Genomic DNA, 288,358 nt, shown 5'->3' with positions numbered 1-288,358 from the left:
ACACATACACACATGCACAGCAATGCAAATGTCGTATACCTACGCCCCCATATGTGTCTCTTCATACCTTAGACTATAAACTTGTAAACATACATACACATAATGTTTGATTTATAGAAACAAGTACAAATGAATAAAGTCTCATCATTGCTGATCAGACAAAGTTCTTGGGGTGGGCCAGAGGAGCTGCCCATCACCCCTCGTCCCCTCTGAGTTTCCTTTAACAGCCTCAGCTCAGGAGAATTTCTTTCTTTTCTTTGTTTCACCATTGCTTCTCTGCCATCCCTTTTATCTCCTCACACTCAGTCACGAGTTAGCCACCCAGGATCTGTTCTCCAGTCCTCCTGCCTTGACCCCACTATCTTCTTCCCTTGGTTGGTTGGTTGGCTCTGTTTTCTTTTTTGCTTTAAATTTTTTTCTTCTATCTGGTCTTCCAAATCATTAACTTGAATCTCTCAAATCAGTGTTTAGCTGGAAAGTCTTTTTCGGGCTATCCCTGAATTCCCTTAAGTGGTCTTATTTTTCTTAAAGTTGACAATATCTCCCAGGCTGTCCTACTTCATTTGGATTGTTCTATTCGATCCCCACCGATTTGGAGGAAGGGCATCCTTATTGTGGGGTTGTTGCTGTTCACCTGCTCTGTGGGGCCTCACCCAGTAGCTGGAATTTCCATGGGGCCTAAGTCCTTAACCACTTCAAGCCACCTGCAGCCTGAGCGGCCTCCTGGCTCAGAACAGATGCAAGGGTTAGAGTTGGGAACGGAGAGGAAGTGGGATCAAGTCAGGCTGCCCCACATCCTCTAGAAAGCTCTGGGAGCTGAGCAGTTGAACCACACTCCAGTATATTTTCAAGAATCCAAACTTCAGGTCAATGATCTAGATTCAAGTACAGTGTTGTATTCACCATCTGGGTGACCTTGAACATGTCCTTTAAAATGTGAGTTCCTCTTCCTCATGTGGAAATTGAGGATTAGCCATACTGCCCTACATGCCTTTCAGGATTTGTCATGAGGATCAAGTAAAACAATAACTCGATTGTAAACACCGATGTGTCTTTGTGATTGCTATTATTCCCAGTCCTAGCTCCTTTTCTTTCTTGGACAAAAATAATAGGAATGGAAAATGACTTGAAAAATTAGAAATTGCATACAGCTGCTAGAGCCTTGCAGAGAAATACCTACAAACAGAATAATCATATTTTTCAGGAAACTATGAATTTACCTGTTTAGCGCAAACTGTAGACAGGGAGATGGAAGAAGGAAGAACTGCAAAACCACATGAGCACCTGCTCCCTCGCGACCCATGAGGCAGGGGCAGGACGAGGAGGCGGGGAGAGGAAAGGAACGGGAACACGGAGAGCAGTTTGGGGATCAGAGAGACACAGGCTGGAAAAAAACACTCGCTAGTCACCAATAATAAAAAAAGAAAACTGTAGACAAAATAAATTTAACAGTTTATTTGAGCAATCAGGCAGCCCTCAGAACCAGAAGCTATTTCATCTCTCTGAACCTGTTCTATCATCTGTAAAACTGGGAAATAATATAATAGCTTGCCATGGGGTTTTTGTGAAGATTAAATGGGATAATAACATACATAAAATTCCTGCCACATGAGTTCTCAATAAATGGGAGTAAACTGTATATGCATTTCTCTTTTCTGACTACTCAACCGCAATTGCTTGATTTTACAGATACACCTTTTGATCAATTTCCTAATTTAAACCCCCAATTCAATACTTGTAATTTAAGGGGGAAAAAATCCTTTTCTTGAGTCATAAAATGACAGCCCTTCTGTGATAGTCCTGAATGATGAGTTTTTCCTCTGCCAGGAATAGAAATAAAGTAAAATGAACATTCTCATCAGCTGACGTCACTATGTCATGGTGGGGATACATTGACAAGCAGGGACACAGAGTTCCTGGTGTAACACTGTATGTCTAATTGTAGAACCTTCAATTCACTGGCCTATTTCAGCAGGGATGGTCCCTAGCACAGATTCATGAGGACAGATAAAGCTTCTGTATCTTAGCATTTGGCTTCGCAGCCTACAAGCACTTACTGAGCTCAGTGCTAAGCACCAACCCTTGGGAGAATCAAAAGAAATTAAAAAGAAGGCCCCTGCCCTTGAAGACCTTATGGTCTGCACAGTCAAGTTGCTTCTACATTCTCACCTTAACACAGCTAGAAACATCCACACAATCTGGATTTGCAGGCCCTTGTGTTAAAAACCTTCAATTTTATGTTACTCAACCCTTTTTGTTTCACGAGTTAGGTAACTGTGAGGCTTGCAGAGTCTGTGTGACTTGTTCATGCAAAAGTTATATTATTTAAAGGAAAAGAATAAGTAAATGGTGTTTCTAAGTACAGACCTAATGAAGTTCTTAGAAATCATATTAACTTCCTTCAAGTGCATCAGGCAAGTTGAAGGGAGTGTGTGACCCAGTTTCTTCCATCTCTTTCTTCCTTTTCTTTTTTTTTTTTTTTTTTGTCTTGCTCGTGACCGGCACTCAGCCAGTGAGTGCACCGGCCAGTCCTATATAGGATCTGAACCCACGGCGGGAGCATCGCTGCACTCCCAGCTCCGCACTCTCCTGAGTGTGCCACAGGCTCGGCCCTCTTTCTTCCTTTTCACCAACACACAGATACAGAAGAAAACTGGCTGAAATAAAAAAAGGGACGCCTCCAACAGAAAAGGACAGAGGGGACAGCGTGTAGGTTGGCAGCCAGCCTCAGCAGCCAGAGTAACACACAGATCCCTGGGGTCTTATCCAGTGCCAGCCCAGCGACCACTCCCTGCCCTTCACATGACACAGGAGCATCCCAGAGTTCTCCACATCAGACTCTGTGAAGGGTCATCCCTGAACATGCAGGTGGAGCTCCCAAATTAGAGTCTCAACAGGTGAGCTCCCGAATTTGAGTCTCTCCTAGGGACTTTTCTTGGCTGAAGAATTAGAAAAAGATTATAATTTTCTTGAAGAAACTCATCCAAAGCCTTCAAAATGTTTTATTTAACTTAATCCAAATGCCCATACCAACACTAACTTCCAGTCCTCAGAACTCTCCACACCAGCTCTCATCCCAGCTATAATTAAGTACACAATGCAGTTAACAATCCCTGCAGCTGGGTAGACATGGATTCCCGGCCCCGTTCCCACACTAACTGGTTCTGTCAATTAGACATGTTACTGACCCACTCCAAGCTGGCATTTCCTGGTCTGTAAAGTCGGGGTCAGGAGTCCTCCTCAGACATGTGTGAGTTCATCGACATGTGGGAGACACACAGGGAATGACAGCTCATCTTAACTGTTTCTCCTTGGAGACTGGTTTTCCCCCAGGTGATCCCCTGTATGTGACCTCCTTTCAGCAAAGGACCAGTCCTGGGCTCCTTGGTAGAAATGTGCAGAGAAGCTCCAAAGATGAAGGGTTACAGGAGCTACTTGAGAAAATCCTTCCACTCTGAGTCTCTGGGTGGGACTTAGTGGTCACCTGGATTTTTCCAGATGTGGAACCTTGGGCAAGTTGTTAACCTGTCAATGCATTAGTGTTCAAATGGGGATAATACTAGTATGCCTACATGAGTAGGTTATCAGGAGGGTTTAAAAGAGTTAACTTTCGCAGTGTCTAGGGCAGTGCCGTGGTGCACCATAGGCACACGATGCAGGCGTGTGCACGTGGCACAGATTTACTTTCTCCAGGCTCCCAGAGGGACCTCTGGCAGAGGTGCTGCTGAACACAGCTCTCCAGATTCCTCACCCGGTGCTCTTTTCCAGACCCCTGTCTTTACTTTCCTAAACTACATATTCCCAGCTTTTCCCCTTAACTTTGAGAGGAATTAGAACTATTTTTACTGTTTTATGTAGCAAAGTAAAACTTGAGGTAAAAGTTTCCCATTGTCTCCAAATCTATGCTGAAATTGTCTATGTTTTTTTCTTTACTTATTTATTTATTAATTTATTCTTAATTGAAACAATCAATTGTATATATCTGGGGTATAGCATTTTGAATATCAATACCTGTGTTCTATATGGGATCCTCAAATCAGGATAATTACTATATTTATCATTACACAATGTAATCATCTTTTGTGGCCCTTTTCCAATTTCTTGACTTGGTGTTGTCAGCACCTCGCTCACCCAGTGAGCAAACCGGCCATCCCTATATGGGATCCGACCCCGTGGCCTTGGTGTTATCAGCACCGCACTCTCCGGAGTGAGCCACAGGCCGGCCCCTTTTCCAATTTCTTGCTAACCCACCCTTTCCCACCTCTGGTAACCTCAGTTCTGTATTCTCCTTTGGAAAGCTCAATGAATTATTGTGATTGCTGTATCTTTCTTTCTTTCTTTTTTTATGTGTTTATTTTCAGCTCCCACCTATGAGTGAGGGCATGTGGTATTTCTCTTTCCATGCCAGGCTTATTTCATTCAGTACAATTTTCTCTATGTTCATCCATGTTGCTGTGAAGAGCAGAATTTCATTCCTTTTTATGGCAGAGTAGTAAAGTGTGTGCGTATATATACCACATTTTCCTTATCTGAATTAAAGTGTATTCCAGTTATATAATGGTTTTCAAGACCTAGTCTTTGAAACATAGACAGTATCACGAATTAAAGCAGTATGCTGAAGAAGAAAGTGCTGGAATAAACCTGGGTTGTCTTTCAGGGTTTTTAAGTTTAACATCAGTATCTAATTCTCACTTCTCTTCTGCCCATCTCAGTGGAAGAGATGTTTTATTTCCCTTCAAGGACAGTCCCTCAATCCCTGCCTAAAACCCTTCAGCTGCTCCCTATTCCCTTCTGGCTAAGATCTGAACTGCTCAGCAGGGTGCACACAGGTCCAGGAAGGCAGGGTGTGGCTGCAACCTCTCTCCCCAGCGTCTCCCTTCCCGCATGCCATAACCACCCAGGGCTCCTGCCACCCTGCACTGCATGTAGTTCCCCAGACATGCCACACCTTGTCCAGCCACTGTAGCTTTGCACATGCTGTTTCCTTTGCCAGGCATGGTCTTTGCCCTGCTCCTTCTCTTAATTCATGCACTCATGCACCAGAACTCCAACCAGCACCTCCTCTCCCAGGAAGCCTTCCTGTACCACCCCTGCCTGTCTCCTGTGTGCTCTCGGCACATCCCAAGCCCCATCTCCATCTCAGCCCTCACAGTAATGCTTCATCATAGTGTGTACTTGTCCGACTCCTCTTCCCCACCAAGAGCCAACTCAACACCTAGCAGAACGTGCCCGCACGGAGTAAAAACTCTAACTTGACAGGTAAGCCTGGTTCCACAACTTACTACGTGGCCTTGAGAAATGCATTTGACCCCCTCCAGGTCTCAGTTTCCACATTTAAGACAAGGGGAGTCAGAGTAGATCATCCCTAAGAATCTTCTTAGGGCTCATGTTTTATGACAAGCTACAGTGGTTCTCTCATTTGTAAAAAGTAATAACAGCTTTTCCCACCTCAGTAATTGATAAAATGAGACCATGAATTGGAAAGGACTTGAAAATGAAATTTTTCAAGTGCCATATAATTCACATTATTTTAATATAATTGCAAAAATAAAAAATAGAAATTGTTTTTGGTAGTACCTAACATATTAGTAGATAATATGCATTTATTGTTTCTTGAGAGCTAGATACATTTTGTCATTTTGTCATGTAGTTATAACTACTGCAAGAAGAAAAGATTGTTAGATTAATTTTTTAGCAAAGGTGGTTAAGCAAGTCATCCAGGTAACTCAGCAAGTGACTGGTTGAGATATATTCCAGCATCCACGTTCTTTCCACTGCTGTCATTTTAAGTAAGCTTTAACAATCAACCTATATCATATTTTTTCCAATAACAAACATAAAACCTCCTCTATTCCACCACATCAAATTGATCACAAATTATGAAATAATGTACTTTTATTTAAAAGAAAGCTTTGACATAACTCAGATTTTATGCAGGAAGCTAGAAGGGAATAATAACATCTAAAAAATATGATCAAGTTAATACCTGAAACTTTAAAACAGATCGGTTGATTACCATGTGCACCAAACTCCCCAAGGCTCTCTTTAAAGAAGAGATTATTGGGTTTGGCCCAACTTCTCATCCCCCAAATGATGGGCATAACTGCTTTTGCTTTGGCCTTAGTCTGCAAGGAATTTGCCCCACTGCCTGGCCCCAGAGCCCCCATTTCACTGTATGAGGACACCAGTACTCTCTGCCACTTGTCTTGGCAGAAGAGAAATAGCAGTTCTTCAATTCCTTTGTTTTCAGCTGCCCTCCTGGTGCAGTGGGAAGCACGTCAGTCCTCATCACTACTTTGTTTCCTATACGTAAAATTCCAAATAACAACCTGCCCTCAGCCACATGTATTTAAGATTTTTCTTCCCCACTCTCTCCACCAATGTCAGAACTCTACAAACAACTTTTTAACATAATAATGAGTTGCTGTCAGAGACCTTGTTATGGACTGAATTGTGTCCCCACAAAATTCATGTACTGTATTTGGAGATAGGTCTTTAAGGAGGTAATTAAGGTTAAGTGATAGCAAATGGTGGGGCCCTAATCCAGCAGGACTGTTGTCCTTATAAGAAGAGGAAGAGACACCATGAACTCCTGCACACAGAGGAAAGGCCATGTGAGGACACAAGGAGAAGGCAGCCTCTGCAAGCCAAAGAGAGAGGCCTCACCAGAAACCAATTCTGGCTGAACCCTGGTCTCGGACATTTAGGCTCCAGAATTGTAATAAAACGAATTTCTGTTGTTTTATTCTGAGCCACCCAGTTTGTAGTACTTTGTTACGGTGGCCATAGCAGACACACAAGACCCCTCCAGTGAACTGAACTCCCTGCCCTCTCGATACTGAGAGTGCAAACACCAACATGCACATCCACGCAGCACAGAGGGGGTCGTGAACAATCAGTATTTCCAGCGAAATGGAAGGTGTTTAAAATTATTTACATTAGCATGGAGGAAGAAAAGGTACCACAAGGTCTTGCAATTTTTGTGTAAGAGAGAAAGACATACAACTGGTTTTATCTGTCATCTTTTCTTAAAATTATTTAATTGACAAATGAGGAAGTCCATCTCGTCATTTAGTGGAGAAAAATCAATTTTTTCTTTTTTTGCACTCTATTTCCTGGTGTATTTTTAGTTAGGATGTAAAGTCTTGGGAACAATGTTTTGGTTTTTCCAAGTATTACTTTTATTCAAAGCAAATTAGTCAGAGAACCAGAACTGGTATAAATCCATCATCAGCATGGCCCTTGATCTCAGAACATCATTTTGCTGAATCCTGAGATAAATATTTATGCCAGAAACCCTATTATTCAGAAGTACAATAAAAATAACAATTGGAGATGACATCAGAACAGTGAGAACATTGCTCTCTCCTTTGCGTATCAGAAGAAACTAACTTCCGTTCATCACTGGCTGAAATGACAGTCCTGGAACCTGCAAAATATCTGGTTGGCTCCAACATAAATAATCTTCTGTCCTCTGGGAAAATTCTTTTTTCACTCTGTGGCTTGAGAAAGACCGTTGGCATGGGCACACAAACACCTTCTGGAGATGGCACGGAAATATCACTCAGTGAGTTGAGAACAGATAAGGATGTGTTTTTACACTTGTGGATAAGTAGATACTGCTTGGAGTATAGCGATCACTTTTGTCAACACGTCCTGTCTCAACTCTTAGCCTGTGGCTTATTTAAAGACACTAAAGGGAATATTGGTGGGGATGGAGGGTTGCAATTAGGTAGAAGAAACTGGCAAGAGTGCAGTACAGACAAAATTGAAGAGATGAGGCAAGGCAGGAGGAAACATCTGGAGCACCTGGCAGGGGTCATTTTAGGCTCCTCGCCTGATGTGGCTCCTGATTGACTCTTCTTCATTGTTGGCCTATGATCTGGCTTTTCCCGCTACTGTGGATTTCTCTGAAAACAAGTAGGATAAGAGCAAACATTGCCAATTGCTTTGAAGTGTCACAAGATGTCCTCTCAAATCTCACATGCAGAACCTACGTCAATACCCATGACTAGTTCAAGTTTTTACTTAGGCTGCTGCTCAAAACACCACTTAACTTGAAGGACACATAGGAAAGGAACTGGTCAGTGTCCTCCTGAGTCACTCATGCCTGATCACAAACCTAAGAGAAAGCCTGTGACTGTGTTCCTCGGGTCTGATGAGGCTGGTTGTCCTTTAATTTCCAGAATGTTCAGAGTACGGAGTAGTGTAAATTTTTAAAAAATTTATTGTATTGTGGTAAGAACACTTAACATGATATCTACCATCTTAACAAATTTTAAATGTATAATACAGTGCGGTTAACTTTAAGTACAATGTTCTACAGCAGATCTCTAGAATTTCATCTTGCTTAACTAAAATTTTAAACCCATTGATTAGTAACGCCCTATTTCCTCCTCCCCAACCCCCCAACCCCTGGCAACCACCATTCCTCTCTTTGATTCTATGAATTTGACGATTTTAGATACCTCATTTAAGTGGGATTCCACAGTATTTATCCACCTGTCACTGGTTTACTTCACTTAACATAATGTCCTCAAGGTTCACCTATGGGACTTGGAATATGGATGTTTAAAGCGGTAGAATCAAGTAAGAGCCATTCAGTACTAAAGCCCTCTGAACAGAGGCAGCTTCTCCACACTCACCTAACAGATGCTTCTGGGTCTTGCAGAGTGGCAAGGCTCTGATGCTAACCCTCGGTTACTGGTGAAGCAATTCTGCAGAAGTCCAAGTGTGGTTGACACACCATAGACATTGCTTTGGAGAATAGACTTCATATGTCTTTTGACTTGTCACTTTTCTACTTTCTTGAAAATGAAAAATCTAGATACTTTTGTGACCTTTATATCATCCCTTTAAATTAGCTACAGATTTCTGTAGCTGTGAACCTTTTAATCCTAATATGTCCAGAACATAGTTCTTTGGTGACTAAATTATGTGGACATTTTTTAAATAGTAAGAATAAGAAAAATAAGTTCATGGGGATTTGTATTTTAAACAATATTGCATTACACTTAGTTACACATAGAGCCAAGATGAGATTTATGCCTATACATCCTTTCCCATTATATTTTCAGATCATTTTCCTATAAAATATACCCTACTTCACAAACAATTGCTATTCGTAAATTATCAAATCACATAAGGTCTCAGCAAATTCCCAACTCTCATTCCACTACAATGTTAATTATAAAAGAAGTCCTGAAATAAGTGGGCCATCAGCTTATGCTTGAAAATTTGTTTTGGATATCAGAGATATTAACCTCACTAGTATTTTCTGTGATAGCTCTTAGCTTCATTTTCCTTTGGACAAATACTGTTTTGATAGAATAGATCATTTTGTAAAAATAGATTTTATTTCTTTTAAATGAAATTTAACTATGTCAAAAATATGTAAATGTTCCTCTTTAATGGATTAAAATGCTCAGAAATTATAAAAGAAATAACTATTACTTATCTTCTTTCTCTGTCAGACACGTAGATTTCAGAAACTGGCATTTCTACTCATATACTTTACTCAGAATGGGGAGAAATTGTGAAGACAGAAGAACAGGTTGGGTAGGACCCCCATCAGGACTGTGATATAACACCCTGGGTACAGATAATCCCTGCTACCCCACCTAATTATGCTAGTGGACTACACAGCCTACATTAACAACAGCTACCAGTTAAGGAGTGCTTACCTGCAACTATTTGGTAGTACATGGTATTTAAATGCATTAGTTCCTTGAATACTGACATCAAACCTACGAGATAGATGTTACTACACACATTTTACAATGAGCAAACTGAATCCTAGAGAGTTTTAGCAACTTGACTGATCACCAAGTGACAGGGTATCAGTGGTTCTCATGATAGCAGGGGGTGTCTCTGAGGCCAGAACTATTTTTATAATTCCAAGACTTATTTGCCTTTTAATATTTCCATTCTCTCATGAGTATATAGTTGAGTTTTCCAGAAGCTACATGATGTGTGTTCACAGCAGCACTGTGACAGCTGACAGAATGTGCACTTGTGCATGCCTGTAATTTTTTAAATTCATTAGTTTTTATTTCCAACATGGTAAATACTCAGATAAACATCCCACATACAAAAGTTCTTGCAGTCCTCAACAATTTTTAACAGAGTGTCAAGCAGACCTGAGACCGGAGAGCTTGAGACCACAGCATTAGATTATATTGCCTTTCACAGACAGAAGTTACTTCAACTTCAGATTTCAAGTAGTCCAGTAAAAAATGGTTATCAAACGAAGGAAACCTTGGTCATAAGGTTTTTTTGTTGTTGTTTTTTGTTTTTTTAAAGCAAGGGTTTCTGCTGTATTTCTTGGAGTGGGAATTCTGCATTTTAAGGTTGAAGAGAAATGGTGGCTTGGTTCCCAGACATGGTTTTAAGGACGATTTTCAGTGAATACTGGAGATGGATGTCTATGAGGGAACCCACACGAGCTATCCTCATCAGCACTGCTACCTGGGACTTCCCCTTGAGGTGAAATAGAAATGTCCCTCCTTTATGGGACACAGTATAAAGCTTGAAACCCTGGTTAAGAACCCTGAATCAGACTGCCTAGTTCAAATCCTGGCTTATTAGCTATTAAACCATAGGCAAGTTACACTTACCCTCTCTGAACATGTTCCTTTGTCTTTAACGTGGGGCTAATAATAATTATGCTATAGGATTATGGGGGAGATTAAATGAAATAATGCTTCTCAAAAGTGATTGAAATAAAAATCATTAAAATGCTTAGCACAGAACCCTTAGCAGATAGTAAACACTCAATACATTTTAGCTGTTATCACTATTATCTTGTGGTTAGTCGGTAGCACAACAGACCCTTCAATCTTTTTTGTCTCATTTTTCCCCCCTAAACTCCACTCCGTTTTCAGTGAACAGTTGGTTCTTTCTTTGGCAAGGAATTAATTCTTCCTCTTCTATCACATTTTTAGCAACAAAATGTGACAAAATAATCAGGAAAATTTTCAAGAGGCGGCTCAGCTAGTTGCTTCTCCTTTTTAAGGAACCATCTGTCAAAGACGGTCATTCTGGAGAAGATACAAACGATGGGCCTCGCACACAGACCTGTCTCTGCTGAGAACTATGGGTTTGATGTAGAGCAGATCATGTTCTCCTCTGAGCCTCATTTTCTTCTTATGAAAAGGGAAGCAGTATTGCTACAAGGTCTGTAAAGATCCTTGTAACCATGTCATTCTATGACTATATATTTTCAGATGCAAGAGTTATTCCTTCCTGAAAAAGCAACAGAATATCCAATGTGTCCACAGCATAATTCTATGATATTATTATATTCAATAAAATTGAGTAAATTTTGTGAATAAGAATTACAAGTATTTCAAAATATTAACAGAGAGGTATTGTTTTTTATATTTTCCAGGTAAAACACAGAATTTAATATGTGTTTGGTGTTTTATCCATTTTCTTGAGCATTTCTGATTTATCATAGGAACATAATCTAATCCCACACTGATTTCCCTAAGGGATTAGTCAATATTTATTTTAATGCCTTTTAAATCTTTAGGTTCATAAAATCTTACATCTCCATCTCTCAATTTAAATCAAATCTTGATTTCCTGGAAATCCTGGTTAATGTCAACAATCCCTTGAATCCTTAAAGAGTAGCTGATAACTCATAGGAATATTTGAAGCAGATTAAATCTTAATGATCACAGCTTTCCAACATGGAGAGCAATATATTTTTAGTTTTGCTTATTCACATGTTTTAATGAGGAAAACAAAAACAAACTTTTTAGTTAGTCGGTCATCAAATATTATTGAGCTCTTGCTGTTTTATGATGCTACAATATTAATGGGCTAATTTATTCATCTCAGTTAATCCCTTGAATCTAGATGATGTTAATTATTCCTTCATTTTTTCCTCCACACTATTGTTATTTAGAGATTGCATTTATATTCATTCATTCCTAAATTCTCTTTAGTGCATTCCTAGTCTAGTTTTCTATCAAGTTGTCCGAAAATATAAGGGCAAATAAGCTATTAAAATATATATATTAAAAAATATATATTCAGTATATATATTATATATACTATATATAGTATACATAGAGACATATATACATACATAGTATATACCTGCTTACCAGTTGTATTACAAGCTTAAAATCAGCAAAGACTATATTGTCTTACATTTATTGTATTACATGTATTGTACTTCCTCCTTCCCATCTTTAATAAAATAATGTCCTGCACGTTGGGAGAGGAATAACCATTGCTGACTTATTGCTGCCATTTTAGATAGTAGAGTACCAGTGTTAAACAAGTAAACCTAATCTATATCATTTAAAGGGAAGCCCTTGGGCATTAACCAGGCACTATGGGGTAATAAACATTTGCCATCACTACTGTTGTCATCATCAACATTATCATCAATCATGTATAATAATTTGGGACCTCCCTGAGTGGACTATTCCAAGGCAACCTTTGAGTCTATCTTAGTCATTTGTGTTCCTCTAGTCAGGAAGGAGAGAGATAGAGAAAATCATGGAGAAGACTCATAGGCAGCCTCTTCTCCATGGTTTTTAAAAATACCCTCTAAAGTACCTCCTTTGAGAGATTGCTAGAAGCCTGGAAGAGGAGGAAAAAGAGAGAGAACATATACCCGTAAAGACACAGAAAAGAAAGGATTTGAAAATCAGAATGCATTTTATTTGAACAAGAGAACCCTAAAAGAGGGCAAAGAGGGAGGTGTGGGGAGAAAAGAAGAAAGATCTAGAAGGGAACCTGAGACAGGTTCTGCCTGGATACCGATCAGCGGTGTCTCAGGAGTGAAAGAATGAATGGCGTATGTCACAATGGTAAGCTTGCAGGCTTTCTTACAGTCTCTAAATACCAGTGCTGACTGACTTATTCGAAATGAGAATTCTGTGAAGTGATTATAACACTGCACCCTTAACATTTTATTTTAGACCCATAACATTCTCCCATATAGGCTTTTAAATAATTTTAAATAGAAGCTGAAACTAAAATTGCATAACAAAATGTTCGGAGATTTTGATTTGCTTCTCATAAAAGTGAAGCCACAGATATAAAAAGCCCATTTATTTAGGAATTGTCTACATGGCCAAGCAGGTTAATCAGGCAGTGTACCTCTCAGCCTAAGACAGGACAACTCCACAGAGCAGGACAGACAAACTGTCAGGATGTAGACTCTCCCAGGGGTAACATGAGTCTAAGTTCTTATTCTCACAGCAAATGCGCAAGATCCCTTTGACCTTGAGAAATGGCTACGCTTCCACCCACCACCACCACCACCACTATCACAACCTTGCAAACCAAGTTAACTGTGGTTTTTCAATGGACAGCAGAGCTGGTGTTAAGGACCAGTCTCAGAAGAGAGTTCTTGGCTGATAAACTATGCTTGGCCCTACCTTTTAATCAGAAATAGAAGTATCAGAGAAATCTCATTTTATTCCCTAAAGCACTAGAACACAAAATGTAGTGTGCATCAGAATTTCCCAGGCTGTTTGCTGAAACTTAAGATAGCTTGGCACTCCCACCCTCCCACCTCACCATCCCCCCAGCTACCAATTCCTCAGGTTTGGAGTGGGCCCAGGAATCTGCACTTTAATCAGTCCTTTCAGGTGATTTTGATGCAGCTGATCTAGGTACTAGGAGAAATACTAGTGACATAATGTTATACTATCTCTTAATATTTGGTACATTTTAGACTTTCCACATTTACAAAACTTAACCCTAGGAAAAAAGAATCTTTATCATAGACACTAAAAGCCTCATATCAATTTCAAGGAAAGTGCATGTGTGAGTGTGTGTGTGAGTGTGTGCTCAGAGACTGAAACAGAAATTATTCAGAGTCCCTTCAACTAGGGCCCCATGTGACTGCGTTTTTTGACTGACCTCTGTCTGTCCTGGTGTTGTGGGATGAGAAATTCACGTCCAAAGGTGATAGATCTGTATGAGGGAAATTAAAATATTAATGGAAATTAAAGTATTAAAGAATTAAAGGGCATGGAACTATGTTAATAATTCAAAGTGATATCAAAGGAGGAATATCATGACTATTTCTATTTCCTGGAGGTAAACAAGCCAATTTGCAGTTAAAAGGATGAGTTTTTCTGAGGATGGCCTGGAAAAACCATGAATCTATAATAAAATCAACTTATTAGTATTCCTTAAATTCATTCAGACTCACTCTTATAGGCTTCGAGAAATAGCGCAGGAAGTAGGCTGCAGACACATCAGGCTGCATTTCAGGCTGCATTGCTTTGGGCCTTATTTTCTCACGGTTGTATGTGGTCAAGGCTGAGTGCTCATCTGTGAGACGTGGCGGTGTTACTGCCCAGATGAACAGGGACAGGGGAGCATGTCCACTGCTATTATCTCTCACAGGTTAGGAAGCTGCCTGGAGCAAGTAGGTTCTCAGTCAATGTTTGTTGAATGAATTAACTCTCTGCTACATTGGCTAATACATTGTTAAAGTTCTTTTAACATGAAGCATTCAGGTTTTTTGCACACAAAAAAGGAAGTTTGATGTTATTTATACTATTTTAAATTTTCTCCTTAACTTGGTGAGTATAGACAAGGATGTTTTCATATTGTTGCAATCAAATGTGTTAATTACAATTCAAAAGAGTTACCTAAGTCTGAATGTTTTCTCCAAAAATGTTCTGCGCGGGCTCAGGAAGACCTTTCGTTTCTCTCACCCATCCGTGGCTGCCTCTCCCCCCCACCACCCCCACCCCCACCCAGTGCTGCTCTCCTGCAAGCCTCCAAAAGGCCCATGTCCACCTGCCCACAGGCTGAAGCCTTCAGAAGGCTTCTCAATTAAAACCATAGCTCCAGAAAATGAAGAAGAAATTGCTTATTTCAGTTGCTTTGGGGCTGCCTGATAGAATTTTTTCTTGGGTAAATTTAGCTAAAATGATTCTGTAGCTTTTTTCACCCCCTTTGAAACTACTCAGGTTTTAAGAAAGACTGATTATCCGCTCTCCTCAACTCATCTCCTGTCCCCAAACACACACACTCACACACCCATAGTTGTCTAAGACGAAGTCCAATGAATTACCTTTGGGAGTCTCCCCCAAATCTTTATTTTTCCCTCAGAAACATTCTTATCTGACTTTAGCAGAGAAACATATCCATCTTAGATTGTATTTTTTAATTTTTCATTAATAGTTATTTCCGTCCCATGTGGCTCTACCAGGTCCCATTTTGCATCTTGCCCTACAGCTGTCATAGCTTCCCAGAAGGCCCAGGAGTGTCCCTGGAGTGAAAACAATCTAATGAGACTCCAAATTTGCCTACTTAAGGACAGAAGTCACCATCTAATTATCAGCCACGGCAAGAAAGTATCTGGGTAAACATAACTCATCTAGGTAAATCAGAAAACTAGAACTTTTGAAATTGCAATTAGCTAGTTGGCCAACAGTGCAAAAATTCCATAATGATCAGAAGGTCAAGCACGCTGCCTCCTACTGTACTTTGCTCTCTGGGCTTTTACTGCCTGATCCTCTCCTCTCCGACCTGTCAATGGGAACCTTGGGAGACACACATAATAGTGGCGGGCATTATTGTGAAAATCCACACAAGATAGTAGAGGAAGTAGTTGACAGCACACTGCACAAATGCCAGAGATAACAAGAGTCACAGCTTTGTTCTGGAAAGTGCATTAATCAAGCACGCTTTTGTCTTTTCATTTTTTCTTTCTTTCTCTTTTTTTCCTTACATGATAATTTCAAAGATGCCTTCTCTTCACTTCCAAGAGACAAAGTCCTGAAAAACTCCCTCTCTTCATTTAGCTGTCAAGAAGTTCATAATAAACTAACACTTAAAAGCATTATAGAAGCTTTGTATTTCAGAGTAACTTAAAGGTGAAAGGGACTTCAGAGCTCATCTAGTGCTTTGGTTCTCAAACTTGGTTTTGTTGGACTCACAACTAGAGATCCTGACTGTACAGGCTGGGAAGGAATCTGGGCATATGTTCATTTAAAAAGTCGCAGAGTTGTCTGGCTATCCAGCCAATGTGGGCAAATCTAATCCAAATTGCTTATTTTTTACATGAGAAACTAGAGACCATAGAGACTAAATGAATTATTAAAGCGTCGTTTAAATCTCTTCTGAAATAAAAATAGGTATTATTTTTTATTATTCAACAAAGATTTATCACATGCCCATTGTGTGCTCTGCTCTCTATTAGACAATGACAGTACAAAGACAAATAAGACCTATATTTTCTTCTCAATCACTCTATCTAGTCAAGGAAAATAATCAGCTAGTTATTAAATGAGTTAACACGTACCTAAAAAGCATGTGCAAATTATAAAATGTTATGCACATATTTTGTGTAATTATTGCTGCTCTACATTTAAACCCTGGAATTCTATGTGAAGTAAATACCCCTGCACTGGTTTTTCTTTTCAGGAAATAGTGGTAACAGTTTGTACACATGATGGTGCAACCTAAAGATTCCACATCACTGATTTGGGAAGATTGATAAATAACTTATGTGTATCAGCTGAACTCACCAGCCAGAAACCACCATGGTCCTATCGCAGTTGGCCTAGTATATAAACTTGCTCACCAATGTGAGAGGAGGGCAAATTAAGAGACTGTGGACTTCAGCTCTTCCAGACTGTTCTGCTGCCCCACTGCAAAAGACAGAAAATGACGACGCCTTTGCATGTGTTGAGATTCGGAACATGCATTTCATTTCCCACAATGAGTCACTGTATGTGCTCAGTGCTGTTCCCTCAACTGCCCCACCTCTACTAACCCATCTGTTGCTGGTGACCCAGGAGCTCCTCTGCAAACCCACAGTGGAACCATATGCAGCTTTGGGTATTGAGCTAGACAGGACTTAATTCCTTTTCCATTCCCACAGCAACTGCTGGTGCATTTACTCTCTGATAGAATGCTCTAGAAGATTAACAAGGGCATTCATTTTCCGCCAACTGCACACAAACACCGTGAGCCAACTCAGGGGCTCACTGATATCTCAGACAATTCTGTTTTCCGAGTTTGCTTTCCACTCTTCTATGTCTTTTCTGGTGCTATGTGGCACAGTGTCTCAGCTCTGTAGGAAACCAACTTTTAGATTTTTTCATTTATATTCTGGTTCTCTTGTTTCTCTTTTTGGGAAGAATTTTACTAATAAATGCTTAAACAGCAACTCCAAAGTCATGAGTGGCTTTTCATTGCCAGAACAAACATCACTAACTAGTTATATAAGTAGGTCCTTGACTGGCTTAGGAAAAATTCATTTTATTGTTAAGAACAAATAATAGGAGGGAACTTCCTTGCAGACGAGCCATAGTGCTCAATAAGGGAGGGTTAAGGGTATATAGTTTTGAATGCATCACTAACACTTTGAGAACAGCGTCCTAAAGAATGATGATCACCCTTTCCCACAAATTGTCCTTTAGTCCTATTTTCTGGGAAAAAATCCTGAAATGAACGGACCATAGGTCTCACTTAGGATAACCTCCCATGTGCTTGTTTTTATGAAAGAACACAGATACGGATATAGCCTTGATGTCCCCAAAGCAAAATTACCTATGAGTTTATAAAGTTCAGTTATCCTTGCTCAGATGGCCTTACACATTTCTTTATTCTCATCTATATCTGGGATGAACTAAATGTAAATGAAATTACCCCAGACTAAGCTGTGGTGGAAACTTCAGCCTCATGACAAGGAGTCCCTTTATTGCATTTTAATCATGCATTTCCTCTTGGAGCCTGCTTCTGGAGGGAGACGATCCTGGCGGTGACAATGCCTCTGATCCATCCCTCTCTCAGAGCCAAAGTCTTATCTCAGGTTTGCTCTCAAACACTGTGTTCCAAGCTTCCATGGCCATCTTTCAAGCTCTTTTCCTGTTTATTGCCTTAAAACTGGGAAATGGCTCACGGAACAAAGGCAGTCCCCCAAGGCCAAGCAGTGTGCAACACGCTAATAAATATTCAAGCCAATGTCTTTCAAATGCTATTGTGAATCATCTTTCCCTCCTTCCTTCCCATGGTTCAGTCATCTTGCTGGCTCCGAGTTTTCACCTTTTGTCTCAGGCCTCAGCTGCCTTCAGTTTACTGCATGTGACTGCAGTTGTCTTTGTCTCCTTTATCCGCTTCACTGTGTCTCATTTTCCTAAAGTATCTGGCACCCACTTTTCCATAACATTGTTCCTTTGTTCCAGGAAAAAAATAATTTTTGGAGGCAGCAGAAACACAGTTCCAAAGGCCACAGGGTGACATCCTCTCTCACCTGATCTTTATTCATATCTGGTTTTTAATTGCATTTTTTTCCCATTTCTCAAGCACCATACACCTCCCTTCCTCCCTGACAGGAAGGAGCATTTTATTTCTCATTCAAAACGCTTTCCTACTGATCTCTATTCTTCAGAAGCTCCAGAGGCCCCTTGTTACCTGTTGGTTTTTCTCATGTTGGTTGATCTGTTGGCCTTGCTGTAGTTTATTACCTTTCAACCTTTTTTTTCCTCCTCTTTCCGAACTTAGGCCAGAACTTACAACCTGCTGTCTTTTCTCATCTTCACTATCATTATCTTCAGACCGAGTCTTCCCAAAATGGATTTTTTTTACCAACCCTGTGCTCTTTAAAGAAGCAAAGAGAAGAATTATGTGATGGCTTCCACTGTCGGAGCGTCTGTGGCTTTGTCTGAGCGAGAGCTTCAAACCCAAAGCTAAACCTTGACTTAACACACAAACTCAATTGACAAGAGGAGTATCCATGTTCAAGCCCACCAATTGGCCGAGGACACAATCAGAGGAGTGTTGGCAGGTATCTTCTTATCTCCCTGGTGCACTGAAAAAACTCAATTCATTAAAATAATAAAAAAAGATCTTGGTCCCTCATGTGAGCGGCATGTGATTTTCCATGAACGTTCAGCTCAGAAGGCATCGTGCCTATTATACATTCCATTTATAAATCAAACGCCCCTCGTCCTGTGGCTGCACGCTGTCATGTCAGCGAGGTTTGGGTCAGCCGCACACACTTCCACGTGAACAGCAGATGAAGGCAAAGAGACAGGGAAGCGCTCTCCCCCCCTTTTCCACCAGTAATAGGCAGCTCGAACGTTAAAATTGGGCTGAGACTCCAAAACCAAAGTCCCATGAACCACAGAAGCAAAGAGACTTGAGATAAAAGACAGGATCTGTCTGTTCCCTTGGATCCGTCACCTTCTTTCTCTCCCCTTCATCATGATCATTGCAAAGTTAAAGGATGTGCATGTGTGTGTGTGAATTAAAGAGTATGTCTAGGAAAAGATGGGATAAAATCTAGTCCAAGAAAGCCTTTGGTTTCTAAAACCTATGAAGGTGGTTAGGGCCTGGGAGTCTAGGGCTTTGTCCATGCCCAGAAGTGAGAACAGAAAGAGGACTTTCAGGTGGCCAATCAGAAGGCTGTGGAGGGCCCCGCCAAGCAGCTCCACCATGAGGGCAACATGAGTCACGTCAGCCCCGCCATGTCTGGAAGTCCCGTTGCAGCTCCTTGCTGCACATGGGGCTAGTTTTACCTTGTGGCCTCCTATGCATGCCCAAACCATGCAATTCACCAAGATCCACTGGGGAGAAGATTTCCTTAGAAAATTAATTTCCTACAGAACAAGGTATGTCAAATTTTTCCAGTCTTTGCTCCCTTGCCCCTACCTCCATCACTCATAACCCTATTAACTTTTGTCATAGTAATAGAAAACAAATTAGAGGAAGGGCAGAGGAGAAGAATGCTACTTGTAGCTTGTATTTCCTTTGGACTTTTTTACCTACTGTGCTAGATAAGAACCGGGGAGGAAATGAGTTGAGGGGATCAGGAAAGAGAAAAACCTACCAAAAATGTGAGATTCTAAGATTACATATTATCATTGGAAAGTGGTCACATATCATGGGTATTGAGCCTATGTATATATAAGGGAAAGCCAAAAGGGGAAAGGAGATATTAAAAAGCAATGGTAACATAATTTTTTACCTATTTTTTAATATGTCATGTCATAAGATTTAGAGATATCCCCATTCCCCAGACTCTGAGAAATACAGAATCAATAATTCAGTAAAATCTGCCAGAAAGAAAAAACAGTGAAGATAATTAAAGTAGAATACAACTAGTTATTTTCCTTGAAACAATGAAATATTGTCTGAACAAACAGGTCATAGCATGGTAAGCTAGTAAGACTTATCACTAACATTTCCCTCCCAAAGGTCAGATGTGAAGTAAAGGTCTAGAGTGCAGGTGGACTTTAGAATAAATTGGTTGTGTCAGAAATGTTTCCTTGAAGAGTTTAGTTGTTATATAGAACAGTCTTTTTCAACCTTTGGTTGATATTTGAATTAGCACTTAGCGTAGTTTTTTTAAAATATAGATTGTATAGAGAGTGACGTGATAACACCAAAGTCAAGGGTTCAGATCCCCATACTGGCCTAGGCACATAAATTTGGAAAAAAATTAAATCCTCAGATAGTTCTAATGTATATTAGAAGTTGAAAACCATTGAGATTGTGACTTGACCAGTATACCATTTAAGGGCTTTAAATAATAAATAATGTGTGATTGAACAAACAGTTGGCATTCCATATTACTTTTTCTAACAGGAATCAATCTGTGTTGTTCACCTGGCTCCTCTTCATGCCATGGCATTTGCCAGAGGTGATAGAACTGAGAAAGGAAAAGCTAATTGTCCTCTAACTGTAGGTCAACTCTCTCCTAGTAGCACAAAGACCATACTGCCTGGTCTAACCAATAACAAATGAGCACAGTATAGCCTGCCTGGGTGTGGCATAACTCTTATTATTAGCAGCAATGTTTATTACCATTTTCGTTAAATAAAGTTACTAAATTGAGGATATTTTTCTTGGACAGTGCACAATTTTTACGTTAGAGTCTGACATTGTTTTTCAGAATCGTTTCTAATTCTTTAATTAATTAGTATAAATGATTTGTGTCTTTAAAGTATACATCTGGCTTTGCAAAGTCAGCTTCTGCCTTGGCTGACAACATTCCAAGTGCCTAAAACAAGCAGTAATAGTTGCAGCAGGTTAAAATCTAATGGATTAATATTTAAAGTAGTTAATTTGCTTAGAAGCAATATTTGGAAAATATATGCCCCATTTACTCACAAATGTGCTGCAACCAGTGAAGAAGCATTTATCCCTAGAATATCATGCTATGCATAAGTAACCAGCATAGAATACAATGCTAATAACGCTTTTTCTTTATAACGCCTTTTCTTTAAAATACTGTGTGCTCTTTACCCAGTGACTTAAGTCTATCTAAGTCTATCTATCTAAGTCTATCTAACGCTTTTTCTTTATAACGCCTTTTCTTTAAAATACTGTGTGCTCTTTACCCAGTGACTTAAGTCTATCTAACTTTTAACTTCTTTAAAGTTTTTTGTCAACCTATTGCACACACTGATATCCAGACCTTTATCAAAAAGCCACGATTAGCTCATACTGTGATTTAATCTAGTAATAAAGCATTTTGGAGCATTTTGCATATGCCCCAAATCATACAATATTGTAACTGTGAGAGATGCCTTACAGAGCTTCTATTACAAACCTTTCTATTAACAAGTGAGAAAACTAAAGCACAGAGAGGTGAGAGGCTCAGATGGTCTGGCTGGCATAAGAATCAAGTCTCCTGACTCTTGGTCCAATGCTTTTCCTATTAAATCATGCTACCCTGATATGTACTAATTAACAGGGTTCAGATTAAGTAAGAAATAGGAGATACTGATTCTTGACTAAGAAATCTGATCCACCAGCTTTCAACCAACCTAAGATGGGAGCAGAGAAAGGAGAACCCACAAGAGGTCATACATTGCAATAGAGGAGGTTTATCTGTAGGCTACACGAAGGAGGAATCTTTGGGGCTGGTTAAAAGCATAGCTAGTCTTGACTACTAACATGCAAAGAGGTGAAAATAATTCTAGCTATAAATGTCTTCGTTAATAAGATATTTAGAAAGAGAAAGTTTTTCATTTCTACATATTTGGGGTAAGATTAGATCTGAAACAAGACACAAAAATTCACATTCAGAAACAACACAGGAGATATTTTTCTGAGTTCAGTATATCTCCATAAGAGTAATAGATCTATAGTGTACTTCATATCACATCTTGTATATTATGTTTGCCATTTGAAAATTACTCCTGAGATATTTTTTTTAAATGTGAGATGACTAGTAAACTTCAAAATAGTGTACTAAGAACAGAAAATTATGCTAGCAATCCTTGTGTTGCCACTGCTTTATTTTAAATTGAATTTTATATTTATCAAAGTTAATTTCAAATAGTTCAAAGGCTTATTTTAAAAAAAAAAAAGTTCCTGAGTCCAAAACTACTGTCCAAAGGCAACCGCTCTCAAATTATTTTACCTATTTATTTTATGTTAATATTATCTTCCAATAACATGTTTTCTTATACAGAATGAGTTTTAAAGATGAAGCATCAACAATTGCCTTCTCACCTTAGAAATTAAGGATTTAGCTTTTCTTCTCCACCACTGCACTCATCATTACATACATATGACTTTCACACACACACACACACACACATACACAAGGGTACTGCACAAATTTTGTGGAAAATAGGATTAAAAGATAATACAAATCTTTCCATGAACTTTTTGAAGTACTCATGCATATATATAATATATACTCTCTGAACTTATCATACATATATATATATAGTATAGTTACATCTTAACTTTTGGTTAGTTCATATTCAGTGTTTATAGTATTATTACTATGTTTATTCTAATCATAGATAAGCAACTTCAAGCTGATTCGAAGATTCTTGTTTCCCCCATATTTTAACATCTCTGAAAATTGGATGTATCTTTCAACTGCTGTTAGCCAGACAGCCATTGTGATACAGTTGTCACTGCATATGCCCAAGTTTGGTCAGTGCTATTATCAACAGCACTGGTCTATGTGTGGTTGGCACTGCACATGCTAAGTTTAACTGCCATATAAAATATCTTCAAATAGATTACACTGTAAATTTTCATTAAGACAAAAACAAACAAACAAAAACCAAGAGCAGTGCAAGCATAAATGTGTTATTAGTAAAGCAAATATTTGTCATTGAGGAATAACGGCAATTCATGACATTCTTGTAAAGCATAACCATGTGTTTTATGAGAGCTGAGAAAAAAGATACCTACCCATGAGTAGATGAAACTATGTTATGTTGGTTAATGAGAATATGGAAAGGATTCCCTATCACAGTAAATGCAACTGAAGACAGGAAAATACACCAAATCTCTCAGTATAGGTGGAAGAAATTTCAAAACAAAAAGAAGCTGATGTGACTGATTAATCCATCACACAGGAGTAACATTAAGTTGTCATGTCATCTGGTTGTGGAGACTTTCCTTTCTTAGTGGCACATACAGTACTGGTGCACCTTACAATCGATGGTATCTTAGAGTCAATACAATATGCAATGTAATATGCTATGATTATATTCACTGTTTTAAACAACATTTTGTTTTCCTAGAGTTATTTTTTTTTATTTGTGTTGTTTTCTGAATACTTACCACAAACTAACCCACAAATCATCCTCTAAAAATGTAAATCTTCTCTGGAAGAAGGCAAGATCAGGAATACTCCTAGTTTCCTCTGATTTGTTCCAGTCTGCACTGGGTGCTCTGTAGCTGTATGGCACAGCTGGCGTCCTAGGATCTTTCTTTACCAGCATCCTAGGATATTTTTTTTCTCCCTATTCTATGTGTCCTACATACCATGTCATTCTCCTTGGTTTACTTCCTTGTCTTGTTATAGCATATCCCCTAGTTAGTTCTTGGAAAAGGAGTCATACAAGTCACATTTTCTGAGACCTTGAATGTCAGAAAATATCTTTACTCTGAATAGTTTTGTAGGGTATAAAATTCCAGATTGGAAATCATTTACCCTCAGAATTTTTAAGACATTATTTCATTATCTTCTAACTTGCAGCGTTGCTATTGCTAACTCAAATGCCATTCTGATATTCTGTGCATGTGACTTAGTCTCCACCCCTTACTCCTTCTGGAAGCTTTATAATTTTCTCTTTATCTCTGGTGTGCTAGCATTCTATGGTGATACCTTTTAATGTATATCTATTTTCATCCATTATGCTATGTTTTTGTTGGGCTCATTCAATTAGTAATGGGAAATTTCATGAATTGTTTCTCTGATGATTTCCACCCCTTCTGTTGGTCTAGTTTCTCTTTCTGGAATACCTGTTATTTAAATATGGGAACTCCTAAATTGATCCTCGAAGTTTTTTTAATCTTTTATATTTTCCATCTTTGTCAAATTATTCTACTTTACCAGGAATTTCCACTATTTTATCTTTATCCTTTACTTTTTTATTTCTGCAATCATATTTTTAATTTCAAGGGTTGTTTTATAGCCTCTGAATATTCTTTTTTTATAGCATCATGTGACTGTTTCACAGATATACTGATTTTTATATTTGAGACTAGTTTTTTCCTCACAATTTTCTTCTCTACACATGATCTCTATTTCCTCCAAAGTCCTTTTTCTGCTGTTTGGTCTCTGTCTTTCCTGCTAGAAGCTTCTCTCAAATGTATGGTAATTTGCTCATATTTTTAAATGGAGAACTGAAGAGCTGATTGGAAGTTGTGAGGGGTAAGGTTTCATGAGTAATCAATTTCACACTAAGATGATTTCTCTTGGCCTTTTCATTACTGGATTATTGGCAGTCAGTACTTTTAGGTCTATGCTCTTGGATTACTCAGAGAAGGGATTTCCAGTCTCCTGCCTGACTTCTGGTATGTTGGGAGTAGGGTGAGGGAAAGAAGTTGGGATTCGCCTCTGCTGTCAATTAAATGTCCCCCAAAACTTTCTGAAGCTTGATGCCTGTTGTAACAGTGCTAAGAGAGTGGGAAACCTGTTTATGGTATTTGAAACATAGGGCCTTTAAGAGGTGATTGGATAATGAGGACTGTGCTATCATTAATGGATTGTTCCATTCATGGAGTAGTGGGCATGGTTCTGATGGCTTTATAGGGAGGGCAAGTGAGAACGTTAATTCTTTCCATGTGACACCCTGCATCACTGTAGAGTCACCACCAAGAAGGCCCTCACCAGATGTGTTCCCTGGACTTTGGACTTCCCAGCCTCCACACTGTAAGAAATAAATTATTTTTTTATAAATTATCCAGTTTCAGGTATTCTGTTATAAGGAACAGAAACAGACTAATACATTTCCTTTTATTATGTAGACTTACACCTGATCATACTGTTTTTTAGGAGGTTACCCCTACCCTCACCTGTGCCAGTGTGCCCCAGTCCAGAATCCTCTGGCTCATCTCTCCAGAAAATAAATCTCCTCTCTTTATAATATGGTGTGGGGGAAAGGAGATGGGGAGAAATTGCCCACCGACACAGCATGAGAATATTCATCTGGGGCTCAACTGATTCTCTAACAACCTCACCAATAATTCTGTTTCCAGTCCCTTTTACACCTTCACTGTCAAAGATACCTCATACTGCCAGTTCCTGAGCCTTCTGTGGTTCGGAGGCTCAAATCAGACTGCTTCTGTGCTTTTTCCACTGACAGTTTCCAGTTTCCACAACCTGGCATTTGCCCATTGCCTTTCCAGCTTCCAGCATTTGGTTGCTATTGTCTCCTCCCATGTTCTCCCTGTCCTTGAGGATTTATGCCTTTAAAAACACCTTTATGTTCATTTTAGTATGGTTTTAGGAGGAAGCAGTGGTAATCACATATGTTTAATTCATCAACTTTAGTGGAAAAATCCCCATTAAATGGTGACATAAATATGTCTTTCTTGGAATCACCCATATAATGGAACTTGAAATAAGCTTCTATCATAACAAATTGTTCAAACAACATCAGTGACAGAGAAGCATTCATGTAAAAGTGATGTTTCTGTATATGTTGTTCTATATCTGCTCTGGTAACAGGAAAAAATTCTCTATAGATGTAACAAGGTATACATGGCTGGTAGCTTAGGAAAAAAGTAAAAAATTTTTCTCTTGTCCATGCATCTTGGGTTTTAGTTCAAATTTTTTATATATACATGTACTATAGTTGGTTTTCTGTCACTACCAAATGGGGAAAGTTCCTGAGAGAGAGAAAAGGTTAGAAAGCTGAGTGTCAACAATAAATCCACGTGTTAGTTGAGTTTGGGTCATCTGGGCCCCGTGGAGCACCCATGATGATCATTTCCCCAACAACATGCCACTCCACCCCACGGTGTTTCAAAGGGTAGTGATCCCACTGATGGCTCCAAAGATGTGAGCAAGTCAATGGAAACCCTGTGACTGTGTTGCAGGGATCAGGAGACCAAGGCCTTAAGGCTATAAACACAGGGCATTCTACTGGCCACAAGCATTGGCACTAAGCTCAGATTACTTGCCTAATAACTGGAGAAGGGCATTCTTTTCCTTGGGCATTTTCAAGAAAGCAAACAGCCAAGCTACTTTTGATGGCGTCTCTAGGCCTACAACGAAAGCCAGCTTTGGGCTGAAGACAACAATTTGGACAGCAGAGCAGAAAGGCAGGAAAAAACAATCAACTAAATTCTTGATCAGCAAACCTAGAAACCTGGTTGTCCTCTGTATTTTCTGAGTCAATAAAACTCCCTTATTTTATTTTTTTTCTTTTCTTTTCTTTTCTTTTTTTTTTTTTTTTTCATTTTTTAAAGACAATCTACCCTATTTTAAAAGTTGAGTTAAATTGGGTTTCTCTTTACTGAAAACCTCATCACCTGTCTGTATTATCTAGATTGTCCACCACCATCATACAGTTCGTTGTGGGGGAAAAGATGCTCCTGGGCTTGTCTACGTTTACCCGATTGCTGTAATAAGAGCGTTAAAATGGTTCTGACATGAAAATTCAAACCTATTGATAAAGTGCATTTATCACATGGGCTTATTTGCAGTTGAGTGAACTCCTTATCCTCACCAGTTGTTTTATTAAATAAAACAACAAATGTATTTACATATCTTTGCTTAGAGACAGCATTTCCTCCTCTCTTGGTCTTTGCTTAATAGTAGCTCTGCATGGGTATAACTTTTAAAAGCCATTTACTATATCACCAAAATGAAAACTGTATGTCATAAGCATTAGAAAAAAAAGGGAAGTGATCATATTCCAAAAATACATTTGATTTTAATTCAGAAAATAAAAACAAATGAGTATTATTCCCCCCAGAGAATCACTTAAAGGTATTTTTGAATTTTACTGTCCTGACGATTAATATATTATTGATTAAATAACACCAAGATGAAGCAGCTACAAATGTAGCTGTCTAGTATGTGCATATTGCAGACATTTATAGAAAATCAAGCCAGATAATTTAGGAAAAGTAATATACTTTGCAAATTTAATTATTTGATTGACTGTCTTCAGTAATTTAGATAATCATCAATTTTCCCTTTTATTTTGTGCAGTGTGATAACAAAATGAGAAACGTAAGTATAAGCACATAACACAGAATAATTCCGAGGGCACAGTCCTTAATACTTTTCTCTATTCTACACTCACCATCTTGGTCCTCCTACCCAGGCTCATGGATTTAAATACCATCTGGACACCAATTCTGAGCAGTTTTAAATCTCTAGCCCTGACCTCTCTCGAATCTCAAGACTTCTTTATCCAGCCACCTTGATGCCATCTGCATCTGGGTGTCTAAAACTGACACTATCTCACTGAATGATAACTTCATTTTTCCAGCTCAGGACAAAAACATGGAGTCACCCTTGACCCATGTCTTTCTCTCAAACACCATATCTAATTTATCAGTAAATCCTTCCTGTTGGTTCCACCATCAAAACATATCCAAAATCTGATCACATCTCTCCACTACCCACTTGACGAGTCTGTGCTGAGTCACTGTCATCTCTTGCTTGGATTGTCACAACAGCCTCCTAGCAGGAGACCCTGCTCCCACCTTTGTCCCCCCTACAAGATTGATTCTTTTAAATGTTGTTATATCATGCCACTCCTCTGCTCAGAATCATCCAGTAGCGTTCTTTTATACCCAAGGTGAAAGCCAAAGCCTTCATAATGACCTCTATGAACTCACCTTCTCTTCCCTCTCTGACCTCACACCCTTCTCTTTCCCTCTTGCTCTCTTAGCTCCAGCCATGCTCTGTGCATGCTCTCACCTTAGGGTTTTTCTTCACTGCTCTTTTCCATATTCCCTCCAGGTGCCATGAGGTCATACTTGAATGAAAACTACCCTCAAGATCCTATTTAAAATCACACACCTTCTTCTCTGCAACCACCTGTCCCAGTTTCCCACTATGCTACTGTCCTTTCTACTTTTCCTTGGCAATGATCACTTTTAAACATTCTCTGCACTTAACCAAGCTGTCACGTTTATTTCTCTCCCACCAGAGGGCAAGCGCCATGCATTCAGGGATCTTGGATGTTCACTGTTATGTCACCAACATCTACAGCAGTACCTGGAACACAGCGAACTGAAATCGACGCATATTTGCTGAATAAATAGAAAAGATATATGCCTATATAAGGTATATGTCTTATTTGGTGATGACAAAAATGGAATAACTCCAAGACTAAAATGAGACCTCTTTTTTGTTTTATAAAAGGCTTCATAATTTGCATTATTTATTTTCTATTGAATGGAAAATTGAATTTTTTTGAAAATACATACCGATGCATGTAATACCTAGTACTAATGAAAAAACACTAATAAATGAGCTTTAGCATCACATACACCCACCACACAGAACACATGTCTACAGATTCCAAAGCTTGCCTATGGATTCCAATCCCAGCACACCTCTCTCACTTGTCCACCCTTGGCCTGGTCTCAGCATATACATTGGCTGTATCCATGCCTGGATTTTATTTTGAAATGAAGTTTATTTGTCTTTTTCTCTTTATTCTAAAAACTCAAAAAAATTTTCAGAAAAAAGCTTTAGAATAGTATAGTGAACATCATAAACCCTTTACCTAGTTTCCCGATTATTAACATTTTGCCACATTTGCTTTCTCTTTTTTTCTTCTTCATATATATATATATATATTTCCCCTGAACTGTTAGCTAGTAATTTTGCTGATATCATGACATTTCAGCCCTAAATGCTCCATCACTTAAGAACAAGGATATACTCCTATACAACCACAATAAAAAGGCCCAATTTCCCAGTAATGTTGCTTTTAGTTTTTTTAAATATTTAGGACCTGAGCATGGACAGTGAATTATACTCAGTTGTTGTATTTCTAGAATAGTTTTCCTCCTCCTCCCCACCCCTTCTCTCTCCTCCTTCTCCTTCACTGTCTATCACATCGTTGATATTTTTAAAGTATTCAGCCCATTGTTTCCTTATTACCAGAATAAGGTTAAAGATTTTTAGCAAAACCTCTCCCTTAAAAACTCGACTTTGAAGGTATGCCTTGACATCTATAAACGAGGCAGTACAGTGATGTGACTACAGGCCGAGTCCACGAGGTCAGGCCTATCCGGGTTCACACGCGGCTCCACCACGCGTGGACGGTGGGAAACACTTCGCAGTTCTGTGCCTTGGCTCTCCCAGGTAGGAGATGGAGAGGACCTACTGCCACCTCATGGGACTGTCGTGTAATTAAGTTGGTTAATGCACGTGAAGCACTTAGAATAGCACCTGGCATGTGGCAGACGCTTTGTACCTGTTAGCTCCATTCACGGTTTTAAAACAACCTTGACTCCTTTCTATTTGGTGGCTGAGGTGGGGCGGAGGTATGCGGCACAGGACGTAAGTTTTGTATCTTTCCTGAGTACAGAGTAACTGTCAGTGGCCCGCCCGGGGAATTTTAATTAAGTCTTTTTATTGCTTTTGGCAGTTCAGTGTTTTCACCCTTTTGACAAATGGCATTTGCTGGAGACTCAAAAGGCAGAGAGGCAAGGCGGACTGCCGCGCAGCTCACTGCCAAGGCTCAGAGTGAGCGGTCCTGACCCGACGCGCCTCTAGAGGGCAGCAGAGGCACTAGCGGCTCTCCGGCTCCTTTGCAAGTGAACCCACGTTGAGTCACTCCTGTCCACAAACCACAAATGGGAAAGGAGGTCCAGCTTGACTCAATAGACTAAATAGGTACGTGAGTGTTTACCTGGGGAGATGAAGCAAATAATTATGAGTGATACCAGCATACATTATCTTTTTGGTAATAAAGCTAATCTTAAATTTAACTGCTTCTGGAGACTAAATATATCACACTAATATGCTGGTTTCTTCCAAACCATGGTAACATGAGGCTCACTAGATCTGGTTCCAGCAATTCAATTCTTAGCAAGCAGCTGAGTATTGAGAGTGACTTAGTGATATAATTGTGCCAGTGCCAGCTCCCCATGGGTAGGAAGCACCACTATTTCTGTACAAAACAGAGAGCTCACCTGGCTGGCTGCCACCTCTTATTCGTTAAATACGTTTCCAAACACATATAAGGGTTTTCTAGTTCATGTCAACTTTAAGACCATTTTGTAAATGTTTCTTGCTATCATAACTCGTTTTCTCCTCTGATTTAGCTATTATCAGGGGTTGGATAGAGGTCTCTTTTTTGAAAAATTGCAGAGTATTCAGAAATAAACTACAGATGATTATTAGCAAAGTTATCAGCACGTTCTCTCCATTCCAGGTGGGTAGTGCAGGATAATGTGTAAAAGCATAGACTCTGAAGGCAGACAACCTGGGCCTGAATCCCAGCTCCACAACTAACTAGCTGTTTGATCCTCAATAAGTTAATCTCTCTGTGCCTCACTTTCCTCTCCCGTAAAATGGAGATAATAGTACTCACTTCATAGGGTTGTTAGGAGAATTTAAGGAGTTAAAATATGCAAAACTCTTACAACAGTCCCTCATACATAGTAAGCACCATAGAAGTGTTAGCTTTTGTCGCCTAGAATCTCAAAATCCTTCGCAAACATTCAAGCATCTCCCTCTGTCATTCTCCCCTCCTTGACAATCACACTGCACAGCAGAGATTAGGGTTGAATGCACCCATAGCGTATGATCCTCCCCAAGTATATGCAAAAAAAGGAGGGTTTTCCCCTTTCACCCAAAACACACAGGAGAAACTTGTGCAATATCTCCTAAGCCTTCCTCTCTAAGTTTCTTGCTCGACTTGGTCCTCCTTCTCTTCCTCAGGTCATCTTCTCTGGACAGCAAAGTTCTGTCTGATTTTCTTGTTTCTCACTTGGCCACTCATGCCCTGGCATAGCCAATCTAAAAATCTTGAGGAGGTTACTTAATTGGTGACCCACCAGTATGCAGAAACTTTCCCTCTTTTTGCCTCACAGAGAGAGAGAAAGTGCTCTGCATACTCCCCTTTTTAAAACAGAAAAGTAAAAAGAATTCCTTTAGTAAAAATAATGTGAACGCATTTAAAGTAAGAAGAGAAAAGAATTAAAAAGTGTTTCAGAAAACAGATATAGTGTTACACCCAAACTAAAAAATGGAGGGGGGGGATTAAAAGGGTGATGCATATAGAGAGTGTCAGGTCAGCATTTTAAACTGACATCATCCGAATGTAAAAATGAGGTCTGTATAAATTAAAGTCTTGTTAACAAAGACTGTGGAATCACATTTTATGTAATTCTATAAGAATGAGCAAATTCCATCAGTTAGAGTGGGTAGGGAGCAGTACATACTTCAAGGTAAACTGGTTGTCTAATTTTTAGACTGTTCTCTGAGCTTACCCTCGACTCAGCTATCTGAAACTTAGTTCAACAAAGTATTAATGGATTTTGTTACAGACGTACTTTCAGCATTTTTTGAAACCCAATAAAACTATAAAAATCGTTTGTGCTACTTAGTCCATTGTGGGAACTGTAGACAATGTATTGATAATACCACAGCGTACTATAACGATACGATCTTACCCAGTATAGCATAGTGGTTAAGTAATGGCTTCTGGAAGCAAACTACAGGGTTTTAAATCCCAACTATTCTACTTGTGACCTTTGAGATCATGGGCAAGACTCAGTGGCCTTGACTGTCCCAGGGAGATAATAGTACCTACCTGTAGCAGACACCTTAGGTGTTTCTGTCCCACTGCCCTCGGTGGGCACCTGATGCTGTCATCCACATGCCCCTTCCTGCCACCCCTGTCAACTATGCAGCAGGATGGAAGCCACGTTCCCCAGAGTTGCCCTAGGCTGATGCTGCCCCCTGAAGGACTCTGGCCTGAGATAGACCCTTACTTGACTGCCTCCCCTGCCCTGTCCTGCTTCCCCCACTCCACTACTGGTCTCTCCTGGGTCCACCTCAGGGACATGTCCCTTATATTTGAACCTCATCTCAGCCCTCATAGAGTTTTGAAAGGATGGCTTATGATAATATATCTAAAGTATCTAAAACAGTGCCTGACATATAGTAAATGCCATTTAAGTATCAGCAATTGTTATTATCCAAGGCTGGACCTACCATACAAAGGAGAGCCGAGGTAGCTACCCAGGGACTTCAAACAAACAGCAAATCACAAACATACAATTCTTGAGAAACGTGGAGGAAGCTGAATAATCCACATAATTGCTTCCATCCGCATCACTGGCTGCACCCTTGGCCTTAATTACAAGGGAATAAATGCTTCTGGCTGAGCTGTAATATAAAGAGGCTGCTACTGTGTGCTCCCAGGAGACCCACCACAGGCGTTCAATTTAGTTAATAAGTATGGAGACTGGAAGACTTGAATGTTCTCTCTCCCATGGGCTTTTTTTTTTTTTAATAAGTGAAACTCTTTGGTTTGTCCTTTAACCGGGTTTCATAGAGTAGTTTCAAGGTTGCTTGTTTGAAGGTAAGCAGCAGGGGTCTTAAGAACTTAATTTTAAGAAATTCAAAGAGCAAAGAATGTACTTTGTTCTTTGAGTTCCTTAAACCTATATTTCATATCCTTTCATAATAATTTGTCTTTTATGGATAAAATATACACAAATCACTTAGGAAAAAAGGCATCTGAAATAACCTTGGGCAACCAAGTTCTTCTGTTTTTAACTGGGAGGCACAGAGTATATTATTAAGATTTCTATATGGTAGCATTTCTAGCACACAGAACAGCTCAGAAAGAGAATGTACCATTTCTTTATTTTTTGGTTCAAAATAAGGGCAAAGAAACTTACTCATAGGATTTCTTTTTTCTTTAAGGTTTTCATTTATCAGCTCCTGGAAAAAAAAAAAAAAAAAAAACTGATACAGGCAAAATCCCAACATGATAAAATCAGAACTAAAGTAATAGTGGTGGTGGTGGTTGGCAGGTGGGAGGGGGGGCTCTAAGTGAATTATTATGATCCTAGGTCCTAAAAAAATTATTCTTCTCTAGTTCTGTCATCTGACCCCACTACAGACTGGCTTTTGTCCACTTCGCAGCACTTGAGCCATTAATGATCTCCTCCAGGCCAAGCCAAACGCGCTCTCTTCTGTCCTCGTCGCTTTAATCTGTCTGCAGCCTTTGTCCAACTCAACCACTGTCTTCCTCCTCCTCTATAAGCCTCTCTTCTCCTAATTTTGTCTGATCCTTTAGTATTTCTTTTCCTTTCAATTTTATTTTATATTTTAAGAATAAAAATGAACACGATAATTACAGAAGAGGGAAAAAAGAACCCAACCCTATTATTTTATTGTATTTCCCTGTTTTATTCTTATTGGTTTTTATATAGTCTGAATAGGATTTTGTATCCTTTTTTCTACAAAATATTTTATTTGAATTATTTCACATGTTGCTGTATGTCTTCATAACCTCCCTCCTTAATTCCTCTTAATAATTTCTTCGTTCTCTTTGACTCTCTCCTCCTCAGTGTATTCTTTGTCCCCATGGCATTTACACCTCCGTGCACCCCCCCGCCAACAAATCCTCTGATAAGCCAAAAACTACTTTATATCCCACATTTGCCTTTTACGTTCAAGTATCCCTTTTGTTCTAATAATATAAATATCATTTAAAAAAAAAAAACTCCAGTGTCCCCACCAAAATATTCATACCAAAAATACTGCTTACTCTGGAAGTTAATCTGGCAATTTAGATCACAGATACATTCTTCTGAAATGCCTAAAACATATGTTTCTCTAAATAATTCCCAAGATTTTTTCAGAGTTCCTAGAAAATAACAGGTAGATACAAACACTTAATTAGTAGTTTTCAACAGGATTAAAACTAGATTAGCATTTTCCAAGTTCTCTTCCAGATAAGACTAGTGAAGTATTAGTAGATATTCTATTTCAAAAAGGGATTGTTCTATGATTTAAAAAATAAGGTTAGGAAACCTTAAATTAAGCAAAATTTAAAAGATTTCTTTACTGTAAAAATTCTCAGAGCCATTAAAATATTAATCCCAGCACTTGACACAATTGGTCGGTGTTCAGTAAATATTTGATATTACATGAATGAATGTGTACTGTGAATCTCCAGGAAGTAATAATATATGTAACATTTCCCAAAAGAAAAGCAGTTTATTTATTAGAGATATTTGAGCAACTATTTAAAAGATTGTTTATCGCATTATTTAGACTAGTTAAAAACTCCAAACAATCCTAATGTTCATAAACTGGGATCTGGTTAAACAAATTAGGGCACAATAAGAGACTGTGCAGCCATTATAAATTACGATATAGGTCAATATTTATTGACATTAGAAGATGTCAATGACGTGGGAAAAGTATTATAGAACACTATGAAATTTGTATGCTTTCTCTCTGGATAGGTAGGTGGATCATGTAAAGTGTATATATAATATGTGAAAGATCACACGGATATATAACAAAACATCCATAGCAATTATCTTTGGTTGGAGGGATTATATATAATCTTTGCTTTGTATCTTATATTTTTATTATTCTTTATTATTGTTTTCACAATGACTGTATCTTATTTAGTTAGAAAAAAGCAATAAAGCTATTTCAATTTTTAATAAATAAATACAAGCAGCATTGAGTGGAATTGCACAGCACTTGGTGCAATTCATTGGTGCAAAACTATAGTTAATAAAACAACCTTTTAGAAGAGTTTTCTGAGCTACACATTTTAATCACAAAATTATTTTTAAGTATTCTATCTTGGTAATACTTGCAGCAGCAACAACAAAATGAATGGTGAAACTTGTATCTTAGAGTCTACTTAACGTCTTTGCACTCAGATTCTCAAGAGTTTCATGGAGATCTAAACAAGAACAGCTTGAACTTCCCTGAGCATCTGGGGAGGACAAGAGAGCACCTGAGTCTAGGACTGGTTGGCTCTGCTCCTTGCTAGCTGACTGTGAACAGGATATGTAATGACTTGGCCTCAGTTTCCTCAGTTCTAGAATAAAGATTTTGGACTAGACAATATGTTAGCTAAAGTTTGATGATTTCATCTAAAATGTTTCATATTAGCTGTGAGGAATTTTTTGGAAATTAAAGGAAATGCAGGGAGTGAAATGCAATGAGTTAAATTTTTTCTATCATCTCCCTGAACTGTAAACATTATAATAAATATACAAATAAATAAATACATACGTTTTATATCAGTTCCATACTATGTATGGCATCTTATAAATTTGTATAAACTTTACGCAGCAATTCCACATTTAGGATTTAGACTAACAAATTATTCAGGAATGTAAATAAAGATTTAACCTGACAAAGATGCTCATTTCAACATTATAATAGAAAAAAGTTGGACACCAACAGTATCCAACAACAAGGAATTAGTTAAATAGATACAGCACATTATAGAATATCACAATATGAAGCCATTAAAATGATGTAGAAAAAATATTTAATGTTGTGAAAAGATTAACAACCTATGTTTAAGTTGAAAAAGGAGATTATAAAACAGCTTGCACAATATAATCCTTTTTTTTTTGTAAAATATATGCATAAAGAAAGGTATAGTAGGATCTACAACAAAAACTTTATACTTGTAATCACTGGGTTTATATGTGTTTCCTAAACTTTATAAAGCAAATATACATTGCTTATAGAGCAATAAGATCACTAGCCTTATAAATTTTTTCCATAGTTTGTTTTCTTAGTACTCTGGGTAACATAAATTAATCATTTATGGTCAAAGAAAAACTAGAATTTAATAAAACTGCACCAGTAAATGTTTGCTCAAAGATGTGAAATCTAGGTCAAGGGTTTGGGTCCCCTCACTGGCCAGGCACCAAAAAAAAAAGTGCCTAGTCTCTTTTTCAAAAATAATGAAATTATGGTAAGGACAAAAATAAATTTTTTAATGCCTTTAAAGAAATGATAATTTTCTATTCGGTTGCATGTGGCCACAGTAGTCTGGTATATTAAATGCTGTAGACATGCACCAGTGTCAAGTTTATTTGAAGACTCAACAATCTGTTAAGGAATAATTCTGAGTAGTCTCTGTGATGACACTGTAATGCCATTCGTAATATTCATGCCTTTAAATTTCAGACATCAGTATAATATTTTTAAAAAGTGGTGGATCCACAGAAGGTTAACTTTTATTTTGCCTCGAACATTAAAAAGAGTATCATCTACAGTGTCCATCATTTAAAACGAAAAGATATTCTAACCTTGAGAATGTTCTGATCTCAGATTTTTTTAAAAGCTTTTTAAGATGAGTCACTTTAGCTTTATAAATATTAGCAGTATATTGTTTGTGTTTTTCTCATTTTGCTGCAGACTGGTGAAAACTTTTTTAAAGGCACTGTTATCTGGTAGAGAGGTCCTTGTAAGAAAACATCTCAAGACAAACAGACACTGTGTGTATTTAGTCAAGTATTCAGAAACTTGCTGAGAAAGGATTCAGAGGATTTAAGAAAGAGGTTTAACATTAAAACTAAAATGACTTTAGTGACTTCCTTCCCATGTTTCCCAAACTTCAGTCATTCATGTTTTGTCATATTTGCATAACACCTCTACTATTATTTATTTGGTATTTTTCCTTCAAGCCCCTCTCCTAGGTAATATCTATAAAATCAGGGGTTTGATGGGCTAGCTGTGCACATGTGATCATTCTGCCACCTAAAAGGGTCTTGCATATCTGTCCCCACAAATGCTCATCTAGTCTAACTTCCTCATTTCACTGAGGGAATGTGTTGAGTGTAAGTAATGTTTTTATGATCTGACATGAAGAAGATGTTGGAACAGTTGATGGATTCGAAACACAATGGCAATGTGCAGGAGATTCTGTTTATGGCCTGATTACCAGATTAATTATCTACAAGTTACATTTATCATTTCAAAGATGCTGGAAATTAGCTGTCCCTCCTCTCACTGATTTTGCCTTTTTTTAAAAAAGTAATTCTTATATGGCTCAACACTCTCTGCCTTGTATTATTATCCATCCATCCAACAAATATGTATTGAGCACCTCCCTTGCGTCAGCCACTGCCTGGGGTTACAAAGCAGACAGACACCCTTGACTTCATGAGGTTTATATTCTAGTAGGGATTTTATAACTTTCTAAGTATATGTCAGGTTTCCTCTTCTACATTCTAAACTCCTGGAGAGAAGATCTGGCTCTAACTTAATTCTGGTTCTTCCACATACCCAAGAGAGCACTTTATGCTGTTAAATCAATAAATGATTGATTAATAAAGGTTGGACAAGTTCTTCAGTTGGTTTATCCTTTGATCCTGAAAGCTACTCTTATTAATCATTTTCCTTTTTTTCCTCTTAATCTCATTTTTTCAGTCTTCAATGTTTCTGATTTCAATTTACAAAATGCTGAAGATAAGAAAAGACAGAGATGTAGCTTGTAGTAAAGGAAAAATAGCAATCTATGCAAGAAAAACATGCAAATCGCATCTGCTACATTCAAAGTGCTGTGTCTCAGAAATACAAGCCAGGGAAATAAATGCCTAAATTATTTTAATTTTATAAAAAGTAGTCTTTAGATCCCCTACCAGCTGGCCAGTTTCCAAAAAAAGAAAAAAAGAGTAGTGTTTAGAATATATTCATATAAAGTATTTGTTTGACCTCTGTGTACTTTCCAAAATAGTTCAAATAATTATTTAAAGATAATGTTGTATTAATCTATTTGTTATCAATCAAAGAAGAAATTCTTTTTTTCCAGCTTAAGAAAATGTCATGTTTACCTAAATTTTAATGATTTCTCAAATAACAAACATTTCATGTGACTAATTTTTAACCCTTATTAGGAAAGAATACTAAGCCAAAGATATTTTTTTTTAAGTGTTGCAATAGCTCCCAGTTAAGATGATGATATCTGACCATGTTCAGTTTTGTGTGGATTCTTCCTCAACTCACAGCTATTAACTTTTTCCTGCTGTATTTTTCTTTCCTCATATAAAAGAAATAAACTATAGCGATACATTCAAATTCCATGTAAAGACTAACCTATAAAACAGTTGAATAAGGCTTTAAAGCCTTAAATATCATGTCTCACCTCTTCTTATGCAACTTCTCTGCCCTCACATAAAGTCAGTGGGAATTTCACAGGGGTAAAAAGTACTGAAAATCTGGTGTCACATGAGTTGCTCAAGGTCAGGAGCCTTTGGTAACAAAGTCAAATTTCATACCAGGCCCCCTCCTCCAGCCACTAGATGACACTGCCTGCCCAAGAACAAGAAAGTCATTAACAGTCCCAACCGCAGAGAAATATGCAAGACTTCTGAACTTCGTTGTATTAAGTGATTTTTTTGTGTGGATGAGGAAGAAAAAAGTAATGAGACTTTCCAGAGATAACATTTTAAAAGCTTATACATCAGTAATGGGTCCTTTTCTGGGGTCTTTGTCTTCTTTTTATTCCATTTGTAGTATCTGGCAGAACTATTATGTTGCCTGAGTCATGGTAACAAAGCCAGCTCAGTTTTTTTTTTTTTTTCTTTTTTTCTTTCTTTATTCCCCCCAGTACAAGAGAACATGGCTGGTAGTTTAATAATCAATTGATGTGACCCTCAAATCGTTATTTACGTACTGTTTCACTGGCTTTCTTACTTCTCCCACTGATAAAAATAGTTTTTTCTGGGTACCTCTGCCTCTGGTAAAAACGCTGCAGTGCATCTGAGATGCTGGTGTTAGGACTGTAAATCTTGTGTTAGGGTATTTTGTTCTTGCTGCATTCAGCCTGGAAGCAATGGTTTATTTCTGTTCATGTCTATAACCTTTGCTTACCAGCGAGAGCTTTACATGGGTACCTTTGGATGTCTGGATTCACGGGCATCCCAGAGCAACACTTAAAATTCCATGATCAGGAAAAACAAAAGCATAACTACCTCTAAAGCAACAAAAAACTCATCACTTTTATAACTGCTTTTAACTACCTCAGCGTAAAAATCCTGATTGATCAAGATATTGATCTCTTCAAACTCTTCATAGATTTCCTACCTGGAATTGTTTATTTATTCTTCAAGTATTGTGTAATAAAGTCTAGGAGCTTGGTCAAAAACAATTCCAGTATAACACACTCTTAAAAGTGTCACCCCCCATCAAAACTTGACTAGCCCTTTCAGAATTTCAGTCACTCAGAAAATATTTGAGAGTCTAACAGGCGACAGTAAATACAACATACAGTATTTTCTTTCAAAGATCTTGTAACTTATGTGGGGATATGAAGTCGATGATTATAGGTCAACAAGGTACAGATGAGACTTTCTATACCTTAGGAAGTAGAAATCGTTATGGGAAAAAATGTTTGGAGACGGCTTCTCAGAATAGACAGAACTCAAGCTGAGTGGACAGTTGGAGGCTAAGACTGGGCTTTTAAAATGAGAAAGAAGAACTTGGCCTTAAAGAGATCGATAATAAAGAGGAACTGGAAGTTTTTCAAAAAAGTGTCATTATTAAAGCTGCGGTTTTCAATGTGTTTGACAGCAGTAACTATGGCATATGGAGTAGAGACAGAGCGGAAAGATGAAACTTATCTATAAACACATATCTGTATATTAAAGAAATGTAAGTGACAATTTTCATTATAAACCCTCATTCTCCCTGGGTGATAAAAATATCACCTGTCGGTTTCCTGAGGTGGCCTCTCATATTTGGGTGGTACCACGATGGCAAGTGATTGGCAGGGGTAGGAACGTCTGGCCACTGGGCTGCAGTCCACACAGATGACTAGGTCGTCTCTTGTTCTCATCTGCAGTGATGCTCTTGGATGGTGTCTTAGTCCATGCTGGCTGCGATAACAAAATACCAGTTATTTCTTATAGTGCTGCAGGCTGGGAAGGCCACCGTCAAGGCATGAACAGATTTGGTGTCTGGTGAGGGACTCTTTTAGAAGGGTACTAAGTCCGTTCGGGAAGGCGCCTCCCTCATGATCTTATCACCTACCTCTCAATACCACCATCTTAGGGGTTAGGATTTCAGCGTATGAACTGGGGGGTAGGGGACACAAGCATTCAGATCCTAGCAGACGGCTCACTGGTGTACTTTAGGCTCCTCTGGGGTACATAGGAAATCCCCCCTCCCATGGGGGACTTTGGAAAGGTTGCAGCTATTTCTCCCACACAGAGAATTCTGGGGGCTGCATGGGACTAGGACATAGGTTATCTCTGTTCTGAATCACCTCAGAGCTATGCGTTTTTTATTCTGTTACCCCACTCCTCCAGGGCTCATTCTGCAAGGAGACTATGGTGTGTGCCCCTTGTTCAGAGATGCATCCCGATTCCTCTCTGGCTCTCCTTCTAATTCTCCCACTGACCCTAGTCCTGGAGAATCTTTTCTGGTCGGGAGTGGGGGGTCCTTGCTCCTACATCATCGTGAATTTGCTGTGATTAGAGCCCTGAGTCCCCTGACAACTTAGGCTTTTTAAATCTAAAAACCTTAGGCTTTTGAAGCCCAAAAGTCTTCTCACTCCTATTCTGCAATATCATTTTTTTCTCCAAGTGAATGTCACTGACTGAATGGAAGGTCATGGTAAGGGGTAAAAGGGTAAGAGTTGAATGTACATATCTCAAAATACTACCCCACCATGCTGTTGAGGAGGCTACTCCACTAATTCAGACATGAAGCTTTAAGGGCTGAGTGGCATAGGAATGGAAATGAAAGGAGATTACACAAGAAATATGGTGAAGGAAGAAATAAGATCTTGGTGGTGGAATAAACACAGGGCCGGAAGTGGAGAGGAAATGAACTTGAGGGATCGGACGGAGGTAATGCCAGTTGTTTTGGGACATATGTTCCACGGTTTATAGTCCCCTTTCTCCTTTCTCTTCACCCACCCCAATCACCAGTTCCTGTTCATTACAAGTTCTTCAAATCCACATCCCTCTCTCATCTCCACTGTCCCTGCTCTTGTTCATGCCAGTGACATCTCTCCTCCGGACCACTGGTTGCATCAGACCCCTTAGTTCTCTCTTTCTCTTTGGCCCCTTCTCATTTATTCTCTATTCATCCAGGAAAATGACTTCTTTAAAGCGAAAATCTGATCATGTCAGCCAAAATTCTTCTCTGGCTCATAGTGCCTACACATACTGCAATCTAACTCCTACGCACGTGGCCTTCATCACGGGGCCACTCCTGCCTGTCCAGCTTCAGCCCAAGCGCCCCATACCCAGGGCTGGGGCTCATCGCGGGGCCCGCTCCTGCCTGTCCAGCTTCAGCCCAAGCGCCCCTACCCAGGGCTGGGGCTCATCGCGGGGCCCGCTCCTGCCTGTCCAGCTTCAGCCCAAGCGCCCCTACCCAGGGCTGGGGCTCATCGTGGGGCCCGCTCCTGCCTGTCCAGCTTCAGCCCAAGCGCCCCATACCCAGGGCTGGGGCTCATCACAGGGCCCGCTCCTGCCTGTCCAGCTTCAGCCCAAGCGCCCCATACCCAGGGCTGGAGCTCTGGCTGAAGAGAGGTAGCGCAGGGAGTGCTCCAGAGCAGGGACTCTTCGCCAGACAGCCTGGCTTGAGTCCCCACTGGACAAGTCCTTTAACCTCTGTGATTCAGTGTCCTCATCGATAAAATGTCATTAGGAGGATTAAATGAGAATATGCTTTAAAGGGGCATCTGGTTCATAGTGAGACCGAGCTAGGTAAACATTCATTAAATTAAATAGTCCCTTGGATTGTCAAATTCTCTCCTACTCCAGTGAATTTACACCTTCAGTTTCTTAAACCCATTTTGGGAGCCCCTCTTTCCCTTGCCGTATGAGTCTATTTATGTTGCTTATAACAAAATACCTGGAACTGGTAATTTTAAGAAAGTGAAATTTATTGCTTACATTTTCAGAGGCTGGGATGTCTGAAATCCAGAGAACAAATCTGGTGATGGTGACAGTGACTGAGGGGTCTCACATGGTAGAAAATGGTGGGGCAGAGAGAGACTCTCACATTTCTACTTTTAAAGCCCTCAGAACCATGCCCCTAACCACCATTATTAATCCATTCACTACTGCTTGGTCCTACAATCTAATCACCTCCTCAAGACCCCACCTGTCAATTACCATAATATGATTTGCCACTCTCTTTACACTGCCAAAGGGGACACTAAGTTTTGGAGGGACATCAATCTACAGCATTCCACCTCTGGCTCCCCAAAAGTCATGTCATTTTCACAAACAAATACATTCATTTCATCCACATAACCACAAAGTCTTGTTTCAACTCAAAAGTCCAATCTCAAGGTCCCTTCTGTGAAATTAAAACAAGTTATCTACTTTCTTTTTGTTATCTACTCATCTACTTGTTTTGTATCTACTAACAAGATCCAATGGTGAGACAAGCATAGGGTACATATTCCCATTCAAAAAGGGAGAAATAGACCAAAAGAAAGGGGTAACAGGTTCTATGCAAGTCTGAAACTCAACAGGGCAGGCCTTAAATCTCAAAGCTGGTAAATCATGTACCTTGACTCCATGGTTGACATTCTCTCCCCAAGTCCTCGGGCAGCTCCACTCCTGTAGCTTTCTTGGTCTCAGGTGATGGTGCAGTTCTTTCAGGCTGGTGTTTCATGCCAATAGCTCTGCAATTCTGGGGTCTCTATGGTGGTCCTGCTGTCACACCTCCACTAGGCGTGGCGCTAATGGGATTTCTCTGCTGCAACTCCAGCCCCACATTTCCGCTTGGCATTTCTCTAGCGAAGACTCTATGTGGTGACTCTGCCCCTGTGACAAATATCTTCCTGGGCCCCCAGGCTTTTCCATGCACCCTCTGAAATCGGGGTGGAGGCTCCCAAGCCCTCACAGCTCTGGCATTCTGTGAGCCTACAGATGTAACACCACATGGACACTGCCAAGGCTTCCAGCTTGTATCTTCCAAACTGCAGGTATAGCCATACTTGGGGGACAATTTAGCCACAGCTGGAGCAGCCAAAGCAGCTGAGGTGCTGGTGTGGAGAGCAGCATCCAGAAGTGGCCCTGGGCAGCGAGTCTGTGGAGGGTGCCTTGGGCCTGTTGCCCAAAACCGTTCTGTCTTACTAGGCCTCTGGGCCTTTAATGGAAGATGCAGCCTCCAAGATTTCTGAAATGCCTTCAAGGCCTTTTTTCTTTTCTCTTGATAATCCCTTTCTCCTGCACTAATCTCCTTGGTCACCGGACTGCACCATTGTATCTTTCTGTTGAAAATGCTCTCTGCTTCTCTATCACATGGCCAGGCTACAAATTTTCCAAATCTTTAAACTCTGCTTCCCTTTTAATCATACATTCTGGCTTTACATCTTTCCTTTTCTGCCATAATTCAGTGAAGGCTGTTGATATAGCCATGCAGCTTCCTGAATGCTTTGCGGCTTAGGAATTTCTTCCACCAAATACTCTGGGTCAGCCTCTCTCAGTTCTGCATTCAATAAAACTTTTGGGCATGACCAGAATGCAGCCAAATTCCTTGCCAGTTCATAGCAAGGGTGATCTTTGCCCCAGTTTCGAATAAGTCCTTTCTCATTTACATCTGAGAATGGTCTTTATTGTCCATATGTCCATCAGCATTCTGGTCACCAACACTTAACCAGTCTCTAAGACATTCCAAACTTTCCTCACCAGCATGTAGGCTTTTCCTAGTCTGCTTCTTCAAATCCTTCTAGCCTCTCAACACCCAGTTACAAAGTCACTTCCACATTTTCAAGTATTTGTTACAAGCAACATCCCACTTCTCTGGTACCGATTTTCTGTATTAGTTTGTTTCTGTTGCTTATAACAAAAATACTTGGAACTGGGTAATTTATAGGTAAACTAAATTTATTGCTTGCAGTTTTGGAGGCTGAGAAGTCCAAAGTCTAGAGAACACATCTGGTGAGGTTCTTCTTTGGTGGTGACTTTACAGCAATGCAGGATCTCACATGGCAGAAAATGACAGAGCAAAGGAAAGAGAGAGACTCTCATGTGCTCTCCTTTTAAAACCCTCAGAACCACGCCCCTGACCAACATTATTAATCCACTCATTACAGCATGGTCCTCAGAACCTAATCACCTCTTCAAGGCCCCACCTTATGATTACCACAATACAATTTCCCACCCTCTTTACACTGTCACAGTGGGGACTAAGTTTGGGGGGGACACTCAATCCACAGCCCTTGGTCAATCTTTACTCTTCCTTCTTGAAGAAACTAAAACATCAGGTCCTCTGTGAAGCCTCTCTACTGCTCGTTCTCCATTATTAAAACTGAATTGTATTATAGTTTGTATTAGTTTCCTGTGGCTGCTGTGACAATTTACCACAAACTGGGTGGCTTAAACAATGGAAACTTATTCTCTCATGGTTCTGGAGGCCAGAAGTCTGAAATAAGTATCACTGCACTGGGATGAAATCAAGGTGTTGGCAGGGGCACACTCCTTCCAGAGGCTCTAGGCAAAATCTGTTCCTTCTTCTTCCAACTTCCGGTGGTTGCTGGCAATCCCTGGTGTGTCACCACACCACTCCAATCTCTGCCTCCATAGTGACAGGACTGCCTCCTCTTCTGTCTATGGCAAACCCTTTCTGCCTCTCTGACAAGGACACTTGTGATTGCACTGAGGGCTAACCTGGATAATCCAGGATATTGTCACTGTCTCAAGGTCCTTAATTTAACACATCTGCATGACCCTTTTAAACCATATAAGGTGACATTTACAGATTGCAGAATTGGGACCTAACATCTTTGAGTGCCATTATTCAGCTACTTTCTAACCATTTACATATATGTTGGTCTTTTCACCTTCACATGACTAGGGTCTATCACAGTGTAAGCACCTAAGATGCTCGCAAATGAAATAACGCAGAGGTACTGCAGTATAGGGCGTAGGTCCTTTGTCCATGATTATTGGCTTTCCTTTTTCGCTAAGGCTTTATTTCCCTATGCCCGAGCTAATGCTTTTGTGTGCTACTCTGTGGTTGGAAGGACATTTTACTCATGAATTAGATCAACTTCTAGGTTAGAGAAATTAAGCGAAGGGGGCCTTCATCCTTGTGCCACTTCTCCTGAGTTCCAGGGAGGCAACATAACCAAAAAACTCCTTTCAAACTTGGTTCCTTCCAAGTTACAGGACAGAAGGGAGTGGAAAAGCTGGATGGGCCCTGGCAACTCAGAGACTTCACGGAATGTCAGAATGCAGAGTGGCAGAGCGACAAGGATGAGCTTCATGAAGAGTGCTGTCATCAGATTTCCCTGGGATGGCTTGTTGCCATTCCTTGGCTGTTTATTTTAAACACAGTTTTCTTCGTAATTTAAGATCTTAAATTCATGGCTATTGCTTCATTGGCCGTTTCCCCATCTCAAGTCACTTAAGTTCAGCACAGGGATTTTTCTGAAATGAGGCTATTTCTTTTCCAGTGTCCTCAAATCAGTCACCTCCACCCACAAGAACAAGCCTGTTGCAGCCACCACTCACCTGGAAAGACAGCTCAGGAACTATGCTATTGTTTTCTGCTATTTTTTTCCTTCTGCTCTGGAAATCTTTCCCAATGAAGGAGAAAAAAAAATGACTTGCAATAAAAACAAGTAGATTACTTTGCATAATTAATCCTTGAAAAAGTAAAATGTCTACTGTATAATTATTTACTTCTATGTCAGTCTTTTCATCTTTGTGCCAGTTAGAGACTGCAGAACAGAAAACAATGTTAAAAAACTAGAGAGTCCAAGAATGTATCCAAGATTTGCCTAGGTAGGTGTGTGTCTTAATCCGTTTTGTGCTGCTATAACAGAATAGCTGAAACTAGGTAATTTATAATGAATATAAACTTATTGGCTCACAGTTCTAGAGGCTAGGAAGTCCAATATCAAGGTGCCAGCATCTGGCAAGGGTCTTCTTGCTGCATCATCACATGATAGAATGTTAAGAGGGCAAGAGGGGGCCGAACTCACCCTTTTATAACACCACCAGTCCCGCCCGTGTGGTTAGAGCCCCCATGACCTAATCATCTCTTAAAAGTCTCACCTCTTAATACTGTTGCAATGGCAATTAAATTTCAACATGAGTTTTGGAGGGGACAAACATTCAACCATAGCAGTGTGTGTGTAGAAACTTTTAAGGTTTGAGAAAATTCTTGGGGCTGGCCAGTTAGCTCAGCTGGTTAGAGCACAGCCTAATAACACCAAGGTCACGGTTTTGGATCCCCGTACCAGCCAGCTGCCAAAAAGAGAGAGAGAGAGAGAGAGAGAGAGAAAATTTTTTCCTTTACACATACTATCCACCTGTAATAAAACACAATTGTCAGGATCAATTTAGGTAGTGTGACTGGAGCAAAGCTCATCCAATGTAGTAGTCTGGAATCTGTCAGAAGCTTTTTATAGCTCAGAGCAAACTGCTGTAGCCTGGGCAAGACGACCTACTCACTTCCTAACATCATCTTGAACAACCCTCTCCTTCCAGCTCTGCTCCAGTCACTCTGACTTTGAGTCTTTCACACAGGTCATACTTCTTCCGACAATGGAACTTTGCACATGCTGCTCCTTCTGCTTTCAATGCGTGTCCTTCCTCCTCTTCCCTTGGTTAAGTTCTATTCACCTTTTGGATCTTAGGTCAAGCGTCACTTTCTCTGAAAAGCTTTAGGTCAAGTCCCCTAAATGCAGCCTTAGCAGTTGATATGACTGACAGTTTGTATTTGTTTGTGTGATGATCTGATTAATGTCTGCCTGCCTACTCTGCCAGACTGCACAAAGTCCTGTGAGGGCAGGGAATGAGTCTGTTTTTGTTACTGTTAGATCATCCACCCTTATCACTATTCCTGGAACACAATAAGCATGTAACAAATATTTAGAGGTTGAATGGATATGTCATGGAATCTCGTACTAGTTCTGTCACCGCATTGTTAGGCAAGATACTAACTTCATGGAGACTCACCTTCCTCATTAGTAAGAGAACGCCTCTTACATTCCAAAAATTCTAAGATATTTATGGCTCCTGTCTTAAATCTACATGACTGATCACACTAAAGCTAGAAAGCCAACACTATCTGCCTGCCTTCCATCTCCCCCTGTAGAGAAAATATATTCCTAAGCAAGAAACTGGAGTTACCCTTGACGTCTGCCTCTTCCCTGATGCCTGCCTTGATTTAGCTTTCTTCACCTCCACTCTAAAAACTGCAAATGCTCCCTTAATGGGTGGTCTTGTGTTCAGCCTCTTTCCTTCCAGTCCATCAGCAGTACTGCCGGCAGAACTCAGTCTAAAACACTGGACTGATTATGGCACTCCTGTTTACTGGCTCCCACACGGCCTCTGGGACAAAAAGCTCACCTCTGGAGAAGATGCCCTTACACTGTTCCTGTCCTTCCCTTGAGAACCCACACTCTACTTAGAGCTGCTCAGGAGGTCCCAACTACACACTCTGTCCTTCGGGGTCCCTCCGTCTTTGCATGCAGCTCTCCCTTCCCAGGAAACTGTTCTCTCCTCCACTTGCAAAGCCCTGTCGATTGAATGTTATTTGACTATGGTGCCTGCCTTGACCATTTCTCAGGCTGAATTTGTCACTCACTGCCTGTAATCCCACAGAACATTTTGCATAAGCCACCATAATAACATTCATCTTAGTGAGCGGTGCTTATTTGCAGCAGTATATTGTGGTTAGGAGCATGGGCCTCACATTCAGACTAACTTTGAAACTGAATTTGGCAATTTATTGTGTAGCCTTGGAAATTATTCTGTTTCCTAATGTTGGAAATGGAGGACATAACACCTAATTCACTGGTCTATTGTAAGGATTAAACAAGTTTAATGACTTAGCAAGATGCCTGGTCCATAATACTCAATAACTAATGATAATTATTATTGGACTTGAATGTGTCGAGGGCAAGGACCCAGGGCTACATTTTGTCCATCTTTCCACCCCAGTGACTGGCACACAGCCAGTGCTTCTTAAAATCCATAAATGAAATAGTATCCATGATGTTCTTTCCGTGAACGAGGCCTAGAGGCTTATTCATTTTGCCATTAATAAAGGAATTTTATTGACGTGCCAAAAATTCCACTAATTTTGAGGTACTCCAATCATTTTCATCTTTCGCCTTGTTAGACGAGTCCTGAACTTACAGAGGTAACAGTTTGAGATCATAGTTTGAAGTAGTTTTTACTAAATTATCTCCTCAGGCTTATAGTCTTTCCTGCAAGCCCATCAATTTCAGTCATTACACAATCCTTTGTGCGACACAGATTCTATTCTTTCACATATGAAAAGTGCATGCATGTGTACAGTGCGTATAACGGTGGGTGATCAAGCCATGAAAACCACGGCAAGTTCTAGCGTGGCGTTCTGGCCACAGCACCCGGCTAGCTCCGACCAGAGTGTAAGATCCCTGAAGGCAAGGTTATCTGCGTCCTCGGCACCCTTCACAGGAGGCAGGGCCTCTGGTGAGCTGGCTGACCGGCGCGTCACCGCTTCCTTCCGTGTAATAACTTCCACGACGGGGGCACAGGGCAAACTTCCTTCACACTAAAGCCTCACCGGGTTTGAAAACCTTCAACCTTGGGAAGCGCCCTTGAACCCTCGGCACACCAAACTTTTCTACTGCGGCTCCCCGCTAGCGAGCGTCTCTTGGGTGTTCCTGGGTCACCCCTTCCAGGATCTTTGACAAGGACACAAGCACACCGGGTCGACAGCCGTCTTCGCCCCCTTCTCTTCGCCAACGGCGGGTCACCCTCCGGGCCAGGCTGACGCCCCAGCGGAGGCCCTTGGACACCTGCCCGGCTAGGCGACCCCACCCCGCCCGCCGCGGAGGGGACGGCGTCCCGCTCACTCCGAGGAGCCGCGGCGGAGGCGCAGCCGCCTGACGCCCTCCCCGCAGGAGCCGCGGGGTGACGGCTCCCCGTGGCGGCCACGGCGGAAACGGCCCTGAGCGCGTGCGGGGCGCCCGCCGAGGGTCCCGCGTGCGGGGCGTGGCCGCCGGCTCGGTCCCCTCCCCGCGGGGGCGCGCGAGGCCCGGGCGGGGCCGCCGTCCCTTCCGGGGAGCGGGCGGCTCCCCACCCCGCCCCCCGCAGCTCCGGGTGACGCGTCTCCAGTAACAGCTCGCCGGGAGACGCAGCTCGGGGCACCGCGGCGCCCGCCCAGCCCCGCGCGCCGCTGTCGCCATGAGGGCCGAGGGCCGCGGCGGCCTGGAACGGTTCCGCAGCCCGGGCAAGGGCCGGGGGCTGCGGGCCCTGCAGCCCTTCCAGGTGGGGGACTTGCTCTTCTCCTGCTCGGCCTACGCCTACGTGCTCACGGTCAACGAGCGGGGCAACCACTGCGAGCACTGCTTCGCCAGGTAGGGCGGCGGGCGGCGGGCGCGGGGCCGGGGCCGGGCGCGACTGCGGCGGCAGGAAGTGCGCGCGGCGCGCGGGGTCCTAGCGCCGGCCACTCGGGCCGCGGGGGCGGGCTCCGCGCTTTCAGCCCCACGCCGGGCGGTGCCACGTGAGTTAGGAAAGAAGAGCCAAGTTCACGCCGCGTGCCCTGAATGCTGTGTTTTCAGAGTTGCTGCACGGGATGTGCAGACTCGTGAGTGCGGGTTCCTGCCCTCAAACGTGGGCTGGAGCCGGGTTTGTCCCCAGCGTGGGCACGCGCTGCCCGCTCGGTGCATTGGCTGCAGCGCCCCAGATTCGAGTAGCCACTTTCTGTCACCTTTAACTTGTGCGTCCTGCGGTGTGTGCTGTACCCCACAGCCCAACCCTGCCTTCGATTGGCCGTTTCTCCCAAGGAATTTAATGACGATGTGTCATGTAAAGTGCGTGACCCCCTTCTTGCTTCTCACTCTCTGCACCGGGTGTTTGGAGAGAAGCCAGTGGGGCACTGACCACGCACTCGGGATTGAGGGCTGCAGAATGGGACGTATCTAGCCCTGGTGTGCGATAGGAAAACATGTTGGTCGCTGGGGAGATTAGGCAAAGCGTGTGGTTGGAAACGGTATTAATTGTAACGCGTGTGTATGTATGTCTTTATTCACATATATGATATATGATATATACATATACATTTACAGCCATACACATAATTATATCCTCAAGGCTTATGACAGTTTCAGAGCTGAAAGGCACATTAGAAATCATCAATCCAATCCTATCTTCCTGCATTTTATGGGTGAGAAGAGTAAAGCCCAGAGAGGAAGTGTGGTTGTGTATATACATTCACACCAGTAGTTAAGGGAGTGAATGCTGCCCTCGTTCACTTCTATTTCTCACCTACTCAGGTGCTCAGTAAATTTACCAGGGCAGGAGGCATGGTGTTGGAGTTAAGTTTGTACCAGGCCCTCTAGACTCTGAGGAAGGGACCTCACTTTGCTTTCTTTGAACCTCAGTTTCTTCATCTTTGAAATGGAGATTCCTGGGCTGGATTAAGCCAACATGAGGTCCTGCAGGGACCTTCTGAGTAGAGACCTCAAGTCCAGCATACACTGAAGTACTCAATCTCTGAGACCTGAGTGCCTTATTCTACAGTAAGACATAGCAAAAGAAGGGACAAAGGCTAAATATTATAGTAATCTTACCCAGACTCCCTGCCAGAACTGTCTTCCGTGTGGGGGGACCTGGAAAGGAACTAGACACAGAATCATGCCGTGGGCAGCGCAAGGGCTGTATGTGATGTGGCTCTTTGAATTGGTGAGCCAAGAGCTACAGGGTCATGGCTCCACTTTGCGACGTTTGAGTGAAGTGAGCACTGGGTTTTCCCAAAGTTAAAAAGGCTGCTGTGACTGGTCCCTTGATCTTCTGAGCCTTGCTGTGGCTCGGAGTCTGCAGCAGCGTGGGTGTCTGCAGTGGCAGGAGCAAAGCAGGTCGCCCAGCACAGAAGGAGCCTCCATCAGGGAGCCTGGTGATTCCTGGAGGCCATCGGGGGAGATAAGACCGCGGGCACATAGTAGGTAGTCAGATAGTAGTTGTCACTGCTCTCCTCCAGCGAATTAAAGATCAAATCCCCCTGGCTTTAGAAGGGAGAAGAGTAACTAAGAGATGCTTCTTTGTAGCCTGTGAGTCTCCTAATTGTAACTGCCACACACACCCTACCCTTCGAACAGTCAAACAGTCGTGTAGGGTCGGTCTGATGCAACATCACAAATCATTCAGCCTCAGTGGATTCTGCCTTATGTGACAAAGTATACTTTTTTTTTTTGTTTTGTTTTTTTTAAATCTGATTCACATTCATGAGTGTCACTAACTGTTGCCTCAGGCCCCTCTCCAGGGCTGCCAGATGCAATGGGGAGGTGCCACTTCACCCCTGCCCCTTCTCTGCTTGGCTTAGACGAACTTCTGTCAACACCCATAGTTCATTTCCTCTCTGTCCCTGGACAGTCATTTGAAATCAACTAAAACAATACACAACAAATGATACTTATGATACCCTTGCAGTTAGAAATATTTTTATAGCCCACATTTTGAATTCTTTTAAATCTGATTACTTTGGAAATACTGGTTAGATTATTCTGATAGATGTGGCACCAGTTCTTCTGTTAACTGTATGTGTATGACCAAAGACAAATTAATCTGCCCACCCATACTGGAGGAACCCATATGCCTCCATGGGGCCTCAAAAAAGGAGCAGAATTCTGCAAATGTTGATGCATACAGGTCAAAATCTGCTACCTCCCCCGTCCCACACACCCTAAAGCAAGTTACGTCTTATCCTTTTTTGTGCCAGAAGTTTAACGTAAACAATAGTGCTTAAATAGAATTAGCCACCTGTCTTCTATGTCATATTAATTTGAAGGGTAAAAAGGGGTTTCTTCAGGAATAACTACGTATATTCTATAAATTGAAAAATAATGGGAAATCTCTTAAGTCTCAACAGAACGGGATTCTTACTGTTAGAGCATTCAAACAAAGATTTGTTTTGGGGACTTTTAAGTTTGTATCACTTTTTCTCAGTTTGGTGAGTGACACCTGGGAAGGTGTGTGTATTGTCTCAGTTGCTAGAAGGCAGCTCCTAAAAATATAAATGTCTTCCATTTGGGAGCTGTTCCTGTCAGACCTCTCAGATACATTTTATGCACGCGCACACACACGTGTGTTTTGGCCATTGGTCAACTTTCTGTGGCAGATTTTTTTTTTTTTTTTTTTTTAGATATGTAGATATGTAATATTTCAAACTGAGTATTGGGTGTATTTTATCATTTGATGTGATTTGTCTCAGAAAGAAAAAAGTCTGCTGGAACCCCAGCAGTAGTCCATTTGAATATTCATTCTGGATGTGGTTCCTCAGGTGGTCAGATGTCTCCCTTTTGATCTTTTAATCTCTTGGCTCTTGGGTCACTTAGGGGCAAGCATATTATCTTTTCTTTGTTCTGAGCATGGCGGAAAAGTAGGAAGGCCCACTTACTCTTGTTGGAATAGAGCTCAGCTGTTAGAACCCAATTTCAGTGAATTTCAGTCATGTCCAGTTCACTAGGAGTGGTTGTTTTTAAAATTAAAATGCATGAGCAAAACATTTTGATTAGGATGCCTTATATCTGCAGTTATAAAGGCTTTTTCTCTAGTTTCTTCCAGATTTATTCTCTAGCAATGTTCATTTTGTCTTTCCCATTGTTTTACCAAGCTGGCAAAGTAATCTTTAGTTGATCGTCATCAAGGGCCATGAAATCTTGATGCTATTTTCTTAACATTCTCTGAAATAGCCCTGGTCCTGGCTGCCTGATGCTGTATGTCAGAAGGGGACATTGTCCGCAAGGCTACTGTGATCCTGGTTATTCTGAGAATGTTCTCTGACAATTGTCTAAGGGGAGAAATGGTTTCAAATCTTCTCAAATTATCATTTTTTCTGAATGAAAAATTGGACACGTGCTGTAATAAGGGGTTTTTTCCTCCTTTTCAGATGTGTTTTTATAAAATGAGTAGTAAGATTAAAACATTACAGACAATAACAGAAAAAAACATTTACAGAGAACAGATTTCCTCTAGAAAGTCATGTTAAAGAATACAAAATTCATCTGTCTGCATATCATATAAGGAAATACTGTGTTGTCGCTTTTCAACATTTCAATATTTCAAGTTTTTCTTTTATTTAGATAGAGACAACAAAGCAGGAGCTTTGTGCCGGGTTGACTGGGTTTGAATTCTGGCTTCATGCCCTCTTTAGGCACATTATTACTTAACCTCTCTGAACTCCCAGGCTCCTTTATGTGTAAAATGTGCATATTAATACCCACCCTACCAAGAATTAAACGAGACAGTGGAAGTCAAGTACTCAGCAAGATCCTAGCATGCAGTAAGCTGTCAATCAGCTTGCTCTCATACTTGTATTTGTTTGATGAGCTCTGCTGGCTAAATGTTTCTGACTTCATTAAATCCTGTGATAAAATATTGTAATTTCAGGGACATTTTTATGGTGGTGGGGTTGGGGTGGGGAATATTGGAAAGGAAATACCAGAAATTGATCAGTGGAGTCACTGTTAAGATGGCACATTGGCCCAAGCTAAAACCATCAGTTCTCAACCTTGGGTCCCCCAGAATATTAATGAGTGTCTGGGATCAGTTTTCAGTGTTTTTCAAAACCTACTGGAAATGATATAACACACCTACACAGGTAAAGCTTCTTTGAAAAAGAGCCTTTCTAACTCCAAAGTGCTTAGAAACTTAAATGCCCTTTTAACATGAGATTAAACACATACTTATAAAGAGAAAACAGAATTTTTCACATGTAAGGCTATTGGGGCTCCTCTCTGCTCTTTACTTTCAGCACTTAATTGTTTCAACTGCAGCAAGGAGCCATCCTTTAAGACTTCAGATGTGCCAAGTGCCACAATGCATGTATTTTTCATGTGCGGTGAATGTAATTTCTTCTGTAGCTCATAGTGGCTCAGGGACCAAGCGGCAGGCTTGGAGACGATGTCAGATGAAAGAGACAGAACAGCAGCAGGAAATCCTGACATGAAATTCAAACCCTGGTGAGTTAAAACCACCATCTAACACCTTTCCCTCCCAAAAGCAACTGTACAAAATCCTCTCAGTGAAAAAAAATCTGAAGATCCCATATAAAATGACATTTCTTTAAATCATATTGCTCTTTGCAGCTCATAAAGCATTTCCAGATACATTCTTATTTTCATCTTTCCAAGGATTGCTGGTGTAGACAGGCCTTATCGGGTTTTACATAGAAAGAGACTTAGAGTTGGAGAGGTTATGCTGTTTCCCTGAATTTCACTTTTTTTTTTTTTTTTTTTTGGTCAAATATTTATTGAGTACCTCCTAAGGGCCGGGCTCTGTGACCTTCAGGGACAGAACTAAGTCTTCCTATTCCGAGTGTGATTTTCCTTCCTGTGCCCCTGTGGCCTGAACCTGCTGTGTGGCTCACCCAGACACTTCATCCTATTTAAACTACTGTGTGGTTCACTGGAGACTGAGGACTTAATCCATTTCTTATATCTCCTTGAGTGAATACAATTTTTATCACCTCCTCTCTTGCTTACCCCTTCCCCAACAGGTAATTCAACAAACTAATGCATTGTTTCTAAAAGTTAAAAAAAATACATGGATTCAGCTGTCTTTGATCTATATCTTATGCTGATATGGATTCAGAGATGATGGTTTTATGACAGTGCTTTGGAATTTGCCTAAGAGCTACATACATTCTTTTGTATCTATCAATTATTACACAACGAAAAGTAAAAAGAACATGGGACTTTGGTCCTTTTGTGGGTTTGGAATATTTTTAAATATTATGCTAGAACTAAACCAGAACTCTGTCTTTATACCTACAGATAAAGAGTTTGTTTCTGTGCTGTTAGGGCAGCATCAGTCTATATCCCCTTTTTTCTTAAACAGATCCATTCTTCAGAATCTCTCTCTATGTGAAAGTTGGAAGTTTTGGTGTAGCTCTCAGGCCCCTGGATGGTATTCCTGTAGGACAAGCAGGTTGCATACTACCTGTCAGAAGGTTCTTTTAAAAATGTCTTAAATTTCTTTGAAAAGATTCAGGGATCAGTGTATAATTTGATGGGCACCAGGTCTTTAGGAAAACTCGAAATCGGTAAGAACTTGGATCTTTCAGAATTTGATATAGTGAGATATTGCAAAGAAATCTGCTTTATTTTGGTATTTTAGTCTAAAAAGTTCTCTTTTGACTTAGGTTAAAATCCCCTTTCTTTTTAAAACACATAAAACACATGAAATGTTTTATTCCACTTTATTTCTGTCTCCCATGGAGGCTTTCAATAATTGTAAGCGTCCTTTATATTCCTGGAGTCATGAATAACTAAATCCACTTGTCCAATCACACACACCTTTTTTGGACCACAGATGTAGAGTTGAGGTGATCATACTTCTCAGTTTAAGCCACTCTTTCATCTGGTGTATGCAGGGTCAGTTTGATTTTCAGCAGTGTTCCCTCCCATTTCTTGTACCGCTCACAGACAGCCTCTCTTTGGGTTTGTCTGCATATATTTGAATTTATGTATATATGTGTCCCATCATCATTGGAGAACTAGACAGACCTAGAACAGGGCACCCTGATTGTACTTGACAGGATTCAGGTGTTGAGCCGTCCTCTGGTCAGCCTGGCAGCTCAGCAGATTTCTGTAGCCGTATCTGAGAGGTGGTGAGTGGCCTGTTCTGGGACTAGAGGGAGGCGGGGCACCTTGAGGTCACCTTCCCCTCAGGGATTTGCATTGTCAGCCTCTGTACATGATCATCGCCCCATCCCACCCACATCCCCAACCCTCAAATCTTTGGATTTCTAGAAAACCTGCACTGGTTTAGGGGTGCAATGAGTGGCTGGGAATTGACTGAAGTACCTGCCTTTTCAGGGGCTGAACCTATGACCTTGGCCTCGTTAGTGCTCTAACCAGTCACAAAACCACACACCTCACTTTATGTGACTTCCACTGACTCCTTTTCAATTGCAAAGGCGTTCACACCAGCACAGCACAATAGAACAGAAGGAAACCAGATCTCTTCAAGACTTCTCTGAAGGACAGAATTATGCAATTTAGCAGGAAAATAATATAAAAAAGTCTTGAAGGTTCGGGAAACAACTTATCTTTCTAGTCCATGCATTCACTGAGAATCCAGCTGTGACTCTCAGTCTTCTTAAAACAAAAATTTAAAAATAGTATGGATCTCCTTGTGCCAACTTATTAACATAAAATCTGGTGACTCTTGTACATGAAGTGGAAGGTTTCAGATGACTAAGTAGAAAGATCACAAGTGTATTATTAAAATAATTGGGTTATCTTTTATAGGAAAGAGTGGATCTGAGAATTCATAAGTGCTTATCTTCAGCAAGTTTATAGTCCCTAGAGACCAAAATTACTACTGACTCTAATAACGGAGACACTGTTGTGTATCAGCTATTGCACCATGATGCATGAGGCGTGTCAGTGCCCAGGGGATGTGGAGTCACCTGGAAGCGAGGAGAAGCAAGGACAACTCACTAAAGAAGTGAAATCACACCAGGGCCTGACCACATGAGCATATCCTGGGGGCAGAGACATGGAAAGAAAATCTGGCTGCCCAGCAAGATAGAGTTTTTCACCCGAGCCAAATAAAAATCTGAAGACTATATCCTGGCACTTAAAAGGAGTTGTGTTGAAAACTGTGACAAAATGAAACATTCTTGGACAAGGCAGAGCTTTTTCTCTTCCGTTGATGAGTACCAGGAAAGACTCTTCAGGGATGTGGGTACTGGCTCACATTTTGGTGATTTTTCTCACTCTGGTAATGTTTGTATAGGACACACTTTCCCCTTCACCATTTGAAAAATTTCTTGTCCGTCAATTCCAAGGCAGGTCATAGAAACTAGAATTATTACTCTAACCTTCCCCCTCCTTTCTGTATAGGGACTGGCCATAAAGAAATTCGCTGACCTACCTTGTCTGAAGGTAGGTCATAAGACCCTGGTTCCAAAGGGGGCCTGCCCAGAACCTGGGAGGAAGGAACACTACACAGAGAGGCTGAGAAGAATCTGGACAGGCCTTGCTGGGCTTCCTCCCTCAGTCTGTTACCATTAGATCGTCGTACCCATTTCATCCAATCACGTTCTACACAGCTTCCATTGTGCACCAAACCTAAGCGTAGAAACAGACAGTTTTCCTTGAATCTTTGAGTCTTTGTTACTAAAGTCTCCCCTGTCACATAAAACTTTGATTAAATAAGTAGTATGCTTTTCTCTTGTTAACCTGTCTTTTGCTACAGGAACATCGGCCGTGACCTCATGACAGGTGAGGAAAGGGTCACACCTTTCTGTCACTACACCCACAGCACCCTGTCTCATGACCTGCACATACTAGGAGAGAGCTTTGACCAGATAGTATACTTTGGTCTAATGAAATGGCAACATTCCTACGTTGCATTAAAATAGCAGCAGCTCTGGGTAGACATATTTTGGAAGTTAATGCAATGTAACTTATCCATGCACCTGAGTAAATATTTCTAAATATCACTTTAAGAAAACCTGTAGGGTTTTTTCAACTTAAAAACATGCAGGCTAACAAGGAAGTATGGATTTAGAAACAATCTACTTATTTCATACAATTTCTCATTGATTTTGGCACACGTTCCACCTTTACAAGATGCCCGGCCATGAAATATTTTCTAGGTGCAGAAAGGGAGAAAGAAGCCTACCTCCACTGTTTCTTTCCATGAATGTTCAGAGAATGGCCCTGAGAGAGCTGCACTGTGCAGTTGGAGCTGCAGTCAGAACTGCCCCCGGGCTAAGCCTCAGGAGCCTGCTGTGCGTCTGGCTCTCTCTGCTACATTAGTTTCACCACAGCAGTACCGCATCACATATAGTGATGCACACATGCACACACGTGCACACACGTGCACACATGTGCACACATGTACATGCACCGTGCCCATCCTCCCTCTGCATCCCTCTTTGTCTGGCCGGCTCCTCAGGCTCTGAGAAGTCTTTCCTGATTCCTGCAGCTGCACTGGTTCCCTTCGTCCTTGCTCCCGCAGCACTTGCCCATACTCCGTTACTCTTGCTCCTTGAGTGCAGGAACTAGGTCTTACTCATCCTCGGAAACCCAGGACTCAGCAAGAGGATGGGCACACTGTTACCTCAGTGAATGTTTGTGAAATGAGTAGCCTCGTTTCTGCAGCTCATCCTGTCAGTGGCCCTTTGGGCGGCCTCATCACCTGTCTAAATATACAACTCTGTTCATTCTTGGAAATGAACCCTTATAAGTGCCCTCAGAACCCTTTACTGACTCCCGACTTTCTCCAGAACAAAATCTAGGCCATATTGAGTGACCCTCTCACCCTATCCCGCATCAGCCCTCACTGCATTTAAGGCTTAGACCCTAAACTCAATCCGGGTGCTCTTTCTAGTACCCTACAAAGGTGCTCTGTCATTCTTCATTCTTGCTGTCATCCATTTGTCACCTAGAATACGTTTCTCTGCAGTATTTCCTTCCTTGTGCTTGGCCGCTTTCCCAGGTAATGCCTTACATCCTAAGTCTGTCCGTACTCAAGAAAGAGCCATCCACATCTCTTTTATGAACCTTCCTCTTAACCACTTCGGCCCATAGATCTATTCATTTTATTTATTTACTGCTTTAAATTTGCTTTACAGTAGTTTACTGTTTACATTTGCTGAACGTCCTGCTATTCCAGGCATTGTGCTCTAACTGTGGGCATTTGGAGGTGATTAAGACAAAATCCCCTGTAAGAGCTGTTGCCCTGGCTTCTGTGTCCTCAGAGGTTCATCCTAGGGGGAGTTTCCTGCTCTCAGTTCAGTGTCATGTGGGTCATTTGGATGCTGAGTCATTTCACCTGGTATTTATATTTACCACTCAGTGGGCAGCACTTATTTCCCCAAATAGCTCATTTTTTTTTTAACAAAATATTCTCCAGAGCACAGTTCTTTGCACATAGAAAATAATATTTTTGAATAGGAATCTTGGCTATGGTGGCTGAACATTTCCTTACAACCTCATGTGCAAGGTTTTATAGTATATTAAATGTTTTTCTTCATTCAGAAATACAAATGGAATCTAGAAGGATGGAAAGAAAAGTATCTGCTCAATCTGTTCAAACAATACCTGATAAGGTTGAATTCTCAAGGTAAAGTCCACAATTGGGTATTCACCTAAACAAATTGGTAATTCAGCTTTTTATTATTTGTCTACAGGAAAATAAAACTAAGAGCATGAGAGAGTGTCAGCTCTTAAAAGTCTTCTGTAAGCAACTAAAACAGTACATTTTCCTGTAAGTAAGATTCAGAACAGGTGTGTTAGGCAGGGAGTTCATACTCATGTTTGGCTGCAAAGAATCTGACCATGTTCTGGGAGCCCACAGTAACATTAAATATTTTTTACCATGGCTTATTTCTACTTTGTGGGCAGAATGTTGAAGTGAGGAATATTGTTTAGGAGTATTTTAAGTTTTAAAACAGTTAAGACTAAATTAGTTTTGTCATTTTCCTCGATGTTTAATCACGTGAGTGTTGTGCAGGTTACAGCAAGAGTGGCCATAGGGGAACCTAATGTTGGTATTCACTGCACAGTTCTAATGAATAACATCTATCATTTATTGTGCCGTTGGACGAAACGGTAGATGTTATTTATCGTCGGCTCCTTTATGAGAGAACTGTGTTAAAAAGAAAGGCGTTCGTTGTTTCTTGCCTTTTGACTTCTCCATCAGTAGGCATTAAAGAAGTAACGATAAGAGTAGCAAGGAGGTGCCAGTCTGATCTTGCACAAAAGTTAGGACACAGAGCATTTCCAGAGGAAAACGTGAAATCTTAACTGTGTAAATGCATTGTTGGAGCGAGCTTTAACTGTTAGAGATCGTAACGAGATGAGGTTTGGATGTAGGTGTTGTCCAGTGGCTGAAAGGAGTAATTTCATGCTCACTCTCCTGTGACCATAAGCTTCATTATTATTATTTTTTTTCTTTCTAAGGCAAAGGTAAACTTCATGTCAGCCAGAGCCTGCATTAAAAACAAATCCTCGATTAGTGTCATTTTATAACAAGGTCAGCCATTACCCTGACCACCAAGCCCAGCTTTCTCCTTATAAATCACCATTCCAATTCCAATAGTTGGGAAAACCTATTAGTTGCTACCTTACTGCCCTAAATATTTCCTGCCTCCCCTAGAGGACGAGGGCTCTAACTTTTAACAATCCTCAGAACAAAGCCGGTGCTAAGGCACAGGTTCAACCCAGCTCTGGGAAGAAACCCCCCGCTGCACATGGGTCCCAATTCACTGTTACATTGTGGATTAAAGTGACGTGTGGTGCATCTTTCACTGTGACACAGAACCCTGTAGCCTGAGTATTATCCCTGTCCCCTGACCGGGGTTATAATAGGGTTCTGCCACAATTCCTCCAATTTTTATTTCTCTCAAACAAGATTGGAGACCTTGCTGGTGTAACCACCCTCGCTGGGTGGGAGGCTAACTTTGTTTCTGATTGTCTTATTTCAGCCTAGGGTGAAGTTATATTGGGCTGCTGGGCTTTTTTCCTTTTCTCCTGTTCAGCAGGCTGGGGCTGCCTCTGTTCAACAGAGCATACTTGTCACTTCTTCTGTCACCATTAGTTAAAAGTAATTGTTATTGCAAACCCCCTCTATGCCAGTATCATTTTCTTTCATGGTGAAACCCACTAAGCATTCATTTCAGTAGCAGAAAGTAGGGAGCTCACAGAGTCAAATCCTTTTTATCTAGACCAACAGCACCTGCGGCAACGCATTAACTAGCTGGAGCTGTTAATTACATTTCTAACTTGTTGATCTTCACGGCTTCTGATTTTTTAAAGCAAGGAAATTAATCACTGTGTGTGTCTCCTCCAGTAGAAAATGACAGGAGCGTGTCTTCTAAGTCCTGTTCCAGTCACTAATAATCAAATACTTGCATTTTCCTATAAAATTTCTTTTTCCTCTTTGTGAAAGAACCATTTCTTAAGTTCAAAGAGCCCTTCTATTCACAGCAGGGTAGATATTTGCCCATAAAACAAAGGATTTAGAAACATAAACCCTCTAGCTATACGTCTGAATGATATTGTAGTGAAGTTTTTTCAGTAGCTGACATCACTTTAAAAGAAAAATACAAAAGCACAAAGACTAATTAAAAGTGTATAGTAGTACCCAACATTTATTGAGTATTTATAGTGTTTCAAGCAGTATGTTAAACAGTTCGCTTGTATTTTCTCATGTAATTTGCATAGCAAACCTATGAGATAGAAATTGTATCTTTATTTTACAGTGGAGGAAACTGAGGTTCCAAAAGGATTAATAACTTGCCCAACATCATATAGCACATCAAGCACGAAAAAGAAAAAGCATTTGAAATAGGGAGATGGGAACAGTAACTCATTCATCCTAAATTAGGAAGCAGGGATCAGGAAGAAGTGGAAAGAAAGCTGAGGCTTTTCTTAAAACTTGGCTTCTAGCATACTGTCACAGTTAAAAATATGGTGCCAGCTACTTTATTCTTCCCTAAACGTTCATCATCAAAATAGCTAAACCACCTAATACATCCACTATATGCCACTCATTCTTAGGATGAGTTGCACTGTAAACAGTTGCTTTGCAGAGAGCTCCAACATAAATTCTGCACAAACAAGAGCCACTCAACTCAAACTTATTGCCATAGGCCAATGGTTCTGAGTTCTGGAAGCACATTAGAGACTCCTGGGAGCTTTCTAAAAATCCCAGTGCCTAGACTCAACACAGCCCGATCAAATGAGAACTGATGGGCCCTACCCCAGGGAGCCAAGGTCGAGAACCACCATGAGAGGTCCTTAGCGATTGGCTCTTTTAGTTCCATTCCTTTGGGTTATTTTAGCTCTTTATTTTTTTGAGGGAAATTTTGTTTTCTTTATTTTCTACAGTCTTTCCCCAAACCTCCTGGACAGTTCAGATTAGGTTACATTGCAAAGGAACGTTTTACGACTGTCTTCTGTAGGAACAGAGTTTATTCCAAATGCCTTTGTATATTCCTACAGTGAAAATGGATAGCCCATATGAGGTTTCTCTCTGGCTATAACTCTTCAGTCCACAACAGACACTCAAAGGATCTCACTTTCTCTCTCAAGCAAATACACATACACAATCAGCTGAGCAAATTTTAGTTTGAGTTTCAGCCATGAGACTTACGAAGAGTTTACATCTCTCCCTAGCAGTGGAAAGAGCTGAGGAACATGTCCGGATAATCTAAACAGAGCTCCCTTCCCCGCCCCACCCCACCTCATCTGGAATTGCTCATACCAAAATAGATCAAAGTAGATTCTTATGTTATTCATTATCGGTAACAGTAGCTATCAAAAACTGTTAGCTTTTCTCCTTCTCTACCCTGAAGGTAGGTTGGCTCAAGAGGATCTCTGCTAAGAAAACTCACCTATAACCAGGGAATTGACTCAATGAGCATACATACGGTAAAAATCTGCCCTAGAGCCAGGCAAGGCTTTTCTGTTTTCAGTAAGAAGTGCAGCATTCTATCATGAGGTTCCTAAGAGGACATGATCTGCGTTGGCCTCTCCCAGTTCCTCTGTCTGAGGAGCACGTAGGTTCCCTACCATACTGAGTGACAGGAAGGGACCTTCTTTGCATGGAGTAAATACATCAGTCCTTGTTTCTTCTGATCTATTTCAAGTGAAGTTGATTCCTGTGGCACAGTTGGTTACGAGATCCTGTTTGTGGGGATGCTCCCTCTCCAAATGTCATTTTGAAAAATGATCCTGGATCCTCGCATTCCATCTTTGAAACAAAGTGACATTAATGGAAGCTGGGACGTTCTGCAGACCATAGAAAAGAATGCCTCTACTTATATTTTGTTATGACTATTAGCTTATCCAGACACAGATTATTTTTGCTTCATGTAGTCTTTCCTCCTGGACAGTTGTCGCAGTATTCAAGGAAGGATGTTCTTGCATGACGAAGACAAAAAATGTGTGAATTCAGATTCTGCTACTTTTTGAATTACCACGTTGGATTAATTTTTTCACCTGTAGGGTCCTCATTAACTTCAATTGAAAAATAGGCATAATAACTTCTTCATAGACCTGTTGAGATATTAAGATAGATCAGCAGTTTTCAAATTTTTTGGTCTCAGGACCTCTCTGTTCTCTTAAAAATTATTGAGAACCCTAAAGAGCTTTGTTCATATGGGTTATGCCTATCAGTATTTACCATATCTGAAATTAGTACAGAGAAAATTATAAAGTATGCATTTTAAAATGGCAGCAGCCATTACTGTTAACATATTTTTATGAGAAATATTTTCCAAAACAAGAGAATTAATGAGACTAGTGGTGGTGGTTTATATTTTTGTCAGGATTACTGTCTGGATTTATGGAAGACAACAGGATTCTCAAACATGCACAGACTTCTGAATTCAGTCTATGGTGTTATGTTGTTTTGGTTGAAGTATGTAGCAAAAATAAAGTTTCACACAGATATATATTTTTGGAAAGTAAAGAGTGTATTGATAGCCTTTCCAGTTAAATCAGTTAAAGGTGGACTTTTTTTTTTGCAGCTGGCCGGTGCAGGGATTGAACCCTGGACCTTGGTGTTATCAGCATCACTCTTTAACCAGCTGAGCTAACCAGCCAGCTCAAATGTGGATATTCTTTGATTCAACACTAAAACTCAATAAATGATATTGTCTTAAAAGTTAATTATAATGTGCAATCTGAAGTCATATCAGTGAATTCTATGTACTCTGTTACAGTGCAATCCACTGGTTTATCTTACACTTTGAATGACTCTTTTAGCCATGCATAACTTTTAAAACATCATACATTGGTTATTTGAAAAATATTAGTTCACTAAATTATACAGATCTTCTAAAAGTTGACTCATTTCATCAAACCATATCAAAAATCACAATAGTTAATATCACCACCAATCTGATTTTTAGAAAGGTCTAAAGTATTAAGAAGCTGTCAAGCTCAGGGTGGCAGATGTATGTTTCCAAAATTCTAATTTTTGCTTGGAACCTCAGATTTTGTTATTGGTAGTGATAAAATTTCCTGGAAGTGATGGGCTCACTTCATTCATTTCAATGATATATCTGCCAAATGCTCAAGTCTGAATAACCACAGTTTGTCTAAAGCTGTTTTTTTAAGTAAAAAAAAAAAAAAGATATTCCACGAAGAAAGTGGCTGGCTCAGTTTACGATGTCAGCTATCACACAGTACTTTGTATGACTTAGCTAGTCATTGTTCATCAGTGTGAAGCAGAAATACTTTATGCATTCTTCCTATTTCATCACAGAATGTCAAAAAGATACCAGGGTACTTCAAAAAGTTCATGGAAAAATAGAATTAAAAGTAAAATGAACTTTTCCGTGAACTTTTTGAAGTACCCTCATATACTTAAAAACTTAGATTTAATAAAATTAATATTTGTTACTGCTTCATCAGGGACATTCTTAAGTGAAACTGGCTTTTTTCTCTTACTGGGAGTACATGGCATTGAAGAATACAATGAATGCTAGGACACTTTGGTGCCACTGCTTTACTCTCCAGCCGCCTTTATTCTTTATACCTTCTGCGTTGCAACTGTCAAGACAGTGGGGGGAAAGGCAAATAATGTCTTAGTATTATTTTGAAAATAGTTTTGACCTCACCACCTCCCTGAAAGTGTCCCCAGGACCCCAGCACTCTGCAGACCCCAACTTGAGAACCATTTCAATAAATGATAGAAAGTACATGACACTGAAAAGTTAGCTGTTCTTGTTTGTGGCTTATGGACTTGGTGACTAGCGGGTTCGAATGAAGGTCGGCCTTTGTATTATTTTAATGAAATCCCACTAGAGTTGTTTCCTAGTTCCCAAAGTCCCAATTGCCTTTACTCTCCCTAAGATGTTATGTTGAGGCTGAAAACAAGCCTATGTTGCATGTTAACTTTACTGCTGGCTTCTGTGCAAGGAGACCTAGGTAGTCCTAGCTTTTTTGTGTGTTTTGGAGCTAACAACTATATTTTAAAATATGATAATTTCCTAATCTTTTACATTAAAGGGTCTTGACACTGGTTTCACAGGTTCTACAGTGATCTGAGAATGGACTTTACATGGCTCATGAGGCCTTGAAATTCCACAAGATTTTTTGTTGTTTGGGAGGTGGGGGAGAAGGTGGGCTGTTTGGGAAAGTTGATACCTTCAATCACATTCTCAGAAGTCTGTTACCTGTCCCCTACAAAAACAAACACTAAAAAATGACTGTTTCAGATTGACATTTTAATGGGATAACATCTCTCCACCCGTTGTCCATTTCCAAATGCACCTCTCTGGGGGAGGAATTTTGAAAGCTCTCTCCCTGGCTTTGCTCATCCTTGCTTCTCCTCCCCTTGTCCCTTCTTTGCAGCAGATGTCACCGAGCACTTCATTTAGCACGTGCTGACAGGCCCCCCTTCACAGTTGTTTCTGAGTGCTCCTCTGTCCTTTTTCTTAGTCTAAAATTCAAGAGAGCAGGGACCACGCATCTCACTTCTATTATATTCCAGAGTGCAAAGTCAGAGTTTGGATCCCTTCAGATGCACCCTCAGGGGGTATTTCAGGCCAGAGGCACTCAGCTAAATTAGTGGATTCCTTTTGGAACTATTGAGATGTGCAAACTTGGAGAGTTTATTTATGCCTCAACCCCAAGATGTGTTTTTTCCCACACATGCTGCAGTCTGCTTCTTGGAATCGAAGTGCTGTCATGAAAGCTGCAAGGCAGTCTGTTTAGCGCCAATAGTGGCATTTTTGGAACACTTTCTTGATTCCGTGGGAGGAGTGTGGTGACTGCCACCCGCTGAGAAGCAGTGGCGGAGGATTCTGCAGCATGATGACATTCATATCTGCAGTTTAGCATCTCAGCCCCTCTCCTAGGGTGGGTTCTGCTGGGCTGCAGAGGAGGTGGCATAGGTGGCTCTGCAGCAGTGCCGCATGGCCTCGGCATCTCCACAAATCAGGAAGCTGGCTTCAGTGTGGTGGTGAGAGTCAGATGGCAGGGTTGACAGATCGTGCTTGGACTAGACGCTGTTGTTCACCACTCTGAAAAATGAGTTAAGAGTTCTGTGGTGTGTGGCTTAATTCAGTGGCTTCACAGCCTCTGAAAGAGCTTTGGCTTGTCTCACACGACACACATGAGCCCCTACCAGTTGGTAAGTAACAATGTCCCTGTCCTTTATGGGAAGCAGGAAATAATACAGCAATGAATAGGTTGCATTGGCCTAATTATGAAGAGCCAGAAGAATCACTAAATGGTCCACTGACAAGACGGTGTGCATACCGATAATACCAGTGATATTATATTCAAGAATATGTCTCTGCTTACTAGGTTGCACTATTTTTAAACTTAGATTTCTGGACAGCATTTGAGTAGTGCTGGCATACTAAATTCTATCTTCTGCATTTCTTGCCATCTCTAAGTAGTGAGAGTTGCCACTCACGTTGGATTTTTCCCAGTGTAGATGTGCCTCTTTAGCAGACAAGAAAACCAGGACACAAGAGCCTTTGACTTGCCCCAAACTACCAAATACTAGTACAGGCGATCTTAGCAGCCGTGGTGTCCCAGGTCAGGGGCACTGAGTCAGAGCGCATGTCCCTCATTTCTTTGGACAGTGCCCTTCACACTGGGGGACTTGGTAAATGTTGGCGTGTGTGCTCTTTGACTAACTCACTCCTCCTTGGGGGCTGAATCTGGTCAAAATCTCCTTTGGGAAAATGCCACTTGTCAGTGGGAGACTAAGGTAAGGTGAACCTTGGCTCTGCTTTCCAAACAGATGGCTTCTGTTATTGCATGATAAAATATGCAGCTTCACATTTCTGTGCCTCTCGCCACTACAGTACCCTTTCTGTTTTTAAGGAAAGAAGGATTGTCCAAATGTGGAAGATGCAAGCAGGCATTTTACTGCAATGTGGAGTGTCAGGTAGGTGGCTGGGCCAGCTGGCAGGGAGGGCCTCATTTCCTCTGAAGATCGGGACCCCAGCGTTATCCTCTTCCTTGTCATGGCATTCCTCAGTGCCGTCCTGCAGCCAGAGCTGGAGAGCTTAGTCAGGGTGTAGGCTGTGGCTGGACACCCTTGTGTGTGAGCTGCCCCAGGACCAACAGGCAGCCAGTGACAGAGAGTCACAGTTTGGGGCCCATGCAGGACCAAACACAAGGGGCAGGAGAAGTGGGCAAGATGAGGAAAGCCATGTTTGATACAGGCAGGTGTATTACCAAGGTTGAGAGTTTGCCCCCAAGGACACCTGCAATAAATGGAAGATACAGAGATGACAAATGAAAAGTTTTCAGAGGTATCTTTTACATTTTTAAACGCTTATTGTGGTGGGTCAGTATTTTAATAAATCCCTCTATCATGGGCTGTTTGCATAGACTTGGGGGAGCCCTTGGCACAGCCTTTGTAGAGCCAGAGGGTTCGGCTCTACAAAGGCTACAAAGTCCGGCTGCTTTGAACTTGTACTTGGAGCCAGTGCCTTGGCAGCAGCCAGGCTGAGGGGCTCAGGATGGATGAGTCTCCAGTGAATCCTGCAGCATGGGAATGAGAAGGTTAATGAGGAGGATTTTGGAGGAACTATTGGTAGGCGCTTCGAGGGACAAAGAATGGTGTTTCCTGAACTATTACAGTAACACTAGTAATGTAATTAGTAATTTCTATGAAATGCTCAGGAATTCCACAGAAAATGTATTACATGGTCAAACAGTTTAGAGGAACATGGTCTTTTTGCTTACTTCAGAACTTTTTCTAGCCTTTAACACGCTAGATTATAAATTTCTAAGCCTTCTTATTTGACTTCTGCATACCCTCCCAGACTTTTTTTTTTTAAAAGGGAGCCTATTAATACATGTACACCTTGGGAAATGCTGATGCTATTAAACAGCGGCTCTAAGTGACAGGGATGAGTTTTTCCATATCTGTGCCTCCTTTCGTTGTCATTCTTCCATACCTGGTGCCATCCACCCCCTGATCCCCACACCCCTACTGGCCTACTTCTGATTACCCACTATTTCATTTTTTTCTTTCTCACCTCCTATGCTGTTGGCCTCTGAAAGGCCTCAAAGGGCCTTATTTAGCAGTGGAGGGATTCCTGAGCCTTGCCGTCTCATCTTGCCATGGAGCTCCAGTGACAATGGCCCCTCTCCAGAATGAAGCCCAGGCTGAGACATTGGCCTAGGGAACTCAGACTCCCCCTGGGCTCTGAAGACCATGTGCCCAGCCCCTTGCCTGTGTCTCCCATGGCAGGCTTCTGGAGCTTGTCCGCCTGTATCACAGTGACGATATAAATGGGACTTGTAGCTGAGTTTTCAGGGCCTTCTTTTGAAGAGGAGAGATCACACTTTGCTCCTACCAGTTGTGGATAGAGCATTCTCTTGTTAGACAGCTAAGGCATCGTAGAGATCAGTGGGCCCTGGGAAATACACTGTTTATTCTAGGCCTGCCAGGGAAGCTAGCTGTTTCTATAGGTAAGTTAAACACTTCTAGAAAAATTAACTCATTCCATTCTGGTTCTTTAGAGAAGCAAGCATAGTAAATCACACACAGTTCAGATGATTTGACATGGTCCAAGTAGCATGTTTCAAAGCTACTACTTACTAACTCCATGAGCCTGGCAAGTCACAAGACATCTCTGAGTCTCAGTTTCTTCAAATATGAACTGAGGACAACGGTGCCCATCTTAATGTGTTGTAGGGACAAAGTGATGTGATAGATATGAAAATTCTGTATAAACTGTGATGTTGTGTGACAAGTGTGTGTGGCTAGTGTAAATATTAATATTATAGTCCACAGTAAAGTTGAATTTGTAAAATTCAGACTGGACTGAAGCTTAGCTTTATGCAAAGAATAAAGTAAACAGCATACTTTTGATTAAAGGGGCTTGTTTTTTTAACCTAAGAGAATGGCTAGATTCTGAGAACCTGAGGACTCTCATGGTATACCTTGTGTGAGTACTGCTTATTACAAGATGAGTCTTAACTCCTCTGAGTAACCTGTAACAGTTCATTAATACAGAATGTCAGAGTGTGTGACGTGCAGGGATTCCCCCTGGGTCTCCTGAGTGCACTGCTAAGCTACCTTCCATTAGGCCTCACCAGGTGGCCATATTTTGAAGGATGTATGGTCTCTGACCCTGGTTGGGATTGTAAGGTGCCCATTATGGTTTCCTTGCCCTCGGGACCTAGTCTCCCAGATTTTCATCTATGAGTACACAGGGGTGCTGCTGTCCCTTGGAGGAGGCTCACATTAATGAAATACCCTAACTGGGGTGTACCAGAATGCTGGTTATTACTTTATAGTAGCAGTTCGACAGTCTGCATTTTACCCCTGAAGGCAAACTGTCCATCATGATGAGGTGATTGCTTGGAACCCCAGAATGGAGGCAAGAGTTACGGGATTCCAGTGTTCAGAGGCTGCAGACCAAGGCAGCCTGCTGTGTCCAGCCTCACAATGAAGTTTTCCCTACTGTTCGCCCAGTTGCTGGCTAAGGGCACCCTGCGCCCTGGGGAGTACTTTGGCAATTCTATTTTTTGTGCTTCTGTGAAGTCTCTAGTGACCAAAGGACCCTCCTAGGTGGCAAGCGATAACACAGCTCCTGAAGCCTCTTGTTTCAGAGGTGGCAGGCTGCATTTGACCTGTAGGCTTTGTTTTTGTTTCATCCATCTCCTGTTGCTGAAGGAAGAGGCTAATGTCCATGAAGCTTTTTCATCCTTTAGAGCTGAAGTGTGGGGCAGTGTATTACAATGAGATGGAGCGGCATTAGGCTTAATAAAAGTAAGCCTAGAACTAAAGGGTGGTACAGGAGCTTCGTACAGGAAATCATTAGGGAGGAATCTGGGACATTTGCTCCAGAAATGTATTCAGGGTTCAGCTTAAGGGAATGTTTGAATGGGATCAAAGTGGAGGCTCTGCTCAAGATAAAATGTGGCACAAAACCAGAGCAGCCAAGAGGAAGGTAGTGGCATGTGAGTCTCATCTAAGCAGCAGGGCCCTCCGCTGCCAGTGATTGCCAGGCTTCTTCAAAGGCAGGCCTGCCCACCTCAGTCTGCAGGTGGCCAGTGCCTCACAGCCGCGCTGGGGGAGTTGGGCTGGAGGGTATGAGTCCACCCCGTCAGGAGGCAGGACATGTCCATAGTGGTTGGGTGACCTGCCCAAGGGCCAGCAGTGGCAGAGCTGGGGCTAGACTTTACAGATGGCTTCATCACTCCGTGGCAGTGTGCCTGGGAGCACTGGGGCCTTCCAGGAGGAGAGGCACCGTGGGAATGTGCCACAGAAACAGAAGTGGCCTTTGAGGGATGTGAAAGGGGTGAGCAGCATCTGCTGCTGTCATCTCGTCCAGAGCCTGTCAGAAGTGCTGAGGTGCACTTGCTTCTTGAGCGTTCCCTTTCCTCGGATAAGATCCTAGTCGCTCTGTATTCTCCCCCAATCTGCGCTGCTTTAGGATTTTGCTTTATTTGATACAATGTGGTTCTATCTTGTCCCGTTTACTTCCCTCCTAGTTCACTTGACTCAGTGTGATGGTGCCAGAGGAAAGATTTTAATTGACAATCCATGACAGGGTAATGGGAGGAAATATAAAAGAGACAGAAATCTCTTTTTAGTTAGTCTTGCTATTTTGTAACCAGTATGTTTCAATGAACTGATGTTTATTTTTATAAATATGCCTGGAAAGATAAGTGTATTATTCACTCACTTAAACTTCTTCATTAAATTGTGCTATGACATGTTCAACAGAGCAATTTTAGAAAGTGATTATAGAAAGATAATCATGATGCAGTAGAACATTCTGGGGTGTGTTTCTTTAACAAGTATAGAGAAAAACACCTCTGTGTTTTATAAACAGAAGTGAGGGGTTAGAGTACGCTTTTGAAAGCAGGGAGGAATTTTTTACAAAGCATGTGTGACAAGCATGTGACTAAAGATGTGGGAAAATTCTAGACTTTTATCACTGACCAGAAAATAACTGAAGTGTAGAAAACATCTAGTAAATGCTTGCTGAACCTTATCATTGTTAATGGGAGATTAGTGAGTAGGGCCAGAGTCCTAGGTTCATTCCTGGTTAAATTCACACTGGTCTCTTAACCCAGCCATAGCAAGCGTCTTCATCTTGGGCCCCTGTTTTTTTCTGAATGTTGAACATCGCCAGTAGGAGGAAATGTGTGTGAAGGACTGAGGGCATCCCCTCGCTCTTACTGGGAGTACAAAACAGCATCCGTCCTAGAGACGGTGGCTCCCAGCATCGGGCATCCCCCTGAATACTTTTCCCTATTTCTCTCGAAGATAATCGTAGTGGAAAGTGGAAATCCTATGACAGTTTCTCGCTATTCCATGTTGTAGGAATTCACATAGGCAGGTGTACAAGTGGACTGTGTTGTTTTGAAAGCTCCTGTAGATCAGCAGAAACACCAAATGCTAGAGGTAGGAAGGGGGCTTGATGAAAATGCAGTCTCCTTATCTGGCAAGGCAATGTGTCATTTGCTTAGTGGAAAACTGGATGCCATGATAATCACTGTTTTCTTCCAGTGTTGGAAACGCTGGTGCACCACAAGACAACTTTGTGACTCTTTATGCATCTTTCAGCATTTTGTCCATGCACAAAAACGGAAGTGATGCACAGCAGTTATTATCTTAGTCAAAAATGAATTAGAAGTTTAAAAATAGGTTCATCAATACAAAAAAGCCATATCTTACTTTTGTATAGATTTGATTGCTTATTTTATTACACAATTTGTGTTCATTATAGAAAAATCAGGATGTAGAGACTAAAAGAAGTACAGAACAAGTATCCATAACCATATCCCTTGAGAGGACACCAGTAGTAACATATACTCTGGTGTGTGTCTTTCTTAATCCTTTCTGGGCATGTGTATGTAGATTATCTTTTTGGAAAATGGGATCCTAGTTTACATAAAGTTTTATAAGGATTGTATTCAAGGCAGGAGTGATAGCCTGATTTTTGAAGAAAATAGTAGAAAAAGTTTTAGAAAAATAGATTAAAATATTTTAAAGAGCATAAAGAGTTGCAAAATCATTCTGTGTACAACAAAACTGCCAATATTCCAAAATAAAACTACTTATTAATAACATTTATTCCTATTCATCAGGTTAGCCTTTTTTTTTTTTTTTTGGTTTTGCCCAATCTGTTCATTTATCATTTCTTACGGGCAAAATTACGGCAGTTGCCTCTGTCAGGTTCTCTAAGACTTGTGGACCATCTCTATGATAGAAGAGAGTGTATCACAATATGCTCAAAACCCTTCTGTCACTTCAATCAGAAGCTCACTGAAGCTGAGTGGTGCCATCTCTGCCATTCCTCCCTTAATCCACACCTCTCATCACCTTCAAAAAAGAGAATGAAACATTGTTCTTATGGTGAATTTCCCTTGAAACTTGTGCGACTGCCTTTCCTCGAATTTATCAAGCTATGTGATTTAACTGCTGTGTGTGAGACTGTATCTAATTACAGCTGCTCTTACTTTTTTGTCTTGTGTTCTGACTGCTTGAAGGCAAAGACTGCATCTCCCATCCCTGCCTCTAGGGTCAGTTACAGAGCTTGTTGAATGAACAAATGAGCCAATAAATGAACAATTACCAGCGACTGTTGAGGGTACACATGTGCCAGGCACTGTTCTAAGTGCTTCTCATGGGTTAGTTTATTGGATCCTCATAGGGACCCTTTGTGTTTGCGTGAATGCCTGGTTATCCCTGTTTGAAAGTCCTGCATTGGTTGGCAGTTTTCAAGTTTTATATCTGATTATCACTGTTGCAAGGTGTAAAATCATGGACTTAGAATTCTGGACCTGCTAAGTAACTTAGGAATCATGTTATTTTTGGCCAAGCAGACTGGCTCAGAGGGAGCAAGAGGCCTGTGCAGTGTCACCTAGGTGCTTTCACTGCAAAGCAGGGGGAAGAATGTAGGTGTCCTGAGTCCCAGACCAGTGTCTCTGCCACGAGGCTCCAGTCTGCTTTCTTCCCAGAGCATTGCTTGTATGTTTTCTTCCCTTTGAGGACATCAATAAATGTCAATATTATGTATTATTTATGTTAACATTAATGGTAAATTAATTACATTAATAAATTAATTGTATTAATAAATAATAAATACATTATATTAATAAATGTTAATAATTAACTTCTTTTTCTTAGGAGTTCATTATTGTTGGTAAACACCAAAGCACCACCCACAATTCAGAAAATCAACAGCTTAAAGGCCCATCAAGGACAGAGGTCATGACTTAAATCAGACTTTGCTTAGGGTTCCCAAGGCCTTGTCTCTGTCTTTTCCTCTCCTCTTTGCAGCTGGGGAGGGAGCTGATTTGTCTGCAGGGAGCTAGACCCATGTGTTCCTACCTCTTTGCCTCATCCCCGTGCTCTCATTTTAGGGCTTGGCTAAAAACAGATCCTCTTTTCCCTTGTGCATGTCTTGTTATTTCTTTCTCTCCCTGCTCTTAGTTATATTTGGTACAGCGTTATTTAACTCTGCAGAACATCTCGGCACAGAACTTGAGACCAGGGACAGTGCCACATACTCATAGTGCTTTAAATCATTAAGTGACATTGTGTCCTTCCTTCTTGGGATTGGGGTGGAGGGAATTGGATAGGGAGACATCTTCATTCATTCAACAACTTTATCAAGTGCCTGGTAAATGCTAGGCCCTGTTGTAGGTTCTGGGGTTAAAGCTGTGAACAAAACAGACTAAGTTCCTGTATCATACTGGGGGGAGACAGAGACGAAACCGAAAAACGAATAAACACGTAATATCTCAGGTGGTGAGAAGTACTAAGAAGCAGCAGAAAGCAAGGAAAGGGAGAGGAATGGGGAAAGTGCTGTTTTGACAGGGTGACATGGCAGGTGTTGTCTTGGGAGGGTGACATTCCAGCAGAGGCTGGAAAGGAGGGAGCATTTGGGTCTTTGGTGACGAGAGTCCTAGCCAGGGAACAGAGCAAGAGCGAAATTCTTGAGGCGAAAACATGTCCTGGTGTGTTCGAGGAATAGCAAGTCACTGGGGTGGCCAGTGGGGAGTGAGGCGGGGGAGCAAGGGGCACGGGGGGCGGGGTAAGCAGTGATCAGATTCTAGATCTGTTCTGAGGGCAGAGACGCAGGATGTGCCAGAGACAGATGTGGAGGGTGAGTGAGAGCAGCAGCAAGGATGACCCCAGGTGTTTGGCCTGAGCACCCGGGAGAACGGACTTAGACTTGCCATTCTGGGCTGCGGAAGGCAGAGGCCGGGATGGGACCCCATTCCACCGTGAGAGCGTGTCTGAGGGCTCCCGTCAGTGTGCACATGGGCTCTGATGGTTCTCACTACAAAAAAATAAAAATAAAAAAACCTCCTTCACCCCTCTATCCCTGTAAGCCTTTGCCCCATTTCTCTCAGTTTCCATTTTTCCTTCCATTCTCTATTGAATCCACTCCAGCAGCCTCTCACCCCATCACTCCATTGACGCTGTTTTGTTTTGTTTGTTTTAATCGGTGATGCCCTCCTTGATGCCACATCAGTTCTCGGTCATTTCACACTGAACCTGTCACCAGCCTTAGTGTCAGCATTTCTGTCTGCTCCTCAGAGGACATTCCTCCTTTGGCCTCCAAAACACCCCTGTGACCTTCTCTTTCCTCTGCCTTCCCCAGATGTTTTATCAAATGCATCTTTTGAGAGGCCATATTCTTAAATATTCCCAGTAGTTGCCCTTGTCAGACTCTTTGAGGGCCCTTGACAAAGCCCTCATTGATGAGTTTTTTCCCTAATCACCTGTAAAAGGGGTCTGGGTGCTGTGTCAGTCACCTGTCGGTTCCTCGTGCTCACCTGGGGACCGAGTCAGAACAGACATGCAAGTGAGCAGAGCCAGATCAGTGGCTGATACCCACCCGAATCACTCACCCCTGCAATTTGACAACTTACACAGATAGTGGGAAGGTGTATGTGGTGTTTGGAATAGTGAGGGGCTGCAGAAGGACATGAGATGCTTGATGAAAAAACGCAAAGCAGTTTTCTCATCCCAACAGCATTGGCCAGGCCTGAGTCAGGTTACACAATCATATCTGTCTTAAAAGATGTTTTAACTCTAGCTTTTGTGAGCATCCTCATGTTTTCCAAAAGGAAACACATTTCACTTGACCTTAACTAGGGGGCTTTACTGCATCCTCTCTTCTCGCACTTTATTCCAGTGTGTGTAGTTTTTTTAAACAGTTTTTTGGTGTGTTTTTTTTTTTTTTAATCTTCCCAGAAAGAAGATTGGCCCATGCACAAGTTGGAATGTTCTCCCATGGTCGTTTTTGGGGAAAGTTGGAATCCATCAGAGACTGTAAGGCTAACTGCAAGGATTCTGGCCAAACAGGTGAGGAAATGGGATAATATTCAAGTGCACTTTTTTTTTTTTCTTAAAGGTCAAAAGATGAGTGACTGACCTTGTGATCATCTCTCACTGAACATCCTTAGACTCCACTTCCTATCACATCCCTATGGACAGCGGGTGGGAAAAACACTCCAGGCATAAGCTGGTTTGTTTTGTGTGTGTTCAATTAGGACGTTGCTTACCCCAGACCAGGAGCACAGCCACGGCTATTAAACTCTGAGCTTTTTTTGAAACAGGTTTAAATAGAAAAACGTGGCCTTTAATGGCATGAAAAACCTGACGAAAACAAATTAGAGCTATCTAGGGAATTCAACTGCTATGAGAAGCTTTGGGGGTTTCCTTCTTTTCCGACATAGAGAGCACACCCTGTCCCCTTTACTGTGCAGTATTCTGCTCTCTCCTTACTTTCTTGCCCGTGCATAGGCAGGCAAGGAATGGATGGAATAGTCAGGATGGCATGTGCAGAGGGGAAGAGGAAGAGTGGGGAAGTAGAAACAGGCATGCAGGGAGGAGAAGAGGGTGGAGAAAAGGGGAAGGAGAGAGAGGTGCCCCTGTGAAACATGGTAGCCATCAGCAGTTTTCTCCAGCGGCAATGCCAGCACTGCCTCTTGTCCTCCTTGTTTGGTCACCTTACTGACTGCATGATAATCAGACACCTGATTTCTGAAGGCCCGATTGAAAAGAAGATAGGAGAGCACCATAGGACTTGTCCTGTGAGCCAGCAAAATAGGCAGCGTGGAGCTCAAGAGGCACATATCCCTGGAGGCCCTGCTCCTCCATGTTGGTACAGAAGTTGGTGGCAAGGCCTCTGAGCTAAAAATCTTTTAAAGCTGAAATCTCATCTACTTCTTCCATGTACCTATCAGCTGCCCGCCCGCCACTTAAATTTTATCTAAGCCAAATGTGACTGTAATGATTAGTATGTATCTGTCCTCTGTTAGGACAAGTTAGGATCCTGGGCTGCGTAAACAGAAGTAGAACATTCCTGACTCTGTGGTCATCAGTCCACTATGTGCAGCTGAGGTCAGGTGCTTGCTGAAATGCCACTCCGCCAGCTCAGAGTAACCAGATCCATTCAAGGGTTGCTTGTAGAGTGAGACCAAAAAATCAGAATTGTTTTCCCTTCTGGGAAACCTTTTTGTTAACTTTTGGATCCTTAATAACAGTTATCTTTAAATTTTTTGAAGAGTGGTCAGGCGGAAGTGGTGTGACTGAGGCGTCATAAAATTGGATCTGTGTGCATCTCGGGAGGACTGACCAATCTACCAATCTTGGAAGGAGCAGTGACCAATCTGCTGCTTTTTTTTTTTTTTTACACCTGACTTATTGATGTTATTTATAGTGTTGTGGTTAAGAATTCAGAAGATGGTTGGCCAGTTAGCTAGTTGGTTAGATCACAGTGTTACAGCACCAAGGTCAAAGCTTTGGATCCTCATACCAACCAGCCATGGGAAAAAAAAAAAAAGAATTCAGAAGCAGCTGGTACACTTTCCTGAATGAAAAACTTTCTCAGGCAAAATGACTTATTTATCTTATAAAATGCATCCTGTGAATGGAAGATTTTTGTCCTAAAAAAGAGCTGTTGAAATATTTGGTACCAGGAGGGTACTCTGAATGCTATGATGAGTTTATACCAGTTTCATTCAACTTTTATAATAATTACTACTACTCCTAATAGTTGTATTAAATGAAAAGTTACCTGCCCATCTTTTCATCTCTGTAGGACTTGATGATTAAAAAAACAGACTATTTGTATTCTAGTAGCTTGCAAAGGATTAGGGGAGACAGGCTACCAAACCACCGAGGGGAAGCTTAACATGTTAACTAGGGAGGTGAGAGCGCCCAGCTCGACCACCTGTATCCCCAAATTGAATAGCCACATTACAAAGACGCGGCCTCGGGCCAGCTCCTGAGCTCTGCCTTTGAACTCTTGTCAACACCAAGTTTATTCATGTTCTCAAAGCCTAGCGGGTTCAGTATTGTTAACTCCTCTTGGGGTGTCTAGAACAAAGCCAGCAATACGTTTAAAGTGAATCTGGGCTCACAGATCCAACCAAAAGTGTTCTTTTTGAAACACAGAATTTGAGATCATTTTAGCCTATGCTTAAAGAAAGTGTAAAATGGATGGGGGTTTGATTTTGTTCCTTTTTAGAAAGAGAAATAATAAATAGGATCATTTGTCTGTAGACCCAGTCCTTTTAAGTAAGTGCCCTAAAAAAGTTGTTTTCTGGCCCTGTTTTTTCCCATAACAAGCATTTTTGAGCCTACTGTGTGCATAGTACCATCAGGGTGTTAGGAATGCTATAGACACTTTGAAAAGCTTTGTAAAAGAGTCTTTTGGGTTTGGATGTTGGGCAGTGGTGGACTTCTTGGATAGCTTTCCTTGAGAGTTGCTTCTTTTCAATGTTCATGTAAAAGTGAAAGAGCTGCTTTTTACACTGGTTGTTATAATCTGTATCTGTATGATTTCTTCCCCAATTACTAGAAAATCCACCCAGAGAGAACACCTTCAGAGAAATTGTTAGCCGTGAAGGAGTTTGAATCACGTAAGTCTTTCTGTGGCCGGCCGGGCAGTTATTTTAGCCACAAATTTAATGTGGATCAGGTAGGACTGAAGAAAGCAAGGGAGAGCTTGTGCTCTTAGTCTGGGTGGTGACTTTTTAACTATTAGTTTTTATTTTGACTTGTGTGGTGCTCGAAAAATGCTTTTAACTTCTTTTTTTCCTGAGTTGACAGGATTATTAGGAGACAATTGAGGGAGGTAGGAACTCTCAGGATAAGTTATTGCATTCTGAGCTATCTCCTGCTGGCTCTTCTGGCATGCTGAATATTTTTGGATCTTTGCTGAGTTGCAGTCCTGCAAACAGCTGATGTTCTTACCGAAAGGCATTAAATCAGGGGCTACCCAGTTACTTGACCATGACAGAGATTCCAGGCCCAACCGGGGGGCTCTTGACTGGACCGAAGCTGGTTATCAGTCATTGCCACTCATCCCTGGCCTCATTGCCAAGCGTCAGTTGAGATTTCATGTCCTGAGTGACTTTCAATCGTCAGAGGAAGAGAAGAAAGAAATGGCATGCTTTTCTTCACCTAGGGTTTGTCGTTTAGAACAAGTGATGGGGAATAATTTTCTCTGAGGTCTCCACATGCTAGTTTTTTGGGGGTTTTTTTCCCCTTCTCCATGCCATTTACAGTAAAAAAGGATGTAGCTAGAAATGCAGAGTTTTCTGCCGAGTGTAATGGGTTGTCTATCCGCAGATCTGGATAAGTTAGACAATGAGAAGAAGGATTTGATTCAGAGTGACATTGCTGCTCTCTATCAGTTTTACTCCAAGCACCTTGAATTCCCCAACCACGATAGCCTCGTGGTGCTATTTGCACAGGTAAGGATGCGGCGTCGGGCACACGTGTCCTGCCCTTCCCTCTCTGGGCCCCTTTCCCAGCACACACTCAGTGAAGACGAATGGAAGTAGGATGATGGCGTCACTGACAACGAGGCTCTGCACCTAGCGGAGACTGTGCTGTCCTAGCCTTGCTGGTCCTCGAGCACATCCTGCTCCCCTCTGTGCTGGCCCTCGTTGTTGGGGAGAGTGTAGGAAATTTCCCTCTGCCTTCAGAAGAGTTCACAAAAACAGAGGAGCTTCAGGGCCCCCGTACTGTGGCAAGCTTTAAGCTCTAAGTTCTTATGTAACTGATTAAACATGTCTGTGGGGTAAAGAGTCCAGTATCGGTACCTGTGTGCAATGTGTGCTGATCAAATCAGGATGACTAGTTTGTCTTTAGTGTTTTTTCACTCCTACTAAGGCTGTGTTGATGAAGCAGAGATATGCACAGATGCCCCTGAGGGCAGGCCCTCTCTGATGGCCCAGGGGTCTAGGTCCAGAAAGTCTTTCCTGACGGTTCCCAAGAAATCTTTTTCTTTTCTTTTTTTTAAAAATATTTTAACATTTATTTGTACAGTATGTTTTTTCTGCTAAGAAATCTTGTTTAGAGAAGATTAGGTTTTCCAAAATCAGGTACAATAAGAAATTAGGACTCTGAACAAGAGCAACTTAAAAGTGGTTTAAGAATTGGAAGTTAGGCCAACTGCACGACTGTCTTGGGCTGTGCTAGGACAGGAGAGGAGGGTGCGTGGTGTCCTGCTGGGGCAGAGCACGTCTTTCTGTTCCTGCCATCGTGCTGGCCACCTGCTCGGCTGGGTTCCTCTCCCTCCTGTGCCCTGCGTTGTCCTCTGTAAGCTGGGCATCTAGTTGAAGGTGACCTTCCTAGAGAGAGATACTGGAGTTCTGCTGCGTAGGTACAGGCAACTACGTTCACCTGCTAGAACCTTCGGTCTCCAGATGCGTGGAGAGCTTAGGTGGACACTTGCACATTTCTGTCTCAGAAGCGAGTAGGCACCACCTGTGTACCTTTTTCCCAGTGATTGCATTTCCAGGGGTCTGTCTGAAGGAAATGATCAGAGATTATGGACAGAGATTTATATGCAAGTTGTTTATTGTAGAATTCTTTTAATAGCCAAAGGAAACAGGGAAGGAAGGGAAAAGGAAAGCAGAAAAACGGAAAGGAGGGAAAGGCAATATTGTAAGTGGCCAGTAGTAGGGGTTCAGTTAAGTAATTTATGGCAAAGTCATATAACGGAAGGTTGATAACCTGTAGAGGTCATGTTTCAAAGACTCTCTAAACACGTGAGAAAATGTCGATTGCATAACATTAAATATAAAATCAGGATGAAAAATGTGTGTAATGTGAAAATACAAGTACTTGTAAAGAAAAAGGAAATGGAAACTCACAGTTGGTTGTTTTCTGAGTGGAAAAATTTTGCTTTTTTTGCTGAACGATTTTCTGGATTTTCTACAATGACCGTATATAACTTAAGAAAATACTAAGAAGGAGAAAAAGGTAAAAAACACACACTTCAAAAATTACAAATATAAAGAAAGAAGTGAGTCTTTTGTCATTTCTGCCCCCTTCGACCCCCCAAGGGAACTACTGTTAACAGTTTGATGAATTCCTTTTTAGACTTTGTGTTTATATAGATATATTTCAAGTATGGGACTGTCATAGTCAGAAAATAAAAGCTGTTCTTTGCAAAAGAAAACAATATGTTTAAGTTATGAATGTTAAGGTGGAAATAATGAAAAACCTTCCTGATTTTCATATTATCCAAGATAGATACCATATTTTTTTTGTTTTTAATTATTTTTATTTATACGTATTTATGGGGTACAGAGTTGACTATCAGTATTTGTGCACAGTATGTGATCAAATGAATATTATTAGCATGTTCATCATTACAAATCAAAATTACTTTTACTTTTTATGTCCCTGACTGCATTACACCTATCCCCCTACCTCTCCCCGTCTCCCACCTCTAGTAACCATAGGTCTGTTCTCTCCTTCTGAAAGTTCAGTGTTTTATTATGGTCTTTCTTTCTTTGTTTCTTAGCTCCCACTTATGAGTGAGAATATGTGGTATTTCTCTTTCTGTGCCTGGTTTATTTCACGTAAAATAATTTTCACCAAACTCATCCGTATTGCTGCGAATGGCAGAATTTCATTCTTTTTAGACACTGTATTTTCCTAAGTGTCCTAAGAAGGTGGATTTGGGTGAGAGTGGAAAGTTGAAGAATTGATTAGTCTTAAATTTTTTGAAAAACCTGGATACATGATTTTTTGTTGTGGATTAGATGAGGCGTGGCTATATGTAAGAAAGCCAAGAGATGAAATAAGTATAAAATATTTTCTCTTCACTTCTAGCTATGAAAAAAGATGAATTTTCCTCTAATACAGTAAAACATGCTAATAGGATTTCTCAATGTTAATATGTAGATATGGGACTATATAACCAAAAATGAAAGCACTTGATCTCACAAGTAGAAGGATATTTGCGGTGAATATATAACTGAGTCTTTGAAATCTGTATTGATTTAGAAAATCCAGGACATTTGTATGTCCCTTAAAAAAAATATATACAAGGGTTCTTCAAAAAGTTTGTGGAAAGATTAGTATTATCTTTTAATTCTGTTTTTCCATGAACATTTGAAAGTACCCTTGTATGTATACACACGTACATTCCCATGTATACACACATATATAACTGTAGATAATTAATCCCTATATAGGCTTGATATTTACAAAATCATAGTATCCATTCTGAGGTTGTGTGTACATACACAAATACACCTCTTCATATGGAAACTTAAAAAGGAGCATCCCCAAAGAAAACTCTAAAGCAAAAATGAAAAGTGTGGCTACAGCCCCATGCCACCCCCTGGTCCTGCCTCCCAGCCCCAGCTGCTGCCATCCCAGCCTCAGAGCCCTTTCCGCTGTCCAGTCCCCCAAGTCTTTTGGGGGTTAATATGTGGCCCATTGGCAGCTGGCAGCAGAAGGTGACTGCACTCCCTCAGCAGCATCGAGGTGTGTTTTAATCACTGGAACATATGCATGGTTGGGAAGTGTATTTTTGGTGCGCAGCCTACATCTCGTCTAAATGCTAATTATGAAAATAGCTTTAGCAAGGCACTTACGCCTGATTTGACTTGAGAAAAAAGGACCGTGGTCCGTGCATTTTTCTTAACATGCAAGTTCACTTTTCTTCTCTAGGGATATTTCAGAAGGGAGGGAAATCTGGCAGGAAAACTGCTTCACAATTTGGCTTAAACACCATCAACACCTCCCCAAAAGGAACCCTAATGACACTTGTGCTTATATGAGCCTTCACTTATGAAGAAACACATGCACTCTTCCACCGTAAGAGGAGGAGGGCAAGGGAATGAAGGGACTGATGATCACAGAACATTCGAGCCTGACGGGATCTGGATTCCTAGACTGGTCTGGTTGTACTCGCTGCAGAGGAGAGGACTGAAAAGCAAAGGGGCAAGAATTCCATCTCCCGAAGTAGTCAGGAGTTGTCTGTCCCTCGATCGGTTTTGTAAATTATTGCTTAATGTTGTCATTCATGTTTTCATTCTGTAAACATTTGTTGTCCTTTATGAGTACCAGACATTGCTGAGGCATGTTGGTGTATATATGTCATTCAGAACCTAGTAAAGTGTAGGACACCTAGTTCATGCCCCAATAAATTTTGTTGAATAGATGAAAACCTTAATTTACGCCTACCTCATGTTGGTGATGGTCAATGGCTAATGGTCATTGGTTAACGTCCTAAAGACAGAATTGGTCAGAGTACTTGGAGTTGGCACAAAAAAACATTATACTAAGTCTTGTGCTTAGAAATGCCCAGCCCCTCAGTATTTCAGAGGTTGTGTGTTGTTTTACTAACTCACAGTATCCCCTGTTTCCCCTTTTATATGTTGAATTGTAAATACCGCGCGTCAAACCCATCATAGGCCTTACTTCTATGTGTACAAAGATTTCCAAGCCTTTGCTGTCAACCCTTTAATTTTAAATAAAATTGCCACTTTAACATTTAGGAGATCCAACCAATGTAGAAGAAATATGACAGTGTGAAGAAACCGGGCTTTGCTGTCATAGTGTCTAGTCTGAATTCTGACCCCCTGTTCTGCCACTTACTACTTATATGTCCTTGAGCAAGACACTTAATCATTGACCCTCTCTGGGCCTCAGTTTCCACATTTGTAAAATAGGCCGTTATAGTAATGCTAGAGTGATATGGCGGATTTACAAGATGGTAAGTACGCAGCACTGGCACAGTGCCTGGCCCACAGTAAGTGCTCCGTGGATGCTAGTTTTACAGAGCCCGTCTGTGGGTCTGAAGTGTAGCAGTGCGGTGTCTGCAGGTGGGTCTGAAGTGTAGCAGTGCGGTGTCTGCAGGTGGGTCTGAAGTGTAGCAGTGCGGTGTCTGCAGGTGGGTCTGAAGTGTAGCAGTGCGGTGTCTGCAGGTGGGTCTGAAGTGTAGCAGTGCGGTGTCTGCAGGTGGGTCTGAAGTGTAGCAGTGCGGTGTCTGCAGGTGGGTCTGAAGTGTAGCAGTGCGGTGTCTGCAGGTGGGTCTGAAGTGTAGCAGTGCGGTGTCTGCAGGTGGGTCTGAAGTGTAGCAGTGCGGTGTCTGCAGGTGGGTCTGAAGTGTAGCAGTGCGGTGTCTGCAGGTGGGTCTGAAGTGTAGCAGTGCGGTGTCTGCAGGTGTGGAAGAGAGGGGGAGTGAAATCATTCCACGTGTGCTCCTCACGGCCAGAGGCTTCACAGCAGCAAGGGACGGGCAGGGGTCTTGGCCTTTGCCACCAGCCAGCTTCATGACTGTGGACAGGTCACTGCTGCTCTCTCACCTCACCGTTGTCATCTAAAAAGTGAACAGACTGAGTCCCCTCCCAGCTCTGAAATTTTAGACAGCTATGAAGAATGCCCACTGTTTTGTCCCCCGACAGACTGGGTATTTCTTGAAGACACAGATTTTGGCCTGATTGTCTTTCTAAGCACAGTGCCCAGCACATAAGGGCTCTCAGTACATGTCTGTGGAAAGAATGAATTTCTAGAACAGTACAGAAATTAGGCATGCACAGCCCTCATGTCAGCCTCCTGGCTCCAGGTCAGACTTCCAGAACCGCGAGAGTCACCCTGGGTGTTTTTTGATGCCTTATTTTTTTTAATGGATGAGAAAGGGGCCAGTGGTTGATTTGGCAGAGACACGAGAGGCAAGGTCACAGTTCCTTAGCTTCGGGCCCTTGGTGTCCCTCTGTTTCTCAAAGGGAGGGCCAGCAATTTGATTAGATGAATAAGTGCTTTCATATTTACCACCGCCTCTTATGAGACAGGCATTGGATTGTGTGATTCCTTTTTAAGGATGGAGGGACTCAGGGATGGGCTCAAGATCACAGAACGGGGCTGTGGCATCATTGGGATTAGGCTCCAGGTGTCAACACCCGTGTGAATATGCAGACTTTGGTCCACGGAGCTCTAGGGGTCTGTGGTGTTCATGGGGGTCTGTGGCGTTCTCGGGCCACTGTATGTAGGTGGGTAGGGAGACTGCACTGAAGAGTGCTTCAGCTCTCGCAGTCCTGCTGGGACTTGTGTACAGATGGGACTGGTAGGTACATTTCACTTGAACAAAGGATACCATGGCCGGAAGGAAGGTTTCAAAACTGCTAAACCAGAACATCTTCCAGTTAATTTGTTGATTTCTACCTAGAGAGTAGCTTCAGCTCATTTTTTTCTCTCCCTTTCTTACTGCAGGTTAACTGTAATGGCTTCACAATTGAAGACGAAGAACTTTCTCATTTGGGTTCAGCAATATTTCCTGAGTAGGCTGAGTTTGACTTCATTTCTTTTCTTTTTACTTATTTAACACGGATTTGATTTTTTTTTTTTAAATAACCCACCTAACTGCATGTGGCAGACATGAAACGCCAAGTGAATTAAGACAGCTTTTTAATCTATCAGATTTCAAAATATTTCCCCTACACTTAAAGATATAAAGGTAGTCGTTAAGAGGACAGTTGCTTGTTAAGTCCTGCTAGGCAGAGAGCTGCTATTAAAGAATATTTTAGTGCACACAGAAGGAACAGCCCATGTCCTGCTGAGAAATCTTCTTTCTTCATATCTGTGGTTTTGGAAATCTTTAGGTTTCTTATGCTCAAAATGAAACAGTAATTGCCAGTGAGGAATTGGCTATAGGCTTGTGTAGAGAATACATGATGTGCTTCTGTCCTTTTTGAAAAATACCAGTGGAGAAACAGCACAGTTTCGGGGGAGAACATGCTAAAGTAGTGAACTAGAGAAAGATGTCAAAGAACTACAGGATTTCTCTCTCTACTTCAGGAATTCTTGTGCAATCCAAAAAAGACTAGGCAGTTGACAAACAGAAAACTTAATAGCTTTAAGTTGAATGGATTGCCAAGAATGCTTTTGCTGTCGTCTGTCTGAGGGAATGGGCATTTCCAAAAACACTTCAGTCCCCTGAAGTCAAGTTCTTGCTTCACAGGTGGGACCAAGGAACCCTTCCCACATCCCCTGTCTGAATTAATCCGCATTGTAGATTAGTTCCATCTGAAGGGAAGTTGCTTCATCCACACTGCAGGGGCCTTTGGCTTTAGGCTGAACCATATGCAGGAAACCCTCACCACCCATGCACAGGCCGTGTGCTCGCCCCTGGTGTGCGCGGTGGTTGCTGCCAGGCTCCGTGCATCGTGCCAGTCAGAAAGAAAGTTTTCTCACATGATACTACTGTCCGTGAGACCAAAATGATGTCATCTGCAGTTTTAATTCTGATAGGGAGGAAAGAAGTGTTTCTTGGGAGAGTGTCTTTTAGACTTTTGCCCTTGGGAAAGGAAAGAGAAAAAGAGAAAGGGCATCAGATCTTCTGAGGAAGGCTCACATTGGCAACTTCAGAACTGAAAAGAACTTTGAAACGTCTCTGTTCTCGGTGTCCTACAGACTAACAGATTAAGAGACGTTTTGTTTAGCTCCACCCTTTTCGGTGGTTGCCAAGAGAAGCGTGACACCAAGAACATGAGTGGCACTAAAAGAACCTGAAAGGTCTTCGCCTTAGTATGTTTCCCCCACCTCAATAAAAAGATACCCAAGAGCTTGTCTTGAAAGGAAGTATTTAATACTTCTTCTGCAAGACGGTTCTAGAGATCTGCTTTTCCTTTACCATATAGCTACCTTTGAGTGCATTTGTTTATCAGATTTCCTAGGGCCTGATGCCCTGTGCATCACTCACCAGGAAGGTGGGTGGGCTATGGTGCAGGGCAGGGGTGTCCCTCCCCAAGGACAAGGGGGGACCTAAGGAAGTTGCTCTGTGTTTGTCCCAGGCACAAGGCCAGCCTCAGACTTTGCTCAGACCTCTGGCAACGCCAGGGTGGAGGAGGGCAGCTCCCCCTCGGCAGGCTTTGGAACCACTTTCCTTTTTATATTCTCAGGGCAGACAAGAGAGGTGTTTTAGTCTCTGGAGGGTCAGGCAGGTGACACTGGCCACAAGGGCAATGATACACATGGATGTGAGTGCCCATAGGAGCATGAACCTTAGTTTCCGGACAGTTTTAATTGGGGGAAAAATCCCTTTGGGCTGAAATCATATCAGCATTGTGATTTCAAAGGCAGCATTTTCAGAGATCAAGCACTTTTTCCTGTAGTTTAGAAATTTCTGTTCTCAGAACTTTGACCTTGATATAATCAGAAAGCTCAAAGCACCTCGCATAGGCGAATCTCTCTCTCTCCTAGCTGCCCCTGAAAAGCAGACCGTGAGCAGCAGGAGCAGTAATGTCCCAATTTTCCAGATGAGGAAATTGAGGTGCAGAGAGACTCAAACAGGCTTCTCCACGTCTCTCGGGGGATCACAAGCCCTCCCTCACTCAGGAAGCTGGCATTTCTCAACATCTGAAGAAAACGTGTTAGAAATAATCCACTAGTATAAAAAGCTGCTTGAAAACGACAACCCATTTGTCTTTTGCAGCATACAGTGAAGTAGCAATTATCTTTGTTATTGGATTTTGAGTCCTGCATCTAACAGCAAGGAATAATTGTGGCATTGGTTGTTTTTATTGTTGTGTGTTTTTTGATTTTAGCTTAGATATCATTGTTTGGAATTGCGGATTTCACTTTTCAATGTGGTTGGAGTTTAAGATACTAGATATTATTGTAAATACGTGCAGAACAGCCTCTTAGAATATGATGGTCAACTGTTATTTTTTTTTTTTTAATGTCTTGCAAAGATCTAGTTCCTCTAACTTAGCGTGTAAGTAGCCAAGGAGACTAAATAGTCTGTCTACCTGATTAAGAAAACCAGATTTTCTCTTCTGTTGACAGTGTTGCATTGATGAATCATAGCTGTTGCCCCAATGTCATTGTGACCTACAAGGGGACCCTGGCAGAAGTAAGAGCGGTACAGGAAATCAGCCCAGGAGAGGAGGTGAGTTTGTGGCCACAGGTGGCTGAGGCAAGTGGGCTGTTTTAAAAGCCATTGTTGACAAATGCGTGCAGTATCATGTGATAACACCCGCCGTAAATGATTCCGGCAGTTAAACTCTATGTGTCCTCAGGCCCTCCAAGGGTTAATGATCCAAGTTTGTGACCTGTGGCTTGAAGTCCCACCCTTTGGGGCTTCCATTTGCTGCTCACTATTTCCATCTTTGGTCAAGAAGAAACAGGAAAGAGGAGAAGGGTGGTCTGATGGGTACAAAACCATGCTGTCCACCGTAAGTGAATCACCGTGCAGCATATGCATGTATTCAGACAGTACACCGTGCCCCACAAAAATAAGTATAATAAAATTGGGGAAAAAAAGAGGAAACAGGAAAGAATAAATCTGAGTTAAATTCCTTCCAAAGACTTATAGGGAGGGGAGACTGCCACAATAACCAAAGTGACATTTTTGATTCTCTTTAGAGTCTGTGTGTCCCTATTGCCAAACAATTGAGTTTGACCTTTTTTTTAACTAGTGAATTCTTGACCGGCCCCCCCCCCATCCCCTCCAAAGAGGTCCAAAGCATTGTTTTGAAAAGAACGAGGAACCAGCAGGGCTGAGAGCTGCCGCTCCAAGTGACACACCAGCATTTCACATCATATCGATTGCACATCTGACCTTTAGGTGGTAGTTCACTTTTTAGGAGTATGTTTCAGATGGCCAGTTGTATGTGCTCGCAGGGGAAGTAGAGGCAGTCTGTGGCCAAGAGGCACCTTTAGCTTCCCTCCTTAACTTAGGGATGTGAAGAGAACCAGGTGTTCCTTCACCTGTTAAGCAAATCCCTTTTCCTTTCCCGTACTGCAATTCCATGACTCCTGGAAAAGGCAGGCCTGGGGCATTGCTATGTGTACAAGGAGGGTACTTCAGAAAGACTCCGGAAAAATAGAATTAAAAGATCATATGAATCTTTCTCTGAACTTTCTTGAAGTATACTCTCCTATGCTCTACGTTCTTAAGTAAATCCATAGCAAGACATATGAACTTCTAGAGACTATTTGCAATTTTAGGTTAAATTTCAGCTTAATTTGTAATGCTATTGCAAGGTGCATGTCTGGATATAATGTGATATAATTTGTAATGCTGTTTCAAGGCACATGTCCGGATATAATGTGATATAACTTGTGGTGCTACTTCAAGGTGCATGTGTGGATTAATACGATAAATACCTTGATTTCCCTGGAAGGTGTTAACTAGTCCATAGCTGTAGTGAGACCTGAAGCCCAATGTGCAGGTTGGCCTTTCTACCCTTTGCTAAACCTGTCACAAGGGTGTCCCTTTTGGGCTGGGGTGTCTAGGTTTCCGAATGTCTTGTGGAGACCACCCTGATACCGCTTTATTGAAACAGACAGTTGCAGTCAGCCCAATGTAATCATCAGGCCCCAGAGCTCCTGTGGGCTGACTGGAGAGACAGCGGTGTGTCACCTGACAGGCTCAGTCTGGCTGTGAGCTGACACACTGGAGTGGCCTCTGGCGCCATCTTCTGGAACCTTCTGTTTGTTGCACTGTGTCCATCAGTCATTTCAAAGGAAATCAGACAGGCTCTCGCCCTGTGAGGCAGGGCAGGGCTGGAGGCTGTTTTCATTTGCCCTCATGCTCTCACCTATCTGAAACGCGGTAACCTCATTTTGGGGAGTCAGTGTTTCGGGGGTGACTTTCCCTTCAGAGAGGGGAGGACCCCATGCTCCCAGATATCAGAATGAGCATGGCGTGTTCAGTTCTGCTATTTGGGGTGGGGAGAGCATGGCTGCCCCTGCAGTAGCCAGCCCCATGCATGTTCTTCCTGTGCCTGCCTGTCGGGGCCCAGATCAATGGCACGCTGGTGGCTTTGTGAAATCCATTTGTTCACTCCAACATTCTCCTGACTGTGTGGAACAAGCAGCTAGTGCCATCCCAGTGAGTAGATAATGGGCATCTAAATTCTGGCCCCCTCCATATGCCCTACGTCTTAGTTATAGAACCCCTAGAAAAAAGCAGGGATGGGAGAAGCCGGCGAGCCCCGAGGTGAGGCCCGCAGGTTTGGGAGTGCCTGCGGGGGCAGGCGCCAGCATGCGGGTGTTCCCTGTGCTGACTCCTGGTGCCACTCAGAGCTGTCAGGCCTGGCCTGCTGCGCTGAGTCCCTTGCTTTGCCAGCTGACGTAAGGAGAAAGGAGGAACCTAGCAGCATGTGCGTGTGGGTGCCCGCCCCTGCACGCACCCAGGAACGATGGCAGTGAAAGTATCTGAGCCATCCCAGGTGGTCAGTAGGAGTCCAGGTAAAGGCCAAGCAGAGGCAGCACAGGCTCACGTTCAGGGATGAGTTGACTCTTTGCCCAGGGGGCCTTGCTTCTGTACACCAGACAAGGGCAGCTACTGCTGGTTCAGACGCACAGCTTGCTCTCTTTGGGGAGGCAGGAGGCAGGGATCCTTTCAGTCTCCAATTTACTGTTGTAGGGACTCCTTGATTCTAGAGGCTCTCTCTCCACCACAAGGAGGTGGATAGCGTCAGGTGACTGTTCAGTGGAAGGAGCTCAGTGTATTAACGTGAAGAGCACACTCCTAGCTGTGGCCCTCCTTGTCCTCTGGCCCTGCAAGGACATCATCACCGATGTATGCAGAGCCACAGCAATGATGAGGATTTAGTTTCCCTGTAGCAGACTGAAGGTTCACCTTTTTGGACCCCTTAGGTTTTTACCAGCTATATTGACCTCCTGTACCCAACAGAAGATAGGAATGACCGGTTAAGAGATTCTTATTTCTTTACCTGCGAGTGCCAGGAGTGCACCACCAAAGACAAGGTAAGGTCACTATCTGGTCAGGGTGCTGACTGCACTCTGGTCCCAGAACCTCTCTGTTGAATGATCTCCCCTATCTCACATGGCATATTTCCGCCTGCAGTATTTTTGACCCTTCAAACCTGCCTTACAAAGACAGCCAATAGGAATCCAGTTAGACCGGGTGTCCGTCCAATCTTGTCTCCTGGGAGCTGATAAGAACATTTCCACCTCACCGTACAAATAAGGGAAGAATCTGCCAAATTACTATTTCTTGAAAAGAAACGACTACTCAAAAGAGAGGGGAGGAAAAAGCACATGAGGATAATTTTCAGGCTTTCCAAACTGTTTACCTGAATATATGGAATTTTCCCTGGCATTTCTCAGATTGTCAGTGCCCTCCGTCCTTGTTCTAGTCTCTGGATTTGTAGATGTGTGAACATGCGTGTTGGCCCGTAGCAGACACATTCTAGGTATCCTGCCTAAAAGAGGATTGTCTAGAAAATTAATATGTAAGTTTTTGTTTCTATAAAAGGGTAATTAATGGAGTATGCATTTCTTTTGGATCCATTGCCTGATTTCCTTTGATTATTTTGGAACCTCAGAATGGTCAAGCCTCTACCTCTGCATGGGAGTGTGTATTGTTTAAGAGGTTTTCCCATCAGTATGGCTTGCACGGGAGATAATGCCTTGCACTTATGGACATTTCCCTTAGGATAAAGCCAAGGTGGAAATCCGGAAGCTCAACAATCCCCCAAAGGCAGAAGCCATTCGTGACATGGTCAGATATGCTCGCAATGTCATTGAAGAGTTCCGGAGGGCCAAGCACTACAAATATATCCTTTACAATGGTCTGGACTTACTTCTATTCCTCGCCAGAAAGAGGTGATGGGAAGTTGGGAAGAGGAAGCAGGAGAAGGATGGGTTTAAGAATCTGAATGTTGAAGGAAGAAAGTCTCCTGGTATGTGAGAAGACATATTGACCACCCATGATGTGGTGTCAACCCTATCAACATTAAATGATCTCATCCTTATTTCTCCTTTGACTGGTTTGCTCAGGAGCTGTGTGTGGTGAAAGACTGTGCAGAGTGGTCCCTTGAAGGCCCTCGTGTATTGGGTATTTTACTTTCCTCCATCTCCTCACAAGGTCATCTCAGTAGGGACCGTGGCCATTCCCATGAAGCAGATGAGGAAACAGGCTCCTAGATAGCAAGAAATTTGCCTAAGGGACACAGTGGGTCACCGCAGTTCTAGGATTTTACCCCAGCTTTGCTGACTACCAGAATCCATGTTCTTAACTACATTGTAGCATTTTCTTGGGAGTTGAAAAGGGATTAGATTTGCACTCCAGAGGGTAGAATTTAAAACCAATGAATTAGAGAAAGGCACGTTGTTTCTCAGCATAAGAAAGGACTTTGCCATGGTTGAGCAGTTTCTTAAAAATGCTCCAAACTGAAGAGCTCAGGGTTCCAGCCATTTGTTGAGGATTTGAATTTATGATTCTGATCAACATTGTTTACATCGGAACTGAAGGTCTGTACCCTGTGGCTAAAATCTTTTGAGTTTTGTTTAGCAGTTGAAGTCTCCAGGTTTTCCTAGTTTGTTTCTTCGAGAAAATGTAATTTCTTTAACTTTTGTGCAGCTTTCTGTAGTTGGCTTTTTCATGGGGTGAGGGTGTGAGTGGACTGGACGGAATAACTCCTTGAGCCCTGCCTGGGGAAGTCTCCCGGTGGCGTGATTCCTGCCGGTCATTTCCTTGACGCCACAGCACCCCCTAGTGAGCTGCTGGAGATCTGCGAGCTCAGCCAGGAGAAGATGAGCTCCGTGTTTGAGGACAGTAATGTGTACATGTTACACATGATGTACCAGGCCATGGGCGTCTGCTTGTACATGCAGGACTGGGAAGGAGCCCTGCGATATGGACAGAAAATCATTAAGCCCTACAGGTGATTGCAGTGGCTGTTCTGATTATCCTAGCACGGAGTGGAATTTGGTGGCTCAGAAATGCATACAGTAGCTGTGTTGTCTTTGTCTTTCTGTCCTGTGTTGCCTAGAACATGTCTTGGACAGCTGCCTCTTCTCTGCACCCACACCTGGAGGTACAGGTGCAGGGCATTGTTCACTGAGCCAGGCCTGCTCCCTCCACCATCGTGAGGAGTCTCTTGAGGCAGGTTGAGGTTATGTAGGGGATGCTGGGACGGGATCCCTCTCAGGCCCCAACCAGGGCCTGTACACACAGATGTTAATTCAGGCTAGTATTAAAAAGCCACCAGTTTGCTGCTTTTCCCACTTGCCCTTTCCCAATTAAATGGCACTTACAAATCGCTAAATGGTGGTCTCAAAACCTCTGCTTTTCATCAGTACTCACAGTATCCCCTTCTTTTGCTTTTTCAAATTGTAGCCCCAGTTTTCAAGTGGGGAAATTGCAGGCCCAGGTTTCTGCAACCGGTGGGTTGGCTGTGGTTATTTAATGCCTCCCCCACCCTAAGTTTAAATAAAACTAGTTGGGTTTTAATTCGTAGTATAGGGGCCAAAGGAAGACATCCCCTTTGGCCCCCTGAAGGTTCTCTGAAAAGTTATCTGATAAACAGATTAATATGAAGAAAAGGCATAACAAATTTTATTTGATCATAGTTTTATGTGACATGGGAGCCTTGAGAATGAAGACGCAAAGATATTGGGGAAAACTCCACTTTATGCTTAGGTTCTATGAAGCAAGCATAGCCGTGTAGAAATGTGATTGGACAAGAAAAGTATGATCTAATGCTCACAGACTGAGTGAGGGAATCCAGCAAGGCCTGTCTGTTTAGATTCTTCTTGCTCTGTGTAGCATTCATTCCTCCAGGGTGTGGGGCAGGGTTTTCTCTGGAATGGGGATCTTATGACCAATCATCAGACAAGGTAGAGCAGGGAGTTTCTTTATGGCCCGCTGCAAGACAGAAAGGTGGAGGGAAGTTTAGAGTATAATTTTAGTTTTAATGGCTGGCTTTGGGGAAAGGGGTTCTGGTTTCTATGGCCTGCTTTGGGAAGAGGGATTCTAGTTTCTGTGGCTTGCCTCAGGGGAGAATGAAGCTGAAAAACTGGAGAGCAGGAGTAGTTCAGAGAAAACTGCTTTGAGGCTGCTCCTGAGGCCTTCACTTTGGGATATTGTTTTCTGAGCCCCAGCAGTAGTAGTAATGAGTATTACCTAGAGGAAAGGAAGTGTCCTGTCCAAGAGGGTTATTAAACCTTAAAGTGGGTGACAGAAGGAAGTTGAGGCATTGTCATCTGGCTCGGACTAGCTGCGGCAGGGCTGGGATGGCCTAGATCAGATCCCTGAGGTGCTTATTAAATGCACTGACATGCATTTACCGGGTCTGCCCAAGACCAGGTGGACCAAGTGGATCAGAGTCTCTGTTCATCAGGCCTGGAAATGCGTGTGTTCCGAAAGCACCACAGGTGTTTCTCATGAGCCCTTCAGGTTCTAAGACTGGGGGCTGTAAAGTTCGAGTCTAGCCTGAATTTCCACTGCCAGGTCAGCCTTCTACTTGCCCCACTGTGCCCTGATCTGCCAGCAGGGGGAGCACGGGGGAAGCCTGCTCTTGGAAACAGGATTTGTTAAAGCGGGGATAATCTCACAGCCTTCCCTTCCTCCTAGAGTGGCTGAGGAAGGCCTCTGGCCTCATGCAAACTTCCCTCTGTGAGATCTGTGGGGAGACAGCAGGCAGGCAGCACCCCGGCCTCCAGTGTTTTCCCAGCAGCCCTGCTGTGCGGGACCCTGGCTTAGCTCAGCAGGCCCCTCCCAGAGGCCCAGCTCTAGCCTTCTGTAGGGCTGGAGGTCCCAGGGCTTCCTCCGGGCACATGCTGCCTCCTGCCCAGGAATACAGCTGGAAAGTGACTGACTGTCTCTCAGGATACACTGGGTGGAGCTGACTAGCCTGTAAATGACACACACACACACACACACACACACACACACACACACAAACACACACTCTCTCTCTCACCCTCTCACCCACGAGCCGCTTACAGGGCTCTGTTCTCAGGGAAATGGCTTTTTCCTAAGCAGGCCCCATCCATCAGCCTTCAGTTAAAACCAGCGAGAGAACGCCTACTTTATATAACCTTCTACTGGGCAATAGAGAAAGACTCTCAAGAAGAAATAAGAGGCGTTCTCTTGACTTCAGAGAGCTTGTAGTTTTGCTAAACCAACTCATATCACAGTGTGCGACAGAGACACATCAGGGTGTGTAAATGTACTGTCTTTCTAATGTGAGGCAGTAGGTCTGATTGCTGCCCTCATAAGTGGGGCATATACTGTAAAAGATGTTTTCCCAGTGCCTTGTTTGGGGTACACCTGAAATAGAAGCTCTGGACTGGGATTGAATGTTTTGTTTACAAGTGTTTTTGTACAGGATTTCTACAGCAGTTTCTATGTAGCTTTTCAGCAATGCATAAACTACAGAAACTGAGCAGCATCTACTAGGATGAACCATCCACGGGCTCCACCCTGACCTGGCAAGGTGTGGGGGAGCCTGCTGCCCTGGAGGGTGAGGCAGCCTTTGACCAGACGGCCTGTTGTCTGTTCTCTTCTTCCAGTAAGCACTATCCTCTGTACTCGCTCAACGTGGCCTCCATGTGGCTGAAGCTGGGCAGACTGTACATGGGCCTGGAGCACAGAGCTGCAGGAGAGAAAGCCCTGAAGAAGGTGTGTCTGGGACTCGAGGCTGGATCCCAGGCCAGGCGGCTGCAGGAACAAGGCTGGCCAGATCTTGACCGCCACTCCGGCTGCGGTTCGGCAGGGCGGAGTGAGCACCAGCCCGGCCAGGCTTGCACCGGGCCCTCCTGGGAGGGAGGGCGCACACTCCAGCCCATGCCTAGGGAGCAGGGGTGCTGCCCTCTCCGTGCCAAGGCATGGAGGTGGACAGAGACCCATAGCGGGGCTGGGAGACCATGCAGGGGACGCTCCGTTCGCCTGCCCTTTAGATTTGCAGAACTACAGTGGTGAAGTGGGGCGGGGTGGGGGTGGGGAGGTAGGCGTTGTTGCTTGGTGTTAGTATCGTGCTTTTGCAATTTCTGGGACCATCATTTTCTTTTAATTCTCCCAAAGACAAAATAGGTTTTCCTGCCAAAGAAGAAAGTGAGGTCCAAGCAGGTTAAGTGAGTAACCAGCGTAGGGTAGGTGGTGGGGCCTTCATTCAGATGGGTCTTCCTGAGCTGAAAGCCTCACTCCTCCCACTCAGGCCCTGGGCAGCCTTCGCCCCCTGTGCTGGGAGCCGCCCTGTGCTGCCAGTGCACTGGGGCTGGCCCTAACCCCACTCCTTCCAGTAGCACAGACAACATCCCGAGCACTGAGTCTCAGTGCTCCTATGTGGAGGTTAACAAGTAAAATAGTGTATCGGGGACAGTCTATTGACTTGCTCCTGTAAGAGACTTTATAAATGTTGGGGCCACGGTCTGGGCCTGGAGGCCTAATCCTCCACATTCTCCAAACCTTCCCATAGATTATTCAGGAAGTTGGGTAAGGCCCCACATTCCAAGTAGAAGGGTCAGGCAGGGCCCTGCCAGGCTGGAAGTAAGGTTAAACATCAAGTTTCCTGTTTTAAACTATAGAATTGTTTTCTAAGATTACGTATTTATTGTCTTAGGTTGAGGGAAAATTAGGCAGTTAGGTCACAATTGTGTATGCTGGTAGGTAATTAAATAATAGATCAATGAAGACTGGAGTAGATCTGAGCAAAGAACACGAGTCTTGAAATGAGTGCAGAGGGAGCATTTAAAACAGGCTGTTTCTGAAGGCCTGTGCCACTACTTGGCCTACCTGCTTTGGTTTGAGACCTAGAAAGAGAATATGTAATAAAAAGGAATGCCTGTCATGGTCACCAGCCATCAAAAATTCCCTGTTTGGGGGAGGAATTTAAGTTTTTTTCTCTGTGAGTTGAATACAAAAAAGCAAAATAAATTCTTACAGATTACAGTAGACATATACTTCCTATATGCCAGGCACTATTCTAAACAGTTTATGTGTATTAACAGTCCTGAGAAGTAAGTATTATTCCTACTTTACAGCTGGGGGAAAATGAGGCACAGCGCAGGTAAGTAAATAGCCCAGCCCAAGGTCGCACAGCCAGGAAATGGTGGGGCCATGGGCAACGCCACCCCTTTATATCGCCTCACTATACAGAAGCCTTCTTATGTTCTGACATCCCCAGACAAAACCCACACCTATTTTTAAGTTTTGTGGACTATGTATTATGTATTAAAAGGAAAGAATGCACTTTTTGAAAGGGAAAAGTGGTTTAGCCATGTCTCACAGATTAGTAATGTAAACTAAAATCAAAATAGGTTTGATGTAACATTCACTTTGGACTTTTCTTTTCCAGCATTAACTTGTTCTTGTGGTTGAACATAGCTAAGTAATTCAGTCCCTGAAGCATTTTTTACTGAAATATTTATAATATTGTGGCAAAAGATTGTTATGAAATCAGTCTCTCTCCATCATTTCTCCAGCTACCTGGGTATTTTTGCAGAATATTTTACTCAGCAGTAGAGACTGGATGACTAGTTGGTTACCAGATAATCTTGTCTGCTTTTTTAAAAAAAAGCCAGACAGTGGAGGAGGACATCAGCTCTAAAAGCCAGTTTGTGTCCTGTGCTTTAAAGGCTTGAATTCAGGGTAGCTCAGCGTGGAGGCAGGAGGGGACTGGCTTCCAGGCTCTGACCCTTTATGTGTCTTTCTCTTTCCTAGGCCATTGCAATCATGGAAGTTGCTCACGGCAAAGATCATCCATATATTTCTGAGATCAAACGGGAAATTGAAAGTCACTGAAACTATGCAACATTTCAGTTTTAATTTAAACAATAATTTAGAAACCACAAAATACTTATATTTCAAATCTTATATACATCACTCCAGCATTTCTGCAAAATAGTTGCAATGAAAACATTTCATTCACTTGAACCTTGCATATGCCATACTTCAGGGTTGGTCTTAATCTTGAACCTTAGTATCGAATTAATTTTGAATGCTTTTTTTCCCTGAGAGATAATGGCTTGGTTGCATATATTATAATATACTTCGGACCGATCGAGTTTTAAAAATGCAATTATTTTTCCTTTCATGCCTATTGTAATATTCTTGAATGATAAAAGAGAATAAAAGAGATAACAGTATTAAAAGTTTGTGTTTCCTTCTGTCTGTGGGGAGGATTTCCAAGCGGTGGTGGGAGGCCGGGCTCAGAGTGGAGGTGATGCCTGCTCTCCGTAATTCAGTGAGCCCAGCGCTCCCCTCGGGAGTGGGGTCAGGCGGCCTCTTTATTCTGCAGTTGCTGTCACGGGACAGTGCCTGTAGAGGAAGGAAACAAGAAGAAAGAGGAAAGCTGCAAGAGGTGATGAAAAGTATCTGTGCTGGAGAATGGTCAGGTGACTCGAGTGCCCCTCCCCGGCAGGAGGATGTGTGTTTTGAATCTTGTCCCCGGTGCCCAGTGTGCCTCCAGCGCGTGAACGTGCTGAGTACATGCTTTGCTTCCTTGACTTTTTTTCCCATTTGTCTGAAAGTAGACTTCCATCTCTCTTTCTGTTGATTGTTCTGCGCAGTACTCTCCTTTTTTGGAAAGACTCCAGGGTAAGCTTGAGAAGGAAAAATATTTTTCCTTGCCAACCCTGTGTTGTTGAGCAAACACTGATCTCTGCCCGCACGGCCAACAGGAATCCAGCTTTCTGTGGCCACACAGCCTGGATGGCAGCAACCTGGGGAATTGTTGGTTAGCAACCGCTGCACAGAAGGGCCCAGCATGCACTCCTGAGTGCAGCGGTGTTTCTCTTAGGAAAGCATCTTATAGGCCAAAGAAAGGAACCCTCCCCATTAGCTAATAAGTAAAGCCTGTTGGAGTTTATTCTTCAATTATTGTTCATAGTCATGATCTGAAAACAGCCTGAGTGGCTATAAATCTGGTGTTTTCCTCCCTTCCGCATCTACACACACACACACACACACACACACACTCTCTCTCTCTCTCTCTCCCTCCCCCCCTCTTTCTACTGCACACAGTAACCGGGTCCGGGGAGCTCAGTATGTTCAAAATGCTCATTTACTGTATATTCTGTGGCTGCGGCTAAAATTAGCTTGGCTCACTGTCTCTGTTTTATGAAATGTATGAAAGTGACACTTTCTCAATAAATTCAAATAATACAAACGTATATGAAGAGTGAGCTCTTCTTTCTTCCTCACCAGCCTATTCCACAGAGGCAGGCCCTGTAAGTTTGCCCTCTGTGGTCCCAGCGTTTCCATGCCTGTTAATGTAGCTGTGTAAGTAGATTTAGAAAAACAGATGGAATGGTACGGACGTGAGATTTTGTAATCTGCTTCTCTGACTAAACAATATGGATCTGTCTTCATTTCAGCACTTACAGATCCGCCTCGCTCTTGAGAGGCAGAATGTCCCATTGAATGCACGTGTCGTAATGTACTCAGCCACTTCTCCCATTCATGGACAGGTGGTTTTTCTGTTCGCTGCTATTGCCAATGAATAATCTTAAACATATAACTTTCCTGATGTGTGATAGCATTTTTGGGGAATAGATTCCTAGAAGTGTAATTTCAGGATCAAATAATGGGAATTTTTTTTTTTAACTTGATAAATATGGCCACATTTCTTTTTGAAAAAAGCTGTGTCAGGTACCACTAGGATATAATAATATTTATTTTCCTCTCCCTCATAACATTGTATTGTCATTAAAAAAATTTCTTGGCAACCTAATATGTAAAATATTTTGTTTCATATGCAGTTATTAGTGAAGTTGGACACTTCTTCATGTAGTTAGAAATGATTGTATTTCTTCTGTGAATTGATATTCATGGCTGAGCTCTTTTTACCCACAACACTTTGGACATCAAACGTGTGGGGTTTATTCTCACACTGACAAATTCTCCAACTCTTTGGACACCAGCTGGATGCCCTACAGTTTGATTCAGTTCAGACACTGCCCGGAGTTAGCATCAGAATGCATAGGTTTAAGGGCTCAGTAACACAAGACTGCCCTCACTCAGATGCCAGTCACAAGTGTCAGGTCCCCAATTTCTGGCTGACCACAAAGTCAGGGGATCTCATGATCCCTTCCCCTTCATCTTTGATAACTTGCTAGACTGGCTCAAAAGACTTCGAAAACACTTTCCTTACTGTTACCAGCTTATTATAAAGGATACAAATGGACAGGCAGATGAAGGGGTACATGGGGTGAGGTCTGGAAGGGTCCCTAGCACAGCAGCCTCTGTCCCCATGGAGTTGGGGTGGGCCACCCTCCTGTCACACGGGTGTGTCCACCAATGTGGAAGCTCTCCGAACCCCACTGTTTAGAGGTTTTTAATCATTGATCATTTAATCATTTAAATCATTGGCCGTTAGTGATGAACGCTCTGCAGCTCTTCTGCCTTCTGCGGTGGTTGGGGAGATGAGGCTGCAAGTTTTAAGCTTCTAATCAAGGCTTGGTCTTTTCTAGAGACCAGCCCCCATCCTGAAGCTATCTGGAGGCCCACCAAGAAACAGTTGCCTCATTAGAACAAAAGAAGCTTCTAACACCCTTATCACTCAGGAAATTCCAAGGGTTTTCAGAGCTTCATGCCAGGAACCGGGGACAAAGACTAAATATCTTTCTTTGATACCCCTGGTTTTTGACCACAGATCCCTTTTATCAAAAGAATTACAACAGTTAAAAGTTACTGGCATGTTTCCAGATTACTATGCAATCATTAATAAAAATGTCTCCCAGGCCAAGGCCACTCAGGTTTGCAGGCTCCCATTTGATTTTGTCAGGTTCCAAAAGCAGGAGTGATCTCAGCGGTATATGGCTTCACCCTTTCAAGCCTCTGTTACAGTCAACCTAAAGACAAAATCATCTCTTGCTTTGAGCCTCCTTCGAGGTGTTAAAGTAATGTGGGGTTTCCCTTATTACATAATCCATTTATTAATTTCTTTGCCCTCAGCTACTATTCCTCTTCCCATTTATACCCAAACATTTTCCATCTTTGGAAGAGACACTAGGTTCAACCACTGGCTAGTCTGGATTGCAGGCGGCAATAGTGGTCTAACAAATGCCTCCTCCTCAGTCCGCTCCCATTCAGATAGGGTGGGCTACACAGGTGCAAATAGTGGACTATTTCTACCACTAGGCAGTACAGCTGCATTCACTGTTAACCCCAATTTTGCCAGACCAGGTGAAGGCACAAACCACCCCATCAGGCCCTTAGATATTTTGACATAAAGGTTTAAATTATAGTTCGGTTTCTTGCTTAGGAATCATTTCTGTTTCCTGAACTTGTAGTTGCAGCACTGGTCCCTGGGACCACTGCCTCAGATTGGAAAAAGAAAGTTGAGGTGACATGGGGAAGAAAGAAAAAAGTATAATCATACCGACTTTTTCCCCCTTGGGAAGAATGTGGGTCATACCAGCATCCTTCCCCACTCTCTCTTCCCAGGTCCACCAGAAAAAGAGGACTCTGCTGGAGACACGCCTATAGGCCCCCGTGTTAAGTGTGAGCACACACTTGTGAAGGCATGTAAGCCAGCCCATCGTGCCTTTACCTCCCCGTTTTAGACAGTAAATATTCCAATTGCTGTTGCAATTCTCTATTAAACCATTACTCTGAGGATAGCATGCGACAGGAGAAGTTCATTTGATGTGATATCTCTCCGCCCATTGTTGTACACTGTGGGCTGTAAAGCATGTCCCAAGATCTGAAATTGGTGCAGTATCTTCTGTCCTGGTTCTTTTATAGCACTCTGAGCATTTGCATCTACCCCTGGGTAAGCAAATCCCAGTCCAGAGTCAGTGTCTGTTCCTCTCAGGACCCAGTTGTAGCCTCCAGTGGCTACTGGCATTAGTGTGACCTGCCAGTTACATTCAGGGCCTTCTCCCGAGGAAATCTTCCATGTGCCCATCTGTAGTCTCTTGTCTATTTTGTTGGCAAATAGAACAGTTCTAATTGGCATTTTGTGCCTCAGAGGGTGGAAGAAGAATGTGTCTAGATTCAACCCACCTCTGCATTGTGCAGCCCTCTGATGACACTCTCAGACCCTGGTGGCCACCCTAAGTGAGCACATGGGTATATCTGCTTATTGATTCCAATTACTTGCTGATGCTGGAAGGGGTTTCTTCTGATGGGCATCGTATGTCCTACTTTAATGCATTCTCCAAATTTCCATGGTGATTTCCATAGGCTCATACCCCATATGGGCATCCCTTTAGTAGGCCAGTTTTCCATTACCCTTCTGCCTGACCATATTGGCCAGCACCAGTGAGCTGGTAAAAACCAAAACCTGTGGCAAACAGCAAGCAGTTCAGTGCACTGAGCTGATTTGTTTTTACTTTCTTCTATCAGAGTGTGATCTACTAACAGATACTGTCCATTTACCTTGGGACTGTAGTCCATAAAACAGGCAGCTCTTTGTTGGTCAGTCAATAACTGATTTATTACAGGGAACTGTCCAAGTGACACCAGAATCTGGCCACCCCTCACACAGTTTCAGAGTCAGTCCTAGGAGAGAAGAGACTCTGCTTGCATCTCCTTCTCACACTTCCCAGGCAACAAGGTCGTGTATAAAACATTTTCATTTTTTTGTGGAACTTTTCTGGGCACTGCCAACCAAATAAGAGTGTTTCTCCAACATCATCCAAGGCATTAAAGATATGTAAGGTTTCAAGATTATTTTATGTCCTTCAGTCATAGGGGTAGTTTCAATTAATATTCAATAAGAAACTAGTAATTGTCTCTCATATGGAAATTCTGTAGTCCACAGACTTTTTAGTCACTGGGGTGTGCTTACAGGCTTTTGCCATAAATCCCAGTCAATACTCCACAGAGGACTTATCCGTATCAGCACTCAGCCTTTATTCCACACCGTGTGGGCTTGGGCAATCTTACTGGCTTCCATTTAACATGTCCCGTTACTACTGCTTCAATGCAGATTCATATGCTTTCTGTTTTACAGAAATAGTTACTCAGACACAATGTCCACCCTATAACACATTTGGGTAAAAGATTCAACTTTTTGTTCAAATTTTCACCTTAATCCCATCAACTCTTATATTCCTAACTGCACCCTCCATTAGGACTTCATCATTGGTTTTGGTTTTACAATACTAGCTAGGGGAAGTGTGCCCTAGTATGACATAACATCCATTCCCATGAAACATTCAAGCAAAGGAGACACAACCTCTTTATATAAAGCCTGTTTAAACATTGCAACTTTCACAGTCCTATCAATCCTACATTTCTATGTTATCTCAACCTAATTGTAACCCATGTTAGAGCTTCACCAATGGCTTTTGATACTATAGTGCATGGTACTGATGAGGCTCCCACGTAAAGGAGTTCCAGAAATTTCTCTTCACCACCCCCTGACCATTTAACCCACTCCTATGCACAAGGCTTTGGCTCCCCAGCAGGGGGTTCAGCCAAGGGACCCTGACCTTTTTTTTAGCAATCTCTTATCTTGGTTAACCTGCCTATTGTCCCAGGAGATTCCAGACCAGATTTCTCATTATAATCTTTGCCTTCTGGCTTTTAAAGTTTCTCCACACTGGAGAAATTTGTATGGGGCCTTTTAATGTTGGAGAACCATCAGGGAAGTCTTTGGCCCACCCAACCTTCAATAGTGTTGTATTATGACCTCTATTTCAACCCCATCAATGTCTGTATTACACCTCATGTTTTAATAGTCATCTGAAGATTTCCACTCTGCTGAGATGAATCCCTTGATGCTCGCTTTTCTTTTTCCTCATTGTTTTGCCCTATTATCTGTGTTTCCTTTATTCACCTCATTTCCGAACCATTTAAAAATTTTCACTCTCCTGAGATGAGCCCCTTGACTCACCCTGTGCCTTTCCTGTTTTCTTGTGAATCTAATGTTTTAATTAACATCTGTAAGACCCATGGGAGGAAGCTGGGATAGCAATGTGATAAGGCCTCTCAGACTGTTGTTTGTGCAGAATGAATGTTACGTGGGGAGCCCATGCAAAAGGTTCCCATGCCCCTTATTATAGCATTTACTGTGATGTAGGTAATAGCATATGCAGTGGGTAAGGATCACAATTATCATAAAGCCATTCCACATGGCTTGCATATGAAGCTCATCAGCTGCTTCATCTGGGGTGTTCCCTTAACATTTATAGGGAGAGTTGAACAGTCCCGCTTCTCGGAGTAGACAGACTTTAAGATTGCTTTTATCCAGACCACCAGCTGGTTGTTCCTTTGAGAATAACGTGCTCTGTGTCTGTATCGTGTAGAGCCATCTGTAATTGTTACATAGTGAGCTGTGGGTCCTCTATCAACCCAAATATAGTGTTCCACTCTGCAGCATTCAAAACCAAAGACACTGCCCCTAAGTTAGTCACTCCTTCAATCCATTTTAGTAAAGGTTTTTCAGGGAAGTGATGATACTGATCCTCAAATGATACTTTTTCACACTATACTCTCTGGTTACAATAGTTTATTGGTTTTGCTCTCCCCTCCGTGAACCAAGTTCTTTGCAGCCAGAGGTTTCAGAGGTACCGTGCGTGTATTGTTCCCACATAATTCTACCCTTTGGGGATGGCTTTGAGACCAGTGGCTGAAGCTCTGACTGACCAGAATCTGAGCTTGGTCTAGCATCAAGGTCCACCCAGCACTCTCTTCAACTTTCATTTTAACTATTACAGATAGCAAAATTCAAAGGATGACATATTTTGCTTTTTTTAAATTAGTTTGCATTTTCTTATGCATCCAGTGAACCAACCCCCCAGGAGCTGGATTCAATTCTAAAGTCCATTACTAAATTTTACCTTTAGAAACTGATCACAGTAAAATGCTGGTTCATACAATGGGTGAGCAAGTGGCCCCCTGAGAATCAAAGGTTCTGTATCCCCTGCCCTTTCATCCTTTCCTTATCCAAACCATATTTCCATTAGCCAGGGCCATTCTAGCAAATCCTATATTATCTGACACCAAATATCATGCTTCTTCTGCTCTCACTTCTGACACCAAAATGAGCTGCTTTTTCTCACAACAGTTCAGACACCAAGTATGTTGGGGGGGTGTTGTTTTTTGTTCTCTGACATTAACAATTCTCCAAGTTTTTGGACACCAACTCTGTATTCCACAATTCAATTCTGACACTACCTAGAGTTAACATCAGAAAGCATAGGTTTAAGAAGCTCAGTTCCACAAGACTGCCTTCACTTCAAATGCCAGTTGCAAATTACAGGTCCCAAGGTTACCCAATTTTTGTATGACTTGGCTACAAAGTCAAGGGGTTCCCACCACCCTATCCCCTTCATGTTTGATGATTTGCTAGAATGGCTCAAAAAACTCTGGAAGCACTTTACTTTCTATTACTGGTTTATTATAAAGGATACAAATGAAGAGGTACATAGGGCAAGGTCTGGAAGGGTCCCTCCCTAGCTACAGTAGCTTCTATCCCTACGGAGTTAGGGCGTGTCACACTGTGGGCATGGGGATGTGTTCATCAACTCAGAAGTTCTCTGAACCCCATCATCTAGGGGTATTTATGGAGGTTCCATTACATAGGCAACATTGATTAAATTATCAGCCGTTGGTGATAAACTTAATCTCCAGCTCTTCTCCTTTCCCCAGGAGATCGGAAGCAGGGTTGACAGTTCTAAGCTTCTAATCAAAGTTTGGTCTTTCTGGAGACCAGCCCCCATCCTGAAACTATCTAGGAGTCCCCCAAGAGTTGCCTCATTAGAAAGAGACACCCTTATTACTCAGGAAGTTTCAAGAGCTCTTCTTAGGAGCCATGTGCCAAGAACCAGAGACAAAGACCAAATATCTTTCTATGATGCCACAGTGGCCATTATCTGTTTTGCTGTTTGTTCATGCCTTTCATAATAATATATGAGCTTGATGTATATTGGGGTATTAGCTTTTTGTTATATATTGAAAATATTTTTAACCTTGGCTGTCCATTAACTATTTTTCATGAGACTTGCTGTACAAAAGCAGATAGTTTTCATCTTTAATTGAATAAAAGTTTTAAAGCATTTCATCCATCTAAAATTGTTTAATAAGGCATCTAATTATGCTCTTTAATAAATTTTAATTTTCAAAATTGCTAGCCACTTGTGCTAACATCATTTATTGAATGATTTATTTCCCCGATTTGAAATGGGACATTATTCCCCTAAGACTTTGGTTTATTTCTGCACTATTTCATTCCATTGGTCTGTCTATGCTTGAGCCAGTAAAATACTCTTTTAATTATTGTTGAACCACAAAACTTTCAGCATATACTAGGGCTAATTCTTCTGTGTTCCCTTGAATTTTTCTGACCATTCTCCCATGGTTAACCCTCCAAAATAACTTTAGAATCATTTTGACACATCCTCTCTTGGCTTTTCCTGACCTCAACCAAAGTGCTACTATGATTTTTATTGGACTTGCACTGGAGTCAGTAATATACAGAGAACTGACCTGTTCACAACATGAGTCTTCTAATTCAAGATTGTGGTGAGTTATCAATTTGTCTAAGTTTTGCCTCAGAAGGGGTTTAGTTATGTTTACATAGGTTTTATGCATCCCTAATTCCTAGATTTTGTTTTCTGTAGCTATCATGAACAATTTTTTCCCCATTCTGCTTCTTAACTGGTAAGTCTGATGAGTTTTACCCATTTATTATTATTTTTAATGTAAAATTCACATAAAATAGACATTTGATTGTTTTTGTCATTTTATTGCCTGTTGTGTGTGTGCATGTTTCTTGTTGCTATTTCTTATATTTATCTTTAGTTTTTCTATTTGTTGCTTCTTTCTAAAAAAAATTTCCCCAGTTCTGCTAATAGTCTATTTGAAGATAAATAGGGCTACTCTTTTATTTCTAAGTTATATGATAAAACTTCAACTTTTTCTGCTTATCAACTAAGGAAAAACTGGGGACCTAGTTACTCAGCCCATGAAAGATAAACAAATTACTGTACCTATTTTCTTGCCATTCTACCTGACTTCTCTCCATTTTAATTGGCACATTTTGTCTATTATCTTTTTAAAAACATTACGTGGCTTTTCTTTCCAGGATATAATTGTTTTGTTGTCATGGTCTCCATATACATAGAATTATTTATACATTTAATGAGCTTGCTCGCCATCTCCTTTTACCCCAGAGTGGCTTATAGTATTCTCATGTTCATGACGTTGAATACATTGGGCCCTCTGGTAGGTGAATGACCCCTTATATAGTAATAGGGGTTGTGAATGGGTTACTGGCAGAAGTTGTTACATTGCTCTGTTACTTACCAAAGATACAGGGAAAGCACCCTCATTACAAGGGGTTCATTGTATACGTGCTGTGGCAGTTAACTGGCTAAAAATCCGGGACAGGGTAGCAACCTTTAAACTTGGAGATAAGCTGAGCTGTTATAAAGTTCAAGGACAAAAGCCAGAATTTGGGTTTTCTATAATACTGTAGTGCCTGCCTTTTTTACACAAACTGTTTGGTATCTGAGTAAATGACAGTGGAGAGGAGAGGGGAGAGACTTGGAGCTTAATGAGGGTTGGGTTATCATTGCATTTGTGAGAAAAACCCATTTTACCGTATCCTCCACTCCATTTGCATAGTGACCATGCCTTGCAGGTTTCTTCTAACAATGATGACTTTGTAAATTTCAAACTAAATCTTCAGTATGATCAGGTTATGCAGGACTAGAAAGTGGGTAGCAATAAATGGGTCTAAAAAACTGAGAAAGCGGACTTCCCCAGGCATTTGCCTGTGAAAATAATCTTAGGTCTTTCAACTGATACACACATATATAGTACAGAAGAGAGTTAGAAGATTTAACTGTTTCTCTGGAAAAAAATGGTTTATTGCATATGGAAATCAATAGATATCTTTTACAAAAAAGATTAGAATAAAGATCTCACATTTTTAAAGGCACATATGAAACATTTTACAGCACTGACGAGGGCAGTGAGAACGTCAACTATGACCAATGTCTACATAAGACTTTATAAAAACAGATAGGAAACAGTGCAAAAAATACTGTCAAAGTCAGTTTTATACACCTCGTAATAGTGTACAAAACTGGCAAGCATAAGCTTATTTACTGATATAAAATAGCACATAGAATAGCATGCATAGTTTTATTTAAGGCCTTTAATATTATTAAATTGATAAGAAGTCTATACCAAAGTACAGTTGACATGAATAGTGATAAAATCACTCCCCAACTTAGGGAATGTCCTATAAATTTCTCAGCTCTCCTCCTCCCTTACAACTGTAGTTTGATAGTGAAGAGTCTGGGCTTCCATCTTGCATGGTAGCAAATGGACACCATGGGGAGGAGAATGTGTTCTCAGGATCCCAAGTCCCAACCTGGAATGCATTTCTTATGGCAACAACATGAGTGGTGGCTACATTTCCAGGTCAGCCCACAAAACTCAACCCAATATTCTGGCTGTGCTGGAAGTCAGTAGGTTTCTGTGGGCTGACCCAAGAACCTTAAGAACAAACTGGTTTCTAAGTCAGGGACTTGTGTACACATCGTTTCTAAATGAAACCTATTAAATGTCAACTGTTTTGAACAATACCAAAATTCGCAACATTTTACAAAACACAGACCAAGGAAAGCATCAAAATACTGAATTAAGTAGCACAACAGAGTCCAGTGAAACAAACTAGATTAGCTTGTTATTTGATGTAACACAAGTTACATTAAGGTTATAAATTTAATAGTCATCTGCACATGGAAACTTCTTTCCATTTAAGTATCCTCAAGCAGGTGAGTTGAGGAAGGACATATACAGGAAATCATCTCTGATGAAGAGTAACCTGACGTCTGAAAAGATAAGGTTAACAGATTTTTAAGATTCCAAGCAGTGGCAACAAAGTTCAAAGGCAATTGCAATAAAATTGTACAATGTTCAAGTTGGAAAAAAAAAAAAAAAGGCTCTGAATTACAGATTTTGGTTCTATGCTGAAGGTATTTAGTAGCTAACACTGCAGTCGTAGGAGTGGGAGGCCCCTGAGAAATGCTGAGAACGCCAGGCAACCCTGTGTGGAGCCACCCCAGCTAAACTCAAAGCAGCATTCCTGAGATTTCAGCAAAAGGTTCCACCCCAAGGCACAAAGAGATCCCAATCCAAGCTTTTCAGCTTTCTCCTTTAACCCTTTTGTCAGATGAGATAGCACTGGCGTTTCCCTGAAAGAGTAGGTTGGGGAAGAAAGAGGATAATTTAGAGGTTGGACGAGCAGCGTATCCGACTCCACCCTCCCTTGAAAACTGCAAATTGCTCACAATACAACTTATAAATGTTCCTGGGCAGCCCAGAGGTTTTTCACCTGTTTCACAGATTGGCCAGTCTATGTAAAAAGGATATGATGAAGGGAATGTTGTCCAGCATGAAGCTAGAAACCAATCAGTTTAACACATATTTCACTAGGCCAAATGCAGTTCACCTTGAAATAAATACTAAGAACTGCTGCAATCATTGTTTTAAACAGGACTGCTGTCTTTTCTTTCATTTTTGTTTTTGAGCACCGAGTGAGTTCCCATCACCAAGGGGTGGGTGAGAGAGGCTTCCTGGTTGCTGATTTTCTAGCTATTTTCATTCTGGTTATTTTCATTTGCCAGATCTTATTCCTTAAAGCTATATAAACTTTCTTAAAAAATTAAAGTTAGGTATCTCAGTTACATTTTTTAAAGAGGTTTAGGACAGTGATTCTCTATGACTAGATTTAACTTTTCGTAAGGGTTGCAATAACAGGGTAAGTAAAGAAAAGAAAAATCATACTGTTGAGTTGATTCATAAAGCAAAGTTTTTTAAAAAGCCGTGAAAAGTTGGCACAGCCCTAAGTGAAGGAGGTGCTCTTGGAATGAAGATGGTGTCGTTAGAAATAATCCCACCCATACTCCCAACAAGAAAAGGAACGCTGCAGCCACTATACTCATGTCTCCCAGTTTTTGTGTCCTGATTATAAACAAGACTTGTTCTGTAGCACTCGTGATATTGCAGGCAAACTGAATCAAGATGCACAGAAGCTGTGATTTCTAACTCTGGGAGCCACATGGACGAGCAGAACCTTCTGCCAACAAGGCTACAGGGAGAGGAAGGGCCACCAGCACCAGGCGAGGGGGAATGTTGTGCCTGAGCGGCAGGTCCAGGCAAATATGATAAGCCATGGGTCATAATCCATGACATTCATCAAGCTCTACCTCCAAGGTGAGGACACAGTTTAAAACTACAAGACACGGTGAAACAGATCCCAACACTGCAGCACAGCTTCTACCTCTGACATTACAGAAAGGGAGGGAGGGCATAGGAGGGACATGCCAGAGTTCAAACAATTGTCAGTCAATCAAAGAACTTTTGACAGCAACTTCAGGGCTGATCTAAAAACCCTTCCTCTTACTCTCCCCACTAATAGCTCCTCTCTGGGCAAGCTTATGGCACTTGTTGGAAAGAACGATCCTGATGGCTCAAAGTGTAGCCGAAGTAACAGTGACTTTCCAGGCAGACCTGTCATTCAGGCTATCGGCTCCACCCTCTTGCCTTACAACAAAACGTCCTTGCATTTATTTTCGCCATGGGAAGGCTGAGCAAAGCTCTGAACAGGAGGAGCTCTACTGTACCAAACAGCAACAGATGACCCAGCCTATGAAACTGATTGATCCCAGATGCTCAATGCCAGGCTCATGGGCATTTTAACAGGGAACTTTTTAGTTTAGTCTTGAGAAAGAAGATGAAGCTACATTAAGCTGGAAAAGATAAGAAAGGTAGTCTGCTGGATAAAAATGCTGACCAACTGTACCCAGTGGAGTTTATTCCTGAGAAGCAAAAGCCGAGAGAAAGCAGGATAAAGGTTAAGTAAAGATTAGCTGGTGGCCGAGTGCCACAGGCTCCAACTCCAGCAGTCTACAAAGATCCTCCATCCAGGAGGAGACAGGAGGGGGTCAGGGACAGCCAGTGACTCTTAGGGCAACAAGAACCATTTAATTATAATCAATCCAGAACCACAAAGATTATAAAAGTAAATTTAAGCTCCTTAAAAGTTTATTACTCAAAATAGTCCATGTGGAGATGTTTCCACCTTACCTGATCTTGTTCACCACTTCTTTACTCTCATATAGAGATCAATGTTTGACATCCCTCCCTAATGCAACTAAATCCTCCCTTACTGCCTATCCGGGGAAAGAGGTGTATACATGTAAACACTACCAGAGACTTACTAAGAGGTGGTATCTCGCTAGCACCCAGTGAAACCACAAAACTCAGCAGGGCACTCCCCAGCTTTGCCAGCAGGCTCAGCTCATGTCTCAAGGATGAAGACACCAAATTCAGCCTCCATGATCCAGGGACTACAGGAAACAAGGGTGGACACACTGGGTCAGTGTATCCAACTGAGTGCAATGAAACAAAACATTTTGAATGGAAAATTTCAAAACCACAGGGCAGAAAATGTCTGATGGCTTTGTTGTGAGAGGCATCTTTTTTTTTTCCATTTTTAAATTTCTCCCTTCACATGCAAACTGCACCAACAGACCCTGACAGCACTAGCTTCAGACTTGATACATCATCAGGAAATCATTCCAAAAGCTCTAACTAGATAACTAATTTAATACACTTTGCTTCAAGGTTTATTCCTTGGCATGCTTCCCAGATATAAAGCATCTCTGGGTAATTATTATGCAGATGTCACTGAAAGGACTTTCAATGGCTGCTGCTAATTTAACAGGAGATGTGTTGGCATTTGCTGGAGATTTGAAAAGGAACGCAAAATGTGCTAAAGAACCAAAAGCATTTGCTTTCAAAAATGAAACGTGTGGAATAGCTTTTAAATGTTTTCCTTTGGGTTTCAATATACACTTTGGCTAGGAAGCTGAGTATTAACTTCCTCCTGCATTTTGGGCATTAACAAATATTCCCATGGCATGCAGTGGCAACAGTGGATGGGTTTAAAGGAAGCCCATGAGTAATGATCTCGAAGAGACTCCAGATCGACATGCTGTCCACAGGACACATTTTAACAGTACTCACTCCGGGGCTTAGAGATGAAAGATAAATATTGTTGTTCATCATACAATAAACCACTCACTGAGATCAACTGTTTAAACATCCCTAATAGTAGAAAATCCCAAGGATAAAAAATCTCTAAGGAAAGGAAACAAATACCTTTTTGACTATTGATGAATTTAGTAAGGGTTATGAGCTCTGTTCCATTGAAAATAAATACATGTGACACTAATGGTTTTCCTTCTTTTTTTTGACGACTAGCCGTTATGGCGATCTGAACCCATGACTGGTGTTATAAGGTGGCGCTCTATCCAATTAATGGTTTTCTTTTCAGGTCACACACCAAAATTCTGGAACCTACCAAGCTCAGTTGAAGTTATACTCTTTAACTGATTCTTCAGACCTTGGAGAAGAGAGAGCCCTCCATCACCAGATATTCTGAGTCTAAATACAGAGTACAACCACTGCAACACCTGGCCAGATGTGAAACTGGGCTGATTCAGCATCCGAAGGAGTTAATGAGGAATCTGCTTTCACATGCATCTGTTGGTGCGTGGTGACAGGAGGTCACAGAGGCATGTTCCTTGACCATGCTTTGTCTTCTCAGCTCAGGGAAAAAGGGTGGCAACGGCGGAAGGAACACAGAACACCTGCAGTGGTCAATTCTAAGAACACAACTGTAACTAAAAATTATATTCAAGAAACACGAGACACAGAAAGGAAAACAAATGTGGTTTTGTTCTTAGAATTTCAAGAGTTCCATAGCCAGTCCTCCATCACTACGTTTTTCTCCCGAGCCGAAAACACAAAGAAAACATGGCATCAAGTCTACCAGAAGGAACGTGCTCCTGTGACCTCCTGTCACCATGCACCCACAGATGCGCATGAACATTGTATTCCAGAAAAACTAGACGCAGAAAAGAAAATCTCTCAAAACTGAATGAGAGGAAAAGGGTGTGGAACGTGACTTGTGTACTAACCTGAGAAACTCAGAAGGACACTGACAACAAAATCATGAGGAAGAAACTCAAGACTGAGAGCTTCCAACTGAGGGTAGTTAATACCATAACTGACCCGAGAGTGGGTTACACGGTGAAAAGGAGTGCAGCAAAGGACTCTGTGAAAGACAAATTCTACCACCTTTCATCAAGTGGGCCAGGATTTGGACTTCCACGCTTGCAGGCCAACGCCTGGAGATGATCCTGGCATAGTGGAGTCACACTTTGTGTGGCTCCCGCCCAGGGCCCTTGCTACCTACGTGCCAAATAGCTCCCATAAATCAGCTTCCCCAACTGTCTCCTTTATAACCTTTCAAATGACTCAGTGACTGACAGAAAGACTGAGCACCCCAGCACCTCCACCTGCAGGTTCCCGTCCAGCAGACACATCACATTTAAGTAAGAAACAGTATCGAGGCCCTGCCCAGCTCCTTTCTCTTCCCACGCTGGTCCATTAACCCCTCTCAATCAGGCACGAGGCATTGCTGCACAGGTGGCCTGGCCAGAGCCTCAAGGCCACCAGACGGGAGCCTGCTGGGCAAATGGTGAGAAGCAGCAAACAGCCAAGGTGCAGTCCCCAGCAGGGAGACACAGACCCCAGAGCCCAGAAGGAAGAGGGGTGGCCAAGAAAGATACAGCACACAGCTCCCCATTCAGGCCCGAAAGATGGCAATTACTGTAAAGGGAGCATTTTCTCTTGCTGTTCCTGTCTTTAATTCAAGCTTGTGGGGAAGAGGGAGAAAGAGATTACTAAGGATCAGGACTGGAATAAAGAAGGGAGGAAACCGACTGTCAAGGCTCATGAACCCCCAAATGTAAGAGAAAAGTGTTTTTTCAAGAAAAGGGTCTCGGCCCTTTCTCTATATTTCAGGATGAATTCATTTTCCTGCCATCTTTGATTTGAACATGAGCAATTAAGCTGATGAATTTCAGGGCTGGTTACAAATCTGGCTGCAACTTCACTAGAGATGTCTTCCCTTATGCCTCTGTCCCCAAAACAATCCACCAGGGCAACATACCCTACTGACGTATTACAATGCAGATCAGTCCAAATACAGTTCAAATGAAACGTACTATAATAATGTGAAAACTGTATTATAATAATTCACAAAAGTTATTCCAAAGGGGAAAAAATAAATTATCTCATATAAAATAATACATGTTGCTTATAAGTAATCTTGACTCCCGTCTTCAGAGAGCCTGTGGCCTGCCTGCTGCCAGCTATCTGTCCCCGCTGGGGGAGCAGATGTTGTCTGGAGGTAACTCTCCATCTGCACATTGGAGCGGGGTCCCTCCTCCAGGAGCTGGATTGGGAAGATTAAATGAGTCTGGAGTTTTGGAGGAACTGGATGAGGACTTGATAGACAAACTTGTACTGAGCAATGGTCTGGATCATGAACATCCTTTGCTCCCTGAGTAGCCTCAGCATCATCGGCACTTCCACCTTCTGCAAGAAAAGAGAAAAAGCACATGACCCCGAGCAAGGACGCTTCCTGTGGCTCATTCATCGCTCCCTCATTCCGGAGGCATTCACCCGCTGCCCATGTCCAGGCATTAGATAAAGCAAAGGACTCTGTCCCCACTTGGTTTTACCCATCAAATAGTCTGTACCAGCACCTGGAGATCCCGGTCGTCCTGTGTCACTGGTGTGATACTTTAAATACAGACCTGTCTGCTAGATAAAACGTAGAGGCTGGAGTTACAGCTGACTGATATTCTCAACTCTACCACAGCCCAGTGATAGGACTTAAGACACCTCTGGGTCTTAGTTTCCCTCCTGTAAAATAAGGATATGAGGTCGGAACCTGACCTTTTGTAATTAGCTACAGCTGAGACAGACAGCCAAACCCAGGGGACCAAGACGGTGTGCTGCAAACCATAAAACTAGTGCTTTCTGAAAAACGTATGGGCATTAAAACATTTCAGCTATCACTCAGTGACCAGGAGTGCTGGGCCACAGGGTGACTTCTCAGGGCAGCCTGTCAGAGTTGTCCCCTAGGGTCCCCACCTCGCAGCCAGTGACATCACTGTAAACATCTTAGTGACATCATGGGGCAGTATTTAATCTGATTTTCAAACCGTTGATGCTATTGAGTAAATATGTGTATTATCATATGAATTCCTCCACAGAACTTCATGATAACATTTTATAATATAAATACTACCAAACCACTGCAATAATTTCCTTTGGTGTTCCAAGCTGTATAATTTGGAAATTGAACAAGAACCAAATGGCACTTGGTATTTGGAGGCAGAGTAAAGGTGGGAAGTAACCCTGGATCAGGTCGAAGACCTTGCTTCTTGCCTCGGTACCACTGCTTATGAGCCATATGGCACCAAACAAGTCATGCATAAAGCCCTTTAAAAACCCTACAGCCCCATGTAAACAGAAGTCGGAAGAATTGTTCTTTAGCCTTTGACTCCTGTTTGTCTCATCTGCATGAAATAGAAAGTCTCTCACTGTAACTCCCTAATCCTACGGCAGTAAAAGATTGCCACACACCTTGTGTGGGCACAAGCTCAGCAGCCCACCTCTACAGGGAGAAGAGCGAGGCAATCTGGTCACTGCAAAGACAGGTAACATGTGCCTGCTCAGAGTATCTACCCTGCTCTGCTACACCACACAACTGCCAGTCTAGACAAGAGCAAACAACCCACTCTAAATAAAAACCTCTCTCTGAAGATTGAAAAACATTTTCCAAGTAGACACACTGTCAAATAGGATTTAAGCTAAAACACATTCTACAAATACAAGACGCATCTAAACTATATGCGACCCAATCACTCACCACGGAAAATTACCCTCAATAAAACCAGACTGTCTACAAGATGCTGCAGGCTTCTGGAAGTAGATGCTAAGTTCAGATTTGCTAAACGTTTCCTTATCTCACACTCTCATTTCTTCTTCTATATCTGAGTATCTACACAGAGCAGTGAGAGGCCAAAGATAAGGAGGGTTGGAAATGTTGGAGTCAAACTAGAAACCATGGGTCTGGAAAACTCTGGTCAGGAGAGAGGACATGAACTGCTGAAAACAAAAGGGCATAGTCGAAAGTTTGGCTGTGGGGTATATTTGTCCCCAAACTGGAGGAGTATGCAAAAAGAAAACTATAGTGACTCACTTCGTTATGCTCCAGGCAGTAGATCATCAGTTCAGAAAGAATGACCACGCCGGTCCTTCCCACCCCAGCACTGCAGTGCACCACGATGGGAGGGTGCCGGTTTTCAGTGCCTTCCAGCATGCTGTTGGTATGGCGACGGACTGACTGGATCTCCTCCAGGTAGGCTGTGGAACAAAAATGCAAATTTTGTCACCAAAGTCCTACATGGCTTGCATACAAGTGGTAGTGGTGTGGGCATGCAGGGAGACTGATGGTGAGTCTTCTTTTTTTTTCCTTAAGTGATAATTTACAGTTCTTACAAGACACTAATTATTTGGCTGTTACCGCTGTACAGTCCTGGATCCAGAAAGGACCAGCTGGGAGTCAATTAGACCACGGGAGAATTTGTTCTTTAAATTAAATAGTTCTTTTTTAAAAATTAAATTCTGTTTTCCCCTCTGCAAATCCCTAAGTCCCCCAAGCAGATGATTCTAGACATTACTTACAGCAATTCCTACTATTAACAGACTGGGATCAGAACAACAGCTAAGTCCCCTTGAAACGCCCGCCTGTCAGAGCCAATTTCTGGTGGGGAGAGACCATCCATCTGCCCCTTCCTCCTTCCCCTCCCTGAGTGAGCGAATGTCAGCTGAGACTTGACTTCATTTTAGATTTTGAAACAGACTTTGGGGGGTTTGCTTTTCAGCATGGATTCCGTGGGGTTATGGGTGCAGCTCAAGATGACCCCCTTCTGCAGGCAACATGTGTGTGGGATTCCAACATCTGTGTAGCTCAGCAGGCTCCGCAGGGGTCTGTTCACGGCTCCAATTGGGCGCAAGAGAAAAATTACAGCAATACAAAACATAATGACTTTATTTCATAATCTTGAAAAAAGGGAAAAGTACATAACTATAATCCTCAGCGAGTCTGAAAATCAGCAAAAGTCAATTAGTGATTTAAATTCTGCAGCAGCTTAGGGGAGAAACAGATCGAAAGGTTCTCGATACTCAGAAAACCTCGTTGTAAGGCAAGAGTGTAAACAAGACTGCAGGGGAAATGCTCAAATTGTCAAAGAGAAAAAAGTACGGACGACCCAGTCTAGTAATTTAAATGTATCTGTTTACAATTAATAGAACCTGTACTTTCCGTTACAACCTTATCTAATTACCAAATAGTTTACCAAATAAAAAACTACCACTCCTATTATGACAACTAGTAGTAATAGCAGTAGTAGTAAAGTAAAATGAGATAGGACCAAAAAAAAAAAAAAAAGAAAAAAGAAAGAAGACACCTGGAGATGAATACCAAGAGTAGTTCCTATTGGGCACCAACTTGAGCTAAATACTGTGCGTGGAATTCTCTTTACAATTCTTCTGCGAGAGGGAAGGGATATTAGGCAACTGAGTATTTTGTCTGACAAAAAGCAGTGTTCACATACAAGAGACAAAGCTTTTCTTGAGCTAAACTTAAGAAGAAAAATAAGAGAAATGCTGTGGAATACAACAGATAGGTGCCACTTTCAAGTGGACATTTTCATAAAACGCAGAGAAATTGGATTCGAATGGATGCTTCCTCTGTCAATGATATGCATCAAGTTCCTCAAGCTGTAACTCAATGAAGACTTCTGGAGGGTGGGAGACAACTTGGCTTAGATACTCTGCATCCAGGTAATCTAATTTAAACATGGGCAAAAATCTTGAAAACCTAGAAGAAATGGACAGCCAACATTTCTAAGGCCCTACACAGCACATTTGTTTTGAGTTTTTTAGAAATTTAACTTAATACATTTACATTCTTTAAAAATATTCTCTACATGTTTAAGTAATTTAGATTGGCTTTCCTTAAATTGGTTCTGATTAAAAAGATTTGACTGTACATTTAACCACCTCATAAGCTCAATCTTTCATCAGAGCATTTAGCCAATCATCAAAACAATCCATTTTTATTGTTTGCATTTTCTGCCTCTTGAAAAAAAAAATTTAATAAGTCAATTACCAAAAGATTACCTGAAAGGAATAAAAAGAGCACTTTTAGGAGGAACGAAAGTTCTGCAAAGGTCACTGCCCTACTTATTCATGTGAGCATCAGATAACTGGCCGTTTGACCTGAGGCACATCACTGAACCAGCCTAGTCTTGCTCTAGATCCTTTGATTCCAATCATCTTTCCACTTTCTGCTTTCAGTGTCCAACCCTCAATGCCCTTTACTGGGAAATGAAATACTTGTGTTGATGAATAAGTATGCATCAGAATCTTTCTGGTGGAACTTGTAAAGTGGTACGTTTAGGTCTTCAGAGCCTACTTTCTCTTCTCTTCCCTCTCCCCCCTCCTCCCACCCCATCTCACATTTAAGATGAATATCAAAATAAAATCAAGGTTCTGACATTATCCAACATCTGGATGAAGGTCACAGGTCTGCCGCTAGCTGGAGAGTTGACAACGTGACAGGTATAAATCTGCAGAGAGCACCAGGGCCTCCTTTGCTGATGTGTAAGTGACAGAAGGGGCTTTCCCACAACTGCAAGACATTTAAGGTTAGCATGTGGCAAGGGAGGAGAAGACTGCAACCACCACTGAAAAGCAGATGACAGCATCGGATCTCACCCCTGCACTGTGAGGACTGGCCTATCTTTCCTGTTAGACTGTGAACACCTTTAAGACAAAGTCTGTGAACTCAATTTCATCTTTGTGTTCCCAGAGCCTGATCCAGTGCCCAGAATGTAGTGGGCACACACTCAATTTTTAGCCTTTCAAATAAATTAGTGTGTATAATCTGGTGAATTAGTTTTTAAAATAACCATACCCAGAAATGTATATATATACATAAATTACTGATTTAGTCTTTTGAGCACATTTCAGTTTCAAAAACTACAAGTTGATTCTTAGTATTTTAATCATAGATATAAGAATTTACTGTTAGAGAAATACAGGGCTTGAGAGATGCAAACCTTTAGTTATCTGTGCTTTTTATTGTGATAAAAGATACAAAATAAAATATACCATTTTAACAACTTTTAAATATGGAGTTCAGTGGCATTAAGTATATTCAGTGCTATGTAACCATCACTGCTATCCATTTCCAGAACTTTTTCATAGTCCCACACAGAAACATCACATCCATTAGACAGTAATTCCCCATTCCCCCAGCCTCTGGTAACCTCTATTATACTTTCTGTCTCTATGAATCTGCCTCTTCTAGGTACCTCTATGTGGAATCATACAATAGTTTTCCTTTTGGGTCTGGCTTACTTGACTTAGCATAATAATGTTTTCGAGGTTCATCCATAGTGTAGCATGTGTCAGAACAGTTATTTATTAAATGAGCAGCTAAAGGTCTAAATCTAGGTAGAACTAGTTAGTTTATCACAATTTTATCTTATTTGCATAAAAGGTAAACAGAATATAAAAAGTAACGTATTGTTATTCTTCTCCACTCTACATTGTAATGAAGGGACATATACATCCACATTGAAATACTTTTGCCGTGTTAAGAGAAAGCATCCTTTCTCTCCATTTCCTCTCTAATTGATAGATCGCTGAGGAAGTTGGCAAAACCCAGTCTGGTAAAACACAGACTGGGAAGAAAAATACTTACACAAAAATCCTTGGACATCTTCTGGGCAGCCGTGATCTGGCCAGTCGGTATACTGCAAATGCCACACTGTCCTTTCCTGACCAGACAAAAGATGCTTGACCTTCAAGCCTGTGGTTGCATAGCAACCAGAATCGGTTCGGAACTTGGTGGTGACCTTGAACTTGCCATAGGTGGCCGAGCTGTGTTTGGAACCCAGTTTGGGCCAATATCGGTGGCTTTTGGTTCGTCCACCCTCCTGAATCACACACAAAAAGCAAAAGTGGAAATAAGTCAGGGGAAGCTCTCATCTTCATATTCTTAAAATCTGAAGACAGAAGAAAACGTAAATAGCTCCTAAGTAACACAGTAGCACAGCGTAGTGTCTATCACAGAGTAGATCCTATACATTTTAGCTAAGACCAGTAATAAGATTCATAATGATAGTTACATCAATGGCAAATTTAAATCATTCACAATTGAGGTGTGGTTGGATGTCAGAAGAGGAAGTGCAAAGTTCAAAGGCACAAACAAGTTTGGCGAGTTTCAGGAAGGTGGCTGGACTATGGCAAGTTGGGGGAAAGGTGGCAGGACAGGAGGCTGGAAAGGCCATGGCACAGAGTTTGGATTTTACTCCACGGATAATGGGAAACCATCCAAAGGCTTTAAGCAGGGGAGCTGATTCAAGCTGCTCATTCCAGGCTATCCTTCATTTCTGATACTCAGCCCAGGGCTCTTTCTAGCATGCCACGCTGACTGCTGACTGTCTCTATCACCGAGCATCAATTTTGTATTTTTTCAGCCTGACCAATTTGTTTTAGTCCCACCTACCACTTACAGAGAATAGCTGCTTACATCACCATTCTTCCTCCCTTAATTTTACAATCTCTTCTGAGGATGTGCATTCTCGACCATTTACAAAAGGCCTATTTTTAAGTTTTGCAGTTTTGAAATCACTGGAGCGGGAGTGGAGAGCATGGAGAGAATAGAAGCTGAGGAGATCCGGAGCAGGGGGAGAGAGAGAAGGAACACAGAGCCTGCAGAGCTGGGGTGTGGGCAAGGGCTCTGGGAACCCTTATGGCTAGCCCACTTGCAAAGCAATGCATCTTTGGTGAATATAAATGATCTTGCCCAGATTCATTTGGTTTCATATTGTTTCCTTAAATTTGAAGCACACTTTCCTCTTTTATTTATCAGCCTTGTGAAAGTAGGTTCACCTGAGGCCTTGAATGCATATTCCTGCTGAATGTCTCAGTTATGGATTTTCAAAGACTGGGAGTCCCTGGCTGTCCCACAAATCACTAGACTCTGCTGTGTCTTAACAAGGTTTGCCCCTTCTTTCACTCAGGTCTCGTCTCAAATGCCGTGGCTGCCCACCTAATCGAAAGGAGCCCCCCCAGTCTCTCTCCCATCATCTTGTTCCATTTTCTCCGTGGCACTTACTACGATCTGAACTTACTTTGTTCACTTTTTACTGCCCCTCCCACTAGGACGTAAGCTGCATGGGGACAGGGAAGGTGCCTGTCTCATTTATCACCATGTCCCTCGGTTAGCCCTGATGGTACTTGTGCTTAGTTGAATGAATCCCTTGCAGTGATGTGATTCCGTTAAGTGATAAATCTATTCTAGAGACTGTAAGGAGAATTCATTCTCTTGGAAAGAAGGTCAAATGGAATGTCAGCCCTGAAGTGCGACCAGATTTAAAGGGCTTGAATTCCCTTTCACCACTATCTTCCAATGGACTGTTCTAGAAAGCAACTGCTCAGACCAGTTGATGAAGGGATATGATTTTTTCTTTTTTTTCCAGTTCTCTCTGTTCCTGATCCCTTTACAATAGTTAGAAAAGGGGTACTGCAGTATTGTGGATATTGGTTAAAACATATAAAGCTCGCTCACCCCTTCAGTGGCTTCAAAACATATGTTGGAATTCAATGAAAGGAACAAAAGAAGGTGGTTAAAAAATTGAGCATTCAACAAGAGAAGAAACACAGCACTTCTTCCCCAAAGACAGCAAGCCTAAAGCCTGCTGAACTGAGAGGGAGTTGTGTGCAGATTTTATAACGCCACACAGAGTTCTCTAATTACAGCACAAAAACTGTGTTTGACTTGGCAAAGAAAGAGAAAGATATTTTTTTCTCTCTCCAAAGAATAGAGACCTCTTTCTCTCCAGGAACAGCCGCTTCTGGTCTCTTTTCAGCTGATAAGCAGGAGGGCTTGTGGAGCCGGCTGTGCCCAGGGCTGGCAGGACACATCCATTTACCCAGAGCAGCCAGAGAGGTTCTCAAATTCCAGCGGAAAGATCTCTGCTTTCTTTGGCACACAAAGTCAGCTGGTTCAACTAAAGTCTGGTCATTTTTGGTGCTGTGTTGTTTTGCTTTCATTTTAGTGCATGGCAACCCAAGGAAAAAGAGTTTAAAGCCAGATGCAAATGGAAGGAGAAAAAGCCACAATAATAAATTATCTCTGGGGAAAAGCAAATGTATGTGGAAGTAAGAAGAGAGAACAGACGTATACCAAAGAGAAAAGGATTTGCAGAGAAACAATGCTGCAGGAAGGAGGACAGAGCAGCAGTCGCTGCTACAAAGCCCATCTCTGGCCACCCCTTCCCCCGGGAAAAGGACGCTGAGCGGGCCAGCCCCTTACCTCTTCTGCAGTGACCATGGCAATCACGTTCACGCCCTGCTCCCACACCATCTGCCAGAAGTCGTGGCACGTGTGTGGCAGGGGCCCCTGAGTGGCTATGTAGTGCCATTCTGCCCCACCAACCACCACCTGGAAACCAAGGAAAGCATCACTGCACAAACCCCACGTTCAGGACAGAACCAGCTGCTGGCCACATGCCCAGGTGTCTGCACCTTAAAACCCTGGATAGTATTTGGGGGGCCAAACGGGTCAGTGTAATTATCAAAAACCCTGAGACCACAGATAGCTAGTGACACATTCTCACATTAATATACTTTTTGCCACTCAAGCCTATCAAAATAGTTACCAGATCTTTTCTTGTCTGCAACTCACAGTATGAGCAAACCAGTGCACATTAAAAACATATATGTATATATACGTATACACACACAATAATATATGAATATGTATGTGTATAACGAGAATCTAATTTTTACAGAAACAATAGTTACGCTTACAATGTCCAATGCACCCTGACACATTCCATTCTTCTCTTCTCTTTTCTAGTCTATTTCAGACACACACACACACACACACACACACACACACACACACACGCACACACACACACACCAAAAAAAAAAAAAAAAAACTGGCCAAGACCACTAAATTAATTTCACACCCCGCCACTGTGTTGTGATCCATAGTTTGAAAAACAGTGCTCCATGGCATTCTCTTAAATAATAAAAAAGTCTACCATGGAATAATGTCCATTTGGAGCAATATCTTCACCCTGCTGATCTGATATGAAGTGTGTCATAAGGCTCTGCTGTCACTGCTGACCTGTACTGCTACGTATGGCAGAGATGTTATGAATGCATCTGTCTATAGTATGTAACACTGTATCAATAACTTCACCCTGTGCAGTACCACAGTGCCCAGCTGAACTATGGAGTTATGAGATAATTTTGGATAATGAAATTATTACCCATGCAGCTCAGGGTGATTGTGGGAGGATAATTCTGCAGCTGTAAACACCAGCTGCAGAGAATCATAGCTAAGAAGTTGCACCCAATGTACTGAAGGTCATGCTATCAAGGTGAAATGGTGGCCTTTGGAGGAATTCTGCTTGCCCTGCCACTTCTGTACCTTGATTTGGCAAAGTTAGGCCCTCTTACACATCCAAGCAATGCAGATCTCTAGAAAGTTCTAGGAGCAATGGAGTGATCATTGAAACTTTTTTTCCCTCATTTATTTTATGTAGCTATATACTAACTTGATTCAAGCAAAAACAATGTCAGTTATCATCTCATTACACAAGACATGTTTAGGTCAAAGCTGGCAAGAAAAATCCATTTTCCAAGTACTGGTGGGGGATAACAATCATATTTGCCAGCTAGGAGTTTGGTTTATCTGTGGAATTTTGATTTTAAACACTAGCTTCTCTGGCACCAAACATATAGGAACCATAAATACTTTCAGAGAGTGCCGCTGCCTGGGGCCTTTCAGCATATTCCAAGTATTGACAGGAGGGTATTAAAAACTGCATTAAAAACACAACAACCAGTGCTACTGAGGTAGATTTCACAGATGTGATTCCACCTCTGGAGCAAATAAATCTCTGTTCTGTGTTAATGGCTGCTTGGAACCCAGGGGGAAAATCACTGGTGAAATATACAACCCTATTACAAAAACACAAGGACAAGTTCTTGCAAGCTCTATGGGTCTATTAAATGCACCCATGTCTAACACGGATCCACAAGATGAAATGTGGGCCTCAGAGAATGCTGAGGAAGGGAGCACGTCTCAGTTAACGACACCCGATGGGCACAGTTTATGTAGAGTGACAGCTTTTTCCAGAGAGCAGATGGAAAATGGTGGAAGAGATTTGGCCACAAGAAGAAGAGAGAATAATATTGCTATGTAAGATTTTCATAGACACTCTATCAAGAAGCAGCTGTGTGATCTGCATCTTTGAGTACATTTTTTTGGTCATTATTGCATAATCTAAACTAAGCCCTTGAAACTCACCATTGCCAGTTAACTTAGTAGTTTCCTGGGGTTCATTTTTTTTAGTTCTCAATCTCAAAAATAAGAGTAAAAATGCACAATATGATCTATAATAGTTGCTCTTTCATATTTCTTTTGACAGGACTTTCTGATACTTAAATAAATACATATGATTATCTAGCTCTGTGTACAGCAATAGTACACCCACCCACAGTACACTTTTCATATTCTGTATCAAAACTGCCTGTAACCGAAACACAAACCACATACCTAACTATACTTTAGAGGCTCAAAGGAACCTACTATTCATTCTGCTACAGCTTAAAAGCCCAATGAGGGGAGGAAATAATTTTGAAAGTGGCTGGAAACAGGTTTCTAAGGCTATTATTAGGGACAATGAGGGAGGTAAGCTATTTAGGAAACATTTAACATTTAGCATGTGCACTTATATCCATAACTCTAAGTTCTAACTGGAGTTGAGCTAAGCTATGAAATAAAGAAGTATGAAGGTTTGGAATATATGAAAAAGTAACAAAAATTTAACGACATTCATCGACTAATGAGGCAAATCTTGCAAGATTTGGTACCAATCATACTTTCATGGTTTATGTGGAAGTTAGTCCACTCTTCTAAATATCATGCAAAATTCAGACTTCAGCTGTAAAATGAATAACCTGCAGAGTAACAAGGGAGAAATGGTAGTTTCTGATGCTATGGAACATGACAAAAACTTCAATGACGGTAATACAATACTTGTGACTTCCTAAGTCTTCGTCACCTGCTAATTACAAACTGAAAAGGACAACCCTCACTTTTTCCTGTGAGTTTAGAAAGAGTTATAGCCCACAGAGAGAAGAAAAAGTTAAATCCTCTGTAATGAGCCAGTTTCAGAAAGAGCTGACCTGAGGTTTTCCCCGAGGCTGCCAGACTTCCTTCATTCTACAGTGACAGACATGCCCTTCCAATTGACTAAGGAAAGCACAAGAGTTCACGAACACTTCCTAAGGGTCTGGGCACAAGCCAAGAGGCACAAGCCAACAGGTGCAGTTGCAACCCATACACTTTTTTCTCCCTGCATTTTTACCTTTAACCCGCAACCTATAACAAACCTTCCAACATACTTTCTTTTTTACCTTGATGTGGGAGGCATTAATGTATCCTGTATTGTTTTCTTTGGTTGGTATCAGCTCCACTCGATTCTCCTCATAGGGGACCACCTCGCGGATTCGGCTGCGCTCAGCATTTTCTGGAAGAGCCGCTGTGCTGAAAATGCCATTTGCCTTTTTCTTTGGAATTTGCTCATATTCTGTGAACACCATACCCTCTTCTAGCTTCTTCTTCAAGGCTCTGAACTGCAACAGAAATTAATCTTCAGCTCTCTGAATTATGTTATCCAAAAACACCAAAAAAAAACCAAATTTCTTAAGGTCTTTACAGTGATAGTGTTAATAAGGGATTTCAAAATGTACAATACTTGATTATTTGGTCTCATTATTAACCATGTTGCTAATTTCTCTGGTCTGATAACCATTTTCCTTCTCACTCCTACTGTAAACAGAATAAATCTGTAAGAACTGGCAAAAGCTTAAATTCAAAAATCAATATTTTTGCTATTAACATCACTGTTTAAAGTCCTAACGATAAGGAGATATTATTAATCTTAACTATGCAAATGTCCTTTTCTCCACTTAAATAGCTGCTCTTACTGAGCTAAATTTTAAGATGACACTGGTCCACAGTTGTATAGCTCTTAAATCCCCCTCTTTCTTTTTTCTTCCCTAACCTCACTACTAATTACAATTACAAAATATTAATTGGATTAAATGATACCTCTAAAGTCCCTTCTGGCTATAAAAACATTCTAATACTGGATACGTAACTAGCAGAAATCTGACACCCTAATGTTATCAGCACTCTATTAAATTTATGCAACCTGTTTCTTAACCTTCTGACAGCAATTTCAGGAACTAAAACTAAACAGTTTTGTGCAACTTTCTGCTTTTCAAAACCAAAGTTCTTACAATATGTTATCCCAACATCGATAAATCAGATACATTTTATATCCACACAAGAGAATAGATCTTAAAAGTACTCTATGAATGCTTGGATAAAAGAAATCACTTCCTTAGAAATGACAACTGGTGACAAAAATCGTAAGAATTGAGAGCTACAGCAATTGCTTAACTCCCTCATTTTACAAAAAAGGAAACAGGCCCAAAGAAATTGAGTGACCTGACCAAAATCTCATGGCTTGTTAGGGGCTCTCTTTTTAGGCAAGTACCGATATACCAACTTGACAAAGCAGGAAGACCGAAACAAAGAACATTAGATGTTGGAAAGGATTGATTTAATACAACACAGTTAGAGCAGATCTTCCTAATCTCAAATTGAAGGATTAATTCATCAAACAAATCTTAGTGCTGGCAAGTTTGGGCAATGAGGGAGCTTTGGGATCCTAAGACCGACCACAGGGAAGGAATCACATGTTTGACAAGCCCAGCACTTACCCTCTCGTCCATGGGAATCCGGGTGGCATCAACTCGACTCTCTTCCCGCCCCGAGACCCGTGCCACTGAGAGCCCATTCAATGCTGCCAACATCAGCGGCCTCTTCTGTGCCTCCAGACCTGCCATCTTCTGCTTCTCTAGATTCTTGTGGCAAGAAAAGGCATGTTCTCATTGTTTATAATACCAGGAGAGGGTTGGAATGTGTTTTAATCTCCCCAAATCTGCAACTCCCCAGCCAAGGAATGCAGACAACCACCATTAGGAGGGCAAATTCAAACACAGCCTCTCCATTATTCCCGCTCTGCTGAGAAAGCCAGTTCCTACAGGACTCCTAAGCTTTTATTTTTAATAATTAATTCATTAGAAAGACACACAAATAAAATCAGAGAAAAGACTCCCTACAAATACACCCTGCCATGGGGCTCACAAAAATAAATAAATAAAAACAGGTATGTGCAAGACACTTTAGAATAATGAGGGCTGAAGGGAGACAGGATAAAGAAAAGAGAAACAGAGAATACATGAATAATCGAACCCAATCACAATGATGGATGTTTTGCACCGATTGAATAATACAAAATTTGTAAAACTGCTTGTTGTGTTGTTGATCGAGAGATCCAGACACATAAATTGTAGAGAAAAGTCTTTCTCAATTTCTACCCTGAGGGGCTAAGACTGAGGATGTTAATCCTATATTTAATCTCTGGCCCTGGGGGTACCTAGTAGTATCATCCCCAGAATGACAGCTGATATGGTTGAGCAAATTCACTAACACGAAACCCGGCTGGGGTCACCTACGATGACCCACCAGGCATTACCCTTCATGTTTCATCCAGGGGGCCAGAGGAATGGACGTGAGGGCTCCCAGTGTCTATGGTGGACATGCTGGATGTGATGAGGCTGCAGGAGAACATGGATTTGGGGGCTGAGCAGAACATTTAGGGAAAGGTTTTGACATTTGCACCCAGCTCTAGCTTGTGGCTTTTTGATTTCCATACACACTGTCCTCACCCACACCTTTCCCCTGAAACTGGACTATTCAGGGCACTGGTTGGAAGGTCTACTGCCTTGCTTCTCCTGTCTGGGAAACTCACTGAGGTCTGAAAAAAATCTCTTTCAACTCATTTCAGGCAAGCCACTGAGAGCATTTCCTAAAAAATAATTTTGTCTTAGACATTAGGGAAGAACAGAGGGATGTCTATAAAACAAATGAATTTTACAGAGTTTAAGATTTTGATCCAAACTGAAGTAAAACAATTTGCAGATTTGACTGCCACAGATGAAGGGGTCATCTAATCCCTGGTTTCTTTTCAAGCTTTTAGAGGCTTTTTCTCTTAATCTATCATTTATAAATTTACTTCCCAGGGAGGTGTCTTGATTGGAGCCATGTGCTGGTAGACTACACAGGATTAGTGGATTATTCTAACTGTGGGTAGAGGGAACCGTGTTACACCCTCACATGTGTCTTAGGGTCACTGCAATGTCACCTACGGTCAGGATGGAGCCTTTGTGAGTGATGCTGCCAATAGGATACCTGTTCCAGTGACAGGGCCCAGCCACTGGATAAACCAAAGGAGCATCTCAGAGGAAGACCAACAGTGAGAAAGTAAGAAAAGTACACTTGGACTTCAGCCAAGAGGTATAATCCTCACAAGAATGGCCATGGTTTCTCAATTCCAGGTACCCCCGCGGGGGGTGGGGGGAAGATTTTGGATTTAAATCTGGGGTCTTCATTTGTTTGATTAGTCTGTTTTTGTGAGACAGAATTATCTGTTCTCCTGTCCCCTATTTCAGTTGGGAATCTATTTCACTTCTCTCCGAAGTTTTGAGAAAGCAATAGTTCTAGAAAAAATGGTCCTGAGCTCCTCTGGACAGTCCTTCTGCTTTCTTCCTACCTGCTGCATAAGGTGATGCTAACTGGGCCTAATACAAAGAGCAATGAGCTTGTCTTTCTTGGGAAAGGATTCCTACCTACCTAGGGAACACTGAAACCCCCAGTGATACATCAAACTATGTCTCTTAGCTCCTTCCAACTCATCCTATTAGCTTTTTACCAGAGATAAAAAACCAAATAACTCAAGATCTGACCTGGTTTTTCCTCCTTTCTGCATCTGACTTCTGGTTAGGGGGTTAGTGAAGTGTCTTCGAGGCAGCAGCAGGAGCCAGAAAGAGGAGCAGGAGCCAGAAAGAGGAGCCATAAAGGCGGCAGGCCTGAATCATCCATCAAATAGACAAGTAGCTCCAGAATTACGGAGAGCTGCCCACAGGGCAAATTCTCACCATACCTTCCTTACCCCCCACCCCCTCAGGTTTCCATCTGCTTCCAGTTTCTCATTGTTTTCTTATCAAGAAGGCCCCAGGATGGCCACAGTAGCATTCCCTCTCACGCCAGCAAAAGCTGCCCGTGGGGAGGACGACAGAGAAGTATCTGAGATGTGAGGAGGCTGCTTAGGCCATAGGGTGAGTTTCTGCATTAAAAAAAAACAGCAAAAACAAAAACAGAGGGAAGAGGGAGAATCATCTTGAGCTTCAGAGCCATGAGCATTGTCACCACATTGCCTGGCCTCCTGGCTCACAACGAACCTCCTAACCCTCCCTCTAGGGCCTGGACACAGCAGAGGCTCGCACTCCCTGAGCTCTGAGCATATGGGATTTGACAAAAACTGATGGGGAAAATGAAGTAGAAAGGGGGTAATTAAGTTCCTGAACTAAAAGTTACTGGATGAAATTTGCTAGTCACTATTGTCCATGTGAATGGAATGAAATAGCACGTGGACGAAAGAAAACAAGTGGTAGAAAACCCCTTGCTCCTTTGTGACAAAGCAAGGAGCTCTAAGAAGGCAACCCCTGCCAGAATTTTGGTTACAGGCTATTTGTTTAATAGGAGTAAAAAGAGAAGAGGATGAATATGACCAAAGTGAGGTTATGGGACCATGTGGACATCCTTAATTATCACATTGGCAGGGGAAAGAGCTGAGCTGAATGCTTAGACTAATAGGCTCTTGATGCTAATTTTGCTTTTAAGGGGCCCGGGGCCAGGAAGTGTTGAAAAATCCCTTTCTACCAATGGATTTTTTTTTTTTTTGAAGCTGGGAAAGCTCCCCCAACAGCGTGGCACCCACCCCCCTGTTTCACTCCATTCCCAGCCAAAGCTTTTCTTTGCCGCAGGCACAGGTACATCTTTTCACTATTTCCCTCTAGGTTTGCAGCAAGTGGAAAAAGTTACGCCTGAACCAAACTCTTAGCACTTCTCTACCCGTGGCCAAAACTGTGAGGCTGAGAATGCTCTTAAGGTTTTTGTTTTTTAAAGTAACTAAGTTGCTATGGATAAATCCAGGAACTTGGCTTCTATAAAATTTTTAGGAGAGAAAAAACCCAAGGATACTAGAGATGGGCAGAGGGAGGGCAGGGGTTCAGGGAGTGATAGGTTGGGTAAAGGACATAAAGAAAAATCATGATTTGTTAATATGCTAATAATAAATCATAAAAATTAAAAAATAATTATAAAGAAAGAAATAGCTAAAACATAGAAAAACAAAACAACAACTTTGGCCCTTGACTGTTCTTTTCAGGTTGATTCCCAAAGATGAGTTAGGAAGATTTGTTAATGAAAGGAGCCAATAAACTCCATCAAAGCAAATTTAAGGTTACAACTGTTCTGGAGTTCCTAAAATAAGGCCCAGCTTATGGTACAGTTGTGGTGAATGAAAAGAAGTCATCAAGCTGGGTTTGATTAGTTATAATGAGATGATTTTTTTTAAGGGAGTGAAAATGTCCAGGACAAGCAGCAATGGAGATTTATAAAAGCAGCACCTGCAATCCAGCAGTTTTCTCATTAGTGAGAGAGAGTGACACTTTGTTGTTCCACCTGCACAGTCTTGCTCTGGTGACATAACTGGCTCTGCAGATTATATGTATTCTGAAAAAAGGTTATTCATGCCTACTTCAAACATAATAATTGTATCTGTCTGTATGTATATATACGTGCATATTCACATATGTGTGTGTGAATTTTTGATAGAATAAGTTCCATGGGGATTTGAAGCTCAATAGTAAACTTCCAAATTATATATCCAATTACTATAATTTTCTGGAATTTGTATTACACGTAAAATAAAGTTAGGCATATCCCAGTCCAGACATTATTGGCAAACTATCCTGACATACAGGTCTATGTGGAAAGCTGTATAGGGATGTTGTTCTTTTCAGTACAAAACTATGCTATCTAATTGAATCACTGTACAGTATATGCATATATTGAAACAACATACTTCACCCCACAAATATGTACAAGTAAGTACTAAATAAAAAAAAAAAAATCTAATTGGGGGGAAAATGCTTCCCCCTATAAAACCAAAACACTAAGAGTCACGGGGAGGTAACCTTCCAGCAGCTTACACAACGGGAAGTCTGGGCCCTGAATACACAGCAAAATGCTGGCCTAGACACTGACCTCGACAACGTCCTAACACAATTACAGCACTTTGTACCAAGTATACCTGTTAGAAGCCATCTGTGAGAGTGGGCGATTTATGTGAAAGGGCAAAAACTAACATTTTGTGAAACAAAACACGACCCGGCTAAGTGCCCGGTGACTGTTCAAAAGCCTGGCACGTCCCTGTGTGCACGTGGGGTGGCTGTCAGTGGCACAGTGCCTGGGCAGGAGGCACTCACCCTCAGCAGCATCTCCCTTTCTATGATGCTGTCCTCCAGGGAGAACATCTCAGACACAGGTCTTTCCTTCACAGGCTCCTTCTTGACCCTCTCCTTCACGCTCGTCAGGTCAGGTTCAGAGATGGAAGGACCGAGGGAGGCCCCGTTGACAGCCAGCTGGTCGGGCCGGGACACGCTGATGGCCTTGGCGGGCCCAGGCCTCAGCACCCTGGCTCTGGCCACGGCGGGGGGCAGGCTGACCTGGTCTGGCCTCAGCGCCCCATTGCTGACGCTCTTCCTAGGTCCCGGGTACTCGGGTGGGGGTTTGTTGGGGATCCGGGCCAGGGCCGCCTGCAGCTGGGCGCTGTACTCCATCTTCTCCCGGAGTGCGGGGATCTGCGGCACTGCCTCAGGGGCCTCCTCCTCCTCCTCACTCTCACTGCTGTGGATGAGCATGGTGGCATCAGAGAACGTCTTCTGGTGGCGGTACTGCGGCAGCTGGCGGGCCTCGTGGCCACCAGGGCCCTCGGCGGGTGGGCCCTGCTCCCGGAGGGTGTTGTGGCGCACCATGGGCAGGTGCAGCGACTTGAGCGTCATGGCCTCCATGCCCCGCACCATGCTGTTCATCACTTCCAGGCTGTGGCGCTTGTTCACCGTGCCGTGGTGCTTGGTGGCCGTCAGGGGCTCGCTCACCTCCTGGAGAGACTGGTGCACCACCGGGGAGCTGTCCTCCTGGAAGGTCTTCACTGACAGCTGCACCTTCCGGGTCACCAGGTCCGGGCTGCTGCCGCTGACATACTGATGGCGATGGCTGGCAAGGTCTGGGGTGCTGGTGGCAGGGCGGGGCCGGGGGTAGGGGGGCGGCGGCCTGAAGAGATAGTTCTTGAGCATGTGGGCTGTGCTGTAGTTGTGGGAGCCTTGGAGCTGCATGTTGGCCAGCTCCGGGGTGCTCACCGTGTGCGAGATGGCACTTGTCCCTGGCTTGCTCGGTACTGTGTTATTCTTCGGATTCATCTGGTCAGATGGACTGACAAGTTTGTTACCATAGCCCCCTGGTGGCCCATAGGGGACAGTGTAGGGGTGTCTCTCCCGCATCTCCGGTTGGCTGTACACCAGATCCTCCGGCTGGTTGTAGGCGTGGGTGTTGATGATGTTGAGGTTCCGCAGGGACTGGCTCTGGCTGTCTGTATGCAGGATCCCCCTCTTCATCTGCCGCATGACTGTCTCGTAATCGGGGGTTGGCCTGTAAGATGGCACGATGATTGCACTGTGCCGGTGGCTAGGTATGTAGTCGGCCCGCATGATGTCACTTCCAGGGATACTGAGGTTGGAGGACATGGGAGAAGCCTGGATGAAACTTTGCGAGCAGTTGAGTGAGTTGACGCTGTGAACGCTGCATACGCTGCCATTGGTGACAGTGCCATTTAAATAATTCAAATCCAGGCTGTTGTGAGAGTTGCAATAGAAGGCCTCTTCGTTCCCATGGAAAATGCTGTCTACGAGAAGTCAAACAAAGGGACGTGAACCTCCAAGCCATCCTGCCTCACTCATGAGGTGACTTTTAAATAAATCATAAAAAGTGAAATCGCATGGTCTCCACCCCCATATTCCACAGAAAAACTGATACTATCTTGGATGAGACACCAACATAAAGAACACATTAAAGCATATTCCCATAGAAGCAGAGTAACTTTGCTAGCCTGATTGTAAAAAGTACTGTTATTAAATAGTCTTAATTATCTCAGTTTTCATGCTCACACCTTCTACTGCAGAGGATTCAAAATGGCCAGGAGATGATATTAGAAACTAATTATCCATTTAATATACTGTCAACATCCAAGGTTTTCTACCATCTCCTTTTCTGAGATGCAGCTGGTATAATGATGAAAAGATACTGATTTTCATAACCAACCCCCACCATTAACCTCTCTGTATCCTAATTTCTATATCTGTGAAGTGGAAATAATAATAGTACCTATAGGTTTATTGTGAGGATTAAATGAGACAATAAACAGCAAGTACTTAAAACAGTGCCTTGCACATCATAATCGCTGTACAAATGTTAATTGTTATTTCTATAACTGCTATTACCACAGTAACGGGCTTTTTCACACATTTTATGTGGGAGATGTTTTGGGAGAAAAAGAGGAATAAAGCAGATTTCTTCTTCTCTGAGAAGCAATATGTGCACTGAGAAAGGGGCTGAGGGGCTAGAGGTGGGGAGATGAGAAGAAAAGCTAGCAGAAGGGTTGGGACTGTGTACTTCAGTTACTCTGGATGCCCACAGTCTCTGCCACCATGAAACCCTGACTGACTGCTGCAAGCTTCCTGATATTGGCAACAAGGGTGGACGTATCCAGTCGGGCTTAGCCGTCTCTCTCTTTTCTCTAAGCCCATTTACAAGAGGAGGAGAAGAGAACTGGCTCACTGCCCTGGCCCCAACTCCCCGAGCAGCCAATCCTGGACACATTTTTTTCTCAAGGGTCACTGATATTTTAGGCCTTTAGCAAATTGAAGCTACTGACCACTGTCATCCAGACAAAGACAAAGTGAAATGAAAACATCTCTGCCATTTAAAAAAAAAAAAGGTCTTCTTTGCCGCTTACTGGTATTCAACTTTTCGTCTTAAGGGGGGAAAGTGGCCGAGCCAGGGTTACCTTGTGAAGTGTGTGTCTCCGAGTAGTGCTCGCCACACTGGACGTGCATGGGTGGCAGAATGCACAGCTGCTGCCTGGGCTGAAACAGAGAACACAGCAGAGACGGCCATCGACTCTCACACGGCAGTCCGCGTCACCACCTGCGGCGGCTCTCCATGCCACCCCTGACCCCACCCTCTTCTCATCTGCACCCCCATCTCATCACTAAGTCTGGGACTAGAGGAACAACAATGGAGAAATCAAGAAGTTAGTTCAAGATCAGACAGAAAAAGAGGATACCATCAGAAGACTGCATGTAGCTATTTATTTTCTGCGTTCGAACACACTTGCAAAATTCTCTATGCCTTCTTTAACGGGAATAACTCAGAACAGGTACATTATAAGCCATCTAAGAAATAGGAGAGTAAGGGGGACACCTGTTTCATCTGATTCAAAATCCTGCTTACAAGCTCCTGCACATCAGCACAGCTGTGCCTATGGCCCTAGGTCACAGCTCCACTCCAACCTCAAACAAGGACAGGGTTAGTGTTCAGCTGGGCCCAGTGGTTAATTTATATGATTATTTGCTAATGTGATCTAGAGCGAGTCATTTAACCTCATTAGGTCTCAAAATCCTGTCAATCAAATCACACTCCACCCTCCCCCTACCGCAAACATTACCCAGTTTATTCACATATTGGGGATCCAGGTAAGAGTTTGTCTGATGAAAGAATTTTGGTGTGAAAAAAGACCTTAAGTTTGTAAGCCACCAAACAGAATGATCTCTAATGTTTCCATTAGCCTTACAGATATTATTTTAAAAGTTACTCTTCTAGGAGAGAAGGTGAGAACAAACCAAGAAGCCCAAAGCCAGCAGGGGTCAGACTTTCTCAGCATCCGTCAGCAGCAGAAGAGCCAGAGTTTGAAGCTGGGTAGATAACCCACCTATCATTTTCTCTGCTACTAACAATGCTTAAGCATCAAAGAGGTAAATAAAGAAGATAATAAAGACAAGGATCCAAAAATTAAAAGGGATCAAGAGAGAAAAACTAAGAAACTGAAATTAAATTAATCTAAGAAAGTAGTTCAAGGAACTAAAGAAAAGGTGCTGTATCAGCTCTCCTCAACATTCCCAAGTCTCCCTTTGGTTAATTTTTGAGTTGCAATTTAAAATATTTTTCCTCTTCCTGGCAATAGGTAATTCAACTCAATTTTTCCATGGCTAGACAGCTGGTTTTAAGGCTTTTCTTTCTTTCTTTTTTTTTTTAATAGTGGGGAGGGATTTGTAAAAGGGAATAGAAATACATGGAAAGGCAAGGTGGTGTATACCCCCCTCCCACTATTTTAAAAAATCCAGTAAGTAAGTGCCTGTTTATGAACTGGCAGAATTGAACAGGCAGAGGACAATAATACCTAATCCTCCAAATACCACTTCAGGATTATATTATTTATTTCATATCTTTATATACTCCAACATATTATTCATTTCCAGATCTGTTAATATAGAAACAAATTAGATGCCAAAACATGGGCAGAAGAGGAAGAGAAAAACATCCATCGGCAGTCCTGGTTATCAGCAAGAAGCCAAGAGACAATGTTATCTGGTCTTACCCTCAACCATTGCAAAGAACTCTTGGTGAAATGGTTTAAACTCAAAGAACAGGGGAAAGGGTGAACCCAAGAAGCCGATCAGTCTTCCTGTAGACTGTCTTCTTCCAAATAAAATAGGTAAGCCTCTGTATCTTCTCTGGATTAGTAGTGTGCAATTAGATGACAAGAGAGCCTTAAAACTCTTGGCCCTCCATGGTGTCTCATGAACATAAATAAAAAATTATCTCACTAAGTAAGACATTTGGACTCTAAAGAAGGGAAAAGGAAAATAACATTGATGAAGGAGAGGAATAAAGAAACAGTGCCATGAACAAATCTATTGATGCTCCAGGGGGAGAAACCAAAGCACCCCACAAGGCAAAGGGCCACATGTGAGATATTGTGCAGGATAATGAGATTACTAGTATTCATGTGGGTACTTGGGAATTATTCTGTGATGATATAATGGCTCAACTCAAGAATTCTGAGTCCATGTCCATGCATTTTCCAGAGAAAAATTTTCCTTAAAACTTTCCTTTTAAAAGACAAGTTAAAGACATCCTATAGGGTATACATTGCATATGAAAAAAATTCAGTTATATTCTCCAACAAACTCAAAGGATCTGTTCATCTAGAAAAACAGAAAGGCCACATGTTTATTTTGATTTTGTGTAAAAAATTCATCACTAGAAATAAAAGACTTATAAGTTAAAACAAACAGAAAACTTTAAGGGAAACCAACTCTTCACATCTTTCTATTAGCTTTGAGTAATGCTCAAAATGGCCCAAGATAGAACACCTGCTGGGCAGAATGATGTCCTTTGTGTTCTCACAAGATCTCACCTGGTCATGATGCCCTAGTCATCTCTGCCCTCAAATTAATAACAAAAACACTCAACAGTCAGAGTAGTCAGAGTACGTGATTACTGAAGAATTTACACATACCAGAGAGGACCGGCTCCAGGTGGGTTGCCGTCTGATGGGGGGTGGAGAATTTGATTGTCTACACAAAAAGTTGAAAAAATGAGAATGATCATTATTACTGATCAGACATAAAAAGATCAGATAGACAAGAGAGGGAGAGAAGGGGAAATAGATGTTAAGACTTATAACAAAACATAAACATTGTTTATTTCTGGATGGTAATGTTAAGAATAATTTCAACTTCCTTTTTTATTCTTTTAAAAATACTAAATAAACACAAAGGATCTTCAAAAAGTTCATGGAAAGATCCGTATTATCTTCTAATTCAATTTTTCCATGAACTTTTTGAAGTATCCTCATAAGTTTTACAAAGTAATATTAAAACAATGAGGCTTATTTCTAAAGAAAGACTGTGGGAGAAATAAACAAGACTGAAAAACATCACCATTATTACATGAATTTTTAAAAATTATACGAGTATTCCTTGTACCTTTGTGCATGTATAAAATAAAATCTTTCATAATTAGAAAAAATGCAAGGAAAAAACATTTTTAAAAAAATCATATTTGCTATAAAAAAATGCTTCCAGTCAAATGAAAACCCAAAATAGATAAAAATTTTGAGTATGACCATAAAATCATTTTTTATTAAGATAATACATTTTACAAATATTTATCTGATTAGTACCTTTCCAAACTGAGAATCAACAAACTTTTTTTTTTTAATGTAGAGATAAAAATGAACCAGGACTATTATTAAAGTCTTCAGAACTGAAATCAATGGTGCCTTCGAGTAAAGGGTCCCCTATGCCATGACATTTTCCCTAGTTCTCAGTGTTATAAGAAACAACAATGAAAAACAGAATATAGAGAGTTTTTCATCAAACTAAATTTCTTCGATTTAAAGGACTCTCCTTATTCTGAGATCTCCTTCCTACCATTTTGTGATAAAATATCTTTCGTTTATGAAATGATAGAGATAATATAGTAATGTTGGATTTTTTAAATGACTGGCCAAATGTAATATTGTACCTACATTAAACACCCTTCCCCCATTTTTTCTCCCCATGTCAAGAAATACGGGAATCACTCCCTGGAATACATCCAGGTGACAAGCAGTAGCTCTGCAGGTGCAGAAAAATCAGCAAGTCTTTCAAAGGTTAGAGGGTGGAGACCTCTGGGGAAGGATCCTGCTGTTCATACATGAAGAAGGATACTGTTAAGATAATGCTAGTTCCGTAAAAATCCGGAGGGGCAACCCAGGCCTTAGGAGAAAGAGAAAGAGAGAGCGAGAGCAAGAGAGAGAGAGAGAGAGTGTGTGTGTGTGTGTGTGTGTGTGTGTGTGTCTACTTTTTAGAGAGAGATCCCTAGTTTTTAATCAAATAAGAGGTTAAGAACTTCCTACACCTAGCTAAGAAGAAAGAATGGTTATTAAAGAAGAAACCAAAACAAGGATTTCTTCTTAGTTTTCAGTTTAATATGTGATGTTCATTAATACTGTAAGAAAAGACCATAAAAGAAATACAAATACTCTGTAAATTTTACAGTAAAGCCATTTGTTGAGAAATGGTTAAACCAGAAGACTACAGTGAAATCCACTTCTCAAAACAATTTTTTTGTTCACCCTACAGAAGTCAACTAGAAAATTCTTGTTAATGTCAAAGGCAATGGCAGAGTAGAACTGCACAGAAGCGACCTATCAGGAATCCGCTCCAAAGAACGGTGTGTGGGGTACACATGAGAATGTGTCTATAAGAAAGATGTGGCTGCTTAGTTTGCCACTCCCTGATCAGTCCATCTTCTGATTTACATTGCAAACTTTGCTGGTAGGCCTAATACTATCGGATATGCTTTCAAACCCCCAAAATGATCAACTGCAGTGCCTGACTTGACAGAGTCTCCATCATGTGGAGAAAAAAGCCTGCCATGATCTGGGGATCTGGTTATAAAGCAGCTGCATTCTTCAGCAGGAGATGCTCCAAGACGGTACTGTACACACGCTTGGATGTGGCCACTGGGGGAGTGGAAGAGCAGTTCTTCTCTTGCATTTACATCCCTGAAGCTCTTTGAAGCAAAATTAAACACCTTGGGCGCCCAAACTGCTGAACATACTCTGATGAGGAACGTCTTTTGAAGGCAACCAAGGTAAAGACAACGATAGAGTGAGCCCCAGCATGCTACATCAAGGTCAGGCCACATTCAAGTGCCCTCATCACACTCCCTTTTATCATCGTTATTTCCAAATTAAATTTAAAAAATACACACGGATTTGTGACATCTACGTGTGTCCTCCAAATCTTCCTCTAATTACCTGGCCTCTCATTTGCAGTCAGATGGCATGACCCAGGAGCACACACAGGGTTAGCCAACTGTGTAAGTGCAACGGGGCTACAGATGACAGGAGCTTCTTCTCTTTCAAGTTGGCTCGTCACTCAGTTACCCACTTCTGAACATCCTCCACGCCTGACACCAAGGGGCATCCTGGCAAATTGGCAACCGCATGGCTCCTCCAAACTCATAGGTGAGAATTGGAAAGACACTAATGTGGCCCAGCCCATACAGGAAGTCAAGCATTTGCAGTCAATTTGTGAGTGATTTCCTCTCTAGGCATACGTACTACACTAGACAGTTGTCATTAAAGTCTCGTCACTCCTGCCTGGCTTTAGTTCACTTCTTTGGCTTCTATGAAGATGAGGAAACAGAATGAATGGAAAAGCGATCTACAACATCTCTAGAGCATGTGAATTCAATCTGATGAAGCCATCTTAGGAGAAGGTGGACTAAATGTTTACTTACTCAGTGCAGATTTTGTTTTGTTTGTAAAACTTGTGCCTTGTAGAAAACAACCGAGAAATATACTTGGCATTTTCGATATCATCCTCAAAAAAGAAGAAATAGGAAAAATAAACATTTGTTTGTGAGATATACATTTCACTAGGATTCCTCTAAGCAGGGATACATCCAGTCCTCCATCTCTAGCACAGAATAACATGCTGGGCCGGCACCCAAACCAACCTGCTGAATTTCAACCAGCAGCAGCCATGCCTACGAGGCCCACCAAAGAATGGCTCAAAAGGCTGTCTGCCAAGGAATCCTTTGTGTGCAAGGTGCTGGGGTTACAGTGATGAACTGGCATGTCTTTACATAATTCCAAACCAAGTGCTTTAAAAGTAAATAAATGAATCAAGGCAGAGCATAGAATAAATCCCAAACATCAGTACACCAGAGGCAGCGAGATGCCCAGGTGGTCCTGACTCAACAGAAATCCAGGTGAGCCAGCAAAAGACAGTGCAAGGTGATATTATCAGGGGTTCCTCCATGAGGGCTGGGACTAGGGTGCTGAGGAACATGGCATGCCAGACACTGGGAATCACCACAAACAAGACAGTGGAGGTAGCTAAATCCTAGAAGCAAAGTCAGCTTGGAAATCTGCATTTTGATCATGTTATCTCACCACCACTATACTGAAATGAACAGTAGCAGTGGGCAAGTATCAGAAAGTACCTCTCTACTAGAATATTCACTCTCAAGATATGAAGAGCAAGGAAAGGACACTATGAGTTGAAAAGCTGGGCAGCAAGCTGTTTGTCGGACTCTGCCTCTGTCCATCCTGCTTACCGTGTGAAAGAGGGCGGTCTCTTCTTTGTTGATGAGCTCCACCAGAATCGTCGACTTGTTGTGAGTGATATTCCCAATGTCGTTCCACCTGGTCAAAAGAAATGCAATCCTGTTTGCCCAAAGACGTTCCATGCATTTATAACCCTGCACAGGAGGGTCACCTGCCACCACCGAAGCTCATTTTACAAATTATGATTTAACTATTTTTTTAAAAGCTAAATGTTCCTTCTCTCAAAGGAGGAAGGTAAAGAAAATGCAATATGTACCTGCGTAAATAACTAAAAATTCTATGTAAAACATATTCAGATACTGCTGTTTATAAAGTAGAATTTCCTTCAGGACAGATTGGGAAGATTTGCGAGGGACTTCTGCCTTTTTTCCATGTTTCAAAACTGACGAAACACTTCCCAGGTACCCCGCTTTTTAGTGAGGGAGAAGTAAATACTATTAAAAAGTCATGTGTTTTAGGAATCTAGACCAAGAATCCGCATAAATTCTGTGTTGCAATGTGCTCTATAGACTGAGCATGCCACCTAGGAAAAAATGCCTAGGGAGCATTTAATGTGCCCATGCTTTTGTGATCTAAACACACACACACACACACACACACACTGAAAAACAGAATTTTCTTCACTGTGCTCATGGAGACCTTATCCAAAATGAGATACACAAAATAAACACCAGACAAGGGAAGACAAGCCACTGCTTCTGGCAGTTTTTAAGGAAACTGAGCAAAACCTGAGAGTGGCTTATGCTCATCAAATTTTCAAACTGCTATTTTCTTCTTCTTCACCTTAAGAGCTGGAGTGCAAGACTTGTCTACCTCTGCAGGCTCAGGAGAGACTGAAGCATCGATTTAACTATGGAGACTGGTGGGACAGAAAGCCTGGACAGCTTTAAACAGAAATAAAAATGCATAGTTACAACTGCACGTATTCACTTATTTTACTCAACTAATTTGTACTTTGTGGCAGGTATGTGGTGTTGACTCTGAACATCCGCAAAAATCAAAAAGTTTCTTCTGTAGCCTTGAAGATCTCTCTCCCCACTCCCACTTCAAACAATGTCTCTATTCAAAGAGCAAGAGAAAATCATAAAAATAATGGCAGGGTGGGGACCTAGAGAAATAAAAGCCAATCAGGAAGCTTTTGATTGGAAAACTGTCTCAAAATGACCTGCAATGACTGCTGATCGAGCGAGTACAAGGCTGGCCTAGATTCACTTCTAGAAGATAGCCTCTGATGAGAGTGCCCTGAATGCACAGCTCTATCAGACGCACACCCCAGAAAGCTGCTCTTCCAATAAATAATGGGCCTTATTGCCGTTGTAAATAAAAGCAAGCACATGGTTTTTCAGATCGTTGACATTATGACAGAATCTACAGGCACCAATGCGAAGTAAGCTAAGGGGCATGTAATGGGTGTGTACTCTGTCATAGCCCTACACCGGCTCTACTCCTGTTAAATGGAAAAGAAGATTAAAGTGTCAAAATAATAAAAAAGTAACAAAGTCCTTTAATTTATCATAATAAATTGATTGCTTTTTCAAAATACCCTTTTACAAACTGGTGATATAAAAATTAGTTTGCACTCTTCCAGCACATGTGGTTGGTTAGGCAGAGGGTGCAGGACAATGGAAAGAAGCCACTTTGGATTTAATGACTGGTCATGGATAATCCCAACAAAGGTAACTAGCAGGAGACTGACTAGAGCACCAGTTTCCAACCAGACTCATAGAGTTTAGCTCCACTTTCCTGACTCAGTGGGGTTCAACATGTATTTCCTGCAGTTGGGTGGGAAAAAAGGATTTCCCCTCCCCAGTCAGGTCTCCAGGAGAAGTGAGGTGAATTTCTCCATGACTGCTTAAATCTGGCAGAGGGCTGACCTTACCTGAGTTAAGAAAAACTCAACTCTGATTCACAGTCTGGCTCGTAACTCACCTAGATAACTTAAGACTCAGTATGGTTGTCTAGAGTCCCTCAAGGGGAAAAAGGAGAAAGAAAGAAAAGAGACAAATGAGACTACCTGTATATTACTGCTTGTCTTCCAATTCTGTTCCTCACGAAAATGCCCATAAAGAAAATGCCAAGGTGCACACTGTTTCCATGATTGTCCTGTGCGAGATCAACAAAAGACACTTGTGATTACCCATGTTCGCTGTAGCACTAGTCACAGTAGCCAAGATATGGAATCACCCTAAGTGTCCATCAACAGATGAATAGATAAAGAAAATGTGGTATACGTACACAACGGAACATGGATGAACCTGGAAGACATTATATTAAGTGAAGTGAGCCAGGTACAGAAAGACAGATACCTCATGATCTCACTTATATGTGGAATCTAAAAAGTTGAACTCATAGAAGCAGAGAGTAGAATGTGGTTACCAGAGCTGGGGTTTGGGAGGATTAGAAAAATGCTGGTCAAAGAATACAAAATTCCAGTTACACAGGAGAAAAAAGTTTGAGATATCTACTGTACATCATGGTGACGACAGTTAATAGCAATGTATTATATTCTTGAAGATCACTAAGAGAACAGAATTTAAATGTTCTGATTACAAAAAAGTACATGAGGTGATGTACAGGTCAATTAGCTTGATTTAGCTGTTACATATGCATACATATTTCAAAACATGTTGTACACCATACACATGCATAATTTTTACTTGCCAATTTAAAAATTAATTTAAAAACACGCTGAAGATGAAATAGATCACCGGCGGTCTTGCAGCACATGGCTGCAGCCCACTCGTGGACAGCCCCACCCCGTTTCTCACCCCTAAGTGGAAGGAATCATAGCAACAGGGCAGTAGGGAGACCAGTCATGGCAGGGGCCAGGTCCCGGAGGAACTCGCCCACCGCACAGCCTAGTTGATTATATGTATTTTTTCTTTTCTCTCCATTTATCACAACACACTCCCAGTTTATGAGAGAAATTCAGGATTTTCTCAGGTTTCTTGGCCATTTGGATTTTCTCTTTCATAAACACCTATTAATATCTTTTTACCCCTTAGTTCTGTTTTGTAAATCCGAGTTATACATGTGCATAGTTTGAAGAGCTGAGTATTCTTCAGGGCTTGTTTAAAAGAAGTGGCCCCACTATGTCCTTTCCCCAGAAGCAGCAATTTTCACCTCCGAATGCCCTAGGTCTTTCTCTTTGCATTCACTACGCTTGGCCCTTTTGATGGAAAGTTTCATGTTCTTCAGTGGGGGGATGTTTTCTCAAATTACCACCTTCTGTCTCCTCTGTTCACTTTCTTCACAACTCCCGTTATCCAGATGCTGGACACCCTGAATAGGTCCTCTAATCCTTTTATCTCCTATCTCCCACTTTCCATTACTTTGTTTTTGTGGTGTAATTTTCTCAATTTTATCTTCTAAACTGTCTATTAAGTTTTCCATTTCTGATATCACATTTTTAATTTCTGAGAGTTCTTTTTTATTCTCAATGTTCCTTTTTATAAGTACCCATTATTTCAAGGAGAGATTTTTTTTTCTTTTCTTTTAAATTTCTGAGACTCTTCAGGGGTCTTCTCCTTGCAGTCTCTGTGTTGTCCAGGCCGCTCCATTGTCATTGGATTGGGCTCTGTCATTCCTATTAGGACATCGTGTAGGGTGATGCTTGGCTGATTATTCACATTTGAGAGTGGGATGCTCAATGCCGGTTGGGAGCTTTGAGAGCCCAGGAGTGGCTTGTGAGCTTCACTGTCGGGTGATCTGCTGGGCCCTGTGTTGGGGAACCCGAGATATCTTATCTTCAGTCTCATCTTTCGGTCCAGCCAGGTGCTTCCAATCTCCTGCCTGGGAGAGCAGGCAGGGTTCTGAGAGCAGGGTAGGAACAAGACTCAACATCTAAGAGACAAACTCGCTCAGTCCCCTGCTTTCACTGGGGTATGGGGGCGGGGTCCTCTTTCTGCAGCCAGAGGGGCCAAGCCCAATGAGGCCTGAGATGGAAATGAAGGACCTTTACATTCCCCAGAATACTTGATCCCATTTAAGACACAAGGAAGACAGGTCCCTTGTCAGTGACCTCTTCTCAATCCACCCACCAAAGCTGACATTAGGAGTCTTTTAACAGGGATAGAGAAAGGGTAAGACTGGTGGCAAAAGCAGAAAGAAAGAGTGCTGAGAGAGAGAACTGGGGAGGAAGAAAGAGAGCTATATTGGTGATTATGAGAACATGAAAAGGTAAGCCAGACAGACTGCAGAAAAACACGTGAGGGAAGGGAAGAGAGCCAGTGGAGATGGAAGGAAGGAACAAGTCTGCGCACAGACATCCCTGGGCACTTGCCCGTAGATGTGTGCTGAAGTCTGGTGGTGATACGAATACAGGAAGACAGCACACAAGGGTCGGGCCAAAGAAAAAACTTGGAAGGGATGCTCCAGGTAGCCACTATACCCCGGAGGCTGGGGGCACTGCACTGGCCAAAACTCAGGGGCTTTAAGTCCAACTTAGTAATGGATTGAGGCTCCAGGTGCTGCCTTGCCCATCCCAGAAGCACCTTCCCCAAATCCATGGGCTCTGACAACACAGGAGCGACTCAGGCAGCGGCCACACCTGTGTTTGTGGAGGAGGAGGGGAAGCCCTGGTAGGAAGTAGATTAGAACTCTTCCAGCCTTGAAAATGTTTGAGGCACCACGGGTGAAAAGCCCCACACTGAGTGGAAACGTTCCTCCCCAGGACATGCCATGACATGCTTTTCACTTGGTCTGGTCACAAGGACTTGTACTAACCCAAAGGGACTCAGCACCACTCACTGCCCCTCCCTGCATACTTTCCAGTCTGCTTTTACACTTCTCTCAGAGCTGACCACATCACCCCCCACCGGTACTGCTGCTCCCACCCATCATCCTCGGGCTGTCAAGCATCATGTGGTCTGAAGGTGGTCAGCTCAGTCATGATCAGATATGTGGGGGGAAGACAGGAAGCAGCAGCAGCGTGGCTAAGTTACATCTGCCCAGCAATAAGTCAGCACTGCCTATCTTCCCACTCAGAGGAGGTATAACATATCGCTTGGTCCCACGAAAGCACATACTAGAAAGTGCATTAAACCAGGCACAGTAGATTTCAACACTATCTCAACTGCCCCTATTTCCCACAAAAATAACACAAGCAAATGACCAACAACAAAATCCCCAGCTTTTCGGGATTGAGAAGTCAATTTTCCAGAAATGGAGAAAAGTTTACTTTGATTTTTCAATGACCCAAAATATCAAGACTATATATGAGCTGCTGAAATGTAAGTGGAATGCAGATGGCTTCATAAGGCATTATTGCAAGGAAAATGGATTACAACCCTATGAAGGGCAGCCATTACAGAAGCTAAAGAAAATTAAACAAATCTAAAAAAGAGCCATTTAGTCCTTTTTGCAAGCTGTGGCCACCCTGCTTGATTCTACTTGATGCACACGGGCAGTTCCCATTATGGCAAATTGCAGACGTGCAACAGAGGGGAGCAGAACACTTACAAAATAGCCAGTGGAGCTCGTCTGGAGTGAGATGCTTCTGCTAAAATTGCAAGGCATCTCCCAAACTGCTAAAACATGCCAGTTGCTTTAGGTTTCTGATAAAACTCTCCATTTTTTGTAAAGTTGGTCAACAGAGAGAGGAAAATGAGTATGGATTACGGGCTCAGCTCTATAAATGACCATGCACCATGACCCCCCAGCCACACCCTAGGCACAGTTTCCACAAAACACCAGAGGGGCTGGAAACCTACAATGGAAGGCTCTACAGATCTGGAGAAATAAAACATGATTGCATACAGGAAATGTTTCATTCTACCTCACAAACAATGATCCCTATATCCACTCAAAGAAAAGAGATTTAGCATGGGGAAGAAAACTGCTGGCTAGTCTTGATTAATGTACACATGACATTAGCTGTTTGTCCTCTTGTGAGACTGGATGTGAGCCCTGATACCTTCAAAGCGCTGGATAGGCTGGCGCTTGGTATTCATGTAGATGGCTGTCTTATACATGAGATATTCTGCTGAAGACCATGGAAAACTTCAAAAATCTCCTGGTTAAGGAAAAGTGTTTTGCTTTACCCAAATTGGACTTGCCAACTAATGCCACATAGCAATAAGAAGGCCAAGCCATTCTGGCCCACTGCCACTAACAACGGTTTGCCAAATGCCTGTGCCATTCCAAAAGGGCTAGAGCAAGGACAGGGCACAGCATATTACCTTCACAGGGAAAATCTCTTGTCCAAATCCATCCAAACGCTCCACTTCATTGATGTACATAAGCTCAGCTTCTGCTGGCAGGATTCCACTAAAACCAAAATAGTGTCAAAGAAGGAAATGGTTAAGGGCAGTGGTCACTGGAAGGTCCCTACCCTCTTAATGGCAAGTTCCAGAGCTGTGGTTTAGCTCTAGTTTCTGGGAAGAGCAATCATTACCCAACTGTGAAGGTATGGTGCTTTACTAAGTAATTCATTAACATCTTCCCCAGGAGCCTTTTACTCAACAGGGAATAATGAGAGGAAGGTAAAGTATTTAATTAAGAGCCACAGCCCTATAAACACTAAATAATTATTCCCAACATCCCTATAAGTAATGCTACCTGCTTCAAAAAGGAAAGTTATTTTTCTCTCACCTGGGAGAAATCTTTTTTTTTTTTTTTTTTAAAGGAAAAATGAAAAAAGAAAAGGTTATTACGAGGACGACACTTGAGGAGCCAAGTGGGCAAGATAAGAGAGCCCAGGATGACTCCACTGGGCCTCTGAGGTTAGACGGGGAGTTTGTTTTCCACTGGGCCCAAACAGCTCCAAGTGGCCCTGATATCAAGCTCTGGGTGCCTCCTTAAGTCAAAGTCTCTCTCCCTCCTCTCCCCTCTTGCTCTTCACCTTCCCAGCAAACACAGCACCTTAGGCCTTCACCCCCAGCACAGGCAGCTTCCCCAGGCTTCCCAGATTTTCCTTTCTTTCTTTTTTTGGCAGCTGGCTAGTTTGGGGATCTGAACCCATGACCTTGGTGTTATAATACTACACTCTAACCAACTGAGCTGACTGGCCAGCCTGCCTCCCAGATTTGATAACAGATTTTTAGAACGTTCACAGAGAGAAATTCTCCTGGCCAACAACTTGACATTTGTGTGGGCATTCTGGTGAGAAATGAAGGAAGGGAGAAAGGAAGAAGGGGAGAGAAGGAAGGGAGAGAAGAAGAGAGAAAGGGAGAGAGGAAGAGAGGAAGGGAGAGAGGAAGGGAGGGAAGGAGGGAGCAGAGGGAAGGGGGGAAAAAAAAAACAGGGAGAGAAGGAGAGAGGGAGGAAGGAAGAAGGGGAGAGAAGGAAGGGAGAGAAGAAGAGAGAAAGGGAGAGAGGAAGAGAGAAAGGGAGAGAGGAAGGGAGAGAGGAAGGGAGGGAAGGAGGGAGCAGAGGGAAGGGGGGGGGGAAACAGGGAGAGAAGGAGAGAGGGAGGAAGGAGCCCAGTTTTCACATCCACAACTTCCTCTGAAGGGAAGTACACAGCTGAGTCACATGGCAGAAGAAACAGAATGGCAGACTCAAGCCGGGGGTGGGGGGGGATGAATGCCTGCCCTGTGGACAGTGGCCATCTGCTGGACCGGACAGCCCTCGCCTCCCGCCTGCCTTACCTGTGGGCTTTGTGTTCTTGGGCTACCTTCTGGGTCAGTTCCTCCAGAACAGCCTCCTCCAGGGCCAGGTCCTATAAGAACAGAAAGCACTTGATGTCAGGAGTTGCTTGCAAAAGTTGCTACGCTGCTTGCAAACCTTAAAAGCTCCCTTCTGCAGAAGATGCTCCTGATTAGCCCAGTTCCTCAATCTCTTCTTTACTCTTGCAGAACGAGAGGTTGTAGCTTTTAGGACTGAGTTCTGATTTTTACTGTGATAACAAGGCTCTCCATTATAACTCAGGTTATCTCTAGGTATATTTTGGGTTGCCACCTAAATTCTGTCGGACCCAGGAATGGCTCTTTTTTCATTTACCTTCTTCCCTATCTGTCTGCTTGCCTCTCAGATGCACTTTTACAAATAATGCTTTGCATGTGTTTATACACTTTTAATGATCAAGGTATAGGCTAGTGAGTTTCCAGGACATCATCCCTCCAAAAGTTGAGCCTAGCAAGGGGCGGTACAGGGTCTTTTTGTCCACCTCCACAATTCCAGCAAACTACAGTCATGCGTCACTAACAACAGGGATACATTCTGAGAAATGCGTCATTAGGTGATTTTGTCTTGGTGGGAACATCACAAAATGTACTTATACAAACCTAGATGGTATAGCCTGCTACACAGCTAAGCTATAAGCTAATGGTATAGCCATCATAATCTTTTGGGACCACTGTCACATATGCAGTCCAGCACTGACTGAAATGTTATTATGTGACACATGACTAATTCAAAGCCACATGAAGGCAGAGCAGGCTCATTCTGATGCCATGCGATGACCACAAGAGTAGAGGTGGCCATGGTGGCTAAAATGTCTCAAGGGAGCTCTTCAAGATAACAGCTGTAGAGCTGACTGGTTAATGTCTCAACCAGCTAAATCCTAGGCACCTGGGACAGGTGGTGTGTTGGCTCCAGTGGGCTGGGAAGACACACATCTCTTCCCAACTTTCTGCAGTGACACCACAGTAGGAAGATTTACATCATGGAAATCTGGGTATGTTAAAAGTTTACTGGCAAAACACTGCTTAGGATGGCAGGATGGAGTCTGGAGGAATAAATCCAAGATGAGGAGACCAAAGCAATCAGTTCCCAAGAGGAACTAGATTGATCTAGAGCTTGTCTCATCCTTATGGTAGCCTGGTGGAGTCTGGGGAGCCTCAAGCCACCGGGCCAGCTGCCTCTGGCCTTCCCAGGCAGCAGTTCACCCCAGGCTGGGAAGCACCAAGAAGGGCACAGGAGTGTACCACCTGCCTCTGAGCTCTAGAGGGGATGTCAGAAGGGACCCGAGCTGTGTCCTGAGCACCCTGAGGCTCATCCTATTGGGGGTGCAGGGTGGAGGTTGATATTTTAGAAGAAATCATACCAAGTGCCTCATTCCCTTGATTCTAAAATCCCATCTATATAAAGACTTGCCTCCAACTTAACAACTTTTCATAGATGAAACACTACTCCAAAAAATGTACACCTCAAAACTCTAAGAAACATCCCACCTCAAATCATGAAATCATGAAAATGTGAAAAATCAATATTATTAAAACTGGAAAATGAGGATATAACTATATACTGGAAATCCTACAGCTCTACACACAGATTCTGCTAATTCGATAGCTCATGAGAGACCTTAGAGAACAAGGGGGCAATTACAGCAGGTCTTATTATTTTTCCAGTGTCACTGATCAATTTCCTGTTTCCTGTTTAGTCACCCACTGAAATGACTCAAGTTCATGATAGAAAATGAGCTCAAACTTTTCAGTATGATGCTGTGGAATAACAGAAGCCATGTGGCTTAGACACTTAGCCGTGTGTGCATCTGGGTGTTGAGTAGTAACAATAACCTCACACTAACTTTGAAAATCTAATGAAAGGCACGTGGCAGCAGAATAAAAAATAAGTGAAGATCAGAAAGGTTCCACTGAACCTCTGCTTCCTGATTTTAAAAAAGCAGCCGCCTGAAGGTACCGTACCTCTGCCGCTGTACTCAGCAGCCCACCTGCGCCCACGTGGGGCCTCCCTGGGGCTGCTGGGGAGTGAGCACGGCCCACAGGGCGGGAGACGCCCTGTGCACGCTGTGGGCACCGTGCGGCCTGCGCTGTGTTCTCTTCTCTGCTGAAGAAATGCCATTTGATGAATTCAGTTACTTCACAAGATCAAACACAGCCATTCATCCTGTCTTCCCTCCCCCAGCAAAGAAATGCATCCTTCTCTTTGAAAGCGCTAGTGGAACTGAGCAGAAAGTTGCCAGCCTTCCATGGCTCCCCTCTGCCTACTCCATCAGGTCAGCACCTGGGCCTGGCATTCAGACCCTTCCTCAGTGTGACCCAGCCTTCCCTTCTAGACTTCTTCTCCCAAGGGTTCAAGGCCTCAGGCAGACTCCTCTTCCTAACACAAACTGTTCTTACACGTCCATCCACACTCAGCCCACCCAGTCCCACCATACCCAGATGGAGCGAAATGGCACATCGTCCTTCAGGTCTGTCTCAGCCACCATTCCCCTTGGCGGGGCCTCTCTACCTCTCAGCGGGATGGAAGCCTGTCCTCTGCACCTACCCCTTCCGCTCCGTGTGTGTCTCTTACAGCCATTCTCATATTCTTACACAGTTATTTGTATACTCTTACCCTTTATCCTTATCTCCTTCTTCTGCAGCAATCACTCTTCATACCACCTAAGGGGCCCATCCCGGGGCTTTCACACAATGACAGCTTGTAAGTTCTCAATGTACAGTAAGTGATCAATAAATATTGACTGAACTAAACTCACTACACAACATGTAAATTTCACATGGCCAAACAATCGTTTCTAATTATGCACAGCTGGTTAATGATCATTTGTACCTTTTGTCCGTCCTTCATCTGCTTCCATTCCAAAATGCACGTAGTGATGTTGTTACCTGGAAAGCACTCTCCTCAATGTCCTTACGTTTGCGTAACATAGAGACACAATAATCATGCCAGTAATGAAACTAATAATATGACAACTAAATAAAGTTATTGAGAATTACCCTGAGCCAAGCTAGGTACCTCATGTGTACTATCTCCTTTAATGCCTAAATGGCATTAGGCTTATCTTCATTTTTAGATGAGAAAACTGGAACTTAGGTTAAATAACTTGCCCAAGATCATATAGCATCCTCTGGACCTAGGTGGCACAGCCAGGCTATGAGCACAACATTGCTCAGCAACTGTGCTGTGAAATTTCTGACCGCAAGTCCATACAATGTGTGGAGAAGGGGAAGAGGGGGCAGGGTGATGAAAGTAGAGGGCTGATGACAAAAGCCTATGAATACTCATGACTGAGACACACACATACTGACAATAATCTGCTTCTGTCACATCATCTTCAGAACTGCCCAAGAGAACTTCCTGGGATGATGGAAATGTTCCATATCTGAGCTTTCCAACACAGTAGCCACTCGACACATATGACTATTGAGCACCTAAAATGCAGCCCATACAACTGAGGAATTCAATTTTTTATTTTATTGAACTTTAATTAACTTAGATTTGAATGTTAATATCCACACATGGCTAGCAGCAACCGTCCTGAGAGAGCAATTTTAGATCCAAGAATAACAATGTCAGTATTTGCTTGTCCAATGGTGACATTTATGGAGTCTATGCTGCTTAAGTATCTGATCTGCTTAGAGCCCAGTGGGGAAAGTCTCATTCTCAAAGAAGCATGATGCACAACACAACTACTTCACTACTTCATAGAGCCTTAACCTATCAAAGCATTTTGCCATCTACAGACTCATAAGCAGCATGCTGGTAATCACCTTTGAAAATGCTAAATAGCTCCCAAGCCTCGTCTCTTCCTAAACTCAATGTGATAAAGGCCTTTAATGAGAGTAAGGCAAAAAAATGTAGAAAATTATCAACCCTCCGTTTTCAACCACTCCATTTGACACAACAATGCACATTTTCTAAAATCCTAAGGTTTGAGCTCCACCTTCCTCCCACCTAGCACATTGGAAAACATCCTGACTTTTGAGGTGGGCTTCTTGACATAGAGATGTTGATTCAAGCACATTGACGCTAAGTCCTATGAAGAACTTCTTTGCTAAGTATATGTTAATCTCTTTGAATGGAGGTTGACTGAATGGGTAGAATTAACAAGGCATAAAAACAGCAGGCACAGCAGATAATACTGCCGTTTTCTTGGAAGAAGAATAAGGACTGAGTTATTCGTGAAAAGTTAGAGATTTGCAGTATTTCCCTAACTTCTGAGAACAAGATAAGCTTCAGACCAATTTAGATTCATCTCATGCACTAATATGGATAATAACTCCAGCCTTCCTTATCCTAGTCCCTCAAACCTTAACGCCTTTGTCACGAGACACTCACTTTCTCCCATAGCACAGCCGATAAGATGCCAAGCTTTGCCAATTTTACTTCCAAAACATCTCTTGCTTTGCTTTCTTGTTTTTAACTCGCTGCTAAAATCTAAATTATATCTCTTGCCCAGGTCACCACAACAGATTCCCAACTGACCTCCTCCCGCAAATGGTCTTACTGCTCTAATCCAGCAGTTCTCAAAGTGTAGGGTCTGCAAAATGCTGGAAGGAGTCCATGCATTCTAACTCCTCAGAAGTTTTCAGTCTCGTCTGCCTCGATTCCTCTCCAGCAGCACCTCTGAGCAACAAACTTGCCAGCTGACTCTTTCCCATCACCCAAGCCATCTTGCCTCCTCTCCTCTCTCTGTCCAGGTCACCCCTCGTCCCTACCTCTCTGTTACAATCCTGCCCATCCTTTATGATACAGCTCACATTCCATCAGTCTTTAAGCCTTTCCTAATCCCTAAGCACATGTGACCTCTCCCCACATAAAAATCCTGATCCCACTTCATCACACTTGGCTTTGCACTCTGATTTTGCAAACTTCCTATTTACCCAACCACACTGTGGTATCCTTGAGAACAAGCACCATTTCTTATATAATTTCATCCCCTGGGTGTTAGTTACCCAGGTCACTGCTTTGGGCAAAACAGTTGCTCAAAAAAATAAGTGGTAAATGATCGTAATTTCTAAAATCTCAGCCAGAATGGTGAACTGGTACCTCTTCCCTAAAATGGCTTTTCAAATGTTTTAATACTTCCTCATTAAAACTCATCTACCCTGAAGCTACCAACCAGCCAACCCACCAACCAAAATTCCCCAGGGGTTAAAACTTTTCCTCATCCCTAATTCAACCCAGAAACAAGCAGTTTACTTCACTGGTTCACTCCACAAAGTTTATGAGCACAGACTATGTGCTGGACAACAGTGGACAACAGAGCCAGGGTCCCTGCTTATGGTCCAGAGAGCTGACATTCTATCTGACAATAAAAAACAAATAAGATAAAGAACAATTTCACATATGGAAGGAACTCTGACTACACACAAAAGCTGATTTCACAGGAAGTGGCTAATGGTTAGGGTATATCAGATAGATGGTCAAGGAAAAGGAAGGATTCTCTGAGGAGGTGATATTTGATCAAAACCTGAATGACAAAGATCGGAGGCAGAGCATTCCAGGCACAGGAACCCCACACACAAAGGGCTCTGGGGTGGAAACAAGCTTAGCATGTCCGGAAAGAAAAGCCAGTGTGCTGGCAGGTATTGAGCGAAAAGGGGGTAGAGCAGGGAAGTGGTTTTTACAATTTTTTATTGACAAATAGTAATTGTACATATGTATGAGGTACCATGTGATGTCTTAATACATTCATATATTGTGAAATGAGCAAATCGGGCTAATTAACATTTCTATGACTACACATACTTCTCATTTCTTTGAGATAAGCACATTTAAAATCCCCTTTTAGCAATTTTGAAATATGCAGTACATTATTATTAACTATAATTATCTTGCTGTGTAACAGATCACTAGAACCTATTCCTCCTGTCTAGTGAAACTTTGTACCCTTTGACCAACATTGCCTCTCCCTCCCCACATACCCCCCACCCTCTGGTAAGCACCATTTGACTCTGCTCTCTATTCTATAAACACAGCTCTTTTTGATTCCATGTATTGGGGAGATCGTGGGATATCTGTCTTTCTGTACCTGGCTTATTTCACTTAGCATAATGTCCTCTAGGTTCATCCATGTTGTCATAAATGAGAGAACTTCGTTCTTGCTTAAGACTGAATGGGATTCCATTGTGTGTGTGTGTGTATATATATATATATATATATATATATATATATATATACACACCACATTTTCTTTATCCAGTCATCTGTTGATGGGCACTTAGCTAGATTCCATATCTTGGTTATTGTGAATACTGCTGCAATGAACATGGGAGCACAGATATCTCTTCAACATACTGATTTCTATTCCTTTGGATAGACACCCAGAAGTGGGATTACTGCATCATATGGTAATTTGGTAATTCTATTTTTAGTTTTTTGAAGACCCTCCATACTGCTTTCTAAAATGGCTGTACTAATTTACATTCCATTAACAGTGTACAAGGATTTATTTTTTCTCATGTCCTCACCAACATTTACCTTTCATCTTTTTGATAACAGCCATGCTAACAGATGTGTGGTGATAGCTCATGTGGTTTTAATTTGCATTTCCCTGATAATTAGTGATATTGAGCATTTTTTCATATACCTATTGGCCTTTTACATGTCTTCTTTTGAGAAATGTCTGATCAAGTCCTTTGACCATTTTATAACAGGGTTGTTTTCATGTTACTGAGTAGTTTGAGTGCCTTTCATATTTTGGATATGAGCCTCTTATCTGATACACAATTTGAAAATATTTTCTCCCAGTCTATAGGTTGTCTCTTCACTCTACTGTTTCCTTTGCTGTGCAGAAGGCTTTTTAGTTTGATACAACCACATTTGTCTATTTTTGCTTTTGCTGCCTGTGCTTTTGGGGTCATCTGCAAGAAATCATTGCCCAGATTAATATTGTGTAGCTTTTCCTCTACATTTTCTTCTAGTAGTTTTACAGTTTCAGATCTTACATTTAAGTCTCTAATTCATTTTAAGTTGATTCTTGTATAAGGGGTGAGATAAGGTCCAATTTCATTCCTCTGCAAGTGGATAGCCAGTTTTCCCATTTATTGAAGAGAAGGCCCTTCCCCATTGGGTGTTCTTGGTCCCTTTGTCAAAAAACAATTGACAGTAGATGCAGGGGTTTATTTCTGGACTCACTATCCTATTCCATTGGTCAATGGGTCTGTTTTTACGCCAGTACCATGATGTTTTAATTACTACAGCTTTGTAATATTGTTTGAAGTAAGGAGGTGTGATGCCTCCAGCTTTGCTCTTTTTGCTCAAGATTGCTTTCACTATTCAGGGTCTTTTGTGGTCCCATACAAATTTTAGGATTGTTTTTTCTACTTCTGTTAAAAATGGCATTGGAATTTTCATAGGAATTGCACTGAATCTGGAGATTGCTTTGGGTAGTATGGACATTTTAACAATATTGATTCTTCTAATCCATGAACATGGGATATTTTTCTATTTGTGTCCTCTTCATTTTCTTTCAATAATGTTTTATAGTTTTCAGTATACAAGTCTTTCACCTCCTCGGTTAAATTTACTCCTACATATTTTATTTTATTTTTTATGCTATTGTAAATGGGGTTGTTTTCTGCCTACTCTCAACACTTTTACTTGTCATCATACTGGAAGTCCAAGTTAAAGCAATTAGTAAAGAAAAAGAAATAAAAAGCAGCTAGATAAGAAAGGAAGAAGTGAAATTGTCTCTGTTTACTGACAACATCATCTTACATATAGAAAATCCTAAAGACTCCACCAAAAAACTGTTAGAACTGATCAATGAATTCATTAATGTTGCAGGTGATACAATCGAAATACATAAAATCAGTAGCATTTCCATATACTAACAAGGAACTATTTGAAAAAGAAATCAGGGAAACATCTCAAGGAGAGAGGAGGCATCTTTACTTTCTCAGTGTGTTTTATAAAACTTGTCCCTACTTTGTAAATGCATAAACTTTTCTCCCCAGGAAATATGAGTATGTAAAATCCTCTGAGATTTTCAAAGAACTATAAGATTCCAAAGATGATAGAAAATTAATTAAGAAAAAGAAAATTACACTTACCATAGGAAATAGCACATATTCTCTGAGAAAATCTTGAGAATCAAATTGATTATAATCTCCAAAATCAGCTAGAAGAAAAGAAGGGGGAAGGGTTGCACTTATTATACAAAATTAAAGATGGAATAAAATAGTGTAAACTTATCACCACATTTTTCCTTCCAACTTCATCTTAATTCTGCACTATTATTAAATAAAAACAGGCCAAGATGTGTTTGATATAGTTACTACTTTTACCTAGCAAGATGGTAAATATCAGCATGTGAGCACTACTACACAGTTTTTTAGAAAGAAAAGGAACATTTGAAAGAAATACCTAAAGGCTATTTTAAACATTTAAACAAACCTATGTTTATCCATTTGTTAAATATGCATCAATTCATATCTTAAGGATATCTGCCAAGGGGACTTTTTAACTCGAGGTTAGTTTGGAGAACTGAAGAGCCAAACCCATCGGCATCTTTTCATATATTTGCAGCTGGAAATTCCCACTGTAAATCACCCTTGGCAAGCAACCTCAAAAATTTTTACACCTCCTGAACAACTTCACATGTAACAAGATGCCAAAAAATCTGTTGTGTCCTGTTTTCACCCCACAATAGAATGTTTGAGCACATGTAAAATGAACACAGAGGCTGTTGGTTAGCTCAGTTGTTTAGAGCACAGCCTTGTAACACCAAGGTCAAGGGTTCAGTTCCTCGTACCGGCCAGCCACCAAAAAAACACAAAAACAAAAAACAACACAGACAGCCTATATCATAAGTACATAAATGTCTAGCTTAGTTCATTCATTCTCACAAAAGCAAACCTGCATGAACCCACTTTTGGGGGGGGTAATGAGGGGGTGGGGGGCGGATGGCCAGTATGTAGGAATCAGAGCCTGGACCTTGGTGTTATGAGCACCACACTCTAACCAACTGAGCCAGACCTGAGCACATAACTAATTACCAGTTGGGTGGGTGCAGCATTCAAGAATAGCAAAAAAATCACTTCTTCTGCCTGTTCTCCAATCATCAGTTATCACATTCCATCACAACTTATATTTCTGGTGATGTGTCTTTCCAGTGACCCAATAAGTGTTCTTAGGAAAATTACTTTAAACATATTATAGCTAGAGGAGGTTTCATCAGACTGAACAGCTAGCTTCAAGGACCTGCTGAAAAAGTACTCCAGAGTAAGTTCACCAAGGGGCGTCCAACATCCAAGATGCTTGTAAGAAGCCTAACGATTGAGCAGTGACAGGAAAAAGAGTAAACACGAGGATACTTCACAAAGTCTGTGGGTTAACAGAATTGAAAGGTAATACAAAATTTCCAAGTACCCTCATACAGTGAATGGAAAAAGCTTTAAAAAGGAGAAAGACCCAACTGGAAGATGAGGGGTACCCTGGCCCTTCTCTTTCCTCTCTCCATTAAGGGCAGCTTCCCCATTATTTCCATGATGCCAATGCTGATTTTTCTATCCTAACTGGCTGTTGTTTCTTCCCCTTCCAGTCTTTACATAGACAGATGTGATACATCATATTTTGCTTATTTCCAACCAGAGTAACAGCAGGTGCTAACTTGTAGAACAACTGTACGTCTAACAGAAATTGTTAAGCTGCTAATATCCCAGAATGAAAGAGGTCAAGGGAAGGCTGTCTCTTCAGATATTTAGAATCGAAAAGGTTCAACTTCAGTTCAAAGTTTGGGGTGGAAGCTCCGTTCACAGCTTCTAAAATAACAGTCCACGCAGCAAGAAGTGAGCTGCTGGCAGGCTTAAACTTGAACATTAGCTGATTTTCAAGAAAAGAATGACTGAAAGGAAAACAAGTTTGTTTTCAAAAAATTATATTACTACCTTCTTATTTTCAGTATGACTAAAGACAGTTATCACCACTCAGTGAGCAGTAATGTATAAAATATATTTTTAAAGTGCCCACACATAACAATTTAGAGACGGTAAAAAACAGTTGTCTGATAAATCTAAATGGCTGGAAAATAAATATACCCCAATAGGCATTTGTTGTTTCACATTACAATCATGGATTTTAAACTTAACTCTTTAACTGTATTAGAATAAATTATAGTATAATGTTAAAGCTATCACACTGAAAGCTGTTGCAATAGTAACATATTCATAGCAACAAGCCACAGATGATAACCACATTGTGCGGTAGAATAATTCTGAGAAAATGTTCCACAAGCCCTGAAATGTAGCTTTAATTAAAGACAGGATAAAAGCTGCCATTTCTCCAAATAAAACTGTGATTATACAAGCATGAGCAGTTTGCAAATAGCTTTGAGAAATCCACCATCTTGTCACCAAAAACCATGAACTTTGCATTTTTAATGTAAGATATCTTGAAATGGAAAAGGAACATTACTGAGGGATCATTTAAGTACATTTAACTTTTCACTCTGAGAGGCCAGTAACCCCATAATCAAATGGGAAACAGAATTGCACATGCTGGTCATAACTCTATCTTACCTTGCACAGCTAAGCCGGCTAGCCGAATCACCTGTTCCAACGTACACCGTAATCGCCCCTCAAGCACGTCTTTTTTGACTTGCAGGTAATACTGATATCTGTCCATGGGAACAAAGGAACAAACAACCTTAAAAAAATACTTGGAATATATTCCCACAATATAGATGTCTCTAGATGTAAACCCTTGTCTACACAGCAGGATAAGCAGGTGACGCTGATAAAGATCATCTCTATAAAAGTTGGAAAATGACCTCTGCCTGTGTTTATCTTTGTTTGATGTAGCAGGTGCCACATCCCATTCATTCTGAATTTGAGAGCATTCTCATCCAATCATTTATTTGTGGGCCAGCAGGATCAACTACTGATAAGGGTCAGTTCTTCATAACAGAGACCAAGAATGAAAACGTTCTCCCACATCTGGACATCCACCACAACACGACTGCCAAAGCTATGTCCAACAGCATGCCTTCTTGAATAAATTCTAGAAACACATCATCTTTCAAACTCCAAAGTTTGTTAGGGAACATCACAAATAGGCCAAATAATGACTCATAAAAATCTAATCAAATGCAACCTTCCAACCTGAAGTACATTCTCAAACCAGCAAAGTGCAGATGGACAAAATGTGCCCATATTCAACAGCAAGCCTCGGACTAGACCACTGTTCTCAGAAGGAAACACAGTGTATTGTGTCCTGGCCAATAAAAATCATACTTTCGGAATTACCTAAACATTTAGAAATCTCCTCACCCCAGACTTTTCCTTCCCAGGACTCCACTTCCTTTGACCATACTCTTCAAACACAGTCACTGCTACAATGGTCACAATTTTCTAGCATCAATTCCTGGCAAACACCAACAACCCTTTTGCCCCTGGTAACCATAACTCTCTATTTTAACTTTGACATTTCAATCAGGGAAACCCATATGTGACCCAAAGCCCAACTTCCCTGGAGAGAAGCGATCCATGCTGAGAGCTAATTATTACTGGTGCTACCTGTGACATCACAGGCATCATTACACACCAATCTACTGCTGTTTGAGGGAAGGAATTGGGCCCCCTGCACACTCCAGGAGAGCTCCCCGCTTCTTCTCTCTTCTTGGGTCTACTAAACAGGGTAGGGACGATCACATCAATCTTTGATGGGAAAAACCTATACTCAAATCAGAAGGGCAAACACTGGGGGTTATCTAAAAATCCTTTTTAGTCAAACTAAATATAGAATAGAAAAACAACCTTATTTTCCTACTCTCATCCTTTCACCTAAGAAATTCATAATCATTTTACAGGTTCCACTATTCAATCAAAAATTTACTTCCTACCCACATCATTTGACTAAGTTAATGACTGTATATAACAAGTGCCTCCACTGATTTTCACGGACAAGTCCCTGACACGCAGAAAATCCCTGTGCCCACTTGTCCAAGCTGGGATCACTCACCACTCTGAGCTCTTCCTGTACCTAGTCATTATACCTTTAGAATCCATGATTCCCCTAACCAGCTAAGTAAGTCCCAATGAACAGAAACAGAGGTTACATATAAGAACTTGTGGTTAAAAGTCTCCTGCTGGTAGCGAAGGGGCAGTTTTGCTGTTTCTGAGCATGCACAAACTAGTAAGGAGAAAACATGAGGTAGGATCACTCTAAAGCCTTGTGAAATCAAAAGCACTTCTTGTTTGTGTGTGTGTGTGTGTGTATGCGCACGTGTATGTGTGTGTATTTTTTTAGGGAGTTTTTAGTAATAATAAATGATGTCAGGAAAAGGGAGGTCATGACCTGCCTCTTCCTTCTTCACAGGAGAGAATCAAAGTAAAGAAAAACATTCTGAAGCAACAATTTTATATGAATTTAAAGAAATATTACAAGACTAAGTCAAAACACCCAACACTAAAGAATTCTAAATTGCTACAGTAAAATATACTATTCATAATCTTCCAGCTGCCTTTTTCCTCCTGTTCACTACTGTCAAGTCCTGAGCACAGGCATATTTTCAAATGTTTCGCCCAAGGTGAGTTAATATTACAGAAGGGTAGTCCCATGCCTTCCTATGGTCCAAGTGCCTGCTGTCTGGCTGCTTGGGTCCCATTCCAAGTGGATAAAGACCTGATGGCAAGTCTGCGCCTGGCTAGAGGCAAGGATCTCAGGTTCCATGGTCTTCCATTCGGCAAACCAGGAGCTCCAACAAAAACACTCTGCATTAGCACCTTTGCTCCAAGAAGCATGCACACTGTCAATTATAAGGAACACTCAGGGTTCTATAGCCTTATTTAAAATAATAATGCATGCATGTTTAAAAACTAATGGAATGATGCACAATATTAGCTCATCTCCTAGGAGTCAGCTCAGTAAAACCTGAAAAAGGGAAAATATGGGCTCTGCAAGTTCATCTCGTACCACATAGCACGACATGTTTCCTGTCTGTATACTCCACCCTTCCTTCGAGATTTTTCCTCAGCACCCTCTGCCATGCTCTTTCATCGTCCCCCAGCCTGGTTCCTGGTTTTCCCTCTTGTGTCTCTCAGCCAGTTCTCAAGGAAACAGTATAAGGTGCACTCATCCGTGTGAGGTAACCTCTTCAAGAGGCTTAGGAACTGCCTGAGTCTTTTGTGCAAGACCTTTTATGTTTATAACCTAGCCAGTTCTTAGATAAGAGGGACTTAGGCAGGTAAGGGGGCTCCTAAGTTATCAAAACCACTTTTAAGTGCCAAGAGTTCACTGTGAAAGAAGATCCATCTTTGAAGAGGAGCCCCTTAGAATCTGAAGACCACAGTTTCAAAACGGGAATAAGAACAAAAGACTGAGGAGGAAAAGCGTCAACTTGGTCCAATTGCCAGAGGGCCCCACTGTGCCGTCCCGCAGTACAGTTAAAGGATATCAAAATCAAATAAACAAAAAACCCATGAAAGAACCCGAAAGTAGAATCTCAAGATAGGAGGGAACTGTAAAACTTATTAAAGAAAGATACAATGGGATTTTCAAAATAAAACAAACAAAAAATCCCCAGAAAGCAAAATCTCCAAGTACGAAAGGACGGTAAAGTTCACCTGTTTCTACTAATCATAGAACGCAGGAATCTCTTCTCCATGCCACTCCTTCCTTCCCATCTTGAGTGGTTTTGACTTATTTTCTGCTCTACAAGCCTGGGACACAGATGGGTACTGACACATACTTATGAAGCACTTCTTGTGAGCATAAGTCTGCTAGATGTCGAGGGGCATCCTGGAGAGACCCAAGTCCCAGTCTCTTCCTCACGGAGATGCATATCACTTCTCTGCCCACTGCCATATTTCTCCAGTGCACTAGGAACCAAGGGGTAAAATATCTGAAAAGGTGTTATCCCGGCATTATCTGCCAGAGCTAGAGCCTGTTTACATGTCACCTTGGAGGTGAAAATGGTCACCTAAGACTATTTATCGGAGCATACCATGAGGAACGGACCACCAACCAATTAATCCACAGGGTCCAGCAAAACAACAGTTCTAGTTTTTCTTATCCTGCTGCTCCTAACTTTTATCTACAGCTATCACTTGTATAATGTATGAGCCAGTTGTATTACAGATCCATCCTATCCTAGGAAATAGTGAGTCACAGTCCACTAGCAAGGAACATGAGGAGTGTTCCTGGTCATTTAGGTTGGGTGTAGGCATGCATCGGGATATAAAACCAAGGAGCTGAAGAATTCTGTGCGCTCTTCTGGAAGTCATCCAGACTACAAGAGAATCTGAACAGCAGTAATGACATGGAGCTATTACCACAGGAGACTGTGGCTATTACCATGTGAGATTGCAGAGACAAGAATGAAATTCAGACTACTTCGGAAATTGTTTGGTTGGCGTACTTTTGCGTAAAAGGCACTTTTATAAAATATAATTCTATCTGATATGAAGACCAAATTAGAGAATATAAGCTGAAATTCTACTTCTGGAATGCTTGGTTTTTGCTTATTTTTGATTAGAGATTCAATTATAACAGCAGTAAAATATAACAGACCATCCTATTTTGGAAACATGCAATTTCATGGAAGTATACTCCACCCTGTCATAGCTTTGGGTGGAGGGGAAAAGGAAAGAAAACACACACAAAAAAACCTAGTCCTCGTGCCAGGAGAGTAAGTAGTATTTGCCAACTTTCCAAAGAGATCCTCTTTGAAAACCCAAGCTCACAAAGAAAACTTTTTAATATTTTTCATATTCAAAGACCTGGACATAGTCCATCTGACTACTGAGGCCCAGAGAATGGTTTTAGGTTAAAATTCTGCTCTCTCTCTAAGAACTGGTGAACATAATTATACTTGTTGAAAAAAGGTAAAATTTCTATTTTCAAAGTTTTATTGTTTTGTTTTGAAACTAAAGAAAAGATTAAGTTGTTGATTAAATACAGGCTTCTCCGGGTGAAACAGAAAGGCTTCTTGATAATCAGTGTTAAACATTACAACTGGGAGCTGACATGATATGAACTAGTCCCTGGGAGCCTCGTCTATCTGGAACGTTCCCACCCGGTGGCAAGAAAATTAGTGACTTTTCCAAGTTCCTTCCCTCTCCTAAGATTTTGAAAAGAAAGTTTTAACAATGCCATACTGGGTCAAATCCATAGAGCATTCAGTACTTCTGACAGAGGTATCAAAGAACTCTTTCAAAATTACAGCCGACACCATTATCCTCAGTGTTTGGAGATATACTGCTAAGATCTTCAAACTCTTTTTCATTCACGTATGAGGAATTTATCTAAGCACTCGTGCAACTGGGCTTTGCTTGCAGGTCTGTTCGTTCTTCTCAGATTGGGAAATTTCATGTGGTGTTCTGAAAAGCATAGACTACACCACCAGAGAACCACAAATAAGGCACAGAGAACTCAGAGGCAGAGCACATGTTGCTTTTAAAATATTTCTCCCACCTTTCCACAAGTGAAATCCTCATTCCAAATCCAGTTCAGCAGAAGTGCCCCAAACAGGGAATAGGCATTTAAAATATGAAAGCCTTAAGATCTGACTGTGGTCATACTTCCACCCAAGGACACAACATCCTCAGCATAAATCACAAGATGGTGGTGACAGAGGAACTGTAGACTGTTATTACTGTCCCACATACTTGGGGCTGTCAGTGGGCCCCTCCAACAGGGTCATACTGCCTACCTCATTACTCCTGTGGCTAGCATTGGGGCCAGTGAAATGGGAGTGGAAGTGGTTGTTATGCCCAAGCAGAAGCCTTCAGAGCTAGTGCCTGGCTCCCCATCTCTGTTTCCTTTGCCCTGAGACCTGCCATGCCTGGGTACAGACTGCTGCTCAGTTAGCCTGAGCCTGGGGCAAAGATGGCAGAGAGCAGAGCATCAGCTGACCCACAGTGAACAGGTAAGGTGAGCATGAAATAAGCCTTTGTTTCTGAAAGCTACAGAGCTTTGAGGCTCATCTATCATTGCAGCATGATTAATCCTACACTATTTAATAATGGAAGGACTTTTAAAAATCCAAGCCCAACCCTTTTATTTTTTTAGAGAAGGAAACTGTGTTGGGGGAGGAGACAACTTGTCCAAGGTAACACTGCTTCTTAAAGGCAAGTTCAGAGCCAGACCAGAGGGAGCCTGGACAACCACAGACGCAGTGAGGGTGGATCTGATTCCCTACCATTCCCAGCAAGCCATCAATTTCATTCACGTCTAAAAATAAAAATGAAAATAAAAATACCACAACCTGGTGATTTTAATGATCCCATGCATCTAAGGAATGGCTTTGATTACCATGCCGCTCCCAATTAGATTGTCTGTGCCACAGCATATGAGGTGAACATTAAAAACAGAAGTTTATCTAAAATTACCTATAAATTCTTGTTTCAGGACATGTTTCATACTGTGGCCCCTGGATTACTCAGATCTGTTTTTTTCTCCTGGCAGCTGCCTCTGGGATATTTCACTTTCCTCCCCCAGAGGTAGAAGGAAGGGAAAGAAGACTGAGCTATGCATTCTAACTACTTGTTAACAACTTCACGAGAAAGAGAGAGGGATAAAAGTAAAATCTACAAATCGGACTCTGATTGTAGGCTGCTACCCAGAAGGAGGGGCTATGTCCAGCAGCAGGTAGAAACTGGGCTCTTGACTCTATGTTTTTCTAAATTCAGATTTTTTTTTTTTTTAAGTAAAATGAAGTTCATCAGTGTTACACACAAGACTTTACTGACCCTTACACTGAGTGGTTTCTATATTACGGATCATAAAAAGGTTACCCAAACTTAATTTCATTGCTACCCTGATGACACGTGCAGAAGCTGTGAACAGTACATATCCACACACTGCTCTTTCTTCTGCCTGAGGAAGTCTGGGACAGAAAGAAAATGCTCTTTCATAGTTAAAAACAGGTTAGTGAAAGCACCCTGTAAGCTGTAACTACCAGCCTGCAGTATCACTATCATCATCACAGGGCTGCTGTCTGCCCTTCCCTCCTCTATAGTTCAAGTTCAGTCAAACCACCCTATCTCTTCCCATCTACAAAGTCAGTAAAGATGTGACAATTTGGAGGGACGGGCGATCCTTAAATTCCTCAGTCTTTTAAGTCTTTCCATAAAACTACTGGGGTGGGAGGACCAGAGAGAGAGGACACTGTTTTGCCACTGTTATTACAAAGAGTAGGGTGAGACTTAAAATGCTCTTTCCTAGCTAGAAAACATCCTTTACAGGTTGCAATATCAGAAGAATCTTGCTAGAATGTACTGGAACCCACTTCTCCCAGGACAGTGCAGTATGTACCAAAGCACCAGACAGCACTGCTTTCTGGTTGATGTTATATTGTGCAAATAAGAAACAAATGTAAAAGTTTTTCCACTATAAAAGACAAAAAACAGGGAACTGAGGACAAGTTGTCCTAGAATTCTGGGGTATAGGAGAGCAAAGGGGAATAATTTTAAATCTTAGATTGAAAGAGATATGAACAGGAGAGAAACAGCACATTCCATCCATTCCCACGGGTGTTCACAGCTATAAATCCAGATAACGGACAGGGGGGTCCTCGGTGTTCTCCATCTGCCAGGACCAGATAAACGGTGTGTACGCAGGCATGCGACCAGATAAACCCAAATGCCTCCCTCCTGCTGTCCCTCGAGTCTCAAAACCCTTGAGAAGAATCTCAGTTTGTGACTTCTGAAGTATAATAACGTGCTTGGAACCTGACCCATGCACTATCTAAAAGCTTTTATATTTAATGAATGTTTAAGCTGACAATCAAAACTCTGCACAAACAGATTGCAAAGCTAACACTCCTGTATCTGTGCAAAATTGAAATAACCCAAAAGTAAAAAAACAAACAAAAGGAAAAGGCTATAGCTACGACTCTGACAAAGATAACCTTAAAAGGGAAAGTTTTTCTTCTAGCTTTTTTCATACCTCAAGCGAATACATGTGCATGCATGAAAATAAAAACACATGTATATACACAAAGACATACAGACAGATTTTCTTGGCAAAAGTTCAATTCCAGAAGTTTTCAACATTCATTGATCAGTAAATACCCTATTTTGCCAGAGACACCTAACTTCTTATTGAGACTCCTTAAGTTTCAATCAGTCAAAAGATTGCAATTCTTTCCTAAAGAGGATAATGTTTGTTTAAATGCACACAAACACATACAGTCCTCAACTGCTAGGGAAAAAAGGCCAGTGATAGCAAGGTGTTGCAAAAGAGAGAGGCATGCCATAGCCTGATCCTCGCTTTCTGCTCCTGAACTCTTGCATTAATTACAACAAATTACAGGGAATCCAAGTACAGTTTATAAGTACAATAAATTCTCTAATAATAGCCTATCATTTAATCAGGGGTTCTGTTTAAAAAAGAAAAACTCATTTTCTGTAGTACATCACAGAGGAAGAATATCCTTATACCCTCCTTTCTGTCCCATCCTGTGCTATTGGGTACAGATTCCTTTACAGCTATCATGTCCACAGGACTTAAGAGTCAGATAGGGCTCACTGCTGTAGGCTATGATGCCCTGAGCAAGAAAAACGTGACAACTGAAGTAGAAATACCTAGCCTCAAAAGAAAATAGTGTGCTACAGTGTGGGATGTTAAAATAAGATCTGAGTGAGATCCATCAAGATGGTGGAATAGACGGTACGCAGCGTCACTCTCTTCCACAAATCAACCAAATTTACAGCTATAAAAATGTAACATCAGCCAAGCCGGGGCCACTGGAGCTCAAGGGAAGAGGAGGAGAGACCTGTGGAGTTCATGAAGGCAGGAGAAACCACGATGAGAGAAAGAAAAAGCTACTCTGAGCATTTCGGGCCATGGCTGCTTTAAGGCTCAAGCTGATGAGCGCGGAGCAGGAGCTGGCAGAAGCCGCAGCTGCGCCCTTCACATGGAGTTACTCGGAGGTGGCAGGGGAGATGAGGGCCTTGGCGGCCCCAGGACAGCAAGACCACTAATAGGGTTCCCGTGGACCCACTCAGGAGCGAGGAACCAGAACTGAAAAAAGGGAGCCATTCAGAGGCCGGTGAGTCATCACAAGGGACCGGCCCGTGGCCCGTCCCATGGGAAGTGTTTGCAGCACGGGCGGTGTGGGAGACAGGCCCACCAGGGGAACACTGGGACACAGCAAGGACACAGACCTGCCCCCCAATCAGCACAGGACCACTCAGAGGAGACTGGTTGGGAATGCAGAATTGCATGGGGTGCAGTTTGATAAAAACCTCAGGCCCAGATCAGAGATTCTACAGAACACAGACCCACCAGGTCTCTGGAGAGCCGGAAGTACCTATAAGATCAACCATTAAACCCTGAGCTGCACAAAAAGGCTTCCCTAGGGAAACAGCAGCAAAGTGGCAATTTAAACAACCACACAGCTCAAGTACTGGTTCCCCTGTGTTAGAAGCAAAGGCCAAAAAATTAGTTCCAGCCCAGGCACACCACCAGCACCTTGGGGCCTGCCTGGGAACTGGAGGCTTGGATCTGGGGACCGGACCATACTCCCACTTCCAGGCAAACTACACCAGTGCCTCGGGGCCAGCCTGGGGACCTGAAGCATGGAGAAGGGGACTGGACCCCCCTCCCACAACCAGGCACACTGAGCCAGTGCTTCAGACCTCTCTCCCACAACCAGGCATACCACACCAGCACCTTGGGGCCCACCCAGGGACCCGAGGCATGGAGAAGGGGACTGGACCTCTCCCCACAGCCAGGCACACCAAACCAGCACCTTGGGCCCCACCCAGGGCATGGAGAAGGGGACCGGACCACCCTCCCACAATCAGGCACACTGAGCCTGAGCCTTGGGGCCCACCCAGGGACATGGGGTATGGAGTCGAGGACCAGACCACCCTCCCACAACCAGGCACAACATGCCAGCACCTTGGAGCCCACCCGGGCACTTGGGGTATGGAGAAGGGGACTGGACCTCTCTCCCACAGCCAGGCACACTGCACCAGTGCCTCAGGGCCTGCCCAGAGACCTGAGGCAAGGAGAAGGGGACTGAACCTCTCCCACAACCAGGCACACCATGACAGCACCTTGGGGCCTGCCCGGCCCAGAGGCATGCAGAAGGGGACCAGACCCTCCTCCCACAACCAGGCACACTGCGCCAGTACCTCAAGGCCCACCCAAGGACCTGGGACATGGAGAAGGGAACTGGGCCCGTCTACCACAACCAGGGACATGGCGCCAGTGCCTTGGGGCCTGCCCAGGGACCAGAGGCATGGAGAAGGGGACCAAACACACCCCACAACCAGGCATACTACCAGTGCGAAGGAGCATGCCAAAAACAGCACCTCCACGTGGGTGGCCCACCATAGCCACCACAATAACCATGGCTGCTGCAAAAGTGACTAGACGCCACAGCCACCACGTAGATGATCCGCCAACAACTGGAGTGCATTCATACAAGAAGAGCCACCAGCAGAGACAAAGAAAAGAAGAGGATGTCTCTTTTCACAAAACCCATTTCAGAGTAACAGAAGAAGCATCTGCTGTAAGATAATATTGGGGGACCTGATCACATCTCTCAGCATTGGACAGATCATCTAAACAACAAGTTAACAGAGTAACCATTATTCTTTCAGAAGGAGAGAAGAAATCTAGGGCAATTAGAGGGGGGAGGGGGAAGGAATGGAGAAAGGGGAGAGATTGGACAAGGTGCATAAAGAATAATTATGATTTGTAACAATATATATGCTACTAACATTGATTTAATTAACATATCTCAGTGTTCAACCCCCAAAGTATGTATAATCAATTTTGATTCAATAAATAAAATTAAAAAAAAATAAGATCTGTGTTTTGATCTGTCTTAAAAATCTCCAATGACCTGAAAAACAATTTTGCAGTTCCTCAAAATGTTAAACATAGAATTACCACATGACCCAGTAATTACTCTTCCAGGTATATACCCAAGAGAATTGAGAACATGTGTTGTGTTCCCACAAAAAATTGTACTCGAATAGCATTATTCACAACAACCAAAAAGATGTCCATCAACTGACGACTGGATAAACAAAATAAGGTCCATCCATGTGATGGAATACTATTTAGCCATAAAAAAGGATAAAGGACTGATACGTGCTACAACCGGATGAACATTATGCTAAGTAAAAGATGCTGCACAAAAGGACACTTCTTGTATGATCCCATTTCTATGAAATGTCCAGAATAGGCAAATCCATGGAGACAGAAAAATAGATTAGTGGTTGTCAGAGGCTTGGGAGAAGAGGAGAAAGAGTGACCGCTAAGGCTCTGAAATTAGACAGTAGCACTAGTTATACAACTTTGAGAATATGCTGAAAACCACTGAAGTAGACACTTTTAGATGGTTAAAATGGTGAATTTTATATTATGTGATTTGTGAGTTTTACCTCTGAAAACAGAACAAAACCCAACAATCCTAATCAGGAGAAAGTCCATATTCCTGACACAGCACACCAGGCTCTTCATGATCCAGTCAAAACTACTTTCTTTCTGACTTCACATCCCACCACGCATCCTATACCTGAGCTTTCGTAAGTTTACTGTGCTTCTCACTAGTTGCCACGTTCTTCCCTGCCTCCTTGCCATTTCTTCTGTCTCAGTGTCCTTACCTACGCTCCTCCGTGTGCACAAGAACCTACACATCCTTCAGGGCTCAGCTGAAATTGATCTCCTCTCCCGAAGCTTCTCAAACCTCTAAAAAAGTCAGTGGACCCCCCCATCTTCAGCCCCCACAGTACTTCACCCAGGCTTCTCTGCCAATGTCACCAGCACGTCTCCCACTCCACTGTGACCTCCTCACAAGCCATTTAACATCAGCACCTGGCAGCAAGTAGATGCTCAATAAATGATTCTGAGTAGCTGAAACACTGACAAAGGCAGAAGAAGAGAGGAAGGGAGGGAGGGATGTTAATCACCTCATAGTAAGGTTATTAGATGTTATTTCTATGGTTTCAGAAACATAACCTTTCACACACCAAGCAGGAAGCCTTAAGTAACTTCTGTCTTTACACGAAGGGCAAACATACTCCTTCAGCGGCGTCTGTTAACATTTAAGTGATTTAAACTGCTCTCTGAGCTACCAAGCAGCAAAGGAGAAACTGAGGGGCGAATGGCAGTCAGGGACCAACAGCGTTCAATAAACCTCCGTGGTGGGCAGCAGGAGCACAGAGCAAGGACTGACAAGGCTCCATGCTGATGAGGCAGCCAAAACCACTCCCCTCTACTGCAGCTGTAAGTATGGAGCCGTAGCCCGCCTACGCTAATAATAAATACGTCTTGACTCATCAGCTCAAAATACACACCTGCCTGCCCTGAAAATCATGTGTTCATAATTTTACCTACAATTCCACAGTGGGAAAAGGGAGCTTAAATTACATCTGGAGCCTATGAGTCAACGGCCCCCAGATCTGTATTCCTGGTGAAGAGCCAGGCTGTGGCCAAGACATCTGCATGATATCCCTGGAAATTTGGTAAGCTCGCAGATGGAAGAGCAGTGCTGTGGTTGGAAAATACATAAAAACCAACGAATGTGAGGCAAGAGGATCTTCTGGGGATGGGCATGAGTTCTTCCTCAGAATCCCTAATTAAAGGTACTCCTACCTCTTCACAAGCGAGCAGCTGCCCAACAAAGTCAATTCTCTGTTGAAGTCACGTTCCAGAAATGAGGAGAAAATACTGACCACAGGCTTCATAAATTTTTGATGAGTGAATGAAGCGATGGAAGTATTTAATTAATTAAATGTCCCTACAGACCATGATAAAATTAGAAAAAACAGAAATTCCCAACCCACATTAAGTCACGTGGCTAGGCACACTACTGTGACTGTGGAACCCAGCGTGCACAGAGGTGAAGGAGGACGCCACCATCAGAGCAGCATGCGCATGAGATGGTCTTCTTCAGCTCCTGTAATCGAATGTGCTGGACTACCGGCTCTCCCACACCCACTGGATGCAAAAAGCAACCTGAAGTCCTATGTTGGCCAAAAGGCAAGTGACAAGCCAAGCCAAGGGAACTCCTGCCAGCTGTGGGGACCTCTAGTCTAAGCTGAGTACTGGGAGGGGGTAATCTGTCATAGACTGTGACTTTTTCCCATTCATAGTGATGGGCAGAGAATCCTTCCTGCCTTTAGCTGTCTTCACTCCTCATGTCTTTGGACCCTGACCCCTCGGTGTTCTGGGTGAGCAAGGTCTTCTACATCCCTCACCCCAGCATCTATCCTTGTAACAACAACCCACCCAAATTTTGTCCCTAACAAAGAGCTAGCCCAGCCTAATTTTAAATTCTGGTTGATGCTTTCATTTACTGACCAACCTAAGTTTTAAATATTTCTAATTGCTGGGCTTCAGCTTTAGTGCTTAAATACTACAAGTGACCACTCACCCATGCTCCCTTAGTCACTTGAGGCACACTTTGAATTTCATAGCTTAAAAACATTTGAGGACCACAAAAGTGACCCATATTTTAAAAATATACTTTAAAACACTGACAGCTAAAAAACAAACAGAAAAGCTGTGTGGGATGTTCATCAGAAATAGCAAAAGCGCTATTCTGCTTAGAAGTGAGAAATACGGGAGATAGCTCTGAGATCCTGCCAGATGGCCTTAATTTCCATAGCATGGACCTGTTGTGAGACAACTGCCTACCCCACTTTCCATGTGGCCAGTGTGATCCATGTTCAACCTCCCCCCAATCACAGCACTTCAATATCACAGACTTTATATATTTCTAATTATAATTAAGTCCATCCATCTCTGTTTTGTACCCTACTAGCCCATAAGTACCTTGAGGGCAGGGACCACTTCTCTTGGTTGTATAAATCACAGACTCAGATGACCCTAGACTTGGTAGTTGTGCAAAAAGTATTATGATTGTTTACTGATTCAGGGAAATGCAGTGGGTAAAAATGATGCTTTTTTAGATGTTAGCCACCCAAATAACTGGCATAAAACAATAGCGGACTCAGCAGCAAAACAAAAACCCCAAATCACCTAAACTCCAGGTACACAATATAAAGGTTTTCCCCAGCCACGGAATCGGAATAATTCATTCCAGCCTCTGTGTCCCCACTGCACTTTGTAACTCTAATACAGTATTAATCAGGCATTTTGTTTAATCATGTGTATCCACTTTGCCTCCTTGGCTATTTTATAAGCTTGCTTTGTTCATCTTTGTGTTTCCCCTCAACATCTAGCATACAGTAGGTCTCTGCTGTACATTTACATTAGAGACATCATTACAGCCACATAATATGAATTCTCCACAACTGGAGTTTTAGTTTCTTCAGATGTTAAGAAATCAGTGCATTCACGTAGTTCTTAGCAATGACAGTGGTGTACATTTGTGGAGTTGTTTTCCAAGTGTTTTCATGTGTAATATCTCGTGTCATTTAGCACTCACAGCAACCCTTTAAATACCCACTATGACTCCCATGAGGAAATGGAGGATCAGAGGGGCGAGGTGACTGGCCAAGTCTTCTGACTATAGCCAAGTGCTCTTTTGATACAACACTGTGCCTGTGTAGTAAACTGGCACAGTCCATAGTTCCTATAAGTCTGGAGCATAAATCTCAAAGAAAAAACTGAAAAGAAGAAGAGAAAAAAACTAGAGAAGGTCATAAGCACATCACAACATGAATCTACTGGCCAGTCACTGAATTTTTTAAGCTGGAAATGAATAATTTTCTCTTGCAGAATCTTCAAAAGCAGCTGTGGATATCAAATGTGGCAACAACTGCCAGAGATAAAATACCAAGCCAGCAAATCTCACTGCCCAAGAATCTAGTATCTTCCCACACAGTAATTTCTGCCAAAATTGTGCTTGATGTTTCCAAGCATGAAAATCTCTCTCTATGATTCTTCCTTTCAAACCCCTTCTGAGGCTCTAGGATTAAGGGAGGAGATGCTTTGTTTACAGAATGCAATTTAAAAATAATTTGAGATGTCCTTCCTTCTTTCACAGTTTTAGTTTCCTGTTTCTACAAGACAGTATTTTATAACCCCTGACACATAGTTAACTTTAAGGTAGAAATTGTAATTTCCTAGAGAGGAAAAATAATGACCCAACATGACAAGGACTACACACAAGTAGAAGGAAACCCTATGTTCAGGACACGGGGAGAGAGACAGAAGACTGTCAAGCAAGGAACTGTAATTCCCAAATCAGAAAAAATTCCTCTTATCCTTGATTCCACAGAAGACATTGCTATATAAATGTATTCCTCATTTTCACCCTAGGTTTAAGAACTTAAAGCCAGCATAGGAACACATCAAATGTCTCCTTGGGAACAAGATGCTCAGGGACTTGAAGCCTCAAGGGGACGCCAGTGTGAGGCAGTCAGCACTGCACTGGTTATATACACAGTGGGCATAAGGCCACATCGAAGGAGAGGACCACAGAAAAGGAGTACTCAGTAGGCACCCAAATTCTCCCTTAAACAAACCCTCAGCAGCTTCTAAAAGATCATGACTGTAGAAAATATACGTCCTCTTATATTTTGTTAATATGTTCATGAAACCAGCACAAACTCTATTGGTTAGAAATCATTATAAAAGCTGACAAATTCTATTAGAATAATGATTTCCTATCTTTTTATCGCACTTTCATTAAAAACATTAAACCAATCTAGACCCAACTTACTGGTAAAATATTAGAAATGTACAAGTAAGTATATCCAACTATTTATTTATTCATCCATTCAACACAATCTTAATGAGCAACTACTATACACCAGGAATCCTTCTAGACAGTAGGGATATAGCAGTGAATTAAACTCAATCCCTGCTCTCGTTCACGCAGCTTACATTACAGTGGGGAAGAGACGCAATCATTAAGTAAATAAGTAATAGATCCACTGAGATAAAAGAGATACAGAGCATATCAAGGTAAGAGATGGTCAAGACAGTTTTCTCTGGTAAGGTAAACTCTGAACAGAGATCTGAAAGAAATGAGGAACTAGTTGTGTGGACATCTGGGGGACAAATACTTTAGTTCCAGCAGAGAGAATGGGAAGTACAAAGACTGAGCCTACGGTGGTGTGTTCATGAATGGCCAGGAGGCCAGTGTAGCCAAGGGTGAGTCAGAGAACGAAGGGCAGGAATGCTGGGGACAGGCAATGTGCAAATCACAGAGAGCCTCATGGAGCACTGTAAGGGTTTTAACTTTTCTGAATACGATGGCAAAACCAGCAGAAGGTGCTGAGCAAAGAATCTATGCAAACGGACAGACATTTAAAAGGATGGGACTAGCTGCTGCATAGACCCTGGACAGGAAGGGGCAAGAGGGAAGGAGGAAGACAGTCAGGAAAAATGACAGTAGACCGGATTAGAACAGAAGCAGTAGATGTAGAAGGAAGAAGTCGGAATCTGGACATATTTTGAAGGTTGAATGTGGGGTTCAGGAGAAAGAGAATTCAAGGAAGGCTGCAAGATTTTGGCCTGAGCTACTGAAGTAAAACTTTCAGATAAAGACTTCTTTTGTGCTTTTTGGAAACGGACAGACTGCTCTTTAACAAAATAGATTGGGGGGAAATGGACTTAATTACAGTCGGCCCTCCCTATCCCCAGGTTCCTTATCTGTGGGACCCACAACTAGGGATTCAACCAACCACGGATCAAAAATATTTAGAAATAAATAACAGGACAACAATAAAAGTGATACAAATTTTAAAATACAAGGGTACTTCAAAAAGTTCATGGAAAAAATAGAATTGAGAGATAATACGAATCTTTCCGTGAACTTGTTGAAATATTCTCATATGGTATAACAACTATTTACATAGTATTTACATTGTAATAGGTATTATAAGTCATCTAGAGATGACTTAGAGTATACCAGAGGATGGCATAGGTTATATGCAAATACTATGCCACTTTATATCAGGAACTTGAGCATCTGTGGATTTTGGTATCTGTGGGAGGTCCTGGAACTAATCCCCCTTACTACCAAGGGATGACTGTACTGTTAAAAAAACTATAACCAGATTACCTTTCACTAAAACCTACAAATTCAAAACAGTCATCAAACCACCTCAGTCAAACATTTGATCTAATCTTTTTTTAAGAGGGGGGGGGGTGTCTCTGATATGATAATGGATTCTTTTTTTATCATTCCTCTTCTCCATCTTCCCTGTTCCCCAAAATCCTCTGCTTCCTATTTCTGCAAAAGAAATAACCTTACAGAATGAAGTTCATTTACATTTTATTTCTAACTGTTCTATGATCTGAATTGTGAATTTAGATTAAGAATGGCAAGGAGACAGTATAGCAAATGTGGAGTGAACAAGAAGACGGGTGGTGGGAAACGAGAAATGGAACACTGGGTGAGAGACCCAGAGTTTGGTAAAATCCCTGAAAAGCCCGACTCAAGGGCACTTCCCACGTGATCCTATTATACAACTGCTATTCTTTAAAATCAACATCAAATGAAAATATATGAACACTAAAAATGGTCTTTGCAGTATAACTTGATCAAAAGACCTGCACTAAAAAGATTAAGGGGGAAAATAAGTTTGTGTAATTAATAGTTACTAGTTCATGCATTTTCTGCCATTCAAATTTTATTATTTTTGTGAACATTTATCTAGAGCTACTACTGTCCTTACACTGGCACACTAAGTCCTATACACTCCCCTCACAGAACCAAATCCCTTGTACTTCTCCACTTTTTCATATCAATCCATTCTGTACAACTTTCATCAATTCTTACATAAAGGCATGACTGTGCTCTAGATGTGCTGATCTCATAGAAGTCATGATTATATATTTAAGATGAGTCTAAAGGAGAATTTGATCAAAAGCTTATGCAAATAAGAACATATTATAATGGTCTCCTCTATAGCTCATCATCTATGCAAGAGGACTTCAGAATGTTCCTCGAAAAACAGAAGTAAAAGATATTAAGAATCTTTCCACAAACTTTTTGAAGTACCCTCATATATATGTTTACATAAACATCTTCTATATGTTTGTCATCTGCTCTATGTAGGGGATCCGTGATAATTGTTACATGAAAATAAGCTATTATTTGTGAATTGAACATTTTTTCACAATTTTTTTAGACTATACAATTTGGTATCCGATTTTAATCATTCAGATAACTAGGATGCTTTATGCTTTTATAGTTTTCAACCTGAATTCTATAAAAATGGTAAGAGATAGTTGTAAGCTACTAAAAATATTTCAAAAATGTTACTTTCAGAAGGACAAAGACTTTGTCTATTTTGTTCACTGCTTATTACCAGTAACAGAGAAGGTTCCTAGCACACACCAAATGCTCAGTAAATATTTATTGAATACATGCATAAATGAATGAAGAATCCAATTGATTGGTACTCTTCTCAAAATGGCCTTCCCAACCTAACTAAAGTATTAATTATGTAAAATTATATTAAGTTACATTAGTTATTCTATGCTAAAGATAAATATATGGTATTTAATAATGAAACTTTTTAAGGAAATACGAAAAGTGGATAACTTTTTTCAAAACACAGGCTTTTATAACAAGAAAAAGCAGAAGGGGTCCCTTTACAATGAGAATATTGGGAACTTCACATTTAGAAGAAAATATTTTCCTTAATGATATCATCCAATTAAAATTCTAAAGAAGAAATTGCATAACTTAGTTTCAAGATGCAGAATGTCATCTCATAATAGGAACCTGTGACCCTAAAAGTAACAAGAAAACTTTGACCTTGAAAAAATTACTTCTTCCACAAAATCAAAAGTTTTCATAAAACGATTTGATTTCTTTAAAAGACAAATATTTTAATCCTGCTGTGGTAAAGGAGATAACATTTAACAAATTAAGAAAATAACAGAGGAAATAACTGGTTTCCCTGAGACCTAATGGCAAGAGATGGGCCCAAAAGCAATGTACACCTGCTAGCCCGTGGTCTTCCTCCCCTTCTAGGGGAAGCTACATTGATCCAATACAATCCAACAAGAGGAAATGCCTGTGTTGGTGGAAGGTACGAATAAACATCGTTATCTCTACTTTATAGAGGTAGAAATCCTCTCATGAAGGGCAGTCTGCTTGTTCAAAGTTACGCAAGGGGTGGAGCCAAATATAAATCTAGGGCTCTTTCTGCTACAACTTAGCTGCCTCCGACCACATTCTAGATAGCCTGAGGACCTCACGCTGCAGTGGCCCTCTTCTATGACTCCCTCTGCTAGGAATGTTCTCCATCACACCTTCCTCTTCACCCATCAATGAGCCCATGATATGGAGGGGAGCTACCCCTTTAGGTATCTTAAGGAGAAAATGGGCTTATAGCCTATTATGGATCGAACTGTGTCCCCACAAAGTTTAATGTGTTGTAGGCTTGGTCCCCATTGTGACAGTGTTAAGAGGAGGGGGAATCTTATTATGGCAGTGAAAAGCTGGGGCCTTAGAGAGGTATTGGATTGTGAGGACTATGCCCTAGTGAATGGATTAATCCATTCTTGGAATAATGAGAGTGTTTCTGGTGGCTTTAAAAAGAGAGTGAAATTAAAACAACAAATAAAATAAAGAGTGAATGAGGACGTTAATCTTTCTCTGCTCCACTCTATCTTCTGCCATGTGAGACCCCTGCATTGCTGTAAACTCACCACCAAAGAACCTCACCAGATGTGTTCTCTGGACTTTGTACATCCCAGCCTCTGAAACTGTAAGCAATAAACTTCATTTTCTTATAAATCACCCAGTTCTAGGAATTTCTGTTATAAGCAACAGAACTGGACTAATACAGTGTCTGTGACGTGGTGTGTCTCCCTGTTCAACAGTCTTGATTCACTTATCAAAATCCAATGTCTTCTTCAAAGCCCCAATTCCAGAGACATTTCATGTGATGGTTCATTTTAAGTGACAACTTGGCCAGGCCATGATATCCAGGTATTTGGTCAAACATCGTTCTACATGTTTCTGCAAAGGTATTTATTTTTTTAGATGAGACTAACATTCAAGTCAGTAGACTTTGAGTAAAGCAGATCACTTGCCATTATGTGGGTGGGCCTCACTCAACCAGTTCCAGGCCTTAACAGAAAAAGACAAACCTCCCCAGAAGAAGGAATTCCACCTTTGGACTTGAACTGCAACTCTTCCCTGGGTCTCCAGCCTGCCCTGCAGATTTTGGATTTGCCAAGCCTCCACAATTGAGTGAACCAATTCCTTGAAATAAATTTCTCTCCCTATATACACATACATCCCATTTGTTCTGTATCTCTGGAGTTCTCTGAATAATACACCTTTCCAAAGTTTCTCTTTATCATTCCGTCCATGAAAGGTACCCCAAGTTGGGATCCATCACAAACTACTATGTTGTTCAAATATCTTTATGTGGCCATCTAATCTTCCCAAATAGACTGGAAAACCCATTTGGGACAGCACTGAAATCCAATAAATGTGTTGGATAAATGGCCAGAGGTGAGTCTGGAATACAAAGGAGGCTCCTAAGGCAAGAAAGAAAAAGAAAGAGGGAAATACTTCATCTATTGGCAAAGACAGAAAGGAGTGAAAAGCCCAGGGCATCAGGAAACACTGAATGCACAGGTCAGCCAAGTAAGAAAGGTATGTGCAAGGAAGTAGAGGCAGTAATGAAGACACAGTCTTGCAATGCTTCAAATGTCTCTGAATGCTTGTCTTTTTCTAGGCAATGGTAAAACATTAAATATTTTTGATAAAAGGAAAACAAAGCAGTCCTGAAGAAAGATGCTTAAGGTTAGTATGTACACCATATTATATAGATTGGTGGTAAGATACAATCTAGAAGGTCAAATAATAATGGTAACAGTGTCAGGCACTATGAAGTATGCTTTTCCATTTAACTAACCAGTTTAACACTCACAAGATCCTTTTGTTGGTGGAGAAACTAAATTTTGGATGGATAAATAACTCACCCAAGGTCACACAGAGAGCAAGTGGCAGGGCCAGAATTCAAATCCAAGTCTGTCTGACTCTAAAGCCTGTGCTCTTTTCCACTTCACTGTATTCCAGGCCAGAGGTAAGCAAACATAAATTGGGGGCAGAATGGGCTAGAATGGCTTTAACTGGAAAGGCAGAGAGCACAGCAGTAAATGTGTAGATTCTGGAGCCACACTGTGTAGGCTCTAACAGCTCTGTTAGGTACTCACACTGTGATCCTGGGCAAATTACTCAACCTCTCTGTGCCTTAATGCTCTATTCTGTGAAATTAGAATAACGGCACTAACTCAAAGAGTTGTTGTAAGGACTAAATGAGTTAATACATATAAAGGGCTTAGAATTGTGTCCTGTGACATAGTAAGCATTCAATAAATGTCAGTAGTCATCACTACTGTTAATACTAAGAAAGACTAATAGGATGTACTACTGAATAAATGCCAGGATACCTGCTTTTTATGGTTACTGACATCCCTTAAGGGCCACAAACACAAGAGATAATTAATATTTACTTAATAAATGATGAATTCAATATAAGGTGCAAAGAGAAAATAAGATCAAGTATTTAAGAATTTTCAGCCTTACAATTTGCTTTCCATTTTGTTGGTAGTAATAAAAATTTTGGAAATTAGGTTAAACTAGCATACTCAGCAGAAATGAGTAGATTCATCAAAGCCCTGTGCAACACTATCCATAGGACATGTACTAGAAATGTTCACAGCAGCACAGTTCATAATAGCTCCCACCTGGAAACAATCCAATGTCCTTCAACAGCAGGATGGGTAAAGAGTAATATATTCCTATAATAGAATATTACGCAATAAAAATGAACAGTCTCTAACCATACACAACAATACAGATGACTCTCACAAAAAGTTGACCAAAGAAGTAAGACATCAAAGAACACATACTGTATTATTCCACCTAAAAAGTTAAAAAAAAAAAAAAAAAAGGCAAAACTAACCTATGGTGTTAGAATTCAGGGTGGTGGTTACCCCTGGGGGGTAGACACTGAGAGACAGCATGGGGAAGGATTCTGAGCTGCTGGTGATGTTCTGATTCTGGTCACATGGGTCTGAGCCTTGGACTGGTTACATGGATGTGTTCACTTTGCAAAGGTTCACTGAACTGTACATTTTTGATTTTTGCCCTTGTCCCTACATATACTTAAACAAAGTTTATCTAAAAAAAGTGACTATTGGTATAGAGGTGCCAACGTGACCCCAAGTAGAAACATCTACCAGGCAGATGTGGAGCTTGGAGGGATGGTCAGGGCCTGGTGTAACAAATTTTCAATTTGTGACAGTAAAAGAATCTCAGAGCCACTTACAGAAAAATGGGGTATTTAGGAAAGGATTTAAAGTCAAGAGAAGGCAGCAGAAAGATAAGAGTTCATCACTGTCTACCTTTCTGGTTCCTGGGAGGATTGATTTAGTTTGCAAAAGTGCCTTGGGTAGAGGCGATCAATAAATAGTAACTTTCTTCACCGTCCAGAGGTGTCTGAAGTAAGAACGTAACATGCAGAGGGGCTCACGGCAAAGCATGCTCCCAAGGGTGGAATTCTGTACATACTTCCAACGTCCTGCACACAGCGGTTATTCTATATATACATGAATGAATGAATGAAAGACTGTCCTCTGTCAGCAGGAAATCAAGAAAAAGATGTGGGTAACAAAATGAAGACTCATCTATTAAAAATTACTTCTAAAGGCTGCAGATGATTAAGCTCTACCACAGACCAAATATAAAGAGAACATAATTTAGGACAGAGTTGCAGCAAATTGGAAATTAAAAGATGAAAAGTGGGCCAGAGAGGAGATAAGGTGAAGGCCACCAAAAGCCAAGGAGGGAGAGGATTTTGAGGAGAGGATTCTCCATGTCTTATGTTGTCTAGGAGTGAGAAAAGGCCACTGGTTTAGGGTGAGGATGTCCTTTAATAACCTTCAAAAGCCCCACGTGAGCAAAACCAATGATGGACATAATTTTTCAAGGACCCAAGACGCGATGGATACACAGAAAATGATGGAAGCAATAGGCAAATAGAAAGCAAGCAAAGCAAACAAAACAGGCATCCAAAGGGAAGAGCGATATTAAATAATTAAACATCATAAATAAAGGTGTAAAATGAATATCTTACGGTTAATTTTTAATACAGAAAAAACAAAGCTTAGTTGAAAATAGAAGGCAAGGAATCTACGAGCAGATATTAAAGATATTCAAAAATTATTGGAAACTGGAGTCACCCTGGATGAACTATTGAGGATCCAGAGAAAAAGTGGAAGGACCGACTTCAGAGCAGAAAATGATAGTCAGTCCTTGGGCCTGGGTGAAGGAGGGAAGACTGAGGAAGGGTCTAACTAAGCCTAGCATGTGGCACAGGATGGGATGTGCAAAGTAAGGCAAATCATAACTAAAGCCAAAATGTTTCATTATTTTAGTTATACTAAGTTTCCATTTATGTTGTTAGAGCTAGGGCTCAGACCCTCTAAACCCAGTGTACAGACAATTGGGAAAGATTCCTGGAACTGTTGGCAGATGACAAGAGCTCAGTCCTCAGCTTCCTCAGTGGCTGCAGCTTATAGGTCCCGCAGCTTACAGGTCCGGCAGTGGCCTTGCAGAGGGTCCCAAAGGCACTAGCAGCAGCAGCCTCCAGCAGCCGTAGTGGCCTCCCCATCACCCACTCCCACAGGGGGGCTTTCCCGGGGTGGGGAGCATCATGGATCAGAGCCACTCATCCTTAAGTCCATAACCCAGGACACCTGGGTGCACATGCGCACTTACACTCGACGATAACCAAGGAACACCTGAGCGCATATGCCTGTTTACATCAAATGCTCAGCAAGATTCTAAACATCTGAGGGACCCTGACCATTTTTCCTATATTTTCCCAACAATCCACCTCTTCAGGGTCCCTCACTGTACAATCTACACGTTCAGAAGCTTCTACGATGTTCCTTTAGCGAGGATAACTGACCTTGCATTCACATGTCCTATTCCATCCCAATAGTCCCAAAAGTTTTTAGCTCGTTCTAGCACCAACTCAATAGTCCAAAGTCTCATCTGAGACCAAAGGCAAAACTCCTTTCAGCTGTGTACCTGCAAAAATCAAAAAAATTTATCTACTTCCAAAATACAGTGGCACAGACATTGGGTACACATTCCTGTTCCAAAAGGGTAGGAATAGACAAAGAAAAACAGGCTTCAAATCCAAAACCCAAACACAGCAAACATTAAGCACACCGGGGCACCTGGATCCCCAAAGCATTGGGCAACCTTGCTCCTACAGCTCTGCCAGGTGCAGCCCATTGAGCTGCCCTGGTGCCCGCGGCTTCTCCAGGCCGTCGTTGCACACTGCCAGCAACCCCACGGTTCTAGGCTCCTGGCGGCAGTCCCACCATCCTGGCTCCACCAGACATTTCTTCAGTGGGGGTTCTCTGTGGGGGCTCCAACCCTACTTTTTCTGCTCCACATTGCTCCGTAGATGACTTCTGCAGCGGCTCCACCCCTTTAGCAGGTCTCCAGCTGATTTCCCAGACTTTTCCATACTTCTTCCGAAATCTAGGTGGAGGCTGCCATACCTCCACTGCTCTCACACACTGCTGGCCTGCAAACTTAACACAACGTGAACACCACCAAGGTTTTCGGCTTTTTTTTTTTTTTTCCCTTTCAGAGGTGCTGAGGCAGGATTGCTCCAGCCAGAGCGGCTGGGATGCAGGGAGCAGTTTGCCAAGGGCAATGACACCTCTGGTCTACCCTCCAGAACTCAGTCCTTCTAGGATGGGAGGGACGCTCTCCCATACTTGTCAAATGCCTCTAGGGCACTTTTCCCCATTGTCTTGGCTCTTAGTATCTGGCTGCCTCACCTCCAAGATAATGTCTTTAGCAAACAGTTTATCTGCTTCACCCTTACGTTTTTCTCCTGCTTTTGAATTACCTCAATCAACTCGGCTTACACCGGCTATTCTCTCAATCTCAGGCAGTTTTTTGCAGCATTCGCCCACGCAGTTCAAACAACTGCATTTTCCCAGCCATTCTGCAGCTGCTGCCTCAGAGACAGGCACATAGTAACAGATTAACTTTCCCACCTTTTCACCAGGTGAAAACATACTTGAAATTCTGCAAGGGCAACCATCCTCAGGTCACCTGCCCATCTGCATGTGGCACTCTTTTCTCGAGTTTTATGGTACCTGGCCAGCCATCGGGTTTAAGTGGCACCCTCTGAGCCATTTGCCTTCGCACAAACGCAACATGCATTTACCACATTGTCTCTCAGAGCACATTACACCATCTACCCCTAGGTCCCATAGCTGCAGTAACCAGGGGCTCTCCCTGTTTCTGCTTTGTTTTCCCAAGCCAACCTATTCAACCTGGGTATACGGGACATAGGCAGTGAACTGGATCACCTGTTGGTTGCCCACCAGTCAGCCCAGTCCCACAGGCTGCTCATGCTTCACTTTGATGAGCAGGTCGTTCCAAGAGACACACAGTCCCCCCCAACTCACTATCAGCTTTGTCATACGTCTTCAGTTTTGGCAGCAAGGATGACCTGTCACAGGGCATGCATCCTCACTTCAAATCTGTCTGCTTTCTGCTGCAAGTCTCAAAACTGTGCCGCTTTGTGGGTTTTCTGGTCCATGTTGGCTCACAGTGCAGCGAGCAACAGTCAGACCCCATTCAACAGGAAAGCGGCCACCAGGCACCACATACTCAAGGGTAGCCCCATTTCCTCCCCCTCCCAAGGGATTTCCTGCTTCTTTACCTGCTTGTCTTCCTACAATGACTACTCGAATTGCTGGGCTCTTTTACCTGCCCATAATCCTGTCACGACTATGCCAAATTATAAAGTAAGGCAAATCATAACTAAAGCCCAAATGTTTCATTATTTTAGTTATTATTTTAATTGTACTAAGTTTCCATTTATGTTGTCAGAGCTAGGGCTCAGACCCTCCAAACCCATTGTACATACTGGGTCACCAGACCCCTCACATGCAGGTCCATGCTAGGTAATTGGGAAAGATTCCAGGAGCTGTTAGCAGATAACATGAGCTCAGTCCTCAGCTTCCTCAGCAGCAGCGGCTTACAGATCCAGTAGCTTACAGGTCCGGCAGTGGCAATGGCCTTGCAGAGGGTCCTGGGGGCACTAGCAGCAGCAGCCTCCAGCAGTAGGGACATCCAGGGGTGGGGAGCACCATGGATCAGAGCCACTCATCCTTAAGTCCATAACCCAGGACACCTGGGTGCACATGAGCAATTACACTCGACGATAACCAAGGAACACCTGAGCGCATATGCCTATTTACATCAAATGCTCGGCAAGATTCTGAACATCTGAGGGACCCTGACCATTTTTCCTATATTTTCCCAACAGGATGCTACTCAGAAAGCAGATGCCTGGGCTTCTTTGCTCTGGCTCTGCTGAGGCTGGTTTCTTTAAAGATGGATGTGTTTGGTGATTCGTAATGTTACCTATCATTACAAAATTCTGTGTTTCTCAAATAAAAACCACAAGAGGAGAATCTATACAATGCCCAAATGAGCCTCCTTCATGATATTACACAAACATTACACCAGGCAATTAAAAAATATATTTCATTCCCTGTGATCAAAACCTAGATTCTCCTTTATTTTAATGCTCTCTAACCAATTAATTCTATATTAGGTCAAAGGTAAAGAGAGGTAAAATGGTTTAGTCCTGTCGCGCGCGCACGTGTGTGCGTGTACTCAGGTAAAGTGCAGGTATCACAGAGCAACAGGTAAGAATTTCTGTAATTCAACTCACCTTTCTTCAATAGATGTTCAAAGCTCTAAATGGGTTTCAATCATATTCTAGTTATAATTACACAATGATCTCTAGTTATAATTACACAATGATCTAAATTAGCTAATAATCATATTAAATCAGAAAGGAAAAATGCCTGCTTTAGAATATAATGGTTAAGTAATTCATGATGCTCTTTTGAAAATATTCTTTGAAGCAGGTGTAAGAATATAGTTTTCCTTTATCTGGCATTTTCCAACTTGCTATGTATAAAACATTTTCAAAAGTGACTTTTTGCGATGAAATACTGTCAGAATATTAGCTCTCAGGATAAAGCTTTCAGTATTGCTAACGAGAGTCAGCCCATCACAAAATCATGAGTTGGGGGGATGGGAACACAACACCCATAACATCTGTTAATGAATAGTAAGGAGGTGGTCCCAGAACGCTGTTTGGAAAATTAAAGTAACTGCTATCTGGAACTGAGCCTTTCTATCTTTAAATTTTTTTACTTAAATATACTGTGCTTCTTGTCAGCACGTGGATTCAAGGATTCCATGAACCAGTCATGGAAATACCTTTTTTAAAAAATGTAATCCATGAAAAGAAACTTTAATGTTTTTGAAGCTTTGGAATTTTATTTGGTTGAAATAACTTTGTTTCTCAGTTTATTGTTTCATCTTACACTTACCCTAAATGCAGAAGAATTCAACATATCAGAGAAAGGCAAGAAAATTACTAAAATCTGTGTGCTGAATTATCAGTTTTGCAAAATTCTCACTTTTTAAAATTAAATCTACAATTTCAAGGTCTAGGGAAACAGTGGGAAAAATCTCATTTAAGGTTTTAGAGTCCTAGAGTAGTGTAATTCAGGCCAGCTGAGGATATAGTACTCCTATTAAGGATGTACATAAGACTAAATTCTTGTATAAGAAATAGCATTTAATATATCCCCTGAAACTACTTAGGGGATGTATTATTCATTATATTATGCATAACTATTATGCATTATATAAATTTAACTAACTAAAAAGCTAAAGTATTCTGAAATAGAGAAACTAAAACCAAACTGACCAAAATTCCTGTAGTACCTCGGGTTCTCCATTTGGTTCATTCTAAGATCCCCAGGACAATGCTCACAATTTTTCTACTAAATAAGACCATGCTATCTGTCCTCTAAATTCCTCAGCCTAAACCAGATGTTTCAAGCTTTGCAACTCTTTAATTTCTTCAATTCTCCAACTGAGAGTCTCTAACATCAACCTACTAACATAAAACACCAGCTACAGCTGAGAGGACATCAGGATGTGGTTGCCTTTCATTTAACCAAACTTATAAAATTCACCTGTGGCACTAATTAAAAACAAAAACTTTGGTTGAGGAAGTCAGGAGTGGGGCACAAGAACCTACATTTTAAAAAAATGCTACAGGCAACTCTGATATATGCAATCTAAGGAGCCAAGGGGTCCCTAATCTTAGTGTTGTTTTTTAATAACTGTTACTTGCCAGGAGTCCATCATCTCCTTAAATAATCTCTCATTGGAATCTGTCTATATTTTCAGACTCTACCCTCTTCAAGTTACTAGCACTGCGAGATTAGCGTCAGGTCAGCCTGGCCCATCCTGCTGCAGCCAACCTGGCTTCCTGGTTCTGAACAGCTGCTGCGACCATCTGGGAAGCTGTGAGGCGAGGGCCCCCTTATCCTGTCTCCTCGCACAGGCTGAATAACCCCAGCCTGCCACACTCAGAACAGGATGCACGACCAGCCTGGGCCCTTGTATTGCTAGGGCTAGGGCTCACAGATCCCTCAAGCCCATTGTACAGACTGGGTCACAAACCCTTCACACGCAGGTCCACGAGCTAGGTAATACGAAAGGTCCTGGGAGCTGTGGGTAAAAAATTAATAGGCTTTATTCAGAGCTAGGAGCAGCTGCCCTAGTGACCTCCCAGAATATCCCGAGAAGCAGGCAGGCAGCATGTACCAGAGCCGTTAGTCCTTTATACTTAAGTCCATAACCCAGGACACCTGGGTGCCCATACTCAATTACATTAGATAGTAACCAAGGAACACCTGGGCGCATGTGGCTATTTACATCAAATGCTCGGCAAGATTCTGAACATCTGAGGGGACCTGACCAATTTCCTGTATTTTCCCAACTCCCAGTGGATCTGCTCCCTTACGGGGGAGTGAGGTGATGAGGGCAGGGAACCTCCTTGGGAAATATATGTTTATGATAGTAACACAAAATTTTTGCTTAAATTATTTTACGCAACTCCACCTTTGGGAAATGACTGAGAGAATAAGGGACAAATTTGAAGTTATCGTCAATGGTATCAAATTCTTTGTCTTTGGGGAGTAATTTTGATTTTTGTAACTCATGAGTCAGTAGCAAATTTACATTCCATGGAGTTGCTGCTTGCTGCTAAAACAGGGTTTACAGTGATTTGGGTTTTACTAATCATCAATTATGTACTAAGCCCTGTGGTGGCACTGCAAAGTCGCCACTTGGATAGGTTGAACTACACTTCCCAGAATGCTCTTCCCGTGTGTTTCCAGTTAGCACCAGCCACAGAGGGTCTTCTGCCAGGTGATGGATACCTGCACAACTTCCCGAAGCATGAGCAGTTTCTTGCCACCTTCTAGTATATCTTCCTTATTTAAAAACAAACATTATTTAAATACCTACTAAGTGCTGAACACAGTGATAGGTGCTTTCTGAATTAATCCTTATAATAGTTATGCTAGTATCATCTCCTGAATGTAAACAGAATTTTCGGGAGATTATGAAGGCTGACGAAAAAACAAAAACCTGAGGTCTTCTGACTTCAAGTTTATGCTCCTCATACTACAGCAGTTTTGTTTTTGTACTATGTTTTACTTCCAGCTATTATTTTCCTTGAAGATTAAACCAAAATACTAGTTCTGTGCTAATTCCAGCAATCATTCAAAATATACAACAGAAATCTAGTAGATGCATAACTTGCATTCAAGTTTTCCATCATTATCCTCATTAGTGTCCATCTTTTCACAGTTGGTCCTTTATTTCAGGTTCCCAATGACTGACCTTTTTAAGTTTTCCTTAGACTTGTGGGTTTCTCAGTTCGTAAACGTCACCATCGTAAATGACTTTTCTATCTTCTTCAAAACATTTGTGCTGGTCAAAAACATTTATTTCTAACACTGCTTCGTCTCCGTGATTTTCTATTAAAGTGTCATGTGTCTGACTCACATTTTAGTTAACCTTACGTCAGACTCGCTGGGCTTTGCTCTGAATAACGGTAACTCATTTTTATGCTGGCAGGAAGCAGCACACACAAGCGTCTACTCCTCTGCCCAGCAGCAAGCACAAGATTGACGGCTGACCTTGAAAGAGTTCGGCAGCTGTAAACTGAAACATGTTGCAACATGTCACGCTATGATTACTCCTCCTCTGCTTTTACAAACTACACAGAAAGCAGTATCATTATTTCAGAGTCTCACCTGGTAACCTGACACACGCTGACACCTTTCTGCTGTTTATTTCCAATGTCTCAATTTTCCACTCTTCTAAAGGACTTAATGTCATCTGAAAGCTTGGCACTTTCACTACGCGCCCTGGGCTGGAGATCACTGATAAAAATGTTAAACAAAACCCGTCTTACTTCCAATCTCTACATAATGCCCCCTATTTAAAGGTCTCCATTCAAAGAAGTGCCTGTTTCCCTCTACCCTTTGTTTCCTCTGTCTCAACTACTTCCTTCTCTTTCACAAAATTCATCCCTTCCAATTCCACAGTGTGTCTTAGCTCTGGCAGGGGAAGGGAGGGCAGAATTGGCAAAGGCTTTTTGAAAGTTTATATAAATCCTACCCATGCATTCTCCAATGTCAGCATGCTTGGTTCACCTAAAACCATTCCAGGCCCAGCTAAAGAGCCAGGCTTCTGTCACTAAGCAGCTATGTGAGTGGGCAAAGTCCGTCTATCTCTCTGGTCCTCAGTTTCTTCATCTGTAAAATAAAGCAATTGGCCTCTACACTCTGTGGGACTTCATGTTTAGATATAAAACTCTGGTAAAATTAAATATAAATTTCTGGTAAAATTTGATTTGTCTTGATGGAAGACAAAATGTTCATTCTGAAATATTCTATGTTTAAGATTTGGGTGATTTTTTTTTTGGCCCACAAGACACTTGGTATCCTTCCCTAGGATGAACCTTTCATGGGTAATCAAAGATGAGATTTACTGAAAGCCATAAAAAGAGGAAATGCAGAAAATTTGAGCCACACGCCTACAACAGGAAATACACGGACATGTAATCTAGCATCCTGGAGTAATCCTTACATAGAAGCAAAATTTTCAAACAAGGATTTAGGGAAATTACATGCTCATATCCAGCTCGACCATCTATAGTCTCTTGCAGGCAGCTGAAGTGTTAAGACAGCTGGACGCTAAGCGGCATAAAAGCAACGGGGCCAGTGAGCAAGCATGGGCTGACCAAGTACTGAGGAGCACTTCAAGATACACAGAAAGTGTCACATGAAGGAGTAAACTTCCCAAATGTAACACCATGGGGAGTGGAAACTGGGCCAAGCTAGACAGCATAAGGCTATCTGTAAAGGCATCCCAATACACTTCTTTCAAAAATGATCTTGGTAAAACAAAAACCCACCTGCAGACCATAATCAGCTCCCATAGTACCAGCTGATAATCTCTGATCTTACCGGTACTTCAGCCCCCTGGATTTCTTTGCTGACACTTAAGTAGAAACTAAACTCCCTGTTACTCTGGTATAGCTGGAAGGAGAAGGTGTGAATGGATGTATTTCTGCAGCAAAGTAAAAGATTTAATTTATTTGCTAATCTCCACTTGTTAAGAATAAACTTCTGTTGTTTAAATAAACGAACACTCCTTTTTCAGGGAACAGTACTAGCGCCCACTTCATAGGGTTCTGCTGAGGACTGAAAAAGATGATCATGTTAGATACTTAGCACAACATCTAGCACATAAATGGTAGCCGCTATCATTATTACTATTACTAAATTGCATCCAGTGATGAAATGCAAACTATATTCTTCCACAGAACTTCATAAGGCTGCAGACGTTTAGAGGTCTTGGATTCTGTGCTTTCTAGATCCCACTGTTGCTCAGACACTGTGGGTCTCTTTAATGTGTGCATACAGTGCATCTGTCCCTCTCCCCTCACCACCTTCCCCACTACCACTTAATGTTGATATCCCAGGAAAAAGGTAAAGCAAAAAATCTTAAAACATCTAATCTCTGTGCCTGCCCCCACCCTAAGATTTTTCCTTCATTCAAATTAACACCATCATTCCCAATCCCACCCACTGTAATGATATCCCTAAAAATCCTAAGAACCCTTTATAAGGAAGTAGACGTGTTTTAAAAATTCATAAAGCATGGGGCCGAGCCCGTGGTGCACTCGGGAGAGTGCGGCACTGGGAGCGCAGTGACGCTCCCGCCGCAGGTTCCGATCCTATATAGGGATGGCCAGCCAGTTCGCTCACTGGCTGAGCGCGGTCACTAAAAAAAAAAAAAAAAAAAAATTCATAAAGTATGGCCCGCATGCTTTGACGTGACAGAACGCCACCTCCTGCTGCCTCTGTCCTCCCTATCCACCCTCCGTTAAAGGCAAGCACTGCAGTGTAGCATCCTCGTGCTCTAATCAGCTTCTGAAAAAAATGGAGTAGTTAAAATTTTTAATCCATGCTCTATTACAAACCTTTATTACTTCACAGGTTAAATGTTGAGTCTCTCTCAATCTTGCAAGGTAACATGAATAAGAACCATTTAGAATCAACAAATGAGTAAATGAACAAGTGAATGAATGTATCGAAAAATCAAAGAATTCACAAAGGTTAAAATCAATACCTTTGCTTAAGAAATTAAGTTATTTCCAAAATAGTTCAACAAAAACACATTATTTTTGTTTGCTTCTGAGAAGTTCCAAATAGACCATCAAATACTAACAAACACTTATTAATAACTACATGATTAAAATATGCAATAATAAAATTACTACGTTAAAGGCAAAGGTTTCTTTGAGGTATACTATATCTATTTTTTTGTAAACTTTGCTTTACTAATGTTTAAAGCATACATACAAGCATACCTTGCTTTATAAAGAGTGCAAACCTAACATTTCAGATGCATTGAAGAACACTAACATTATATGAAGACTCCTTTTGAAATAGGAATAATGCTTCTGATTTATTACCTTTTGAAATTCTGATTTTCCCTTCATTATAGGGCATCTATGATGGATAATAAATTATGCCAAGTGATATTACTAAAGAAGAGTGATTTATTTACTATTTGTTTTCTGTCTCCTAAAGGGAAAGAATACCAGAGAAACACCTAAATTATGTTTAAAGTTAAGTTAACTTCACTCTATTTGTCTATACTTCATTGTTCTAGTGGCAGTGGGTTGCCTGAATAGCTAACTACCTCTCTGCATATCTTGCAAACTACATCTATTTCCTGGGCAGGAGAGACAAGAAGCAACTGCACGCATTCAGAAGGAAGAAGGCACGGACGGCATAGTCTTGATTTAAGAAAAGCATAAACTTTACAGAGTTATCTTCACAGTATAACATGAGGAATTCCTAGCGAAGGATCTAGACAAGCCAATCAATCAGCTTTCCTAGAGGAAATTAAATCGACTTTACACAATCTCCCCACTCTCTGCAAGGAGCAGATCCAGGAGTAGAAATGGTTACCAAGGCCAGGCTTCTATTTTCATTTTTTCATGGACAGCGAAAATTTTATTTTTGTTCTCCTGAGGGTTTTTAAAGTTTACTTTTTCTCTTTGATAATGCTCATAGCTGCACTCACTCCACCCATACCTAAGAGCAAATCACAAGGTACAATAGAACGAGCAGGGGTGGATGAACAGACATAGAAGTACGAGGAGTTGGGGGCTGCCCTGGGCAAAGCTGGCTACTCAATTTGTAGAGTCTAGTGCAAAAAGAAAACGCACAATTCATTCAAAAATTAAGAATTTCAAGATGGCAACAGCAGACTGGTAAATGAAGCATTTAATGAACCTTTCTAAGCGTGGGGACCTGAGCAACTAACTGCATAGGTCACTGCCCTGGTCCTGGTGACACCTCACCAAAGAGCAAGGACAGAGCCTTCTCTAGGAAGTAAATAGGGTCAGCAATGTAAGCTTTAAGGGCAAATTCAAATAAATCTCTAATAAATCAAATACATGGAAATGAAATAAAAGCTGCTTGGAGAAACAGCTTTTTGGTGGTGTTGAGAACAGTTCATTCTTACACTACCAATGATTAGCAAAATGTCTAATATCAATGGGTACTTAAAGGCTGAAATGAAAACAATGCAAATAGCAACTTAACATTTTAATCAACTCATCTTTTGAGAAAGCAATTCTTGCCTCCAAAGTCATGGTTATTATAGACAGCCATCTTTCTCTCTCATATATATATATGCATTAACCTCACAGAATGTTTGACATTAGATCCCAGGATCAACCGCATCTTAAAATATCTAAATTATCTGGCAGGAACAACTCTGTTCTCAGTAATCAACACAGAGAGAACAAGTTCCCATTCACCAGTTGGAGCTGCCCAGGAGGAAGATTTGCCGTGCTCAGCAAATTATATTATCCACGGGGAATTCATGCTGAATCTTAAGTCTGATTTGAAGGGAGTCTCTATTTCCCAGCCCACGGATAAACTTTAAATATCCATTAAAATGACATTTCAAAATAATAAAAGAACTAAAAAAGCCAGAGGAATAAAATAAAGGGTGTTGTAAAAGGAAATGGAAACACTACCATAATTAGAGCTTTTAAAAGAGACACTTTAAACACTGGTTGAACAGACTTACAGTAGCACACAAGGCAGGCTGCAAGATTCTAAGCGGGGAAAGCACTGGGATTTACAAGAAAGGAAAGTGAAAAAAGCTTTTGTAAGGTCACTGGAACTACTTCCTGACAGCTAAACACACACACACACCCTGAAACACCATTTTAACCCTTATGGAGATAGAGAATGTCACCTAATCTGGCTTTGCCATCAATATGCTACTGGCCCAAATGTGTACTGGAAGAAAAGGGGTTCCCTATCATAGTCTAAAAATGTAATAATCTAACTTCCTTGTCACTCACATTACAAAGGAAAAAAAAAGTGCTTACCACCTTCTTTCTGGTACCTAAACAGCACAGCTTTAAGTGTGGGCATTTATTCCCAGTAGGTTGAAAGACAACTTATCCAGTTAGTTCTTCCCAGAAAGGAACTACCTTTAACAGTGAAGAATGTCCATGTGGAGAAAAAGTATTTGTAAAATCCTTCTGGTAATAACTGCTCAGCAGTTTTACCAGTAGACTCGATGATAGCCTTGTAGTCTAGAGCTCTGGAGGAGTTGGGAGATGCACAACAAACACTGACCCTACGAGTCGGGGAGGCCCACAGTGGCTGAGAAGTACAGAGAACCCAGAGGCAGCACCCACTAGATGGAGGGTACGTGGAGCAGGTCCCATGGACCTGGAGTCTGCTCCAGATGTGCAACCGTGCTCTCAGACGGCGCTTGGCAGGGAGAGAGCCTGGGTTGACTACAACAGAAGTTGCACTACGGTGATTGTGTGCAGAGCTCACCACTAACAGGGTGGACAGCCCCACCCGAACAGTGAAGCTACAGACACGTCCTGGAAAAGGAGGAAATGTTATCTGACCTCATTAGGAAATTAGAAGCTCCTCTGCACTATGCAAACATGCCATTCAGCAGTGAGTAACGCAAAGACAAATATGTTTTGGTAAAAAGAAAAATGCCCCAGAATTAAAAGCTTCAGAAACCATGCGTGCATTCAGCAACTTAAACTTTGAAGCCTAAATTCACTCTTCAAAAGTTACTTTTTCTTTTAAAAGTTTTCTCCTTAAAACTAAAAAAACTAAAGAAGACTTGGAAAAACCCCAGACCTAAACTAAAAGCTGTGATCTTGGCCAGCAGTTTTCTGGCTTCCCCTGGCTATTATTAAGTATCCTTCTGTTTGACTAAGAATTTCTCCACCTCTCACAAACCATCTTTTTTCTTTTTGGGTCCAGAAAAATCTGAAAACCATGTGTTTATAATGAGCCTGTTGCTATGCAAATCATTAAAACACATTACAAAAATCTTTCCTCGGAGTCAGGAGAACATAATAGGGAAAAATGAACTGCTAGCAAGAGTCCCCCTGCTGAAGAGAAAGGCTGGCAGAAAGAAATATGAGAAGCAGAGCAAAATGGAAAAAATTATGGTGGCCCTATCCCTTCAGTCATTTTAACCAAAGGAGGAAAACTAACATTTTTAAAGCCCCAAGGTAATACATCTTACACTTTGGAATGGGGTTAACAAACCCAGTGGTTCTTAATCTCTTTAATTCTTATGGTTTCATGACTCATTCCACATCTGTCTATCAGTGTGTCCTTCTTTTCACCAGTTTTTTCACACTTCTATAATAAAATCAAGGGAGGTTTTCCCCTTTTATTTGCACTCCTATGTATAATTCTCCCTTTGATATCTTTTGTCTTTGCATTCAGTTATCACCCGAAGGAAGGACCTGAATTGTCCATTTTTCCTCCAGCACAATCACAGTATCTTGGCACGTTTCCCTCACTTATGAAGAGACTTGCTTCTCAAGTCAGCAGATGAGATGATTCTCAGTGTATCAAATTAATGTCAGTAAAGCAGTGCTTCCCAATTTTCTAATTCTAAACAATTTGGGCTTGATAATTTTAATAAAGTCAGTCACCTTATTAAACAGTTTGCAATCAACATCATTCTTGAGCTGTTGTTGTGTTATTCTGAACACACTATTAACCTCCAAGTTTCCAAAGGCAAGATTGTCTGGGGACAAGAAATGAACTAAACACCTTTAAAATACATTCTTCCTTTTACACCGAAGTGTCTTGGTGTCTATATGGGTTCATATACACATGAAAAAACCCACAGAATTAATTCTAGACTCTGTCCTTATGCAGAGAGAAGAAACGGCTGGTCGTGACTAATGCTATAGAACCTGTTTTACTCTCAAACAGAAGTAGCCAAACCAATGCAAACATGTGTTGGGTGAAAACAAGTTTGGTTGGCTCCAGACAAAGGCTTATTTTTTAAGCACAGATGGTTGAACGGTTGCCTCCTCCAAAGGGCTGCCAGCAAATGAAAGACAGATTTCTATTTCTAATCTATGCAAATATCTTACTCTGCAGGGCATCACAAAGACTAACTGTTTTGTGTCAGACACTGCAGATCCCAGGTGCTCTGGGAGATGCCAGAGCCCATCTCCACCTGAGACGCCTGGTAACCAGGATAACAGCGGATGACTGGAGAGTTAGTCATTAACTCGCACCTAATGAATGTTGTTGGGGCCTTCTGTGAAACATTCCTCTGGAATCCCGCCCCACCACCACTGCTTCCCCTTGGCTGCTCGGCCTGCAAGCCAGTTTCAATATTTGGTTTGGACCTCAGATGCTTCTAAAGCCTCCGAAGAAGGCTCAGATTCCCAAAGGCTTCTGATGACTGTCAGTACCATTCTTCACCTTGAATTCAGCTCATCTACTCATCTCTAACACAAAACCCCCCAAAACTTAAGCACTTAAAAATGCTATTCTGTCCAAACCCGGTCTCCTTTATATTCCAGCCCATACGCCTACAAGCATGGCACATCTTGCTGAACCATACCTGGGTGATTGCTGGTGGCTCTCAACCTTCCCAAGTATATGTAATTCCCCTTGTCTTTTCTTTCTCCCGCTACCAACTTTCCTTTCTTTTCTTACAACCCTTTTTTCTCTTATTTCTCCATCTCCCAGCTTGTCTTTCACTTGCTCTGACACCCCTTAGTACATTCCAGTTTTATGGCCCCTTCGGGGCAACAAAAATTTCTGCAATGCTGGAAAAAAAAAAAAAAAAAAAAAACCCACATATACACACAACTCCTCATGGTAACCCAATGCCTCATTTTAAACATCCTTTGCCATAAAGAGCAGGTTATACCTAAAATCTCCATAGCTTAGTTCCAGTGTTTAAATCTAAAAATATCCTTCAAAATTTTAAATTTTTTCTTTGTTAGTTTTTCTGATCAAATGACAGTAACAGAGTTTGCTTCAAAATCCTGTGTTGGAAAACACTTCTTTCCCTCCTTTATCTTAAATGAACCAGGTTAAATGAATAAATTCTAAAGAAAAAGGAAAGAAAGACCCTTCCTAACCATGCTCAATAATAACAACTACCAAAACTTCTTACTCTGTACCTCAATTTTGAGATTTAAGCTTTTTTGATTTTGCTCATGAATGCAAATATTGACAGTCGAATATTGCAGCTTTAAGTTTACTTGCCTGGAAAATCTAAAACTATAAAAGAGTTTTAGAGATTAACTAATTCATTGATTCCCAAGTTTGGATGAGTATCAAAACCACCTGCAGAGTGCTGTTTATTTTAAACAATATATCCTCCTGATTCCCAGCCCTAGACATTCTAATTCAGACTTCTGGTAGAGCTCCAGCATTCATATTTATAATAAATGCTCCAGGTAATTTTAACACAGCAAGCCCTGGTCTGTTTGAAAACCATAGATTTATTCCAACATCCTACCCAATATGGTGCCTCCTCTACAAGACACCACACAGGCTCTCCAGTCTACGATATATTTCCAGATACTAGGGCTCTCACCTAAGTCTTGGTGTTCCATTTTTATATGGTTTTAGTTATTAGAAACTGTGTTCTTATGTGGAGCCAAATAGCAAAGTCTTTCAGCTCCTTGAACTTTACTTATTGTAGGCCCTAATTTTGTAACCCAGCACTAACACAGCTTTCTCCGTCCCACAGGAGTCTTCAAATATCTAAAGGTACCTACTGTGCCCCTGCAAGACTTCATTTTTCTAAGCTTAAACAACGCTTTTTCTTTAACTTCATAAAGCACAACTTCTGAGTCCCTCACCATTTCAAATGCTCTTCTTCAACAACAACAGAGCTTACAGAAAAAGTCTGTCTGGAGTAACACCACTTCATTTTTCCTATAGAGTGAAATTTTTTTAATATGCACTGATTCATATAGTCCATTTTTCACTCTTGTCACTCACTGTCTTGCCTTTAATGGTCTGAGAGACAAGAATCAGCTAGTACTTCTTAACCTAACACTGTGTTCCTGGCACTGTGTAAAGCCCCTGAGGAGGATTCAAGAAGAGCCAGCAGAAATTGTCCCAGTTTGAGGAGTTAATAGGAAGGACTTGGAAAAGTGAAATAACTTGAAAAGAGCACAGAATAGTATACAACAGAGTGCTTCAAATGAGCATCACGTGAAAGACCGAACGTTAGGTTTGTGGGTCAGGCTGTGAGCTAATTCATGGCCTTTGTTTGCAGACACATCATCTATTTAACAACAGTTTTTTTGGTTTTTTTTTTCCTGACTGGTAAGGGGATCGCAACCTTCAGCACGGTGTGGTCTGCACCACGCTCAGCCAGTGAGCGCACCGGCCATCCCTATATAGGATCTGAACTCACGGCCTCAGCGCTCCCAGCGCCACACTCTCCCGAGTGATCCATGCGACTGGCCCTAACAACAGTTTTTGATTTCTTTTAAAAAGCAACTACTACCTTAAAATATATACAAAAATTTCAAGTGCCTCCATATTTCAGGTTTTCAAAATCCAAAAAACTACACAAGTGAGAATAACTAGAATACTGTTCCTTCTTGTAAGCATGTCACCAGCTTAGCTTCCCACACACTCCAAATGCCAAGATCCAAGGAAAAGGTGAAAAGTAGGTTTATCCAATTCCCTTCCCTACAGGAAATATCCACTTGATGAGGAGACTCTCCAGGTATTTTAATGGGAAATTCTTACCAGTAAGTGAACTGTATACTAACACCAACCATAACGTACTTTTCCTTCACGGAACTGTAGACTATCAGAATTTTATGAACTTACACAAATCCCTCACTTTACAGGTGAGAGGGGAAAATAACACTTCAAAGATGGTGGGTGGTTTCTCCAAGGTTGAGCAGGGTGGAACCAACATCCAGGTTTCCTCTCCATGGTTGCTCCCTGTCCCCTCTCACTTACCCGGGACAACCCAAATTCCTGCCCTCCCAACATTTTCTTCCTTAACTTTACCCCCATCATTAGTTACCTTCCCAATCTTCAAATCCAAAGTCTGATAGTACTTTTTGTTTGGAGGCATTTTGAGGAAAAGAGTGGACAAAACAGCATTAGATGGCTAATTTTTTATTAAATTCTAGCATACCTAATTTACCCACAATCTTCAACCAGTATTTCTAGGCTGCTAGACACAAAGTTCCACCTGGCTCAGGATCAACCACCAAGGCTAGCAACTAGTAAACAATCCCCAACTACCCGCCCTCTTCCCCCACTATACACACACAAACACACACAACTAAATCAACCAGCTCACCTACTTCACTGGAAGCCTCAATCAGTCCACACCCTTACACAGAACACAGGGGGAAAATGCACCTACCTTGTGGCCTCTTGCCGAAGCCAAGACACATTTGGCACATAGAACATGACTCCAAAGAAAAGCAGAGGCTCATTAGCGAATTTGTCCAGATGTTTCTTGAGAGGCTTCTCCAGCTCCACCCATCGTGCTTGCTGGCTCTTGCTGAGAAACCAAAGGCCAAAGTAGTGCGTCTGCATAAAAAGGTAAAATAGCATGAGTTCACACTTACCACAAGTATCCCAAGACCACACAGGAAACAAGACTCAAGCACCCTGCATTACCTTCAGTTCCCTAGCCCGTGCACAAGGATCCAGCTTTTACTTTCCAACTTTGGGACAAATTAAAAGAAACCATGTCCACACAATACCGTAACCTCCACTGAGTTACCAGATGAAGTATTCATACCCACTGTTGCTGTTTGTGCACGTGGGCACCTGGGTTAGGTAAGGGGTCATGCAGGGTAGGGACAGAGCTGACTTTTTCCCTAAGACCTGAAGGCCGACTTTCCTCTGTGTCTTTTGAATGCCTCATGATCCCACATGGAGCATGCTGGCAAAGGCTAACACAGTTCTTGCACCTGCTACAAAGTAACTTACTGCTCCATTCCTAGGAAAAAATCTTGTGCCAACTGAAAGCTTCTGCACTGTAGAATATTTTCATACAGTACCAGATTTTAACTAAAAATGTATTCACTCTTTTTGGGCTTTAATGAAGTACATTAAAAAGCTTCGTCCTCTACCACTTTATTATACATGAACTGCAGCAAATCTCTCCCCATATCAAGCTTTGAGAGTGGAAGGATCTTCTCTTTCCAGCTGCCACAAGAGCCTCTGGTGGCTGTTCTTGGCAGATTACGGTGGGATTTGACAGATGAAAGTGAGATTTTTCACCCTTAGACTTGAAGCCTCAACCAGTTTAGTTTTGAACAGCATGCTAAATGATTAAAACAGGTACTTTTATGCACCCAATCCTGTCTTTATATTAATTCATGCTAGGATTTCAGGATTAGCACAACAATCACCAAAAAATAGATCACTCCTTTTGAAGATTCTTTCATATTTCAATTATAGCCTAGAATGGTTTACAGCACACCTGTAAATCTGCCTTCAAAAGAATGCTTTCATTACAATGTTTAATTTCCAAAGGCATTCTCGTGCTGATGCTCCCGCTCCAGCTGGCTGCCCCTCCATGCTACACAGATCAATCCCTGCCAAGACCCCACCAAAATCTCTAATGAGGCTTTGACTGTGACTTTACTAGAAAACCAGATGTGTCCTTGCCTACATAGAGCTGCAGATCCAGATGCTTTAAAGGATATTTTAAATGGATTTACTTTCAGATGGGAGCAATAATTTGACTAGCTTTCCTCCACAATGTTCCAAAGGGCAAGTTCACATCAGAAATCAGTGCATTTCTCAAGCAACGAAATGGCAACAAGCAGAGCCAAGGTTGTATTTCTATCAACTTAGACAATCTTGCTTGAGTGGATTCTGACCCTATTGTTCATTTCCTAGTTTCAGTGAGCCAGTAATTGTTCTGATGTGAGTGATAACATGGAAAAACTGAAATGTGGCTGAACAGAAAGAAAATGGGCCTGCAAGTCAGTTCATCTCCCAGCTTTTGCACTCACTGTCTCAGTAACTTTGCACAAAGTACTGAGCCTGCCAGACTCGCAGAGCTTTTGCATCTATAAAATGGGGATGTTGATTAATACTCTCACCTGCAGGCTGTAAGGAGTATAAATGGGATCCTGCCTGTCAATCATGAGCATGGCACATGGTAAGTAACTACGTCATAAACGGTGCCTTTCTGTCACTGCTGCTGCTGTGTGGCTACTGCTACTGTTGCTACCATCGTCATCATCACCATCACTAGTAAATGGAAGCAGGCAAGCAAGCCTCACGAATCTTTTCTATCAGCACTATTGGCATCGCTTTGAACCAAACAACTAGACAATATTGCTTATAACAGAATATCTATAAAGAAAAAAAAATTAGAAAACAGGGGTTATTTGGCAGTGAATGAGAAAAGCAGACAAAAGTAGAAGTTGGAATAAATAACATAAATACCTAAAAGTTATAAGAAAAAAAAATCACAAAGCAGTGCCTCCCCTAAGAATTTCTATAGAGTCTCATTACAGGTGTTAATGCGACACAGGAACAGCATGCTGATGCTGGCTCCCAGGATCTATGATGTACGTTGAGGCTAACCTTAAATTAAAATGAACTAATCTGAGTACTTAATTCAATGAACTTGTTTGAAAATGGTCCAAGGCAGTTCTGCATTGTCCTGATTCCTTCATGGAGCACAGTGCCATATAGGGGTATTCCTCCGTACTTTGGTTGACAGGAGTGAGTCTGCATATAATAAATGAGGTAATATATATAAACTGCTATGTAACAATTACTATAGTTGGAAAAGAGCCCTTTTATGAGCATGGGTGGAAGAAGGGACAGAAAGCTTCACAACTGCTTAACAGAATAATCATGATTTATTATCTTTCACTAAAAGTAATTTTGCCATTTGGGAGATATTTTTAAGGTCCACACTTCATCCATATTACAACATTCACTCAAATTAGTAACATTCAAATTACAGCAGGTCCACAATAACTATATAAACATTCTATAATCAATTTTGAAAAAAAATAAAAATTTTCTTGTTCCTATGCCTTGAAGGCCAATATTTTAAATCTCCTTTTCTCATCCCCACGCATCTAGATCACTAAACCAGACCTAATCTCCCCTCCAAAAAGACACCCAGATAAAGAATATTCCATGCAGTACACATATGTGAACATGTGCACATGCATGCACACAAATGCACTACAGATGCATACACAGATACAAACACACTGCTCCACACACATGCTCACGCATATACTCACACGTGTTGAAAAGAAGGATGATGGGGTACAAGAGAAATCATAGTAAGGTAATAATTTTGAGCCATAATTAATATTATAGAGCTAAATAACAAAGCAAACCATTTCTAATGGAAAAACCTAATTAATGGCATAAGATTTTTTTTTTTTTGCTACAATACAGCATTTTCCAGAGGACACAGTGTATTTGAGAGTGACTCACCATGCAATTGTCTAATGAAATAATTACATAACTTCTCAAGAAATGGGGTTTACAGTGCGGGTAGAATTGTGGAAAGCAGATCGTCTGGAGGACAGTTTCTATACTCATGGCCAGAACATCCTAATTTTAGAAAGTGCTGAATCCAGTTATCTATCAGGAAAGAAAGTCCATTTATGAGATCCCCATCCCCAGACTATTTTTGAAGCTATGCCCAAAGTAACCTTCTCACCCTACTTCTCTCATTCTTCCTCTAGCTATTCCTACTCTGGAGTAGAAAGACCCTGTCTCAAAGTTCTTATGCTGCTCTGCTCAAGTCTGCAATTCAGAGCAAACTTATTCTGCCATGTCTATACAGTGCTTCACAGGAAACGGAATCACAGTCTAAGCACTCACCTCAACTAGCATGTGCACCCATCAACTTGTGTATTATCCAAGGGACGATTAATCCCATCCAGCCCAGCTGAGAGCACACCAGGCCTGTTCATAACTGACATGCCAATTTAAACTCTAGCTCAATTTTGGAAGCTGAGCTTCACTGCTAAACATTGCCACGTGGTTGAGGAAAATGTAGTGGATGACTGCAAATAGAAACCTCCGTGACAAAAGGATCCCATCATACTACCTGAGTAAATGCCTGAGATACTTGTTTTGTTTATGTCCGAGGCAGCAAACGTAAGCCAGGCCCATCTAATCCTCATGATACCTCTGAGTGAGGTGCAAATCCCATTTTATTCTCTAGTCTTCTTAAGAAAACTACGCACACAGCTCTGGTGCCACAAGTTCTGAAATGAGTTTATTGCAACAATGAGAAAAGACAGAAGAACTAGCTCCCGGGGATAGGAACCACATCTCTGAACCAGTTATTTAAAATGTGCTACGATGGAATGATGTAGGAGAAGCCACACTACAATGTCACTTTTATGGGAGTAATTTCTTGGTTTATTTACTTTGAGGTTTTACATTTTAACAGAGGATGCATAAATGTATGCATGTACTCAAAAATCTGCTAGTTTCTTAACTAGGAGATTGGTGTCTGAATACTTAAGTGTCAATGTGTCCACCTTTGGTATTATGAAAAGATTCTAGGGAATAAAAACCCTTAAAAATAATTTCTGGGACAGGTGGTAAATGGGAAATCTCTGTACTTCTGCTCAATCTGGTTGTAAACCTAAAATTGCCCTAAAGAAATAGTCTATTAAAAAAATAGTTTCGGATGTTTTTGATTTGTCCATTCATTTTTTTGTAAAGAGATGGTGTTTTCTACCACATTAGCTATTAACAGAAGATTTTTTTAAGGGTTTGTTTTTCCAGTTTTTTAACCAATGGCACAGCTTTAATGGTAACTATTTGTAAGGGTTACAGACACAGTCTTGTCAATTACTGGGATTAAACCTACGATCTTATCTCAAGCATTTTGAAGAGTTAATCATCCAGAAGCAAAAGTTTAACATATCTTCCATTAAGTTGTAATAAGGCTGCCTGTCTTACTCAGTATGTCAGTGGTAAATTTAGAAATAAAGTTGGTATGCCTCCACATAAAATATATAAGAGTTACACAAAAGCATGAAAAGTTTCACTGAGGCATGGAAAATTCTTCCAGAGATGACTACAAGGAGACTCTGAAACAGCACTTCGTGAAATTACATTCCAACAGCTTTGGAAAATAAACCACTGTACATCAGTTGGATAACTGTAAAAAACAACTTGGGTGCAATCAACCTCTCCTCTGGGTAGGTCTGGGATTTCTATAACTGACACGTCTGTAATTAACAACAGCACCATCCTCATTTTTCTAGCCAATCTCTACATAAAAGCACAGAAAAGGAAACTGCAGAGTAACATAGACCCAAGAAGAAAATCTCATAGCCAAGAAAAACCACTCTTCCGAGGCTACACGACTCATTCGTAATTCAAAAAGATGAAGACTTACAACTTAAGACTGAGAAATTATTTCACCTACAATCTCTACACCTAGAAAATGGAGTGGCTGATGTCATTTACATTACAGAACCGACACATAATCTTCCCAAAGACAAAGAGCAATACTAAATTCAAAGACCAGAAATCTTCCCCTAGCAGGCTACTATTTATTAGATTCTTAATCAGTGTTGATTATTTTAATCCTCTGCAAATATACACATATATGGATGTGGTTAAACAAGCTAAAAAACACAGCACAGTTCCACTATTATCTGAAAAGGCCAGGGAAGTGAGGTTGTCCATTTAACCAAGTACTCCCCAAATCATACATAAGTTACCAGCTGCCAAAAGATTAGCATAAAATCAAACCAGAGAAATACCCTTAATACAAGTTAACTTTCCTTTGATGAGAGGAAATGCATGTTAAGATTCTGTGCCGTTACAATCTGTAGCCATTATGAAAATAGAAAAAATGTGAAAAATTTCTACTGTTATTGATAGCTTTAGATAAATCAGCTTTTAGTAAAGATGAAAATACAAATTTACAAAAAGAAAATTAGAGGATAACCACCTACCCTAAGAAATGAGGATGATTTATTTCTTTGGTTTTGTTTTCTTAGGCTCCTTTAAAAACCAGGTCTCTCAATCTAGCCTTAAGAGAGACTCAAGAGTGATCAAATTCACCATTCTGCAGAGTGCTGGGTTTCTCAATGAAACAGAGGTTTTCTACCTCAAATAGTGGTTCCCTACCTCAAACAGAATTTGGCAATGAAGCAAAGAGTGTCACAGGCACGGTTGTTAAATCATTTATCCCTCCTCCACTTACTGTTTTTAAGTGAAAACTGAAAACTGGAGTCAAGATTATCCCTAAAGGAAATCATTCCAGCATATTTTTACATTTTGTTAGAATTCTTTATATTCATTATTACTATTAACATGGTCCTCCTTGCCTTTCTTAGAACAGCACTGTTTAGTTGAAATATAACGTACGCTGAATATTTAATTTTATACTTTCTAGTAGCTACATTTAAAAAGTAACAAAAGGTGAAATGACTTCTAATAAATTTTATTTAAAATGATATATTCAAAACATTACTGCAACCTTTAATCAATATGCAAGGGCACTTCAAAAATTTCATACACATATACACATACGTGGATGTGGAAAAATGGAATTAAAAGATGACATGAATCCTTCCATGAACTTTATGAAGACCCCTCATGAAAATAATTAATGAGATATTTCAACTCTTTTTCATACTAAGTCTTCAAAATCTGATTAAAACATCGTATAATGCACAACTCAGTTCAAACTAACCACATTTCAAGTGTTCAATAGCCACATCCATGTTGAATAGCACAAGCTTTAATAACTGTTAAGAAATTGAAAGACTTTGCTATTTTTGTGCAGTGTAAGGTCACAGTTTCTAGTGATTAAAGCTATCTAAAAATGGAACAAGCAAGGGTGACAGCCCAGTCTGTGGAAGTTTTATAGCATAGGCTGGATATCCTGTGTGATGTCTTACAAAGAAGACGGCCTCACTGAGTGTTTCCTGTGTGCCAGGAACTGTGTTACCATAGCAACTTTACAACACTAACTCTTTGAATCCTCCCAACAATGGGTCAATGGGTAGAGGTTCTCCATTTTACAGATGAGAAAACTGAGACACAGTGTAGTTAAGTGACTATCTACGATTACACAGCTAACAGCTGGCAGAGCCAGGATTCAAACTCAACCCATTTTGTCCAATCTCACATTCACAGCCTGTAAACTCTGCTGCACTGTGTATTTGTTTTTAAAACATGTTAATTAGTCTTAGGCAACACTGTTTTATCTATTTCTCTCTTAATCTAGGCCAGATTTTCAAACTGAGAAGGGGCTCCAGACTCTTCTGCAAACAGAATAGCTCCATTTTATACATCAATGCTTCATCTAATATTTCATTTAGTGAAATGGAAAAGGGTTCAATCCATTAATCCAGGTATGCTGTAACTATATGGTCAGAACTGTAATTTTCTGAGCCTCCTAAATTTCTTGAATATCTTCCTTAATAGCGTTCCAGCGAGAAACTTGTATCTAATTTTTTTCTGACTTTTAAAACAATTGAAAAAGATATTTTCCTAAGGAGTTCATTTTATTACCTCTTACCAGGGTTACTGTTACGTCCACTGGCATCTCTGTTCCTCTATTCCTCCCCTCCAATCACCATCCTTTTCTGTTATTGGGCTCTTTTCCTAATACAAATGGTGATCCAATAATATGTTGAACTTTCAAAAGGAGAGAACAGAACTGAGGATACCAGATGTGGGAAAGGGGATGGCGGGGAGGGTCAGGAGCGGGGAGCAAGAAATTAGTAAAGGGCCACAAAAACAATTACATTGTATAATGCTGAATATATTAATTATCCTGATCTGAGCATCACATATTGCACACAGGTAGTGATATTCAACTCTGTACCCGACAGATATGTACAATCAACTACATTACAATAAAAAAATATACATATGAAAGGTGATCATGTCTCACTCCTCCTTGGGGTCCTTTGATGATTTTCCATCTCACAGCAGTGTTTTATTCCCCAAACAATTCAAAAGAGTATTTACTAGAAGACTAAAATAATTGTGAAGCGCTGAGTGAAACACCTTCCTTCTTTGTTTCTTACTACAGAACTCAGGAGTGTCTGCCTAAGCGTCTCACCGCGGCCCCTTTCCTCCCACTACACACCTGTGGGAACTAGCACGGTGGAATAGCCTCACAACTTGCCAGCCCATCGGTGGCAGGTAGGTCACCCTGAGCCATGCTCTCCCCATCTGTAACATAGGGACAGCAGGAATAGTGACCTCACAAATTTATTTTGAGAATTAAATGAGTAGATCTACAGAAATGGCTCAGCACAGTCTGTGGCACATTAAAAGTGGGCCATTACTTTCATTATTCTTTGTGACATATTTTAGAAACACTGTCCTACAGGATCTAATTAATACTCCCTTGCCAGACACATCAAACCCTTCAAAAGCAGACACGAGCCTGCCCCTCTACAATCCCCTCCTCTACCCCCAACTTCCCTGTCATGAGCCCCTCCACACACTAACAGATCGATGCAAACTGAACTCTGTCCTTCCCTGAAAATTCCATGTTCTTTCCAGTTTCTGTATTTCGGCAAGAGCTGTTCCCTTTGCTTTATTTCTTGTTTGTCCTATTTTCCATCCTCTAGGGTTCCTGGGAGGAGGGACCCTATCATATTCAGCTTCCCCAGAGCTCGCCTGTGATTGCTGACCATACAAACGAGGCCTGGGCCCTTCTCAGTGTTGTGTTAACTGGCAGCACAGGAGGGCATTCAAAACAGATTTGATCCTTAAACAGTTTACCACACAGATACATGTCATTATACATTTGTCCAAACCCACAGGATGTACAACACCAAGAATGAACCCTGTTGTAAACTCTGGACTTTGGGTAATAATGATGTGTCAGTGTAGGTTCATCAATAACAAATGGACCACTGTGTGGGGGATGTTGACAATGGGGGACCCGGCTGTGCACATGTGGGGCAGCAGGTGTATGGGAAATCTCTGTACCTTCCTCTCAATTTTGCTGTGAACCTAAAATTGCTCCAAAATAAATAAAGTCTTTAAAATAAAGTCTATTTAAAAATTATCTAATAAAAGTGGCAAAACAATTATGTAGAATCAAAAATTAAATCAAAATTATTTTTTGAAAGTCTACCACACATCCCTTCCTAATATAAAACTACTATTAAATTTAGGATACACCTAAACTACTTCTAATGGCAAAGCCATTATCTGCTATAATCTGGTTTCCAGTCCTTCATAAGGACTCAGAATACTGTTTTATTTTAAAGTGATTTTCACCTCCTCCTCTAAAGCAACATCAGCTGTATCTGGAAAATAACGCAAGTGCAAGGTCAAGGTGTGAGAGCAACCCTGGTTCACCCCTCCTACTTCTGCTTTCGGGGGGGAGGGTGCATTTCTCCTCCAGGTGTGTATATGTGCAAATGAAGAACCAAGTGTTCGACTGCTCTGTCTCACCCTTTAATTCAAGAGTCTCTATTGGATTGATTAGCTAAAGGTCATGAGCTCAATGTTATCTGTCAGAGAATGAAAGCATAAAATTTTTTTAAAAAGTGATTTGTTCTAATGTGAATGCCCTCATTTAGGGCATGTCAAAATAAAGCCAGCATTAAACGCAAGCCCCACCTTGGCATTGTAACATCAATCACACTACAACACACACTTGACAGCAGAATCTGGACTGTACAGCTTTATCCTTTGTGACAATGTAGTTGTGAGATAATCCGGGGCTGACCTTTGCCCTCTCACTGAGACAAACAATAGTCTGCTGAAAGTAACTATTACCAGACACATCTCCAGACACCCCTCGCCTTTCACCACACACTCTAGCGCTACCTGGAGATGTGCAGAGATGCCTTTTCAGTGCCCAAGAATGCTGGCTGCTCTTTCACATTTTTGGATCTTTGAAATTCCTGTTGCCCCGAGCTAAGGATGGCCTTGCTTTTCTTTTCTACCTGCTGAAGTCCTATCTCCTTCAAGTCCTGGTTCAAAGAATGCAGACTCTGTTCATCTTTCACTGAGGCTTTTTCTCTCTGAGGCAGGGCCACAGTGTTCAGTGGTTCAGACTGTGCACTGCACAACTCGAAGGACAGCCACTGTCTTTCAGACCTGCCCCTGTATTCTATTTTAGCACGGATCACATTCAATCTTAAATGTTTACTTAAATGCTGGATTCCCCTTCTATTCTATGCATCTCTTGAAGACAAAATTGTATCTGATTTATCTTCATTTCACCAAGTCCTGAAACAGTGTCTGGCACAATGTAGTCACACAATATTTGCTTTAATAAAAAGTTGTTTTTTATGATTCTCAAATTTCAACAATTATACATTATTAGACACAGCACTCCATACGTTCTGTACAGTACCTCTTTTAATACTTACAACAGCCCTATCAGGTAAGCATCATTATTCCCATTTCACAGGTGGAAAACTGATGCCCAGAGAGGTTCAGTAACTTTTCCAAGGTCACTCAGCTAATAAGTGACAGAACCATAATTTGAACCCATGTCCAAGACTCCAAAGCCTGTGCTTGTAACTGCTTAACCACACGCTATAGTGTCTCCCCACCTCCCCACCAAAACTGGTGTGAAGATTATTTACTCTAATTTGAGTGACTGGAAGTACTCAAAAGTAAAACCACTGCGTATCTTTTTAGATGGTTTATAACTAAATTTTTTACAAGAATTTAGATGAGTCTCCTGCCCAATCAATCTACAGTGTTAAGATTTGTCCTTTACCCATGCACATATGCATATACATATTTAAATAAGTGTACGCTAATGTGCTACTAACAAGCAAAAGAAAGCCAGCTACCAGTCAACAAGGTCAGAACGATTCACAGTCTTATTTTATCATGTCAACTAACAAGCTACATGTATTTGTTGTCCAGGACAGTCTCCTGCCCAGGAACACAAATCTCATGGAAGACCTAATCGTTGAAAGCAAAGCACAGACACTAAGAACAGCAGGAGACAGAAGTATTCCAGGTGAAACAGTTCCCCAAAGAATACCAGCCAGCCCGTGGAGAACACCAGGAGGGAGGAAGACCTTCCCAGACCCTAGTTCCTTTATGAAGGTGGAGAGAGACCACACATGATCATTTCCAATGGTAACTGTCACCCCTCTTCTTTGTCACCTGACAGGGCCTATGACAATCACACAGCTTTTCTTCTCTTTCAGGAACGTTGTGGTCATTCTGCACTGAACACCATCCAACTGCCCCACGTCCCCACTAGCCGGCACGGCATATAGCTCTCAAGACACAAATGCTTCAGTGTAGATTTCTCACAAGTCTCTTGTCCTGAATGTCTGTAAGACTGAAAAAAGCAGGGATGCCTGTCATCAATGACATACTGCTCTCAGAGTCTCTTCTAAGGAGTGACAACGTGACCATCTAAATGCTCAACCCTGGGTTTGTTTAAGGCCCAAAGCAGTCTCACAGACAGTGCAAAGACAACCAGGGCCACAAGGAATCTTAAAAGAAACAAAACCCCTGTTTTACAAGTTCTCACAAAACGCCTCTCTGGTCATGCTCACTTTAAATGTTTTTCCTCTCTTTGTTTCTTTTTGAAGAGGAAAATACAGAAACAAACAAACAAAAAGCAGCTGCACCCATCCGTATGTGGGCGTGTTCTCCTTGATGTGCAGCCAGAATGCCAAAATACCAGCTACCCACTTGATTTTTCTAAAGAGAGAAAATGACTTTGGTGGGAGAGTCATTTCATCTCATTTTTAACTCCCCCAAAACCTCCTGACCAGCTGAAACAAACGAGATCCCACCACCCCATGCAGGGTCTAGGTGGTGGTGTCCTTGCTTCTCACAACATTAGCACTGGTCTCCTGATGGATCGATCCATTGAAGGCAGATAAGATCACGCCCATGCTAAGAATAACAGGATTTTTATCAACACAGAGCTTGGGCTGAAAACCACAGCAGGTGCCAAGAAGCAGATGGCTGGTTCCCCCGGAAAGCTCGCCCTCCTGCTCTCTCCTTCAGACACATATGCACGCACACATGCTCTTACCTCACGCAACTCCAGCCTCTGGGCCACAGCCTCCAGGCACTCCTGCCCCGTGCTTTCCACCGACAGTGTGCACTCGATAACATTGCTGTCCAACAGGCGGATCCGGGTGACAAAGCAGTTCTTGCTCAGGACGTTGTAGCGCCGTGTCCGGCGGAGCTTCAGACCGAAAGGCATGGCTATGTGGCCTTGCACGCTGCCCTCCTCTCCTGGCGCCCCTGCCTGGGATGGCCTTAGCAGCTTCGTGACCGGATGACTATGCTACCACCCGTGCTTCTCCAGGTATGGAAAAAGGTGTCCATGCCCAGTGTGGTCCTCTGGAAGACAGCTGCAAACATAAAAGACACGGCACAGTCACACGCTGGAAGAGAAGCTGTGGCTGGTGCAGCACATGTGCCACACACATGTGGGGGCATGCGTGCCCCATCCAGATTCGAGAACCTGCAAGCCCTGTGGCTTTGGCAGAGCCCAGGCACTTTACCTTATCTTATGAGGGTGATATGAGAAAAGCCACTTTACAGTTGAAGAAACAGAGGTTTGGAGAGATTAAAGAACTCATCTGCACATGCATAGTGTGAATGGCAAGGTCGGAGTTCAAGGCAATGTCTACACAACATCAATTCACACGCTTTTCTCACTATACAACACTGGCTGCTCAAGAAAGCCCTCGGAGTGAATCTGAGCACTAGTTTTTTTCTTAAACTTCTAAATATATTCTCTCATTTCAACCACATAAATAACTCTGTGATGTAGATTTCATTATACCTACAAACATATATTTACAAATACGTTTACAATATATTTACAAATGAAAAAAGTGAAGTTCAGTGATTTAAATTCCTTGCTGACCTTACAATTTGTTCTTGTTCCTCTTCGCTCTTTGCAACACTGCTTCCTTGCTTTTGTTAACATTATTTGCTTTTATTTTTAAATTTTATACTTTACTATTTATTTTATTATTTACCTAGAACAGATGATATAAAATGGTGGGAATACACATTTAACAGTCATTTTTCCACTTTAAAAAAAAATTTTAATATATGAATTATTTAATGTACTTAAAATCACAACTCTCTGTCCTTTTTGTCAACAAATATTCAGACAGATGTAGGGAACATCATTTTGTTTCTTTGCAAAATGCTTGATACAAAAGCCCTGCCACTAAGTTAGAGATTATCTTACTAATAAGATTTAAAGACACTCTGATGTCCCACCAACTGCAAATGATAACATATTGCCATGGAGAACACAAGAATAAAATAATAGCAACAAAAGTGGCTATACCATTCCACCCCGAGCCAGCAATGTTCTTGCTGAAAGAAAGGCACATTAAACTTCTTATTCAAAGAAACAAGAAATGTCTGGAACGCTTTTCTGTCCAAACATTTTGTTCTCCATGAAGCTCAAAGCACCATCTCTTGCTCCTCTGATTGTTTTGTTAACTTGATTCCCTCACTGGGCAGATCCACCCGGCTTTACACCCTCGTCCATCTGCTAACACTGAGTTATCCCTGAGCACCACGACACTTAGATGGACAAGCAGGAAAAACTACTTGTAGAAATTCTTACACTAATAAATAAAATGACTTCAACACTTATAAGCCACTCCCTGCCAGTACCCCAGGCCTCACCAGAGCTGTCAGGGCACAACCCTACAACACAGCAAAACATACTCCCCACACTCCCACAGCAGGGCTTTGATACTTGCCCTCGGCACATTCCTTACTGTGACAGGTATATGTTTTATGATGGCTTAAAATACACGTGCTAGAAACTGTGGCTTAGTAAAATATATTAACATTTCTAAATCACTTTATGTTGGCACAGTACTATGTTTATCTCCAAGGCAGACCAACCTGATCTCTTGACATGTACAGAAAAGAATGTAGAGAGACCCATCTAAAAAAAAAAGGAGGGGGAGGGGACCAGAATTAAAATACAGAGCCCATAAATGTTCAGTTTCACAAATTCCCCTCAACCTACTCAATCACAGGGCAGAAGAGGCCAAGATTCAATTCCTACATTAGCCAGAGAGCCTCAAACAGAGAAAAATATTTGCTCTGTGGGCACGAGGCACATTTCTAATCCCGGGCCAGGCACTTCCCATTTGGGTGTGTCTCACCTTAAACACCTATGAAAGAATGTGGCTGGCTTGGTACACATGTATCCCAGCAAAAACAACCGCTGCTACGCATTCTGTGGGACATCACTTAGAATGCACAGCTAGTGAAATAGAAAGTAAACTTCACAACAATGTGTACAGATGATCTGTTTTTATAATAAATAAACAAAAACACACAAATAGGAAAGAATGTAAGTTCTTTCCTCTAAGGAAAATTAAGTTATTTCAGGGCTACATGGTGATATTAAATAGAACTCTAACTTTATATATTTCTAAATTGTTTTAATTTGTTTTACAACTGTCTGACATTATTTTTGTAAATAAAGATTATGTTAAAGTACATTGTCTACTGAAAATGGTCTATCAGGAGCAATGTTTTTATATTCATGGCTAATGGACAATCTGGCAATATAGAAAATATTTAGAAAATACCTATCTGGAGTTTTAAAAAACTTGTTAAATCTTCAATTTGCAAGAAACTTGCAACATAACGTATCAACAAAAAAGTTACAAAAGAACTTTTTTTTTTAATCAGGTCCTTCTAAAAGTCATTGTGAGAAAACAAAACTTGAACAGCGGTGGGGGAGGCAGTCTAGGCTGCCCTAGAGCAAAAGAGATTTAGAATCTATGCAGACGAATGCAATGTGTGAGCCTGGATTAAATCCAGGATTGGAAAAAAAAAAGGCTATAAAAGATACAGGAGACGATTAGGGAAATTTGAAATAGAGAATAGAAATTAGATTATATTAATTTATGATCATTAATTTTCTCCAGTTTTGATAGTGGAATTTTGGTTATGCAGGAGAATGGTGTTCGGAGATGCCAGTGGATACTGTGATGCCTATAACTTACTTTCTAATTTTTAAAAAACAACTTATACACACAAGCATATATACAAATTCAAATTCAGAGTTGAAACAAATAAGACAAAATGTGAACAGCTGTTGAATCCAGGTGGTGGATATAGAGATATCAATGCACAGTTCTTTTAGCTTTTCCATACACCTAAAAATTTTCATAATCAAAAGTTAAAAAGAGGCCACCTTCAGTGCAGGTACTAAACATGCTCACACCTTCTCTTTAAGACTCAATTTAAATGCTGCTGCTGCTTTCAATGGACTTCTCCAATACTTCCCATCAGAGGTAATCTTTTCTTTGAACTCCCACAGTCATTTGTGCTTATTTTAATACACTAACCTAACTTACGTTAAAAATATTAGCACACTTGGACTCTAAACTCCTCCAGAACTAGATTCATGTTTTTTCCACCTCTAACACACACATCATGTACCTAAATTAAAAGCTCATGACATTTATACTCAGAATTTGTGTAGCCACAGAGCTGTGCTTCCAGAAAGAACTTTCAGGCACTCATTTAAGACATTACCTTTAGGAAGGACTGCACCTAAATTACCATATGCAAACAACATGTTTGACACTAACACGAAAGAAACGACAGGATTAGAGAAGATCTCTTAGTCCCTTTCAGTTTTAACATTTTAATAGCCTATGAATTATCCACCATTTTTAAGCTCTGGAACATCATGACTCTACCTCTTACCTATCCACACAGGCATAGAGTTCTATCTCAGACATAACTCAGCTCGCTGCTGGACTATAAACCCAATTCCTCTGCTTTGTCCTTGATAGAGCAGGGATTAAAATATCCCACCATACAATGGACTGGATGTGAAATCCCCTCCGAGCACCTCCTTTCCGTTAAATAGTCTGGCATGTGGCACCCTCCCAACTCCCCTATCTCTGGGGCCTCATCATGTTCAATTTACCACATGAATACTATAAAACCTAGAACTAAATGCCACATGCTCATGGAAAGGTCACATGGTTATGACACTTTAGATTTTCCTGGAGAAAATGGCCTTTCAAAAGAGAGAAAATTAGAGAGTCCTCATTCTAGTTACTGTTTGTTTTGTTTTATTTTGCTTTTTTATTTTTAATAGAAAGTTCCTTCAAAGAGTGAGCCCTACTGTAAACTACGTATTTTGATTAACAATAATATATCAATGTAGGTTAATCAACTGTAACAAATGTTACAAACTGGTGCCACTCTGATGCAGGATGTTGATGAGGTAGAGGCTAAGCACAGGGGGGGGAGGGGGGGGTTGGGGGGAATATATGGGAAATACATAACTTCTGGCCAACTTGGCTGTGAACCATCTATCTGAAAAATAAATAAAAATAATAAGTCACCTAAAATATATAGTTTTATTTATCCCCCCTTCGAGAACATACCTAGTAAGTAATATCAAGCTGCAATTACTTCTGAGTAACCCATTCATGAAAGTTAAAGCAACTCATTTTTTAAAATATAGATGGTAAAACTAACAGTGCTGACTCGATTTTTTTCAAGACAAAAAGTAATTTATTCTAATTTCAAAATAATCTGCTAGTCCTCTTTTTCCTAGGTGCATCTTAGAAAGAAAAGTAGCACTGGACAAAAGAGTTAGACTTCAGCCCTTTTGTGCCTACAGTGATTTGGAATACAAAGAGAAAGGGTGGGGGAGGGATGCCAGGGAAAGGGCCACAAACGCTGACTCTTCCAGGGTCTTTGTCTCAGCAAAGCAGTTGGAAACTGAATGCTAAAGACTATACTGTGGAAAGACGCTCCCTTGACTGGAGGAGGGCAAACTATAGTCGAGCTGAGGAGTTCTCTCTAAGAACCAAGGTTGACTATTAGGGAAAGGAACATGCCCAGACCTTCACACAGAACTGGCTTTAACCAGAGGCCTGGGCTGAATGGCAAGTGACTTATCCTCTTTCAGCCTCAGTTTACTCATCTATAAAGAAATATCGGGCTGGCCAGTTAGCTCAGTTGGTTAGAGCACAGCCTTATTAACACCAAGGTTATCAGTTTGGATCCCCATACTAGCCAGCTGCCAAAACAACCAAACAACAACAAAAAAGGATAATATCTACCCCAGCTGTTTGTGAGAAGTCAACGAGAAAGTGTTCCCAGGAGCGCTCAGTAGGTGTGGGCCCATAGCATGCTGGGTTTGCTTAACAGAGAGCAAAGCAGTTGTGCTGAGAGGAACTTGAGTACCTTACCACCTATTGTGGAGAAAATGTTATAAAAGGAAAAAAAAAAAAAAAAAAGGCAAAGCAGAGAATACAGGGTTGGACCTGAAGCCACAGTAATCCCATGGGAAGTTGACCAAGTGTAAGGCTGAACCAGGCATTCCCCCAGACCAACCACAGCTACCCAGTTATCCCCCAAACTCTGACACCTGATGCATAAAGGAGCCAATCATCAGACTAAATGTCCTGTTAAAAGCCCATCCTGAGTAGGGAAGAAGCCTCTACCTTCCTTCTTATCATAGCCAATAACACGTCTATAGTGTCTAGTGCTGCCAACTGTCCTTTTATTCCAGGAGAAAATTGATCCCAAATTTTCTTTGCTCTTATAATCCATAAGGCTGTCTCTACAGCTTCTGGCCATGTCATGATCTCTCTCATATGACAGTAACTCGTGTACGTGTCTTAGCTCCTCAGTTAGAATCCTGAAGGGAAAGATCTGTGGGATTCAGCTTTGTGATCCCCTGTAATCCTAAAATAGAGCTCTGTCCAAGTCAGGAAACTAAATAAATGTTTGTCGTTATGATAAAAGAGAGAATGAATCCTGAGACAGTTGAGATTTTGACACTAAGGCAGGGCAGGAGCCTCCAGCAAGACCTTAATGACTCTTTTGGTCATTAGAGGAATCTGGAGATGGGTCTGGTTTTGGGGGCCTTATGACAGGTTTAAACTATGGATAACAGGAATGAGAGTTAAATTATTCAGCTCACTGGTGCTTTTGGGGGGGGGAATAAACCCAGATTTCCAAAAGAAGATCCCCACCACCCAAGTTTTCCTTTTCCAGCCCTCTACATGTCTTATACCAGGGGTGGTCTCACAGATCAGAGAGAGGGCACACCCCATGCAAGTTCTTTGCTAAAAATACAATGGAACTACTGATGTGATAAAAAGTGATTGAGTGCACTCGTGACTGCTGAAAGCAATTTGTTGGGATATTTGCTCTGTAAACACACACTTTAAAGGTCTTGTATAGAATAGGCTACAGTTAGGAGAGAATATACAGAAAGGCTTCAAAGTCGCTTCCAAAATCCACACCTGAGCAGTCTATCAGCTTCCCCAAAGCTCTAACACGTAAGTTTAAAACCATCTTTAACTACAAACTGTGAATTTTCAGTATTTTGTACTCTTGTTTTTAATAATAAAAGTCAACAGAAAACCTTCAAAGCTGAAAACGCAAGGCAAAGACAGCTTTCTCATCATACAGAAAAGGTCATTTGGCTAACGAAACAAATCTTTAAATATGATGGATAAGAAGTGGAGAGATCGGTTTGCAAATACCAACCAAATATAGTTTAATCCTCGTTATTGAAATACCTGCACAGGCTTTATTTAGCCTTTTATTGAATTATCTGCATGGGGAAATGAAAGATGGAAGTTAAAATCCAAACTCTAAACATGGCCATCACACTTTCTTTTTATTTCCATGCTATGTTATGTTACTTGATGTTTTTCCACCCTAAAGTTAAGTTCTGAAATCACCAAGAGAGCTAACTGCTATTCAGCTGTATTCTATATTTACCAACAGTCTCTGGAACTTCTCCAGCATTCCCTATTATTACAACTCCCAAGCACACCTAACAGAACTATGTAACCCTGATCTGGGTGTGAGAAAGGAAAACTCACGCAACAAGTCCATCCCGAAAGGCACAGCTCAGTTTTGATAAGTAACACGTCATTTTCCTAAGGAGAGGTTAAAAGAAAGGGATATGCTGGGAATGGCTAGGAAAGAAAGGAGCATTAAAAATGTCTATTCTGATTTCCCCTTAAAGAAGAGAAGATAGTTTTGTTTTGTGAAAATTAGACTATTAGTTTCTTCTATCAGTTTTAGAGCTATACAGTACCCAAAGCCTATCAATACATCAACTTTTTAGCCAAGTAAAGTTTTTGTGCAGGTTTAAAACACAAGCCCCTAACTTCAGTTGCTAAGGAAAATACAACAAAAGCTTTAAAAAGCACATATTAAATTCCATTATTTGCCTCCTACTAACTCAATTTCAATCATTCAGTGGTGAGATGGAAATACGTCCAAAAACATATTTTCCAACTTTCCTGTGCACTAATCACATAAATGACCTTTCAAGCCTTTCTTAAGCTATATTTGAAATTAGAGGAGAAAGATTCCTGCTATATTATATTCCATTACAATGATACCTCACCAATGTGAAAGGTGGCTACACAGCAAACTCACCTATGCAGGATATAGCTGAAAACCCAGAAACAGAGCCAAACATCCTTTGAGCAGTCCAACGTCACAAAATCCTTAATTCCAACATCATACTTAGGATACCAAAAACAACATAAGTTCATTGACTCTAACTTTATATACAGTTCCTTACAAATTGCCTGACCTCACTTCTTAGCCCTTAGCAGGTTTCAAAGAGACAAGGGGATATTACAGACAAGAACATGGACACAGGATAAAAATGGCAATAAGGAGGTAACAGGTAAACAATAAAATTAAGTGTTCCACATCACGAAAAGCTGTGTCCGCAACACCCTGCAGTAAACAGGAACGATTAAATATTCAGCATAATCTGCTTAAGAAGGCAGAAAATAAATACGTTTTTAAATAAGTCCCATCCATGGTGGTTAAAAACAACAAAAACTAAAAATGCTCTTGAGAGGTAAAGACTCCATTATCTACAATCTTGTCCCCCCCCCCCGTCTAAGCAGTGGTTCTCTAGCTTATACTCCTCTAACGCTCAGAAGCAAACCAGCTCTATGAACTATCAAAGGCTGTGATTTTCAACTGGGGGTGGAGTGGGGTGGGGGACTGCAGGTGGCAATCCTCTGGGAAGAGTGGTTTGAAAAATCTCCCCAGGTTACTGTTAAAAAGATCATTTCTCCAACCCCTGCTTTGAGGATTATTCTCTTGAGATTTCTAAAGACATGATTTTACCACAGGAAGGATCTTAAAATGTGCACTTTTCATTTTTGACCTTACTGCAACTTTTCTCTTAAAGATATTCAAAGTACGTCTTGAATATTTAAGGACAAAACAATAAAGTCTGGGATTTGCCTAAAAAAAATCACAGGGGTGGGAGAAATGGGTTACGGTACAGATGAAGCATTACGAGCCATGAGTTGACAGTCATTGAAGGTGGGAGATAGGGATGTCTGGGGTCACACCATTCTCTATAGTTTTGTCTGTGCCTGAAAATTTTCCATAATAAAAAAGCTGGGGGGGGGGGGGGGTGAAGTAAAAAATGGCTCTTAAATGATACTTTGTAAAGTAACCTGGTAAAATAGATAATAGTACCCCCACTGCAGAGATGTGTTACAAAAAAGGGAGGGATCAGAATTTTCCCTTCCAACCTAATCCTCTTATCCTTCCAAAATAAAACTTGCATTTAACTAGATCAAACTGACAGCAATAGTTTTTTGTTTCATTTTTAAGAGACAGCATGAAATATTCTTTTTATAGGTAAAATGACAAGTTATTTAAAATGTAAAGAACACCCAATCGGGTATAAAATAAGAGACTCTTCCTGGTCCAGCTTGCATAATCAATTCTATCAGGAGAATACCTGACTCTGGTTTACCTCTCAAATGAGCTTTCTCTGTCTATCCATGCCAAGAATGCTTTGTCCTAAGACACCCCACTCTTCTTTGAGAGACCATGAAATGAACCTGCAATTGTCCAATTCCAGTTCTTTTTGCCGTCAGTGTCTACACCAATAGTGATGTGTGTCCTGGAATGCCAGAGCTAATCATAGTCAGGAACCACAATCGGAGGTCCCTGCAAGTGTCAGAGCACTCAGAGGGCGATAACGTACACCCCCATTTACCACGCAGACACAATGATAGGGGCACTCTGCTGAGCATTATCTGCAACAGCCCTATTGAAACAGAAGAGAGAGCTATTCTTATTACCCCATTTTACAGACAAAGGCACTGAGGGTGGAGAGGTGAAAGAATTTGCCCAAGATCACACAATGACTAATGACAGTCAAGCTGAGAGCCCAGAGCTCTATCTGACCCCATGCTCTTACCCAGTGAAGCATGCTGATATTAGGCAGAAATGGGGTTAAAAGCTATGACCTAGTGATGTAAAAAGAACAAGACAATAGTAAGCAAGCAACCACATTCTACAAGGAAGGCTGTGACATACCATCAGCAATCTGTCTTTGTTCACCCAGAGTGGACACGGTTAGCTGTGGCAGAGATAGACCCCGAGGCTGGGACCCATTTTCAGCCCTAGAATACTCAATCTGGAGGGCACGGCAGCAGATCAGGGTCCCATCCCAGGCGTGCACCCACCGGTGCTGCCCACCCAGAAGGCTGCCGTCGTCTGTTGCGCCACTCTGTGCTGAACGGTGGGAGAATCCAACATGTTGCATAGAACCTCTTCTTCAAAAACCAATCTTAAACACACATTCACAAAACCAGCGGAAGAGGTCTTCCAGCATGGGCATCTGACTCAAAGCAAAAGAAGCTCGGGGAAGGTCCCTCTAACTTGCTTTACCTCCTCCGGAAATGTGCTCCCTGATGGGACAAAAGTGGAGAAGAGAGGGGCCCTTCACGAGAGGCAGCTGCCCATGACCTCCCTCAGCAAAGTTTTCCACACCTCCCTTTCCTGCCCATGCCTGAGCAAGTTCCCTCAACTGCCCCCACGGGTCCAGGGCTCTCGGGTAGGAGGACTCAGCCATGTCACTTCCTATCCAAACAGTGAGTAGTGGCCAAGTGACTCTGCCATCTCCCTCCGTCTGGTCTGAGCATCCAGCACTGAGCTCCCCCAGCCCCACCAGTGAGCCTCGCCCAGATGCAGTTCCTCCCATGCCCAAGCCGCTTGCATGCTGCGTAACCATGGCGCAGCAGCTGCCTCTCTATTTCTAACAGGGGGATAACAGCACCCACCACAGAGAGTGGGTAGGAAGGTTAGTGAGTTGATAATACATAAATTCCTGGCTCATCGTAGCAACCATTCACGTGTTTGCTGTCACTGCCGTTATTATTGTTGCTATTTCACCAAATATTGCAGGAAGCCCAAGGAAACCCACTGACAGCTAAGTACCACAACCTAAAAACCGCTTTCCAACAAGCCAGTAGTAACAGAGCAAAGAATTTCTAAAGTTAAGGCTAATTATCATAAGGAGACAAAACATGAAAGCAAAACAAGCTCCTACACGTCCCGCTGACTTGGAACCGTGACAGGGTGCCAGTGGATTTCAGATATCTGACCACTCCAGTGAATCGGGAATACATACAACCAAGCGGGTTCCAAAGTGTTATAATGCAATCGCTTCTTCAGAGCCAAGGAGCTGAATCAGAGGGGAGAAGGAATGAAAACAGGTATGAACTAGTGTCAGCTGTTAAAAAGTTGTATAATCCCAAATGATGTAACCAAATGTTAATTACTCACAGGGAAAACAAAGCTTCCAAACAGAGATGGTTGTGCTACTTATTAAAGGTAGACTACATGCACGCATGCACACACATGCACCACAAACCCATCACAACTGTCCTTTCTTTTCTCTGTCCCCTGCCTTGTAAAGACACACATAACACATACACACATGCGCGCACGCACACAAACACACACTACTTAAGTAGGTACTTCGAACAACTTATGTTGTTCTAAGTAGCTCTCAGTGTCATTAGAAAGAAAAAGAATCTACCGCTAGCACAGTAACTTTACTGTTGTAAAAATAATCTGTTAGCACGCTATCATTCCTGCTACTCTCAGTGATCTCAAAACGAAAGATTTGCTCAGATGCCTGCATCAGTGGATATGAGATGCTGCACGCAGGGATGGCTCTGTTGCTGCCTGCAATGCGGGCACGTTGAGAAACCGGAGGGCAAATGTCAAGTGCTTTAGTTTTCAAGTGGGACTCTTGGCTCTTAAAAACTGAAAAAACTTCAACATGCACAGTTTTGGACAAATGCCTATCTAATAAATACAGCAAATACTACACAGAGTAAACCTAATTCAAGAGGCCCCCTTTGCTCTTCTGATTTATACCTGTTTTCAGAATGTTAAGGATTTCAAGCCTCACTGGAAATAACCACCATTTACTAAAATTTTTGTACATAAGCAAAGAAACCCCTGGGAGAATACATGCATATCTGTTCTTCAATTATATTGTAAGAGAGCAGAAACTAACAAAGTTGTACACAGCTTTTGCAACACCAAAACACTAAAACACCAAGTCCTTTGTACGATAATAGCACAAACTCCAACTCAGCACTGCCACTTTGGGGAAATTTTCATTAGAAATAAAAGCAACAATTATGATTCAATAAAAATAAATAAATAAATAAAAGCAACAAATCTTAAAGATTAAGTACAAAGATGCTGCGGTAAATATCATCTGTAGTACAGGGTGGAGACTGATAACCACCTGAATTTTCATAATACACAGTTCAAATAAATGTTCGCATAGCTACATTATTTTGGGAATTTTGCAGTTATTAAAAATTAGTTAAATCTATATGAACTCTGAGCAATGCCCGTGGTGTATTGCTAAGTAGGAAAAGTTGCAGAGCAATATGTAAGACAATACCAAAGTAACACCAGTCATCTTGCGTATGTTTATAATTATACAAGCTTGGAGAAAGCCATGGAGCATTTCCATCTTCAGAGGATGAAAGGGGGACCAGGGAAGAAACATCAACCTGGCTTTATACAATCTGTACTTTATTAACATTGTATCAGAAAAAAAATTTTTTTTAACCACTTAACTTCTGTCCCTCCTAAATACTACATACAGTATTAGAAAATTGGGAAAAGGTGTTCCTTCAGTAGTAGTATTACAGCATCTGTTTTTTATCATTTCAGCTATCATAGAATTTAAAAGATTACTATGTGCCAAGAATTTTCCTAAAGACTTTTACATGCATTATCTCATTTAGTCTTGTGAAATTCCAGTTTGTAGATAAGGAAACTGAGGCTATATAACCAGGCCAAAGTTCCAGAACTGGCAGGCAGCAGAGGCTGGCTCCAAAGCTGTCTTTCACCATTAGCTTATACGGTAAGATATAAGTTGACCATATGTGTCCCTTCATAAATAACAATATTTAGAACACTCTCGTATTACCACATGGCTTTCCACACTACAGTCACTTATATATTGACTAAAAGCAAAATGTACAATGTAGCATATTTTCTTTTTTAAAAAAACTTGGGATCAGCCATTCCTTTCCAAAATTAGAAATGATTAAAACCATTTAAATCCTGGAACTAGCGTGAGTTTTTATTTAGAATTATTATTTATTTTGAATGTCACTCTTTTGCTATTTTAAAATTTTAATAACCTTTAATATTTTTAGATTATACATTCATTATAAAAAAAATCAAAATTATAGAGAACTAAAAATAAAAGAAAAAATCACCATGTCACCACCCAGAGAGGACCAATGTTAATAGTTTCACAGACTTTATCTCATTCTTTTAATTAAGTAGATGTTTGTTTACATATCTGGGATTGTACTACCTTATTTGTCTCTTTCATTATTTCTGATTACTATTACTATATTGATTACTATTATTATATTGTTTTCTCATACTACTGAAAAATTTTCAAAAACAATTTTAAATGCGCATAATATATGTATATACATAATAACATATATAACTGTTGTATACTGTATAGAGATAACCATTCTTTGTTGAAACATTAGGTTGGTTCTGATTTTTTGCTATTACTCAAAAAGAGTTGCCTATACCTCTGATTCTTTCTTTAGAGTAGATTCTTAAGGCCTGTTATCAAGTCCAAAGCTGCATATTTTTAGAAGTCTCTTATTGCATACTCCATACCACTTCCCAAATTAATGCCAAATGCAGACGCTATGACAAATTGCTACTATTTCAATTTCTTTACCTGTAAAATGACTGAAATAATGTGTTTTCTTGACTACTTCAATAAAAAGCTGCATAGTGTAAAACAGAAATAAATCAAACTTGGAGTCAAAAGAAGCAACTTCATCTTACAGCTTTTTTCTCTTATTCAGTTTCCTTAAGCACAACTCCCCAAGATGGCAGAAAAGCTTCAGTAAAAGAAAATTTCAACCCAAAAAGGAATACAGCAAAGTCTCAGTGTCGTCATGTGACAGGAGGTCTAAAAAACAGAAAGCCTCCCAATAGCCAGTCTGCAATAAATAGTGGAACTATGAATTTGGGGCATGCACTGGGTATAATCGGCCATCAGAAATGCCAACGACCCCTTCTGTCAGCAGCTGCAGTGCTACGTCAGGGTACCACACTTCAGAAGCAACAGTTCTAAGACAGCTTTTGAGAAATGCAACCTGCTGCCTTCCACCAAGTGATAACTACAGAACATCAAATGACTGTACTTCTTACGTTTATGTATCATTTACTCAAAATTTACTATTCAAGCAGAATACCGATTGTGGTATTTCCCAAACAAGAAGAAACACCCTCCGTGCCTACCAAGTCATATGAAATGCTACGTAAAACTGAAAACAAAGAGCAGCAGACATACTGGGCAGCTAGGGAGAGCTTAGCCAGACAGAGGCAAGGGCAAGAAGGAACAGGAGAGGATGAAATTCACAACAACCATCGGAGACTGCTCCAGAGTTCAGGACAATCCAAAAAAGGTGTAAAGTAAAAAGGAGAAAGGGAGATGGTAAAGGTACATAGCTCAAAAAGAAAATAAGAGTTTCAAGTATAAAGAGGTTTTGGCTGAAGATTATATTCAAGCTCATTTTATTTCACATGAATGCAATACTTGAAACAGAAGCAAGCAGTAGGAGGTCCAAACAAATACAGCACAAGAATAAAATTTTAAATATTCCAGTTATCTTGCTGTTATGTATGATTTTTAGAAACTGTTCCATTTAATCAAACATGGCAGCCTTATGAAGTCATTTGTTCCCAAGAGTGCTGCTACACTTAGCTCCGATTGGTAAATGAGGATTCTAACACAGCAATTAAAATAGGCAAGAGTAAAGAACGAAGATTTCTTTCTACTATCTGTGCCTGGACACTCTCAAGGCAAAAGGAATGCATTTGGAAAAAATGGTAATGGTACTTAGTTACTTACGGGCTAAGGTAGAACTTTTAGATGATGGCGAAACACATCAAAGAAAAATGACTCAAGGTAACCATACCTTGCGAGCTCATTCTAGTAACAATCTTCATTGCACTGAAATTTCTTTTTTGTAAAATATACTTACTCTGCTCTCTTTATACTCTATTATGCTATTTATATACGCTACTGCTAATTTTATCTATTTCCTCTTAAAATCTTTCATTTTGAAATGGACAACTGGGAACCATCATCCCTACAATACAACTTTATATATCTAACTCTCTTATTATGACACCTACTGCTTCATATTCTCTAACATAAATAATCCTATCTTTTTTACCTTTTCTTTTTAGAATCTATTTCATCACCTTTTAATTATCTCTGTGGTTCCCTATTAACTCTAAATTGTTGTCTTCTTTAACTTACAGTACTAAAATGAGACAAGTTACCTTTACAACGTAACTCATAGAGATAGGCTTATTATTTAACAGAAAACACATACCCAGACAAGCTGGGTTCTCCCATAAAATCTGTATTGGAAGGAAAACGTCTCTCACTGGAGAAAGACCCCATAAGGAAATGTAAGTATGCTGTCATTTGTATCAGATAATGAAGAAGAACAGGCTAAAAGGAAAAAGAAAGCACAGCATGGGCTTATCTGGAATATCTAAGTTCACTTAATTCCTTGCTCTGCCTGGTTACTTTAATCCAGTCAATAATTAGGAATTTTGAGCTAGAAGCTAGGAGATGGCTGAGCCTAAGTGGCAAAATACTAATATTTCCCATCCTTCTTCCAGTTGAAAAATCACTTCAAATCAACGAGGGGAACGAGGCAGGGATACTGAAAGCTCCATGTTTAATGAAACAAGTGGATTTCAGAAACCCCACACTACAAAATACAAACACAGAAGGTAAAAAACCTTGCAGAGCAAACTAAATTGGCCCTGTGTGAGCTTAACCTTTAGAGGCACAAGGTACCAGGTGTTTTGGTTTGTTTAGTGAGGGAAATGGAGAGGCTGAGGGGAGGATTTGAAAAAGGAAAACTGTCTGAATGTCTTCATGAAGAACTGTTACTCCTCCCAGTGTAGACGAGCACAGGATGTCAGAGGCTCCAGGAGGATGCCTTCAGGAGGAGCAAAGGCAGGGGGCTGAAATGATCCGACAAAGGCCGATCATGTGGAAAGTTATATGAGAGGCATTTCACAAAGCACTAGGAGCTGTGTGAGAGGACTTATTCAGATATTCAAACAAAACCAAGCACGTGAAAAGGTGAGGCATTTACTAACTCAAGGAAAAACAAATATGTGTACAAAAAAGAAAAAGCCCTCTAAACACCACACATGGCTTGGCAGTGAACAATACTTACATATTTATACTGAATAGAAAGCACTGAACTGAGTCTAACCAGAATATCAGGGCTGCTAATTACACTGGAAGGATGGTGGTGAGGAAGATGGAGTAGGAATGAGCTTAAGCCTTCTGTCACCCACCACCACCAGCATCTCAGCTGACGTCACCGAGCACTTACAAGTGGACCTTGTGTCTCTCCCAGCAGTCAAGAGGCTGCCACGAGACAAAAGGCACCAGGAAGCCTCCCAGGCTCAGAAAAGAAGAACACATGCCAGGGAGGGGAGGCTCCGCTGGGATGCCTTGAAGCAGCCTTTGGAATTCTCCAAGCAGGAGAAGAAGAGGAGGGTCCTGCTCAACTTCAGGAAATCTGTGATAACCACCAGCAGTGGGGCCCCAGCAGATAAAAGTTCTGAAATTATCCTCTGTGTAACTGCTGAGAAGAGATGAGTAAGGATGAGCCAATGGACCTTGAGCTGACAGCAGTGGACCTAAAGAGAAATCTAAACCACAATCGGCCTAGACCTCCAACTCTCCACCGAGTAATACAAATGGCTAATGTCACTGCAAACATGGAGAGCTTCCGTACTGGGCCTAAATTCATGAAGAGGAACAACCACAGGGCTGAAGACATCTGGCCTTTTAGATTTAAGTGATAATTCTTCGAGCCAGACATCTACAGATGCTGGCACCATTATGGTCAGTATTACTGTGGGATTGAGGGTATCAATGATTTATGATCAATATATGTTCTTGACCCAAGTCCATGCCCTAATTTTACCAAAAATCACAGCTGCCATTTATTTAGCATTTCCTCTATACTAAGCTATGTACATATGTTATTTCTAATAATCTCATCACCAACCCTGTAGTAGGCATTATCCCCATCTTACAGATGAGTTAATTGAAGCTTACAAAGTTTAAGTAACTTATATAAGAAAACACACTAGCTAGAGATGGAGCTCCTACTGTTTCCATTAGGCTATGTGGTCTTTGTCTCCCATGATTATGAGCCTTTATTATGACTTTTCCATAGAACCTAGTGGGATACAGGGTAGCCAGTCTCTACCAACAGAAATATAAATTAGAGCTCATGACCTATTGACATTGTATAAAACTAGTTACCACATTAGAAAAACAGACCTTTTGGAGTACATAGGGTTGGGACAACAGGCACAAAGTTGCTAGACTACCCAGGGCCCAGAACAAAAAGGGAAGGAATTCAGATGACAGGGAGTGGAAGGCTAGAATCAGTCTCTACTCCATACTACTGTACCTCTTCTGTTCGGAAAACAAAAACAAACTGCCTTAACCCTCACACTCCCCCAGTAGTTTAACAGAGGCCAATTTTGATTCTGTAAAAAAAAAAAAAAAAAAAAAAATCAATCAAAACATGGAAAAGTTCTCAGATGCTCACAAGACAAACTGGCATAACTCGCATTTTAAATTTGGTACATCTCCATAAATCTGGAAAAGCTGACCCAACGTTAGCCAGATACACTAACCTTCCCCTTACTGATATCAGTTTACGCACTTCGGTCGGATTCTCCAAAGCATCTTTTCTCCATTCTACCAACAGAAAAAAAAATCTATATGCTTTTATATCTTCATGGGTAAGTGCAGAAATGAATCCAGAGTGCCCCGCATTCACTTGCCTTATGAGAGGTCTCAAAAACTAGCCAGACTAGACCGAAAGGTGAATCAAAGATGGTTAAATCCAATCAGAAGAGCAACAATAACTAAAGGCTTCGTCAACGTTGTATTAGTCCATTTCTGCTGCTTATAACAAAATACTTGGAACCAGGTAATTTATAAAGAAAATGAAATTTATTGCTTACAGTTTCTGAGGCTGGGAAGTTCAAAGTCCATCTCGTGGTGGCGACAGTGACCCCAGGGTCTCACATTGCAAGATGGTGGAAGCAGAGAGAGCAGAGAGACAGACTTTCCTTTCTCTTCTTCTAAAGCCCTCAGAACCACACCCCTGACACCATTTTTAATCCATTCACTACTGCAGGGTCCTACAATCCAATCACCTCTTCAAGGCTCCACCTTTCAATTACCATAATAAGACTTCTAACCCTCTTAACAGTCACAATTGGGGCTAAGCTTCTAATACATAAAACTTGGAGGACACAATTCAAGTTCCAGTGAGTTTTGAGGGGGACATAATTCAATCCACTACAAACGTATACTTTGCAAATAACGTGAAAAAGGTTTGAAAGTTTTTGTTGAAAGATAACATGTTAAGCAGCGACTTAACAGATAAAAGACAAGCCAGCTGGGAGGAAAGGGCCTTCTCTTTCTTGCCAGGGAAGAGAGGCAGAGGCTGTGCACATGGTGACCTCAGGCCGGCGTCTGAGGAAGGGGAGGGAAAAGCGTCACGGGCGGCCTCTCTGGGGATGCGGTGCCACATCACCAACATTCCAGTCATACCAACGAGAGCAAAGATGCAGGGCAGAGATGTGACCCAAAGTCCACGGCCTGAAACACTGAACTCGGTCAGCCCAAAGACCTTACCCCGAAAGCATGACAACAGTGAATGACACAAGGGGGAAAGCGCGGGTTCCATACACACCATACAGCATGTGAGCCAGCCTTTCAAACATAAGAGTGTCTCAGCCCACCAGAACCGAATTTTGTACTGACCTCAGGCAATGCTTCCATTTATGAGCCAAGGAAAGTGAATAAGAAGACAAATGCATTGTCCCTGTTAAATTAAGATTACATTTCAGAACAATGGCCTCAGCCACATTTTTTTCAAATATTTTTATTGAAAGTATTTTAACACTTACTTGCACATATTTGTGGGGTACAGTGGGTTGTTTCGGTACATACATGTACTGCACAATGAGTCACTTGAGGTACGTAGCACAGTTTTGTATCCATTAGTCCACCACTTTTCCTAAGCCACATTTTTCATAGAAATTCATTGTTGCAAATATTTGTCAAGGACCTACTATGTGCCAGGCACTATATTAGACAATAGAGATAAAACTACTTAAGGTAGACACAAACCATCTACAATAAAATACTTTAATCATCTCCAAAACAACTCTCTGTAGAGGCCCACAAAAGAATCAAAATCACTAAAGCACCTAAGCAGGCCAATATCATAGCTGAGCACATAAAAATCGTGTAAAAGGAACCAAATAATGCTCTGTCATAAGTATTGTTCTTTTCTAAACAATATCTGCTTTTTTTAAAATCTGCTCTTTTAAAATGCCAAATACCAGAATGTTCAGGAACACTATTAGCTTTCAATCATTCAATTAATTTTCACTGAGCAACTAAAAGTTTCAGACACTGCAGATCTAAAGAGAGTAAGTACTAAGATGATTCTTTAGAAAGCTCATAATCTAGTGAGGATGAATTCTTCAGGATCAGAGTAGGCAAATGGACTTCTCTGGAAAAAGGTTTTGGACAGCTGACTATAAGATTTTTGCAAAAGTGACACAAAGTAATATTCCTGCCTTTCCTCTAAACAAATGTCTCCCATCACAAGCACAGACATCAAAACAGGCTTTTGACCTCTCTGCTATGTTGGAATATATTTCATCAAAATGAGCTTACTGACACTTCTCAAAATATGAGAATCTCTCTACCCTCCCACCATGGCATTCGAAAACTTCAGAATTTCTCCTAGTCCATGGGGTGGCTAAGGCTGCTCCTAAAGATGACATACAGTGGTAAAGGGAAGGCCCTTTCAGGTCTGGTCTTTGCCTACATAAATAACAATGATGAGGAAGAGGAGGATAGTGATAATAATGATGGTGACTAATAACTGCAGCTTCCGTGTACTGAGCGTTTACTATCTGTCAAGCACTGTGTTAAGCAGTTTCATTTCATTATGTCATTTAACCCTTACACCAGCCCTCTGAAATAGGTATATTACTTATCTGAGGCTTAAAGAGGTTGAGACTTTGCTCAAGGACACAAGGCTGGGAAGTGTCAGAGCCAAGCCCAGATGCATACCCATTGTACTATTACCCCCACCATCACCTGCAAAGGGCAGGAAGCCACTATGCCATCTCTCATGTCCAAGCCTTTGAGTGTTATCACCTCTGAGGAGCTCTACTTTCTAATCTTCACCCAGTTGACTCCTACTTGTCTTTCAAAACTCATTTGTAGTCAGGTTTCCAGGAAACTTTTCTAGATTGCCCAACTAAGGCTTGACACCTCTTCTCTGGATTTGCTCAGCCCTGGGCCTGGACCCCTCTCTCACAGCACCTGTCCCACTGTGCCAGGCAATGATGAGCTGCTCAAGGTCATGGACCATCTCATATTCAGCTCTGGAGCTCCAGAATCCAGCAGAATGCTTATTCATGGCAGGCAGCAAATCAACAGCCAAGAGGCTGGCTGAACTGAATTAGAAAAGAGAATTGAAGCTAAGGGCTTATTCCAGGACAGTCTCCGGAGCCAGAGAGGTCTGAATTCAGGTCCTGCCTCCATCTCTTACCAACTTGACCTATTTATTTCACCTCTCTAAGCCACAGTGTCTTCTCCATAAAATAAAGGGTAATAGCAGCATCTAGCTCAAAACTCTGTTCTGAGAGTTTAGATTTAGCAGATTAGCTCAGTAAATGGCACACAGTTCGTGCTAATAAATGTTAGCTACTAGTAACAAAGCACAAGTCAAAAACCAACCCTCTTCTAATACAGAACTCTGCCCTTGGTACTCAGCTCCTTTTCCCCCTCCAATAGCAAGCCTTTGAGCAAATACAAAGTCATTCCTCCCATCATGTGGCCTCAAGGTAGGGGATCACTTTTTCAACCAGTCCAGCTCCCCTTCCAGAGCTAAACATTTAAATATCCGTTAGGTTTTTCTATTTCATTTTCTAGGGGGAAAATGTTTTACACATGACCTGAAATTTAATCTTTTCTCCCAAGACAAGCACTTCCCTGGGAGCTGATAACCTAGCTCAGGATAGAGCAGTTGCTCCTGTAACACTGACCTTTGACAGCGCACTTTCAGTAACTGTATCATGTTGGTCACCAGATCACAATAAAACTATCTGGTTAAAAATCTTACCATTTCCTGTCATACTCATCAAAACATCTTCAGCTATAAATAAGACAACCGAAGTGTTTCCATTTTGTATATATAAATGACGATAGCATGAATGTCAGAGTTCATAGCTATATTTACGCCACTCTAAGAAATATAATTGCTTAATATGACATAAACCCCCTACCCAGGTGGCATAGGCAAGATTTATTTTTAAAATTTCATTTTCTTTAACAAGTTTTTTAAATCTATAGATGATAGTAATTACGTAGGTCTTGAAATGGCCTGGAAAAACCCTAAAATCATGTCACTTTATATGTTCTCATGATGCTACAATGTCATATTAATTCATAAATAAAACTGCTCTGTAACAGCGGCCGCAGACTACCCGGGCTGCAAGGGTATTCCAACTTCTGTTCACCGGTCTTGATAAAGCATGACTAGATCCCCCCCTTGGCTTACACTGAAAGCTTCAGCACTTAGAAAGCTGGTTTTGGAATGAGACTATACAATGAGATAAGGACACAGGGAGGGTTTTCCTAAGAGTCTAGTTCACCTGAGTAGCTTGCCAGAGCAAACTTCCGCCTTTTTCCTTCCATGTTTCAGTTCTCTCTTATATCCTCCCCCACAAAAAAGAGACTTATTTACTACACTAGATCTTAGACTAAAAACCCAGATGTGATATCCAGCAAATACATCTAGGTGGCCGAGTCTGTTCATAAATCCTGATTTGTCTCTTCAATTTTCAGACTGCCCATGCTAATTTCAAATGGAGGATTTTCTTTTTCTACCCTATACTCTGCTTATTTCCATTCTGGGATAGGATCTTATTTTAAAATTTGGTATTCGTTAGTTCATTTACTGGAAGAACTTATTTAATGCAGAATATTATATTAAAAACTTTTGGAAAACACAAAATTGAGTAAAAGATCTCTAACCCCTAGAAGGCATAAGAAATGAGACATGTCTATAACCACATAGCTATAACAGAAGATGAACACAGGAAAATCAGTCTGAGTTACGAATTTGTTGAGACACATATAACACTGTTTAATTTTAATGAAACAACTTATTTAAATGGCCTTATAAATTATTTTAGTTTTGTGTGACCCTAAGCAGGATCTGATAAGTTGCAGACATATGATGTGATATTTGATAATGAGATAAAGTGAAATGATGGTATTTTCAAAGACAAGGCTTCCCTTGTGAGTGCCACACAGCCTGTCATCAACAGTGCTCTGTTAAGAATGGCTGACAGACGAGGGAACCAGTCACCCGGAGGGAGTGTATGAGGAAGGCATCATGAAAGAGACTGAACTGGGTCTTCACGCCCAGGAGGATTCCAACAGGCAGTGCTGATGGTGGTTTTCAGAGGGGGGCTGATCATTCCAAGTGTTTTACGTTTTAAAGCGGAAAAGCATAAGGCATGATTGGAGGTCAGAAGACGCCAATCTGGGCTGGCTGCAGGGAGGAGGAGTCCTGGGTGCTAGAAAGCTTCGGAAGGGACTGCCCGTGAGGTTCTGGCTGGAGGAGGCAGCATGTGAAGCCAATGGGCACAGCCCATATGAGTGATGGGCTGGGACAAGTGGCTGGAGACAGGAACCTCAGACACAAGAGCCTGCAGGTAGAAGAGGTCCAAGAGATGAGAGAGAAGTGAATCAGGCAACCGATAGAGAATCATCATATTCCAATGAACCAGTAGAGAACGGCAGAGAGCATAAAACAAGTCCATCTTCTATGCACAGTCGTAATCTACTGAGAGGCACAGTGCACATGACACAAGCTAACACACTGGCCCGTGTTACACCCCTTTATATATAAACTTTACATACAAGGTCACATACGTATGGTCAAGAGTTGCTTAAATCTGAAATATTGGCAGAATGATTCCACTAGGAGGATGTTTTACAGCACATAATCTAGCTGGCATCTATTAAAGAAAAAAAAAAAACAAACAACTAGTACAGTTGAGGCACTCAATTTACATGGACACAGCAAAGACAGACAACCTGATAAATCACTGGCAGCAGTCCCCCAGGGTCCGCCTCAGTCTTCAGTGCCTTTCCTTTTCTTCTTTTCCTCCTCTCACTTCCTCACCTTACACATTGCACAGTGGTCTTGTTGTCAGCCCTGCTACATGGCTGGCGTTCCCCAAGGTTACGGAGGATGGTGACTCCTGCCACACAAACGTATGCTTTAATGCTCGGACTTCTTATCCACCAAGTTAGCCGACTTAAACTGCATGCTCTGTTGTGTTCCACTGTTATCCAACTTCAAGAAGTTAGAATTGCCCTTTTTCCTACAAGGGTGGAAAGAGATGCTAGGAAATTGGTCATAAAAAGAAGTTCTTACATGAACAAAGCAGGGAGGACCAAGGCAACGAAATGTTTGGGAGCCTTAGGGAAGAGTGTCCTTTCGTGAAGTTTCTAAGACCAAGAGTCACTTCCACACTACTGAATGGAAGGGGGGAAGGAGGGAAGTGGCTCTGCTCCTTGACGAGATTCAAGGAAAAGGAGGAACGAAGTATAATTAGCAACACTGACCACGTGTCATCTTCATCACAAGTGAACCTAAGGGAAGGAGATGCCGGAAAGACCTGGAAGTCCTCTTGTCTGACTCATGAAACTAAACAGGTCTTAGAGACTACTTAACATTAAAACTTAACATTTGGATCAAGAAGCAACTGTCTGAGAATGGGGACTAGCATTAGTGGTGAGATGTGCTTTTTCTTCTCTTAGTATCATCCCAGAAAGAGAGAGAGACACATAGAGTTACTCATTAAGGTGATAAAACCTAAAGACGGTAAAATAGTTAAGAGCCTAGGCTCTTAAGTAAGAGTCCAGAATTTGAATACTATGTTTGAGTTTCAACCAGTCATAAAATCTTGAGAACACTATTTAACCTGTCTGAGCAGTTATCAGAGTATCTGGCCCACAAATAGATTATCTATTATTATAGCTATGACAACTGCGGGGGGAGGGGGGGAGCAGTAAAAAAAAAAACCAACCCTCAAGGAATAAAAAGGAGATTTGAAAGGTGATATTAAGAACTAATTTATTTAATATATTCTAAAAAAATTAAATACCATTAACGTGAAGACTAAGAGTGGGTCAGAAAACCTGCAGTAAAATTCAAAGGAGCATAAATAAGAAATAATACGGTATTAATCCATTCCAGGAGAAGAGGTATTTAGACAAGACTGAAGTTGTCAAATTAAGATCAGTTAGGGAAAAAGTGTTTAAAAATAGTTATCATGTGCTATTTTAATATATTTTTCACACCCACAGATAAACAACACTTCATGCTTCTTTTCGAAACATAAAAATAAAACTCTCCTGGCATTCTTGGTCACAATGTGCTCAGTAATTTTCCATTTCAGTTTTGTGCTCACAGATTTAGAATGTACTTGAGTTCTTAACAAAAATATTTATGCTTTGCAGTATTTATTGCTTCTGCATAACTAGATCCCAGTGAACAGATGAGAAAGGTCTCCAAGAGGAAATGTGGAATAACAGTGTGCAAAGTGTTCTAGAGCAGAAGGTCAACCGCAGAACACACTTTATAACTGTAACAGGATAGGGCTGGAATGCCATGAGGCTTTGCCCGCCCTGCCAAGGGAGCTCAGTCGAGGTCTTCAAAGTGAGGAATTCCAGTTTCATGCACACTGACCATGCATGACCAACACCAACTCACTGAAATCCCTGGGGGGAAAATGGGTTACTATTACCTTCTCTGCCCAAATAGATTAGCAAATCATTGGTTTTCTGTTTCTTGTTGTAAACAGTATGCTTATTTTCAAATAAAATATAATAAGTAAAAGCAGCTGATGTGATGACAACTTTCTGTCCTTTATAATCCCCCCCAATTCCTATGACCCCTAATGTGACCAGAAAACACGATGCAAAAAGACTTGAAGTAAATGACATCTGGAGAAAGATTTGAAAAGTCCTGAAGAACAATGTATCTATAACACGTGAATTTCCATGATTCAATTTTAACTTAATCTATAGCTTGATCTATATTATATGCAACTGCTTTGGTAAATCATGAAAATCCTACACAAAGATAACCCAGTTTTCATGATTAAACTACAGGGGGAAAGGAACAGCAGGATTCAATCATTCAGTCATTCAGTGTAGCTCAGACTTTATAAAAATACAAAATTATAAAAGTGCTAGGGGAAAACAAGAAAATACATTATACATTTGAAGGTATGGAAGTCTTTGCTAAATAAGATGCAAATCTGAGAAACCATAACAGATTTTATTAAATAATTTAAAACTCCTGTATGGCTAAAAACAACATAAAGTATGTTAGAAAAAAACCTGGAAGAAAAACTTGCAACATATATAACAGACAAAAAAGTTAATATCAAAGAAATCCTAATCAGAAACTACAAAAATGGACAACTTATAGCTGAATGACAGTTAACAAGCATATGAAGACATTCAACCTCACTAATTATCAGAAAAATGTAAACTAAACATGCATAAGAGGCTACTTTTTTTAAATCTATCAATTTGGAAAAAATTCAAGAGATCGATCATGTCAAGAGCTGATGAGGATGTGGAGGTTATTTACTGGAATACACACAGGTAAAACATTTTAAAGGGGAAATTTGGCATTACCTGTCAAAACTTAAGTGTGCATGACCTTTAACCCAGTCAACCCCCTTCTAAGAATATATGCTACAAGATTCTACATATATCTATGTCAAAAGATGTTCACCTCTGCATTATTTATAATAGGGAAAACCTGATACAACTGGAAGACTATGGAACCTGGTGCAAAGTTGCAAACGTTTATAAGAACTAGGCTGATCTACACACACTCCCAGGACAGGAAACTTACCACATGTCTCCAACCACACGTCTCCAAGCAGCAAAAGCAAGTGTGGCCTTCTGCACAGTATAACTGTGTTTCTAATTTGCTTTTCAAAACTTTCTCTATATTTCATAGTATGTTTACATGTGCCTAGGAAAAAATCTGGAAGGACATACCCCAAACTGTCAACTCTTCCTAGGGTGAAAAAAGGAGACTATAAAACTACCTCATCATGTTGCTCTCAATTTAATTAGAAACACACTCACAGAAAAGGACAAAAGAAATAACGGCAGTGATTATCCATGGCTGGTGGGGTTCTGGGTGATTCCTATTTTCAGCTTTGTAAAATTTTCTATATTTCTTATATTCCCTACAATAATCCTTATTACTTTTACATTCAGAAAAATAGTAAAGAGTTATGCTTAAAATGTTATAATGACATGCTTGATGAGGCTTTTAAAAATGTGAGAAAATAGTACTTATTGAATGTTACTGTTTCTGTCGAAAGAACTAGACAAAATCATAGGACAAAGCCAAGCATTAAACCTCTTCCTCGCTCTTTCCATTCTAACAGCATGATTCTCCTGACATCGCACACAAACATGACACAGATTAATGTTAATAAAAGCATATCATTGAGTACGGGCTCTAACTGTTATCTCAGATCGACAAGAGCTAGAATAACTACAGAAGGTTCCACGGAAGAAGAAAAGACTAATAAGATGGATCTTAAGAATTCAGAGAGGCATAAGAGAGAAAGAGAGGACATGAAACTAAAAATTCCTCAAATTAACTTACTCTTCATGCATTCTCAATCTGATAGCTCTCAATGTTTGAAAATTGCCACACCTAACTTCCAAAATATACAGAAAAACATATTTAAATATGCACACATATACCTACATATTATATATTTAAATACGTGTATTTTAAAATTCTCAAATTGCATTTGTCCCCAAGAAAAAGCCTTCAAAGCCAACAGTCTACAAGGTACCACAATACATTGCTGGTGGCATAATTTCTACAGCAAGCAATTTGGCAATATCTATTAAAATTACAAATTCACATACCTTTTGACCCAGCAGTTCCACTAACAGGAATTTGTTAGATTCATACAATTTATATAAGACTCATACTTGCGTAAAAAATTCTTTGTAACTGCAAAATGTGGAAACAACCTAAAAACTCCATCACAGATAGATTAATAAACAGTGTGTGCATATAAAGAAAAATGAATAAAGAGGGCCTAGATATACTGAGATGAATGGCTTCCAAGGTAAGAGTCAATATAGTATAGAACAGCAGAGAAACTGATCAGTACAGAGAGTGCGGGGGGACAAACAGGCAGGGATACATATGCTTGTGCATATACCAAATATCTCTGAAGAATATATTAAAAACTATTATGCTTTAGGAGGAGAAACTGGAGGCTACAGAATAGGAATGAAATAAAGACTTCTTACTGCATAATCTTTTGTACTTTTAAAATCCATCACGTTCATCTTTTACCCATTCAAACAAAAATAAATATAATTTAAATGTTAAATTTAACACATTTTATCTTTGCCATCAAAAGAAAACTTCTAAGCCAACACCTTACATAGTAAAATTATCTACTTATGTGAATTCAGAAAGTCTGCCAAAGTTCACATAGCTGTCAAACTGTCCATAAAGTTGTTATATTTTTTCTAATTTAAGTATCCAGTTTTTAAAAATTGCCTATGAGACAACTTATTAAAAAAAATACAACAGCAATTCAATTTTGTTTTATGTCTTAAATACAGAAACAGTCTACATATTTCGGGAAACTCAACTTCAAAAGCCGTTATATTTCCTATAGGAACTTTTGCCCCTGGTGACACTTCTGTGCCAGCCACTTGAGGAAGGTAAGGCGCAAACAGGTCTACCTGTGAGTGCTTCTGGTGGCTCCTGGGGTGCGATATTTTCTCATTCTAGACAATGAATCACACTTCCAGTTTATGGCATTTTTGTTTTATACTTGATTCTACTGTGTCAATGAAGATGTGCCCAAGAATGAAAGTTCCCTGTGGAATACTTCCCCAAACAAGTAACACATACTCATATGTGTCCGTGTTATTGATATATATGTGGCAACTATCAGAGACACTGGAAAAATAATCTTAGCATCCTGGGACAAAGATGGACACAGGCTGCATTTTTCCATTTACGAGGAACCAGAGATCTACCCCCTTTTCCTCCTAGACGATGCTGCAGTCCTCCTCTACAACATCCCAGTGTCAAATCAAACTTTGCTTAAACACTCCGACTTTCTTAGTTCTTTCAAACGACATGGATTCAACTCCCTACGTAATCAGTACCATCCTTTCAGTGACAAAGAAAGCCACCAACACCCTCCTCCTCCAACTCAGTAAATGACAACCCTTTGATGGTTCCTAACACAGGGGCTCGAGACAACTGGCTTACTGAGTAAAGAGCTGAAATCTGTCTTGGGTACAACACCCTCAGGTTTCAGAACCACTGAGGGGCACAGAAGTAACAGATTCTCCACAGGTCTCGCCAGATTTTAATGGATATTAGGAATCTCGGCTATCACGGAAGAGGCTATGGGCATAATTTGTTACAGCTAATCTAAGGTCTTCATTAAAAAGTCTGAAAGAAATCTGAAGCAAGCAGATGACTGCCCTGGAACGACAACATCTGTGGGGCATGCGGGACCTCAGGTCTCTCATCATTAATATGAAGAAAAGGCAGATTAATCCGGAAGGATGGCTGTGAGCATTAGAGGGAAGATTTAAAAACATCTGGTACTTGGTAATTATTCATTACTTTTAGGAACTATGTAAAGCCTAACAATGAAAAGATTCACCACACTCAATAGTATCTCAAGAAAACTAAATATAGTAAAGATAAAAACATATTTAAAATAGAAATGTTATACAGTTTTAAGTCAACACCAAAGTTCAAGCAATAATGTGGCATATAGTGAAATTCATCTGGTGGAACTAGGTGAAAATGTTAAACTTGTCTTTTCATATTTTAATAATATCATGACGTGACTGTTAAGCCATATGAGAATTGGTTAAACACAGAAAAATTAATCAATGAAAACATAATAGCAATTCTGTGAACAAGCAGGCTGGCTATAGATGCCTTAAGAGGTAACCCTATGCCCATCGTATCCCTGTTGAATTTCCACCTAACACTGCGCCTGGAACATATCACAGCAGGAGCTTAATAAACACTTGTTAAGGAAATGAATTGGGATCACCTGGCGTAGTATACAGAAAAATTGTCTGTTTTTCATGCCAATTGATTAATTCCAAGAGTTATTTTTAAGCCATTTTATGAGATATGATTAACATATTAAAAGTTATACATATTTAATGTACAGAACTGGAATCTGGAGCTCTCATAAAGACATTTTTCAGCCATAGTTGTTAAACAGGTGCTTTTATGGGGGACGAGGACTGGGACATCCTATCCCACCATCTTCCTGGTGGTGATAAGAGTCATTTTCAAAAAGCTTTACCATGGCACTTAGGAGCATGGAATTTAGAGACATAGACACCTGTTTTCAACCCAGTTTTGTTCTTTACTAGCCAGGCAAACGATGTGCATTTTATAAACCTGTTTTCCCATGTGCAAAATAAGCTTCATCCTCCTATAATACAGCTCACAGAGCGGCAGGGTTAAACAAGAAAAATACATGCAAATTGTACCCAACACACAGTAGGCCTTGAAAAATATAGTATTAACTACATACTTTTATCATTTAAAGGTAAGGGAAAATGATAGGCATTTTAATTTAAGCTTTGGAAGAAATACAGCATCTGAGGATTGAAAAATGAGAAGAATTATCAAAAGAAAAGCAGAGTGACTTGATGATATAAAAGTGTTTCATAATAAAATATAGCACAATAAAATGAAAAATAACAAGATCAGAGAAAAAATATATGTGGAAGACATATATGAAACAGTGTTATTCTTTCGTCAATTATGTACATAGGTTGTAACCAGATTTCCTTCAGGTTTTAAAGAAAATGGTAGAAAAATTAAATTAAAAACTCAAATTTGTAATGTAAATAACCTATTAGTGTTGACTACTGAAAATGCATATTACCAGCCTAATCCTACAAAAGTAAACAAAGTATCTTAAAAGAAAATTCCAACAAAGGACAAAATCCAATTAATTGAGGGATTTGGAGTTTTAAATTCAAATTGTGAAAATTATATTAGTATGTACTTGAAGAAATAGGTTGCTAAAAGTAAATTTAAATACAATTTTGTTAAAAATACACAATATTAATAATAAAACAGCAAGCATTATTTAGTGCTTACTATGACAGACACAATTTTTTAGTACTTTATACAAACTAACTCATTAAATCTTTAGAGATAATCTCTTATGACAAGTAAGAGGCAATGTAACCTAAACATACATTGGGTATTGGGGCTGCAGTAGGGAAAGACATTGGCTTTTTTGGAGTTTAAGAAACAGAAACATTAAAACAAACATTCAATTTTCACTTCCAATCTTGGTTCAGGATTGCTACATTTCAGTCAACTCTCCCAGGATTCATTCTTGCCTGTCTCAAAGCAAAATGCAGCACTTTAACATGTGGTCTTGTGATCCCACTATTATGACATTAGTCGATGAACAATTAGGGAAAATCGGATAACATATTTAGCTGCAGAAAGAGCACAGACTAACATCAGCAATATATTATGCATCGTTTTATTTTATCTGCATATAAAATGTTTCTATCTGTTCAGCAGCAAACATACCTGAAGTCACCAACTTCAATAAATTTTGCCTTTATGTCTTTTTGTTTGTGCATTTGAGATCAAAGGTGAGTCTCCAAGTTTCCACAGTAAGGACAAGCCTAGAACAAATGCTGGTTCCTGGGTAACAATTTTGTACCCACAGCTCTCTTGTTATGGAGAAGTGGAGGAACAGCCAGGAAACCCAGGCACCTTCCTCAAACTTACCTTTCCTGCAGAACTAGGAAATGATCTTTACAATGCTGCCAGTGACGCCGCCAACTCCCAGTTCCTCCCCGATTAGTGACAGGAATGTGGAAAACTCAACATAATACTTAAGAAAAGTCTTTCAACTTACATTAAAGAACATAAAGCAACTGCCACTGCCTCCCCTCAGCCCTACCTCCACAAACACCTTTACACTGCAATTGAGGAGTCAGAAATACATCAGGAAGGTGACCCACAGTCAGCCACCATTTAGCCACACAGGGGACTTTTTTTGTCACGGCTGCATCCAGCACCTGGACCAGCCCCTGGCGATGGGCAGCTGCCCAAACATACCATTCCTGAGAGCCGACTCCATGGGGTGCTTCTGGTGCTTCATTCTCTCCTCATCTTACAGCAGAGTCCTGGAAGTCTGTGCTCCTGCCACCCAAAACTGCCCCCTGCCCTCAATCACCTTCCCATAGCTGTTGCATCCAAACCGAAGCAACCAAACAAGTGGCAGGCAGCAGGAACCAGGGCTCTCAGAACGAGAAAAGTCCAGAGCGATGTCCCAGCCCCATCCCTGAACATAAAGAGTAGGGCAGCGTCAGCCGTGGAACAGCACCAAGACACTTCCACTAAACTGCACATGTCCAAGGGACCACCCTGCTGGGTTCTGGGGAAACCACGGTGAATGAGTGAGGCACCAGCCCGGCTAAGCTCCACTGAGCGAAGACCAACCCCAGGATAAGGGGCTGGGTCTGGAATGCTGGGGAATCTTCCTGCAGGAGGTAAGGTACATACTGACTCTGAAAGACAAGTGGGTTTGGCTTGGATTAGGAAAAAGTAACTACCTTAGAGTAAGAGAGAAGACCTGAGGCTTGCTGCATAAAGAGGGTGGAGAATGAGGAATTCAGGTTGACCCAAGCCCCTGGTTTGTTTAACTTGATTGAAGGTGACACCCCCACCAAGGTAGGGAATATAGGAGAAGGGACAAGTTTGAAGAGAGAGCCAGTTTGTTTAAGAATTCTGAGTTTAAATATCTGCCATCAGTCATATGGAATGATCTCGGCATGCAGGTGGAATTCGGGTGCCCCAAAGAGAGAGAGGTCTGAATTACAGACCACTTCAATGTGGCAGTCATGGGCATGGCCATGAACACTGCCTGAGAAAATAAAGTGACAAGAAAACAAAAGATCAGAATCTAGATGACACCTACATTCAACAGGTGCCCAGCAGGAGGAGAACCCTCCTGTGAAAGGAAACACCCAGAGAAGCAGGAGAAACATCCAGGGTTCTCAAGATGGTAATGTTTCAAGGAGGAGGATGTGGTCAATATCAAATCCCAAAGGAAGGTCAGATGAGATAAGGACTGAGAAAGATGCACCACAGCTGTCAGGAGATGGATAGCTGGTCCCTTAGCAAGAGCACAGTCCACAGTGTTGGACTGCCAGCCACACTGCATGGAGCTGAGGGCCGAATGCAAGGTGCAGCCAGCCCTTGGCAATCTCTCGAGAAGCTTAGCTACAAAGGAAAGAGCCCAGACTTTTATTATTATTATTATTATTATTATTATCATCATCATTATTACTACTACTACTACTACTACTACTACTACTACTACTACTACTACTACTACTACTACTACTACTACTACTACTACTATTTTTAAACTTGAGAGTTTATAATAAGCAAGAAATATCCCAACCGGGATTGAACTGTCCTATTTGGAACAGACTTACAATGAACTCTCAGGGGTAAACCTAAGCTGGAAGATAGAGACAGAGAGACACCGGCCATGTGAGCCACACATCCTCTGCTTAGAAAGCAGACAGATTACTATGAAAAGAGGAAACTACGAACAATTCCTTAGATTATCAAGGAAAGGAAACTAGGACCCTGATAACAGGTATGGAATCACTAATACCATTAATCACAAACTTCTCAGAACTGGCAAGAACCAGTTTTCAGCCAAGCATTTTTGTTTAATATAAAGACTATTTCTAATGTTTATAAAATGTTTAAGTAGGCAAGAGCACCAAAAGCTTTAGCTGGATGCAATAAATGGTAAACCTGAAACTGCATCTTTGTGGTGGTGGCATTCTTCCAGGTGACCAGTGCTCGTTAGCCAGGGAGGCAGGGGGCTCCCTCTGAGTCAGCCACTGGATCACTGACACCACCCAGATCAAAGCAGCCGCGGAGAGGAAAGGGAGACCTCAAATTTTTCTTTGCTCCCTTTGTTTATTTTTATTTTTTATCTTCTTCCAGTCCAGACTACTGGTCCCTATAAACAAGAATGTCTCACTGTCACGTGAAGCCTAGCAGACTAAAAGGGCACATCTGCTAACAAGAGCACTGTTTTGTTTTCGTGTTTTGCACCAACAAAAAGACCATTTTATATTGGTTTTTAACTACACAGCTGTGTTCAAATTAAATGAAAATTTGGTAGCACTCATCCTACCAGTCTGTAGAAGATGACCTACTATTCATGGATACCAGCTGCTTTCTTTGCAAGGATTGAGTCATATACTTCTGTGATATGTAAATTTTATTTGCAAAAGAAAAAAAAAACCTTCACAGTCCCATATATTTAAAAGAACTAACTATAAAAGGTATATGGTCTTAGTCAAAGGTAAGGAATGGTTAACCATTATTCACTCTGAGCAGTCCCTCTCATCAAAGATTAGGTGTATGTCTGGCATGTTGCACGGGTTAACCATTAATCAACTGCTAAAAATCACCCGGCCCCCAATCCTTCCAATCCCTCCAACTCTGCAAACCAGAAAAGCAGGAATCCCTCCTATTTCGAAGACTGCAGATATGGTTCATCCTACATCAATGTTCTATCAGCAAAGGACATCTCTGAAGTCAAGACCTCAACATATACACCTTTATTCAATTAATCCTGAGTCAGCAGGAGTTTGTCATAGATTATTAAAGCCTAGAATAAAATTTTCAAGATATATATATACCTTTTAACCCTGAAACTACAAATTAACTGTCACAGAGTTAAATTTACCCTTCTCCACGATTTGGAGGTTTTAGACTTTACTATTATTTTCACCAGATTGATTCAACTCTCTCTTGTTCGATCAGTACCAACTAATGATATAGAAATGAAATATAAATATTAATGAAAGATCACTTATTTACTTTTCCCATATGGCTGCTGTAGTTCATCAATCCTTTCTAAATACTCTCTCACTATCAGATGGTTAAACTTTCTGAATAAAAGCTCACATCAAGTTCTTCACCTCACTTGCCCTCCAGGACCTCATCTCGAAAGCTCACGCAGGATGTAAGGAGACCCCTCTATGCTGGACAAACAGCTAGATAACTTCTCAATATGTTTGTACTTGTTCTGGGTAGAACGAAACCTTGGCCAGCACACAGTGTGTCCTCTGCAAATGAAAGATCCGTTCCCCAAGTAAGTAAAGCCAGAGGCCAGGGTTCCCAGCTTTGGTTTCTGATTCTTTAATAGCTCCTCGAGTTAGGCTGGTTGGATAGATGAGCTTTTGCCTCTCTGTGCAAGAATACAATTGCTTTGTGAAGATTTTTCCCATGCTACACCAAGGAAATAATAAAAAAATACTTTTAAAACTCTTAAAAACTCACAAAACTTAAATTGTAAAATACAAAACAAAACAATGGCCATGAAAAGATGCTCAACATCACGAATCATGAGGGAAATAGAAATCAAAGCCACAATGAGATATCACTATACACAATGGCTACTATCAAAAAACCAGCAGATAACACGTGTTGGTAAGGACGTGGAAACATAAGAACTCTTGTGCATTGCTGGTGAGAACACAGAATGGCAAAAGTGCTATGGAAAACAGTTCGGCAGTTCCTCAAAATATTATAAATAGAATTTCTTTAGGGACTAGGGATTCCCCATCTGGGTGTATATCCAAAAGAACTGAAAGCAGGGTCTTGAAGAAATAGTTGCACGCTCATGTGCATAGCTGCATTGCTCACCATAGTTAACAGGAGCAACACAAGTATGTCCATTAACAGATGAATGGATAAACAAATGTGGTGTATACATACAATGAAATACTGTGTAGCCTTAAAATGGAAGGAAATCCTGTCGCATGCCACATCATGGATGAGCTTTGAGGACACTGTTATTTTTTGTTATTTTCTTATTACTGTCACCACCATCATCATTATTGCAAAAATAATAATAATTAAAATAGGGAGGGAATTCCAGAACCCACCAACTGTGAAAGATCCCCTCCTTGTATCATCCTTCCCCCCTCCCAATTTTTCTTTTCTGTCCTTGTCTTTTTTTAAGCCAGGATAATTTTGAGAGTGGACTCAGGAGCCCCAGGTGGTCTTTACCATCTGAGTGCTTCCAGGCTACAAATTCCAGAGCAGCAGGCACAGTCAACATATAGCCCCAGGGAGCAAAAGTAACAGTCTGGAGTTGCCCTCCAACAGGACAAAACACCTTATTTTAAAAGGCAATAAACCTAATGCTTGAAAGCCCTCAAGCTCTCTGCAAAGATGACTTGTCGAGACCACGATTTTAAGCCAAGCTGCATAGATGGGCCCTGTCATAAGAATCGCTCTGGGTCACTCACTCACCAACCCATAGACAGAAGGAAGATTTTTCAAAATTGCCAAATGAGCTTACAGCAGTTCTCTGTGGAGAGGAATGTTCAGTGGTTTCCCAACTGAGAAGACTCCAGGGAATTTGTTAAAATGCAGATTCCAAGGCTATGCCACTAGAGAGTCTGCCTCCCCAAGACAAGGGTCCCTCAAAGGAACATTAGTTTTATGTATCCCCAGGCAGGTGGCTGATGCAGGCAGTCCCCAGACTGCTCTGAGAGCAATACTGATGTGTGCCAGCTCCTCTATCATCAGATCAAGACTTCATCCCATGACTCCAGCTCAAACCACCTGTGCAGGGAAACACATACAAGACTCTGAAGACCTGCTGCCTCCAGGCCCTTGTCTTCAGAAGGGGTATAAGAATGCATCTGCTGAGAGGTCAGAACAAAGCAGAGAATCTGAGAGCCCCTAAACCCAGTGTGTGAGCCAGCGCAGGCACTCGAGGCATGGGTACAAGTCACATACTAAGAGCCCGCTTAACCCTGTTCAGTCTCCAGGTATCTCCTCTCCTCCAGCCAACAATAAACAAGCATCCATCTCCCTCCACCATACCCAGCAGTGGCTGAGTAGAAGTAACGACAAAAAAAGAAATTCTTCCTCTTAACATGACTCTTAACTTAATAAAATGGCAACATGGCCCAAGGAATGGCATCTCTTCGATGACTTTTGACTGGTCAACTATCCATAACTCAGCAGAAAGATTCCCTCTATAAGCAGAAAAAAAGGCTTATTTCAGGGAATAAAAGTCAATGAAAAATTTACACACTAGTAAATTGAACTTTTAAAAACAAAGTTCAGCATACTCATTGTATTTTTAATCCCATAAAAGAAATTTTCCTTTTTACTTCCTTTTCTCAAGAAATGTCTTGACTATACCACCACCCTTGGAAAAGTTACATTTGGCAAAATACAACTTTCCTGGCCAAACTATAATTGGGCTAATATTCTCACTTAGGCTTCATCCTATGTCTAATAAAGAGCTTTGCAGTCAACAAATTTCAAAGAAGCACTTGCTATCTGGGTGTAATTCTCCTGAACCCCTCTTCCAAAAACATAAAAGCAGAAAGCACACCTCCACCCCCTCCCTGCCTTGCCCCCCCAGGTTCTCAAGAAAATCTCCCTGTACTGGCACAGGCACAGCTGACCCGCCCAATCACCAAAGACAAATTATTTGCTTCTCCAGTTTTCTCACCCATCTCTCTCAGTTGAAACCACACTACTGAAGGGACAGGACAATTTCTGCATGAGGGTTTTTGTTTTGTTTTTGTTTTTAATGCTGACAGTGTAAGAGGCCAAGTACAAAAACAAATTGAAAAGTAATTCACAGCCCTTCAGACTATCCTGTGCAAGGTCAGCAGTGACCAATGAGACACGCCACTGTCCCCACTGGAACGTGTTAAAAGAGCCACCACTGTGAAATGTATGCCAGGCAGATACTACATTTGCCAGAAAGCTAGCATTCCTGAATTTTTTTAAGCTTTATTAAGATATGTTGACTTTCCCGCTGAACATTATTCTTGCCAAATTAGCACCAGTGCAAAACAAACACAGAATGTGGTTTGGTGAAGTGTGTTTGAAGTTACTTATTACTAAAAGCTTATCCAGGCAATACATATTACTACCAGAACTATAAATATTTATTTCCCTTGGGAACTGATTCAGAGGAAACAGAAAGGCAACTTTTGCCTGAAAACACTAGATTAACTATGATAAAGAAAAAACTCAGTGAGACACAGGCAGGTACCAAGTGTCCCATCTAGGAAAATTCTAATCCTTCCAAACAGAAAAGTGATGCACATACCCTTGTTACCACCATATCCCAGCTTGAAGGCAATTCTCCCACCCCATTCCACCCCCCTAACTACTAGCCATAACCAGATTCCTCCTAGATTCCTGAAAATGCCCTGAACTGTAAGGCATTCCTTCTCCACCTCTCACAGCTCAGGTTCCCTCCCTCCTGCTGGAGACATTCTTTCTTGTATTCCCACCAAATATGTCCTATTCATCCTTCCAGACCCAGCTACATCCTTCTCTGCTAAGGTTGTCTCCTGCCATCCAGGCAAATGCAGTCCGAGCCGCTTCTAAGCCTCCACAATTCCATGTTCATATCATTTACAGAGCAATCATCAACCTGCAAATCTGCCTCCTCTGCCTCCAGGGTACTGCTGCCTCCTTTTTGTGACAGCATGGGAGGTGCACTATAAAAGTTTTCCCAATAAGCCAACTTCACATACATATTTCAGAATGCATGCTATTTCTTCCTTTCTAATAATTAATGCACCAAAACTTAAGGGGCTTAAACGGAGAGAAGAGAACTTTCCCAAGTATGTTTCACTGGCACACCAACCATCGAGGTTAAGATTAGCTGAGACAAAGTCCACATTGAATCTAAAGCAGCTTGAGATGGTGCTGCTAGGCCAACTCACCAAATTTAATGAGGATAACATTAAGGAACAGCCTAAGTAAGAAATATCAGTTAACCACCTGCATCCAAAAATCTTCTCACAGCACTAACCAGAGGCCATAAATGAATATATTCAAGAACACACAAGCAAAGTGAAACGCATCTTCTTCTGAGCTGGAATAAATAAAAAATTTGGAGGCAAAGAGGAACAAAAGAGAAAGGACTTAAAATATAGAAAGCTTATACTTAAGTCCTCTAAAGAAGGGACTTAAAATACAAAAACAAAACTTATAAAATCCTCCAAAAAAGGAACTATGCTTGGTCTCTTTACATAATCCCTCAGCTACCACCTCTATTTCACCTAGCACTTGGTAAACAATAAAAGCTTGCCAAAAGATTGAACTGGGTACCGTAATTGAAAATCCATCACTGATGGACTTCTCCTCCCAAGTATGAAATTATTGTTTTAGGGGGGAAATGGAGAAGCACCACATCATGTAAAAATGTTACAGACAGTTCTACCCAACTAAACTATGACTCCAGCATATTAATACCACCACTCTATATTCACCAGTACTGATAAAAGAGACTCCCTAGGTAGGTTCAAAGACAACCTTCTCTAGAATTTGATAAATTATATCCTCAGAATGACAATATTTTATTTCACATCTTCATTCATTAAGGTCATTCAGCAGATTAAATATGTTACATTACACAAACTGTTCCAAATATAGGCATGTTTGTCTAAAACAGTATTACTCTGGTAGATGATGCATTTCACAAAGGGCGAAAAACGTAGATAGTGATCAAGTAATTTATTCACACAGAGAGGATGAGTATTTAAAAATGAACTTCCTATGGGTTCTCTCGAGCCCAAGGACTGAAACCATCCGAAATCCCACTGGACAGATGGGTCAGTTTGGTCCGAGTGGGAGAGAATAAGGAAAGGTACAGTTACTCTGTTATTTGCACTATCTCTAAATACAACATCTATCCTTTTTATTTTAAGTAAAGTTATATTCAGCTTAACTGAAGCAAAAGAGAGAGAAAATTAAAAAGCTATTCTACCAAAAAACAGTCTTTACACTCAAACAGCAAAATAAAATAAACAGTAGCCTCAGGAAAATGTCCTAAGAATATCTGCCCTGTGTTCTGTTTTATATTCCCAGTATGCTGGTTTTAAACTACTTCTACAGATAATCTCATCAGTGCCTGTAATTTAAAAAAAAAAAAAAAAATCCCTCAAAAGGAAATGCATGCCTACAGCAGCACCAATTGTATTCCTGCATTCAGAGCCCTCATCACTCTTAAAAAATGACCTAATTCTGAGTCTGTTCGCCCAGCCCCATCTCCAGCTGGAGCACCTTATACATTTTCACAGTCCCTGTCCCATACCTTCAACACAGCCAGGTTCCCAACAATCCTTGATGCCCATAATAAATTGAAGTAACCTCCTAATATACAATGATATATTCCAGAGACAGTTTTAAAAAATGAAATATTCAAATAATAAAATCTTATTTCAGATAATAAAGCACTCTTATTTGTATAATTGGCTAACCCTAAATTATTTTCATTTGCTCATTAAGCCAATCCTGCCTAGACTTCTGCTAGGTGATAGAGACAACCGCTTGTATTGTTTTTCTAGTAGCATATTCAATGAAATCTCTTTGAAATTAATCTGGATTATTAATATTCACAAAGAGTTTATCCCTCCTACCCCATAAAACCTTTTATTCGAGATATAAAAAAACAGAGCCATCAGGTACAAATTAAAGTTCTGTCTCCCCATCATTTGGTGGAGACACAATGAGATGATATGCAACAGCTAAGCTGGCAGGAAAGAAGACCAGGAGATGACCATCGGCCCCAGAGCCTTCTGGGGAGAAAATATTATGTACTTCTTCTCTAGAGGCACTGTCCTCCTTCCTTTCTTTCTTTCTTTCTTTTTTTTTTTTTTTTTTTGATTCTCTACAAGCTACATCTAGGCAAATAAAAATATAATGACAATAAAAATGACAAAACTGAGAAGGTTTTAGAATCGGACTGTGGTAAGCAATGAAATCAACTCTAGCACAACAGAAAATACAGAATACACTAGGAATGGTGGAAGAGAAGTTTTGAGTAGAAAAGGAAAGAAGACTTTTCAGCAAAAGAGTTCAAGGGCTTCAGAATGCCAGGAGCCTAAAAGCAAAGCGTCCAGTAGTTCAATCAGCCAGTGGGAGCAGAATGGGCCTCATTACATTCCTCACCCAATCCACCCATGAGCTCTGAACTGATGGCCATCTTTCCACAGTGGGACAGAGAAGCAGGCTAAATGCAATCTACAAAGCCTGTGCAGTCCCCACTTTTACTGTTCTGCACGCCCCATACACTTTTCCTTCCATCACTTTGACTTGTTGAGTTTATTGGGACCAGTCTTGTGATTAAGTGCCTTGTAAATAAATACAAAACATTTCACCAGTTCACTCAAATGTTTTACTGCCTGACCTCCTACATGGAGGTTACACATGCAGCTGAAGAAAAGAGTGTCATAATCATTCTGTTCTACCCACCTGGACTAAATTCCACCCAGTAAGTGTCTCTGAAGGGGCTGAAATGCCTTCCCTGCTTTTTGAAACAGAGGGGTAATTAGATTCACAATGCTGCCAGGTCTACATGTCATTCCACAGAAGGAATTTTAGGGAAAGAGAGTCATCTGTGTTCCTAAGTATTAAGTGAAATTTATCTTTGGAAATGTCAGGGGTTTTTTTGTTTTTTTTTAAAGCAGTTCAATGCAATTTTTTAGAAAAATAAGAACATGTTTTGTTGAAAAGGCATGAATCAGTGAAAGGTCCGTGGTATACATGGCATGTTAATAGCTTGAAAGAAAAGACCTCTCACATAAATGCATACACATGTATGTTGTCTTCATAAAGTATTTGGCAGTCCCTCAGTTAGTGGCAAAAAGGACTTCTTAGCCAGCTTTTCCAGCCCAGGTACAGAAAAGAACTTTCTGACATGACTATGTAATTAAAACAGCCCATCCCTGCACTGGGAGAAAAAGATGTGTAAATACCAAGGTGATGACAGTACAAACAAATATAAACAGAAAGAGTAAGAAGAGTTCAGTGAGAAAAACCACTAAAGGCAGGAAAATAAGCAGTTAGAAATATGGGCAACACTGGTCCAGCATATGCTCCCCCAGTTGTTTCCCAGAGGCACCTAAAGCCATGTTTCATGAGATTTTTGTTTCTATTTTTAGTTAATCTGCAAAAAAATAAATTGAGAGCTTTTGAGATTTTTCTTTTCAGAAGTATGAGAGACTTCCCATCAGCAATGTAGCACCTTAAAGATTCAAAAGCAGCCTCAACAGAATATGGAAACCTATGACCAATTTGAGGATTGGCACATCACGACCAAGGTAAGCTTTAGATTAAACTAATGTCTCTTTTTCAAAAACAATAACTTGCAAAATGACTGATCAACAAACAGCTAATTCTACTGACTCAATTATCTATGTTCAGCAAAGTAACAAACACGCAGGCCAGTGGAATGTAACCAGTGAAGGTCTATGCAATGCATGCTTTACATCAGGTTCTGAAACAAATGCGTTACCCTAATTACACGGAGCTTAAGTCAGCATAAAAAATAGCTAACATTCCTTGAGTCTAAACCAAATGGTGGTTGGTGGAGGAGGTTGCTTAGAAGTGCAGTTAGCTGACTCCAGGCCATTTTAAATAAGGGCCAAGAAAAGTGTAAATGAAAGCCCACCAGAGGAAAAACAGAGAGCAAGCAAGCAGGAACAGCTTTACTTGTAAACAAAAGACAACCAATTGTGAAAATAAATGCCACGGTGTTTTTAACGACTAAATGTGCAACTTCACATGTTTCATACGTCATTAAACTGCATGCATGTGGTATCAATTACATTTTACGTGCCAGCAAGGTAAGAATGAGAGGGAAAAAACAAGGCAGCCTCTAGGCCCATTCAGAAGCAGGCAAACACCGACTCAAGATCTTGTAAAAACTGTAGTGGACCAGGAACTAACTACAGACCAAAACAATGAAAATTATTCTAACTTTGAAGACTCAATCATACTTAGTGAGGCACCTAAGATCACAGGAAACTAATACACTATTCAGCCTTTGGCAATCCTTACATAGTCACAACACAGGACAGGCCTGGTCCACCTTGATAGAGGTAGTGCCCTTGAACATGGCATCCAAAGGTCAACACAGTCCCTCATAGGAACACCTCTGCTTCCCGTATCCTCCCAGATCCTCCTACTTTCCTTACACATCCCTTATTGGTACTGCTTCCTAACCAGAATGAACCCAGAGTAATTTCTTTGACTGGACCAGTAGCTTGGACAACTGGGGCTCCTTAGGGCAGTTTCAGTGAAAGCATCCTGGGGCATGGGAGCCTGGGGGTCCAGCAGTATTCACCAGGCACGGGCCCCAGGAGCACTGGCCACCACTACAAAGCCAGGAGCCCCTTCTCCTGCTGGGACTGGCCAGGAGCCTGGAGCCCCTGCCACTGAGCACTGCAGTGGGGAATAAGCTTTTGCACTGAAAGAGTATTTGAAAGAGTGGCTGGATTCTATAGTATCCTAGCCAAGTAAGAGGCAACAGGGCTTTTGCCACAAGGCTGAGAACATAGGCAGCAATTTTAACATCGTTCTATAGGAAAATCAATTCCTCATTCCAAGCTGATTTACAAAATTTTGGAACCACTTTATAAAGGGCCTAGAAGGGGAAACAGAATGCAAATGTCAAGGTACTAAAAGCAAAGAGAAAAAAGAATGGCAGTTTATTTCAACAGAAACTGCATGTCCGTGTCTACAATGAACAAAATAAAGATTTTTGGTAATTTAAAAATTAATTTTAATTTAAAAATCCAATTACTTAGAGTAGAAAGTAAGCACCATAAAGGTGTACTTTTAAAAATATGAAAGGACTGAAAATATAATAGGATCAAAGGAAAGGCAACACATACACTGTAAAATCTATTTTTTAAGACTATGCTCCTCTCAGCAACCCGACTTGTCAGCTGTGGCCCCGTTTGGAAATCACTGACTTGCTTCCAATCTCTTTTCTCTCTTGCCTATCACATCCTGCTCTCTAGACTGGAGATTTCTAGCCCAGAACTGAAACACGAGTGTCTCAAATTATTTCAAAATAAATTATGAAATTCTTAAATTAATGTAATAAGTATACGCTATAAAGAAATCTGCTGCAGAGGGTGTCAGGAAACCTAAAACCCTGGAGGTGATGTAATTCCCAAAAGGAAACAAATCACAGCTCCGGAGAGGCCAAAGAAGCACATATGTAACATACGGCAACCCCACAAACACTTTAAAGAGCTACATACACAGTGTCAGCGTTTTCAAGCACTACCAAACATTAAATCTCTGTGCAGATTTGAAAGGCAGTGCCCAGGCTGTGATGGAAGCCAATGTTTTGCACAGGGCAGTGGAGGTACAAGAAGATATGTATCTTTTTTCCACCGTACAGAGAAACTTCTGCTGAATTCCACTAATTCTCCCACCCCAATGACTTCTAACCTCTGACAGGGCAACACCTAATAATATCTATCTAAACTGACCTCAACCACCATGGTGAAACTCTTAAAATATATCCAAACGAAATAAAGATTAACTTAAATGAATGCAAAAATAAGTATATAGCATACATTATAGCCTGATTTTTTCATGGGAAGGGTCACAGGTAAATGCCACAGAATCACTCAAAGAAAATGAACTATCACTGCAAAACAAAAGTTTAAATTTACTATTTAAATTTGCTACTTGAATCTTTCCCCAAACAAAAATAAATCAGAAAACTAGTAGTTTCTTCTCAGGAGAGTAACAGCACAGAGGTTTCCTTCTTTGAACACAAATTCAACTGCAGAGTTAAAACAAAAAGTTTTCTAGAATTAGTGAATTTTCACAGAAGAGCAGAGCTGGGAACCTGAGGAATCATATTCTACTAGATCAACTAACTCATGATAAAGACAAGGAAACTGAGTCATGAATGGATAAGTAACTTGCCTAAAATCAAAATAGCAAATTAGGGGCAGAAGTAGGACTCAGGTTTCTGAAATTCCACAGGAGTGCAGTTTCCACTAGACCACATGCACGACGATGGGGGACGGTTGGAGAGTTTGCAGAAATTCAAAATGGACTTGGCCCATTAAACATCTGCACAGAGTGGTTTCATCTTACATGGCCTAAGGGACTCTCACAGAACAGGCTAGAGTCACTTCTAATGATGCCGGGTTAGCTTTTTTAGATGTTGAAGTGATTGAATTTAAGCTGGAGTTAGAGTGTACACATACCAACAGTGATTCAAACACTATTCCAAAAGTCACTATTTGGTTTTCTTAAGGTCAAATAAAAATCATATTTAATAATGTCATTTGAATGTATTCAGTTAACAGGAAAATACACACTATAAGGGGACTAGCTTTAGAACCTATTAAGGACTCAACATCCCTAGACATCTAAAAGGAAAAAGAACATAACAAAACAGAGAGAGATGGCTTTAGTAGAGAAGAAACACTTGTTTGAGCACCCCAGCCAGAAAACAAAGCACAGCACACAGCAATGGATGGGACCCAAGATGATAACCCAACTACTGACCGGCCCAAACACAGGAGAGAAGAAGGGGCATTTTGATTGGCAAAGTGTTTGGAAATCCAGGTTTGGGTTGTTTTTCCTTTTTAAGTCTGAGATATGTGAAAGAAATAATAATAAAAAGGGGGTGGGGGGAGTAGAAAATCAGAGGAGAAGAAAGAAAGCAGTGAAGTGGGAACGGGGAAAATGAGAAGGCGTAGCTCTCAGAGAAGACAGCAGGGAAGCCCCTGCCTCGAGCAGAGAGAAGCTCCAGTCAACACATCAAAACCAGATGTTCCAGGAGAGGTTTCTGTTTGAGTGCAGACAGAGGTTCACCTAACATACATAACAGGGTCTGTTCTTTTGCTTTGCCTGTTCCGGGCCTGATTTTATAAGTTCAATCAGGAGTGACAAATGCCAATTTGAAAATTTATACTGAAAAGCTTAATTGAGAAGGGGACTCAGCTCATTCTCAACTCAATGGGCTGTCTCCTTAGCTCAAATGGTTAGAGCACAGCCTTGTAACCTCAAGGTCATGGGTTCAGATCCCTGTACCGCCAGCTGCCAAAGGGAAAAGAAAAAAAAAAGTCAACTCAAAAGGACTAGTGTCTGGGCAAACCAGTTTACTATTCAAAAACTATAAATAAAGGGAGTTTAATCACCCTAACCACTGTAATAAAAGGGGGATAGCTTCAACACATACATTATCATTACTTCCGTTGCCTGCTAAAAAATTACATTTTTAACTCTTCCTTTTTAAGTATTCTTTTTCACTAATCGAAAACTATCCACACAATAATATTTCCTCCTAAGCGATACATCCACGATTCCAAATAGTCATGTAGCTAAAAAATGGACTGGACTGCATAGAAGCACAGAAACACACGCTGAGGATCACCTAGCCAAACCCAGTCAATCGAGTAGGAAAATCTAAAAGGTGGTGGGAAAGCAGTTCAGCAGATCTTTCAGTCTGTGGGCCAAATGCAGTCTGGTGGTTTCTAAATGCTTTTTCTCTTTATACCTTTTTCTTACAAATCTGTCAAGAACATTTTAAACTCAATAAGGTACACAGAAAAATGAATAGTTACAACACTGGGGATGCTAACACTGATAAGCACTTCTCCCTAAAGCTCACTTAATCAAAATTTACTGAGCGCCTACCAAGGACTAATAATGGAATAAAAGATCTTCAGTTCAAGTCATCAGTATCCTCATGGTAAACATTTACTGTTGATCTATAAAAGAAAACAGTACCTAAATACGAGCCTTATAAATTGTAAAATCTGGCAGTATGTAAATTGGACAATCCTTGGAAGAGAAGTTTTGACAAAAAAGAACATAAAAATGTGTATTTTCTTTAATGTAATAATCCTACTCCTGGGAATTCAACCCAAAGAAATAATTCCAAAGGACAAAGACACTATGTATACAAAGCTGTTAATGGCATTTTATTTGTAATAGTCCCCTCCACCAAAAAAAAAAAAAAAAAAAGGAAAAAACCCAAACAGTCAACAAATTAAAATTGCTAACTATAATATTAACTCAATGAATTATATATCCATTAATATTATAAATGTATTAAGAATATGAAGAAATGGGAAAGTGTGACTAAAAAGATACGTGGGAAGAAAGGCAGAATAAAAAGTATTCTCTCAATATATTATTCTACTTAAATATTATTCTGTAAGTATGACATGATTACAGTTTCATAGTTAAGAGAAAGTTTAGAAAGAATATAAAGACACAGTGGATATGTTTGAGTGGTAGGAAAATTGGTGTGAATATTCTTGAGATATTTGAAGAAGTGAAGTATGGTTGTTTTTAAAAAATGAGCTTCAATATGATACTCACAGCCTGCAAGTCAAGAAGATGGGTCCTAATCTACACATCATGGATACCTGACAAAAGTCTGTGTGTGTGAGATCAAGGTCCTCAAAGCAGCAGAGTGAGAGAGAAGGAAGTTGGGTCCACATAAGATGGTACCCAAAACATGCATCTGCTGTATTTAGCAACTGAGCACTCTAGCAAAATGAGAGTAGGCTGATATGCTTTCTGGGGATCTGTAGCAAGGAGACATGAGACAACTTAACATGGTTTTGGCCAAGGAGACATGAGACAAATTAACATGGTTTTAGCCACTGCCCCCCTATAAACAACCTCCAACAACTCACGGATATCAACAAACATGTACTAATTATTATACGACAAACAATGGGTTATGCAGAACCATATGTTTGAAAAGCTATTTGTTATATAAACATGTTAAACAGTTTAATAGTCATAGGCCTTCTTAGGTCAACAACTACAACTTTTTACTTGACAGTCACCCATCAGGTTAAGCTGTGTAAGTGGATTCCACTGGTAGGCCAAAATACAAGCTAGGAGAGAAGAAAAAAGGAAGATGAGGAAAATGCCAGAGAAAGTTATGTGGAGTGGACGCAGTAACACTAACTGATTTGAGGCAACACAGTACAAGGTGATCAATCCCAGACCAAAAAGCCTGTCCACATATAATATATCTTACACCCTTAGCCTCAAGTCTTCCAAAATAGAGAATTCAGTGAACCAGAACTATAAGGATAAGCATGCCTCTTATTGCCAATACTATTAAGCATTTTAAGAAAACATTTGTGTTGAGCATGATAACCTTTAAGAAGAGCTCAGTAGTAACTTTCTTTTTATAAATTCAGCCAACAGGTGTTTGGTCCTTACTGCTAAGAAGAGCTTTAGAAAAGGTCGTAATACTGTAGTTCAGAAAAAAAGGAACAGAGCTAAGTAATCAAGAAAATGCCTCCTCCTGAAATGGACATAGTGCCAAAAACAGAAGCTATAGAAAGGTTTAGGAATTACATAAAAAGCAAGTTAAACAAACTATCTGCCGTGATAGAGAAGGGATGGTCAGAGAGCTCAAAATGTATCAGGAAGTTGAGAGAGTTAATAGAAAGAAGGCACAAGCAGGATTATCCACAAAATTGAATTACTAAAGTAAATGCAAAACAAGAGAAAGTCTCTCAGAATGCAGAGAAAACCCCCAAAAGAAACCAAGATAAGAAAAGAGGAGAAAAAGAGAGACCTAGAGGGCCAGTCCAGGAGATACAATCTATGCATAACAGGAATACCTGAAACAGAGGACAAAGCAAGGGGTGCTGAAACAGTAATTAAGGAACTAACTGAAGAAAATTTTCTGGAGTTGAAGAACAAACAAGATCTACAAATGGAAAATGTGCACAGAGAACCTTTAAAATTTGATGAAAAGAAAGCGGCATCTAAACATATTCTGGTGAATATTTTAAATTTCAAGGATAAAGAAAAAATTCTACAAGTATCCAGAAAGAGAAATCAAGTTACCTATAAAAGGGCAAAAGTCAGGCTGACCTCAGATTTTTCTCTTTCAACTCTAAATGTCAGAAGACGATGGAACAATATCTACAGAGTTTAAGGAAAAATCATTTTGAACCAAGAATTACCCTGCCAAGTCATCATTTCTGTACAAAGGCAACTGTACAAAGGCAAATTCTCAAATATGCAGAGGTTAGCAAAGTATGTCAACCAAGAACGTTCCCTGAAAAAATTACTGAATGAGACTTACTGTAGCTGACAGAGAACATGAACTAAGGTAATTCAAGAGTAGGGAGGCAACTGTGTGAAAGAATTAATGTTGTTTTTCAGTTAGCCTGGAGCTGCATACTTGCCACAAGACGCATGCTATCCAGACCCGGAGAAACCAAAGAATACATCAATAAAGCTATGCTGATCCCACCCTGAAATGCATCAAAACCCAGCAGGACCTTAAGATAACTCCAAGGATGGGAACAGAAACCAGATGGAGCCTTGGTGAGACCTTGCACCTCCTCATACAGGGAGACAGAGCCCCCATAGCTCACATGCCCCTCCCTTCTGCTTTTCACTTCCCATATTCCATTCCCACAACCCCCTCTTTAAAAACCCCTCTGTAAACCTGAGTCTTTGAGATGGGTTGAGCCTGGCATCCTCCTTCAGGTTTACTGGAGAGATGGGTTAGCCCAACATCTCCCTTCGGGTTACCAGTATTCCTGAATGAAAGCTGACTTCCTATTCCATCAATCAATCAATAAATAAAGTCAGCCAAGATACGTAACAATTCAGTATAAACAAGCATCCTATGTTACTTCACTGATTTTTAAAAGTTTCTATTCTGTAATTATTTGGTTTCTTCTTCTATATTAGCATAAAGCATCCTCATTCCCATTTACTGAGCCTCAGTAACTGATCTTCCCAAAAGATCTACCTATTCCAAAATCAAAACGTCATAAACCAATGGGTCCTCATCTTTCAAAGAAATTTGCCATGAATTCCAGAAAGACTTATACAAAAGGAACTGCAATTGAAATAGAAATCCATTTCAAGAACAAAAGTCCAAAGACTTTCATGGCAAATCTATTCAAATCCATTATTTCTTCAACACTAATCCAAGTCTTAACATTCACACCATTAATACTCTTAATACACACATTTTTACAATTCTGCAGCCAGCAACTACTGTTCAAATGAACTCTGGTTCACACACTGATGTCTGGTTCACACATCAGCTTGCTTCTCCGGCACCTGTGCTTGCTTCCCACAGAGTTGCGATATTTCTTACCAGTTTTACCAGGCCGTGTCTCAAAATACAGAGAATGGACTCCTCAGTTCTAAGGATTTTTGACATTCCTCTGCTAAATGAGGTAGGAGGCATTTGCACACCAATGGCAGTTGCAAGATCCAACTATCATTCCCAAACCCCATCCCCACTTCCCATCTTAACACACACACGCACGCACACGCACACGCACATGCACACACACACACGCGCGGCCTATTCTGCCAGCGGACTCTGGACTGAGTGGTCTGATGATTTCTCATATCTGCCCTGCAAGTCTTCCTTCTGCTGTGAGGTCTCAGAATCTTATATAAGGAAATATAACCAGATATTTACAGGTATGTCTACACACCACTATTTCTAAGCAAAAGCCAAAGACAAGGGTAGCAGCAGGCAACATGACACTTGTAAAGTAAACCAAGTGAGAAGATACAGTTAGTACTAAAAGGTTTTTGCTTATAGTTGGGGGTCGGGGGTAGGAGCTGTAGGAAAGACCAGTTCTTATGTTTCACGTGGTATTTTCTGCTATATAAACCACATGGAAACAGGCAAATCTGAAAACAACAGAATTAATGCCAACAGCACAGTAAATAAACCCCTCACCTAAGACTTCAAAATATGCAACAAAATTCGGCAATTTGAGTGGGACTAGCCACTTACCCAGTTCCCTAGTAATAATTACTATGATTTGATTCAGGTAAAGTAAATCCTCGTATCAAGTGCACATTTTGTTTTTGATTTTTCAAATGTTTTATTTTAATGTTAGGACAAAGGTGTATTTAACAAATAGTATACTGAGAAAAATATGGGTCCAAGAAATCAGACAGAATGAAATAAGAATTTTTTACAATGACTTTCAGAAACCAGGAAAGAAAATTATAGGTGGACCCTGTTTTATTCAATTTAATAGATAAATAACAATACAATCTGTTCCAAGAAGTTTTGTTTTTAAAATTCCATCGTTAGTAATTACAAAAATTAAACTGTAAGCAATTATGAAACTAATAAAATGAAAATAGCAAAACCCAGCACTGGCAGGATATGAGGAAAGCTGTGTACTTAAATACTGATGACAGCACTATAAACTGATAGTCTTTCCAGGGAGCAATCTGGCCATATGTAACAAGACCTACAGGCAATTCATGCCCTCTGACCCACAGAGCCCACACCCTAGGGAAATACTCTTCAAGTAAAATAAATGTAATTTCTTCAACAATGTTTATAGCAATTCTACTTATAATTGTTAAAATTGGACACAACCCAAATATCAAACCACAAGAGAATAGCTAAATCAATCACAGTATAATAGAAGATGGAATTATCGATCTCAAATCTGTGCTCCCTTCCTATAATACACCCCATCCGTTTTCCTGTAACTTGCCTCAGAATCCTGTGGGATAAATTTAGGTCCCCAACTCAATGATTTTTGGCTCGCCTGTGTGACATACTTTGGCCAGCGGGGTGTGAGCAGACAACCTATTTGCCACCTTCACATAGCAGCTTTAAATAAGATTACACGCTTCTCACTACACTGCTGTCCTCAACCATGAGAACAGTATGCCCAGATAAGGGCTGTCCTTTAACCTGGGTCCCTGAATGAGAAGACATGTGGAGCTGAACTGAGCCCTACCTATTCCAAAATCAAAACGTCATAAACCAATGGGTCCTCATCTTTCAAAGAAATTTGCCATGAATTCCAGAAAGACTTATACAAAATGAACTGCAATTGAAATAAAAATCCATTTCAAGAACAAAAATCCAATGGGTCCTCATCTTTCAAATTTGAAAAGTCAAGCCACCAAGAGCTGCAGCCCACCCACAGCTCTCATATAACATAGACAAGAAAATGAATGTTTGTTGTTGTAAGCCACTAAGATGTTGGAGACTTTTTTGATACCGTAGCAAAAACTAACAATAGTTTGATGACGGTAACTTGTCATTAAAATATGGCAAATAATAGAGTAGCTGATATAAAAAAAATATTTGAGAAAAAGCTCATGAAAAAGTAGAAGACAAAAATAATAGGCAGATACCAACAACATCTATATAAGGCAAGCTAACAAGCACCAGAAATTAACTGAGAATAATGTAATAGTCCATAATTATTTCTTTTCGTCAATGAAGTATGTACTCATAAATATATTTTTATAATATATTTTATAAATATATTTTATAAATATATTATATATTAATATACATACAAATATATTTTTACATATTTTCAACAATTCTACACATACCATATCCAAAACAGAAATATTTCCATCCAACAAACTTTTTTTCTGCTTCAAATGATGTTTGTAAGGACGCGTGAACACTTATGCCAAAAGTGAATCTAGTGTAAGGGTTATTATTCAGCCTTTGAGTGTATATGATTTAGAGTCCAACAATTGTTCTGTCAGACAATAAAGAAGGGAACTGTAAAAAACAGACAAAAGCAAGAGTTAGAAGAAACTATTCGCTGGGATAATCCACTTCCAGTAATCAAACATTGTAAAAATGCAAGATCTGAAAGGCCCCCAGCTATATGAAAATAAAGCTGTGTTACCTTTGAATTTACCTTTATGACCTATGTTTGTAATTCCATTGCATTTGTTTGATTCAATAATCATAAAAATGTTCATCACAACAATCAATCTCATTCATGGAAATTTATCCTACAATAAATTCAACAACAATAATTAAAAAAAAAAGCAATGTGACTAATCCTCACTATCACCTTCTATGGGATAGTGAGAAATGTAAAAGGTATTATACTTTCAATAATAAAAAACTGATAAAGAGATTTATCATATCAATTGTATTCAGCTATGCAAAATATATTAGTTACTACAACTGAAAATATAGAAAAATGTATATGTGGAGTATATAAAACTACAGCTATGAAAATATATCTACCTATGAACATAGACTAGAGAAATATGAAAAATTTTAAAAAATAGCTTGGAAGAAGTTTGTGGACAGACTTTTAACAATTTTTTTAAAGTACTGTTACACTTAGGAGAGAAAAAGTTCTAATGCTCGTATCTACAAAATTCATTCTTGCTATGAAATACAGCAATGTCTCTTAGTTAAAAAGAAATTGAACCATGCTTCAAGTTTCTAATAGCAATCCCTGTTAAATATCTTCCTAATTAAGACTAACTTGGGTTATTAAATGGAGTATACTAAGCATAATTTCATCATTTCTTGGTAACTTTAGGTCATTCTAGGTATTGAACTGTATTCCCTAATTCAAAGGTGGTATCTTTCAGCGCTGGGGAAAAGACTGGGTGCCCTTGGTAGACAATGAATGAATAAAAGGATTGCTATAGCTTAGTTCTAGATAATGTTTTCTCTTGCCTTTGAGAGGCAGTGATGCAGAGTGGTTACAAGTATGAGCTCTGGAGGCATGCCCAGATTTGCCACTTGGCTCCATCACTTACTAGTATTTGCATACCAATGGTGTTTAACAGTAGACTAGTGTTTATTTACTAGTCACAGGATCTTGTGCAAATTACTTAGCCTTTCTAAGCCCTAGTTTTGTCATGTATAAAATAGGTCAATGATAGTGCTTACTTCCTAGGGTGGTTCTAAGGATCAGGGAAGATAATCCATTTAAAGAGCTGGACAAAGCACTTGCACATGGTAAGTACTCAATAAATGCCAGCCAGTATTAGTCTCTCTCTGTTGGTCATCTAAGGTGGCATCAGGCTTGCTTCTCACCATCACCAATAACTACTTCTAGTTTCTGTCTCTAACCACTTCCCCCCCGGTCCTCCAAGCTATCACTGAGGGACTAGGGCTCCTTGGAGTGCTGCCCCAAAATATATATATAACATGAACCACAAATGCAAGCCACATATGTAATTTTTAATTTTCTAACAGTGACATATTAGAAACACATCAAGACAAGTGAAATTAATTTTGATAATAGATTTAACTCAATATACCCCAAATACTATAATTTCAACATGTAATCAATAAAAAATTATAGTGAGATATTTTACATTGCTTCTTGTGTACTAAGTCTTCAAAGTCCAGTGTGTACTTGATACTAACAGCAAAATCTCAACTCAAACTAGCCATATTTCAAATGCTGAATGGCCACGTGGGGCTAATGGCTACGTTATTAGCTGCCAATTCTTTCAAAGAGTATGACCACAGAAAAACATGCCCACCTTCAAAAACATCAAAATACATTAAACAAACTGATGGATGACAAAAGAAAAGAAAGAAAGAAGGAGGGAGGATGGAGGAGAGGAAGAAACACATGTACTCTACCTGCACAGACTCCTGAGCCTAATGTCATCGAACTTGGGCTGTGGAGTCAGAGAGAACAGGTTCAAATCCCATGTCTTCCAATAACTAGCTGAGACTTCAGCAAATAACCTCCTTAACTCTCACATGTCTCAAGGATAAACTACAAATAAAAATAATATCTCTTTCATAACATTATTCTGAGTCAAAAAGTTGTAGACTAAAGGGGGTTTTTATACAAGCTCTGCTTTGTAAAAGGTCAGAAATGGAAGTGGGGAAAACCGATGAAGGAATATTGAGCAATTAGCCTGACATAAGTAAAGAGGCCACAGTGGAGAAAAATTGTTCATACTACATTCACAATGCCTTTATTAAGTGCCCAATTACACAAAACAATTTAAACAGAGGCAGCTATTAATAAAATAATTGCAATGACATTTCGAAAGCCCTCAACGGCATACACCTTCCTGCCTGCTTTCTTCTTGGCAGCACTGTATGTAAGGGGCTCGGGGGAAGAGGCCAGAATTTGCAGAACCAAGATTTTTCAGTAGTGTACACACAAGTATTAACACATTTTCTAGCCTTGAGAAGACGGGCTCCTGAATATCCTTCTTTCAAGGATGAGATTTCTGTAGTATCTCAAATTTAATCTGAACACTGCTCTTCATTATATTATAAATACATAAAATTAAGCTAAATATATACTGTCCTTTAAACTTCCCCTGAAAATAGGTTTTGTGAATAAATTACTGATATTTTACTTTAAACTTGCTCTTATAATATATTCTCTCTCTATATATATATATGTATATAGTCCAGTTATTTAAAAAATTAGTTAGTCCTAGTCTGCTAATGAAGATTTTAAATCATCTTAACAATCTAAGTCCCTCGACTGTCTAACTTAGATGCTGAATTTCTTAAAGACAACAAACGTATCTTCTCTCTTCCAGGTACCTTCTAAACCAATAGTTCTCTAGTAAGTATTCCATGTAACATTAGTGTCTCTTGAGATTACAGGTGTTCCATAAACTTTTTAAAAATTACTTACTAAAATATATTTATTTTTGAAACACTTTTGTTTACTGCAGGACTTCTCAGTCATTAACACACTAACATTTACAGATTTCAAAGTACTGTGCTCAGTCATAATTACAGTTTTATCAATCTACAAATGAGAAAAAATAATAATGCAAACCACAAACCAAACAATAGGGAGATAGCTTAATTATCCGATGGAAACAGGCATCCTTTGCAGACCTCTGCACTGCATTTCTGGCCTGAAGTACTATGCACTGTGCATTTCTCCTTTTTATCATACCTGGAAAGATATTAATTTTGAATATTTATATGGTAATTAATCTATCAGAATCCTCCACATGGACATAATTTACTCCAAAGGAAGGAAGAGGGGGAAGGAAGGAATGAAGGAGAGTAGACGAGGGGGGAGGGGAGGAAATTGGTTTGAACAACTTAATAAATATCACTTCATATTCACAGGCAAAGATAAAACTCCTAAACACATTCACAAGAATGAAGGGGCACAAAGTACATGCTTGTACCTAACCTGGCACTCAGAAAATAAACCTCATTTTGAAAACAACCGAACAGCTGCTCAGCAGAAGCACAGCACAAATTATCCTTTCCAGTCTTTATTTTTAGATGCCTTGTAAGTAAAACAATAATTTTCTAAAGAATATAATTAAGATCGGTAGGTGTCATTTCATTATTTTGGAGTTTTAATTAGTTTCACATCCAGTCACACTGTTTTCCCTCATAAATCACATAATTATATAATATTCCATAACAAATTCTTTACCTTTGAATAAAAGAATTTATATGATCTTTTAAAAATGAAATAATTTAAAAAGCACAATCCACCCAGAACATTAGTTAGTATAACTCATGGATTTAAACACAGGGAGTCCAAAAGTCAGCCCCATTTTTCAAATGATAATTTGGAGACCTGCTTATGTCTTTTAAAAAGTATACCTTCATCATCTAAAGCACATTTTACAAAATGTATAATGAAAAAGAATACGCCTAATAGATCACAGTATTTCCTTGGCAGAAGGGAATGCTAATTGCCTCCTGGAGTATTAAATGAAACCTAATTGCTGGCTTGAGCTGTCACCACTGACCCTGGTAACAGACTGGTGCACTCTTCATAAACCTAATACGGCATAATCCTTCGTCATTACAGTTATTATAGCTCTGCAGTGGGACACGACTGCCACAAAAATAAACTCTACAGCCTCTCCTCTGAATGGATGTTGCTTCTCCATCTCAGAGCAAGTGGCGTTGACAGCAGAAGTCATCCTTCCAATAGTGGTACCACTTCACAGCCCACATCTACCTCCATATCGAGACTCCCGCACCCGTGGACGCTGCTACAGAAACCCTAGACACGCTCTGGTGATGGAGGAAAAGGACAGGGGAGGAGCACAAAAGGCTGTTAAACCCCCACCACAGGCAAACGGGAAAAGCAGAAGAGATCGTTTCTAAAATAAATCATGAGTTTGAATTAGGAAATACATGTGTAAATCCATTAAATTTACAATCAAAACTTCAGATATCGAGCCCAAGAGATATACCCTTCAATTTGTTTTGAAGTTTTCTGGGATAGGCTTTTTAAAAATTTACTTCAATTAAAAACATTTATCTGACATCTCCTACTCATCAACTCCCCAAACATTTATTGAACATCTACTATACATCAGGAAGAATCCAAGGGTAAATAAATTATAAAACATGTCCTCTAGGAGCTCACAACTTTGGGGAGGTAGATGAGCAAACGACTATTACACACTGAAATGTAGCAAAGGAGGCATAAAGCACTAGGAAGACAGACAAAGTGACAATGAATCATCCCTAATAATAAAAAGGGAATGTCAGCTAAAACATCAAAAAAGACGTAAAAGTCACACCAGGCATTAAAGAATGAGTAGTAGATTATGATGTGACCAGATGTGAAACAGAATTCAAGGGACAAGTAACAATAACAGCATGAATCAAAAGCAACAAGGCTTCCATCCTGAGAAATGTTTGGAGAAGGGTGACAGGGAGCCCAGAGAGGTTGAGGGGAGAGGCCAGACATGGCTAAGAAGTTAGGTGGGACCGGGAGCTCTGCAGAGCCTCAAACACTCTGCTAGGGAGTGTGCATTTAATCACAGGCAATTCGGTGAGCTTTTTTTAATTAAATATTTTAGATCTAATGCAGAATATAATAAACATACATGTCCCCATCACCCAGCTTAGGAAACAAAACAATACCCCACCTCCATCCTCACCTCCATGCCCACCCCCGCCAACATGAATGCCTTGTAAACAGCATTTCTCCTCCTGGCATTTCCTTATACCTTTGCTACATTTATATATGCATACCTGAACGATATAAAATGGCAAGAAAGATTTTAAGCAGGAGAGTGAAAATATCAGAAGTGTCTTAGAAAAGACTCTAGTGCAGGTGTGCCGGTCCCAGCACTGGGACAGGGACAGCTTAGACAAAGTGGTGCCGTGACAGCCATCTTTGTTGCAGGGCTGTCATAATGAAGGGGTTAGGGGCAGCCTCAGCCTCCCAGGGCACTCCCAGGACAAGGGGCAGGCAGACCTGAATGAACAGTTACAGGTGACCACCAGGAGAAGAGAGGCAGTGACCTGTGCTGGGAGGGCACTGGAGGACTGAGGCAGGTGGCCATTCCCAAGCAGGTGACAGGCTAATGAGGGGGATGAGGCAGGTTAACCAGGACACAAAGCACAAGGAGACAAACACCTAGAGCAAGATGGCAGGGGGACTGACCCTGGAGGGAGACTGGGGAAGGCTGCCCAGAGGAAGGGGTATTTAAGGCAGGCCTTGAGGGACAGTTTGGATAGGCAACTAGAGTGTTACGATTCTGGGCAAGAAACAGCGTGATCACAGGTGGAGAATTATCAGGCCTGTTCAGAAAACACCTGCAGCCTGGCACAACCCTGGGTAACGGTGGGACATAAATCTGAAGAATCAGAGGCCCATTAGGGAATTATTTGTGGAGAGCCTTAAACATAAAGCTAAAGTGTAGATGTAATTCATGATAAATTCACTTTCCTGACCATGAAATCTGCCCTAATCCCTTTTACTTGAGAACTAAAACAATGGCAAAAGCCAATCTTGTGATTTAAGAGGAAACATCTATGATATCATTGCTGCTTCTTACAGTTCTATAAGCAGAAAAGTCCGTTTTGTTTGTGGCAGGGTGGCAAAATTGACACAGTGTCACCAAGTCTGTTGCTCTCCCTCACTTTAAAAACCAGTAACTTAGAGGCTGAATGATGAGTGATTCTGCCTTTTCCTGTTATATAAGGTACAAAGGAAAATAATGCAAAGGAAGGAAATTTAGCATATTCCAATCAATATGTATAAACATGCAAAAAGAATTCAGGGTTAGGCCTTAACCCTCAAATGTCCAGGCATCCTAACCCTTCTGTGACACTGACACTCCCTCGACCTGCAGTACTTCCTAGGCTTTAAATGAGAGGAAAAATTATCATGTTTTTGAGGTATACAAGAAGAGCAAAACAACATTAAGAACCATGGCATTAGTAACTTCAGATGACAGCTCAGAGATGTGATTTGTCTCCTCAAATGAACAAATAAAATATGTACAATAAATAGCACTGATATTTGTTTAATTTTTTAAATCACATATAGTCATAAACAAGACATAATTTTCCCAGAGCATAATAATTATTTATTAGAGAATTAATAGTGTATTCCAAACCAAGCTGGGCTCTCAACCCTCAGATCAGCATTTTAAAAATACATTCATTCACTGATTCCATAAACGCTTTTGTTTTTAATTGACTCCATTTCATCGTCTGCAAAATGGTAATAATAATAGCATTGTCATACCTATTGTTATCCCAGCTCCACATATGGTGGAGAATCTGAACCTTGTAAGACTCCTACCTAGAGAAGATCGTAACGTAATGGAGGGGACAGATAGGTAAACAAGTACAATGCGGTGAACATACCAGCGCAGGTAAGTTCAAAGTGCTGCGGGACTACAAAGAAAGGAATGCCTAACTGGCAGTGGGAGGGGTGGCAGCAAAGGTGAGCTTTAGCTGAATGCGCAGGAGCTAAGAGGCCACTCTGGAATGCACAAAGGAGGGGAACTAACCACCACTAAGTGCTGGGGCACTAGCACAGAGGGGACAGGCAGCAGATGGGGATGGGAAACACTCAATTGTAAAGAATTATCATAAAGGGAATGAAAAATGAAGAATATCTTGGTGTTTTCTTTTTGGCAGCCGGCCGGTACAGTGAAAGACTTTAAATAGTATTAAAAAACTGATCTTTTTAAAATTTGTTTTTAAAAATCCTTTTGCAGCACTGAAAGTACAGATGGAAAATATATGAAAGGCAGCCTTTACCACTCTTGCAACAATACCAGGAGGCAGTGGGAATGGAGGAAAGGGAGTAAAATTGAAAATATTTTAGAGACTCAGACTCAAAAGACTTAATGACTGATGGGATTTGTTACCGGGGTTTGAGCAAAGGGGTTGGGGTGCTAAGAAAGAATGATATGTCAGCGAGAACTCCAAGTGCCTGGCTTGAGCAGCTAATGCAGTAGATGGTGCTGTCACTAAGACAGGAAATACAGCAGATTTTGTGGCAAGGAACCCAGAGAATTCAATTTGAGACAGGTAGGATTTGGAATGTGTATCAGGTGCTCAGACGAATAAAGAACCAGATAAACCAAACAGGTAGCACGTGGCAAGGTCTGGCTCAGAGATGATAGCCAAGTAGATCCACAAAAATGGAAACATCAAGTTCGTGTCCTCATAGGCCTGGCCAAGGTGAGTGGCCAGTAAGTGACATCCAGCCTATCCACAGCCCTAAAGCAACCAGGAACCAAATCATGGAAACCAATGCAGTGAAAAATTAGGTGACCACCATACCAAACCTGAGGAGCAGGGGCGGGGGGGACCAAAACAAGATTTCTTAGCTCAGTGGTTCTCAAAATGCAGTTGGTGAGACCAAGAGCAACAGATACCACCTGGGCGCTGCTTGGAAATGGAAATTCTCAGGCCCACCCCAAACCTACTGAATCAGGAACGGGTGGACACGGGGAGAGCAGTAACCTGTGTTCTAACAAGCCCTGCAGGTGATTCTGGTGCTCACTGGGGTTTGAGATCTACTGCCCCAGCTAATGCCCCAATTACTTGAGAGGAATGGAGTGTGAAAGAAATAACCCACCATGATGGATTTCTAAAGACGCAAGGAAATTAAGTATACACTTCACACAAAGATAAGCATTAGGGACTTTTGCTAATCTTCAACAATGAGTAATTTTTCCCTGTGAACTAAAAACTTGTAAGGCAAAGTAGATCAAGTCAGTGGCCCACACAGTAAGGCTTCCTAACTTAGGAATACAGTTCAAGACTAAAATCTCAAACATTACAAATGTGAAGAGAATATTCTTCTACTTAGAGGACGCTCACACACCAACGGATCCGTTTCTCATTTTCTCACCAGACTCCTCCCTGTTGACCAACATTAAGCATTTATAGGATGGCCAGCTAAGGTTACAGGATCTCTGGATATGCAACAGTCCTCTGGGTCAAGCTAATTGACCAGGCTCAGGATGAAACTCTTGCCCTGGGCCTAATTTAGCCCCCTAAGGAACTAAGCTAAATCACACACACATCAAATTTTACATGTAAGATTGATCTAAGAATGGCTGTGATGTTTTTTCCGATAGCACAGATCATGAAGCAAATCAAACAAAAGTTTGACAGGAGAGGGAAAGTCAAGGAATACATAACCAACAGGAAAAAAGGAAAGGATATTAAAACAATGTTAATATGCCATTTATAATCCAACTTAGACCCATAACCAGGACAATCACACAAAAACGTACTTAGACACTATTGCCCTTTATCCTCAGCTACTCTAAGTTCTCCATCCACAAGCATTACATCATATCCTTTAATTCAGAATTATAAATAATTCTGAGATTATTTATTTTCATCACCAGTGTGCATGCAATGTATGGCAAAAGCACTGCTGGTCTGAGCAAGATGGATTTCACCTTCCCTCCCATTGCAAAATTCCTAGCCAGACCCACATTTTTCTTCGGCTTTCTTCCCCTAACCCCTCAAAGGGATAGGGTACCCTCAAATGACCTCCTGGCCTGCATACAACCCTGCATGGGAGATTTAACCAATTCTTTGCTGTGACGATCCATTCTGCTTCAAGAACACATACTACACACCTGCCTTACTTCCAGTTGTTTCTTCTAACATTCCCTCTGCTGGGAGGTTGATATGAAGATCAATGAGTTAATGTTTGTCAAATACTTTAGGCTTCTGAGATGAACAGCAGCAAGTGACCTGTGGCTGGCATTACACTAAAAGTGTTTCAGTCAACTTTATATTTGGGCTTCAAAGAAGGAAATCAAGGTTGCAAAGACACTCCTTTGTCAAGATCAGCTACCCTTTGCATACTTGTTAAAGGCGGGCAGAGTTATTCTAACATTCTTTAATTAACTGGATTTCAGCATTAGAAATACAAGGATCCTTATAGAATACACTGGACCCTTGTTATAGTAAGGAGTATGCAGGGAAAAGTTTCTTTTTCTCTGCCCTTCTTCTCTAAGTGGCTTCTCTCCCCAAACTTCCCTACTGCCTGGTCCTGTAGCTTTCAACCTACTCCTGTATGAGGGGCCACAAGGCAGCTGCCAGCCAACATGTTTGCTTTGAGCCAACAGGCAAAAAAGTCAAAAGACAAAGCTTTATGTGTATGTTGGCACACATGTCAATTCAGCCTGCTTAAAAAAGTAACAGACAAAGAGCACATTCATTGCCACATACAGCTCCTCGAACATATAAATTACCACCCTTGACCTACTCTGCGCAAGGCCCTATGTTACAGCATTACACTGAATTCTCCAAAAATATCCTGGCAAGCTAGATACTACTGGCTCCATCCTGTAGAATAGGAAACTGAGGCTCAGAATTGAGGCTATGAAGTTAGTCCAACATCACACAGCTAAAAAATGGCAAAGCTGGAATCAAACCTGGCTATATTTCAAACTCCCAAAACAGTGCCCCCGCTCCAACACACTGATAGCCAGGAAAAGCTGCAGAACGTGCCATGCACACCCCCCGGACCGCTCAATAAGACCTCTGTGTAACACAGACAGGGGAAGGGTGAATGAAATCATCCTACATCAGTAAGGCGAGATCAAAACACTTATTTTAGATATTAACATTAACCTCCTCCCTACCAAAGCTTTTGTGTTTGTTTTCCCTCATTGCTTAATTAGTTAATTAAGTTATTTCATCTTGTGTCTTTCTCCTGCCTTAACTCTAACAAAGTGCATAGCACTCTTCTGAGGCTTAAAATGAATTTTAAAAATACACAGTACTTGGTGACTAAGTAATGAAGTTCAAATGCAAGAATCTAATCAAATCCTTGTTCAAAAAGGACAAGAATATGGTATAGCCCAGGTGGGCTAAAATGTGCAATGAAAAGATTGAGGTTCATTTCCTTGGAGTAAACTTAAAACCCCTAATAAGGAGGGAAGCCACAGGAAAAAAAAAAAAAAATCCTCATAATTCTCGACCCTTGGCTCATCCATTCAGGGCAGGTAAGGGTTCTTCTAAAAATTCTGCTTTTTCTCTGAATTCTTTATGGTTTTTCTATATTTAAAAAGTCTCTCCATGCACAAATCTCAATAACTGAAGTGGTAATAATAATTATGTGTTTAAGCCGATGATGAAAAATGGGCAAATATCTGGGATTAACAGGAAAGGGCTTCTCTTCAGCCACTTCTCATGCAGGTCTTACACCTTCAGGAACACTTCTGTCAGGGGTGTTGTTCTTGAGACAGGAGCAGATGCTTGTAGAGGGGCTTGGATAAATACTGAAGTTGTAGAAAGTCAGTGTGCTCTTCCCAGTCTAACGTACTGGCCTGAGGTCACCAAAAGCTGGATGTGTGCCACATCAACCAGGACTCAGCCACTATGAATAATACTACAACGCCACTTCAGCCCAGTGAAGAGGCACCCTTGAAAGGCAAACCACGCACAAAATGCTACTATGCTACGAGAAACTTTTCTAGGCAGAATTTGCTGAATCCTGGGCCATTCGGCTACAACAACCTGCAAGAAGATATTCAGTTTTCATAAAGTTTCAGAGAAACAGGCCGAGCCCGTGGCGCACTCGGGAGAGTGCAGCGCTGGGAGCGCAGCAATGCTCCCACCGCGGGTTCGGATCCTATACAGGAATGGCCAGTGCACTCACTGGCTGAGTGCCAGTCACGAAAAAGACAAAAAAAAAAAAAAAAAGTTTCAGAGAAAGGAATGGTAGTCCTTACAAGTGTGCTAAAGCAATAATGACTTTTAAAAGTAGAGAATACTATAACAAACACAATGACACCTACATGAACTAATTCTGCATGTCATGCCCACCCATTTGGATGAGACAAAAGGGCATTCCGAGGACCATTCAGCTCCCACTCATTAAGGCTGTCATTTCTATGACACAAGGTTTTAACCTCATCACCAAATGATAAGGTAACTTTATAATACAAGGTTCTGTAATGCTGCGGTATTATCATCACCTCTTGCTATTAATCGGCTCTTTAAAAGGGAATCAATACCATGTTGATGAAACCAGGCATGGGTCAATTAATGACAATTAAAGTTTACATGGTCATACAACTGCTTGTGGCAGAGACAGCATCAGACATTTAGGTGTGTCAAACACGGGGACTTGCTACCTGCGGTTCCCATAAGTGGGTAACATGCTTCTAGCTTAATTTCTAATAATGGGGGGTGGGGAGGGTGGAGGAATGCTATCCCTGCAACACTGCACCAAACTGGCCATAAATCCCCCTCTGGCCCTCTGATAGCTAGGTATGACTCTCCTGTCCTCTTTGCACTCACTTTGCAAAAGCTGTTACCTCTACCTGGAATGCACTCTCCACTCACTCGTCCAGATGAGCACCACCTCAACTCTGCAAATCCAACGCTCACCTCACCTCCAGGACAAAGTCTCCTTGAAGCTCTCATAGAACCCCTCTCCCATTGCACTGATAAGTCTATGGGTTTCCTCCACTAGGCTGAAGATTCCTGCACAGTGATCTCGGTCTAGCCTCTTTCTATCCCCTGTCCCTAGCACAGCAGACGCTCAATACTCGGTTTGTTGAATGAATGAGCGAACTAATCCATTTCAAGAAATAAATACATTGGTGAAAACTCTGTAACCATATATACAGCCTGCAGTCTAGAGATTCCTCACCTTCACGAGGAGCCTGTAAAAGCCAGTCCCTCCACAGATTGAAGAGGAAACCCTGCAATCTCCTTAAATTGTAGGTGGCGATGGGGGTGGGGTGGGGGTGACAGGAACTGAAGGAAGAGTGAGGGAAAGGGAGGTAGGGACAGCGTTACCTCACTGCTCCCTCCAAAGGAAAAGGTGGAAAGCCCACTTACAAGTGTTCGTGACCCAGATTTGGGGTCACTTGTGGAAGGGAGGGTTGCTAATGCTCAGAACTTCTAAAATTTGATGAAGACCTGGTCTGAAATTACGCGGCCACAGGTTTTCTACGAGCCAGCCCGACCACCCAAGTAGGAGCCAAGACGCCCAGGAGTTGGGTGGCACGGCTGGGGCCTAGTGGGAGAGCAGGAAAATTCCTCTCCCTCCCAAGATCCTGTCCCCGAAGGGTGACAAAGGGGAGATCCGGAGTTGCATCCCCTTCCCACTGGAGCGACAGCAACGTCGCTCGACTTTCATCCTCCTGCCCCCACGGTCTGGCTATCTCCGGCAGCCCCTTCCAGGCCCGCTCTCGCTCCCAAAACGCAGAAGGGAATGGGCAGGAGGGGGCGAGGGGAGGGTGTGGGCTTAACCACAACTCCCCAGACAGCGCTACCCCAGACAAGCTGGGCGTCTCAGGCGGGCAGCCCTCACCGCGAAATAACCCCCTGCGGCTCGGCCCCCTCGCGCCCCCACTGCCCTGCCAGGCGTCCCGGGCCGCCAATCGCAAGTTGGCGTTGCCAGCGCTCGCCCAAGTCATCCGCAAGGCGCCCGGAGCGCCCCGGCAGCCCCCAACCCCGGGCCCGACGCCCCCGCCCCGGACGGGGCTTACCTGCTCACATGCCCCCGCCGCGCCCCGCAGTCCCGCGCGGAAAGGCTGTCCTCCGCAGCGGCGGAGCCCCGGTTCCCCACGGAATTGACTCCAGTGGCTGGCGGAGGAGGGGCGGAGGGAAGAAGCCGGAGGAGGCGCAAGGGGAGGGAGGTTTCCGCCGCGATCCCGGCGCGAGCGTTGGCGCAGGGGCGCACCGGGGAGGGAGAAGGAGAAAAACCTGAGCGCGGGGCTGTCCCGCCCGAGGGGGCCGGCAGGGGAGGCCGGGCGAGGTGGGAGGGGAAGGGCCGCCGGCGGCCACCTCGTGCCTGCGGCTGCCCGAGGACCTGAGCCCGGAGAGGAGGCGGCCGAGCCCCAGAGCGCAACAACCTGCCCCCGAGACTGCGCCCCTGGCCCGCTCGGCGGAGAAAAAGTTGGGCAGAACTTGGAGGGGCCGGGAGAGCCAGAGCGGCAGGAAACGCGAGCGGCCGGCAGCGCCGGGAGGAAGGGGCTGTGCGAGTGGGAGGGGACGGAGCAGGCGCCGGCGGCCGCGGCTCCCCCACCCCGGGCCGGGCTCGGCGGCGCTGGGGGCCGGGAGGCGGAGGCAGCGCGGGGCGCGCGGCCGGGGCGGGGAGGAATGCGGCCCGGTAGGGCGCGCGCCGGGGACGCCGCGGGGGCGCGGGCGCGGGCGCGTTCGCGCGCGGTGGGGGGGGGGGGGTGCTGAAACGTGGAGCCGGAGCTCCCGAGCTGGAGGCGCGCCGTCCTTGGGGACGTCACAGCGCTGGAATCCGAGGAATGCCGGGCTGCAGGAGCTCCTTATGCAGGCCCCGGAGAAGTCGCGCACTTTTCATGCTGTAGCTTTGGAAAATGTTTTAAAAGGTGGGGGCTGAGGACCGAGGATGAGATGAAACTCCCTGGAGTAAGAGACGTGGGAGTAGGGAAGGCAAGGCGACCGCGGCCAACCAACCCAACCCTGCGCCGCTCCCGGCGTGGAGGAGAACGCGGGAAGGAAAGGAAAATCCCACCTAGATTTCCGAAGGCAGCAGGAGCGGGGCGGGGCGGCGGCAGGAACTGGCCACTACGACCTAGAGCAGGGACAGTCCACCTTATCTTGGGGGACCCTCGACGCAGGACGGCCCTAGGCAGGCACCGCACAGGGGAAGAAAGACCAGGAGAAAGTAAGGTGGCCTCACCGAGTAGGCAGTCTCAGAGATCTCTCCCCAGAACACCCGCACCTCCGCGTAGTGGACCTGGTGTCTTAGCCCTCTGCCCCCCAGGAATTGCAAAAGCACCCTGTGGATGCTGAGAGTTGGAATATGTCGCTTTCCCGGTTTGTTCCATGCCACAGAATCGCCCCACCCTGCCTGGGCAGGCACAGGGAGGGAACTTCCTTACACTTCAGAGGTGGAGTTAATGAGACGCAGCTGGTGTGATGGAAAAAGTTCCGAGCCCGGCAAGGGAACCTGGGTTTTAGGCCCTGCCCTGCTGGTGACCGATTGGATAACTGCAGAGTGTCCCAGCCCTTAAGGTCCTTGGTTTCTGTAGCTGTAAAATTAAACGACTACATTTCTGTGGTCCTTTACATTGCTACAAACAAGGCTTTCGGGTCTGTTATCTCACCAGGACTCAAGCCCAGTCCTTTGGATCTTTCTTAGGTTAAAAAGGGACCTTGAAGTCGTCACAGAAGATATTGTCCCACATTACTTCAGTGTCCGACAATTCGTACAAAAATTCGGGCCCCGTTAGGGAAGAGAACTAGAAATCAAAAAAGCAAAGCCTTATTTACCCATCATGTGCAAATCTGTAGTGCCTCTGACTTCCCTGAGCATTTACCAGTCTCTAGACTAAAGAATTTGAGAAGACCGCGAGTGCAATGCGAAAGGGAGCAAAGGAAAGCTGAAGGGAAATCGGGTTCTCACATTTTCAAGGAAATAGCTGTAAGGGTTTGTTGGATTTCCAAAGAAAACAGCAGGCAGTGCCTTACTGTGTTCCAGGAAATGTGGAAAGTACTCTACACGCTCCTGCATTATTATCCCCATTTTCTAGCTGAGGAAAGCGAGGCATAAAGAAATTACCTGTCTCACCAAGGGTCCCACAGCTAGTCAAATATGATAATGAACCCTAGTCTGTCTGGCCCAACGTGCATGCTCTTAAACTCTTCGAATTTAACCAAAACACGATTATGATTAAAGATAAAGAACTGCCTGCAGGCTCTCAGTGTAAAACCGAGGCTTCTGCTCTTTTCTGGAAGATGGGAGGCCTTTTGGCATCTTTCTTAGTGGAAAGGAGGTGCCATATATATATTGTTGCTCTAAAGTCACTGTGATGCCAGACTGAGCACAGCACCCCGAGGCTGTTGTGGTGGGGATGAAAAGGCAAAAAGATCTGCATGCAGACACTAGAATTTCCAACTGCCTCTGACCAGCCACGTGACTCTGAGCAAGCCACTTCACCCCTAGACCAAGTTTGTATTTTAAGCGGAGTGTGACATAGAAGACAGAGCTTGGATGGATTAATTCATCTCTGAGGTCTTTCCCAAGTCTGAACTTGCATGAACATATACTCCTCCAGACAGACGGCATGCCTACGGAGGAAGCTAAGCAATAAAGCTGATATCGACGGGAGAGGACTGTTTCCACATCCCCTGCAGATCAGAATGAGTGTCCAGAACACAGTGATTGTTGCTGTGTGTTCGAGGGCAAGTAGAGCTAAGATTTAGCACTAGCCCTGTGGACTTAGTTTTTAAATTTAAACAGGTTTACTTATAAAAATTAAAAATGCATGTTTAATTTAAAAGAAGCCTATAAAGTACATCTCACCAGCCACATTTTCTTTTCTTTAGAACAGATCACAGCGGGGCTGGCTGATTAGCTCAGTTGGTTAGAGTGTGGTGCTGATAACGCCAAGGACCAGGGTTCCATCCCTGTATCGGACAGCTGCAAAACAACAACAACAAAAAAGAATAGATCACAGCAAGGTAAAACAAATAAAAATATTTTTAAACAGCAAGTACAACTTTAAGTGAAAAAAAGTATTTTATTCCCTTGTTAAATACGTAAAAGCTAGTTACAAGCTTCTTTCAAAAAAAAAAAAGCAACTCATTTCCTAAGTCTGTGTCATACTCAAGTCTCCTCAATATGCATGGGAGAACAGGAGTTTGGTGATGGGATAGGCCCTGAACATATCACTATATGTTTGCTTTAAAGCTTTGCAATTTTAGGATATTAAATCTTCCAAAGCAAAATTTTGACTTGTTTTAAGCCTGACTCTAACTATAAATACAGGATGCCAAGTAGAATCTCATGGGCCTCCATGATTCCTCCCACCCCCAATATGTTCCTCTCATTAATTTATTAATTTTATACCTTCAAAGACACTGATGTAACTGGAAGCAGAACAAGTTCCCCAATCAGAGCAAATTGGAAAGTAAGCAGGCTTTGTTAGGAAAATTCTGATGATCTCTGAAGGCCTTCTACACGTTTTGAAGTTTTATATATGATATAAATATGTGTGTATATATATGTATTTTAATCCCCAGACTAATTCTAGTTCCTAACCTTTTACTTGGCAGCTTACAGTAATGGAGGGAAATTGTGAGCTTTTTCAAAATGCACTTCCTCTCTGAATTCCCTACCTCCATTTCTTATTCCCTGGGTCTAGGGTGCAGACAGGTTGAGGTGAGTGTGTGTGTATATTATGTTTACACAGTATTTTATTGAGATACAATTAACATTCAATAAAAAGCACAGATCTTAAGTGTACATACAGCTCAAAGACTTTTTTCATATGTGTATATCCATGTGACCAACACCCAGATCAGATATAGAGAATGTCCATGACAACAGGAAATTCCCTTGTGTGACTTTTTAGTCTGTATCACTCCTCCAGCCAGACTTCTACCACCACAGATTTGTTTTGCTGGTTCTCAAACTTCATATAAATGGAAATTATATATAATATATACAGAGGGTAGCAGGCTTCTTTTGTTCAATGTAATGTCTCTGAGATTTACTCCAGTTACTGAATATATCAGGAGTTTATTCCCTTTTATTGCAGAGTACATTCCATTGTGTGAACATGGCACAGTTTGCTTATCCATTCTGTTGATTTATTGGGCAACAATACTTTGAAAACACTTCTCAAATAATTCTGTTGTGCAGCTCCCCCATCAGAGCCACTGGCTTACAACAAAATATAATAAAGTAAGCCTAGATTATTAACGCTTGTGAAAAAATGTTAAGTAACAGAGAAGGAAAGGAAGAGAACACTTTAGAACAGCATAAAGAGTGCTTTAGTGGTAGTATACATTCAGAGCTTCTTTACAAAAATAAATTAGGAAATTCACCAGAATATGAATTTCTTGTTATCTGGTGATTTTTTTAAAGTTGTGTGATTATGCAGAGTTGTCTCATATAACCATTCACACGGTGAATAACACAACTCCAGGAGCTAAAATAGACTGCAGTGTGAAAAGCATCCCCTGGAGTTGTACATTTTGATGGCCGTGATATTATAAGTTCTCCTTTTAAAGATGGCTTCATGGTATCTGTTTTAGGAAAATCATTTCCGATACAGAAGACTGAGCCCTTCTTTCCTCCAGGTTCAATCTTTGAGGCCTTTCAGTTTGGGGAAGGAAAGAGACCATCCAAAGCCTAGACTTTCCCTAGGCTGTCTTGGCCAGGAAGTCAAAGTATTCTCAAAAACATCTCCCATTTCACTTTTCCCAGTGTCTCAAATCTCTCATTGCTGATGCACCCCCATCCCCAGCCACCTCCCCATCTCATTTCCCTTTTACCCCCTAACCTGAGTCAAAAAAGAGAGAACCCTCATTCCCTGCCTACCCAGGTGACAAATGAATTATTTCCTTGTTACTTCCTTCTGGAAGGAATGCTAAAGATGTTTGGGCTGCATTTTTTCAATCTGGGAGGGAAGAATGGATCTGTCCTCCTGAGACACTGCGCCAACTCTGCTGGCAACTTCAGTTGCCCCTGTGGGCAATGACATCAGTCATAATCATGTACAACGAAAAGGTAGACTCACGATAGGCATGATTCAGCCATTTGTTTACTTTTTAAAATTCCATATGACAGCAATATAAATTAATTCAGTAAACTATTGAAAGGGTAATTCACACACGACAGCACTTTTAGCAAGATTTTAAGAGAAATAAAATGTAGGCACAATTAAGTATCCTGCCAATTTCAATGTACTTGTTATTCTCTACTAATTTCACCTTCTGCCACAAACACCTTTTGAGTCCTGTCTTTTTTTTCTTTTGTTTTTGTCTTTTGTTTCTTGAATCATGTCTCAGCGGTATAAGTTTCCTGGTCATATTCCCCTGGCTCTGATTGCTGACTTCTTCCTCCCTCAGCCCCAACCTTGCCTTCCAGCTTTTCCAGGCTTGATGGAAATGCACAACGTGTCTCCTTACACACACTGCATGGGTGCATGCATACACACAGTTCCTTTCATCACCATATCCTCTGCGGAGCACATTGCTAATGCAGAGCTTACCCACCCTTACTGCTGAAAGGCATCTATTTATCACCGAGAAAAGGAGGTTTTCACTACCCTTAAAATCTGTCCTTGGAGATTTTGATTTAAACAGTTTTAAACGTTGTAATGGAATAGGGTTATTTAAAAGAAAAACCACTCCCCATAGTCATTTACATGCAGTCGTGAAACTCAAAGACACATTCTAATGTTGGGTGCAACAGATTTGGTAGACAAGGTCAATGTTCTTAGTAAAAGTTCATTTCCTTTACAAAGTACAAAACTCTACTTCAAATTGCTCGAGCGAAAAAGGAGTATATTGGCAGGACACTGGTATATGTCATGGAATCCACGTTGAAGAAGGTGCGGGGAGGTGAGAGACCCATGAGGGATTCTGTTCTCTCTCTGGCTGGGGGCACTGTCCTCCACTTTTGACCATATCCAAGCTCAATAGCTGTGTGGCACTGGGCAAAGTACTAAACATCTTAGGCCTGAATTTTCTCACCTGTAAAAAGGGAGTACAAAAGTATCTACTTCATAGGGTTGTAGTAATAATTAAATGTAGTAAGGTCTTATACTGATTCATTTCAAAGGGAAAACCCTTTCAACAGTGCATGGTACGTACTGAGCTCCCAACATGTTACCTATTATCAACCTCATTCTGTCTTTGCAGACAAGATTTCATTTCTTCAACAGGGACTGAATCTCTAATCCAAATTCCCAAGAAAAAGAATCTGGCTTGAATCATCATTCTAGGGTTTTGGAGAAGGAACAGGCTGCTGTGACTGGGGCCTCCCCCTTTGGGTGGGAAGGAAGGTTCTCAGAAGAGAGAACCCAGGGGGGCTTCTGAAACCAACTCAGTAAGGGAACCGAGAAATGTTTTAGGGAAATTTTGGGAATTCCTTGGTTCTTTCTCTGTAACTGTCTACACCATCTATGCAAAGAACCAGAGCTGGCTTTTCTTATGTAGAGAAGAAAGCTATGCACTAGGGCAGACAGTGACATAAAAAATAAGGTAAGGGGACCAATGTCCATCAAGCACTTCCTATGCTCTAGGGACAAGGCTGGGTGCTGTGTATACATAATATGAAGTAATCCTGTACCAGTGTTTGAGTGGGGTGGACTTGTTTTATCCCTCTAAAATTCCTATGTTGAATTCCTTAACCCCCAATATGACTATTTAGAATCAGGGCCTTTAAGGAGATAATTAAGGTTAAATGAAGTTACAAGGCTGGGCCCTTAATCTTATGGGACTCGTGTCCTTATAAGAAGAGGAAGAGACACCAGAGCACCTTCCCTCTGCATGTGCACGGAAGAAAGGCCATGTGAGGACACAACGAGAAGGTGCCATCTGCCAGCGGAGGAGAGAGCCCTCACCAGAACCAGCCCTGGTGGCACCTTAATCTTGGACTTGTAGCCTCCAGAATTGTGAGAAGGTTAATTTCTGATGTTTAAGCCACCCAGCCTGTGGCATTTTATCACAGCCCAATCAGACTAATACATTGAGGTAAGTGGTTTGTTAGTGTTCCTTTGTTTGTTTGAACAGAGAAATAAACCGAGACTTCAACACTTACACATTGCCACAGTTTGAATATGTTTGGCCCTCCAAAACTCAGGTTGAAATTTGATTTCCAGTGTTGCAGTGTTGGGCCTTGGGGCTTGGTGGGAGGTGTTTAGGTCATGAGGGTGGACCCCTCATGCATAGATTAATGCCTCCCTGGGGAGTGAGTGAGCCCTTGGGGGAATGGATGAGTTCCCCCGAGTTGTTGAAAAGAGCCTGGCACCTCCCCTCCCTCTCTCCTCTGGCTTCCTCTCTTGCATGTGATCTCCTTGCACACTCCGGCTGCCCTTCCACTTTCCACCCTGAGTGCAATCAGCCTGAGCCCCATGCCAGATGCAGCTGCCCTGAATCATGAGCCAGATAAACCTTTTTTCTTTATAACTTACCCAGTCCCACATATTCTGTTATAGCAGCACAAAAACAGACTAATACATACATGTGCCAAGACATTAAGTACCTAAGTACAGGATAGAACCAATATTCAAACCTGGACCTTCTTAATTTCAAAGTTCATGTTCTTTCTAATCCGTCCTCTTGCTGCACGGCTCATTGAGCACCACGATATGTCAGGAACAGCGTAAGGAGGTGGCAGAAATTGTATGGTAAAAACTCGAAAAATCAAAACATTAGCAGGATAGAGTGTGTGTTCAAAATTCTTCATTACAGTAGTTTACCAGGGGACAACTCTACCTAGCTGACATCAGATTGTGCTGATGGGAAGAGACATATGCAGAATATATGTCTCCAGTTGTTTTAAATCTTGCTTTTCCCATATTTTTATGAGTGCACCCAGTACAAAGGGGAATAGAAGCTGCTGCTATAAGATCAGAGAGCAAATCATTTTGAAGGACTTTAATACCTAGCTACTATTTATTTCATTAGCTTCCAAGATTCCTATGACTTAATGTCCTCACCTATTAGCCCTGTGAAGTCCAAGAAGTGGCAAGTTGGGTCAATGGCCCTTCTAGCACACAGGAGGCTGCTTTTGACTGGCATGAAGTCACTATTTCTCGGAGTGTGGTATAATGTCTGTTCATGACATTGACCTCAAAAGGTCAGAAATACCCTAATTTTTAAGACCAGTTAGTTATGAATCTCGCATTCATGAACTGAGCTACACTGTTTTTCATCCTGGTTATATGGCTACCTGGCCAGCTCCTAGGAAGATACACAGCTATAGAATTTACCATGGCTGGCCAAGGAGCCATCAACACCTTCGCTGAGTTGCATGAGGGCAGGTAAGTGATATCTGTAATCATCCCCACTTAATCTTCTCCAAAATATGTGCTTGCTGTCACTTTGTGGCATCATAGTGGGAATAGGTGCCAGGTTGCTAAGAATAATTGGGATAGAGAAATTCTAAGTGGATTCTTAAAACCCTTGTTCATAGGAGATAAAATGATGGCAAGGCATGCTGTTATAAGAAGTCAAGTCAGCCAGGGCATTTCTGAGTGAAAAAGTTAATAGATGACCCTCTCCTCTACGTAAATTTTTCATCCCTTTCCCATAATGATGGTATTCAGAATAAAGGGGTTAATACAGATATGGCTCTCTTGTTGACACTGTGTTTGGTAATACTTGTAGCTGCACTGACCCTCTGCATCTAATTTGAAGGAAAAGCCTGAGAAAGCTAGATTTTAATTTGTAGGCCACTGACTTTGCTCCCAGATGCTTAATTTAAATAAAGCTCCGTAGGTGTGCAATTCACTAATTTGTTTTCTTTTATATCTTTGGTTCTGGGCTTTTTTTTAAAATGTAATTTAAACACCTGGATGAAGATGTCAACAAATAATGCAAATCAGACTTGGAAAGGTGAAAACCGGATAGCCTTCCACACCACTCACAAAGTCAGCCATGGAGGGAAAGTAAAACAAGAACAGGGTGTATTTGTTTCTGACATGGGTATCTATAGCCAGAACACGCCTCTGAGAGGTGTGGGACATGAAAGGAATCTTCTGCTGTGATTAGTGACAAGGAACAACCTTCACTGGGAGAGGGAAGGATCGGGTCGTGTTTGGGATGCCTTTCTAAAGAAGACGGACCCCGCAGCCCGAGGGGTGAGATAGGGTTACCCACGGGATGGGCAGGGCTGTGTAAACAAATCCTGCAGCACTAAATCAAAACCTCCCCCAAGGCCCAGCTGCTTCCTGGCTGCTCCCTAGAATGAGGGGGTGACTCAGTGTGACTGGCTCTGGTACTTCAAATACGCCTGAATAATTCCCACGGACCTGGGCAGGGGCAATTAGAGGACTGGTTTGGAATGACCACTGAGGATTGAAAGATACTTCCTGTGGCCAGCAGGGAAAAGGCAAATTGCCAAGGAAACTCAATTTTGAGGCATCTTCTGCTGTGAGACAGAGGGATCTTCTGACATAACAAATATTTTTGGTTTTTACAAATTTATTTATTTATTAATATTACTTTTTTACATTCTAAGATATTGTGGAGTAGTTGAGGAGAAAGGGGAGAGGGGAAGGGAGAGCAAAATAGGGTGGAAAGAGGAGGAAGGGAGGGTGGTCAAGGCCTCTGGCACTCCCTGGGAGGGGAGACCAGGGGGCTTCCAGCAGCAGCTTGGTCATTGCTGGGCTGGATGCAGATGTCAGGGGGGTATGACTGAAGCCCTTGGCCCCCCAATGCCCTGGCTCAAGAGCCTGGGGTGTTTCCAGTGGCAGCTTGGTGGTCATTGCTGGGCTTGGTGTGAACATGGGGGTGTGTGGCTGAGGCCATTGGCTCCCCACTGCCGTGGCTCAGGAGCCCAGGGTGCTTTCAGTGGCTTCTCTGTGGTCGTCACTGGGCTGGTTGTGGATGTCAGGGGGCATGGCTGAGGTCCTTGACCCCCCACCACCCCCAGCTCAGGAGCCCAGGGCACTTCCTGCGGCAGCTGAGTGGATGTCACTGGGCTGGGTACAGACATTGGGGGAGTGTGGCTGAGGCCCTCAGCCACTGCTTTGGCTTGAGAGCCAAGGGCTCTTCCTGCAGCAGCTCAGCAATCATTGCTGGGCCGGGTGCAGTTGTTGAGGGGGCATGGCTGAGGCCCATGGCCCTCCCCTCTCTCCAGCTTGGGAGCCCAGGGGGCCTCTGGTTCTTCTAGGGTTCATAGGTGTTCTTTGGTGGTGTTAGACATTTACTAGTTTATATCAAATTTTGTCACTGATCTGTGGGTATTTTTGTTTTTTCTTTCAGTTCTGTATTGGATTATTCTCATTTTCCACCACTTAAACTCTACACTGGAACTAATTTGCTGTCCTTTGTTTACTTCTAAAATGGGGGGACTTCCTAAGGGAACCAGCACTTGAGCCATATGGTTGAGCTAAATTGCTGCTTTGCTGCTGATTCTCTGAGGAAGGCTTTTTGTGCAGCTCAGGTTTTAATTGTTGACCCTGTAAGTTCTTCTGGGTTTTGTGAGAGACTCTGGTTGTGAACCTGGGTTGTGTGGAAACTCTGGTCTGGGCCTGAGTCTTTTCAGAAAACTGCACCCCCGCTGCAGTTCTATATTCCTGACCAGTCTGCACTGAGTGGGCCTGTGCTGATTGGAGGGTGCATCAGCTGTCCGTGCTGTGCCCCAGTGTTCCCGTCTCTCCCTTCCTCAGATAGACCTCTTCCCACCACCCTGTCAAAATAACTCCTCTTCACACCCATTTTCCATTCCTCTACTTTGCTGTATTTCCCTTGCTGGCACTTACGCTACCTTACATTTGATTATCTGTTCACGTTTCTTTATGCATGGCCTTTCTCCCCCGCAGAAGCTCCGTCACAGTGAGGGCTTTTGTCTGTTCTGCTCACCACTGTACTGTACTGCTGGGTGCCCAAAAGAGCATCAACAAATATTTATTGAAAGTTTGAATAAATAAAATTCTTATTTACTTATTCTGCCAGTTATTTTCCTATGTTCAAAATTCTATATGTATTATGCTACTTCATCTTTATAACAACCCTATGAGGTCATTGCTATAGTCTCCATTTATAGGTGAAGAAATTAAGGATTAGAGAGATAAAGTAGCTTGCTGGTCTTGTTGCTACTTTTGGATTGTGGATGTCTGTGTTTTGAAGTTTGTTTGTTTGTTAGAACCTCAGTCACATACAGTTGGGACACCCAGACTTATCTGCACTCAGGACACACTGTCTTTCTCAGGTCACATACTGCCTCTCTTCTGTTTGTCTTTAAAAAATTTTCCCCTTTTATGCCTTATTCCTAATTTAATTCTCCTCGTCCAGACTGGTGTATCCAAGGGAGTAACTTATAGTTCAGATTATGTATATGCTCAAGCTAGATTGCCTGGGCTCACCTTCTGGCTCTGCAGTTACTGGTTGTGTGACACTGGGACATTCTTGGTTGTTACTGTTGGGCAATTTGCTTCTCTACATTTCCTTTTTCTTTTGGTATCCTCAATAAACAGACTTTGACACTTACTTGATTCTCCAAATTTCTTCTCTCTCTCTGTCTCTCTCTCTTTTTCCATTATGTATCCTTATCCTTTCCTGATGCCTTCCAGCTCACATATTTACTAGATACATTCATATTGAAGCAACCTATTGAATTTTTTAGTCAATAACGACAGAATTCATTCTTAATATGTCTCATTCTTTTACTGAACTGCTTATTCTCACTTCACGTTTTCAGTATCTTCTCTCATATTTATTATTCTCGTTTTAAATTCTTTTTCTGTTTTCCATTAGTTCTGCTTTCTCTTGGACAGGCTGCTCAGTTTGTTGTTCCTCAAACTTCCAGTTCTCAGAATTTGCCCTCTGAGCTAATCCTCGTTCCTTTGGGACCGTTCACTTTCATGACTAGTATGTCTGTGGAGAGGGGCAGAAGTCTGGCCACACTGGCACTTCTCCCGGCGAGTTGGTGTGTATGTTGTTGTGTGTATTTGTGGGAGGGGCATGGTATTGTGCTCAACTGGTCTCCAAAGAACCTCTGAATAATCTTTTATTGGAAGCAGCCACTGTCTGTCACACTTTGGTGCCCACACGGTGGTGAGAGCAGGGATGTGTGTGTGTGTGTGTGTGTGTGTGTGTGTGTGTGTGTGTGTGTGTGTAGGGGGATCTTCAGGGACTGCTCAGACCAACTCCACTCCTGCCGTGTGCTCACAACCACTCTAGGCTGTAGCACTGCGCTGCACTTACCCCCCCTGTACCTGGCCTATACTGCTGATATCCTGCGTCTGCAGTACAGAAAGGAGGGGGAAACCACCTAGGGCAAAACAGGGATAAGGAAAGGGAAAAACTAAAAAAATATTTCCCAAACCCATTTTCTATTTGTGACACTAGCCCCTGCAACAACTGGCCAGCTTCCTGACCAGTGGGCAGAATCAACTTCTGTCCACCCTAAGGGTTTTGCTGCTAGTTGCGGAGCACAGCTCTACCCTAAGTTCAATCATCTGCTCTATTCTTCCTGTGGCATCTCCTCCATGAGAGAACACTCAGTCTGTGCTGCTTTGCTCTCTTGCCCCAAAACAGAAGCCCCCATACTTTCTGGAAAACAGAAAGTTTTCCAAGATCACCAAGCTGGTAAGTGATAATGCTGGGATTTTTTTTTTTTTTTTTTTTTTTGGCAGCTGTCCAGTATGGGAAACTGAACCCCTGACCTTGATGTCACAAGGCTGTGCTCTAACCAGCTGAGCTACGTGGCCAGCCCCCACAGAGCTGGGATTTAAACTCTAATTTATTTGATCCCAAATTTTGTGCTATTAACCCCTACACTACACTCAGAATTTCCTGGGACTCTAATGATGTTCAGGTCAAATTATCCATCCAACTGAAAATTTTATTTTATTCCACATATCTCCCACTATTTCCCAGATATTTTCTGGGCTCCTTGGAAAAATGGCAGGCTCCAGGGCTGAGAAAAGAAACATATAAGGAAGATAACAAAAGAATACTAGGGTCATCATGTGATATTTATCTTTTATTCTGTTAATGTGGTGTATCATACTAATTGATTTTGTATGTTGTACTATCCTTGTATCCCAGGGATAAATCCCACATAGTAATGACATATGATTCTTTTGCTGTTGAATTTGTTTTGCTAGTATTTTGTTGAGGATTTTTGTATCTATATTCACCAGGGATATTGACCTGTAGTATTCTTTTCTTGTGATACCTTTGTTCTTTCTTTTCTTGGATGACTTTGGATTAGGGTTTCAAACCCACAGTAATTAAAAGAATATGGTGCTAACATAAAGACAGACATATAGATCAGTGAAATAGAAGAGAGTTCAGAAATAAATCCATGCATATACAGCCAACTGATTTTCAACAAAGGTACCAAGAATATACAATGGGGAAAGGATAGTCCCTTTAACAGATAATGTTGGAAAAATTATCTGGATATCCATATGCCAAAAAATGAAATTGGATCTTTATCTTACACCATAGATAAAAATTAACTCAAAATGGATTAAATACTCAAACATAACACCCCAAACTGTAAAACTCCTAGAAGAAAACATAAGGGAAAATCTTCATGACATTGATTTTGGCAATGATTTCATAGATATGACACCAAAAGCACAAGCAACAAAAACAAGAGTAGACAAATGGGATTACATTAAACCAAAAAGCTTCTGCACAGCAAAGGAAACAATCAACAGAGTGAAAAGGCAACTACAGAATTGGAGAAAATATTCGCAAATCACATATCTGATAAGGTTAATTACCAAAAAATATAAGAAAACCTACAATTCAATAGCAAAACAATCTAAAAACCCAATTGAAAAATGAGCTAAGGAACTGAATAGACATTTCTTCAAAGAAGAAATACATATGGCCAATGGCATATGAAAAGATGCTCGACATCACTAATCATCAGGGAAATACAAATAAAAACCACAATGAGATATCACCTCACACCTGTTAAGATGGCTGTAATAAAACAAAAGACAAAAAACCCTGGAAAACAAGTGTAGGCCAGCATGTGGAGAAATTGGAACTCTTGTACACTGTTAATAAGAATGCAAAATGGTGCAGCCACTATGAAAAATGGTATGGAGATTCCTTTAAAAATGAAAAATATGGGGCCAGCCCATGGCTCACTTGGGAGAGTGTGGTGCTGATAACAGCAAGGCCACGGGTTCAGATCCCTATATAGAGATGTCTGGTTTGCTCACTTGGGAGAGCGTGGTGCTGACAACACTAAGTCAAGCAAGGGCTAAGATCCCCTTGCCGGTCATCTTTTATAAAAAAAAAAAGAAAGAAAAAGAAACATATAACTTTTCTATATGATCCAGCAATACCACTTCTGGATATTTATCCAAAAGAATTTAAATCAAAATCTCAAAGAGATATTAATACCCCCATGTTCATTGCAGCACTATTCACAATAGCCAAGATGTGGAAATAACATAAATTGACAGATAAATAGAAAAAGAAAATGTGGTATATACATGCAATGTAATATTTTCAGCTTTTATGAAGAAGGAAACCCTGAAATATGTGACAACATGAATGAACCTTGAGGACTTTATGCTAAGTGAAATAAGCCAGTCACAGAAGGAGGAATACTGTTTGATTCTTATATGAAGTATCAAAAATGGTCAAACTCACAGGAGCAGAGTAGAGCAGTGGCTGCCAGGGGCAGGAGGAAGGGGAAATGGGGAGTTGCTGAGTAATGTTATATATATAAAGCTTCAGTCATGCAAGATGAATAAGTTTTAAAGATCTGCTGTACAACATTGTGCCTATAGTTAACAATATTGTATAGTACTTTTAAAAGTCTGTTAAGAGAGTAGGTCCCATGTTAAATGTCACAATTCAAAAAAAAAGAACATGAGGGTCATAACCAAAGGACTCAGGAACCACCTAGAAGAGACTCTCACTGGCTAAAGATAAGCCAATTTTAGCATCAATAAAGAAAATAACAGCAATTAGTTGAAATATTTTAACTGTGTTTAAATCCATACATTCATAATGGCATAAGAAAAAAAACTAGTCACCATCGGAACCAACTTAGTATTCTGAAAAATGATAAATCGAGGGATAGAAATAAATCATTCACCTTGCTTTTACTAAAAAATACCACTGGTAACCAAGTAGTAGATGAGGATGGGCTTTTCATTATGGAAATATTCTTGATAGTAAATGAAAGGGATGATAAAATTGTAGTATCACCATTTTGTGGTCTCTGATAAACTGATGGATCTAAGGCATGAGCATCAGTGGTTGTTAACATGACAAAAACAGAGGTGATCAGACAGTAGAGGTTATCACCATTTTGCTTTGAGAAAGATATCGTGATTCTGACCAAACCTTTGCAATAGACTCAGCTACAATTTACAAAAGCACAAGAACAGAGGAATGTGTTCAAACAGTCCTCAGAGATGCAACCAGCAAAATCTAGGCAGTGGGATACTGTGGGAGAACAGTTTTTTAAACAAAGACATTTGAATGAGAGGTGAAAGAAAGTGCAGGGATCTATAGATTAAAAGAGACTTAAAAGACATATCGACTATCTTGACATGTGACCTTATTTGTATCCTAATTCAAATAAACTCTAAAACAAGAAAGCCATTCATGTCATTTATGAGGAAATTTGAACACACTAGATATTAAGGAATTATTAACTATTTTATATGTGATAACTGGTATTACATTTATGTTAAAAATAAAAAGTTCTCTTCTTTTAGAAAAATATATTAAAATATTTATGGTTGAAACGTTATGACATCTGGGTTTTGCTTCCAAATAACACAGACGGTGGGAAATGGATGGGAGCCTAGATAAGGCAAGACTGTAATGAATGGATGATTGTTGAAACTAGTTGGTGTGGGGGTTCATTATACTATCTTGTTTAATTTTGTATAAG

The 288,358-nt window shown here is 41.4% G+C and overlaps 2 protein-coding genes across 4 annotated transcripts; one reads left to right on the top strand and one right to left on the bottom strand.

The window, feature by feature from the left end:
- Positions 1-49,193: 49,193 nt before the first annotated feature.
- On the top strand, positions 49,194-97,227 carry SMYD2 (SET and MYND domain containing 2). 3 transcript variants are annotated; one of them, XM_063114335.1, is made up of 12 exons: positions 49,201-49,505; positions 66,954-67,017; positions 75,313-75,423; positions 77,927-77,987; positions 78,700-78,824; positions 84,589-84,656; positions 87,163-87,265; positions 89,983-90,093; positions 90,785-90,905; positions 91,841-92,015; positions 94,648-94,756; positions 96,797-97,227. In XM_063114335.1, the coding sequence occupies exons 1-12, from the start codon at positions 49,333-49,335 to the stop codon at positions 96,875-96,877; spliced, it is 1,302 nt and encodes a 433-aa protein (XP_062970405.1). In that variant the 5' UTR covers positions 49,201-49,332; the 3' UTR covers positions 96,878-97,227. The 3 variants fall into 3 exon arrangements, with proteins under 3 accessions (XP_062970406.1, XP_062970407.1, XP_062970405.1); XM_063114336.1 differs by lacking the exon at positions 89,983-90,093 and having other exon boundaries at positions 49,194-49,505; XM_063114337.1 differs by lacking the exons at positions 77,927-77,987; positions 78,700-78,824 and having other exon boundaries at positions 49,198-49,505.
- Positions 97,228-106,875: 9,648 nt separating this feature from the next.
- PTPN14 (protein tyrosine phosphatase non-receptor type 14) lies at positions 106,876-273,068 on the bottom strand. The gene is made up of 19 exons (XM_063113722.1): positions 272,526-273,068; positions 208,598-208,922; positions 196,994-197,163; positions 157,434-157,531; positions 154,968-155,035; positions 146,874-146,944; positions 145,464-145,551; positions 141,299-141,387; positions 139,275-139,362; positions 138,453-138,535; positions 135,679-135,736; positions 133,165-133,243; positions 130,529-132,003; positions 125,855-125,998; positions 124,481-124,699; positions 121,359-121,487; positions 118,740-118,974; positions 115,167-115,330; positions 106,876-113,491 (listed from the first exon to the last, which is right to left on the bottom strand). Exons 2-19 carry the CDS (start codon positions 208,769-208,771, stop codon positions 113,363-113,365), a joined length of 3,561 nt encoding a protein of 1,186 aa, XP_062969792.1. The 5' UTR covers positions 208,772-208,922; positions 272,526-273,068; the 3' UTR covers positions 106,876-113,362.
- Positions 273,069-288,358: the final 15,290 nt, after the last annotated feature.

Source organism: Cynocephalus volans, chromosome 11, assembly GCF_027409185.1.
Source record: "Cynocephalus volans isolate mCynVol1 chromosome 11, mCynVol1.pri, whole genome shotgun sequence".
Lineage (NCBI taxonomy): Eukaryota > Metazoa > Chordata > Mammalia > Dermoptera > Cynocephalidae > Cynocephalus > Cynocephalus volans.
Note: the sequence above shows the minus strand (reverse complement) of the source record. Positions and strands in the feature narration are given on the sequence as shown.

What these genes read in the sequence shown, in the direction of transcription:
- PTPN14 (XM_063113722.1), bottom strand. Translation starts at nt 208,771, where the DNA reads ATGCCTTTCGGTCTGAAGCTCCGCCGGACACGGCGCTACAACGTCCTG. An exon ending in AGCCGGCTTAGCTGTGCAAG is followed by an intron (nt 155,036 to 157,433) that starts GTAAGATAGAGT and finishes CTTTTCTTCTAG; the next exon opens with CTGATTTTGGAGATTATAAT. An exon ending in CAAGAACACAAAGCCCACAG is followed by an intron (nt 145,552 to 146,873) that starts GTAAGGCAGGCG and finishes TTTTGGTTTTAG; the next exon opens with TGGAATCCTGCCAGCAGAAG.
- SMYD2 (XM_063114335.1), top strand. Translation starts at nt 49,333, where the DNA reads ATGAGGGCCGAGGGCCGCGGCGGCCTGGAACGGTTCCGCAGCCCGGGC. An exon ending in ACTGCAATGTGGAGTGTCAG is followed by an intron (nt 67,018 to 75,312) that starts GTAGGTGGCTGG and finishes TAATCTTCCCAG; the next exon opens with AAAGAAGATTGGCCCATGCA. An exon ending in CGTGAAGGAGTTTGAATCAC is followed by an intron (nt 77,988 to 78,699) that starts GTAAGTCTTTCT and finishes GTCTATCCGCAG; the next exon opens with ATCTGGATAAGTTAGACAAT.